The sequence below is a fragment of the Saimiri boliviensis genome, chromosome 5 (assembly GCF_048565385.1).
Source record: "Saimiri boliviensis isolate mSaiBol1 chromosome 5, mSaiBol1.pri, whole genome shotgun sequence".
Classification (NCBI taxonomy): Eukaryota; Metazoa; Chordata; class Mammalia; order Primates; family Cebidae; genus Saimiri; species Saimiri boliviensis.
In genome coordinates, this window is record NC_133453.1 from 10,171,874 (window position 1) to 10,392,111 (window position 220,238).

The 220,238-nt window shown below is 46.6% G+C and overlaps 1 protein-coding gene and 2 pseudogenes across 5 annotated transcripts; 1 reads left to right on the forward strand and 2 right to left on the reverse strand.

The window, feature by feature from the left end:
- Window positions 1–18,775: 18,775 nt before the first annotated feature.
- On the reverse strand, window positions 18,776–196,676 carry ARMC9 (armadillo repeat containing 9). 5 transcript variants are annotated; one of them, XM_039469780.2, is made up of 25 exons: window positions 196,595–196,676; window positions 189,044–189,131; window positions 186,622–186,747; window positions 179,048–179,218; window positions 176,829–176,984; window positions 167,527–167,619; window positions 163,294–163,318; window positions 153,874–154,031; window positions 147,335–147,433; window positions 136,353–136,387; window positions 133,859–133,970; window positions 130,073–130,165; window positions 120,443–120,533; window positions 118,419–118,542; window positions 114,721–114,875; window positions 112,748–112,824; window positions 109,080–109,154; window positions 98,420–98,510; window positions 93,671–93,726; window positions 59,261–59,365; window positions 51,174–51,289; window positions 37,132–37,268; window positions 31,433–31,562; window positions 21,773–21,945; window positions 18,776–20,088 (listed from the first exon to the last, which is right to left on the reverse strand). In XM_039469780.2, exons 2-25 carry the CDS (start codon window positions 189,092–189,094, stop codon window positions 20,066–20,068), a joined length of 2,472 nt encoding a protein of 823 aa, XP_039325714.2. In that variant the 5' UTR covers window positions 189,095–189,131; window positions 196,595–196,676; the 3' UTR covers window positions 18,776–20,065. The 5 variants fall into 5 exon arrangements, with proteins under 5 accessions (XP_039325714.2, XP_039325717.2, XP_074254961.1 ...); XM_039469783.2 differs by having other exon boundaries at window positions 18,777–20,088; window positions 114,721–114,860; XM_074398860.1 differs by lacking the exon at window positions 18,776–20,088 and having other exon boundaries at window positions 20,654–21,945.
- On the reverse strand, window positions 37,593–38,826 carry LOC101028624 (eukaryotic translation initiation factor 2 subunit 2 pseudogene; annotated as a pseudogene).
- Window positions 125,806–126,515, forward strand: LOC120364289 (large ribosomal subunit protein P1 pseudogene; annotated as a pseudogene).
- Window positions 196,677–220,238: the final 23,562 nt, after the last annotated feature.

Below are 220,238 nucleotides of genomic sequence, written 5' to 3' on the forward strand. Positions count from 1 at the left end.
GGACCTCAGAGAAAAGAGAGGTTTTTCTCTCTCTCAGCCTAGTCCTTCCCTATACAGATGTCCAGGGAAGGACTCTCATGAGTCTCGCTTTGGTCCTGTTCCCAACTCGGGCCAATGATCACGTCTCAGGGGCGGGGTACCATGGTTGGCCAGGCCTGGGTTCTGAATTCCCTTCTGTTGTTCTGTCGTTGGGACAGAGTCTTGAGATTTGCAGTCCCACAGGAACAGCTTGGAGTGGGCAGATCCATCAGAGGAAGCTGCTGTTATCAAGAAAACTCGGTTCCAGAGCCTCACTCAGCAGCTGCAGAGATGCCCAGCTCCCCCATGCCAAGCCCCTGGGACTCTCAGGTTGTCCAAAACAAAGCCCTAGGTGACAGTTCCAGAAGGCCGGAGAAACGGATGGGGAGTGCTGGGAAGGCCTCCACACGAGCTCCTGACCAACTCTTCTTTCTGGGGTGGGGAGGGGCCTCAGGCTGGCCAGTGGAGAGAGGACGCAGCTCCTTCTGGGGCTGGGCAGCTCTCTGGACCCTTTCCTGTGCTCAGGCACCCGTTGGCTGCTCTGGTTTTTTTGGGTGTGGGACCCAGGCAAGTCGGGGTGGAGCTGGGCAGCCAAAGAGAGAAGCTGGAGTTCAAAGCTGCCCAGGAACTGGAAGCAGAGAGGGCTCAGATGGCATGGAAGGAGTTGAGCAGTGTGCTCTAGACACAGGGCGGCAGGGCTGCACCCCAGGCTGCTGTTGGCAGGGGAGTTGGCAGACACAGATAGACACACACACACAGACATATACACACAGACACACACACAGACACACACACACAGACACACACACAGACACACAGGTGCACACACACAGACACACAGACACACACACAGGTGCACACACAGACACACACACAGAAACACACACACATGTACACACACAACACACACAGACACACAGACAACACACACAAGTGCACACACACAGACACATACAGACAACACACACACACACACACACACACAGAACCATGCAGGCATACATGTGAATCCAAACACCTGAACACACACACCCAGGGACATGCATGAACACACGGACACACACGCATTTGGAGAGACACAAACCATGTCTGTACATATCAAGGTCAGATACACAGACATGCACATAACCCTCATGCGTATACACTCACACACCTGAGATACATGCACACTTGTTAAGCACAGGCACACACCCATCCACACATATACACACACACATACCCATCTACACACACATCCACACCCATCCACACAACACCCATCCACATACACACCCATCCACACACACAGACACAGACACGACACACACCCATCCACACACCCATCCACACCATCCACACACACACACACACACCCATCCAGACACCCATCCACACACACAGACACAGACACAGACACACACCCATCCACACACCCATCCACACCATCCACACACACACCCATCCACATCATCCATCCACATCCATCCACACGCAGACACACCCCCCTACACCCATACACACAAGCCCATACACACATACACACCTATCCACACCCATCCACACACACACATACCCCCCATGCCCATGGCCTTCCCTAGGTGGAAGGAGCGTCCCCCAACCAACTCATCTACTACCAGTGAAACTGCCCGAAGGCCTTTGGGAGGGGGCTCAGGACCCAACAGGCCTGTCACATCCATGAGCAGCCCTTGTGATGCTTGCCCGGGTCCTCGAGTCTGCGCCCCCCTCCAACCTTCAGGACCCTCTGGGCACTGCCCACAGACCCTTACCACTGCACCTGCCCCCAGCCTCAACTCCAGCAACCCTGGCCTCCGTTTACCCAGACCCCGGCTTCCTTCTGCTCCCATGTGCTCTCCCACCTGCCTTGTAGAATCCAGCGAGTTCCTGCTCATCTTTCAAAACCCACCTCCAGTGCCCCCTCCCTCGGAGCAGGCGCCCCCTCCTTGGCCGGCGTTGCCCTGCACAAGCCTCCTGTCTGTCCCTCCTCCACCTGGCCCACCACACTGGGCACCGCCAAGAGTAGGGACCGGCCTTTCTGTTTTCCTGGTGGGCAGCACGCAAGAGGGCAGGGCTGATGCCCACTGGCTGTGCAACTGCGGGACCACATTGCCCAGCGTGGCCGCCTGGAGGAGACCTGAGCAAGGAGGAGGGGCAGCCATATTCAGAGGGCAACGGGGTGTGCCCACTCTAGGGAGCCTGGGGCGGCCCAGGCAGATGTGCAGAGACTCAGCCCCACCCCCGGCACACACTGCCACACATTCACCCGCGGTGGCCATTGTGCCGTCGCCCCGGACAGCTGCGCCCAGGCGGCACCCTCCCCCAGGCCACCATGACTCACATCCCGCCCGCCGGGCGGCCGGCCTGGGTACACACAGTCTCCTTTCAGCCCCTCGGCCTCAAACACTAGCTTAGTCTTCCCTCTCGGGCGCCTCCCCTCCCGGGCTGGCAGCTCAGCCCCACGCTGAGGCCACGCGGAGGCCTGCTTCCTCTCCAGAGCACAGGGCTCCCTGTCTCTCGTCACCCGGCCGCCGTCCAAGCTGGCCCTGAATGGCTGCCTTTTCATGGAGCGGAGCCTGGCCAGGTGCAGGCTAGGCAGCCCTGCTCCCACTGGGCCCGCCGGATCTCTCTGTCCCGTGGCTCTACTGCCCTGGGAAAGAGGTGGGCTGGAGAGCTGGAGGGGTCCAGAAGTCCTTCCCAGGCTCTGGTCAAAGGCCTTCTCACACACACGAAGGCTCCTCTTCACACACACCCTTCCTCAGCAGCCCTACAGCCTGGCCAGGCACAGATTCTTATTTGTCCCATTTTACAGAGAAGGAAACTGAGGCTGGTGAGGGGTGGGACTGGGGCTTGGTGCCACTAGAGTACCATTAATAATGTGACCGGGCCGGGGTGGTGACGTGCACCTGTAATCCCAGCACTTTTGGAGGCTGAGGCAGGAAGATCGCCTGAGCTCAGGAGTTTAAGACCAGCCTCGCAACACAGCGAGACCCTCGCCTCTACAAAACTTTACAAATTAGCAGCGTGTGGTGGCGTGTGCCTTGGTCTCAGGAGGCTGTGGTGAGAGGATCACTTGAGCCTGGGAGATTGAGGCTACAGTGAGCCATGATTGCATTGCTGCATTCCAGTGTAAATGACAGAGCAAGAGCCTGTCTCAAAAAATATATAAAAATAGTGTGCCCTCACAGGATTGCAGAGAAGCACTGAAGCAGCCTCACGGGGCACTGCTAGCGGGGTCCACAGGTGGCCCTGTGATGATGATCACATCGTTGCTGGGTTTGTAGCTAGCACCTCTCCCCGACTTTCAGTGGAGGCCTCATTCCTCTAGTCTCAGGCTGGACCAGTCATGGTACCTTATGCACCTCGCACCCCAACCCTGTGCTTGGTGCGAGGGATGGGCCCGTGACCTGAGCTCGGCCACTCAAGGCTCTTCCCTGGGGATTTTCAGAGGTCTCGGATCATCAGGCATTTTAGGGTGTGACTCTGAATATACTGAGAAAATACTGTGCCGGGCACCCCGGGCCCCTTCACTGCAGGGAAAAGACTAAAGATGTAAAGCAAAACGAGAAAGTAGAGTCTGAACAGCGCTGGAATCCTGGTTTCAAGGCCCTGTAGTGGGCAAATGAATACTCTTTCCCCAAAGATAACCCTACCCTCATCCCTGGAAGCTGTGACTATGTTAGGTCACCAAAAGAGGGCCTTTGCAGATGTAATTAAGGTCATGGACCTTAAAACAGAAAAAATTATCTTGGATTATTTGAGGTGGTCCAGCCTAATCACACAATCCCTTAAAAGCAAGGAACTGGCCAGGCGCAGTGGCTCACGCCTGTAATCCCAGCACTTTGGGAGGCCAAGGCGGGCGGATCATGAGTTCAGGAGTTCGAGATCAGACTGGCCAATATTGTGAAATCCCATTTCTACTAAAAAAACAAAAATTAGCCAGATGTGGTGGCACACGTCTATAGTCCCAGCTACTTGGGAGGCTGAGGGAGGAGAATTGCTTCAACCTGGGAGGCTGAGGTTGCAGTGAGCCAAGATCACGCCACTGCACTCCAGTGTGGGTAACAGAGCGAACAAAACACAAACAAAAAAAGCAAGGAACTTTCTCTGGCTGGAAGCAGAGGTGATGCAGCAGAAGAGAAAGTTGGAGATTCTGGGCATGAGAAAGCTTTGGCCTCCTTTACTGGACACATATTTGGTCCAGAGACACCAGAGGGGTCCTTGAGGACCCAAGCGTGGGCCTGGCTGACACCAGCCAGGGAACAGGAACCTCAGTCCTACACCCTTGAGGAACTGGATTCTGCCCATGAGCTGATGAGCCTAGAAGCAAGATCTTCTCAAGCCTCCCAGTAAAGCCCCACCCACTGACACCTTGATTCCAACCTTTTAAAAGACTTCTGACCTGGAGAAACTATGAGATGATCAGGGTGAGCTGTTTTCGGCCACTGTGCTTCTGTGGCAATTTAGGTGCCACCCTGCCTCCCTTGGTTTGGTTACAGGAGCCAGTAATTTTTCATTTGTGGTTTTGGTCACTCACGACTAAAGACTCCAGACTGACGCTGTTATTGTGATCTGTCTCCCTCACCGTCTCCCACAAACAGCTTGTCCTAGCAGCTGGGGAGGAGACAGGGCACCAGAACATGGAGAAACTTTGCAGGCGGCAGCAAAGGCGGTGAGAGGGACACATCTTCTTGAGCATCAGAGCTTCCTTTCTTTTTTTTCTCTTTGAGACAGGCTATCGCTCTGTTGCCCAGGCTGGAGTGCAGTGGCGAAATCTTGGCTCACTGTAGCCTCGACCTCCTGGGCTCAAATGATCCTCCCACCTCAGCCTCCCAAGTAGCTGGTACTACAGGCATGCGCCATCATGCCTGGCTACAGAGCTTTTAAAAGTTCTTCCAAGGCCGGGCGCGGTGGCTCAAGCCTGTAATCCCAGCACTTTGGGAGGCCGAGGTGGGTGGATCACGAGGTCGAGAGATCGAGACCATCTTGGTCAACATGGTGAAACCCCGTCTCTACTAAAAATACAAAAAAACTAACTGGGCGTGGTGGCACGTGCCTGTAATCCCAGCTACTCAGGAGGCTGAGGCAGGAGAATTGCCTGAGCCCAGGAGGCGGAGGTTGCGGTGAGCCAAGATCGCGCCATTGCACTCCAGCCTGGGTAACAAGAGCGAAACTCCGTCTCAAAAAAAAAAAAAAAAAAAAAGTTCTTCCAGAAGACCCAGATCTGCCCCTTCCTCACCTAAACGGATGGACCCCCCCTCCACCTAGCAGGTCTGGGGTCACTGGGCAGAGAGAGCACACCTGGGAGCCCGAGAGAAGTGACTTGTCTCAGTATGTTCTACGGTGGCTTTTTGGTCAAAGCCTCCAAAGGTTGGCAGCCTGCAAAGACTGGGAGCAATGGGAAGAAGAGGTTGGTGCCTTTACTACATGAAGAGGTCCCCTTGATAGATAGACAAGAAGAGCCCGAGAGAGAAATGGGCAAAGAATTCACAACAGAGATGTAAAGCCAGCTCACGAACAAGCAAGAAGTAAAAAGAAGGTAGAAATAAAGAAGGAAGCAAGGCCCGGGAGAGGAGGGAGAGAAGCCGTCTGCCCACAACGGCAGGAGAACACAGCATCCAGGCTCCCAAGCTGCCCCTCCCCGCCCCCACCTCCCTCCCCAGCTGCAGCCTGCCCTGCCCGCCTCCTGGGACATCTCAAGGTACCACCAGCATTTCCTCCACCCTCTGGAGCCATCTCCCCTAGTAGCATCTGTGGTCTTCTTTCATCTACAGCCAAAGACCCAGGCCAGCCAGCCTCATCCTTTGCTCTGCTGAACAAAAGTACCGATTGAGCAACAAGGTATACATGCCTAGGGTCAGACACTGAAATGGAAAAAGCATTTCTTTTTTCTTTTTTTTTTTTTTTTTGAGATGGAGTTTTACTCTTGTTGCCCAGGCTGGAGTACAATGACTCAATCTCGGCTCACCACAACCTCTGCCTCCCAGGTTCAAGCGATTCTCCTGCCTCAAACCTCCCAAGTAACTGGGATTACAGGCATGCACCACCACACCCAGCTAATTTTGTATTTTTAGTAGAGACAGGGTTTCTCCATGTTGGTCAGGCTGGTCTTGAACTCCCGACCTCAGGCCATCTGCCCGCCTCGGCCTCCCAAGTGCTGGGATTACAGATGTGAGCCACCAGGAGTGGCCAAAACAGACATTTCTTAGATATCTAAACACCAAAAGCATGATTTGAAAAAGAAAAAAATTGCCGGGCATGGTATTTACCAAAGAGGGACAAAATGTGCGTTCGTACAGAGATGTGCACGTAAACGTTCATAGCGGGTTTATTTGTAGTAGGCAGATATGCCCATTGTGGCGTATGTGTACAATGGAATATTACTACTAATAAAAAGGACTAAATCATTGGTACACATCAGAACAGGGATGAATCTCAAAATAATTATTCTGAATGAAAGAAGTCAGACAAGCCAGGTGCAGTGGTTCACGCCTATAATCCCAGCACTTGGGGAGGCCAAGGCGGGGCGGGGTGGGGATCACCTGAGGTCAGGAGTTCGAGACCAGCCTGACCAACATGGAGAAACCCCATCTCTACTAAAAATACAAAATTAGCCAGGCGTGGTGGTGTGTGCCTGTAATCCCAGCTACTCAGGAGGCTGAGACAGGAGAATCACTTGAACCCGGGAGGCGGAGGTTGCGGTGAGCTGAGACTGCACCATTGCACTCCAGCCTGGGTGACAAGAGCAAAACTCTGTCTCAAAAAAAAAAAAAAAAAAGAAAAGAAAGAAAGAAGCCAGACAAAAAAGAAGCTATCTCTTGTGATGAGGTGCACTCACTGTGGGTGAGGGCAGAGGGGCAGGGCCAGGGCAGCGTCCTGCAGAGTCTGGGCCTGGAGACAGTGTTGCCAGCCGGGACCCCCTAGGTGGGGTGTGGACCTCAGCCAAGGCGTGGCAGCGCCCGCTGTCCCCACCCACCCATCTTGCCTTATATTATATGTATAAAATTCTAGAAAGTGCAAACTAATCTATCACGACAGGAAATGTGAATCGCCCAAACCTGGCGTGAGGTGGGAGGAAGCTGCTGGGAGCGATGTTCGCTGTGTCGATCTTGATTGTGGTGTTGATTTTATGGTTGTTTACATACGTCAAAATTCACCACATTGTATACTTTAAACACATAGAGTAGATTGTTGTCAATTACACCTAAATAAAGCTGTTAAAAAGAAGCTGTGACACATGTGCTGCCCTGGGGAGTTTGTGGTTTTTGGAGGAGGCAGCATCGAGGCCCCGAGGTAGCCACAGCCCGGAGTGACCCCAGTGTGTGGCGAGCACAGGAGGGGAGCCCCTGAATTGCGACTGGAAGCTGAGCAACATCCGCAGCACCTGGGCTCCTCAGAGGTGCAAGCTCCCAGGCCCGAGGCCCTGCCCGGGTGACCCGCAAGCACATTCAAGTTTGAGCTTGGGCCAGGCCCTGACGGGACACCATGGGAACAGTCCCGGACCATCCCTGCCCTCTCAGAGCTCGCCAGCAAGGGCCCCACAGTGCATCCAGTGACAGGAAGGGGAAGGGTCTGAGAGCTGGAGGCAGAGAGGGGCAGGGAGCTGAGTTGCTGAGGTCCCAGCAGAACCAGAAGGTGGCATTCGGTGGCACTGAGAGGACCAGGCAGGGACCAAGGCATGCAGGGGTCCTGGGCCAGCGGGGACGGAGGCAGGAGCCAGAGCTAGGAAAACTCAACCCCGCATCTGCATGGGGTCAAGCCCTCGAAGAGGGTCCTGCTCACACCTCAGCTTAGCACCCACCTCCAGGGCCCTCCCTGGCCTAGTCCCATCCCCCTCTCAGCTCCACCACCTCCCACCCCAGTCTGCTGCCTGGCCCTGGTCTTCCTTCCCTCCCTTCCCTGCTGAGTTGGGGAAAGGCTTGGCTTTGCTGCCACTGCAGCCTCAGGCCCTGGCCCCTGGTGTAGGGCAGAAACCCAGAAGTGAGGATCCTCTGCCCAGGAAAGTGATAATGTCATTTTGGCCCAGTCCTGAACTAAAATTCGAAATGGCCGTTTGGTCTTGCTCCTGAAATCATATTGGTTTACGGCCAGCTTTAAGCCCATAGTGCCATCTTGCTTCTGAGCATTTATGGAGCCAGAGGCACCAGGAGAGGAGAAGGAGCGGGGCAGAGGCTCGGCCCCTTCTCTCATCTCTGCTTAGACCCTCTTGTCGCTGGGTGAAACCTCTGTGCCCTCTTCCCCTTGGGCTGTCACCCTGCAGGATTCGGGGCTGGAAGGTTAACAGGAGCCATGGGTAGATGAGGGGGCAGCTGGCAGGAGAGGGACACTGATGGGCTGAGATCAGGGCGGGAGAGATTCAGGGCATTTTCAGAGCCAGAGGACCCAAGATTCTGGAGAGTGGAACAAGGGCCTGTCCTTAACACGGAAGGGTGACATCAGAAGCAGGGGCGGCCACTGGGGGTGGACGTTGGAGAACCAACGCAGAAGAGAAAAGCCCAGTGCTGGGTTTGCTGCTGTCAGAGCAGAAGGCCCCTGTAACGGGGACGCAGGGCTTTTGGAGACAGGCCTCAGTGGGACAGGTTTTGGGGACAGGCCTGATTCACAGGTGACAGGTGCTAGCTTTTGCTGTGTCTCCATCACTTTGCAAGGCTATGAGGCTTGATGCTGCGTCTGTCTGGCTTAGGGGACCTGCTTTTTACTGTCTGACCCCTAAGACCAGCCAGTGTGTGGGTGAGGGCAGAGGGCAGGGCCAGTGCAGTGTGCTGCAGGGTCCTGGGCCTGGAGCCCCCAGGTGGGCATGAAACCCAGCCAAGGCGTTGCAGTGCCTGCCTGTCCCCAGCCGGGGCCACTGGCCATGGAGCCTCACATTCCAGCAGTAAACTTTTCATTAGCCAAACCACTGTGCGGGAAAAACTGGTGTGTTTCATCCCTGGGTCAGATTGAGTTTCTGTTTTATTTAGCTGCAATTATGACCTTGGACTTTTCAGTCCAGTTTGCTTGGCCCACTGCTGCCTGTGTCTGATGGAGACCCTAACGTCCCCCGCATAAACCTCACAGCAGAGGCCGTGGCCTGGGTCTCATCCACCAGCAGAGCCCAGAACTGAGTCTGGACCTCAAGCCAGGCATTGCCACTGTCACTATCTGTCCCACTTCTATTCCCTTTGCTGAATTCTCTAATGACAGGCCACAGCATCACCTCTTTTGTCCCTTCATCATCTTACATTTATACATGACACCAAGGGAACCCTCACAATTTTGAAATAAAAGTGAAGGTGGAAACTTGCCTTCCTGAGTGGAGGAGGGAGTGAAAGATGGGGTGGGGGAGGGAATAGAGCAGACAGTGGAGGAGGGAGTGGAGGAGGGAGTGGAGGAGGGAGTGGAGGAGGGAGTGGAGGAGGGAGTGGAGGAGGGAGTGGAGGAGGGAGTGGAGGAGAGTTGGAGAATGGATTAAAGGAGGGAGTGGAGCCCGCAGTGGTTTTGAACTCAAGAAAGAGCTGTTTGCTCCTAAGCAAACCGAAGGGGCCCAGCCAGATGCTGGTTCCTCTGGAAGGACCTGAGCCCTGGGCATCCGCTGGCACCTCCTGATGGAGGGTAAAGGGCCTGTGGAGCGTCGGGGGTGGTTGCACAATGAAAAATCTAAGGGTCAGAGTTCCAGCGGGCTTGAAGGTGGGCTTTGAAGGCAGACGGGAGCAATGTGGCACACAAAACTCCAGCAGCAATCCCAAGTCTGAGTGACCAGGGGCAGTGTTTTGGTTATAAACCTTTGGGTTGCTAGTGATACCCAACCTGAAGTATCTTTTTTTTTTTTTTTTGAGACGGAGTTTCGCTCTTGTTACCCAGGCTGGAGTGCAATGGCGCGATCTCGGCTCACTGCAACCTCCGCCTCCTGGGCTCAGGCAATTCTCCTGCCTCAGCCTCCTGAGTAGCTGGGATTACAGGCACGCGCCACCATGCCCAGCTAATTTTTTTGTATTTTTAGTAGAGACGGGGTTTCACCATGTTGACCAGGATGGTCTCGATCTTTCGACCTCGTGATCCACCCGCCTCGGCCTCCCAAAGTGCTGGGATTACAGGCTTGAGCCACTGTGCCCAGCCTTCTTTTTTTTTTTTAAGGCAGGGATTTATTGGCTCAGATAAGCTGAGCGGGGCCGGGTGTTGCTGGAAACAGGCAGATTCCCGAGGGTGATGGACCCCTCTGCCTCTCCCTGAATCTGGCTCTGTCATCCTGCACCCTGGCTTCCTCTGGAGGTGGAGGCCCAGCCAGCAGCAGCTCTCATCTCAGCTTTGTCTTGGAAAGGGAAAGTGGGGGTCCCCTCTGCTCCCAACCAGGGCAGCCAGGCAGTTCCCACGTGGACCACACGGCGAGGTGCGGAGGCCTCCGCCTGGAGGGAGGTCTGCTGGAGCCTCACCCTGGCCTGGCAGCACCGCAGCCGCTGATGGCTGTGGGATCCCAGGCGACCCCAGCGACCCCCACGGCCGGGCTCAGCAGGGCACTGGGACATCTGAATCCCAGGTTCCGGGTGTGGTACCACCCGCTCTCCACACATCCCCTCCACATCGCTGGCTCTCGGCCTCTGGAAGCACTGTGATGGTCGAGGCCCCGTGGCCGGCCTAGTCCACCTGACTCAGGCGTTGATTCTCCTGAGATCATTGTGTTGACAGTGGCCACTCCCTCCACAGCCTCGGGAACAAACCACATCCGGTCGCCTGGGCCTTGGCCTCACCCCAGGGGAGGGCCTTGTCCTGACTCTGCCTCCTTTCCTAGGGTGGGGGCATTGGTCCTGGGGTTACCTTGCCCCATGGCAGGCATGTGGCCCAGTGGGAGCAGTGACTTAGAAAGCCAGATCTCCTCCCCTCACTGTTTCCAGGGTCCCCGGGGGAGGGGGGTGTCTTAACAAAGTCTCAGACTTCTCTCTTCCTTGGCCTAGTTCCGGCATTTTCCGCCTGACCACTGTTTCGTGCCCTTTGCGGAGTCTTGGCTGCTGCTGGAGTCTCCCAGAGATGCTGATCCCCCATCCCTGCCTCCCTGCCCCTCCCCCAGCCTCGGCAGTTTCTGGTCTCTGCCCCAGCCTCTCTGGGCCTTGTCCAGGTGCTCAGTGCACAGCAGCCACTTCCTTGCTGGTTTGCCACACAGTCCCATGGCAGTGACCCCAATAGGGCCCAGTTGGAATGCCTGAAGCCAGGCCGGGCCATTGGCCTATCCTCAGACCCTGGGGCCAAGGGCCTCCCTGGAGGCTGCACACACGTTTTTTTTTTTCTTTTCTTTTCTTTTTTTTTTTTTTTTTTGAGACGAAGTTTCGCTCTTGTTACCCAGGCTGGAGTGCAATGGCGCGGTCTCGGCTCACCGCAACCTCCACCTCCTGGGCTCAGGCAATTCTCCTGCCTCAGCCTCCTAAGTAGCTGGGATTACAGGCACGCGCCACCACGCCCAGCTAGTTTTTTTGTATTTTTAGTAGAGACGGGGTTTCACCATGTTGACCAGGATGGTCTCGATCTCTCGACCTCGTGATCCACCCGCCTCGGCCTCCCAAAGTGCTGGGATTACAGGCTTGAGCCACCGCGCCCGGCCCTTTTTTTCTTTTTTGAGATGGAGTCTGCATCTATGGCCTAAGCTAGGGTGTAGTGGCGCGATCTTGGCTCCCTGCAACCTCCGCCTCCTGGGATGAAGCCTCTCCTACCTCAGCCTCCAGAGTAGCTGGGATTACAGGCATGCGCCACCACACACAACTAATTGTTTGTATTTTTAGCAGAGGCGGGGTTTCTCCATGATGGTCAGGCTGGTCTGGAGCTCCTGACCTCAGGTGATCCGCCCGCCTCAACCCCCCAAAGTGCTGGGATCACAGGCATGAGCCACCATGCCCAGCTAATTTTTGTATTTTTAGTAGAGATGGGGTTTCATCATGTTAGCCAGGCTGGTCTCGGACTTCTGATCTCATGATCTGCCCACTTCGGTCTCCCAAAGTGCTGGGATTACAGGTGGGAGCCATGGCGCCCGGCCAGCTCTGCATATATTCCAATCATGCTATTCCCCTCTGGGGCCCTGAAACATTGGCTCTTGCCTGGGTGGGCACAGTGGCACAGTCCTTTAACTCCAGCACTTTGGGAGGCCTTGCAGGAGGATCACTTAAGAACAGCCTGGGCAACATAGCAAGACCATCTCCAAAAAAAATGACTAGCCTTTGGCTGGGAATGGCAATGGTGCCCTCTGACTCCATGCTCCAGCCCTTCAGCCCCCTCTTCTTGCCTTTGGCTGAGGTATTTTATCCAGCTTTCACCCCACTTTCTTTCCATAAACCAGGGGTCCCTGTCCCTTCCCCTCTGGGCCAGTAAGCCATTGGTATCCTCAGCCTGGTTTCTCCCTCAAAGACGGTGCTGCCTGAGTGGAGGCTTGGCTTGGCATAACTTGGAAACTTGCTAGTCAGAGGGCAGCACCCTGTATTCCCCTCCCTTTCAGCCTGGCCAGTGCCCCCACCGCAGGCTGTTTAGGACCCAGACCACACCATCAGGTATCCAGTGAGCTTTTCACTCCCAGGAACTGGTGACTCATCACTGATGATTGGTGATAAAGAGCAGCTCCACACCTATGCACACTTGGGCAGGCGTGTTTCCAGAGCAGCAATACTGTGCCAAGTAGGAAGGTGTCCAAGAGACACCCAGGGCAACTGGAAGAAGCCCTCGGTGATGACAAAAACAGGGAGATGCTCCGGGCCACATGCTGGAAGGTGAGCTGATATAAATGCTTTGGGCCAGCACGAGACCTGAGGACCTAGAGAAAGAGATGCGGGCAGAGACAGCCACTACCTCTCCGTCAAGCATGCCACGCCCTTGGCTTTGCCATTTCAGGGGCACACACTGCCTTGCTTCCCCTAGCTCTCCCTGGCATAGTTCCTGGTCCACCCAACATCTTGCCTCTGAGGCCGCACCGTCTTGCCCTGCTTCTGCCAGTGGTGTGCTGGTAAACATTTAACAACCGGCTCTTGGGGGTGGAGGGGCTAGAGCTCTGGTTTGTGTTGCTTGCCAATTTCTGTAGTGTAAATACCCTCACCACGGTCAGTTTCAAGCTACCAAACTGATGTCACAGAACACAGAATTGGGAAGAGATGTCTAGCAGCCTTCGTTAATTCTGTCCTATTTCCACCATACAGAAGGAATAGATGTGAATAACCTTCAGGACAGAGGCGAGTGGCTGCAGTAAAACCCCTAGGAAAGGATGTTTTGAGTAATTACTCTCTTTGTTTTTAATAGAATTGATTGGATTATAAGTTTATATAACTTAAGTTTTGTTAATGGCTATCCTTAAAAGCAGCTCATAGAATTCCCCAAACTGGGCCTGGCACGATGGCTCACGCCCAGCACTTTGGGAAGCTGAGGTGGGCGGAGCACGAGGTCAGGAGTCCGAGACCGGCTTGACCACTATAGTGAAATCCCATCTCTACTAAACATACAAAAATTAGCCCGGCATGGTGGCGAGTGCCTGTGATCCCAGCTACTCAGGAGGCTGAGGCAGGAGTAGCTACTCGGTCTCCTGAGTAGCTGGGATTCCTACTCAGAGGCTGCAGTGAGCCAAGCCTGTGCTCTTCACTCCAGGCTGGACAACAAGAGCAAGACTCCATCTCAAAAAAAAAAAAAGAATTCCCCCAAACTTAGTAATCAGCTCTGTGAGCTGTCCCACACTGGCCACACACCACAGAGGAGGGCCGGAGGAGGGCCCGGGGGACTCCGTGCTCCCCAGCACCCCTCAAGATCACAGCTTTGAGGCCTTTGCTCCAGTCCACTTCCCTGCCTTCTCTGGGTCTCTCTTCTGACCTCAGTGCCTTCGGCATCCAGCTCACCCCTTAACTGGCACTGGTGCAGGCTGATCCCTGGCCCGTGCTCTAAGGAAACTGCTCTCAAGCTGGCCTCAGCCTGTCACCTTCTTCCCCTCCTCCTCCTAGGAGAAGGCTCCCCCACAGCCTGACCTTCGTGACTGCTCTCGTCCCTGGGCTCCAGGGCCCGCATCCTTGGTCTCCCCCAGCACCCCAAATCCTCCTCCTTGCATCCCTGGTTCTCCTCCTCCTTCTCCTCCCTGGAAACTCTCCTGCACCTCCCCTCTTCTTTCTCATTCCCTGGTTCTTTCCCTAGTTTCCCAGTTTTCTACTTCCCCTTTCTGAGCTCCCATCCATACCCAGGCCTCAGTGGACACCTTAAGGAGATGGCTCTGGATAGGGCTCTGTCGGCCTGACTTTTTGCTAATTTTGCAACCATTTCCTAGAAACCTGACTGCTGCTTCAACCTGGGGCTGGTGCTCTGGCCTGGACTGTGGCCATCCGAAAAGGCCAGAAATTCTCCCTAGAAGATGGATGGCAACTCGAAGGCCAGTGGGACTGTGTCTTCACATCCTGACACACAGCAGCCCCAAATAATAGATTCGTTCAACTGAATCAAAATGGAGAGGTTGGCTGGGCATGGTGGCTCACGCCTGTAATCCCAGCACTGTAGGAGGCTGAGGCAGGTGGGTCACCTGAGGTCGGGAGTTTGAGACCAGCCTGACCGACATGGAGAAACCCTGTCTCTACTAAAAATACAAAAAAATTTAGCTGGGTGTGGTGGTGCATGCCTGTGATCCCAGCTATGTGGGAGACTGAGGCAGGAGAATCACACAAACCTGGGAGGTGGAGGTTGTGGTGAGCCGAGATCATGCCATTGCACTCCAGCCTGGTCAATAAGAGCAAAACTCTGACTCAAAAAAAAAAAAAAAGAGGAGAGGTTATACCACAATGGAAAAACCACCCTACAAAATTCAGTTCTGCAGGCCGGGCCGGTGGCTCAAGCCTGTAATCCCAGCACTTTGGGAGGCCCAGGCGGGTGGATCACGAGGTCAAGAGATCGAGACCATCCTGGTCAACATGGTGAAACCCCGTCTCTACTAAAAATACAAAAAATTAGCTGGGCATGGTGGCACGTGCCTGTAATCCCAGCTACTTAGGAGGCTGAGGCAGGAGAATTGCCTGAACCCAGGAGGCGGAGGTTGCGGTGAGCCGAGATCGCGCCATTGCACTCCAGCCTGGGTAACAAGAGCGAAACTCCGTCTCCAAAAAAAAAAAAAAAAAAAAAAAATTCAGTTCTGCAAAGTAAGTCCTGGACAGCTTCTATGTGGTAGATTGCCACGTACCACCCTGGTTCATTCGGCGTCCCTGTATCTGTGTCCCTCCACACAGACCTGGGCGCTGGCTGTGTGACCTGCTTTAGACAATGGGAGAATAGTGAACATGACATGAGACTTGAATAGCACTTGACCTTGATCTCTCTTGCTGCCATGGGAGCCCCGAGGCCACCATGTGAACAGGCCCAAGCTGGAGGAGACCAATGGCTCAGCCAACAGCCAACTGCCAGACATGAGTGAAGCCCCTGACTGCCTTCTGACCACAATACACAGTTGAGTTCAGCCAAGCCCAGCAGAAGAACCACCTGTCTGTGCCCAGCCCCATCACTGATCCACATAATTATAAATCTAATACATTTGTTGTTTGAAGCCACTAAGTTTCTTTTTTTTTTTTTTTTTTTTTTTTGAGATGGAGTCTCACTCTGTTGTCAGGCTGGAGTGCTATGGCGTGGTCTCAGCTCACTGCCACCTCTGCCTCCTGGGTTCAAGTGACTCTCCTGACTCAGCCTCTTGAGTATCTGGGATTACAGGCATGTCCCAACAGGCCCGGCTAATTTTTGTATTTTTAGTAGAGACGGGGTTTCCTCATGTTGGTCAGGCTGGTCTTCAACTCCTGACCTCATGATCTACCTGCCTCAGCCTCCCAAAGTGCTGGGATTACAGGAGTGAGCCACCCCGCCCGGCCTTAAGCCACTAAGTTTCAGAGGTAGTTTGTTATATGCAAAAGCTAACTTAATGCCGGGCGTGGTGGCTCAAGCCTGTAATCCCAGCACTTTGGGAGGCTGAGGCGGGTGGATCACGAGGTCAAGAGATCGAGACCATCCTGGTCAACATGGTGAAACCCCGTCTCTACTAAAAATACAAAAAAATTAGCTGGGCATGGTGGCACGTGCCTGTAATCCCAGCTACTCAGGAGGCTGAGGCAGGAGAATTGCCTGAACCCAGGAGGCGGAGGTTGCGGTGAGCCGAGATCGGGCCATTGCACTCCAGCCTGGGTAACAAGAGCGAAACGCCGTCTCAAAAAAAAAAAGCTAACTTAATCATGTCTTAGGATAGCTCATCACAAATAATATCTGGAGAGATAGAGGTAAGCAAACAGGCACACCACCAGCCACAGGCTGTGCTATCAGGTGTGTGGGAGGGTCAGGAAGTTTCCCCAGATTCTAGGCCAGGAGTCCGAAGAGGCGGGTAAGGCATTCACCTTGCATACAAAATATAAAGGGATACCCCAAAACTCATTAATGAAGACAAATGATGTACTATTTTAATACAGTATTTTAAAAAATCAAATTGGTATCTATGGTCCACGTTCCGGGTGCCTATTTTGTAAACACCATTTTATTAAAACTGGGACCGGGATTGGGGTTAGGCAAGTCAGGCGTGGTCATCCAAGTACTGGGCCAGACTTGCTTTTATTAAAAAGTTTGATATGTTCTCACAGTTTTTTTTTTTTTTTTTTTTTTTTTTTTTTGCATGAGCCTTATTTTTTGCATCAACCATTTGTTTGTTTTTTGTTGTTGTTGTTGTTTTTTTGAGACGGAGTTTCGCTCTTGTTACCCAGGCTGGAGCGCAATGGCGCAATCTCGGCTCACTGCAACCTCCGTCTCCTGGGTTCAAGCAATTCTCCTGCCTCAGCCTCCCGAGTAGCTGGGACTACAGGCGTGCACCACCATGCCCAGCTAATTTTTGTATTTTTAGTAGAGATGGGGTTTCACCATGTTGACCAGATGGTCTTGATCTCTTGACCTCGTGATCCACCCGCCTCGGCCTCCCAAAGTGCTGGGATTACAGGCTTGAGCCACCGCGCCCGGCGTTGTTTTTGTTTTTTTAGCTCTTTTGATTTGGGCCAAATCTTTCCTCACCTATTGACCAATCTCTGGCATCTAACTGGATCTCAAACCGCCACCTGCCTATTACGGTACCCACCAAGGGTCCTAATTTAAGCTCTTGCCAGACAATTCCACCTTGCTGGGAAGCAGAAATGAGATAAGTCCCACTCAGAAGAAACCAGAAGATGTGAGGTCAGCCTCCAGGGGTGGAGGAGCCACAGTCTACCTGGGACCTCCCCATTTTCCAGAAGTCTAAAGATCCCTCTCGTGGTTTCCCTGGATAGTTTGTATGGGCAAATCTTAGGAGCCTTCTGCTTGGATCTTCAGATGACCTTTAAAGAGGTTTGGGCTTATTTGTGTATTAATTTTTTTCCTCTCCGATTGTTGTGCTCCCCAACCTCAGCAAGCTCATTGGAGCAGGTAGACAGTTGGAATATTTGTAAGTTGTTGGTATTTTATAAAGTGTACTTCTGGCTGTCAGCCTTGGAATTTAGAAGCGTAAGCCTAGGAGTGGTTCTCTCAGGGTGTGGTGCAGAGGCGTGCGACAGAGCTCTTTCTCAGAAAACACCCACATCTCACCTGGTAATCTCAAATGTATTTTGACCCTAAGTTGGATACTCCCCTCTTCTCTAAAAGATTAACTTTCCTTCTCCCCAAACTATCCGAAATCTACAGATCAGACTTCAGCTCTCTGGTAGGCTTGAGGGAGAGGTAGTGGCTGACTTCATGTGAAGGAGACACTGGCCTGAGCAGAATGATTCTCCCACCCCCCTGATTTCCACCGCTCCCACACCAAGGCTGGGAAAGGCGGTGCCAGCTGTGGCATCTGAGGAATCCGTAGGGGAGTGGACTTCTTGGGGGGAACAAGAGAGAGATTTGTCCATGCCACTCCTTTGCTGTTCATCTGCAACGACTCTACACCTTTTCAAAGTCTCCCCAGAGAGTTGCATTTTAGGGACCCTCTACTTTTCCTGTGTCTGCACCAATGACACCAGAGGCGAGCTTTGTATCTGCTCCCTGCGCCTCCAGGTCAAGTGAGGAGTTCGGAGAGGGCCTGGGGTTGACAGGTCAGGACGGCAGCCTTCCTCCCTGAGCACAGAGGGGACTCACACATTTCCAGAGAACCAAGAGGTGGCCACCAGGCCAGTCACACAACAGCATCTAATGTGTCCGGCCTGGAGCCGCTGCCAAGAACGCACGAGATTAACCGAGGCCTGGCTCTGGATGAGCTTCTGGTCATCTCACGGGTAACCTGGCCTCCTATCTACCTCCTCCGCCTCCCCTCCGGAGGAGTTAGGGGGTCGGCGGCGAGGAAAAATGCAGTGACCACTGGGACCACTGAGTCCTCCCCATCAAAGGGCGGGCAGATCAGGTGCCTGGGGGAGGGCACAAGACTTTTATTTGCTTTCCATTTCTCTACACACACATACATACACACACACACACACCCACACATACACACACACACATACACACCACACACACACCCCCCACACCACACACACACACACACCACACATACCACACCACACACCACACACACACCCCCCCACACCCCCCCACACCACACACACCACACACCACACACACCCTACCACACACACCCCCACACCACACAGAAACACCACACACCACACAGCACACCCCCCACAGCCCCCATACCACACAACCACACCCCACACATCCCCACACCCCCCCCACACACCACACCATATCCCCCAAACTACACACACACCACAAACCACACCCCCCACACCACACACACACACACACCACACACACCACACACACAGTCCACACACACACCCCACACCACACATACACCACACACACCACACATACCCCACACCACACACAACCACATACACATACACATACTACACAGCACACACACACCACACACATAAACATGCCACACACATATAAACATACCACACACACAGCACACACACACAGCACCGTCTAAGTAAGTACTCATGGGTCTTATTGGATTTCAGAGCTTGGGTAACATCCAGGACACCTGTGACTTGCTGGTCCTGAAGGCAAACTTCCTTCCTCTGTCCTAAGACCGGACCCTGATGACAGTGCAGGGCACGCACAGGCCCCCAGCAGGAGGGGTCACGTTGCTGGTACAGCTGCTTATGTTTACGGTCCCAGTGCAGGAAGGGAGGCAGCGGGCGCTTCAAGAAACATGTGCAGAAGCGCAGAGTAGCTTTGAAGAGGCTGGAACACACCATATTCTTTCTCAGGGTGTTTTTTTGAGACGAAATCTAGCTCTTACGCCCCAGGCTGGAATGCAATGGCGCCATCTTGGCTCACTGCAACCTCTGCCTCCCCACTTCAAGAGATTCTCCTGCTTCAGCCTCCCAAGTAGCTGGGACAACAGGTGCGCACCACCACGCCCAGCTAATTTTTGTATTTTTAGTAGAGACGGGGTTTCACCATGTTGGTCAGGCTGGTCTCAAACTCCTGACCTCAGGTGATCCACCCGCCTTGGCCTCCCAAAGTGCTGGGATTACGGCGTAAACCACCGTGCCCGGCGTTTCTCAGATTTTAACAGAGGAAGAAAACACCAACTTTGCTGCTGAGGCGCAGGCTTGAGAATGAGCTTCACCCTAAGTTCCTTCTGGGTCCCGGTGGTCGGCCTGAGTGAGGAGAGCTGGCGTCAGCAGCCTTGGAAAGGCCCCGCTCCAGGCTGGTCCCGCACTGTCGCCCGCTGCGGCCTGGAGGGCCCCGGCTGCAAATCCAGCACCTGCTGCTTCTGGGGCCAGAAGGTCTCCTGAGGGCAAAAGCCACCCCATCTCCTGTGTGTGTGAAAGGTGAACAGGAAACTCCCCTCTCCAGGAGGTCAGTGCCAGGTTCTGCTCAGCCCTCCTTCAAGGCTCGTCCCGGTTGGAAGTGACCTGCCCGGCGGGGCTTCGATGGCTTTGCTCTGGTGCTGCCTGGACAGCCAGTCTCCCCTCGGCTCCCAGAGTCTGGTGGACAAGTGTCCCTTCACGTTCATCACCCGCAGCTGCTGCCAGATGAGAGCGGGAAGCTGGCTGGTCCTCCAGCAACGTGATGGGGACACTCAGGGACATCCTCACTTCCTGTGAGACTGGCTGCCTGGAGAGAAGAGCCAGAGCAAGATGCCAGCGCCGTGCAGTCTCCACACAGAAGCCCCTCTGTCCCACTTAGTCCCTCTTTCAGCCAGCTCAGAAGTGAGGGAAGCTTCCCTCCCCAGGTCGCCTGCTCCGTGGCCGGGGCTCAACTGGCTGGCCGACTCCTTCCTCACGGAAGCAGGCTGCGCAGGGCGAGTGGCTCAGGCAGCTTTGCAGCCCACGTGTTTGTTGAACCCACAGGACACACAACACCATGGCTGGCTGAGCCGCCCACCCCGCGACCACACTCTGCTGCTAGATGTGGAGCCAGGCCAGCCACCAGTTGCTGGTGTCACTGTCACTATGAACTGGGGATCCCTGCCCCTGTGGCACCTTCCTCCTCTGATTTGCTGCACTTCCTCTGTGCCTGCCCTGGGCTGCAGCTGGCTGGGCTGGGGTTTGGGGTGTGTTTCCCAGTGGGAAGTGGAAGGGAGCCCAACTTGGCTCCCCTGCCATGACCATTACCCCCACTTCCAACCCAGTGGATCCCCAGGGGGTCAGAGCGCCCAGGGCCCCGCCAGGAAGTTAGTGGGGTGGGTGGGACAGGCTGGGGGGCGGCCACAGATGCACATATCCTGAGCAGGATGCTTTCGTCCTGCCTGACCTTCGTTTGTTCTGTCCTTTTGTTTTTGTAAAGCCCTCTAGAAAGCTCCAGCTCAGCTGGATGTGGAGGTGGAGGGACCATCAATTGGCAGAGGCTGGAAGGGGACAGAGAAAGACGGAGAAGTGGTCCTTACAGCGAGCCAAAGGGTGAGAGGAGGCACCAGGACAGAGTGGGGACCCTTGGGCCCATCCCATCTCCAGGTCCTACTGGCAGCCCTTCTGTTCCGCCTGCGAGCAGACATCCGCTTCTGTTTGACCCAGGGGTGGCCTGACCGCGGCCGGGCCAGGCAGGGACATGGCGGCTGGGCCAGGGGCTGGACCACCTCCCCCCAGGGCAGGTCGGAGTTTCCAGGCCAACCCTGGGGCAGCAGAGCCAGGTCAGGGCCCACTCTGAGAGCTCCACAGAGTGGGGGTGGGGGCGCTTCTCTCTCCGTGACCGGCCTGGAGGTCTCACTCCTCAGCTTTGAGTTACTGAGACCAAAGGGAATTTATTTTATTTATTAGTTAATTTATTTACTTTCCGTTTCACTCTTGTTGCCCAGGCTGGAGTTCAATGGCATGATCTCAACTCACTGCAACCTCCATCTCCCAGGTTCAAGCGATTCTCCTACCTCAGCCTCCTGAGTAGCTGGGATTACAGGCATGTGCCACCACACCTGGCTAATTTTTTGTATTTTTAGTAGGGACGGGGTTTCTCCATGTTGGTCAGGCTGGTCTCGAGATCCTGACCTCAGGTGATCTGCCTGCCTCGACCTCCCAAAGTGCTGGGATTATAGGCATGAGGCCCGCTGGGATTACAGGCATGAGCCACTGCACCTGGCCAAGGGAATTTAGTAGGAAGGAAGATTCATGTAGAAACGGTCCCTGGAGGAAAAGAAGCCACCTGCTGGGGCCTGGTTGTGTGGGGAAGGGAAGCAGGCCTTATCCCCCTCTGGCCTGGCTTGTCACACACAGGAGCACGGGGCCAAACATAGCAGCAAAATGCCCTTCCCTCTGGGTTGGCGGGCGGCCGGGCTCCCATGCTAGCGGGGCCCAGGCTGACTTACTCGGCAGGCCCCTTGTGGAGGACGCTGTGGAGCAGGGGTGGCTGGCCTGCTGGGGGCCACACGAAGAGAGCGGAGGAGCCAGGACTGACACCTTTGCCTTGGGTGGCTTCCAGTTCGGTATCTCTGGAGTGCTGGGGGTGCGGGGTTTGCAGGTGAAGGCTGATGTACATTCCCTAGAACAAAATGTGCAACCTGGAGTCCCAGCTATGACATGATTAGAAACCACAGGAGGGACTGGCCGCGGAGGCTCACCTGTAATCCCAGCACTCTGGGAGGCTGAGGCAGGAGGAGGATCAACTGAGTTCAAGACTAGCCTGGCCAACATGGTGAAACCCCATCACTACTAAAAATACAAAAACTAGCTGGACCTGATGGTGGGTGCACGTAATCCCAGCTCCTCGGGAGGCTGAGGCAGGAGAATCTCTTGAACCTGGGAGGCAGAGGTTGCAGTGAGCCAAGACTGCGCCATTGCACTCCAGCCTGGGCAACAAGAGCGAAACTCTGTCTCAAAAAAAAAAAAAAAAAAAAAAAAGCCTAAAAAAAAAAAAAAACCAGCTGGGCATGGCGGCTCATGCCTGTAATCCAGCACTTTGGAGACCGAGCTGGGGAGACCAGCCTGAACAATATGGCAAAACCCCATCTCTACTAAAAATACAAAAATTATCTGGACATGGTGGTGGGCACCTGCAGTCTCTGATACTCAGGAGGCTGAGGCAGAAAAATCACTTGAACCTGGGAGGCAGAGGTTGCAATGAGCCTAGATCATGCCACTGCACTCCAGCCTGGGCGACACGGCGAGACTCTGTCAAAAAAAAAAAAAAAAAAAAAAGGAAAAGAAACCACAGGAGGAAGGAGACTTGGGCATAGGGTGGAGGGTGGGGAGGCACAGGCGCCAACGGGCAAGAATCCCTGCGCCCTGGAGCCTTGGGTCCTGCCCCACCGCTCTCCAGATGGTGACTGCACGGGAGTTCCCAGACACCTTGGGAGCCTCAGCTTCTCCGCCTATAAAATATCTAAGGAACAACTATGAGAATTCAGTGAGGTCGCCCTGGGCCCAGTCGTTAGTGCCCCATAGCTAGAAGTATGGTTCTGGAGAGTAGGATTCGGAAGGAAACTGTGGGATTCTTTTGGTTTGATTTGTTTCTACATGCCTTTTTTTATGTTGATAATACATCCCTTTAATAATTAGAAAAATAATACTTACATCTGAAAAGTCTCCAAATTCAAATTAGGAAAACAGTTGTATATGAACTGCTCATACTTTAGGCAAGAAGTCTTCAAACTAGGTTCAAAGGGATAGCAGGGATTTAGCCCTACTTTTTTTTTTTTTTTTGAGATAGAGTCTCTCTCTGTTGCCTGGCTGGAGTGTAGTAGCGTGATCTCAGCTCACTGCAACCTCCATCTCCCAGGTTCAAGCGATTCTCCTGCCGCAGCCTCCCGAGTAGCTGAGACTACAGGTGCCCACCACCACACCCAGCTCATTTTTGTATTTTTAGTAGAGAACAGGTCTCACCATGTTGGCCAGCATGGTCTCGATCTCTTGACCTCATGATTCGCCTGCCTCGGGCTCCCAAAATGCTGGGATTACAGGTGTGAGCCACTGTGTCTGGACTTAGCCCTACTATTATACTTTTATTTATTTATTTATTTATTTCTTAAGCACAACATGGCCGGATATGGTGGCTTATGCCTGTAATCCTAGCACTTTGGAAGGCAGGTGAATCGCCTGAGCTCAGGGTTTCAAGACTAGCCTGGGCAACATGGTGAAATCCCACCTCTACAAAAAAAAGTACAAAAATCAGCTGGGCATAGTGGCACGTGCCTGTAGTCCCAGCTACTTGGGTGGCTGAGGCAGGAAGATCACTTGTGCCTGATGGTCAAGGCTGCAGTGAGCCTTGTTCACGCCACTGCCCTCCAGCCTGGGCAACAAAGCGTGACCCTGTCTCAAAAAATACAATTTTTGTATCACCCATAACGCTATTCCCCTAAATATTTTCCTTTTGCCTAAGTGATACTGTCGCTTACTCGCAGGTCCAGTCACATGCTGCTCTTACCACTCTGCTTTTATGAGTCTCATTCCACCCTCTCTACACGTCCATCCAGCCTGTTGTTAGCATTTACAAGAATTGTGGATTATTTCTTCTGATTGATATGCTTGGATTTAATAAACATTGACAGAGCTCATGTGTGCTGAGAACTGTGCTGGAGGCTGGGGATCAAAGAACAGGATGCAATTCCTGATGGGAGAAATTCACAGATGCGCGGGGCTGTCTGACTAGGGAACTGGGTTGTAAAATCATTACACGAAAGCTTTGCTGATGTTTCATTTTTTTTTTACACTTACAAAGGAGCTTTGTACATGGTCTAGAGTGCGGTTTCTTTTTTAAACTAATACATAATTGTACATATTTATGGGTGCAGTGTGATATTTTGATGCAAGTATAGTGTGTAACCATCAAATGAGGTGCTTCCTTTTAATATTATTTGGTTCAATTTTTTTTTTTTTTTTTTTTTTTTGAGATGGAGTTTTGTTCTTGTTGCCCAGGCTGGAGTGCAATGGTGTGATCTCGGCTCACCGCAACTCCACCTCTCGGATTCAAGTGACTCTCCTGCCTCAGCCTCCTCAGTAGCTGGGCTCACAGGCGTGTGCCACCATGCCTAGCTAATTTTGAATTTTCAGTAGAGATGGGGTTTCGCCATGTTGCCCAGATTGGTCTCAAACTCCTGACCTTGTGATCCGCCCGCCTCAACCTCCCAAAGTGCTGGGATTACAGGCGTGAGCGACTGCACCTGGCCCAAATTTTTATATTTTACTATTAATATTTTGATATTTTGTGTCATTGTTATAATAGTTAACTTATTTTATTTTAATTTATCTTTTTTTTTTTTTTTTTTTTTTTTTGAGACAGAGTTCTGCTCTTGTCGCCCAGGCTGGAGTGCAGCCTCGCCCGCCGTACTCTCTGCAGCCTCCACCTCCCAGGTTCAAGCGATTCTCGTGCCTCAGCCTCCGAAGTAGCTGGGATTACAGGCACCTGCCACCAATGCCCGGATAATTTTTGTATTTTTAGAAGAGACAAGGTTTCACCATGTTGGCCAGGCTGGTCTCAAAAACTCCTGACCTCAGGGGATCCACCCGCCCCAGTTTGCCATTGCACCGGGCCAGTTAAATCATTTTAAATTGTAGTAAAATATCCATAGTATTTACCATCTTTATCATTTTTACGGGTAGCCCTGCCATGTTTTCAGAAAGAACAACAGAAAACCTAGTAAAAATGACTCACACGAACAGCAGAACTATTCCCAGTGGTGGTAAGAGGAGGGGTTAGCACTGAGTTAGCCTGGTGTGTCCCCATCACATGGTCCTGGGGGCAGGGAGGCCAGTACCAGTTGGCCTGGGAGGCAGCTCTCAAAGGCAGCCAGTGCCCCCCGGGGTTGGAGGAGCTGCTGTGCAAGTCCAGGAGGGAGAGCTGGCTTCTGTATGGCGCTTTAAAGCCAGTGGGAAGCAAGGTCAAGTTGCAGGGTCAAGGTCAGCTGAGGCGAGTCAACAAGAAGCCCAAGGAGAGAAAGCTGGGCCAGCAGGGCCCAGGAATCCGTAACCTCACACCATGAGGACAACCGGAAGAGGACACCATCCTTTTGGAAAGCAATTTGATAATAGGTATCAAAATCCTTATGTGATGGTTATTAAATATATATTTTTTAATTTTATTATTTTTTTAGAGGTGGGATTTTGCTAATGTTGCCCAGGCTGGCCTCCCACTCCTGGCCTCAAGAGATCCTCCCACCTTGGCCTCCCACAGTGCTGGGATTACAGGCATGAGCCACTGAGCCTGGCCCATAATGGTTATTTTATTGTTTTTGAGACAGAGTCTCGCTCTGGCACACCATCTGGAATGCAGTGACTCGATCTCAGTTCACTGCAACCTCCGCCTCCCAGGTTCAAGTGATTCTCCAGCCTCAGCCTCCTGAGTAGCAGGGATTACAGGCATGCACAACCATGTCGGGATAATTTTTGTATTTTTAGTAGAGACGGGGTTTCACCATGTTGGCCAGGCTGATCTTGAACTACTGACCTTGGGCAATCTGCCTGCCTTGGCCTCCCAAAGTGCTAGGATTACGGGTGTGAGCCACCGTACCTGGCCGTAATGGTTATTTTTCATGTGTCAATTTGACTGGGCCATGGTGCCCAGCTATTTGGTCAAATATTATTCTAGATGTTTCTGTGAAGTTGTTTTTTGGACGAGATGAACATTTAAATCAGTGGACTCTGAGTGAGGCAGATCACCCTCTATAACATGAGTGCCCCTCATCCAGTCAGCCGAAGGCCTTAGTAGAAAAAGACCGATATTCCCTGAGCAAGCAGGGCTTCTGCCAGCGGACGGCCTTTGGACTCGAACTGCACCTCTCCCCTGAATCTCCAGCCTGCTGGCCTACCCCATCAGCTTTTCACACTTTCCAAGCCTCTCCAATCACATGAGCTAATTCCTTAAAATCAGCCTCTCAGTTTCCCTGGAGAACCCCAACTAATACACCTTAAAAGCCTGCCCCCCTCTCCCTAGGATGTGACAGTGAGGGGTGAGAACGAGCCTCCTCAGACTGGGGCGCGCTCTGGCTAGCCCCTCCCACTGGCGCAGGAGAAAGTGCCCCTTGGGAGACCGTCAGGGAGCTGCCCCTTGGCCTAGCAGAGTCCACCCCATGAGGCCCTCGGACCACCTCAGGGGCTGCTGCAGGCGGTGGCTGTGCTAACCTAGGAGGCTGGGCCCTGCCATTGGACGCTCCAGCCGCTCTGGGAAGGACATGGTGGGAAGTGGGGTGGATGCTGTTGGGAGGGTCAGCTGAGCCCCCGATGGCCTAGGTGCCCTCCATCCCCCCAGCATGGTGAGCTCAGCAGCCAGGGCCAGGAAATGGCACTGATCTGGCCGGAGATGAGGCCCTATTAGGGCAGAGCAGAGAAAGCATGTGGAGAGGAAGTCCAGAACGGCAGTCACCTCTGACGTAGGGAAGTCATGTGCTGCAGAAACGCGTGACACTGGGTGAAAGGTGACATCGGCGAAAGTTGGGCGGTGCTCTGCAAAGTGTGTGATTATTTATTAGAGCGCCTGGCCTTGTATAATCTCAGCTTATCAATAGGAACATCGTGTTGGTCGGGAAGAGCCATGAACTGCCTTGGGAGATGCTGAATCTTTCCCTGTTTGGAATGCTGCTGAGTCATAATCCGGCTGCCAAGAGTCACCCAGCAGAGGATCCTGGGTCCCTTCTGTTTGCATTAAGGCCAAACAAAGGCGCCCAGGGCCACTAGGTGACTCTGCCCAGCAGGTTCATAACCGGCTCTCCCTTATTGCTGTATTCATCTGGGTTATGAGAAAACCCAGAAAGGGGCGGAGGTGGGGAAAGTAGGGGCAGAACAAAGCACACCAGATAAAGAGAGAGAGGAACCAGCTGCACACACAGCTCCTGCCCGGGGGCACAGATCAGGCTGCACGTCTCAAGCTCCTCGGGCTTCATGTGTCCTTTCTTTTTCCCTTTTTTTTTTTTTTGAGACAGAGTTTCACTCTGTTGCCCAGGCTGGAGTGCAATGGCGTGATCTTGGGTCACTGTAACCTCTGCCTCCTGGGTTCAAGCGATTCTCCTACCCCAGCCTCCCAAGTATCTGGGATTATAGGCATGTGCCACCACGCCTGACTAATTTTTGTATTTTTAGTAGAGACGGGGGGGTTCACCATGTTGGTCAGGCTGGTCTTGAACTCCTGGACCTCAGGTGATCTGCCCGCCTCAGCCTCCCAAAGTGCCAGAATTACAGGCGTGAGCATGTGTCATTTCTTTAGCTGGATGCATGAATGTGTCATTGTGAGCTGCTGTCCATCCTCAGGGGACAAACATGACGGGAAAAGCATACATGTAGACATGTGTACAATCTCTTCTCATTTTTAAAAAGTCACAGTACTTGCAAAAGAATCACCTCTCATCTGTGGCAGGACAGGATCTTTGACATTTGTTTCTGATCCTGTCCTGGGTCTGCAGTGCGAGGAGCCCCTCAGACAGAGCCCCCTCCCTCCCCTGTCCTCAGGCCACATGGAGGCAAACTTCCAGGCACGAGAACCCTGCACCCAGCTGGGACTGCTATTCTGGAGTGGCAGGCCCACGCTGAGAAGGACTGACAGATAACAGTCAAGGCAGCCCCGGCATCACCTTCCTGCACATTCCAGGGTGCAAGTCAGCCTTTGCCGTCTGGACTGACAATTTCATGGGGAGCACTTTGGCTTTTCGCAGGATAAATACATTTGTTTCTTAATAAAAACATCTTTACCCCTGGCCAACATTGTTTTCTCCTGCTACTTAATGCTAAGGAGTCTAAAAAGCTGAATAAGGAGAAGGAAAATTTCACCATGGTGGGTGGGGGAAGGTAGTATATTACAGGGTCTGGACTTTTATTCCCCAGCCTCTGAGAAAGCAATTTTACAGCAAGACCAGTTGCTGGAAGTCACTGGAGCAGAGCTTGAGGCCATTATCCTTAAAACCCCTGCAAGACCATTCAGGCTACCATTAACCCAGACCTCTGCCCCAAGGGCTTCCCGCCCATCCACCTGTTCCTTTTCTGGGTGTGAGACCTCACCTGCAAGAGCAAGACAACAGAGCTGGGGAAAGTTGAGGGGAAAAATGTTCCCCACCAAAGCCACAGGAAGAACCACTCTCTCTTACGTGTTCATCAACAAGTACTCTGACACCTGGGCCAGGCGCAGGAGCACAGCAAACACGCCCTGCACTCCTTGCACACGGGGCACACTCCCTGCACACCCCTGTACACGGTGCACACTCCCTGCACGCCCTGCATACTCTGCACTCCCTGCACACTCCCTGCACATGGTGCACACTTCCTGCATGCCCTGCACGTGGTGCACACTCCCTACATGCCCTGTACACGGTGCACACTCCCGGCACGCCCTGTACACGATGCACACTCCCTGCATGCCCTGCACACAGTGCACACTCCCTGTTCACAATGCACACTCCCTGCACATGGTATACACTCCCTGTACACGGTGCACACTCCCTGCATGACCTGCACACGGTGCACACTCCCTACATGCCCTGTACACGGTGCACACCCCTACACACGGTGCACACTCCCTGAACACTCCCTGTACACGGTGCACACTCCCTGCACACCGTGCATCCCCTGCACTCCCTGCACATTCCCTGCACATGGTGAACACTTCCTGCACGCCCTGCACATGGTGCACACTCCCTACACACCCTGCACATGATGCACACTCCTGTACACGGTTCACACTCCCTGCATGCCCTGTACACGGTGCACACTCCCTGCACGCCCTGCACACGGTGCAAACTCCCTACATGCCCTGTACATGGTGCATACTCCCTGCACACGGTGCACACTCCCTGTACACGGTGCATATTCCCTGCACACGGTGCACATTCCCTGCATGTCCTGCATTCTCTGTACTCCTTACACACTCCCTGCATGCCCTGCATTTCCTGTATTCCTTGCATACTGTGCACACTCCCTGCATGCCCTTCACTCTCTGTACCCCCAGTAGGCCCTGCACACTCCGAATGCCCTGCACGCTGTGCTTGTCTCTGAAGCAACAAGAGGCAGCCACAGACCCCATGACAACACAGTGAGGTCTCCGCCCTGTGGCTGCTGTTGAGCCTGGCAGAAGGGTGTGACCTGCATTTTGGGGTCAGGGAGGAGGAAGGGATGCTTAGCTGAAAACTGAATTAGGGCTGAAGTCAGCCTAACAAGAGATGGCCTCTTGCCATCTAGAAGACTGTGGCATTCTAGACCACATGCACATGAGGCATATACGACGCAAGCCTCACCTAGAACGGCGTCATATTCCGCATGACGTCGCCGGTGAGGCAGGGGGAGAGGAGATGACTTGTACTTCTCTCTTTCCATCGTCTCCTTCCTCACACGGAACCCCCAGGCTTAACATAAGAGCTGGTTTCGGTGACTGACACCAAGGGGAGGGGGCACCTCTGGGCTGGACTCGGAGGGGCTTTGTGCCCAACAGAATCTTGGGGGGCCAGCTAGGCAACCCTGCTGGATGTAAGGAAGTCCCTTGGGGTGGGCTGCGTACTGACTGTGAAAACAGTTATTTCTGGGGAGAGAGGGCTGACCCCAGTGGAGAGCCTCAGAAATGAACTCAGCATGGACAGGAAGTAAAAAGAAGCGGCCTACGGCGGAAAGGGAGGTTTGGCTTGGCCGAACCGCAGAGGAGAATGCAGTCTGGCCTGCGGGCATGAGATGGCTCTGGCCCGCCCTTCAGAGGTCTCTCATTTTGAGTCTTTATTTCAGGGGGATGCTGAAAGCCTGAGAACCCCTGGTCTGGCAGACAAGCTCTTCTTCAGCCACAGAGAGAGGGGAGGAGGCCCAGGTAGGGGAGGAGGATCCCTGGGTCCCCAGGCAGGTTGGCAATGGACTGGAGGAGACCAGTGGCTTGGCCCATCCCCCAACAATGCAGCCACCCTTGACCCCTCTTCCCCTTAGAGATAGCCGGCCACCCTTCCCTAGTCCAGGTCCTGCCTGTCCTTCCCGCAGTTCAGTTGGGATTTCGGCTTCCAGCCCGTCCCCACCCGCGGAAGCTGCAGCCGCCGCGGGGCTCCGCAGGCTTGACCACGCCCCCTTTCTCTGGCATCCTCCTTCGGTCTGTCGCTCCCTATCTCTGTCTCTTCCTGCCTCTTTGTCGCTCTGATTTTCTCTGCTAGTGGGGTGCAGGCTCTGCTGGGTCTTCCTGCCTGTTCTCTTCTGGGGCCTCCAGAGCTGAGCTGAAGCGGCTCCAGCCCCTATTTTACTGCGGGAGGTTGGCTTCCTTCGTGGCCGGGAGGAAGTGGTGAGGGGCAGCTGGCCTGCCTGGTGAGCGGGGACAGGCAGGGTCTGAGACCCAGGCCAGGCGCCTCTCCCTGAGCAGTTTCTCCAGGTCCAAAAGGAAGAGCTGGAGAGATTGGAACAGTCCTTTCTAGACCCTAAGGAACCCCTGATCACCCACAAGGCCAGTCTGTGTGCACGTGGTGCAGAGAAAGAGAGGACACCATTTTTTTCCCTTTTTCTTCTGCTTGGGGTCCCAGTTTTCTTTTTCTTTTCTTTTTTTACTTTATTTTATTTTATTTTTTTGAGACAGGGTCTCACTATGTTGCCCAAGCTAGTTTCAAATTTCTGGGCTCAAGTAACCCTCGGCCTCCCAGCATGCTGGGATCACAGGCGTGCGCCACCATGCCCCGGCCTGGGGGCCCGGTTTCGTTTCAGAAAGTAACCTCAGAGCCAGACCATTTACTTACCTCCTTCTCCATCTTTCTGCCCTCCAGCCCACCTCCTCCAGATGTAAAGAGCTAAGATGGGACACTGTCCCCAAGCCACCCCATCACACAGCCCCGGGCATGTTCGCCTGGCAGTCTGAAAACTAGTCTCGTGGGGATGCTTCTGAGTGCCATGTCCTTCGAGTCTGACCGATGGTTCTCAGGTAGCACAACCATCAGAGGGTGGCCAGGAGCGGCGGCTGCCCTCCCCAGGGAATCCCGACACTGCTCCTTGGCTTCCCCTGACAGAGGCTGGGCCTCAGAGGAGCTCTGCATCCGGCGGGGGGCGCCCACTTCAAGAGCTCCGAGAGTAGGGTTCAAGGCCTTGTGACATCCCCTTACCTGGTGGTCTCTCCCCTGTCTGGGTCCTGGGGCAACTCCCTTGGCTGGCTGGGGGTCCCCGTGGGGGTCGGGCGAGGCTCTTCCTGACATCCTTTCGGCCACCACTCTCCGGGCCTGGCGTTGATGGCCACTGGGGAGGAGGAGAGAAAGTTCAGTCCGCATCTGCTCTGGAGCCCCTCAGAGGATGCCCTCTCCTGCACTGGGCTGTAAAGCCAAGAAAAGCGCACCCCGGTCAGGCCCTGTGGGCTTCCTGGTGCCTGTGGCTTGGGGCACTTGTTTACTCTTGCAGGCTGGGAATTCGCTGGGCAGGGGGGCGTGGAGGGCACAGCCCAGGGACGTGCAGATCACCCTGCCTCCAGCCTCTCCGCCTCCCTCAGCCTCCAGAAAGCCCTCAGAACAACGAATTGTCTCCCTGGGCCATGGCTAGGCGCCGCCACATGGAACATGGAGGCACATTTGCTCTTCTGAAACTCAAATATATGAGATGGAATCTTGCTCTGTCACCTGGCTGGAGTGCAGTGGCTTGATCTTGGCTCACTGCAACCTCTGCCTCCCAGGTTCAAGCAATTCTCCTGCCTCAGCCTCCTGAGTAGCTGGGACTACAAGCACCTGCCATCAGGCCCAGCTAATTTTTTGTATCTTTTTTTTTTTTCTTTTTTTTTTTTCCCCGAGACGGAGTTTTTACTCTTGTTACCCAGGCTGGAGTGCAATGGCACGATCTCGGCTCATTGCAACTTCCGCCTCCTGGGTTCAGGCAATTCTCCTGCCTCAGCCTCCTGAGTAGCTGGGATTACAGGCACGCGTCACCATGCCCAGCTAATTTTTTGTATTTTTAGTAGAGCCGGGGTTTCACCATGTTGACCAGGATGGTCTCGATCTCTTGACCTTGTGATCCACCCGCCTCGGCCTCCCAAAGTGCTGGGATTACAGGCTTGAGCCACTGCGCCCGGCCAATTTTTTGTATCTTTAGTAGAGACGGAGTTTCACCGTGTTAGCCAGGATGGTCTCGACCTCCTGACCTCGTGATCCGCCCACCTCAGCCTCCCAAAGTGCTGGGATTACAGGTGTGAGCTACCTTGCCCGGCGGCGTGTAGTTTTATTCACTAAAACCAACAACCTGAGAGGTAGGGTGCTCCTCACGAAGCAGCCCGAGGCTCCTTAATGATGAACCCCTTGGTGCACCCAGGGTGGCCAGGAAGTGCCCTGACTGCCAGTGACAGGTGCCATAGCTGACGCCCACCCGGGACCCGGACAGCTGGGACATGCAGGAGCCCTTCATGGGGAAGCCGACGGAGAGTCCCAGACAGCACACCGAGGGGCCTCCCAGGGACCTGGGAACAGATGTTCCTGTATCTCAGATGCCACGACCCCTTCTCCCACCTCTCTTCTCCTACAGCTAAAGGGGTCCATGTCACTGCTGCAGCAACACTGTGACAGAGCTGCATCCGTGGCTCCCTTGGGCCAAGCTCCTCTCAGTTCTTTCATTTTGGAAGCACCTTTGCCTCTTTGCAATGTGATCTGTTTCATCTTAAATATAAAGGGACCTTCCCTGCAGGTTTCCCTGAAGCAAGGGGCTTTGACTTCCAGATAATTCTCTTTTGACCCAAACGAGAATCTATTTCTGATACCAGAACCCAGCGGGTGGCGCTGGGCGGCATCCACCTGGATCTGGGTCTCGAACTAGAGCTTCAGGACAGTTGGCACCGGCTCAGTGTGCTTAGAATAGGGCCAGGAGACAAAGCGTAGGTACACAAAAGAATACTTGAGTGGAGTCACACAGAATTGCTGGGCTACACACAGGGGAACCCCGTTACAACGTGTGGTGTCACAAAGCTGTGCCCATGCCAGGCAAGCCCTCTAGGACCAGGAACTTCCCAGGGTGTGTGAGGGTGAGGGGGCGGGGTGGCCACAAAAGAGGAACTGAGCTGGCGCTTCCCAGGGCCATGAGGTGGTCTTGGTTCAACTGTCCCTTTCTCCTCTCCCACTTCCTCCAGCACAGGCTGCACTGCAGACTTTCAGAGGTCCCACCAAGGACAAGAGACCGGCTGGGCACGGTGGCTCACGCTTGTAATCCCAGCACTTTGGGAGGCTGGGGCGGGAGGATCACTTGAGGTCAGGAGGTCGAGACCAGCCTGGCCAACATGGTAAAACCCTGTCTCTATCAAAAATACAAAAATTAGCCAGGTATGGTAACACATGCCTGCAATCCCAGCTATTCAGGAGGCTGAAGCAGGGGAATCACTTGAACCCTTGAGGCGGTGGTTGCAGTGAGCCAAGATCACGCCATTGCACTCCAGCCTGGACGAGAGAGAAAGCCTCCATCTAAAACATAAATAAATAGGCCGGGCGCGATGGCTCACGCCTGTAATCCCAGCACTTTGGGAGGCTGGGGCAGGTAGATCACTTGAGGTCAGGAATTCAAGACCAGCTGGGCCAACATGGTGAAACCCCATCTATACTAAAAATACAAAAATTAGCTAGGTGTGGTGGTGCACGCCTGTAGTCCCAGCTACTCGGGAGGCTGAGGCAGGAGAATCACTTGAACCCAGAGGAGGAGGTTGCAGTGAACCGAGATTATGCCACTTCACTCTAGCCTGGTGACAGAGTGAGACTCCACCTCAAAAAAATAAATAAAAAAGAAATAAAAAGAACAAGAGACCACCCCCCACCACCACACACAGACACACTCAAGAGCCAGGAGCTAAGATCTAGGGCAGCCTGGGTGCGCACCAGGGGCTCCCTGTGGCACGGTAGTATCTCTTGCCTGCTGGTCCAATTCTGGGCATTTTAACTCCCGGCCTATGAAGTCCCAAGGCATGTGATTTTGATATTCAAGACAGTCGTGGTTGGTGGGGAAATGAGAATAGCTTTCCTCAGGCCAGTGTTTTGCAAAACGCTAAGCCATATTCTTGGCCTTTTCCCTTGGGAACTATTTCCTTTTGGCATTTGGGACCAAGTCCTTTGCCTAGAAATGTACTTTCTGGCCTCGCATGCCACAGATCAAGCAGTTTGAGGGTCCAACAGGTTCCTCCTCTTAAGTTTTCCCTGCAGTGCCGACTGAATGCAAATTGCAGAGGCTCTTACTCAATAAACTCAATGTGGAGGTGGTTGTTTCTATGGGGTCTTTGGGTGGGGGGGTTAGTTCCCAGCACAGGCCAGAGTCTGCATCGAGCTGTGTGCAAGGAGACCTGCAGGAAGCCTGGCCTGGGGCCAGGATGGGCCTAGGGCAAGGTGAGCCAGAGAAGGCAAGTGGAGGGGGCCCACACCTGTAATCCCAGCACTTTGGGAGGCTGAGGCAGGAGGATCACTTGAGCCCAGGGGTTCAAGACCAGCCTGGGAGCACAGAGAGACACCCCTCTCTACCATCAATCAATCAATTGAAGCGGAGGGAAGGGCTGGAGAAGCAGGACTGTCTGGAGGAAGTCAGGCCAAGCTCCTGAGCAGGGAAGGAATGAAGCAGAAGGCAGCGTGGCTCCGGGGTGCCCACACCCGGCCCAGCACTGCTGTCCCCATGCTCATTCCCCCTCCCCCTCACTCATCCCTCTGCTTAACCGTAGTCCCCTTATCTGCTGAGCCAGAGGCAGGCGACAGGATGGGGAGTGGGGCAGGGAGGCCTGGGGAGACAGCAGCAGGCCATGCGCAGGCCTGTCTGAAAGAAGGCAGAAGCCAGAATGGAATCTACTGCAGGCATGGCAAAGGCTTACTTGTGATCCAGAGAAAACTTAATCTGGGGCTTGGTTTCTCCAAAGGAAGAACTTTCTGTCAAGCTAAAGGATTTTAAAGGCGACTAAGAGGGCCAGACATGATGGCTCATGCCCAAATCCCAGTGCTTTGGGAGGTTCAGGCGGGAGGACTACTTGAGGCCAGGAGTTCAAAACCAGCTCAGGCAACATAGCAAAACTCCGTATTTACAAAAAAAATAAAAAAACACTTTGGCTGGCATGGTGGTGCATCTGTAGTCCCAGCTACTCAGGAGGCTGATGCGGGAGGATCATTTAGGCACAGGAGTGTGAGGCTGCAGTGAGCCATGACTGGCCACTGCACTCCAGCCTCGGGGACAGAATGAGACCTTGTCTCAAAACCAGATGAAGGAGGACTAGAGGTGTTGGTCTGAGGCTCAGAGCGGGCCTGGTTGGGCCAGGGAGGGCAGTGACTATTCTTGGTCTCTGGCAGGTGAAGGGCAGGGCTGGGGGCCAGTGTCCTGGGTCCCAGCCAGGCTGAGCCAATAGGAGCTGGCTTGAGGAAGGGACACTCAGAACACGGTCTCAGTGTTTGGGGCAGGCTGATGGGGGCACCGACTGCAGGATTTGGAAAAAGCCCTGCTCTGGCTCCAGCTGGTCCACCTGGGGGGCTGGTGAGAGGCTCCTGCCTCCCTAGGAAGCAGCACGAACCGCCTGTGTCCACCAAGGCTGAGTGTCCTGGGGTGCCCACCCTGTTCATGCAAGGACCCAGAATTTGCCTGCGCCCAGACTTTGCCCGGGCTGAAGTAAACTGTTCTGGAAGAGAACAGTAATATCAACATTGCGGTAGCTGCTGTGGGGCCATTTCCATCCATACCAACCTCAAGGGTCTCCACCCTGCAGGCAGCAGCAGCATGACAGAGCTTTCCAGAGGCACATCCAATCAGTGCAAAGATAAAGGGCCTCTTAGTGGTCATTTTGGTAAAGCAAGGATGTTGCCGCGATGTTACCCTGAATGTACTGTGGGGCCTTTTGGGAAGTCCAGGCCTAAGAACTTGCAATCAGCGTTAACTCAATGGCATTCAGTCAAATTGACAAAACTTGTTAGATGCCCGAAGACCTCCACCCTGGCAGCAGAAATCTCTGGATAAATACTGAGCTGCTCACCTTTGGAGAGCATATTAATATTTACAGCTCTAGTAAAACATGTGTAAAAGACCTGATGATCAATGCTGGCAAAACCTCTGAAACTGCTCATCACCAAGAGACCCAGGGTCCCAAATAACTCAGCAGCCATTGCTGGCTCGTCACTGGCTACCCCTCTGCACCTGGGCCTGGAAGCGTCTGAATCCAATTGTGAGCAGATGCAAGTTCTCAGCTGCTTCTCAGACAGGAATCCAACCCGTTCCTCTGTTGTTTTTCCTACTCAAATGGAAATTAGAGTCTTATCTGAACTGCTCATAATCCTTTTAATTTCCTTTCAAAAATTAAAAAAAAATACTTTGTACATTTCTGATTCAAAGTATATATGTTTTTTCTGGCATCTAAAAAATACTTTTATCTCCCATTGGCCTCTGGTTAAATCAGCTGGAAGTTTCAAATGAGTTTGGATCCCCAAGTTGTTTGGGCTCTTAGTTCTGCACATTTCAGCCTCGGTCCAGCCTTCCAGCAGGCGGCTGGCCTTGTCAGCACCAGAATCGGAGCCACCAGAACCAGTGTCACACACCTACATCAGCATGGGACTCCTCCTCCAAAGCTTCACATTAAAGCTGGCTTTCACCAGTCAGAAATCTGGCCCCAGGAGCCCCCAGACGGGAAAAGCTGGCAGTGCTCCGAGGACCAGCCTAGCATGGTCTGGCTGTGGGTGGGGAAGCCCATGAGCCTCTGTGACACGGGGCTGTGGCAAAGGCCAGAGGGCTTCCCAGGGCAGGCGTGCCTCTGCCACTCCTGCTGCCATTGCGCGTAGGTTCTAGACATCACAGTCCCAGAACTGCCCCGGCATGCTGCCCACGTTCTTACATGAAGAGGAAATGCGGGACTCGGGGGTGCTGAGCTTGCCCGCCCTGTAGACAGCCTCGTGGGTGTTTGGCAGGGCCTGTGGACAGCCGTTCCTGGCATGTCGGGCTATCTGGGGAGGTGTGTGATGGTCTTCCAGCCTGGAGGAAAACAGGAAAAACAGCAGTTAAGTACAGCCAGCCAGGAGATATGGACTGCTGGCTGTGGTGCGACATCACAAATACAGGAGGGGGCATGCCTCAAAGTCCAGTTAAACCATCATCAGCATATTACGCCTTTTTTTTTTTTTTTAGAATCACTGTTATAATAACTTTAATTTATCTTGCATTTTACAGAAGTCTATGAACGATTTTAAAAAAGCACCTCCTTACCCCATATCACGTTTCTCTGACAGTTGTTAAAGTAGGCAACGAGTATGTCAACAGCTTGAGCGTCAGCGTCTTGCAAGGATTTCAGACCAACCATTCGCCAAAGAACTTGGCAGCTTTTTAATCTTGTTTTTAATACAATGGTATATCCACTCTGATGGCAAACCTGTCCAGCCACATCTCCACAACACTCTTTGCAAAATCAGTGATTAGCAAATTAGTTAGCTTTGGCACGGAGCTGTGCTCGCTTGCCCGTGACAGCCTGGAAGCCTGTTTTGATACTGGCAACAGAACATCTAGAATGACAAGTTTCGCACTGTAGGAAATAGAGTCGCGTGTCCTTCTGCAGGATTGTGTCTGGTGATCGGCATGTGTGACAAGTGACATATTCCTTGATATATCTTCTTAAGACATTTTCTATCTGTTTCTGTTGGAATCTTCCTTTGATTACAAGTTGGTTATTACCATCTATAGAACCACTTGTACCCAATTCAGCCAACAAAAATGCAAGGAGATGTTTGGGCTGACGATGTAATAGTTTACAGATATCTGTAAAGTTGACAAAAGAAGTTTTCTTGGTTCCTACTCGGACGACCTGTGGAGGTTTCATGACAAATTTCCTTTTCTCCCCAGCAACCATATCTGGATTCTTTTCCCTCATGATGTTGAACACTCGATTCAGCAGCTCCTCATATGTGTAGTCTCTTTCTGAGCCTGCCCAAGCAGGGCCTGTCTGATTACTGAATGAGATGCCATCATCTTTTTTGCTGTCTTCATCTTCTAGAGCTTCATCTTTCTCTAGTATTTCATCCTCATCTGGGAACTTGACATTCTTCTTTTTCTTCTTTTTATTGCCAAGCATTATGTCAGGGTCATCCTCTGGTTCAGCTGGTTCTTGAACATCACTTTCAATCTTAAGATCCTTTACACCTTCTTCAGCTTCATCAATATCAAATATCTTTTTAGTTTTTTTCTTCTTTTTCTTTTGATTAAAGAAGTTCAAGTCATCTAGATCATCAGAAGCACCTTTTTTCCTACTGTCCTCTTCATCAGCTTCCAAATCTTTGTCCTCAGTTGGCTCTGGCTCCACTTCTTTTGTTTCTGAAGGCTGGGTTTCCTCTATTTGGGTATCCCCTTCCTCATCTAACATAAAAGGCTTCTTCTTCTTCTTTTTCTTCTTGCTCATGGTAGGATCAAAAATCATCTCATCCCCAGACATGGCTGCGGCTCGAGTGGGCTCGGCTCCGACGGGAAGTCAGACGGGTCAGCCCCAGGTTCCGGCGGCAGCGCTGCTCCTGCCGATACCTCTCCTACCACCGCACCAGGCTCTTGCATCAGCGAAAGGGAGCGACTCATATTACGCCTTTTAAGGGTTCTTGGCAGAAGCCAGGAGGCTGACCCTGGGAAGTAGCAGCCTCCCTTGCTCCTGTTAGCCCCATTGTGTATTTACAATGATACACGGCTTGTTATATTCCTAACATGCAATTACGTCTTATAAACCTGGGTGACATGGGACCATGACATTTCAAGCAACACAAGGCACAGATCTGGTTTTCTCCAAGGATGAAGCAGATGAATGAAGGGATGAATCCAATCAGAGACGATATAACGTGTCATGTCAGCCGTGGCAAGTGTTGGCCAAGAACAAGACTGCAGAACTTTCTTTTTTACTTAGAGACAGGCTCTCACTCTGTCACCCAGGCTGGAGTGCAGTGGGGCAACCACAGCTCGCTGCAGCCTCGACCTTCCAGGCTCAAGGGATCCTCCCATCTCAGCCTCTGGAGTAGCTGGGACTACAGATGGGCACCTCTACACTGGACTAATTTTTTTTTTTTTTAATAGAGACAAGGTCTCTCTATGTTGTCAGGATTGGTCTCAAACTCCTGGGTTCAAGCAATCCTTGCACCTCGGCCTCCCAAAGTGCTGGGATTATAGGCATCAGACACCGTGACTGGCTTAGAACTTACTTTCTTACAACACTACCTGCAGGCATCCCCAAACTACGGTCCGCGGGCTGCATGCGGGCCCCCCTCCGCACTTCAGGAAGGGGCACCTCTTTCATTGGTGGTCAGTGAGAGGAGCACAGTATGTGGCGGCCCTCCAACGGTCTGAGGGACAGTGAACTGGCCCCCTCTGTAAAAAGTTTGGGGACGCCTGATGTAAAGGATGTGTCAGAACAGCTCCTGTGCAGTGCCTAGCGTCAGCACCCAAGCTGCGGGAGACACCCTCGTCCAGCAGACAAGCTCTGAGAGCCTCACTGCACCAGATCCAGCCAGGTGCGAGGGCCAGCTGGCTGGGACAGGCTCATCAGGTCAGCTTTGACCACAGATCCCCGAGGAAGGCCCTCCAGTTATCTGTAAGGCAACGGAACACTTGCTTCCCCTTCCACAAGGAAACATGGGCCACCGACTCCAACAAGGGCTTAGTTCGTGACACATGACAAGCTTGTGCCTGCCTAGGGTTGGACCCTGCACATGGCTTGAATGTCAACTTCATATGACCGGCCAGGCACGGTGGCTCACATCTGTAATCCCAGCACTTTGGAAGGCCGAAGCAGGCAGATCACTTGAGGTCAGCAGTTCAAGACCAGCTTGACCAACATGGTGAAATACCATCTCTACTAAAAATACAAAAATTAGCTGGGCATGCTGGTGTATGCCTATAGTTCCAGTTACTCAAGAAGCTGAGGCAGGAGAATCACTTGAGCCAGGGAGGTGGAGGTTGCAGTGGGCTGAGATTGTGCCACTGCACTCCAACCTGGGCAACAGAGCAAGACTCTGTTTAAAAAAAAATTCATATGGCTTAACCCAACACCAAAGACAAGGAGACATGTAACCACCCTGAGGGGAGGCAGGAAAGTCTTCCCAAGGTGGACATTCAGTCTTTTTTTTTTTTTTTTTTTAAATAGAGACGAGGTCTCACTATGTTGCCTAGGCTGGTTTTGAACTGAGCTCAAGTGATCCTCCCACCTTACCCTCCCAAAGTCCTAGGATTATAGGCATGGGCCACCATACTCCTGGCCAACTCAGTCTTGAACTCTTGAGTTGGGGTTTGCCAGGTGCCAGAAGAGGGAAGGTTTCATAGCAGAAGTAACACCATGAGCAAAGCAAAGAGGAAAAAAAATCTGTCTATCTATCTATCTATCTATCTATCTATCTGGTATGTGTATATATATATTTATGCTATATTGTTACACAAAGATTTAAAGCACCACAAAATATGGATGCCCCCTACCTCCCCATCCTAAAAAGACCTGTGCGACAGTAGTGTGGAGGGGGCAGCGTGTCCTGGGTGCCCTGATGCTTGTGTGGGGGGTGCCAATTGAGAAGGACCCAGTAAGGCCAGGATTTAAACATGATCCCAAGTAAAGGAGAACCAAAGGAATGGCATTCCCTGCTAAAAGACCATTCCATCAATGGTAGTGGAAGGTGGACGGTGGCGCAGAGCACTGTTAGGAGGACCTCCCTGAGCCGTGAAGGCCACTGGTGGGCAGGACGGGGTGGGAGGAGCGTGCATACCTGCCTGGACTCTGGCTTGGCTGTTTGTGGGCACTCTCTCCATGCCCTGAAGCAGGGGGCTCAGATGGCAGCTCCATTGATTTAGGAAACGCCAAACTAGGGGGTGCTGTGGGGACCTATCTGGGCTGAGTGTGGGTGTTATTAGTGAGTAGGGGAAACAAGAGAACAGGCCGGATGCGGTGAGGGCCTTTGATGGGGCTTCCAGGGAGGAAGGGAGTGAGAGGCAGAGGCCAGCACAAGGGGACTGGGGTACAATGACTCCCAGGAGGGGTCAGCAGCTGGCAACTGCAAAGGCGGGGATAATGGGCCCAGAGTGTCCTCGGGGGTTGGAAACCAGAAGGTCACCTGTGGTCTTGGCAGTAACACCCTCTGGAAGTCGTTGCCTGGCCACAGAGAACTGACCAGGGAGGAAGATGGGACAGGGACTTGGCCAGAGAGGGCCTGAGGGGGAGGCAGGCAGAGCCCCAGAGCCTGTTGAGAGGCTCGAGGAAGGCAGCAGGAGGGGAGGTTGAAGACAGAGCAAAGGATGTGTCCGGAGATTGCACAGAGATGGGGGAGAAGGATCTGGAAGCAATGAAGGGAACAGGCTTGGGTGGGATGAAAATGGCCAGGGAAGCGCGGCCGATGACAGGCTGAGGTGGGGTGGGAGAGTCTCCATTGCACGGGGCAAATGTGTTTATCTGCAACTTTTTGTTCACTTGATTATAAAACCAATAAGTATTTATCGTGAAAAATTAGGTAAATACATAGAATATATAAATGATCTGCCCTCCCAATACCTAAGCACAACCACTTAACATTTGGTTTAAAAAAAATCTTTAGGCTGGGCGCGGTGGCTCAAGCCTGTAATCCCAGCACTTTGGGAGGCTGAGGCGGGTGGATCACGAGGTCAAGAGATCGAGACCATCCTGGTCAACATGGTGAAACCCCGTCTCTACTAAAAATACAAAAAATTAGCTGGGCATGGTGGCACGTGCCTGTAATCCCAGCTACTCAGGAGGCTGAGGCAGGAGAATTGCCTGAACCCAGGAGGCGGAGGTTGCGGTGAGCCGAGATCGCGCCATTGCACTCCAGCCTGGGTAACAAGAGCGAAACTCCGTCTTAAAAAACAAAAACAAACAAACAAAAATTATTTTAAAATATGCAAATACACACTTAAAAATACTAGCCTGGGTTGTCCATGCTACATGGCTAGCATGCTATAGTCACACTATTCTAGAATTTGCTTTTTTATTTAGCAATACATTGTGAGGCTCTTCCCATGTCATTCACTATTTTTCTAAAAATCATCTTCAGTACTCTTTCATGTGAATATATCATAATTTATGGAACCAGCCTCCTATTTTGGGGATGTAGTTTCTAATTTTATAAGTAACATTGCAACAAATAACCTTGTGTGTATATACGGATACAGATATCTATTTAGATTATCCATCTATCTATCTATCTATCTATCTATCTATCTATCTATCTATCTATCTTTGTGAATATCTCATTACTTCCCAGTATAAAATCCTAGCAGTGGACCGGGCATCTGTAATCCCAGCATGTTGGGAGGCCAAGGCAGGCAGATCACTTGAGTCAGGAGTTCCAGACACGGTGAAACCTTGTCTCTATTAAAAAAAAACATCAACAATTAGCTCGGTGTTGTGGTGGGCACCTGTAATCCCAGCTACTCCGGAGGCTGAGGCAGGAGAGTCACTCGAAACTGGGAAACAGAGGCTGCAGTGAACCAAGATCGTATCATCGCACTCCAGCCTGGGCAACAGAGCAAGACTCTGTCTGGAAAAAAAAAAAAAAAAATTCCTAGCAGTGGAATTACTGACTGTGAAAGTACTAGTGGCCGGGCATGGTGGCTCATACTTGTAATCCCAGCACTTTGGAAACCTGAGGTAGGAGGATTGCTTGAACTCAGGTGTTCAAGACTAGCCTGGGCAACACAGTGAGACTCTGTCTCTACAAAAAATAAAAAATTCAGCCAGGTGCGATGGTACATGCCTGTAGTCCCAGCTACTTGGGAGGCTGAGGTGGGAGGATGCTTTGCTCTCAGGAGGTCAAGGCTGCAGTGAGCTGTGATTGTTCCACTGTACTCCAACTGGGGTGACAGAGCGAGACGGTGTCTTAAAACCAAAGCAAAAAAGTCCTGGGGCTGGGCACAGTGGCTCACACCTGTAATCCCAGCTTTTTGAGAGGCCAAAGTGGGCAGATCACAAGGTCGAGAGATGGAGACCATCTGGCCAACATGGTGAAACCCCGTCTCTACTAAAAATGCAAAAATTAGCCAGGCATGGTGGTGCATGCCTGTAGCCCCAGCTACAGAAGAATTGCTTGAACCCAGGAGACGGAGGTTGCAGTGAGCCAAGATCTTGCCACTGTACTCCAGTCTGGACGACAGAGAGAGACTCCGTCTCAAACAAAACAAAACAAAACAAAAAGACCTGGTATTCTGAATGTGTGCAATATATACTGTCATAGTGTCCCCAAGAGCATGAAGATTCTAGATTGATCCACACTCCTGGCAATGGTGGATAACCAGAGTGTGCTGGTGGTGAAGGGAGAGTTATAATTTTTCTTTTAGTTAGGAATATTTATGTAATTTATGTACTTAGTGGTTCACCAAGCATATAATAACTCCAAATTAGTAAAAACAATTATCAGAAATAGCAGCATGGCTATATAAATCATGGTATATGAATATAGTATCAATCATTAAATCATCTTTTACAGGATGTTCAACAATGCAAAAGAAAACAAACTAAAATCAAACTGCAAACAAACCATATGTATATGTAGACACATACACAAACACTAAAATGTTTCTCACTTGCTAAAAATATATGTAGGAAAAAACTAAAGGTAATACACTAACATGATTATCATCATTCTCTCTGGTTGCTGGAATCATTTTTTATTTTCTTTATATTTGTTCTATGCATGTTTCGGACTACAAGTAAAAAAAGCTCAACTCCACCGGTTTAAGCGGTAAGGGATATGTAATATCCACCATAAACAGAATTCCAGAGGCAGTGAGTACAGGTGGGCAAGGTGAAGCTGAGTGACTGCACTGCAGATCCGGGTTCTATCCAATGGGTTTCTCATCCTTCTCTGTGTGGTTTTGCTTTTGTTCTTAGAATTGTCACTTTGTGCAAATAGGATGGCTGTAGTGCCTCCAAGCATAGCATTCAAGCAACAAAGGCCAAAAGAGGAAAAGAGAGTAGAACATTTCTCAAGCGCTTCATAAAAGTCAGGAAAAGCTTAGATCCCATGGCTAGAATGGATTGCATGCCCATTGAAATAATCATTGACAAGGGGAATTAACTTTAAAACACTGGGCTAAATTAATCGAATCCGACCGCCAGGGCTGAGAAAGGTCCTAACCTTCCCTGAAGAACATGCCCACCCATTGCCTTGAGCACACAAAGTATTTATTTTATTATTTTTTTGAGATGAGGGTCTCATCTCACTCTGTTGCCCAGGCTGGAGTGCAGTGACACAATAACAGCTCACTGCAGCCTCGACCTCCAGGGCTGAAGCAATACTTCTGCTTCAACCTTCCCAAGTGCTGAGATTGCAGATGTGAGCCACCTCGCCTGGCCTCAGGTTTCTGCTAGCAAGGAAACATATCAAACAAGACCTAAGGAAGTGGAGAGTCATCCTATACTTGCACACAGGATGGCTGAATTCATTTTCTATTGCTATTCTAACAAAGTACCATATTTTTTTTTTGTTTTAACTTTTAATTTTTAAGGCTGGGTGTGATGGTCCACGCCTGTAATCCCAACACTTTGGGATTAGGCTGAGGCAGGTGAATTACCTGGAATAAAGAGTTCAAGACCAGCTGGGCCAACATGGTGAAACTCCTTCTCTACAAATAATTTAAAAATTAGCTGGGTGTGGTGGTGCATGCCTGTAATTCCAGCTACTTGGGAGGCTGAGGCAGGAGAATTCGCTTGAACCCAGGAGGTGGAGGTTGCAGTTGCCAAGATTGTGCCACTGCACTCCAGCCTGGGTGACAGAGCAAGCCTTCCTCTCAAAAAAATATATTTTTTTAAGATTTTTGTGGGTACAGTAGGTGTATATATTTATAGAATATATGGACTGTTTTGATACAGGCATGCAACGTATAATAATGACATCATGGAGAATGGAGTACCCTCCCCTCAAGTATTTATCCTTTGTGTTACAAATAATCCACTCATACTCTTTTAGTTATTTTAAAATGTACAGTTAAATTATTATTGACTATAGTCACGCTGTTTTGCTACCAAAAACTAGTACTTTTTTTTTTTTTTTTTTTTTTGAGACAGAGTCTTGTTCTGTTGCCAGGCTGGAGTACAGTGGCGCAATCTTGGCTCACTGCAACCTCGGCATCTCGGTTTCAAGCAATTCTCCTGCCTCAGCCTCCTGAGTAGCTGGGACTACAGGCGCGTGCCACCATGCCCAGGTAATTTTCATATTTTCGTAGAGAACGGGATTTCACCATGTTGGCCAGGATGGTCTCGATCTTCTGACCTTGTGATCTGCCCTCCTCGGCCTCCGAAAGTGCTGGGATTACAGGTGTGAGCCACTGCACCTGGCCATTCTTTTGCTTTGTTTAAGTTGGGGATCTCTGTCACCCAGGCTGGAGTGCAGTGGTGTGATCTCAGCTCACTGCAACCTCTGCCTCACGACTTCAAGTGATTCTCTTGCCTCAACCTCTCAAGCAGCTGAGATTACAAGCACCTGCTAGCATGCCCAGTTAATTTTTGTATTTTTAAGAGAGACAGGGTTTTACCATGTTGGCCAGGCTGGTCTTAAACTCCTGATCTTAAGTGATCTACCCGCCTCAGCCTCCCAAAGTGTTGAGATTACAGGCATGAGCCACTGTGCCCAGCCCATTCTTTTTTTTTTTGAGACGGAGTTTCACTCTTGTTATCCAGGCTGGAGTGCAATGGCGCGATCTCGGCTCACCGCAACCTCCGCCTCCTGGGTTCAAGCACTTCTCCTTCCTCAGCCTCCTGAGTAGCTGGGATTACAGGCACGCACCACCATGCCCAGCTAATTTTTTGTATTTTTAGTAGAAACGGGGTTTCACCATGTTGACCAGGATGGTCTCGATCTATTGATCTCGTGATCCACCCGCCTTGGCCTCCCAAAGTGCTGGGATTACAGGCTTGAGCCACCGCGCCCGGCCCAGCCCATTCTTTATTCTTTATTGTTTTTGCACCCATTAACCTTCTCCATCTCCCCCAACCACGACCCCCAACTAACTAGCCTTCCCAGTCTCTAGTAACCACCCTTCTACTCTTTTATCTCCAGGAGCTCAATTGTTTTGATTTTTAGATCCCACACATAAGTGGGAACGTGTGATGTTTGACTTTCTGTGCCTTGCTTATTTCACGTAGCATAATGATCTCCAGTTCCATCCATGCTTTGCAGATAACTGGATCTCCTTCTTTTGGGCTGAATAGTACTGCATTGTGTATATATACCACATTTTTCTTTGTCCATTCATCTGCTGATGGACACTTACGTTGCTTCCCGATCTTGGCTATTGTAAACGGTGCTGCAGCAAATGTGAGATGCAGAGCTATAGGACTTCCTTTCTTTTGGGTATATATCCGGCAGCGGGACTGCTGGATCATATGGTAGCTCTATTTTTCATTTTTTGAGGAATCACCAAACGGTTCTCCATAGTGGCTGTAACAATTTACATTCCCACCAACGGCATATGAGGGTGCCTTTTTCTCCACATCCTTGCCAGCATTTGTTACTGTCTGACTTTTGGACATACACCATTTTAACTGGGGTGAGAGGATATCTCACTGTAGTTTTGATCTGCATTTCTCTGCTGATCAATGACACTGAGCACCTTTTCAGAAGCCTGTCTGTCATCTGTATGTCTTCTTTTGAGAAATGTCTATTGTCTATTCAAATCTTTTGCCTTTTTTTTTTTTTTTTTTTTTTTTGAGACAGTTTCACTCTTGTTGCCTAGGCTGGAGTGCAGTAGCGATCTCGGCTCTCTGCAACCTCTGCCTTCCCAGGTTCAAGCGATTCTCCTGCCTCAGCCTCTTTAGTAGCTGGGATTACAGGCACCTGCCACCATGCCCAGCTAATTTTTTCTATTTTTAGTAGAGACGGGGTTTCATCATGTTGGCCAGGCTGGTCTTGAACTCCTGACCTGAGGTGATCTGCCTGCCTTAGCTTCCCAAAGTGCTGGAATTATAGGCATGAGCCACCACGCCTGGCCTCTTTTGTCCATTTTTTAATCCGACTATTAGACTTTTTCCTATAGAGTTGTTTGAGCTCGTTTTTAATTCTGATTGTTAACCCCTTGTCAGATGGGTAGTGTGCAAATATTTCCTCCCATTCTGTAGGCTGTCTCTTCACCTTCTTGATTGGTTCCTTTGCTATAGAAGCTTTTTAATCTGACGTGATCCCATTTGTTCATTTTTGCTTTGGTTGTGGATTGTTACTCAAGACATTTTTGCCCAGAACAATGTCCTTGAGATACTTCCCAGTGCTTTCCTGCAGTTGTTTCATAATTTGCAGAATTACCACAAACTTAGTGACTTAAAGCAACACAAATTTGTCTCACGATTATGGAGGTCAAGAGTTCATCTGCTGATGGGTCAACAGGGCTGCATTCTTTCTGGAGGCTCTAGGAGAGAACTTATTTTGCTTTTTCCTGTTTCTAGAGGTTGTCTACATTCCTCGGCTCATGGCCTTGCAGCACTCAAGACTTCTGACACAGTTGTCACATCTTTTGTTTCTGACACACCTGACTCCCTTCAGTAAGGACCCTTGTGGTTTCACTGGGCCCACCCAGATTATCCAGAATCATCTCTCCCTAGGTCCTTAACTTAATCACATCAGAAAAGTCCTTTCTGCCATGTCACGTAATGCAGTCACGGGTTGTGAGGACTGCAATCTGGATATCTTTGAGGGACCATCATTCTCTTAACATATAAAATTAATATAATGCAATACTGCACAGTGACTTAACATTGCCAAGATTTCAATGCTCTCCAAAACATTACATAAATTTAAGGTGATACTAATCAAAATCCTAAAAGAATCCTTTTTCTTTCTTTTTTTTTTTTTTTTTGAGATGTAGTCTCACTGTCGCCCAGGCTGGAGTGCAGTGGTGCAATCTTAGCTCACTGCAACCTCTGCCTCCTGGGTTCAAGTGATTCTCCTGCCTTGCCTCCCGAGTGGCTGGGATTACAGGCACCCACCACTACCACCAGCTAATTTTTGTATTTTTAGTAGAGACAGGGTTTTACCATGTTGGACAGGCTGGTCTTGAACTCCTAAGCTCGTGATTCACCTGCCTCAACCTTCCAAAGTGCTGGGATTACAGGTGTGAGCCACCATGCCTGCCCCTTAAAACGATTTTTTAAGCAAGTTGCCAGACTTACTTTTAAATGCTTATGGAAAAATAAAGGTCTATACATAGTTAAATCAACTCTGAAAGAGAAGGCCAAAGGCAGGCGATGAGAGGGGTTTTTTTCCCATGCAATATTTTGATATGCTACGAACCTTTGCAATAAACAAGGGTGTGACAACAGGCAACTAGACCATGTGTCAAAATAGAGAGCTAGGGTGATTGGAGGGGATACAGAATTAGTGGCACCTCAAATCAGTGGAGAAATAACGGTCAGGCGCAGTGGCTCACGCCTGCAACCCCAGCACTTTGGGAGGCCCAGGCAGGCGGATCACCTGAGGTCAGTAGTTCTAGATCAGCCTGACCAATATGGAGAAACCCCGTCTCTACTAAAAATACAAAATTAGCCGGGTGTGGTGGCTCATGCCTGTAATCCCAGCCACTCGGGAGGCTGAGGCTAGAGAATTGCTTGAACCCAGGGGATGGAGGTTGCGGTGAGCCAAGATTACGCCATTGCACTCTAGCCTGAGCAAGAAGAGCGAAACTCCGTCTTAAAAAAAAAAAAAAAAAAAGATCTGTTTATAGGTGGTGTAGAGAAGAGTAGCTCTCCACATATAAGCCAGGATGCCTATCTTACACCACACAGAGTAGTCTCTTATCTGTAGGCAATAATGTCCGAGACCTCCAGCATTCAAACTTCTGAAAGGTGAGCTTGAGATGTGAAGGTGGAACTAGGAATCTTGCACATCAGCATCCTGCAGGCCTCCAGAGTGCCCATGGGCTGGGGAGAGTGCCCGCTGCATTACACTGACCAGCTCTTTCCCTACCGCACAGCTCTCTCTGTCTGCTTCTAAGGGCAGGAACCATAGCCCATTGATTTCCGCAACACCCTCAATGAGAACACATGGCAGAGAAGTGATCCAAATGTTTGTCGAGACCTGATGAAGGAAGCTGGTGACAGGTGACTGCATCGTTATAGTGGGAAGGTCCGTGGTTTCAGGAAAACAAGCCGCCCTCACTACCTGGAAGCTTGCCAGAGCCAAAGATCTGGATGGGACCACCCCACATATCAGGGAAGAGCCAGATGTGCTCCCAGCCATGGAAAATGCCCTCAAATTTCTCTGCAAAGAAGAACATCTGACCCGAGAATTGACTGCGCCCACTGGTTAGCCCTTACATTTATTAGATTCCCTTTATCTTTATCTCTGACTAAAATAGCCTATGCCATTGCTGTCTCTCTGTGAAACCACGGTTTTAATTATTTTAAAAAATAATTTAAAAATACTTTTAAAACAATGAGTCAGTGTTCTCTTTCCCATATCAAGCAGGAAGAATTTTATTAGTTCCTGTTACTACTTCCATTTAAAAAGATATTATACGTATCAACTAGATTTACTAGTAATTGATAGCTGGCTTATTCTGGATGAAAACCAAATGAGCCAAAACCCCTCAGATGTAAAGAACATTTGGGGAACAATTAAGGAATAGTGATAATACTATATCTGTATTATTGATGTTACATTTCTTAGCTGTAATAATGGGGTTATGTGCTAAAGCCTGCATTCTTCTCTCAGATAGTCCAGCAAAAACATGCATATGCATGTAAATTAGGTATTACACACATAGAAGGAGAGGGAGACAGGGCACACAAATGTTAACTGGAAGCTCTTCAGTGTAATATTCTTTCAACCTTTCTGTAGGTTAAAAACACTACTTTTAAGTTTAAGAGACAAGGGCATACTAGTTTATACCTCAGCAATTAAAAATAAACACCTAGAAATACAAGTATATCATACCTAATTATGAAATCAAACCAAACAGATCATCTATGGCATGGGCCCCAAAATATTTATAGGTCAAATCCCAGCTGGGTGACAGAATATGTCAAGGAGCTGGGTGTGTGGTACCTGGTGTCCCTGGGATCCGTGCAGCACAGGGCCCCGTGAGGGCAGGCATTTCTGAGTGTAAACGCTCAGTCCCCAGTGCCTGGTTGTTCATTACAAAATTGCAATAGAGTAAGACTGGAGAGAACTAAACTGCCCAGCTTTAGGGGATAACTAAGTAACCATGGTATATTCATCTAAAATATGACATGACCTTTATTTGTTGAATGAGGATACGGAGGTTTTTAGCCTGCTCTCTGTAATATTTTGCCGTAATACTCCTCCAGATAGGAGAAGAGAGGCCACCCAAACCACAGAAGTGGCTTCTCTACTGCCCACTAGACTGTCTGATCTGGGGCTCCTTAGCCCCACAGGGGGCCTAGTCCCCCAGGGAGATCGGAGGCTCTGCATAACCAGATGAAACATTCATTTACCTAAATGGAGTACGAGCAAGGCTACGGACGAGGAATAAGGCTTGGCAGCTAAAACTGCATCCAGTTGTCCCAAAAAGTCATCTACAATCAATCAATTTCGAGTCTTAAACTATGACATTCCAATACCAACGAAGGGCTTGGTGCTAGGACGAGAAGCCCAGAAAAGGCGTGACAGGAGGCCTTCTGGAGAGGGCCCGGCTCCTCTCAGGCCTCTTCTTTTGAAATTACTCTGGCCAACATTTGTCTTCTGAAAATCCTGTAATCCAACCACTTCTCTTTCTGGAACAAAAAAATCCTGGGGGAAGGGAGAAGGACTCGACCTCTTTCCCTCCAAAAATCCCCCAAAAATAAAGACATAAATGCTTTTCGGTATGAATGCTTTATTTTGAATTTTAAAAATACATACATCTTACACTGCAGTTAATCAGAACAAAGCTTAAGAAAGTCAATTCCCGCTTCCTTTAGCCATGACTTACACTGGGTACCCGTTTCTGTGGCCACTGGGGGTGACGGGCCTTCGCAGGGGCTCATCCCCGCTCCGCTGCACACCGGCCGGCCCCTTCCGCCTCGTCTTCCCTGTGTTGGTCATGATCTGGTGGAAGGTAAGAGAAAACAGGGCTGGAGAAATCCTCTACTAGAGAAGCAAACAGAATATGCTGAATAAACTATTGTACAATTATGAGAAGCTTTGCAAATAAATAAGGAGGGATCATGTCACAAATTATTCAGGTAAACAGAAACTGAAGTGAGAAACCGTTTTTTTGCTAACGAGTTTGCCCTATCACATCACTTAGCAGTACAAATTAAAACAAAGTCACACTGCAGGAAAAGGAGAAAGCAGTGACTACTGTAATCCATCATATCTCTGGAAAGGACTGGATTTGTAAAAATAAGAAAGGAAAACAAGAGGGACATTTGATTTCATAAAAAAACAAACATTTTCACATGCACAGTATGTTAAGAAATAAACCAAATCAACAGGCAAACAACAAACTGGGAAGAAGTATTTGAGGCAAATTTAAGATTAAAGATTAACATTTTTTTTTTTTTTTTTGAGATGGAGTTTTGCTCTTGTCACCCAGGCTGGAGTGCAATGGCGTGATCTCAGCTCACCGCAACTTCTGCCTCCCAGGTTCAAGCGATTCTCCTGCCTCAGCCTCCCAAGTAGCTGGGATTACAGGCATACACCACCACGCTCGGCTAATTTTTTTTCTTTTCTTTTTTTTTTTTGTGTGTGTGTATTTTTAGTACAGATGGGGTTTCACCATATTGACCAGGCTGGTCTTGAACTCCTTATCTCATGATTCACCCGCTTGGGCTTCCCTAAGTGCTGGGATTACAGGCATGAGCCACTGCGCTCAGCCAAAGATAAACATTTTCATAGCTAAGGAGCTCCTGCAAATCAGTAAGTAAAACAGTAAACTGATAATTGAGCAAAGAATTCAAACAACCATATCATAAAATAGAAATTATCACTAGTAAGTAAAAGAAAAAAAAGATCCCTTTGCTAGAAATTAGAAACTACAACTTGACAAAAAAAAATCATTCTTAAACTATTATAAGAATGACAGAAAAATGATCCCATCCACTGCTGCCAATAGTTTAAAGCATTAGTTACAACTAATTAACAGTCATTAGTGAGACTGAACTTTGAAACGACGCTTGGAAAGCCATTTGGCATTTTATCAAGAGTTATAAAAATGTCACACATCTTTGGGTATAAATACTAGTGAATGGATCCAAAACATGGAAAGCGTAAAGTAATCAAGGTTGTTCATTATGAAATTATTATAGAATAAAACTAGAATGATCTAATGTCTAGTAACAGAGAAATAAATAAGTAAAATAATAAAGAACAGGTTATGGGCTGGGTGCAGTGGCTCATGCCTGCAATCCCAGCACTTTGGGAGGCCGAGGCCGGTGGATCATGAGGTCAGGAGTTCAAGACTAGCCTGGCCAACATGGTGAAACCCCTTGTCTACTAAAAATACAAAAATTAGCTGGGCATGGTGGTGAGTGCCTATAATCCCAGCTACTCGGGAGGCTGAGGCAGGAGAATCGCTTGAACCCGGAAGGAGGAGGTAGCAGCGAGCCGAGATCACGCCACTGCACTCCAGCCTGGGCAACAGAGCAAGACTCCGTCTCAAAATCAAAAAGAACAGGTTATGGAGAAATATGTTGATTTAAAACGTTAAATAAAAATCAGGTTATAGCCGGGCACAGTGGCTCATGCCTGTAATCCCAGCACTTTGGGAGGCTGAGGCGGGTGGATCACGAGGTCAAGAGATCGAGACCATCTGGTCAACATGGTAAAACCCTGTCTCTACTAAAAATATAAAAAATTAGCTGGGCATGGTGGCACATGCCTGTAATCCCAGCTACTCAGGAGGCTGAGGCAGGAGAATTGCCTGAACCCAGGAGGCGGAGGTTGCGGTGAGCCGAGATCACGCCATTGCACTCCAGCCTGGGTAACAAGAACGAAACTCCGTCTCAAAAAAAAAAAAAAAAATCAGGTTATAATAATGTACATAAAGAATGTTTTTTTTTCCCTTGAGACAAGGTCTTGCTAGGTTGCCCAGGCTGAAGGCTGAATCTTTCTGCCTTAGCCTCCCCAGCAGATGGGACTAGAAGTACATACCAGTGTGTCCAGCTAAACGATGGTTTCAATTATGCTACAAGTGCACAAAAATACTGGAAGGAAATGAACAGGATTAAGACTTAACACAATTAGAGTGGGTATATAGGACAGTAGAACTAAGAATTTTTTTCTGCCAATTTTTTTTGTAATATGTTAAGTGTTAATATACAATTATGTTAACACTTAAGAAAAATTGTGCCAGGTGCAGTGGCTCACGCCTGTAATCCTAGCACTTTGGGAGGCCAAGGTGGGCGGATCACCTAAGGTCGGGAGTTCAAGACCAGCCTGGCCAACATGGGGAAACCTCATCTCTACTAAAAATATAAAAATTAGCTGGGCGTGGTGGCGCATGCCTGTAATCCCAGCTACTTGGGAGGCTGAGGTAAGAGAATCGCTTGAACCTGGGAGGCGGAGGTTGTGGGTAAGCCGATATTGCGCCATTGTACTCTAGCCTGGGCAACAAGGGTGAAACTCTGTCTCAAAAAAAAAAAAAAAAGAAAAAGAAAAGGAAAAATTACTTAAAAAGGATATCACTGTAAAATTAGTGGAATGTGAATAAAGTCTATGGATGGTACCAATGTCAACTTTGCTATTAGGCTGTAAGTTACATAAGATATTAGCACCGGGGAAATTATGTGAAGGGCACATGGGAACTGTCTGTATTCCTTCTGCAACTTCCCATGAATCTATAATTATTTCAAAACAAAAAGTAAAACAAAAAACAAAAAAACCCTTTTTGAACACTGGAATTTAATCTTCGATTTCTTGATTTCTGCTGAAAAGTTCTTTGGGTTTATGTAATATCTGAGGTAGGAAGAGAAAGAAAAAAAGGCCTGGTGCCTATGGGATTCAGTGAGCCTCACCTGGACCCTGGGACAGCTCTCAGCCAGGGAAGTGGCAGGTGGAGTCAAAACCTGCCCTGACAGCCAGGTGTGGTAGCTCACAAGGTCAGGAGTTCGAGACCAGCCTGGCCAACATGGTGAAACCCCGTCTCTACTAAAAATACAAAAATTAGTCGCGTGTGGTGGCAAGTACCTATAATCCCAGCTACTCAGGAGGCTGAGGCAGGGGAATCACTCGAACCCAGGAGGTGGAGGTTGCAGTGAGCCGAGACCACGCCACTGCACTCCAGCCTGGGCAACAGAGCGAGACTCCGAGACTCCATCTCAAACAAACAAACACCCCTGCCCTGACTAGGAGGTGGGGAAGGAATGGAAAGGAGAGTGCAAGGGAAAAAGACTGGGAGAGGGAGAAAGTGGGAGGTGCCTGCCGTCTTGGGGGAAATGGAATGCAACTAAGCCTTGTAAATAAAAATGAAAACACAGTTGCATCACCTTTTCTGTCTGTAGAGAAATCTAACAAGGCAGGACATTTCACTGCAACCACTTAACACTGCTGTCTGCTTCCACTCTGACTTCCCTTCCACTCCACTTTCCCGATCCAGGATCTAGGGTGACTTTACACACCCTCCTCACCAGGGAGAGCAGGCTAAGCCCACTGTCACAGTGCTCCAGAGTGGCACTTGCCTTCTCTTTGTCCTGTCCCTCATGCCAGAGGACCCCTGAGCGCTCCCACAGAGAAACACTAAGAAGGCAACTGGACACCAGCGGACGCTCCAGTCGCACCTCCACCCTTACACCCAAGCTGCTGGCTGGTTTTAAAATAACTGGCACATACCATGACCAGTTCCTGGGATTATGGTCAGGAGGTATGGAGTAGGGCCTAGACTCTATGCTGAACCCAGATTCGGTGGTCTGAGACTAGGTCTCGCTGTACAAGATCACACTTGCCGGGTACTGACCACTCCTAGCTGTTATCTACACCACTCGGCAAGAGCAATTTTATCTGTTTGGTGCCTTCTGTAAACATCTTGAAGGTAACAGCTGTGTCTTAAGCCTCTTCGGCATTCTGCTGTGTTGGGCAGATGGCACAGGTTTAATCAAAGCTTTTCAAATATAATTTTCTGACAAAATGTTTCAAGATCTTTAGACTCATCTTGAAAAATCTACCATGTACCCAGTACATGAGAACAAGAGGCCTGGGTCATGACTTTCAGGCACATATTCCTAACAAAATGTCTTCTACCTTGCTCAGTGCTCCCCAGCTTGGCACATACACAAAACGTGACAAAAATGTGAATTTAAAGGCTTTTCATGCACCACAAGAGCCAGGGCATGGCAAGGTGGGACCCTGTCTTCTGAGATCACCTACCCAGCACACAGAGGCTTGCAGGCTGGCAATGTCGGATCACAAGACCGGGTGACAGGGTGGCACATTAAATTTCTTACTGCTCCACGTTAAATTTTCTTTTTTTTTGAGACGGAGTTTCGCTCTTGTTACCCAGGCTGGAGTGCAATGGCACGATCTCACCTCACCGCAACCTCCATCTCCTGGGTTCAGGCAATTCTCCTGCCTCAGCCTCTTGAGTAGCTGGGATTACAGGCACGTGCCACCATACCCAGCTAATTTTTTGTATTTTTAGTGAGACGGGGTTTCACCATGTTGACCAGGATGGTCTCGATCTCTTGACCTTGTGATCCACCCGCCTGGGCCTCCCAAAGTGCTGGGATTACAGGCTTGAGCCACCACGCCCGGCCTCACATTAAATTTTCTAATCAAAATATTCATGATATGCTATGGTGACCTGATGCGGTTGGTTGAATGGTGGCCCCCAAAAGCTATGTCCATGTCCTGACCCCTGGAAACTGTGAATGAGTTTATTTGGAAAAAGGACCCCTGTAGATATAATAAAGACCCTTAAGATGAAGTCATCCTGGGTCACCGGGGGGACAAGTGTCCTTAGAAAAGACAGAAGCGGGGAAGGCCATGTGAAGCCAGGGCAGAGACTGGCAGCCTGCAGCCACAAGCCAAGGACAGCCTGAGGCAAGCAGCGTTCTCCCACAGAGTTCTTCAGGGGAGCTCAGCCCAAAAATGCATTGATTTGATTTTGAACTTCTGCCTTCCAAAATTAAGAAAGAATAAATTTCTGCTTTTTTTTTTTTTTTTTGAGATGGAGTTTTACTTTTGTTGCCCAGGCTGGACTGCAATGGCACAATCTTGGCTCACCACAACCCCCACCTCTCGGGTTCAAGTGATTTTCCTGCCTCAGCCTCCCGAGTAACTGGGAGTACAGGCATGTGCTACCATGCCCGGCTAATTTTGTATTTTTAGTAGAGACAGGGTTTCTCCATGTTGGTAAGGCTGGTCTTGAACTCCCGACCTCAACTGATCCACCTGCCTCGGCCTCCCAAAGTGCTGAGATTACAGGCATGAATCACCACACCCGGCCAATTTCTGCTGTTTGCAGTCTGCAGTTAGTGGTGCTTTGCTGCTGCAGCCATGGGAAATACCAAACTGTACTTGGTCTTCCCATTTATACAGCAGGTTCTTTCTGTGTTTCTCACTACTCACATCTCCACCCATAGTTTCCTTCTAGTAAAAGGATCATCCATAAACATTTAGGAGGTTTAGAACTACATCTTATAGCAAAATGGTACCGTTTCCAGATGCCACGAAACTGGGGTTCCTGATTTGAAAGCTCTGTCTCTTTGCACCTCCCCAATCCGTATGATTAAACTAGTAACCCCATCACATTCTGCATCCTGCCTTTTTTGTTGTTGCTGAAGATGTTCACCATATCAACAGAAGATCCCACCCATGGCATTTCACTGTAAGTTATTAACCGAGGGCTGTGTTCAGGCTTCTGTCTGGCCTGGCTACAGATGGACATCCTGGCTCACGTTTGCGTGCCTGCATGTCTGTCTGTGCGACAGTGTCTCAACAGGTTATCACCACGTGTCATCTGAGGAAGCCCAACCAATCTGCCTCCTCTGTTTTCCTCACTGCTGGCCCATGAAGCAGGAGTGTCTTGTAGATGCTTCTATCGTATCATATGGTGCAGTCTCTTTGACAAAGCCAGTGTTCTTCCAGAGGGAAACAAAGGCCTAGTCATGGCTTAGACTTCCATCAACAACTTGGAACCTTGACTGTTGCACTTCTGACCTTTCTTGAGCACCTCCTCATTTAACCCAATGTAAACAGCTCCAGGTCAATTAGACTCCTTTGATCCTTGAGATGTTCTAAGGAATGGCAGGTACTACAGCAGCCCCTCCCACCCACCCCCACCCCCACCCTCACCACCCACCGCCCCTGCCACCATCAGTCACCTCCCTGCCTTCTTCACAATGCAGCAGAGTGAAAATATAAGTGGCTGTGTTAGAACATGAGTCAAACCGAGTCACTTCCTTGCTCTCACCTCCTTTGGCGTCCTAGCTATTGTAGAGCAAAATCCAAAGCCCTTGACATGACCTACAAAGCCACATGATCTGGACTGTGGCTATCTGCAACCTGAAGTCTCACCAACACGCACTGCACTCCAGCCTGGAGGCCCTGAAGTTCCACAGATGATGAGGAAGGGACGAGGGCCAGGTGACCAGGGGCCCAGTGTCCTGGGGAGTTACGGAGGGTCTGGGTCGGGGGTGGCCATGAGACCTGGAGGGCACTTTCTGCTTTCAGCTGCTCCCATGAAGGCTCAGGCCACTTGCATGCACTGTCCTTCTCCTTCCCGAGGCTCCGATTGTACCAGTCAATTGCTGAGACACGGGCTCCACCCTTCTTTTCCAGCACCAACCTGCTGGCTGTGAGGAGACTTTGGGGTTCAAGCAACTGACTGAGGCAATTGCCAGCTTCAAAGTTCCAGGAGCCTCTTTTTTTTTTTTTTTTTTTTTGGAGTGCTGTGGCCTGATCTCTGCCCATTGCAACCTCTACCTCCCGGATTCAAGTGATTCTCTTGCCTCACCCTCCTGAGTAGCTGGGATTACAGGCACATGCCACCATGCCCAGATAATTTTTGTATTTTTAGTAGAGATGGGGTTTCATCATGTTGGCCAGGCTGGTCTCGAACTCCTAACCTCAGGTGATCCACCTGTCTCGGCCTCTCAGAGTGCTAGGATTATAGGCGTGAGCCACCGTGTCCGGCCTAGGAGCCTCTTTAGTGACTCTTCTACCCTATGTGCTCAGCAGTCCCACACAGGGTTTCAGTCTGAGTTGGTCCTGGTTTCTGGCAATTGTTCCTCCCTGCCAAACCCTTACTCTCCGGCATCCCACTTGCGCCACCTGGCCGCCCCACCTGCTCTCTGAGATACCTGTGGGCCCTGGCACTGCTATCCTCTCCTGAGGAGTGGCTGCTTTCCTGACTCACACCCTGCCCTATTTAGCTGGTGGGTCATAAGCCAGTGGTTCTGGAGCTGGCTGAGCATGAGCCAACGGGAGCTCTCAGAGGTCAGCTTAAGGCCCCATCCCAGGTGATGACACCACAGGCCTCTTGGATGCTTGGACTGACCACTGGCTCCATCCTGAAAGACCCTCCCTCCCTTCTCTTTCCATGACCTTCTTCAGTTCTCCTTAGGAGCCTGTGACTACTCACTTACTGGCCTTCTTGGGGGCCCCTCCTTTCTCCCACTCCGAATTGCTGGAATGCCCCTCCTTGCTGACATACACTGTGCTTCAGTGGGTAACCTCATGGGCTCTGATGGCTTCAGCCAACGCCTTCAGGCCAATGACTAGCAAGTCTACTGCAGTATTGCCTTCCAATACATAAAGCAGGCAGAAGTGAAAAAGGGGGATGGTAGGCGATGGCTACAGAGGTGAGGCACATCTTTTGATGTTCCAAAGGCCTCTGGCATATGCCTTCTAGCTCTGTCTTTCCCCAATCTCCCTTCTGTACACCTGCCTACTTGTGATAGGTAGCTAGGGCCACAGTGCACTTCAGGGCCACTGAGAGCAGACTGGCTAACATGGACCTTCTCATCAACACAGTATGGTAACAAACCAAACTAAGCCCTCTGTGTCACTGAAAACACAAAACCCATCAACGTCCATCTGGCCTTTCTGTTTCAGGATCCCCATCCTTCGTGTGGCACTTACCCCCAGGTACTCCGTGGTCAGAAGCTTCTCTCCTGAGAGTTCTCCAAGCTGGGGCTGGATCAGTTCGTCTTTGTCCAGATCGGCTTCCATGATGTCATGATCCTCCTGTTTCAGGAGACATGGGGTGAATGCCTGGACACCCTGCCACAAGTTCCCAAGGAGTGGCTCCCCAGAATGTGTAGCTGTCATGAAACAAAAAGGCCTCTGCCAACCACAGCAACTTGCAGGTTTAGATTCCAAGGGGGCTCAGAGGCAGTCTACCTCTGCTCCCAACCTCTCCATGAAGACAAGAGGCACAAGGCCAACCAGCCTCTACAGGAAGCTGGGCACCTAGGAAGCCTCCATCACTCAGGTGTGCGGAGGTTGTAGAGGACTCTTTAAAGTCTCTCCTAATCACAGTTCTCAGAACTTCTCTCCCTGTGAGGTCAAGGCATCATATGAACAGCCAGTCCATCACTTTTTTTTTTTTTTTTTTTTTTGAGAAGGAGTTTTACTCTTGTCACTCAGGCTGCAGTGCAGTGGCATGATCACAGGTCACTGTGCCGTTGATCTGGGCTCAAGCAAATCTCCCCTCTCAGCCTCCCGAGTAGCTGGAACTATAGGTGTATGCCACCACACCCGGCTGATTTTCATATTTTTTTTGTACAGATGAGGTTTTGTCATGTTACCCAGGCTGCCTGGGTTTTCTTTTTCCTTCATATATGCCACATTTGGAGCCCAAGAGATCAACAACCCAGAAATGTCAATGGTAAAGACAAAAAAAAGTCCCCCAAAGCCTGTTTTTTAGCCAAAGGACCAGGACGGGGGAAGGATTGGCATGACAGGAAAATTGTAGGAAATAAACACCAGAGAGAGCACTGTAGCTCCACTCCCAGCTGCGCCAACAAGGGCCTCAGAAGTCCCAGCTATACCCTCACCAGGCTGGGCTGTGCACCCCAACACCCCTGCAAGTGATACCAGAGAAGGCCAAGTAGGCAGCAGTTTCATCCTTGCCGGGCAGTAAGGAGGCTGCCACCCCACAATGTAAGTGGAGACCAGGTGAGCTTGGACTTGTACCCACACTTGGCAGTGAACAGATGCCCCTCACACCCTTCTTGAGGTGATGTCAGAATGAGTCATGCAGGGTGCAATGAATGACATGGCACTCTTGTTCCTTCCAGGCAGGGAGGCATTAGTGGACGCTTAGTGGGGGATCCAGGAACCCCCATCATCTGGTGTCAACCATGCCAAGCGCGGAACCTGGAATTCTACTCCTACCTGGGGGTAATTATGATTTCCTGCAAGGAGTCCCAACAAGGCAAAAAAAAAAAAAAAAAGGAAATAAAAGCCACATAGCTCATAAAAGGAAGAAAAATGATCCCATTTGCATATGACTGTGTGTAGAAATAAGGGATCTACAAAAAACCACATACACACAGAAAAATCCTTCTAGAAGTAAAGAATTCAAAAAGTTCACAGGATAGAAGAAAAACACATAAAATCAATTCATTTATACCAGCAAGGAACATACAAACATTGCAATTAAAAACACAATACCATTTACAATTGCTCGAAACAAGAAATGGGCATAAATCTAACAAAACATGTATATTTGTATGCTGAAAACTACAAAACTCTCATGAAAGAAATTGGCCGGGCGCGGTGGCTCAAGCCTGTAATCCCAGCACTTAGGGAGGCCTAGGCGGGTGGATCACGAGGTCGAGAGATCGAGACCATCCTGGTCAACATGGTGAAACCCCGTCTCTATTAAAAACACAAAAAATTAGCTGGGCATGGTGGCTCGTGCCTGTAATCCCAGCTACTCAGGAGGCTGAGGCAGGAGAATTGCCTGAACCCAGGAGGCGGAGGTTGCAGTGAGCCGAGATCGTGCCATTGCACTCCAGCCTGGGTAACGAGCGAAACTCCATCTCAAAAAAAAAAAAAAAAAGAAATCTGTTGCGTGTGGTGGCTCACGCCTGTAATCCCAGCACTTTGGGAGGCTGAGGTGGGGCAGATCACCTGAGTCAGGAGTTCAAGATCAGGGTAAGGGGTGGCATGGCCTGGGCAACATGGCAAAACTCCATCTCTACCAAAAATACAGTTTTGCTCTTTCTGCCCAGGCTTGAAAGAGACCCTGTCTCAAAATAAATAAATAAATAAATAAATAAAGGCAAAAATAAAAAACAGTGGCAATAGCAATTGCTGGCGAGAATGCAGAGAAACTCAATCACTCATATATTGCTGGTGGAAATGTAAAATAACACAGGCCCTTTGAAAAACATGTTGGCAATTTCCTAAAGGACTGAACATGCAACAGTATAGAAGCAGCCATTACACTCCTGGGCATTTAGCCCAGAGAAATAAAAATACATGTCCAACATGGGGAAAACCCATCTATACTAAAAATACAAAATTAGCCAGTTGTGGTGGTAGGCGCCTGTAGTCCCAGCTACTTAGGAGGCTGAGGCAGGAGGATCACTTGAACCTGGGAGGCAGAGGTTGAAGTAGGCCAAGATCACGCCACTGTACTCTAGCCTGGGCAAAAAGAGCAAAACTCTGTCTCAGAAGAAAAGGAAAAAGAAAAGATTCAGATAAATACAGAAGCACACCTTGTTCATAAATCAGAAGACTCAACACAGTTCTCCCCATATTGACATACAGGTGTAATGAAATTTCTATCAAAATCCCAGCAAGATTTTTTTTGTAGTCATAGGTAAGATTATTCTAAAATCTATATGGAAAGGGCAAAGAAAATTGAACACACTAAGACAACTTTGAAAAAGAAGAACGATATGGGAAGAATCCATCTACATGATTTCAGGCTACAGTAATCCAGATTATATACTAATGGCAGAGAGGCAGACACATAGATCACTGGAGTGGAACAGAAAACTCCAAAAGGGACCTATACTAAAATGTTTTGTGGATTTTAGACAAAGGTACAAAAGAAATTCAATGAGAAAAGATAGCTCTTTCAATGAACGGTGCTGGAGAAACTGAACATTCATAGGAAAAACTGAACCTCAATCTAATTCTCACATCTCATATAAAAATCAACTCGAAATGGATCATGGACTTAAATGTAAAACTAACACATTTTTAGAACAACCCATACAAGGAGAAAATTGATAAACTGAATTTCACCAAAAAATTTAAAAACTTGCTCAGTGCAAAGACCCTATTAAGAAGATGAAAAGGAAAGCTACAAACAGGTAGAGTATTTGGAAACCACATATCCAACAGAAGAGTAGTATCTAAAATTTTTAAAGAACTCTCAAAACTCAACATTCAAAATACTCAAACAATCTAATTAGAAAATGGGCAAAAGACATGAAGAGACATTTCACCAAAGAGGATATACAGATGCAATAAGCACATGAAAAGAAGTTAAAGAGTTAAATATCATTAGCCATTAGGGAAATGCAAATTAAAACCACAATGACATATCACTACATGCCTATCACAATGGCAAAAATAGGCCAGGTGCAGTGGCTCATGTCTGCAATCCCAGCACTTTGGGAGGCCGAGGCGAGTGAATCACTTGAGCTCAGGAGTTTGAGACCAGCCTGGGCAACATGTTGAAACCCCGTCTCTATTAAAAACACAAAACTTAGTCAGGCATGGTGGCACACACCTGTAATCCCAGCTACTTTGGAGGCTGAGGCATGAGATCCCAGCCCAGGAGGCAGAGGTTGCAGTGAGCTGAGAATGCACCACCGCATTCCAGCTTGGGTGACAGAGTGAGACCTTTTCTCAAAAAAAAAAAAAAAAAAAAAAAACAGGGAAAAATAAAAAACCGTGGCAACACCAATTGCTGGTGAGAATGCAGAGAAACTCAATCACTTGTACATTGCTGGTGGAAATGTAAAATAATACAGGCCCTCTGAAAAACATTTTGGCAATTTCCTAAAGAGCTGAACATGCAACAATATAGAAGCAGCCATTACACTCCTGGGAATTTATCCCAGAGAAATAGCAACTTGTTGGCATTCAAAAATCTGTATATGAATGTTTCATGGCAGTTTCGTTCATAGTAGCCCCAAACTGGAAACAATAGATATCCTTCAACAAGAGAACAGGTAAACAAATTGTGGTAATACACATCTCAGACTACTACTCAGAAAGAAAAGGAACTACAGGTGTACATAACCTGGATGAATCTCCAGAGAGTGATGCTGGTGAAAAACGCCAATCCTCAATGAATGCATACTATATCATTCCACTTATATAACATTCTGGAAATGACAAAATGATAGAAATGGAGAACAAATTAGTGGTTGCCAGGGGTTAAAAGGAAATGGTGATGGCTGTAAAAGGAATCCCTCTATGAGGGATCCTTGAGTGATGGAAACGTTCTGATCTTGAATTAAAAACAGAAGAGGTAACAATACAATTAGCCTACACGAGACATCACAAGGCTATGTATAATGGAATGCCAAGCGAGCGGCATGCACATTTACACAAAGGTAAATAAAGGGGAGGATGCCCTGCTCCTTCCTAGTACCTGCCAAAGCTTCCTGCTGACCTTTAACTGTCCTTTACAGGTTAAATTATAAAGAGGAATACAAATATTAACTCAGAAAGAAGGAAGCTGCTGGCTATGGCGGGAAAAAGGGAAAGGAGGGGCCCTGGAGGAAGGTGGCAGCCAAGTGCTGGTGTGGTCTGGGGTGCAGGGGGAGGGCAGGCCATCATCTCCTGGTGACAATGTTCCCTAACATCTTCTAGCCAGTCCTTCCCTTGACTCCTGGCTCACCCAACAATCTAATGACTATAATTGGCTCCTCGAAACTTGCCAACAGGAAGGGAAAGCTCTATTCTGCAAACATGAGTACCCTATCTTCATTTCCAACTAATTTCTAGTCATTCAGGATGTTCTGGTCTTTGGTGAGTTTGATTTGCCGGAGTCGGTTTCCAAGGGCTACGAAGGTTCAACCTCCTGGGCCTAGGGTGTGGGGGTGTGACTGGGAACTGCCCTGAAATGTGACGCTGCCTGACCTAGGGTGGCCCCTGGGTAGGGCTGTGCTGGGGGACTCTGCCCATCTCTACAGTGTCTCTTTAGCACACAGTCAGTGCCACCTGCCATCACTAGATGGTGTCACCTTGGGTTGGGCTGTCCTAAAAAAAGGGGATTCGACTTACTCTAGGCTGTCCCCAAAGGCAGGCCTGTACCAGCAGAGAAAGAGGCAGGTCCCGGATCAATCCAGAGCCTTTTCCAACAATCAGCACCTTCTTACTCAGGGAAGGGGCTGCAAGGAGATACTACTACTCCTGCTAGCTTGCATTTGGGGGCATTGCCTTGGTGTGGATTTTTGTTATGCCTGCTTTCCTGGTGTGGAAACTGAGGCCTGGAGTAGTGACAAGTCCACAGCAGCAGCCCAACTCTGAGTCTAGGAGTTTGGACTTCAAGCTTGGGGCAGCCCTTTTCTGCCCAGCTCTTTCTGACTTGGCCCCTTCGGGCTCCGTAGGGGAAACCTGCTTCTGAGGAGGTACAGGCTGGACAGCCTGGGTCCCTGCTGACTGGCTGGGACTGAGCTCAACAGGACACAGGGAATAACGGGAGTGGGGGCTGTGGTGGTATCTGAACTCCAGGGTCTCATCCCTCTCTCTTCCCGTCTCTTGTCTAATCACAAACGGAGAAATCACTCTTGTGCCACCAGGGGCCCAGGCTCACAGTTACCACTGTGATCTAAGCTTTAGTTGGGACTCATGCCCTGTGGTGAGGGCAGCCACCTTCTACTGCTGCACCTGAGTTGTTGGCTCTGCCAAGTGCTAGCAGACTTGTTGTCCTGAAATTTCCTTAAAGGTAATCCTATATGTGAGGCCCTACTGCAGGTCAACTCTGGGATGGTTATGTAAGATTTATGTTGTTGCCTGGCTTAGAGTTTACTTTACCAAAATAGCAACATCTCAGTGATCAAAGGCTGTGTGTATATTTTATGATGAATTTTAGGAAAATGAATATTCCTTGTGAACCAAAGCAGCAGCTCTGTGGTCTGAGTGAGTGGCAGGGAGCTCTGGGCGTGGAGTCGTGTTTCATTTCTTCTCCAGGGGACGGAGCTTCAGAGGCCCCAGCTGGAAATGGGCATTGGAATCACAGTTTCACCAAGGTATTGGTGAGACACCGCTTCCCTGCCAGGAGGGAATATGAAACATTAAGAAACAAAACAAACGTCCACATTCCATTTCAATGAGAACCACACAGTCTATGGCTAACCTCAGTCAATGCTAGCAAAAGTCTTTCTTTCTTTCTTTTTTTTTTTTTTGGAGACAGAGTCTTGCTCTGTCACCCAGGCTGGAGTCCAACGTGCGATCTCGGCTCACCTCAACCTCTGCTTCCAGGTTCAAGCGATTCTCCTGCCTCAGCCTCCCAAGTAGCTAGACTACAGGTGCCATCACCATGCCTGGTTAATTTTTGTATTTTTAGTAGAGACAGGGTTTCACCATATTGGCCAGGCCGGTCTTGAACTCCTGACTCCACCTCCGCTTCCCAAAGTTCTGGGATTACACGCGTGAGCCACCATGCCTGGCCACAAAAGTATTTCTTTATCCTGGACAAGTACATACATAAGACCCATTTACTTGCAAATCAACTTATATATATACAAACAATACATCTCAATCACAAGTTAAAGTAAGAGATCCACTTAAATATTTATTCCATTTTATTTATTATTTTGTTTTATTTTATTTATTATCTTTATTTTTTGAGACAGGGTCTCTTGCTCTGTCACCTAGGCTGGAGTGCAGTGGTGCAATCATGGGCTCACTGCAGCCTTAACTTCCCGGGCTCCAGTGATCCTCCTACCTCAGCCTCTCAAGTAGCTGGGACCACAGGTGTTTACCAGTATACCTGGCTAATAAATAAATAAATTTTTTAAAAACATTTAAGAAAACAAAACAAAATGAAGCCAGGTACAGTGACTCGCACCTATAATCCTAGCTCCTCAGGGGCTGAGGCAGAAGATTGCTTGAGCCCTGATTTCAAGTCCAACCTGAGCAACATAGCGAAACCCCATCTCAAAAAAAAAAAATTGTTTAATTAAAATAAAACAAAATGAGCCAGATGCAGTGGCTCATTCCTATAATCCCAGCACTTTGAGAGTCTGAGACAGGTGGATCACTTGAGCTCAGGAGTTTGAGACCAGCCTGGGCAACATGGAAAAACCTCATCTCTACCAAAAATACTGCACCCAGCCAGTTTTTTTTTTTCTTTTAAATTTTAACAAAGTTGTTTTTAAATTAAAAGTACTTTATAGGCCAGGTGCAATGGCTCACACCTATAATCCAAGCACTTTGGGAGGCCAAGGCAGGCAGATCATGAAGTCAGAAGTTCAAAACCAGCCTGTCAATATGGTGAAACCCCATCTCCACTAAAAATACAAAAATTAGCTGGGTGTGGTGGTGGGTGCCTGTAGCCCCAGCTACTTGAGAGGCTGAGGCAGGAGAATCCTTGAACCTGGGAGGCAAAGGTTGCAGTGAGTCGATATTGTGCCACTGACTCCAGCCTGGGCGACAGAGTGAGACTCCATTGCCAAAAAAAAAGTACTTTGTAATTAAATTTGTTGAGAATTGATAGGCCCACCCAAACCTCCAGAAACAGGACAGTTTTTGCATCTGATCCTAATATTTGCTACCCATTAATAAAAGTTAACTTGAATTGCAGCTTAATAGTGTGAGCAGAGGGCCTGGGGCAGAACCAGGGCCCGCAGCTGACCTGCTCACAACAGAGACAGTTTGCTTCTGCTGCCTCAGTTTCTCTAGTGCAACATGCAGGCAAACGCCATTGATATTTTAATGTAAAATCCATAGATGTAAGAAAATTGAGGTGAAAAGCATTACCAAATTGACGGTTCTTGGTTTAAAAAGTTTTATACCAAGGTTCTAATTCAGAAAGACATGATTCTTGTCAGTGCCTCCTTTTCTCTATCTAGTCAACAGGATCACCTGGCTGCCTCATTTAAAATCATGACTTACTGATGGAAGAAATTTCTTAAATTATCTGATTTTGGAATGCCACGATACTGTGTGGATATAAACAAGTTACTGTCATGGTCTCTGAGAAACACTGAGATTGGTGAAAAGGAAACGGAGGCAACCTTAGGGCTCAGGAGTGGAGACAGTGGAAGTAAAGCGAGCTGCACTAGTTGAGGTGGAAGTGCAGCTTAACAGAGAAGCCAGAGCTTCATTCAGCTGTCCCCAGCAACACCTGCAGGCAGAGGAGCCCACTCCCCATGGTGGGAAATGTAAGCAGAGAGCCTCCCAGAAATGATGCTTGCTGATAGTAGGAGCTTGCTCCTCTTTCTCTTTTGGTGCCAGGCAGATGAAAACAACTCTGAGGATGGATCTGGACTCTTTGAAATAGGCAAACCCAGAGGTGAGGCCAAGAGGCACCCTCTGAGAATGCCAGCTCAGGCCTTCCAGCTGGTAGAGAAGGCACTGCTGTCATCAATTCCCCCCCAATTTTTTTTTTTTTTAAAGAGACAGTTCTTGCTCTGTAGCTCATGCTGGAGTGCAGTGGTACAATCACAGCTCTCTATAACCTCTAACTCCTGGCCTCAAGCGATCCTCCCACCTTAGACTCCTAAGGTGCTGGGGTTATAGGTGTGAGCCACTGCGCCCCACTCGAGGGAAGAATTCTGCTAGGTCTCTCCATGCAAGCAGTTGAGTCTGGCACCAAGGCTCCTGTGCTGGGTGCTCTGGGCGACAAGGCACCAGCCACTGTGCTAACTGTCTGAGCTGCTCGTGAATTCCAAACAAAACGACATATTTTAAAATCTATGAAGTAAGGAGTGATGGATAAAGAAACACTTCAAGAATAAATGCCTCATTAGGGTGGGTCTTAAATACCATTGTTGGAGGAATTTTACTAAAATTACTGGTCTTTATGTACTACAGCAGAATGCATCAGATTACTAGCGTTAGAGCTCAGTGACAACTGATTACTTCAAGAAATTAAGAATGCCTCATTAAAAAGGCACTTGAACTGAGATGAATTTAGATGTCCTAATGCGAAGCTTCCCCCTGGCAGCTTGGTGACCTCATGACACTACAAGATTCTTAACTGGAGGCTTTCGATACATAATACTCCAGACAAACCAGATTCTAAGCAATTGGCCTGAAAACAAAACTAAGGGTGACCACTAAATGCATTTGAAAACTCGATTCTTACAGATAGAATGCGGAGCAGAATGTGTTCAAGTGGTTTTACATACGACCAGTGAAAGTATCCAGTGTGTTTTCCCCCTGAAATGATTATAAGATTTCTATAAGCAGTTTAAATTTGAGACACCTTCTCAGAACACTGAATTGTAAATCTCACTCTTTGTGAAAATAAGGGAAAAACATTCCACATGGGAGAGCGAGGGTGGACTGAGGTGACCAGTCCGGGCAGCGTGATGCATAGACTGCTCCAGTGGAATGGGCTCTGTCCACGTGTGCAGCTTTCCTCCTGAGCGCATGCCCAGGACTGCAGATGGAAGCAGGTCCAGGATCCTTGAGGGCTCACCATGATGCAGAAAAGTCTCCTTCTACATTTATTTCCCTATTGACAGACATGCAGCCCAGGATATGACAGCTGGTTTCACAACCAGACCAGTTCGTTAAATAACCTCGTCTGATAGACACCAGAGAATCCAAACATCCTCACTTCCCTAATTCTCCCAGTCTCTTGCCTTTGCTGCTTAATGTATGTACTTAAACCTTCTCTGTACTCTAGCAAAAACAGCAAGGAATGTGGAGATGATGGCAAAGCTGCCCTAGGAAGAGCAGGGCTTACTGAAATATTTAATACATTGAATACGAGAAGACCTGGAGGCTCCATGGGACAGTGAAAGACAGCAGAAAGCTTCCATGAGGTGACAGGGAGAGGAACCCAGTGTCACAGCAGCACCACAGACACTGCGCTTCATAAGGGGAAGAGGAAGAGGTGACCGAAATCACAGCCCCTTCCAAACAGAGGGTCCAAGAGTGTGCTCAGGAGACAAGGGGCAAAGAAGAACAAAGACTTAGGAAACAAGGTAGGGCATATCCCCGCCCCAATCTTGAGTGGGTGAGGATTGGGCTAGTTAAGCAGAAGCCACCACTCTAGAACTGGACACACCCCTGACCCAATCGAGGGATTTTCTTATATGTCAGCAGGAATGTCATAAAGAAAAAACCATTATTCAATATACTGTATATGTTCTGAAATGCTGTTTAGATGAATCTCAAAGTTTTCACAGAAAAAACCTCAGGAAAAACTCCCAGGCTGCTGCTACCCAAAGTGTGGCCTGGGACCAGCCTGGCTCTGGGCTCCTCCCACTCCTCCTTTCCCAACTGAGGGTGTTTTACTTCTCCACCAGCTGCTTTCCATCCCCGCTTCATCTGGGCCACCCCCTGGCCTCGGCTCTCCCTAACTCTGGCCAGGCAACACAAGAGGAGCCTCCACTCCAGCAGACTTCGGCTTGCATCAGGCCAGTCTGCCTCCAGACCACAAGGATGGTGTTAAAAACAGCTGACAGGCACTGAGTCTGCCTGGCACTTTACATGGATTATTTCATTTGATCCTTGCAAGCACCTGATGAAAAGGGTATTAATTTTTCCACTTTACAGACGAGGACACCGAGGCTTGGAGAGGTTCACCAGCTTGTCCAAGGCCACACACAGCTGGTAAGTTGTCTGGCAGGACTCAAACACAGGGAGTTAGCTACTGAACCCTTTCTTGGTGTTCAGATTCAGCCAGTCACTGACTCGACATTCAGCAAGTATTAACCATGCATCTGTGATTTTTTCAGGTCCCTGGCAGGTATAGAGAGGCTTCCACTGGCCCCAACTGTTGCCTGTTGCCTTGGACTTGGAATAAGGGCAGGAGGAGCCTGCTAAGCAAATGCATACATGACACAGGACAGGAATGTCCAAGACCTCAGTGAGCTGTAATCACCAGCTCACCTGCCAATAAGACGCCTACCAGGGATCAAAACAGGTCCCATCCTTGGCTTTAATGCCACCCCCTCCCACTGCCTTTTCTGGATTAGGCTTATTCTGCATAGCCCCAGAAGAAGGACCAGAGAGTGGACGCTATATGGGAAGAAAGGAAGGAAAGGACATTACCATATTTTTTTGTCCATTGGGGCCACAGATGAACTCGCTGATCTCACCTCTGTCATTTTTATCCCTATTTTTACAGGTGAAAAAACACAGTAATATAAATAAAAATATAAAGGCAAACAGGGTCTTAATGAGTGACGCTTTGAATACTACCATCAGCCACTTGAGATTGTACTAGGTGATGGAGAGCAAGAACGTGTTTTAATTTTTTTTTTTTTTGAGGCGGAGTCTCACTCCATTTCCAGGCTGGAGTGTAATGGCTTGATCTTGGCTCACTGTAACCTCCGCCTCCTGGGTTCAAGTGATTCTCCTGCCTCAGCCTCCGAGTAGCTGGAATTACAGGCGCATGCCACCACACCCAGCTAATTTTTAAATTTTTAGTAGAGAGGGGGTTTCACCATGTTGGCCAGGATAGTCTCGATTCCTTGACCTTGTGATCCGCCTGCCTTGGCCTCCCAAAGTGCTGGGATTACAGGTGTGAGCCACTGTGCCTGGCCTAAAAACGCGTTTTAAAACATTCACGTGAATGTGCAAATAGGCCAGCCCTTCACAGAACAATTTGTTAGGATTTAGTAAAGATGAGACCCTCATCCCCCTGCATCAGCAATTCAACATCTAGGTGTGATCTGTAGAGAAGTACTCAGGTGTACAAGGACACATGGATGAGGAAGCTCTTTGCTGCGCTGTGAAAAACACAGGAAAGGAAGGAGAAACACACAGGGGCTTATTCTAAAAATGAAGTAACACATACAGCAGCTGAGTGGGTGAACTGGGTGGTGTGTTTTGGTATGAGTAAACCTCTAATATACTAACACATAATGTTGAATGAAAAAAGCAAGCCAGTAAACAACTCATATAACACTAGCCACTTATGTAAAATTAACCATAATAGTATATATTATGAAAGCACAGAATCCTCTGTGAAATTTATACCCCAACTTCAGGATAGTGGTTAATTCTGGGGAGAGAGGGAGGGGAGGGAGATGAAGGGATACAGCCACAGCTGTCTGTCATATTGTTTTCTGTTCTTTCTGAAAAGTTTAAAATGTTCCCTAGTTTAAAAATTAAGTGATCATGTCACCATGTGGTCCAAGCTCTGCTTTAAGAAGATGGTCTGGTGGCCACATGCAGGACAAGCTGGGAGGGGCAGAGACTGAAGCCTGGGAAGTTAGTACAGAGAGGGGTATGAGGCTTAAGCCAGGATGTGGAACAGAAAGGAAATGAAGAGGGAGATGAAAGTGACTTCCAGAATGATGAGCCACAGTGTGGAGACACCATCTGGAAGATGATGGCAAAGTGTGAGGGAGAGGAAGAGTCCCCGGTCACTTAGCAGTTTAAGGAGCTTGGGTACCTGGGACCACCAGGAGACTTATGAGCCTCAGGTGTTTGTTATGCCCACATCTGGGTTAAAACCCCTTACTAGTGCTCAGCATGGGGTGAGATGCTAGGCTGAGCATGGCTCAGATTCGTGGCAGTTAGTTTTAGCCCATTTAGAGAAACTAAGTCTTGTACATGGCAGAAACAGGACCCGAACAGGGCTCCTGATCCTAGGATGGGGGATATCTGGCTAAGCCCAAATGCCATCTCCACCTGGATGTTCATGGGCTCTACAAGGCTACCTGGTCCCAGCACCTTCGGGCTCAGTTCAAGTCCCAGGAAGAGCCCAACCCAGTCAATTACTTACTCACTTCACTCAGGCAGTTTTACTTCTCACTGTAAATCAGTAAACCAGCACTTTTAGAACTTAAGAATGCAAGAGGAGTGATACTGTCACTCCTCATTAACAATTTCTAACGGCTTCCCTCCGTTCTCAGGATAGAAGCCAAAGTTCTTCCCAAGGCCCTAGGCCAGGCGTCCCCAAACTATGGCCCGCAGGCTGCATGCGGCCCCCTGAGGCCATTTATCCGGCCCCCTGCCACACTTCAGGAAGGGGCACCTCTTTCATTGGTGGTCAGTGAGAGGAGCACAGTATGTGGCGGCCCTCCAACGGTCTGAGGGACAGTGAACTGACCCTCTGTGTAAAAAGTTTGGGGATGCCTGCCCTAGGTAATCTGACCTCATCTCCCACTCCCTCCCTGCTTCTTCCTGTTCCTGGAAGGCCCCCAGTATGCTTCTGCCTCAGGGCCTTGCCACTTGCTCTTCCCCCTGCCCCACCGCTCTTCAAAGCACGCATCACCACTTGACTCATATCACTCTTTGCTTATTTGTTTAAGGCCTGCTTTCTCCGAACAGGACATCTACTTTGCTTTTACTGGTATATCCCCAGAGCCTGATGACTTCTGGCCGCAGGAACATGAGTAGGTCAGGCAATTCTTCTCTATAGATATCAAGTGCAAAATGGGACATGTTTACTAAGAATAATCACTCCAGGACACTGGAAAATGACCAATGGCAGGCAACAATCTGAGCAGTACTTGCTCTGCGGGGAAGTGCTAGGGCACTGGGCAAGAATGGTGTGTTCATGGCCTTCCTGCCTGGAGGCATTCCCATTGATTGTAGGCAGTGAAACCCCAGGGCATGGAGGTGTGAACACGGTGGAGGGCAAGTGGCAGGCACAGCTGCTAGAAATTGAAGCGAGACATCTGGAGGCAAGAGAGCTACAGAAGCTCGGAGATGTTACCAATTCCACACATCTCTGACGGACTGCTCAATTACAGGTACATGCAGAAAACCCCAAGGAACTCAGAGGAAACTAACAGTGTGGGGATACAGATAATTTTTTGTGCTTGCAAATGTATTCCTCAATCCACACACAGCTCAAGCAGCAGAAGGTGGAAACCTTACGGGCTTGAGGTATCTGAGCATAATTTCCATCCCAATTAACAGTTACATTATGCAGGGGAGACTCTTAGGATTGGAGAAAATGTTAAAGAGCACCAGTAGCTGCATTCTACAGGGGAGGTACATTTCTCAGTTGAAGAGCAGGCATGTTAACTCCTTACCAAATGAATGAAAGCAACAGCCCTCAGGAGAACAAAACACTATTAGAATCACTATAACACATGATCTATAACGTCTAGTTGTCAACCAAATGCATTACTACATACGGCAAAGAAACAGAAAAGTGTGACCTGTCCTTGGTGTACAAATAGACAAGAGAAACTAACTGTGAGTGGGCCCAGATATTAGACTTAGTAGAAAAAGACTTCAAATCAGCTTTTATAAATGTGTTCGAAAGTGCTCAGAAGTTTAAAAAAATACTAAGAATCTGTGAAAAACAAGAAATCTCAACAGAGAAATTGACACTATAAAAAGGAACCAAATGAGAACTCTAGAGCTGGAAAGTACAATAACTAAAATAAAGAATTCATTAGATGAGCTCAACAGCAGATAAAAAAGGATAGAAGAATCAGTTAATTGGAAAGATAGATCAAGAGAAAGTATCCAGCTCAAAGAAGAGAACAAACATTGGATAAAAATAAAGAAACCCTCAGAAATCTGTGACACAATATTAGCATTCTAACGTGTGCGCAACTGGATTTCAGGAGATGAGGAAAGGGGGCAGAAAAAAACACTTGAGTAAATAATGGTTATACACAACTTGAATTTGGTAAAAAAAACAAAACAAACACAAAAAAACCACCGTAACTTATAGATCCAGGAAATTCTGGGCTGGTCACAGTGGCTCATGCCTGTAATCCTAACTTTGAGAGGCCAAGGCAGGTGGATTGACTGAGGTTGGGAATTCGAGACCAGCCTGATCAACAAGGAGAAACCCTGTCTCTACTAAAAATACAAAAATTAGCCAGGCATGGTGGCAGGCATCTATGATCCCAGCTACTCAGAAAGCTGAGGCAGGAGAATTGCTTGAATCTGGGAGACAAGGTTGCAGAGAGCCAAGACCATGCCAGTCCACTCCAGCCTGGGCAACAGAGCAAGAGTCCATCTCAAAAAATAAAGAAGTTCCATGAACCCTAAAAAAGATAAACACAAAAAACCCACACCTAAGTACATCATAGCCAAACTGCTGAGAACCAAAGGGAAAAAAATCTTCAAAAGTAAGGGGAAAATAACCCATTACATACAGGGAAGCAATGATAAAAGATGCAATTAACAGCTGGCTTCTTATCAGAAACAATGGGGCTGGGTGCAGTGTCACATGCCTGTAATCACGGCACTTTTGGAGGCTGAGACTAGTACATCACTTGAGGTCAGGAGTTTGAGACCAGCTTGGCCAACATGGGGAAACTCCGTCTCTAGTAAAAACACAAAAATTAGCTGGGTGTGGTGGTGCCTGCCTGTAATCCCAGCTATTTGGGAGGCTGAGGCATGAGAATTGCTTAAACCTGGGAGGTAGAGGTTATAGTGAGCCAAGATCAAGCCACTGCATTCAAGCCTGGGCAACTGAGTGAGCCCATGTCGTAAAAAAAAAAAAAAAAAAAAAAAAAAAAAAAGAATGACATATTGTAAGTGCTGGGGAAAAAATACCTGGTGACTAAGAATTCTTTTGTTTTCTTTTTTCTTTTTCTTTTTTTTTTTGAGACAGAGGAGTCTCGCTCAGTCATCCGGGCTGGAGTGCAGCGGTGTGTTCTTGGCTCACTGCAACCTCTGCCTCCCAGGCTCAAGTGATTCTCCTGCCTCATCTCCCGAGTAGCTGGGACTACAGGCATGTGCCGCCATGGCTGGCTAATTTTTTGTATTTTTAGTAGAGATGGAGTTTCACCATGTTGGCCAGGCTGGTCTCAAACTCCTGACCTCAAGTGATCCACCTTCCTCGGCCTCCCAAAGTGCTAAGAGTACAGGCATAAGCTACTGCACTCTGCCAACTAAGAATTCTATATGTAGTGAAGCTATGCTTCAAAAATGAAGGTAGCAAGTAGAAAAAAAAACAAACATGAACTAAAGAAAACTCCAGATTAAAAAAAAAAACAAACCCAGAATTTATTGTTAAGAAACGGGCATTACAGAGCACTGGAAATGGTAAATATGTAGATGGAAACACACACACACACACACACACACACACACACACACGTTCTTTCCCCTAATTTCTTTAAATGATACATGACTATTTATAGCACTGGGTTGATAATTAATATAAATGTAGCATATATGGCAACAAGAGCACAAAAGAGGAACAGGAATGGGGTGGTGCAAAGTTCTTATATTTTACCTGTAATAAATCAGTATTAACATGAAGTAGGTTGTGATAAGTAAAAGATGCATACTGAATCCCTAGCACCAACTTAAAAAGGCAACTACAGCTAAAAAGTTAATAGGTAATTATAATGGTATACTAAAAAATATTTGCCTAATACAAATGGCAGCAGCACATGTATTAATACAAAAGAAGGTGGGAAGGACAGAGGAACAAACAGATAAATAGAATACTGATAGCAAATGGCAGAATTAAAGCCAACTGCATCAACTGATACATTAAATATGAATGACTATTGGCCAGGCACGGTGGCTCACGCCTATAATCCCAGCACGTTGGGAGGCCAAGGCAGGCGGACCACAAGGTCAGGAGTTTGAGACAAGCCTGGCCAATACGGTGAAACCCGCCTCTACGAAATATACAAAAATTAGCCGGGTGTGGTGGTGGGCACTTGTAGTCCCAGCTACTGGGGAGTCTGAGGCAGGAGAATCACTTGAACCTGGGAGGCAGAGGTTGCAGTGAGCCGAGATTGCACTGCTTCACTCTAGCCTGGGCGACAGAGCAAGACTCTGTCTCGAAAGTAAATAAATAAATAAATGAGTATTAAACAAAACAATTTTGAAAAGAAAAAACAAAGTTGAAGGACTCATGTTTTGAAACTTACTATAAAGCTACAGTAAATAACATCATATGGTACTAGCATAGAGCTAGGCATATAAATCAAGTGAATAAAACTGAGAGTCCAGAAATAAATTCTTATTTGTAGTCACTTTATTTTTCACAAAGGTGCAATCTGACAAGTGATACAATGGGTCAAGTAATAAGTCTTTTCAACAAATGGTACGGGGGCAACTGAATATTCATATGTGAAAGGGTGAATTTAGATCTTTATCTCACATCACATAAAAATTAACTAAAAATGGTCCCACATCTAAACACAGGAGTTAAAACAATAAAGCCCTTACAGGGAAACATAAGAGAAAAATCTTTGCAATGTTGGCTTAGGCCAATAGTTTCCAACTAGGAGTGATTTTGCCCCTAGGGGACATTTAGCAATGTCTAGAAACATTTTTGGTTGTGACAACTGGGAAGAGGGGTAGATCAATACTAGCATCTAATGGGTAGAGGCCAGGGTTGCTACTAAACACCCAATAGTACATAGCACAGCCCCCCAACACAGAATTATCTGGCCCAAAATGTCAGTAGTGCCAAGGCTGAGAAAGTCTGGGTTGGGCAAAAAGTGCTTCGATACAACAACAAAAGCACAGACCATAAACAAAAAAATAAAAAAGATAAACAAGGCTTCATCAAGATAAAAAGATTTTACAAATCAAAAGACATTATTAAGTAAATGAATAGATGCCTGGTGGTTGGCTTTCACTAACCCCTTGAGTCTGGGCTGGCCTTGTGATGCTGACTGTAGGACGTGCCAGAAGTGAGGCCCTGAAAATCCTGGAGCCTCAGCCTCAAGAGGACTGGAAGCTTCTAACTTCACCCTCTTGGAACTCGGAGACGCCCAGTTCCAACTCACTGGAGGAGGGAGGCCACGTGGCAGAGAACTGAGGCACTGCACTGCCAGCCTGCACCAGCTGCCAGACCACCCTGAACCTTCTGGCCCAGCTGACATCCAGCTGAATGCAGCCACATGAGAAAGTCCAGGTGAAACCAGCAGAGGACCTGCCCAGCCAACTCACAGAATTGGGAGGAAAATATTATTGTTTTTAAAGCCACTAAGATTTGGGTAGTTTTTTGTGGGTTAGCAAACATAAGATTGATCAAATGAGCCAGACACATGAGTATATCACACTGAATGACTCCATTTATACAAACTTCAAGAAGAGGGCAAAAACTTGAGGGCATGGGTGGGTATCTGAATTACACAGGTATACACACTTTGAGAAAATTCTCCAGGCTGGGATTGGGTGAATCTGCCTTCTTGCATTCCTCTAGAGGGATTCTCTCCTAAGTAGCTGGAACTACAGGTATGCACCAGCACACTTGGCTAATTTTTAAGGTTTTTTTTAGAGATGACGACTCACTATGTTACCCAGGCTGGTCTCAAACTCCTGGGCTCAATTGATCCTCCCACTTCAGCCTCCCAAAGTGCTGGGATTACAAGCATGAGCTACTGTGCATGGCCTGCTTTTCTGTCTATTTCAAGTAAACTTACTCTGATTTTCCCCTTAAAGATTTGACTGCTCATAGCAGCAGATCATAGCATAACTTTTTTTTTTTTTTTTTTGAGACAGAGTTTCACTCTTGTTACCCAGGCTGGAGTGCAATGGCACAATCTTAGCTCACCACAACCTCCGCCTCCTGGGTTCAAGCAATTCTCCTGCCTCAGCCTCCCGAGTAGCTGAGACTACAGGCGTGCGCCACCATGCCCAGCGAATTTTTGTATTTTTAGTAGAGATGGGGTTTCACCGTGTTGACCAGAATGGTCTCGATCTCTTGACCTCGTGATCCACCCGCCTTGGCCTCCCAAAGTGCTGGGATTACAGGTGTGAGCCACCGCGCCCGGCCTCATGGCATAACTCTTAATACACCATGCCTGGCCAGGCGTGGTGGCTGATGCCTGTAATCCCAACACTTTTGGGAGGCCAAGGCAGGTGGATCACGAGGTCAAGAAATTGAGACCATCCTGGCCAACACAGTGAAACCCCATCTCTACTAAAAATACAAAAATTAGCTGGGTGTGGTGGTGCGTGCCTGTAGTACCAGCTACTCGGGAGGCTGAGGCAGGAGAATTCCTTGAACCAGGGAGGTGGAGGTTGCAGTGAGCCAAAACAATGACACTGCACTCCAGCCTGGGGACAGAGTGAGACTCCCTCTCAAAAAAAAAGCAACAAAAAAATGCAAAAAAAAAACAAACACACCATGCTTAACAAATGCTTAATGAATGACTATCAGTTATCAGTTACGTAGTCCTGGTCATTCCGCTAAACCGAGTATGATGCATTGCTCATTTGCTCACGATTAATAGAAAATTGCTTCTATTTCTATGTTTTCTGTAACAGACATGCTCTATATTTTATATAACATAGATGGCACATAGAATTTAGATACAAAATGGCTCAATTTGAGTAAACAGACCCTGGGCTCTTAAAACCAAGCAGTGATGGGCCAAGAACCTTGGTCAGGATGGTCTAAGAGTCAGGTTGAAATAACCAGGTGGCTTTTCCCACTTGCTAAGGTTCAGCATAAATATCAGTTTTGATCACTAAAATGCTAACTTCAATTGGAAAAAAAAATCTTAGATTTTACATTTAAAAAATTGCAAAAAGTAGTATATGGCCTGTTGTCCTTCCATCAGAATTCAAGACATCTATGCCCTAGATGCCTCAAGTTCTGAAGTTGGAAGAAATAGCAGGCCAGACACTATTTTTTCTCCAGTCATATTTCTAGACCCAGACACTAAGCGTTTCATCTTTGAATACCAAGTGACGGTGATTTGATCAAAAGGGTAAAAACGTATTTATTTATTAAATAAATATTGTAAAATGAAATAATGCAGAATGCATTTCAGTATAAGTTACTTACCAAACAATCAAAAACTAGAAATATGCTTCACTACATAAAATGTACTATTATTCCAAAATTCTGTGATAACAGGAAAAACTCATACACTGCTTTGGTAAAATTAAAAAAAAATCAGATAAGAGAGAAAACCTTTTCTGAGCCTGTTTCCATGGTAACCACTGTTGGCCAAATAGGGTTTATAAATGCCTACGAATCATGAGGTGTCTACAAGCCCTCACCTTGTTTTGAGCCATCGGATGTCTATTTCCATAGAAACCAGAGTGGAAATGAGGGCAGCAGCCATGAGTCAGCCTGCTGGGTGGTGCATCCCAGCCAGGGTCTGAGAGCACAGGAGCCGTGTTGCAGAAATAAACGAATTTAGAAGCTGAAAAGGTACCAGAAAAAAGCAAAAGCCTTAATTGGGAAACACTGGTTTCTTTCTTGACTTGGTTAAATAATGGAAAGGTCCTGCAAGTAACACAGACAAGACAGAAGCTTCTTTACTCATTAGGTAACAGGGATTAGAAGTGCAGCCTGCGCCATGCCAAGCAAGCTGGCCAGGATGGGTGGCCCATCAGAGGTGACTGATTCATGGAGAACGGCTAGCCTCTGGCTCTCTGAACATGCATCCTGAAGCAGCTTCAAGTGGGTCCACAATCTCACAGGTTATGTATGAAAGTGGCCGAAGAGAAAGGAGGCTCCAAACCTTCAACAAGATGTCTCTGTGTATGGAATGCAAGGTCACCTGGGGAAGGCTGGTCAGGAACTGTCTGGTTCTTTTCTTTCTTTCTTTCCTTCTTTCTTTCTTTTTTTTTTTCTTATTAAGATGGGGTTTCACTATGTTGGCCAGGCTGGTCTCGAACTCCTGACCTAAAGTGATCCACTCACCTTGGCCTCCCAAAGTGCTGGGATTACAGGCGTGAGCCACCATGCCCAGCTGGAACTGTCTGGTTCTATGCCCCACCATTTTCTGTTCTAACCACATCATCCTACTGTGCCTCCTGACACATGCACCTACATATGATCTGCTCCCACCCCCCAAGCCTGTGTTCCCCATTTTGTTAATGGCATCACCATCCTCCCAGCTACCTAGGGTCCAAAGTTACCAGCCTTCGGTTCCTCATGTCATGCCCCATTGAGTGCCCAAATCCTGCAGGTTCCACCAGCAGGAGCGCTTTCTGCCATCGGCCAAGCTAGCACCGCTCCCGCTGCAGCCTGCAGGCTCTCGTGCCAGCTGCCTTGGGACCCTGGATGAGTTTCTGAACCCCTCTAAACTTTGGTTTTCTCATCCATATAATAGGCTAAGAACAGCACCTAGTTGGCAGAAGGGTGAGGGGAATACATGGGAGAAAGCCAGAGAAGCTCTTGGACCATGCCTGCACACGGAAGCACTCAGAAAATACTGGCTGTGTGGTCATGGTAAGCTCTCTGGGTCCCCAGTGAACTTGAACACTGACGCCACAGTAGTCTTCTGAAGGCATGGCTCTGCTCACGTCTCTTGGGCTCACAGATCTTCAGTGAGGGTCCATTCTTCACTGTCTGTCTCCAATTCACCCTTCCAGCTTTGGGTCCCACCCTTGCCCTCCACACTCCCTGAACTATAGCCAAAGTGAACCCCCCGTGGTAGGCATCAGGCTGCTGCCTTGGCTCCTGCTGCTCCTCAGCTGGGATGTCACCTGCTCTGCAATTTCAATCTAGAACCTATGCTTGAACACCTCTCGTATTTGCTAAGTTTCTTCCTTTAGTTTTTTTTTTTTTTTTTTTTTTTGAGATGGAATTTCGCTCTTGTTACCCAGGCTGGAGTGCAATGGCACGATCTCGGCTCACCGCAACGCCTCCTGGGTTCAGGCAATTCTCCTGCCTCAGCCTCCTGAGTAGCTGGGATTACAGGCACACACCACCAAGCTCAGCTAATTTTTTGTATTTTTAGTAAAGAAGGGGTTTCACCATGTTGACCAGGATGGTCTTGATCTCTTGACCTCGTGATCCTCCCGCCTGGGCCTCCCAAAGTGCTGGGATTACAGGCGTGAGCCACCGCGCCCGGCTCTTCCTTTAGTTTTTAATAAAAGTTCCTTTTGAAAGACTTCAGCCTTTGTCAATCAGGCTGAACAACAAGGGGAGCAATGTCAACGTTATGGCCAGATGCCTGGTGACAGTCAGCTGTCCCTGCTCTGGAACCCACTGGGCAGCAATGGTGGGATGAAGGAAGTGGGGTTTTGGACCATGTAAGTTCCCTGGAACTCCTTCAGGCCCAGAATCCATCTCTGGGAGGAGACGGAGATGAGACTAGAATGTTCGGTGAGGCCAGGCTGTGGAGGCCTCATGTTTTAGCCATGTCTTCTATTCCCTCTATGCTGGTGCTTTAATATCTGGTGCCTGCCTGGCCTGGAGGGACTGCCCCTTCCAGAACTAGTCAGCTCTTAGGAATATTAGAAATGTGTCCCCAAGTGCGCTTTTCAAATACAAACCAACCAATCCAGAGCTCAAAGCCCAACGATCTCCTTTATTGGGCTCTCACACTCCTGGCCACTATCCACCCGCCCTAATCACCCCAGGGCTAGGTGCCAGACAAGCAGGGACAGCCCCTTTGCTGGGGAGCCAGTGAAATTCCTCCAAACGAGATAATCCTCAGCATGCTCATCCCACCTTGCCTATACTTTCCCCCACCTCTCTGGCTTTTGCCCCACCCCAGTGCTGCCCTGTGTGGCTCCCTGTGGCATGGCATTTCTTTGGATATGAATGTTTATACCTCAGGACCATGTGTTGGGAACATGTATATAAAGAGAGAATCATATTAAGTTCTACCTTGAAAATTAATGATATGAAATGTTTTTTTTCAAAGGAATAAGACCTAGTTTTTTGCTCTCTACCTTGATGCTTTAGGAAATTTGGTTAAAAAAAAAAAAGTCTAGCCTTTCTGGGTCACAGTTAAGGACATGAGATGGCCACTGGCTCTGAGCTTCACACAGCCACCGTGCAGAGACAACTGCAGACCCACTCACCAGCCATGCCCTCCTTCTTGACCTGACCAGCTTCATTTCCTCAGAAGAATACATGCCTATGCCAGTGAGGCAGGACGAACTGATAAAACAGAAGAGAAAGACTTGAACTCACTGGTCACCTGGCTCTCCGAGGGAGCCTAGCTTTAAGTAATGTAATCAAAAACTATTTTCAGAGTGCTGCGACTCTGCCAACAGGATCTAATTTTTATCTCATGCCTGTACCAAGCGCCTCCAAGTCTCCTGCCAAGCTAAGCCAGGGTAGGAACATCTTCAATACTGACAGAAAGTTCAACAGCTCCTCAAGAAAGAAAGAGCCAGACAACACAACAGCATGGCTTGTCATCAGGCCTAGAAGAACATGCACTTAAAGCAAGATGGAGGGAGCAGAGCTGTTCCCAGGTAAAATCAAGATGGAGACGGGAGAACACCAGGACGAGGGAGAGGAAAGTCTTGGGCACCTTGAGGTTTGCACTGGAGCCCACTGGAGAAGCACTCTCAGAGGAGCTCGATGCTCCAGCCCTGAGCACCCGCCTTGAGCCAGACACCCTAGAGCTTCACATCTGTGCTCAGGCCACCTGCAGCTCTGGTCAAGAAGGGAAGGAAGAGTAAGATGATAAAACTCTTGCTTTGTCTTAAGCTTCACTGTTGTTTCCCCTATTGTTCCAGACTCACTGCCCAGATCCTTCTCATGGATGACGAGTCTGGTGTCATTTTTTATTGTGTCCTTGCCTGAGTTTTTAGTCCTTACTTGGAAGATGTCACTCTTGACTGCTTGCACAATTTGCTTGTTCCTATTTGGCCCATCTTCTTGGATTTAACTTCTTGCTCTCAAGATATACACAAGTCCAAGCTCCTGTCCACCTAGTTCTGAGGTCACTTGGTAGGATCTGTCATGCCATGCTTCATCACAATTCCATTATAATACTAATGTGAGCAACAGCCACATTTTTCTATTTCTTGTCTCAAATTCTAAGAAAAGTATTAATTTGGCTAATATACTGTCCCAACTCTCTACCAGTTAGTTTCTTCAAATGATTCACATTTAAATTTATTCACACTGGATTATTCTCCAAATGATTTTGGATATTAAAAAAACGGTGGCAATGACTCAAGTCTTTATGTTAATCGGGCATTTAAATTAGATTTGCAGCACAGTACCAAAAGGCCTTAAAAGGCTGGGTGAGATGGGGTTTATGCCTGTAATCCCAGCACTTTGGGAGGCTGAGGTGGGTGGATCACAAGGTCAAGAGATCGAGACTATCCTGGGCAACATGGTGAAACCCTATCTCTATTGAAAAAACAAAAATTAGCTCAGGGTGGTGGCGGGACATGCCTGTAGTCCCAGCTACTCGGAGGCTGAGGCAGGAGAATCACTTGAACCGGGGAGGTGGAGGTTACAGTGAGCTGAGACTGTGCCACTGCACTCCAGCCTGGCAGTAGAGCGAGACTCCATCTCAAAAAAATAAAATAAAATAAAATAATAAAAATAAATAAAAAGGCCTTAAAACAATGGAGACATACTATGCTCATGGAATGAAACACTGAAATTGATTTATAGATTTAACGTAGTCCCAATCAAAACCTCAACTAGTGGCAAGAAGGAGGGATGAAAAAAGGGACGGAAAGTTTCTCTGACTCATAGAAGGGAGGAATTGATTCTAAAGAAGCTGGATGAAACTGCAAAGCAAAAACAAATACAATGAAAGCTATCTTTCCCTCAGTTTTACGGATGTCAGTAATTTACCTTATTGTAACTTATGTAACAGAATATATTTGAATATGTCAGTTAAGTTGGTGTGCAAATGTCAGTTAAGTTGGAGTACAAGTTTGAGACCAATCATTCAGGGTTTAATAAAAAAGAATTTGACTATTTAAACAAGATGAGTTTGCTTAAATATTGATGAGTGATAAGTTTGTTTAAACACTGACTTTCACAGTGTATCCTGGAATAAATGTATTGACATTTGCACTAATGATACAAAAGCAATGATGGGTAAACCACTGATGCCTTAGCACAAATCGAGGCAGTGATCTCAAACTCTAGTAGCAGCCACTGTATTTCACCATAGACAGGCAGATGACAGACGACAGGTAGGTAGAGTTTCATTTAAGGCTGTCCTTGATGAAGTGGTAGGAATTAATTTTATTAATGCTCAACTCTCATGGCCCATCTTTTGGAATGCACAGGTAGAAAAAGCAGTTCTGCTATACTAAAGCAGGATGGTTACCTTCAGGAATGGCATTTGTGAGATCAAGTTGCAAGCCACTTTTTTCAAAGAACACCATTTTCATTTGAAAGCGTAACTGACAGGGCCAGGTGCGGTGGCTCATGCCTGTAATTCTAGCACTTTGGGAGGCCAAGGCAGGCAGATCACCTGAGGTTGGGAGTTTCAGACGTGAAACCCTGTCTCTACTAAAAATACAAAACTAGCGGGGCGTGGTGATGCATGCCTGCAATCCCAGCTCCTCAGGAGGCTGAGGCAGGAGAATTGCTTGAACCAGGGAAGTGGAGGTTGCGGTGAGCCAAGATCATGCCACTGCACTCCAGCCTGGGCAACAAGAGCAAAACTCCACCTCAAAAAAAAAAAAAAAAAAAAAAGGACTGACAGACAAACTAGGGTTATTTAGACTTAAGATATATGGCAGATGTTTTCTCAAAAATTAATGAAGTGAGCCTGCCATTGTGAGTCCAATAGCTTCCCAATACCTAAAGACTTTTCTGATGCTATTGGTGTTGATATTAACTAATAGACCATTTCTGATGTTATATAATAAAATGTATCAACATTTGGAGCGGGGTGTGGTGACTCACACCTGTAATCCCAGCACTTTGAGAGGCTGAGGTGGGCAGATCACCTAAGGTCAGGAGTTCAAGACTAGCCTGACCAACATGGTGAAACCCTGTCTCCTCTAAAAGTACAAAGAATTAGCCAGGCATGACGGCACATGCATGTAATCCCAGTTACTTGAGAGGCTAAGGCAGAAGAATCACTTGAACCTGGGAAGGGGAGGCTGCAGTAAGCCGACAGATTGCAGCATTGCACTCCAGCCTGGGTGACAGAGTAAGACTACGTCTCAAACAAAACAAACAAACAAACAAAAAATTTGGAAAAACCGTAAAACTTGGTAAGCCAGTATTTTCTGAATGATCAATGAATTATAATACAAAATCCTGCATAGGTAAATGAGCTATTGAAAATGTGAAAAAGGCAGGGTGCTAGTAGGAACTGGGAAGTGCAAAAGCAATATAATAATAATAATAATAATAATAATAATTTTTTTTTTTTGAGACAGAGTCTCGCTCTGTTGGCCATGCTGGAGTGCAGTGGTGTGATCCTGACTCACTGTAACCTCCACCTCCCAGGTTCAGGTAATTCTCATGCCTCAGCCTCCGATTAGCTGGGATTACAGGCACGCACCACCACACTCGGCTAATTTTTGTATTTTTAGTAGAGACAGGGTTTTATCCTGTTGGCCAGGCTGGTCTCTAACTCCTGACCTTGGCCTTGGCCTCCCAAAGTTCTGGGATTATAGGCATGAGCCACTGCAATTAGCCTGAAAGTCAATATAATTAAATACACCATATCAATAGTATGAAAGGGCAAAAACCAAAGAATGATCATCTCATATGATGAAGAAAAAGCATTTGACAAAACCCAACACTCAGCAAACTAGGAACAGAGAAACTTTCTTAACCTTATAATGAGGATCTATGAGAAAATCCAGCTAACATCGTACTGGCTGGAGAAAGACTGAAAACATACACTGTAAGATCAGGAACAAGACAAAAGATACCCGCTTTCACCGCTTCTATTCGGCATTGTACTAGAGGCTCTAGCCAGGGCAATTGGGCAAGACAAGAAAACAAAGGATAGCTAGATTGAAAAGGAAGTAAAATGATCTCTATTCACTGATGACACAGTTTTGTTATGCAGAAAATCCTAAGGAATCCACACCAAAACAAAACAAAACAAAACAAAAAACCCAAACAAATCCAAAACCCACAACAAACAAAAAACTCAGAGCTAATAAAGTTCAGTAAGGCTGTAGGATACAAGATCAATATTCTAAAATCAATTATATTTCTATATATTATCATATCTGATTGTTGGGGAACAATCAGAAAACCAGATTAACAAAATGCAAAATAGGCCAATAGATTTTAATTAACAGAATAAAAATGATTATTTTATTTTATTTTATTTTTTGAGATGGAGTCTTACTCCATTGCTCAGGCTGGAATGCAGTGGCATGATCTCTGCTCACTGCAACCTCTGCAGCCAGGGTTCAAGCGATTCTCCTGCCTCAGCCTCTAGAGTAGCTGGGATTACAGATGCATGCCACAACGCCCAGCTAATTTTTGTATTTTTGGTAGAGATGTGGTTTCACCATGTTGGCCAGGTTGGTCTCAAACTCCTGACCTCAGGTGATCTGCCTGCCTTGGGCTCTCAAAGTGCTGAGATTACAGGTGTGAGCCACTGCACCCAGCCAATAAAAACGATTTTTAAAATTGGTTTCTACTTTCAAATTGCAACCAACTTTTAATAAACTATTACCTGTCTGGTTTTAAAGTAATATTGAGTAAAAATATCTATCTGGAAAGGCTTTGAAAATATGTCACCCCTTTCTAACTATACAGATGTGTGGGGCTAGATTTTCCTTATGTCCTTCAATCAAAACAACATATAACAAGAAATAGAACCCGGAATCAGACTGTGATTTTCTGATCCAGACATTAAAGAGATGGGCAAAAACAAAACAAAACAAAAAAACACAATGCTACTCTTTCTAATAAAATTTTGTTTTGAAAAGTAATTCTTTTTCATAAGAATAATCTTATTTATATTAACATAATGGATTTCATTGCCATTTTAAGTTCTTTAATATTTTAATATTTAACAGTTTATCAGATTCAAGTTCTCATTTAGAAAATTTTGGCCGGGCGTGGTGGCTCACGCCTGTAATCCAACCACTTTGGAGGCCAAGGTGGGCGGATCACCTGAGGTCAGGAGTTCAAGACCAGCCTGACCAACATGGTGAAACCCCGTCTTAAAAAAAAAAAAAGAAAAGAAAAGAAAGAACATTTTAATAGACAAAATACCCATAAACTTTTCAGAATCTTCAGAATTTTTACGAATGTAAATGGGTCCTGGAACCAAAACTTTGAGAATGGTTACTTCCAACCTATGTTCTTCTTTCCTATGTATAACATATCTAATAACTAAAACTGAAAAGAAAAACTTAAAATCTTAAAAGAGAACCTAGGAGACATGTAAAGTTTAGGGTTACAGAAAACCTTAACCAGGACAGAAAACCCAGGAGCTATAACACAAAAGCCGATATATTTAACTTTTTTTTTTTTGAAACATGGTCTGCTCTGTCGCCCGGGCTGGAAAGCAGTGGCGTGATCTCGGCTCACTGCAACCTCCACCTCCCAGGTTCAAGCAGTTCTTGTGCCTCAGCCTCCTGAGTAGCTGGGATTACAGGCATGCACCATCACACTTGGCTGATTTTTGTATTTTTATTTATTTATTTATTTATTTGAGACAGAGTCTTGCTTTGTCGCCAGGCGCCAGGCTGGAATGCAGTGGCAAGATCTCGGCTCACTGCAACCTCCACCCCCCAGGTTCAAGCAATTCTCCTGCCTCAGCCTCCCAAGTAGCTAGGACTACAGGCGCGTGCCACCATGCCCAGCTAATTTTTGTATTTTTTTAGTAGAGACGGGGTTTCACCATGTTGGCCAGGATGGTCTTGATCTCTTGACCTTGTGATCTGCCCACCTCAGCCTTCCAAAGTGCTGGGATTACAGTCGTGATCCACCACGCCCAGCTGATTTTTGTATTTTTAGTAGAGATGGGGTTTCACCATGTTGGCCAGGGTGGTCTTGAACTCCTGGCTTCACGTGAGTTGCCCACTTTGGCCTCCAAAAGTGCCGGGATTCGGGCATGAGCCACCACAGCTTGCCTTAATATTTAACTTTAAAAAAAACTTTCTAAAAAAGATTTGTGGCAAAAGAGATTAGAAAAATATATTTTTAAAATATTTGTAATGATGATGAAAAGGGTTTGGTAAGAAGCACAACTGAAGAAAAAAAAGGATATGAAACAGGAAATGTACAATGTAGTTAAAGCGAATCTAGACTGGTAAAACATTAAAAATAGAGTTAACAGCACCTATTGCTGGTAGAGATGGAGGGAAGAGCTCCTTCATGTTCTCCTAGTAAAACCTGAATTATTAACAGCTTTTGAAAAGAGGAATGTGGAAAAAATCTATTATAATTTAAAAAAAAAACACACATACATTTTGATCCAGCAGCAAAAGCCCGTAAAAATAAAAGCTCTGGTAAATAAGGATATTTTCACAAAGATTTTACTACCGCATTGTTTGAAGTAGCAAAAATCTAGAAAATTATACATTCATAGTATTAAAAAGCATCAACTTGCCGCACTGCCTAACTCAGAAGGATTTTCCGGAAACATTAACAAGAGAAAAAGGCAACATGCTATAGAAGTATGTGCTTCCATCTCTACGTTATCTCATTTTGTAAAAAAAAAAAAAAATTGACAAAAGTATATACGGATCTGTGAACAGTACATATCTCTGTGTTCTCTGCGTGCGCATCTTATAAGTATGAAAGCACGTGCACATACTAGTCATTAACATGGGTTTCTGGGGGTGGGGTGCCGATGTGACTGCAGTGGAGGGGCAAAGGATAAAGCTTGTGCTTGTGCTTTCTCCCATAGAGGATGCCGCCCCTGCTTTCCTGACCACACCCTTCCCTTCCTCGACCCATCTCACTTCCTCTCCATCCCAGGCTAGGAAATGTCTTGCTCCAGACAGCCATCTCCCAGTATTCCCGGGAGTACCTGGAATTTCTGCAGCACTTCCTGTGTCTATCACCCTGATGAACCTGTAATCACATATTTATTTTCTATTATTTGCTGTTTTGCATTCATGTATGTCTCACAACAAGGCAATACAGGGCAGTGATTAGGAGCATGGACCACTGAGTCAGACCACCTGGGTTTGAATCCCAGCCTCATCAGTTACTTATTAGCTGTGTGAACTTGGCAAGTGACCTATTTTCTCTCTGTCTCCTCATCTGTGAAATGTGAATAAAATAGCACCTACTATAGCGGTGCTATGAAGAGGAGGTGGCCGAACACCCATCAGAAACCTAGAACAGTGCCTAGCACGTGGCAATGCCAGCAGGTGGGAGCGGCTGTTGTCAGGATCACTGTGATCTTCCCTATCTAGGCTGGAAACTCTTGGAGGTATTTTAAACCACAGACGCTCTTTTAGATTTCTTTTGCATCCCTTCCCCATTAGTTCCCACAACAGTGTTATTTTGAGGCCTTCGAATATTTGTTGAGTAAATAAATGGGCAACTCTTAGATTTGAGCGGTTTGTACAGAAGGAGATTGCTGAGCATTTAATTGTCACTTACATGGCAACCAGCAAGTAAATGTCCATGTCTAACCTCACCTGGCACTTAAACCTATTTTGTCAAGGAGGAAGAACATTTGTCTTAAAAATCAGTCTTCTAGAATAGCACAGAAAGGCCTTGCATTTCTACTTCACGAAGCCACACAAGGAAGCTGGCTGTGATACAGTAAAGAAACCGGAGCCACCGGGGGTGAGAACAATGGAACCAGCCTCCTAAGCTTAGTGATTTACCATCAGCCCTTTTGTAACATATTACGTCTGTTTAATATGAAATAAATGCATCAGGTAACACATTTCTCCAAAGTGCTAAATGAGATGCATTTGAACCCTTAAATAACAGCTGTCGTTGTCCATTCCCTGGGGTATATTGTCCAAGCTGATCTAATGATGGATTTCTTTCTCAGAAGGTTTAAATGGGTCTGGGGCCTTGAGGGCCAAGAAAGTATTGTGATTTAGGAAATAAAGAAAACACTCAACTTCTCGATGCCATCCTCTAGACTCTCCCTGCCTTCCATGTTGAGGTTCTCCCTCTCAGCTGGAGCTATCCATCAGCATTTTAACAAGCTTACGTTTCTTTCTTCTTAAACAAAAATGCCCCCTTCAAAGCCGGGCGTGGTGGCTCAAGCCTGTAATCCCAGCACTTTGGGAGGCCGAAGCGGGTGGATCACGAGGTCGAGAGATCGAGACCATCCTGGTCAACATGGTGAAACCCCGTCTCTACTAAAAATACAAAAAATTAGCTGGGCATGGTGGCGCGTGCCTGTAATCCCAGCTACTCAGGAGGCTGAGGCAGGAGAATTGCCTGAACCCAGGAGGCGGAGGTTGCGGTGAGCCGAGATCGTGCCATTGCACTCCAGCCTGGGTAACAAGAGCGAAACTCCGCCTCAAAAAAAAAAAAAAAAAAAAGCCCCCTTCAGCCACCAGCTCCTCGGTGCACGGCCAGACTGGGGGAGGAGCAGCATACACTTCTCATGCCATTTTCTCACTTCCCACCTGCTCCTCAATCCATTCATTTGGCTTTTGCTCCATCAACTCACAAAAATGCACAGCAACTGACTTCTGCGCCACTACACCCCATGTCCTGCTCTCACTTCTCTCCCCTGAGAGGCCTTGGGGCCTCTCTGCATTTCTCACCCAAACTTCCTTATTCCTATTCCCCCCTTGCAGTTTCTAATGTCAACAAAGAGGGTGTAACTTTCCACGCCTTTTTGCTATATAAGCAAATCTATAATCCACAGCTATGAGTGTTTATACATTTTATTTTACTGAAATCACTGGTCAATTACTTTATGATTTCCTTTTTTATTTGACATTATATCCTAGATAGTCTATAAATCAGAAGATGCATTTCTAGCTCTATCTTTACATTTTTAATTTGAGTGTATAAATGTGTGTACATTCAGATGTAACTTTGTTAGGTTACCATGTTAGATCAGGTCATTACAAATTAGAGAGAAAAACTAGACTTTGCATCGGGGGTGCTCTTGAGAGTTTCCAGTGGAGGACTAGTAGTGGTGAAAGTTGTGGGTGCACAGATTTCAGCTCAACGTGAGTTATAGTGAGCATAATTTACCCTGGCCTCAGGCCTCATCCCACTAGAGCCACTTTTTTTTGAGATGGAGTCTTGCTTTGTTGCCCAGGCTGGAGTGCAGTGGCAGGATCTTGGCTCACTACAGCCTCCGTCTCCCAGGTTCAGGTGATTCTCATGCCTCAGCCTCCCGAGTAGCTGGGATTACAGGCACACGCCACCATGTAACCAGCTAATTTTTGTATTTTTAGTAGAGATGAGATTTCAGCACATTGGCCAGGCTGGTCTCTTAACTTCTGGCCTCAAGTGATCCGCCTGCCTGGGCCTCCCAAAGTGCTGGGATTGCAGGTGTAAGCCACCGTGCCTGGCCCCATTAGAACCATTTATCTTTAGAGTCGCTAAGCAGTTAACTGAAAACAGTGGTTTCATTTTCTCTGTTTTGAGTCTAAATATTAAATGAAACAAAATTTACACTGGTAAGCAGGATAAGGCACGACTTCAACACCTTGCAAATAATTTCGCTGTCTCCTTCAGAGCAGTCACCTTGGGAAGTGATAACTACATTCCACCAACAGTGCTGCTTCTCAAAGAATTCTTGGAAATTTCCCTTTAGCCTAAGATCTGTTTCTTTCTTCCCTCCAATTTTGAAAGGTAACTACCTTTCAAAAGTATATAAACGTAATGCTTGTCCCAGTGAAAGCTGAGTAAAACCCAGACAAGACTGGCTGTGCCGGGACTGCCCCTGCTGACCCTGACGATGCCCAGTGAGGCCTACCTGGGAGAAGGAGCCCCCATCTACTGCCCAGAACTCAACACAGAGTCCCATTTGGCCCAAATGACAGATCCTTTCCTTATACTTTTCTAACTAAACCTCTTCTAGGAATCTTCTGAAAATTCTAGCTATCAAATTTGAAAAAGCATTTTCAAATATCAGCCTCTTAAAAGAGTGGCAAAAGTCCAGAAAATTAAGACTTCTTTCAGTATTTGTTCATTTATAGTAGACAATAGCTTTCAGAAAGAAATGTCCAGAAGTTGAGTTCTCATCATTAACCGGAACAGTTGAACCAAATGAATTTTCCCTTATAAGATGAAAACAGGATTCACAGCAAAACCAAAGCAAAACAGAAAACCAAAGCAGACCAAAAGACCCAAAGGGATGATACAGGAAGGGAAAAAAACAAATCTGGAGAGGAACTTTTGGACACAATGAAAAAAAGTTGTTAAAACCAAATAATTAAACCTTCATTTACACTATCACACAGAATGACACTGAAGGGAGAGGCACAAAGGTGGTGACTGATTACAATCAAGAGAAGGCTTCCGAGTCCAGAACTGTCCGGGGGCTGGCAAACCCTGGCCCAAGCTTCAGATGCCTGCTTTCCTAAGCCTGCCAGCTAAGAATGATTTTTTTGTTTCTAAATATTTGAAAACATATTTAATGACATACAAAAATTGTACAAAATTCAAATTTTTAGTGTCCATAAATAGTTTTATAGGAACATAGCCACATTCAGCGACTTATGCACTGTTGACAGCCACTCTGTGTTACAAGGGCAGAACTGAGTGGCTGGAACAGAGGCTATGGCCTGCAGGCCCTAAAATAGTTCCTATCTTCTTTTTCACAGCAAGTGTCTGCCGACTCCTGTTCTCAACCTGATTTTCCCACCATCCACTCTCTGTGTGAGTTCAAGCTGGTGTTTTTCCCTCTGGCTCCACCTTGGTAAACCAAGGGGCCTAGAGAAGATGATGGCCAGGCCCCCTGTCTGGAGTCAAGCTCTGCACTACTGGACAAGGCAGGAAGAGCCAGCAGGAGCACCACCCGCTGATGCCACCTGCAGCCCATGAAGAAAGCCGCAGGCACCGAGGCCACCTGCTGAGATCTCAGCACGGGGCTCTTAAGTACCTCTTTCCCAACGGATGCCATTGGTGATCAAAAACTTGGCTTTTACACATTTTATAAATGATAGGCCACAACTCCAAACAAAAGAACATCCTCAACAACCACTTTTTCAGTGAATGCTCCCCGCCCAAACAGATGAAAACATGCTCCAGCATTCACTGCAGGCTAACTGCTCCCCGCACACTGAAGGCAGGCAAGTCACATGTGACCAGAGGGGACTTTTCTTTCTAGGTGTCTGAAGGAAAACCATGTAAAATCCTGTCATCTGACAATCCAACTACAGTTCCTAAGTCACCATTCTTTACACTATTCAGACTCACACACATTAACTTCTGAACCTTCCTGATCTAAAATACCAGGCAAGTAGATTTTTCACGGCTGAGGAAACATAAATCAAAAGAATGTAAATCACAGAGTAAACTGGTCAGTTCCGTCAGCTCTCAACTGAACCCAGGACCCCTCATGCCAGAGACTCTCGCCAGGCACCTACCCGCCCAGCACTCCCACTGGTGAGGAAGACAGGCCGAGGCTCGTGCTGGCTCAGAGCAAAAGCTCACACAGAAGGATGCTCATTGTCCAGCTTCCCATGAAACCCAAATGACGTGCAATCTGGCGTGTCTGCTCTGAACCCAGGGAGTGTCGGAGTCTTCAAACATGGCCACTGGGCCCTCCACGTGAGACCCCAAATGAGACCTGAACCACCACCCAGCTGAGCTTTAGCTAACCCTCAGAATTGTGAGAAATAATGTACCAGAAATTAAAAATCTCCACTTCTGGACTAACTTGTCAAGGCAGGAAAGAGAAAATAGTTTGGTATGAGTTTTCTATGTGGTGTCAAGAACCTCCAACTTACTTCATCATCTTCATCTTCATCATCATCAGATTCAAGAACACCATCTGGTAGCTCTTCTATAAAGAAAATAAGAATCAATGAATAATGGATAAAGTGGAAGCCTTGGTCCACAGTATCTGTCAGCCTCTGCCGAGACATAAACAACTTAATGAGAATGAGGTTACATCAGAGTAACCATGCTCCTAAACATGACATCATCCTAAGCAATTTCAAATAGTAAATCTCTCCATTTTTACCAGAACACGGTTATAGTATTAAAGCCAGCATATAATTTTAGGATAATTCAGGGGAAGGAAAGTAAACAAATATTTATTTCTAGGCATCATGTTAGATCCTGCCACACCTGTTATTTCACCTAATCCTTCCACATATTTTGTTGACTACTATCCCCCATTTTACAGAGAGGTACACAGAGGACAGAGACTTCCCCTTGGTCTCACTTCCAGTAAATGGCAGAGAGTTGAGACTCAAGCCAAGTCTATTTCTAAATTCCATGATTTTTCCATGGGCGGCATGGGTGGTGGTCATGGCAGGTAGGGTTCCTGAAGGCTCTGTAGTTGATTGTGAGATCTTTTTAAGAGTTTACAAAAGAGTGATAAGTTAGTAGCACAGTGGAGTTTGCAGAAAGAAAAAGCCCCTGCTTCCTGCCCTGTAGAATGAGGATTGTACTAGCCACTTCTCAGGGTTGTCGGGAGGACTGCACTGTACACCACAAGGAAAGCACCGGGCCCAGGGCCAGGTATGAAGCAGGCACTGCAGAGGTCTTGGTACTTTCTCCTCCACGAAGGCTTCCTTGATCCCCTTACTCAGCAGCCATCTCTTCCTCCCCTGAACACACTCAGAGTTTTGTCTGGAACTCCTGACAGTTCACACCACTTCTGGAAGATCGCTGCTTATTAACAAATGAATGCCCGTCAACTCATCTCCCACCCACTGCACTGGGCTGTGGGTCCCTGGGGACAGAGCAGCTGACTTACTCCTCCTCTATCCCTACTACATCTTCCTTATTAGCACTTGTTTCTTGAACAAATGATATGAAGGTAAAGAAAGGCTGAAAGAAGAAAGGAAGTCAAACAGGAAGTAGGAGAAAAGGAACCAAAGGCCATACTTGAAGAGAGCACCCAGCTTGTAAAGGAGGCGGGCAGATGCACCCACATTTGATCAAACACCAAACCCTTCTCAGGAGGGAAGACTTAGAAACCCATGTTCTCAACCCAGCCCTCATTCTAAAGGGAAGGACTCCACTGACTTCACTGGACTGAGTACAGGGGTACAGCAAGTGGCCCCCCCTCACTGGAGCTTGCAAGCCCCCGTCTCGCAGCATTGTTGTGGAATGTCATGTAGTCTAGAAAGCTACTTTGCAAACATGAAGATGTGATGCCACTCTGCTTTCTGGCTGAGGTTTAACGACTAACTTCCCTATCCATGAACAGCATACGTCATTCTACCGTCAGGAAGCGCCGCTGTACTCAGCAGTTACAAACCGCTCATTTTAGAATACAGAAATGCCTTTTTTAAGACTCTTGGCTGTTTTGTAAGGCAACAGACAGCCCAGCTACACTTCTCTTTCTCTGCTTCCTCTGCCCAGCTCCCCTCCTCCTGACCCCATAACTACTTGCCCTGCGGGCTCAGACTCATCCCACTACCAAAATAATCTGGCCTGAGAAGTGAAGTGCCTTATAGACCTCAGCCCCTCTCTGGGACGACTGTCTCCCATCCTGTTTCCTGGTGCACACTCCAACAGGTGCCTGCACTCTGATAACTAACATGTGTGGGGCTAGAATGGCCAATATCATTCCTTTCCTGGGTGCTCTGCCTTGCTCCTGTCCAGTGACCTGGCTGGTGCCTCTGTTGTCTCTCTGGTGATGGTTCCCCTCGCTGAGGGTTGACATCGTGGTCCAGGCCCAAGCCAGGGACAAATCTCCCTGCTGTTGCTGCTGGCAGCCCACCCTGCATTGTCAATGTCACTAGACAGAATTTTTCTTTAGGCTTTGCCAGAATAGTCCTTCCCACCTGTGGGGTTAGGTCACTAAAATACACTTGAATTTTAATACTTGAAGACCTTAAAACTTTACTGGAAAAATCATTCTAGAAGACTGAGACTGGGCTTGGATGTGTGAAAACCCACAGACATGTTTTCATGTTTACTAAAATAAAACAAGGAAACACACAGTCTAAATAAAGATGGTGGCAATGCCACTTCATACATCTTCAGAACTCGTAAACTAGCAATAATTTGCACTCTGCTATTAATTTCCACGTGAGGATGAAGACAGGACGGAAGCTCCCCTCTGGGTTCCACTTTGATTTGATGCTGATGGATATCCTGAGCACTTGTATGTCTGGTCTTCCATCCTAATGTTCAATCACTATGAAATTTTGTTTCAAAGTGGTGGGCTCCTATGTGGGTACAGATAACTTAGGTGCTTGAGATGGAAAAAGAAATACTTTAGGCCCTCTTTATTGAAACAATAACTTGATGAGTTAAGTAGGTATTTCCCAAGCCTTCCAGAATACTCAGGATTATAAAGCTTTAGCTCTGCGCAAGACAATTTCTTCCAGAAACATCCCTTACAAAAGTGTAAAGTGTCTCCTCATCCCACTCTAGCAGGCTCATCTAAGGGCCAGGCTTATGTAAGAGAAAAAGATGTTTGTTGGGCCAGAGAGTAAAAGGGGCCTGGATCCTGCTGCTTGGCTGCCAGCCAGGAAGGAGGGAAGACAAGGAGACAGATGTATCTCAGTGGACTAAAACACACAGGTGGTCTTGAAGAAGATTCTCAGTCTGAATGCAGAGAACTGGGAGTTCTCTGAAAGGCCTGGGAGGGCTGGGCACAGCTCATGACTATGGTGCAGATGCAACAATCCTCCCCTCCCCCAACACTGTGGCCAGCCCAGAGAAGGCGAGAGAGCAACCTCAGGCAGGACTGAGCTTCAGGCTTTATTTTATTTTTCAATATGCTAGAATGAAGGTTGAGAGTCAGAAATGAAGTTACTGGCAGAAAATAAAGCTCTTTTGGGATGAATTATAGCTGCTCCATACAACCCAAAGAAGAGATATTCAATGTAAATTGAGACCCAGCCTAACAAGGACAAAGGTTTCAAAGCTGCCTGGCTACTCTCCTCAGCTGCCTCCTTTTGATTGGAAGCCCCTTGGACATCCTCATTTCTGTGACCCAGGCATCAGTGATGCTCTGGATTGGCTACATGTGGGACTCCCCTGGGAGCTTGAAATCCCCTCCCCAAGAGATTCTGATTAAATTTGAGTGGGGGGATTAAATTTGAGTGTCTTAAAGATTTAAATATCTCCCCCAGGTGACCACCCTGTACAGCCAGACTGTGAACCCTGAACTCAAAGAAAGGCCACCTGAGGGCTTCCGGCCTTGGCTGAGCAGTTGACCTGTGAGTAGGGACCAGGAGACTCACTCCTCACTTTCTGCTTGTGTGCGGAAGGGATTCGTGCACTTGACTTGCAGTGATGTGGACTACTGGGTATCAGGGAAGGGCATGGAGGGAGACACAGCAACAAACCTGGCCCGGATCCTGGCAGTGCTTGGTACCTCTGGCAGGTGAACAAGTGAGTTCACAGAAAGAGCCAAAGAGCTTTCCCCACCACTGCTGCCCCATCCCAGGCTTCCTGGCCTTCCTCTCTTCTGCTTACTATGGGATGTGGGTTGTTATGGTAATGGAGGATAGAAAGGGTATTGCCAGGTGCGGTGGCTCACGTCTGTAATCCCAGCACTTTGGGAGGCTGAGGAAGGCAGATCAAGATGTCAGGAGATCGAGACCAACCTGGCTAAAATGGTGAAACCCTGTCTCAACTGAAAATACAAAAAGTTAGCCAGGCGTGGTGGTGGGCACCTGTAGTCCCAGCTACTCGGGAGGCTGAGGCAGGAGAATCACTTGAACCCGGGAGGCAGAGGTTGCAGTGAGCTGAGATCATGCCACTGCACTCCAGCCTGGGCAAGCTCCATCACAAAAAAAAATAATAATAATAAAAAATAGGGGATCACGTTGGCTCCTTCCACGCTGTAGTTGGCAACATCAATTTTTCCAGAGTGAATGAAAAATGTGGGAAGGTAATGAAGTTTCCTATAGTGCATTTGTTTTCGTCATCTGACTCCAGGACCCTGGGGAAGCCACCTTAATAGTGGGGCAGGATTTAGGAGTGGAAAGGGAAAGGCCACATAAAGAGAACTTACAAGGTTAGGGAAGCGTTTCTGGAAATGCTTTTAAGTTCTTTTTGTTGACTATATGCCTAGAGTATGATAAGAGATCGTTAATCTTTGGACAATCTGGCCTTGACTACCTGGCTGAACTTTTGTCTGTGGGTTCATTTGGGTCTCCCCACCTCCCTAAAGGCTTTTTTTTTTTGGTGGGGGGATGGAGTCTTGTTCTGTCACCCAGGCTGGAGTGCAGTGGCACAACCTCCGTTCACTGCAACCTCTGCCTCCTGGGTTCAAGCGATTCTCCTGTCTCAGCCTCTCAAGTAGCTGGGACTACAGACACATGCCACCACACTGGGCTAATTTTTGTATTTTTAGTTGAGACAGGGTTTCACCATATTGGTCAAGCTGGTCTCGAACTCCTGACCTCATGATCTACCTGCCTTGGCCTCCCAAAGTGCTGGGATTATAGATGTGAGCCACCGCACCCAGCCTCCTAAAGGCCACTTGAATAAAAGGCCATGTGTCTTGCTGGCAAATGTGAACAATTCAAAAGAGAGATCAAAGAATCTTGCATTAAACTGACCGGAATTAAGCTGCTTGATGATGAATTCTATCTGGCGGATCATTTCGGCATTGCCTTCTTTGATGAAGCAGCGTAGGATGTCTTCCATTCCCTAGAAGCATTGACGAGAGCAACAGTTAACATTTTAATTTAGTGTTTTGGGGGAAACCACTTTTCAATGAGGTCGTTCATCTAATAAAAAATATTTTGGGGAGAAGAAAAGGATACCTTGGGTGGGGGATGGAGAAGAGGGGAGTGATACATCTATGAGATAGATACGAAAATTCAGCTCTCCCAGCAGTGCAGGGCCAAGGTTTGGTAACTGTCTCTCTGGCAAGACAAACCTGGCCCGGTGTCCAACTGGTCCCACGGGGCAGAAAAAAATCCCTGGCTTATACTAAACATTCTTTTTATAATTCATAGTGAAATAATTTTCTTCTTATTGACTATCTGATTGAACTATAACACATTTAGCAAAAAAAAAAAAAAAAAAAAAACTATTGTAAAATTGTACTGCACAATATTGTCTTGGGTTTTTGGCAATATGTTGGTCTGGAAGCTGGTTTCTTTCCTGTGTTTTCCCTAAATTTATAAACTGCCTTCTGGATTTTATGGCCAAATATGATTATTGAGAATGAAAACATATGCTTAGAGAAGTAAATGAACAAATAGAACCTCTCTTTAAACAGATTTCGTTCCTTTTCTTTTAGATGGAGTTTTGCTCTTGTTGCCCAGGCTGGAGTGCAATGGTGCAATCTCGGCTCACCGCAACTTTGACTCCTGGGTTCAAGTGATTCTCCTGCCTCAGCCTCCCGAGTAGCTGGGATTACAGGTGCCGGCCACCATGTCCAGCTAATTTTTTTTTGTATTTTTAGTACAGACGGGTTTTCTCCATGTTGATCAGGCTGGTCTCGAACTCCTGACCTCAGGTGATCCGCCCACCTCAGCCTCCCAAAATGCTGGGATTACAGGTGTGAGCCACTGCATGTGGCCCTAGATTTCATTCTCTCTCTATTAAAAGAATTATAAAGTCACTACACTATACATTATTTATTATAACACCCTGACACCAGAATTTTTAACATTGTGTAAAAGAATTCCAGGGAAAAGTAGGAATAAGATACTGACTTAAGCACATTGTCTAATTCCCCTCCTCCTTCCTGGCAAGATTTAAATGAGTCTGTAGGGGAGTTGAGGAGGCCTCTGACCACTGTGAGGAAAGAGTGCCTCTATTATTAACTCAGAACAGAGGAAGCAGAGTCCAGAAGTACTGTCAGAAAAACGGAGCTCTGACATGTGAGCCTTTATCAAACTGTGCCTGAAGATTTTCCTGGACTTTTCTGTTACATGAGCCAATTAAGTTCTGTTTTTATATAGGATAGTTAGGAATTAATAGCTCTAACTGAATCAAAGAAATGCCAAGTGCAGCTTTGAACATGCTAGGTTCTTATTGTTCATGCTGAGTTCTTATCATACAAAGCAGGGTATTACCTTCTAGAAAAGTCAAATCAGTATTACAACTGTAATTAGCTCCCCCATAAATTTAATGTGTGACCTCACTCAAATCACTCATCTTCATCTAGCTAGTGTGTTTCTTCAACTATAAAAATGAGAATCACAATTTGAGATGACTTGAAATTTTTAAAAGACAAAGTACAGAACTGGGTGTTGGTATGCTGATATCACATTTGTCCAGATGCACTAAACTGTCCCATGTAAGGCCTGTGTTTTTCACTGTTTGTAAATTACACCTGAAGAAATAGCCTCTAGTCAAATGGCTGGCACAGAGTGGATGCTTGATAAATGGTCACGATTGTGCTTGCTGTGTCCAGTCGCGGCTCGTGGCTCAGGAGACAGATCTGTTAGCAGAAGCAAAGGGAGGAAACAAGGTTCCCCAATGATAGCAGTGAGAGAAGAGCAGAGGATGAGGATAGAACCTTAGGGAGCAGCAACACTGGGCTGGGAGGCAGAAACGGCTAAGCTCACAGAGGAGGCGGTGACGGTCTGGAAGGGAGGAAGAACTCTGGAAAGGTGTCCATGAGTTGAGGGACCAGTGTGCTCAGGGTCCTGTGGGACCAGCTGGACACCTGGCCAGGCCTGTCTTACCAGAGAGACAGTTACTAATTAATGACTGCCTTGGCCCTGCACTGCTGGGAGAGCTGAATTTTATATCTCTCACAAATGTGTCTCTCCCCTCTTCTCCATCCCCCACCCAATGTAAGGGCCACAAGGAGAAAGTTATCAAGCAAAAGCAGTGCAATATGCCCCTTTTTCAAAATTTTATTTTATTTATTTTTTTGAGATGGAGTCTCACTCTGTCATCCAGCCTGGAAAACAGTGGCATGATCTCGGATCACGGCAACCTCCACCTCCCAGGTTCAAGTGATTGTCCTACCGTCTTAGCCTCCTGAGTAGCTGGGACTACAGGCATGTGCCACCAAGTCCAGCTAATTTTTGTATTTTTAGTAGAGACAGGGTCTCCCCATGTTAGCCATGCTGGTCTCAAACTCCTGACCTCAGATGATCTGCCCACCTTGGCTTCCCAAAGTGCTGGGATTACAGGTGTGAGGCGTCGTGCCCGGCGATAAGCCTCTTAACTGGCAAAGATCAGAACCACTACTGGCTGTCTTAGGAATGTCAATGTCTGAACATTTTTACCAGTGGAGTGAGACCAATCATTCACTCAAGTTCTCTTCTATCTTTTCCTCCCAGATGTTACTTCTGCAAGATTATTTGCTCAATATTTAATTTTTGTTTAAAAATTTTTTTTGAGACAGGATCTCACTTGGTTGCCCAGGCTGGAGTGTAGTGGTGTGATGACAACTCATAGCCTGAACCTACCTGGCTCACGCGATCCTCCCAACTCAGCTTCTGGAATGGCTGGGACTATAGGTTTGCACCAACATGCCTGGCTAATTTTTTTTTAAATTTCTGGTAAGACAGGGGTTGGCCAGGCTGGTCTCAAAACTCCTGCCCTCAAGCGATCCTCCCGCCTTGGCCTCTCAAAGTGCTGGGATTATAGGCATGAGCCACCATGTCCAGCCAGATGTTTTTATTCTCATTTACTCTCTTTCATGTATCTTTAGCTTAGTTATTACTTGGGGGAAAAAAAAATCCAGCTTCTCTGTAATGAGGAATTGAAGCTATCTTTTTTGTTTTTGAGACAGTCTTACTCTGTTGCCCAGGCTGGGGTACAGTGCCACAATCTCAGCTCACTGCAACCTCCACCTCCCAGGATCAAGTAACTCTCATGCCTCAGCCTCCTGAGTAGCTGGGATTACAGGTGTATTACCACCACACCTGGCTAATTTTTGTATTTTTAGTAGAGAAGGGGTTTCCACCATGTTGGCTAGTCTGGTCTTGAACTCCTGATCTTAAGTGGTCCACATGCTTCAGCCTCCCAAAGCGCTGGGATTACAGATGTGAGTCACACACCTGGCCAAAATATCATGTATTTTTTAAAAATCACATACATTAGGTGAGATTTAATCTAAGTTATAGAAAGAAGTTATAAAAATCACATTTTATCCTGAAAGTAACTTGTCATTTCAGATAATTCAGGTCAAGTAACAATGCCCAGGTAGACAGAAAGACAATAAAAGGTACTAGTGAATCAGCCAGATGTATAAAAATGGGAACACAGGGCTGGGTGCAGTGACTCACGCCTGTAATCCCAGCACTTTGGGAGGCTGAGATCAGGAGCTTAAGACCATCCTGGCTAACATGGTGCAACCCTGTCTCTACTAAAAATATAAGACATTAGCCAGGCATGGTAGCACACACCTATAGTCCTAGCTACTTGGGAGGCTGAGGCAAGAGAATCGCTTGAAGCCGGGAGGTGGAGGTTGCAGTGAGCCAAGATCATGCCACTGCACTCTAGCCTGGTGGCAGAGGGAGACTCAGTCTCAAAACAGAAGTGGGGTGGGGGGTGGGGGACACAAGCAGTGTGCAAAAAGTTGGTAAGGAACTCCTGCCAGCTAGCTATGATTACAGACCATCGTAAAGATCATCATACAGAATGCTATATTTGTATGCATAGGGTTTAAGAACAGAAAACAATTTGTTATGTGCAGACGTCTGACTAGGTGAAAGTCCCAACTTTGGAGTGATGCCACAGCACAGGTTTGGAGGGCTTGGGAGGCAAGCCAAGGTGCGCAGCCCCTCACCGGCCATGCGGCCCTGAGCAGAGGATTTTATTTTTAAGCACTGATTTTGCCAGGAGCAAAATGGGCACAACTGCAGTCACTCGTTCAAGGGACCTTTCAGGGACTAAGTAAGAGAAAGCATCTCTCCCAGAGCCTCAGAACATACACTGAACACTACACAGAACAACTATCTTCAAACTCACTTCTACCTTTATGCAACAATGAAACTCTAGCGCATTCTATAGTTCCAGCTTCACGGTCTAATCCTCTATCATTAAAGGTCTTCAAGGGAAATTTCCTCCTGAGAAATTCAAATATCTGTTTCAGGTAGATATAAATATTTTCCTCTAGTTATGAAAGTGATACAAGTTATCTATAGAAAACTTGCAAACAACTTAAAAGAAAGAATAAAAATTACTCACGGGCCCCCACCCAGAGATAATTGAGAACATTTTGAGGTGTTTCCTTCCTTTTATGTGCATTGTTTTATGTAACTCAGAACATACTGATAATATGTTCTTAACTTTATGATCATTTTCATGTTCAATAAAAACTTATAAACCATATTTCCATAGCTACAATAATAATAGCTGCTAACATCTCTCAACACTTACTGTGTGCTAGGCACTGCTCTAAATATATTATGAGCTCCGTAACGCTCACAATCCTATGAGTTTGGTACTGCAATAATCCTCATTTTACAGATGGAAAAACGATTACCCAGAGACCTTCAGTCCTCACTAGCCCACACAACTAGGAAGTAACAGAACACGATTCAAACCCAGCCTCAGGCTCAGGAGTTCCCACTCTGAAGCACTTCACCTTCTGGCCTCTGTTCTTAGTCACTCCCTCATCTTAAGTCATGTCATTGTTTTCTGACTTTTGCTATGATCAGTAAGGCTGGAATGAACATTCTGATACATACATATTTGCTCATGTCTTGTGTGGAGCTTCAGAAGTAGAATTTTGAGGCCAAGAATATGAAATTTCTACACTAATTTTGAAAGATCCATACTTAGGCCAGGCGTGGTGGTTCACATCTATAATCTCAGTGTTTTGGGAGGTTGAGGCAGGAGAATTGCTTGAGCCCAGGAGTTTGAGACCAGCCTGGTGACATAGCAAGACCCTGTCTCTAGCAATAAAAAAAAAAAAAAAAGGGGGTGGGGCTGGGCTTGGTAGCTCATACCTGTAATGCCAGCACTTTGGGAGGCCGAGGCAGGTGGATCACAAGGTCAGGAGATCAAGACCATCCTGGCCAACACTGTGAAACCCTGTCTACTAAAAAAATACAAAAATTAGCTGGGTGTGATGGCATGTGCCTATAGTCTCAGCAGGAGGCTGAGGCAGGAGATTCACTTGAACCTGGGAGGTGAAGGTTGCAGTGAACTGAGATCATGCCGCTGCACTCCAGCCTGGGCAACAGAGCAAGATGCTGTCTCAAAAAAAAAAAAAAAAAAAAAAAAAAAAAAAAAAAAAAAAAAGGAAAAAAACAATAAAAGAAAGGTCAATACCAATGCCTAGTGGGCATCACAGAACATGCAACTAGGCTGACCACTTGTAATGAACAACTGTGGCTGAATGCCTTTTAAACAGGTTTTCTACACTGTTAATTTCCCAGTGCAACAGAATACTCAAATTGCAAGCCTCCCTTGCAGCTAGGATGCAAGCACACCATCTAGATTCTGCCAAGCAAATGCACGCACATGAAACTTTGACTCAGAAGTGGGCAACGTGGAGGATCAGGCACATGGAGAACACACGTGATTCTGCTGCAGGGGGGAGCAGCAGTGCCCAGCCCTCTGGGGAGAGTAGAGGCAGTTTCTGGCATCACGGTCTGTGCTGTGAGCCCCAGGGTCACTGGAGTAGAGCAGCCCCATGGAGTGCTTGGACATTCCTCTGGGCTGAGTGGCTTCTAAGCCCAGATCCCTGGCTCTCCCAGATTCTGGGAGCCTTTATAACGCACAAAGCCTCTGGTCTGCTCCAGCCCTGGACAGGATGTTTGTTGGGGTGCCCAGGGCAGAGAGCGCCAAGGCTGACTATGACTCCAGCCCTAGTTGCAGGAGGCCTGTTGGGTGGGTATTAGGGCAGCTCCACTTATCTGATCCAAGCTCCAGGCCTTGGCAGGCTCTTAAAGTTCAAATGGGCCCCAGGACACTCATTTATTTTGTTCTCTTTTTTCCCTTTAGGGTATTCTTGAAATACTACTATAATAGCATTTGGTAATAATGTAATTTTTATGTAAATTGTGTCATTTTCCATAAGTACATACATTCTTATAGAGATATTCTGCTTTTATCCCTCATTATAAAGTAAAATAAAAATTTCCAGACTGTTTCATACTGCTTTTCCTAATTATCATCTTCAATAACTACAAACATTTGAGCAAAAGAATCATAATTTCTTTAGCAATTCCTGTATTACTAGATATTTATGTTGCTTCCAGCTTTTCACTCTTTCAAAGATGTTGCAATGAACATTGTCATGCATAGAACTCTTTTTCTGTGCATCAACAACCAGTAGAAAATGAATGAGTCCAAAAGATGGATTGTGGCTTTTCATGTAATCGCCAAGCTGCCTTCCAGAAGGACTGTGCTGACACACATCCAAATACCAGCAGGGCTGAGGACATCAGCTCTGCCTCCACTTCCCTAGCATCGAGCATGAGCAGATGTCAAGGTGGAGAGATTGTGGGAAACATTTTCCTTGTCTTATTTCCTTCATTATTCAGTATTTCTAGCCTCCCCTGTAGCTAGGGTGCAGGTACACAACCTAGACTCTGCCAAGCAAATACATCCATGTAAGATCTATGTGCAAAGAGAATATAATGGCTTTATCAATCTAAAAACTTCCTCAAAGATAAACGTGAAAGGAGGGAAATTTCAGGGTTTTAGAAAAATCTTACTATGGCCATGATCATCCCTTAGAGGTAACTCTTACAAATAGTTAAGTTGGCAACCACCTTGGTGATGTGTTTAAAAGCTTCCTCTTAGGCTAAAAGGGATTCCTCCCTGGCTTGTATCTCTTTAATCTCTGTTAAATGCCAGAGGGAAACTTATTCTTTTTTTTTTTTTTGAGACTGAGTCTCACTCTGTTGCTCAGGTTGGAGTGCAGTGGCGTGATCTCCGCTCACTGCAACCTCTGCCTCTCAGGTTCAAGCGATTCTCCTGCCTCAGCCTCCTGAGTAGCTGGGATTACAGGTGCCCACCACCAGGCCTGACTAATTTTTGTATTTTTAGTAGAGACAGGGTTTCGCCATGTTGGCCAGGCTGGTCTCAAACTCCTGACCTCAGGTGATCTACTCACCTCAGCCTCTCAAAGTACTGGGATTACAGGCATGAGCCACCGTGCCCCATCATCTACTTATATCTTTAGGTAAGTGATCCACATTTCCTTTTCAAAGTCAAAATCTCACAGCTTATCTAGAAACCCATGTCAGAAGCCATAAAGCAGATATTTGACCAAAACCACCATAACATTTTTTGTTTTTTGTTTTTTGAGATGGAGACTTGCTCTTGTTGCCCAGGCTGGAGTGCAATGGCGTAATCTCAGCTCACTGCAACCTCCGCCTCTCAGGTTCAAGTGATTCTCCTGCCTCAGCCTCCTGAGAAGCTGTAACTGCAGGCACGTGCCACCACACCTGGCTATTTTTTGTATTTTTAGTACAGACAGAGTTTCATCATGTTGGCCAGGCTGGTCTCAAACTCCTGACCTCGTGATCTGCCCACCTCAGCTTCCCAAAGTGCTGGGATTATAGGTGTGAGCCAACATGCCTGGCCAACCACCAGAATTTAAAAAGACTAACCAAAACTGAGAAAATATTTGTAATGTTTTTCAACAGAATGATAGCCCCTCATCTCCCTTGAGCTTTCTTCTTTGACCCACAGTTAGCTAGGAGTGTGTGGTGGCCAGCCCAAGGTGGCCCCAGTGATTTTACCTCCTGCTAGTCACACCCTTGTGCAATCTTCTCCACATTGTACCAGGGTGGGTCTGAGTAACCAAGGGAATAAATGCAATGGTATCTCACTTCTGAGAGTAGGTTTTCTAAAGGACACTGGGGCTTCTGTCTTGCTTACTCTCTCTCAAATCATTCACTCTAGGCGAAGCCAACTGCCACGTCAAGAGAAGCTTTACGGAGAGGCCCATTTGGGAAGAAAATGAGGTCCCAGCCAATAGCCAGAAAGAAACGGAGGCCTCCTGCTGACAGCCATGTGAGTGAGCTTGGTAGCAGAGGCTAAAGTCTTAATTATAACTGAGCAACTGTTAGTTAGGACTACTCTGCTTTCCACTCTTGAATGTTTGTCCCAAAGAAACAGTCATTGGTAGCTTGGTGATTGGGATATGTTCTGCGAAATGTGTCATAAGGCAATGTCATTATTGTCTAAATATCATAGATAAGCGACAAACCTAGATGGTGTAGCCTACTACAACACCTAGGCTATATGGCATAGCCAAGTAAGATCCTAGGGTACAAGCCTGTTCAGCATGTGATTGTGTTGAATACTGTGGGCAACTATAACACAATGTTAAGTATTTGTGTATCTAAGCATATCTAAACATAGGTAAGGTACAGTTAAAATAGGGAATTATAATCTTATTGGACCACTATCATATATGCAGTCTTGTTGATCAAAATGTTGTCACGTGGTGCATGACTGTAATTTAAAAATTCAAGGGCCAGGCTCAGCAGGTCATGCATGTAACCCCCGCACTTTTAGGAGGCCAAGGTGGGAGGATCAATTGAGCCTAGTTGAGACCAGCCTGGGCCAACATAGCAAGACCCTGTCTCTTAAAAAAAAATTAGCTAGGTGTGGCGCACACCTACAGTCCCAGCTACTAGATGAGAGAGGAGGATGGCTTGAGCCTGGGAGATGGAGGCTGCAGTTGAGCTATGATCAGGCCACTGCACTCTAGCCTGGTAAAAGAGCAAGACCTGTCTCAAAAACAAAAACAAAAATCAGCTGGGCACGGTGGCACACACCTGTAATCCCAGCACTTTGGGAGGCTGAAGCAGACAGATCACTTGAGTTCAGGAGCTCGAGACTAGCCTGGCCAACATGGTGAAAACTCATCTCTACTAAAAATACAAAAATCAGCTAGGCTTGGTGGTGTGCACCTGTAGTCCCAGCTACTCAGAAGGCTGAGGCAGAATTGCTTGAACCCAGGAGGCAGAGGCTGCAATGAGTTTAGACTGTGCCACTGTACTCCATCCTGGGCAACAGATCGAGACTCTGTCTCAAAAACAAAACCAGAAAACCACTAAGCTTTGGGGTAAATTGTTATGCGGTAATAGATAACTGATACTCGTATCCTGTTTATTTTCCAAACATTTAGGGGTTTCCTAGATACCTTACTGTTACGTTTGTATTTCTCACCAAATTTCTTCATTATTTATCCAATATTTTTCCGCCCCATTTGCTCACATTCCTCTCCTTCTGGAACTCCTATTGGGTAACTGTCAGACCTCCTGACGCTGTCACATAGGTCTCAGAAGCTCTGTCCCTATCTTCTGTCTTTTTTCTCCCTGCTCTGGGATCTCTAAGGGCAGTCCTGCTGTCATAACCTACAACTGTGACTCTTCCTCAAGGGGTCCCTGCCCTTGGCTGCCACTCCCCTGCCCTCTCCATCCCTTTGCCCTGGTGTCTTTCCTCCATGCTGCATTTCACTCAGATTCGATGTTACCTCCATTCTTTTAAGCCTACACGTTTTCTTCTCTTCTTTGCCTTGGCTGACAATCCCTTTCTTTCACCTAAATGACCATAATGCAGAATATAAGCAAATTTATTTTCCCCTGTTCTGTGGTGAAATTTAAAAGCAGCAGGTAATTAAGGTCCATTGTTCAGTGTGATCACATAGAATGGTTCTTAAATAAGTTTCGCCTCTGGTGTAACTGTTGGTGTAATTTTAAATGATCAATGAGAAGACTTAGCAATTCTTCTAAGTAAGCAAAACCAATTACAGGAATGTTTTGTTGGTGTCAATGAGAATTTTGCCTGTGTTTTGAGGATGGAAATATATTTAACTTTTTCACCACAGCGTTTAATACACTGTTAACCTGGTTTCACATGGTATAAGGAAAAAGGATAAAACTCTAGCTGTTTTGCAGATTAGATCTAGAAACATCTGTCCTTTGAAAATAAGACACTAATCACCTGAGGTTTTTTTTTTACTGCACATACAAGTATTAACGTAAACATACTAAATACTGAGTTTACTACTTTCCAAACAAACCAAGTCCTAGAGAGTTGGATAATCTTTTCTATTTGGTTGCCGTCAGAATGTCTATAACTTTGCAACAGTTATAGGAACTAACACTTGAATTTTTAACCTCTTAGGAGTTAGGAATCCTCTTGAGAATCTGAGAAAAGCTACAGATTCTGTCCCTAGGAAATGGCAAATAAACATTTTGCATACAATTTCAGCGCGTTTGTAAAGGATCCGAGTCCATCCATGGAGCCCAATCGAGGACGTCTTGCTCTAAGAGCTCTGAACTCCGGCACTGAAGGAAGCTCACATGTTTCTCAGGCACGCTTTCTTACCATTGCTCTTGCTTCCTCACGAATGTCTGGAACAGAAAGGATGCTGTACAGAGCTCCATTCACATACGGCTGGATCTTTAAGTGGAGGAAAACAAACAGTTATTTGCAAGTTTTCAAATATTGCACAACTCTCTATCAAACACCACACTGCAGAACAATCTGGCAAATGGGGAGAGTGGGTGTTCCTATCCCTGCAGCTCTCTGGCACTCCAGGATGCACATTTCCAAGTGACAGACATCTCCATCTGCATGTCTGAGTGACCGCTACCACTGAGTCTAAAACCAGATTCATCACTCCTCCCAAAGCTCACTCCTGCTGCATTTCATTGCTTAATTAAAGTTACTTTGAACCTCCTGATCACTCAGGCTAGAAACTTTGGAGTTACGTTTGATTTTTTCTTGTTCAGTCTCCAATGCTCAGTCTTCAAGGCTCTTTGATAGGAACCCTTCTTTTTAATATCCACTGCTGCTGTCTTTGTTTAGACATCATTGTCCATGACCTAGGTTATATCAAATCTCCAAAACAGTCTTTCTACCCTCAATATTTATCCTTTAATTTAACCATCAGATCACTACGAACATTCTACAGCGTGGACCAAATCTTCCCTCTCTCCATCTCAGAAACCTTCCACAGAGCCCAGTTGGAAAGGCGGACTCCTTAGTGTGGCACACAGGATCTTTTAAGGGGTGGCCTCTATCTCAAGCCCTCTGCTTCTCCCTCCCTGCCACCACGATCTGTCCACAATATCTAAGGGATGCCCCCACCAGGTTGTTCCACATTTCAGCCAGGTTCTTGCAGTTCACCTTGCCAGGAATGGTCTTCACACATATAATGAACCTTAAAAACTCAGCCCAGACATGGCGCTCACTTCCGCTTCTTGTACATCTTGTACATCCCTCCACTACAGCACTGGAGGCAGTATCCTTTTAAATTCACACTATGTCCCCTCTATTCTGAGCTTTTTGAGGACAGGACCCACGTTTTACTTGCATGCACAGGACATGAAGCATGGCAGGTGCTGAGAAGCAAAATCCCTTTTCAGCGGGCTGTACGCTATGCCCACCATGGCAATGGAGGAGGGCTCCTTTCCCATCGCCCTCCCTCAGCACTGGACTTCATTAGCACTTTCAATGCTTGCCAAGCTGATGGGTAAAAGGCATCCTACAGTTGTTTTCCTTTTCAGTTCCCTGATACCAGCACGACTGAACATCTTTTCATGCTTCTGGGCCAGCACCATTTTGTGAACTGTCCAGTCATGCCCTTTACCCTTTTTTCTATTGGATTGCTTGACTTTTACTTATCAGTTTATACTAGTTCTTCAACTATTAGAAATATTAAATTTTGGTCACATGTGATGCAACTTTTCCTCGGGGCTTCATTCATTTTTTGACTTTGATTATAGCATCTTTTCCAAACAAGAAATGTAATATTCATATAGTCAATTATGTGCATCATTTTTTAATTTTCATTTTGTCTTTCAAGATCATGACTACTACAGGATATATGAATATTTCATTTACTTGTGTAGCAAACACATTTCTTGGATCTAAAATATATATATATATATTTTATATTTATATAAATATATTTTATATTTGTATTTTAAAACTACGTATATATGTACATATATCTAAAAATACATATGTACATATATCTATCTAAAATAAATATATTTTAGATAGAGATATATATATAGTTTTTCTAGCTCATTTTCTTTTTATATTTTTCTTTTCTTTTTTTTGAAACAGAGTCTTGCTCTGTCACCCATGCTGGAGTGCAATGGCACGATCTCAGCTCACTACAACCTTTGTCTCCCGGGTTTAAGTGGTTCTCATGCCTCAGCCTCCTAGTAGCTGGGATTACAGGGACATGCCACCATGCCTGGTGAATTTTTGTTTTTTTCAGTAGAGATGGAGTTTCCACACGTTGGCCAGGCTGGTCTCGAACCTCTAACCTTAAGTGATCCTCCCACCTCGGCCTCCCAAAATTGCTGGGATTATAGGCATAAGCCACCGCACCTGGCTTGTCCAGCTTATTTTCAAAGCCAATGCATTGGTAACAGTTAACGACATGATTCGAATCCTTTCGTCTATTCAGTTTTCAGAGCAGATATATTGGTTCCAGTACTTGAAACCAACCTTTATTTTGAGATGGAAGAATATGTTTCCCACTGGTTTCACCTGCCTGAGCTGAATAAAGAGAGGAATAGAGTTCACTCGGGCCTAGAAGTAGTTAAGAGCTTACTAGTTTTAAAATACAATATGAATGTCACAAACTGCAAAAGCCACCAAACATCCACTTGCTAAAGAAGTCACCCCAATCAGTAGATAGAACTAGTATAAAATGTGAATGGAATGACCAGAATGGGAGCTGTCTGCTTGAAATGGGAATGAACGGGCTGAGTGTGGTGGCTCACACCTGTAATCCCAGCACTTTGAGAGGCCAAGGAGGGTGAATCATAAGGTTAGGGGTCTGAGACCAGCCTGGGCAAAATGATGAAACCCTGTCTCTACTAAAAATACAAAAAATTAGCTGGGTATGGTGGTGTGTGCCTATAATTGCAGCTACTCGGCAGGCTGAGGCAGGAGAATTGCTTGAACTTGGGAGGCGGCAGAGGTTACACTGAACTGAGATTGCGCCATTGCACTCCAGCCAGGCGACAGAGTGAGACTCTGTCTCGAAAAAAAAAGAAACGGGAACACAGACACGTGGAAACCAAGTGGTACTCAATCGTGTCCTGCTCAGATATACCTCTGGGTCTCATCTGTCTAAAGTGGTCAGATTTTTGTTGAAGCCTTGTCATGGTTTCTGTAATGGCATTTGTAGAAGGCAAGTGAGAGAATAATCATATTTATTTGTTTCTGTTAAATTGTTTACCCATACCTCTACTTTATTTAAAAAGAGCCTGAAGCCCATAAATTAAAAACGTAGAAAATCACACCAGGTATTACAGAGACACTGGTGAGAGTAAACGCTAGTACAGTCCATTCTGGAGGACAACTTGGCCGCACTCAGTGACCTGACACTGACGTATGCTGGCAGCCAGCAGTGATGAGTGTCTAGCATCCATGGAAGCTCTGGCACAGGCTCCCATGAGGCAGGTGCGGCCAAGTCCATTGAGGATTGCTGTGGCAACAGACTGGAAGGCACCCAGAGTGTACAGGCGGGTAAGTAAAATGGCAGGGACACAAACAAGGAGCTAGTTTGCAATAGTGACACTTAATGAACCAGATGTATGTAAAGCAACATAGAAAGGACCTAACAAGCCAAGGTGAAAGCCATAAACAGAATGAAACCTACAGGACAATCAATTTCTGCAAATTCAACACACATGTACAGAGGCTCCATCCACAACCATGGAGATACATTAAACACCCCAAGAGGGTGGACTGTAGGGGAGCAATGCCGGAGGGGCCCAGCACAGGCCAGTGGTCAGCGGGCCACACAGATGGGGACAGAAAGAACAACATCCTGCTTCTGACTCCTAAAATTCTAAAAATTATAAAAGATTTCCAGTTGCTTCTGAAAGTCCCTGGAGGAGGGAGAACATGGACATTTTTCAAATACAGCAATTGTCCTGGGCCAGCTGTGTGCCTGTGGGGTCACAGGCATTGGGTCCCCAGTGCAGCCTCCTCTAAGCCCAGGGCCAGCAACGCTGAATGAGTACCTCGTGGTTTTCATGGCCAAGAAGATCCGAAAGGACTTTGAGCACGAGGCCTGCCACCTTGGCACACATGTTCTTCCCTATGGGAAACAAACCAAAGCTGAACATAACATGTCTAAACCCAGAAGCACAATTTTAGGTCAGGTAGACTTGGGGACAAATCTTGGCTCCTCTGCCCATAAGCCAAGTGGGTGAGTCACAAAACCAATCTGGGCCTCAATTTCCTCCTGTTTACCACAGGGATTATTATTCATACCTACTTCAAAGGATGATGCAAAATTAAGTAAACTAATGTATGTAAAGGACTCAGTGTAGCACAGAACTTCGGTGCTCAGAAACCACCCCAAGTAGTGGCTACCCAAGTAGTGGCTATTACCCCAGTCAGAGCACAGCGCGATTCATTACAGTGAAAGCATAATACATTATAGAGCAGTGTTCTCCCTCCCACATACTATACGGCCATCACAAAGGCCATATGGGCATTTTAGTAGTTCTAAACATCATCATAAAAATCGCTGCAAATACGGTGATGATGATGAAGTAAAGCTAATTCTAATCTGATGCATGTATTAGAAGTTAGGACTTCTGGCTGGGTGCAGTGTTTCACACCTGCAATCCCAGCACTTTGGGAGGGCGAGGTGGGCAGATCACTTGAAGTCAGGAGTTCAAGACCAGCCTGGCCAACATGGTGAAAACCCCTCTCTACTAAAAATACAAAAATTAGCCAGGTGTGGTGGTGGGCACCTGTAGTTGCAGTTGCTCATGAGACTGAGGCAGGAGTACTGCTTGAACCTGGGAGGCAGAGGATGCAGTGAGCCAAAATCACGCCACTGCACTCCAGCCTATGTGAAAGAAAGTGATTTCATCTCAAAAAAAAAAAAAAAAAAAAAAAAGCTAGAACTTTTTACACATGCTGTTTTTTAAAATGACTGAAATAATAGTCATTTACTCAGTCAACAACACACAGCTACATGGTTCAGTCCACAAGATGGAGGTGAAGATGCTTCCAACAAGTACTCCTGAGCCAGCTATTTATCCAGGGAGCCTTTTTCTCCAAACACTGGCTGCCCAGGCGGGCAGGGGAAAGCCACAGCCTGGACTTGGTACTTCTTCTAAAGAAGCTTCTTTCATCCCAGGTAACAATTTAAATGAGATAGTACCTGCGGAAAAGCTAAAATCACTACCTTTAGTGATCAAGCATATAAATGACTTGTGCCCACAGAAAAATCTCCACCTCCAGGGCTGGGGCAGGGAAAAGCATGTGATTCACGGCAGGAAGCAGGGTTTAGTGTCACTGCTATTACAGCCAACTTAATCCTACAGGATCCTGGGAACATGCTTCTTTGTCTTCAGAAAAGGGGATCATATTCTTTTTTTTTTTTTTTTTTTTTTTTTTGGAGATGGAGTCTCACTCTGTTGCTCAGGCTTGAGTGTAGTGGCATGCTCTTGGCTCACTGCAACCTCTACCTCCCGGGTTCCAGCACTTCTCCTGCTTCAGCCTACTGGGTAGCTGGGATTACAGGCGCCTGCCACCATGCTCAGCTAATTTTTTGTATTTTAGTAGAGATGGGGTTTCACTGTGTTGCCCAGGCTGGCCTCAAACTCCTGACCTCATGATTTGCCTGCCTCGGCCTCCCAAAGTGCTGAGATTATAGATGTGAGCCACTGCACCCAGCCAGGTGTCACATTCTTAACTTTCTACCTTTAAATGATACAATAAAGAAAAATGTAAATGAACTTAGTCTCCTCTTAATGCGGGCACTATGTATATACAAAACATTTTTTCCAGAGTGAGAAGGGATTTTGGCCTCAGGGATTCAACACCTTGATACCTGGTTGGAAATGCTTTCCACTCTTCTTTCAGTTTTCTATGAGACTAAAAGCAAACCGTATCAGGCTCACTGGAAACCTAGCGTGGAGGGTTAAGATCTCTTCCCCTTTCTGCACCACAATGAGGGTTGGGAGGCTGTTGAGACCTGCGCTGCGGAGACAGAGGTTCATGAGCAAAGCCACCGAGTACTCCAGCATGTAGTCAGACAGGCAGTCTGGGTCCTTCAGAACATCAACCAGCCAGAAGATAAGGCCATCTTGAATCATTGCTGTCTGCAGCGGGCGTCTGGGAAGAAACAGCCTAAGGTAAACAAAAATTGCTAAGAAACTTTTCATATAAGAGGAAATAGTAGGCTGGGCACAGTGGCTCTCCCAGCAATTTGGAAGGCAGAGGTGGGCGGATTACCTGAGGTCAGGAGTTTGAGAGCAGCCTAGACAACATGATGAAACCCCGTCTCTACTAAAAATACAAAAATTAGCTGGGTGTGGTGGCAGGGATTATCCCAGCTACTCAGGAAGCTGAGGCATGAGAATCATTTGAACCCAGGAGGCAGAGGCTGCAGTGAGCCGAGACTGCATCACTGCATCCCAGCCTGGGAGATGGAGCAAGACTCCACCTCAAAAAAAAAAAAAAAGACAGCGAGAGGAAACAGTAATGTGAATGCATATCAAAAAAGACAAACTTATAGAAGACACAGACTCAGGAATGTTTTTGTTAAACCCATACAATTGAAACAACAAAAATTCTTTATTATTTAAGGAATATTTATTAAGGGTTTAAATGAAGATGAGGCAGCAAGGAGGCCTCCTACTTTGAAAGTTTCCTTTTCAATATTTAAAATTAGCAGAGCATTACTTCAAATATCTAATAAATATTTATTAGTAGCTTTTGGTTTACTTAACCCAGGAAACAGGACCATAGAAATACTTCTTTGACAAACAGACTTTTACCTAAACTCTCCATATCCAGCTCTAGGCACTCTGAACTGTACGAAAATAGAGAAAAAAAGAGGCGCAAAAGCCTGCCTTAACCATCATTCTGATTCAGATTTCTACAGAGTAAGGGTAGTTTAACGACCTGGTTAATGCAAATTATAAGGAACGATTTTCCACCTGAAATCCAGGTGTAGACTCTTACAAAATTCAATTCCTCATCAAAATGTGTGATGGTGATGTCATCAGGTTAGCCTTAAGAATTATTGAGGCTGCCAGGTGCGGTGGCTCATGCCTGTAATCCTAGCACTTTGGGAGGCCAAGGTGGGCGGATCACAAGGTCAAGAGATCGAGACCATCTTGGCCAACGTGGTGAAACCCCGTCTCTACTAAAAATACAAAAATTAGCTGGGCATGGTGGCGTGCACCTGTAGTCCCAGCTACTCGGGAGGCTGAGGCAGGAGAATTGCTTGAGCCTGGGAGGTGGAGATTGCAGTGAGATGAGATCGTGCCACTGAACTCCAGCCTGGTGCCTGGAGACAGAGCAAGACTCTGTTTCAAAAAAAAAAAAAAAAAAAAAGAATTACTGAGGCTAAGTGTGGTATCATTGTGAGATGCCATCTGGATTACTAGAAAACTGACATGCCACAGAGAAGCCAGCACTGCACATCTCCTGATGAGCAGCTTATGGTGAAACCACCATCTAGGACAGAACAGCAGAGCCAGTTACCTGTTCATCCTGTTCTTAAACACTATGTTGATCCAATCAGGGTCAACATAGGATACAGTGAAGACTGTGCTCCCTTGGTAACTAGCTACCTTCTCCATTTACTGCAGAGACTGGAAAATTGCAAAAAGTTTAAGCACGTTTACAGAACGAAAAAGCTTAAATGATCATTTGGAGGAAAATAATAAACAGGCAATAAATATTTGCATTACCAGGAGGAAGTATTTTTTTCACCGTATCGTCTGTCACCGAACTATAGTTATTGAATTTGTAAAAACCCCTAAAACAGTCAATATTGAGCAAAGTTCTCTCTACAAACAGAAATGAAGTGTCTGTATGCTCTGAGGAAGTATGACTCTGCAGATCACTTAGTTCTTTTCAATTCATATAATTAGCACAGGAAATTTTCACTTGTAGGAAACTGGCAAACAGTAGATACAAATACCTATCTCTTCCCAGTAAACACACACACACACAGACCATTCGCTTGGCCAGCTTCTGGTTCTTTGTGAGTTGGTCAAATGTTAATCACATTTGATGGGAAGAAATTGTCTTCAGAAGAGGACTGACAAAAAAAAGCTGAAGACTCCAGGTACTAGAGTTCTCAATAAAGTCAAATAGAACTTGAGGTGATTATTTTCAAAGAAAACTCTGAGAAAATTACCATATGACACAGTAATCCATCTCCTAGATGCTGGTCCAGGAGAAAAGGAAACATATGTCCACACAAAGACTTGTGCTGAAACTTTTATGGCAGTGTTATACATATTGGCCAAAAGTGCAAACAACCCAAATGCTGATCAACTGAAGGACAAACAAAATGTAATGTAGGCCAGGCACAGTGGCTCACGCCTGTAATCCCAATACTTCGGGAGTTGAAGGCAGGTGGATCAAGAGGTCAGGAGTTCGAGACCAGCCTGGCCAACATGGCAAAATCTCATCTTTATTACAAATACAAAACTTAGCTGGGCATGGTGGCACGTGCCTGTAATCCCAGCTACTCAGGAGGCTGAGGCAGGGGAATAGCTTGAACCTGGGAGGCGGAGGTTGCAGTGGGCCGAGACCACACCACTGTACTCCACCTGAGCAACAGAGCAAGACTCTGTCTCAAAAAAAACCAACCAACCAACCAAACAAAAAAACGTGTTGTAGCCACAACGGAGTATCATTCAGCCACAAAAGGAATGAAGCCCTGATGCACGCTGCTACAAGGACGAACCTTGCAAATGTGATGCTAAGTGAGAGAAGCCAGTTACAAAAGAGCGCACGCTACATGGTTCCATTGATATGAAATGTCCAGTACAAGTCAATCAACCAAAAGCAGATTTGTGGCTATCGGGGATTGGGGGTAGGAATGAGGAGTGACTGTAAATGGGTATGAGGTTTCTTTTTGTGGTGATGGAAGTGTCCTAAAACTGGATTGTGGTGAAGACTGTGGCCCAATTCTGTAAATACCGCAAAAATCCTTGAATTGTGTGCTTGATATGGGGGAATATTATGGTGTGTAAAATACACCTCAATAAAGCTGTTAACTGAAAAGAAATCTATGGGGCTGGGCACAATGGCTCATGCCTGTTAATTCCAGTACTTTGGGAGGCTGAGGTGGGTGAATCACCTGAGGTCAGGAGTTCAAGATCAGACTGGCCCTATAGGTTCCAAGTCACGGCGGTCTAGGCTGAGCCAATGGGGTGGGTTGCATTGCCAAGGTCAGGAGGCCCAAATCCTAACTCCACAGGACCGTCTCTCACACTCTGCTGGGATGTACATTTACACGTGTGGCTCCCACAGGGGACTAGAAGTAACTTGAGGACTGAGGCTCTATTGGGCCCTATTTGTGTGTGTGTCTCTAAGCCCTGCACATGCCCTGAGACACAATCTAGCATGGCTGGCACTACATAACGTCTATCAGGAAAATACACCAGTGCTTTTAAAATGCCTTCCTCTCAGAGCAAAGGCCCTGGTGAAAATAAAATAAAAAAAATAAAACGTCTTCCTCCATCCCCAGCAGTCTCTAGCACGATAGTTTAGTGGATTAGAGATAAGCTTTCTAGCTCTGTCTTAGAAAGTCATCCAACCTCTCCAAAGTATTAGTGGAAAAATACCATCTGCCTCCTGAGTTGTCATGGGAATTTTAACTCAATGTGATCTCAAAGGAGACACCACAACCTACCACATAGTCATTACCTGAGGCTGAACTTCTGCAGGGCCCCAAGAATGTTCTCCCTGGTGACGATGTCCTTGTCCTCCTCCTTCAGCCTTCCCTCCAGCATCCGTAGCACCTTTGTGTTCTGGGCAAGGTAGAGGCGACCTGATAATACACCAGAGATGAAACAGGTGAAAGACAGAAATAATTTATCTGGTATGCTAAAAAACCACTTTCCTTGAAAACTTACTTTACATAAAACACAGCAGAGTTTGGGTAATTTTATGTTCTAAAAAACTCACTGGGCCAGGAGTAGTGGCTCATGCCTGTAATCCCAGCACTTTGGGAGGCCGAGGCGGGTGGATCACCTGAGGTCAGGAGTTCAAGACCGGCCTGGCTAACGTGGTGAAACCTTGTCTGTACTAAAAATACAAAACTTAGCTGGGCGTGGTGGCAGATGCCTATAATCCCAGCTACTCGGGAGGCTGAGGCAGGAGAACTGCGTGAGGCTGAGACAGGAGACTTGCTTGACCTCGGGAGGCGGAGGTTGCAGTGAGCCAAGATCGAGCCACTGCGCTCCAGCCTGAGCGACAGAACGAGACTCTGTCCTCCGACCCCCCCAAAAAATAAAAATACAAATAATAATAATAATAATAAATCTTACTGGTTGCACAATGTAGCTCACGCCTGTAATCTTAGCACTTTGGAAGGCTGAAGTGTGTGGATTGTTTGCGCTCTGGAGTTCCCAACCAGCCTGGGCAACAGGGCGTAACCTTATCTCCACAAAAACTAAAGAAAATGAGCCAGGTGTCATGATGCACACCTGTTGACCCTGCTAATTCGGGGGCTGAGGCGGGAGGAGCATTGCTTGAGCCTGAGCAGTCAAGGCTACAGTGAGCCAAGATCATGCCACTGTACTCCAGCCTGGGTGACAAAGCAAGACTCTGTCAAAAATAAAATAAAATAAAATAAAACCTACAAAACTCCCACAAAATTTATTAAAAGATTTTTTTTCTAAAAGTTGGTTTTATTCAATCAACTATCTGATGACTAGAAAAACCACCCTTCTTGTGAACTACACATAATTCACTGCTGTGTTCTTGTGGGGAGCACCATCCTTTTTTTCCCATGAAATCCTGAATCCAACATTCAGATCTACAAGGAGAAACTGGGGGTAGATGTTGTGTTATGAGCCCTTAAGCCTTCACAATACAGGCGGCCAAGGAGTGCTTCCGTCCACATTCTCTGCTCCCTTTACTCCCTTTAGACATGCACAAGGCCTGGAGAGGAAGGTGGAAGCCATACCTGGGACCCTATAAGAAACCCTGAATGGTCACTAGCCTGTTGTGGATTTCGGAAGATGTCAACTTCAGACATAAGTTTCAACAGTATTATTATATGAATGGTCCTCAGTAACATATCCTGGCTTATCATAAATGTTTGCCAAACGGATGGAAGAATGAATGAACAAATGAACTAAGTTGTAGACTATCATATGTTCATAATTTGAAAACTCCCTTTATTCACATTATAAAGAGCTCAAACAAATAAGAACTTATGGAAGATAATGGCACTTCGCCAAATCATTTTGAATTCAGTTATGGGGGCATGTTATTTTCAGAGTTTTCAAATCCTTTGATTTAAGAGGTCATAGTCTTCCGAAGGAAATGGTGCAGTGTTTATTGGAGTCTGCTTTGTTTCACCATGCTTATTTTGCTATAATTGTTTCACTTATTTTGTCTTAAGTAGAAAACTGTAGAAAGTGCATTCATTACCTGTGACATGCTTGAAAGCAATATAAAACATTACTATGTTACAAAGCCAGAAAGCTTATAAAATAAAACCAGGAGGCTTACAAAATAAACCCAAAAACTGTCCAAAAGTGCTCTGATATAAACTAAAGCAATATGACAACAACTAATTTTCACAAAAGACCTTAGACGAATTAAACAGTAACAAATTGAGGAAGAGTAATTGCTAAGAAACTTGGGAGGAACACTCATTTTCAAAGGAAAAGGAATCAATATGACCTAGCTCTTCTCTTTAAGCAAAGCTGATGTCTCACCTTCTGCCAGTGACGCAAAAGCATTGATGAGCCTGGCCATGTACTGCCGTACCACGTCGCTCTTGGAGTGCAGCAACTGAAGCACACTCCTCTGGGGGACAAAGTCAAGAGGAAAAACAAGGTTAAGAGAAGGGAGAGATAAACATATGTCTCCTCTTTGCGTCTGGTAGTTCTCTTCCTCTGCCTGAATTTATTAGAGGTGAAATAAACAGACTAAAGCCAAACATTTCATCTGGGTCTTGATTTCCAACAAATTTGATGAGACTTGGCAAAAATAAGTTAGTCAGACTTCCAAATTAAATGAATTTATTATACGAAGCTCTCAGACCAGTGACTGGCATGAAGGAAGCATTCCTGTTTGCTGTTACCATTGCTGCTGTTTTCCAAGTTAGAATGGTAGATCCAAGACACACGCCTAATTTGGAGCCCTCTAAACCACAGTAAAACTACAATAAATGCACTGTTAAAAAAGATAATTCCCAAGGACAGTGAGAACAGCAAAAGAAACAATAATGCCACGGTTCTGGAAGCAGGAATGCAGGATGGCAAGAGGCTTAGCAGGCCGAAGAAGGTCAAATTTCAAGGCAGCAAGGGGCACTGTGGAATTACCCAATTTCCATTACTGATTCCTCAAAGGGCTTAAGAGCTGGAGAAAAATGAAGATGAATGAATGAAAGTTGTTTAAGAAGCAGCTGGATCCCACTCTTGTGACTCCTGTGCACCTCTCAGCATAGGGCTGTGGAGAGGGTGTTCCCTTGTGAGTGTGACACAAAGAGGCTGTGGAACAGGGACACCAGGCAGAGGACAGCAAGGGTTTCAGGGATTCTAGAACAAAATGGAGAGCGGGGTTAGTGTCTAAATACAGAATGAATGTGGAACAGAGGGCCACTCCAGAACTTGGCTCCCAGGACACTGGCAATCAGACTCTTCCCCTCTATGCCCAAGATTAGAAGACTGTTCTCACAGTGAAATGACAAGCCCAAGGGGAAAGAACTAGAGATGGTAAAATCAGAGGTTCAGCAAATGGCCCACCCAGATCCCCCTTGGTGGAGCTATACATCGACAGGCCCTACCATCACACTCAATGGGCTTTTCAGTCCCCTTCACTAAATATGTCATTAGGAGATCACCAAGGACTACCAGACATCCAAGAAAAGTTTCTACCAGGAGGCCAAAACAAATGGGTGGCAGCGGCGGCGGGGGGAGGGTGGGGACTGGAGTAAAAGACTGTACAGGGAGAAGAAAACTAAAACTTAAATAAAAATTCATCACTAATATCCTCAGACATAAGAAATTGTATTATATCCATGAAACAAAATAATACTATCAAAAAGGAAAGAAAAGTTTCAACAATAGGGTCAGAAAATAAAGATGAAGAAATCTAGGAAGGCTGGGCATGATAGCTCACGCCTATAATCTCAGGACTTTGGGAGGCCGAGGTGGGAAGATCACTTGAGATCAGGAGTTTGAGACCAGCCTGGCCAACATGGTGAAACCCCATCTCTATAAAAATACAAAAATTAGCCAAGTGTGGTGGCATGCACCTATAATCCCAGCTACTTGGGAAGCTGAGGCAGGAAGATTGCTTGAGCCCAGGAGGCAGAGGATACAGTGAGCTGAGATTATGCCACTGCACTCCAGCATGGGTGTCAGAGTGAGACTGTCAAAAAAAAAAAAAGGAAGGAAGGAAGGGAGGGAGGGAGGGAGGGAGGAAGGAAGGGAAATAAATCTCCCAGACAGTGAAACAAAAAGATAGAAAATATGAGAGAAACTATAAGAAAAACAGAAAACCAGTTCAGGAGGTTCAACATTTAGAGAGAGAACACAGAAGACAAAAGGGAAGAAATGCTTCTAGAGAGACAAACACAGGTCACATACAAAAGATAAGGAAGTGGAATGGCTTTAGATTCCTTTTTTTTAATTTTATTTTTTGAGTCAAGGTCTCACTCTGTTGCCCAGGATGGAATGCAGTGGTGTGATCACAGCTCACAGCCTGGACTTCTTGGGCTCAAGCAATCCTCCCGCCTCAGTCTTCAGAGTTAGCTGGGACTCCAGGCTCAAGCCACCATACCTGCCTAATGTTAAAAAAAAAAAAAAAAAAAAAAATTTTTTTTTTTTTTTTTTTTTTTTAGAGAATGGGGTCTCATTATTTTATTCAGGCTGGTCACAAACTCCTGGGCTCAAGCAATCCTCCTGCCTTGGCCTCCCAAAGTGCTAGGATTACAGGCATGAGCCACCGTGCCCAGCTGGCTTTGGATTTCTGAACAGCAAAACTGGAACCTAAAAGACAACGGAGCAATGACATCAAAATTCTGAAGGAAAATTATTTACAATCCAGAATTTTATACAAAGAATGAAGACATTTTTTGACCATAAATGATCTCAAAAAATATACTTACTGTGCACCTTTTCTCTAGAAGCTAATAACTCAAGGATGTGTTCTACCAATCGAGAGAACAAGTCAAGAAATAAGATAATATGGGGCACTGGAAACAGGTCCAACTCAGGAGAGCAGTGAAAGGAATCAGTAACAGTTTGGTGAAGAGACGCCTGGAGGGCAGCTACGCACCAGATGTTGTCCAGACTAAACCCAGCTGACTCAAGAGGGCGACATGTCAAAGGCCATTGTCCCCAAGATGCCTATTACCATTACAACAATTGAGGTCAAATTTTTACTGAGGTATAGCATCTACACAGAACACTGCGCAGATCACATGTACAGCCTGGTGAGTTTTCACAAACTGAACATGCGGCTAACTAGCAACCAGGTCAAGAAACAGAACATGCCCATGGTCCCAGAAGCCCTTCCAGAGCTGCATTCCAAACCAAGGGTGACCTCTCTCCTGGCTTCTAACATCACAGATTCATCTTACTTGGTTTTAAATTTTTTCTTTCTTTCTTTTTTTTTTTTTGATACGGAGTTTCACTCTTGTTACCCAGGCTGGAGTGCAGTGGCTCACCGCAACCTCCACCCCCTGGGTTCAAGCAATTCTCCTGCCTCAGCCTCCCAAGTAGCTTGGACTGCAGGCTCTGCCACCATGCCCAGCTAATTTCTGTATTTTTAGTAGAGACGGGGTTTCATCATGTTGACCAGGATAGTCTCAATCTCTTAACCTCGTGATCCACCCGCCTCGGCCTCCCAAAGTGCTGGGATTATAGGCGTGAGCCACCGAGCCCAGCCGGTTTCAAATTTTTTAATAAATGAAATCATATATTATATATTCTCTTATATTTGACCTTTTCATTCAACAATCTGCTTGTGATACACACCTGTGGTCTCTGCTTTGTGCTCCTTCTCATTGCTTAAGGTGTCCCATTTTACAAATACCTCACAGGTATTCATTCTACTGCTGATTGACATTTGGGTTGCAGCCAGCGTTCTGGTTCTTATAAGTGCAGCTATGAATATTCTTGTATGTTTTTTAGTGAAAATATGGGCACATTTTTGTTGGGGCCATACCTAGGAGAGGCTTTGCTAGGACACGAGGAATTCCGTTTTAGTAAATGCTGCCTGTGTTCCAAAGTAGTGTACCATGTCCTAATTTGTAAACAGAATACAAAACATCCGACTGGCATTTGGATAACCCTGACATGTGCTAGTGACGTTCCAGTTCCCACTTCCATGCTCTGTATAGATTAGCTGTGAACAGTCTTTTTACCCCAACAGAAGTATTCTCAAGTGATCGACTCCTGACAACTAGATCAGGTACACTTACAAGCCAAAATACAGAGCAGCTCACCATTGCCCTTGGGCATAAATATTGCTGCTGGGCCAGGCTTGGTGGCTCACACCTATAATCCCAGCACTTTGGGAGGCCAAGGCAGGCGGATCATCTGAGGTCAGTAGTTTGAGACCAGCCTGGCTAACACAGCAAAACCCTATCTATACTAAAAATACAAAAATTAGCTGGGTGTGGTAGCACACACCTGTAGTCCCAGCTACTCGGGAGGCTGAGGCAGGAGAATCACTTGAACCCAGGAGTTGAAGGTTGCAGTGAGCCAAGATTGCGCCATTGTACTCCAGCCTGGGTGACAGTGAGACTCTGTCTCAATCAATCAATCAATCAATCAATATTGCTTCTGGACAACTGGCACCTGGATGATCTTTCAATTCTGCCACATGGTCTATGTTTCACAGGACTCTCTCCCAGCTTTGATGACCGATGTCACCGGAGGGGATCAATATATGTTCAGGGAAGCTATGTCCAACTATTATCCCAAACTTTTGTTTATGACATTTTCTCCTAGGTAACTTCATCAAAAATGGGCACAGTCCTGTTTCCTTGCAGAGTGAGGCTGGTACTTGCTACTCAGCACAAAAGCAAACACGGTATTATGCAGGCTATATACATAGATGGGAAAACTATAAAGAAAAGCAAGGAACGAATTAACACAGCAGTCAGGATGCGCATGCACACTTCCCAGCAGCACCATTCACAGCAGCCAAAAGGTGGAGGCAACCCAAATGTCCACTGACAGAGGAATAGACAAATGAGCAAAATCCGGTCCATCCATATGAGGAAGTATTAGCCTTAAAAAGGAAAGAAACTCTACAACATGGATGAACCTGAAGACGTTAGCTAAGTGAAATAAGTCAGTCACAAAAAGACAAATACTGGACAATTCTACTTATAAGAGGTATTTGGAGTAGTCACAATCATAGAGACAAACAGTAAAATGGGAATTTGCCAGGGGCCTGGATTAAGGGGAAATGGAGAATTATTGCTTAACAGGTACAAAGTTTCAGTTTCACAAGATGAAAAAAGTTATTTACGGAGACTGACGGTAAGTGATGTTTGCACAGCATTATGAATGCATTTTATACCACTCAAATGTACACTTAAAAATGGTTAAGATGGTTAGAGATATGAAGAACTTTGTATTTTTAGTAGAGATGGGGTTTCACCATGTTGGCCAGGCTGGTCTCGAACTCCTGAGCTCAGGTTTCAACTAAAAATGAAAAATTCAGAATTCAGCTAAAAACGAAAAACTCAGCCTTGCAATTTCATTAAATTTGGCTCCATTCAAGTTTTTGGTCTCGAACTGTAATTCTCAAAGCACCCTGGATCTGCAGTATTGGCATCGCTGGAAAACTTGCTGGAAATGCAAATCCTTGGGCCCTACCCTAGACCTACTGAACAGAAACTGTTGGTGGGACCTGATCTGCATTTTAATGAGACCTCCAAGAGATAATGATGCACATTAAACTTTGAGAACCACTACAGGAGAGGAACAAACCAAGGAGTTCAATTTCCTGTCTGTATAGGCCAGGTTACCATGGTGCCATAGTGACACATCCATGTTGGACAAGGAGTCTGTCTGCCCTGCAGATTCTCTGACATCTTAAGACAACTTAGCTCTTTCCTCAGCTGCCGCCAAGGTGCTCGGACCTTCCGAGGAAGCTAAGGCCGCGTTGGGGTGAGGCCCTCACTTCATCCGGCGACTAGCACCGCGTCCGGCAGCGCTAGCCCCGCACTTACCCGCACCATGGCCTCCATCTCTGAGCTCGCCTGCATCTACTCGGCCCTCATTCTGCACAACGATGAGGTGACCGTCACGGAGGATAAGATCAATGCCCTCATTAAAGCAGCCGGTGTAAATGTTGAACCTTTTTGGCCTGGCTTGTTTGCAAAGGCCCTGGCCAACGTCAACATTGGGAGTCTCATCTGCAATGTAGGGGCTGGTGGGCCTGCTCCAGCAGCTGGTGCTGCGCCAGCAGGAGGCCCTGCCCCCTCCACTGCTGCTGCTCCAGCTGAGGAGAAGAAAGTGGAAGCAAAGAAAGAAGAATCCGAGGAGTCTGATGATGATATGGGCTTTGGTCTTTTTGACTAAACCTCTTTTAAAATGTGTTCAATAAAAAGCTGAACTTTAACTGCTGTTGGTCTTGCCCATAGTTTGGGAATGTGCTCTGCAAAAATGGTCACGGTTTTGTAATGTTGGCTTTCAACCTATTCTGACATGACACATGCTGGATTTTTCCCTGTCACCTAACAAGATGGCACCTTGTGGTACAGTGTTGAAAACTGCACTGGGGTGGCAGGAGAAAGGATCAGAGCAGATGCTTTGTCCAGGTTACCTGCATAAACTTGATGATTGTAAGGTGTGTCCCCTACGCTGGCGGAGGAGGGTAATACAGACCTTAGCTTTAGAAAGCCTCCTGGGTAATTACCCTGTACAATCCTGCCTGAGAACTTGGACCTATGCAGAATGTTGACTGCTACATCCCAAGGTTGTCAGGCAACAAGAGCTAGCTGTGTAATGTCTCATCAAATGATTGGGAGTTTTACAGTAACACTGAAGGAGTGCAGAAAATAAACTATTAACGTCCCCAGTTACACAATGTGGATAAAACAAGATTCAAACCCGTGTCCCAAAAACTAAGCTTTTTTTGACAGTAGGCTGAATGGAAATTGTGACTTTTCAGGTTTGGATTTATATAATAAACCATGAGTATTGTGAAAAAAAAAAAAAAAAAAAGACAACTTATACTCATTTCCTTTTTCTTTTTTTTTTGAGACAGAGTCTCACTCTGCTGCCCAGGCTGGAGTCCAGGGGCATGATCTTGGCTCACTGCAACCTCTGCCTTCCAGGTTCAAGCAATTCTCCTGCCTTAGCCTCCCAAGTAGCTGGGATTATAGGAACACATCACCACATCTGGCTAATTTTTGTATTTTTAGTAGAGACAGGGTTTCACCATGTTGGCCAGGCTGGTCTCAAACTCCTGAGCTCAGGTGATCCACCTGCCTCGGCTTCCCAAAATGCTGGGATTACAGGCATGAGCCACCACACCCGGCCTATTTCTTCTTTTAAAAAAAAAAAAATTATTTCAAGTTTATGGGGTACAGGTGGTTTCTAATTACATGAATAAGTTATTTAGTGGTGATTTCTGAGACTTTAGTGCACCCACCGGGTACAGTGAATACTGTCACCTGTGCAAAATTCATTATATCATTTTTGTTTGTATCCTCATATCTCAGCTCCCACTTATAAGTGAGAACATATGATATTTGGTTTTCCATTCCTGAGTTACTTCACTTAGAATAATGGCCTCCAGCGCCATCCAAGTTGCCCCAAAAGACATTGTTTCATTTGTTTTTATGGCTGAGTGGTATCCCATGGTATACACATACTACATTTTCTTTAGGCACTCACTGGTTGATGGGCACTTAGCTTGGTTCCAATTCTTTGTAACTGCAAATTGAAAACATGTGTGTACATGTGTCTTTTTCATATAATGACTTATTTTTCTTTGGATAGATACCCAGTAGTGGGATTGTTGAACCAAACGGTAGTTCTATGTTGAGTTCTTTAGGGAATCTTCATACTGTTTTCCATAGTGGTTGTACTAATTTACATTGCCACCAACAGTGTAAAAGGGTTCAGCTCATTTCTTCTTAAGCAAACCATAGCTGGGTGCAGTGGCTGAAGCCTGTAATCCCAGCACTTTGGGAGACTTGAGGTGGGCGGATCACCTGAGGTCAGGAGTTTGAGACTAGCCTGGCCAAAATGGTGAAACATTTTTAGTAGTCTCTCTACTCAAAATACAAAAGTGAGCTGGGTGTGGTGGGGGGCATCTGTAATCCTAGCTACTTGGGAGGCTGAGGCAGGAGAATCACTTGAACCCAGGAGGTGGAGGTTGCAGTGAGCCGAGATCGTGCCATTGCACTCCAGCCTGGGCAACAAGAGTGAGACTCCATCTCAAAATAAATAAATAAACCACAAGAAGTATATATAATGACTTGAGGAAGAAATTACTCTCTTCAATGACTATGGAGATCACTGTATTTTTGACAAAAACTACAGATGACAAAACCCAAGACACCTGTCATAAGAGGACTCATTATTGTTTTACGTATAATCAAGAAAAAAAGAAAAACACTGCCAATTAAACTATAATATGCCATTCACTGTCAGATACACCCCAGTAGCAAAGATGTTAAGACAGGGGGAAAAGTGTATCTTCGACTCAATGAAATAATGTTAGACATAATCAGTACTGACTTTACTCCTTGAATTTGAGTTTGGAATTTGTAACAATATATTATTCAGCTGCTTCATGTCTTGTAGGCTGGATTCAATGCCATTAAAAACCCAACAGGAAAAAAGGCAAGAAAATAAGTCAAGAATATGAGAGTATTTTCAAACTTAACACAACTCTTTCAGGAGAGCATTAAGATTACACTCGCAGAGTAAATTGGCAACTCGAAACTCAAATTGTATTGCCTGTATGCACAACAGATTAATGTGTAAATCGCTTTCCCAGGGTCTGTTGCTATGGTTTGAATGTCCCCACCAAAACTCATACTGACATTTAATTGCCAATGTTGTAGTACAGGGAGGCAGGACCTTTAAGAAGGTGTTAGGCATTAATGGATTACTGCCATTATTGCTGGAGTGGGTGACAGCTTTGCCCTCCATTCTCTGTCATGTGTGCCTTCTGCCTTTTGCTTTGGATGCCTCTTGCCAGATGCTGGAGCCATGCTCTTGGACTTCCTAGACTCCAGAACTGTTGAGTATAATACACCTGTATTGTTTATAAATTACCCAATCTGTGGTATTCTGTTCTAGCAGCAGGAAATGGCCTAAGACAGTTATTTAATCAGTGAGAGTTAAGACAATTTGATACTCCACTCAGTGCATACATTGTGAAGTTTAACAATAGCACTCTAGATAAAAATTCAACTGAAATAATAAAATGAAGTACCATCTTAACATGTGCCAAATTCAAAATCCTGATCCTCCTCCTGTCCAGTGAAGTTTGGTGTAGATACAGGTAGGAGGGGCAGGGACAGAGAGAAAGACCATTAGTGACTGCTCAGTGCCAGGCCTGGAGCTAAGGACTCCCACATATCTCATACTTATCCCACACGATCAGTAGACCTATCTGGTCCAAAATTATATATCAGTACTGTATTAAAGACACTTTTAGGCCGGGCGCGGTGGCTCAAGCCTGTAATCCCAGCACTTTGGGAGGCCGAGGCGGGTGGATCACGAGGTCAAGAGATCGAGACCATCCTGGTCAACATGGTGGAACCCCGTCTCTACTAAAAATACAAAAAATTAGCTGGGCATGGTGGCGCGTGCCTGTAATCCCAGCTACTCAGGAGGCTGAGGCAGGAGAATTGCTTGAATCCAGGAGGCGGAGGTTGCGGTGAGCCAAGATCGTGCCATTGCACTCCAGCCTGGGTAACAAGAGCGAAACTCCGTCTCAAAAAAAAATAAAAAAATAAATAAATAAATAAATAAAGACACTTTTAGTCAGGCCCAGATGTAACCAACCTGAATTTGCTTACCTACTTCGTTCCTCTGAAGTCATACTCAGTTTTCAGGACTCATGGCAAGCAGCGTGCAGTGAGGTCAAAGAGTTGGGAATTTGAGAAAAGGAAAAACGGCAGAAAAGAGCTCCAGAGATGATGAATCAAGCAGTTCTAACTTGTTTAGAACTCTTTTACTAGAAGCAAAAAGTAGGACAATGCCCAGGGTGAACAAAAGATCTCATGAGCTCAAGGCTGAAAATGTGCACAGAAATTACGATGCTGAAAATGTGCACAGAAATTAAAGCTTCCCCCAGATAGGGAATGATGCTAGAATTGAAGGCCCTGGCCAGGATGTGAGCCACCTCTTACCAACCTGGTTGTGGCTATGACAGTCCAAGAGGTCATTGCTGATGTAGGCCTGCAGAATGGTCTCCCTCTGCTCTCCAGGATGGGATGTGGTCAAGCGCTGGAGCAAAGAAAAACAAAAGTAGCAAGACCTTAGTCTTATCATGGAGAAAAGTTTCACATAGCAGGTGTGTTTTAAATGGCAGTATCAGTAACTACGCATTTAACTAAACAAAATAAATAATATCCAGCTGTGGGGGGTGAGTTAACTGGTTAACCAAATAACAAGAACCTATAATGTGCTTCCTAATGGGTGACACAGCGGATGCTAGTGCCAACTTATACACGTGAAATCTCCAGAGAAGTGAAGCAGCAAATGCTCAGATATAAGTGTGCAGATAGTGGAGAGCTCATCCATGCCCAGAGAGGCATTTCTTGTACAAAGGGGCTCAGGAGCTGGTCCCTGCAGGAAGGGCAGCCTATTAACCAGCACAGGAGAGCGTGAGCATGGTGGGGTATAGGAAAGTGAGGTCTAGCTCAGGGAGGTACAATACAGGGCACAGTGGCATGGCTCAATGGGAGGGGCCCAAGGCTGACTGTTGAGTGCTCTGAATGTATGCCCTGCCAACAAATTTACTCTATCCTTTCTTATAGGGAATGAGAGTCATACAGTACACGTGCATGTGTGCATGTGTGCATTCATGCATGAGTGTAGAGGTAGCCGGCTAGAATTCTGTAGATTTTAGAAAGCCGTAAGTCTGTTATGTTGCTACAAGTAAAAATTTATGCAATGTCCACAGGGCTAGAAGAAAACTTTCATGTGGAGAGCATGTAAAATGGGTGTGTGAGTGTGCACATGGGTGTGTACAGGTGTGAGATGGGGTATGAAAAAGCATGTAACAGAGTGAGCAAATATCCTTGCTTTTTCAGGAAAATCCTACTAGATAAAAATCCCAAGGCTGCAAGCCCTGCTTCTAGCTGAAGAGAAGCTGGATGTGTAAGGAATATGCTAGTTCTTAGCATGGGCAAGAGTGCAGGCCAGAGCATCAGACCCCTGGGCTAGGAGAGCCAGAGAGGCCTCCAGAGCAGGCACTGCCAACAGATGTGACCACCAGGGCCAGGGTGTGCCCAGAATGTCACATCGGGGGCCCTGCTGCCCTTCTGTTGAGTTCACTGAGGTTGAAGTGAACTACCCTAGCTTGGCTGTGATGAATACATTTTGAACAACCCTGCCAACTCCACTTTGCCCATCCTGAGCTATGATGGGCATTCTGTTCTGAGAGCTTGTGGTCTGAGACAGCTGCCATCTTTGTAACCAATTTTCTGAGAAATAGGGTCCACTGGCCCTGTACATCCTGTAGCTGCAACTGTGTAACTGCCTACCCTACATCCTGAGTGAAAAACAACTTTAAATATAATTTTGTTGTTAGGCTCCCCACCTCCTGAATTCCCCTAACCTGCTCCTTCTGCTTCTGTAATAATCTGCCTACCACCCCCTGACCCTAAACTGGTATAAAAATGTTGACCGCCCTTTGCTCTAGGCTGAGAGGTTTGAGCTCTATCTGACTCTCGGACACCGGCCATTAAAGGTGGACTCTAGCTGGGCGCGGTGGCTCAAGCCTGTAATCCCAGCACTTTGGGAGGGCAAGGCAGGTGGATCATGAGGTCAAGAGATCGAGACCATCCTGGTCAACATGGTGAAACCCCGTCTCTACTAAAAATACAATAAAATTAGCTGGGCATGGTGGCACGTGCCTGTAATCCCAGCTACTCAGGAGGCTGAGGCAGGAGAATTGCCTGAACCCAGGAGGAGGAGGTTGCGGTGAGCCGAGATCGCGCCATTGCACTCCAGCCTGGGTAACAACAGCGAAACTCCGTCTCAAAAAAAAAAAAAAAAAAAAAGGTGGACTCTAAACAAACTCAGAGTGTGGCGCTTCTGTTTAAACTCACTCGGGTATAATAGAAGCAAAGGCAAGAAGCCGGATGAGGCCACTGGAGAGGTACACAGACAAAATCCTGAGAAATCTGTTCACTTTTCCTGGTTATTCTGTGAAGATGTTACTCTCTCAGCAAAGGAATACCCTGTCTCAGCAACAGGCTCAGGAGTAGCACAGACTAAGAGGAAGTGCAGCATCAGTAAACCAAGAGGCAAATCAAAGATGAGTTTGAGAGCTTGAGCAGAGAGGTAAATGGCCAGGGAGGACACAGCCACTGCTGATGACCCATGCTGCCCCACCCACTCGAGACTTGACCCAACCAAAACCAGAACAGACATCACTGCTTTCCACAGGACTCTTCCTGCAGATCCTGGATATGTCATCAGAGTCCTCCTCAAGACGTGTTTCAGGAAGTACTGCCACTCACTTGTGTGCAAGTGAGAACTGCTTCTACCCACAGATGGAAAATGGATCTGATGCTAAGGATCCTGATGCCAAGATACCTGGAAATGCGGGGGTCCATGAAGATGTCTGATGCTAACGAATTCAGATGGACTGTTCCCTTAAAGAACTGCTGGTTCAATCAGTGTTGGCTAGAGCCAGCAGTTCCCAGTATGGTCCAGGGAACCCTGAGAGGTCCTCCAAACCCTTTTAGGGGGTCTGCAAGGTCACAATTTTCCTAATACTAAGATACAATCATTCCTTTTTTATGATCAGTCCCTGAGAGGCTATATGAAGTGTGACATTAACAGTCAAATACAAAGCCGATATGAGAATCCAGCTTCTTCCATCAAGCCAGACATTAAAGACATCTGCAGAACAGTGCTGCTCTTTTCACAGTTTTGTTTGTTTGGAAAGTAGTATTCATCATAAAAAGTGTTATTTATGTTAACATGTCATTTGTTTATTAGTGTTCATTTTAAATGAATTAATAAACACATATTTCAAATTTTCAGTTTTGTTTTTTTGTTTTCTGAGATGGGGTCTCACTCTGTTGCCCAGGCTGGAGTGCGGTGGTATGATCTCAGCTCACTGCAACCTCCGCCTCCTGGGTTCAAGCGATTCTCCTGCCTCAGTCTCCTGAGTTGATGGGACTACAGGCACATGCCACCATGCCCAGCTAATTTTTTGTATTTTTAGTAGAGACAGGATTTTGCCATGTTGGCCAGGCTGGTCTTGAAGAACTCCTGACCTCAGGTGATCAGCCCACCTTGGCCTCCCAAAGTTAGTGGGATTACAGGTATGAGCCAGCATACCCAGGCAAATCTTCTCATTTTTAATTTCAAATGCTATAAACATTGGTAGATCAAATAACTGCACATAAATGAAAGCTCTTTGAGGTCCTCCATAATTTTTGAGAGTGGAAAGGGGTCAGACACTAAAAAGCTTGAGAACCAACTGCTGACTTCAACTGCACTCAAGCTGAAGAGTAGGGAGAAAAGTAATGACGGAGACCAGGCCACTTCCCTTAGACTCTTGAGAACAGGAGTTCTTTCCTTGGTACTTCTCCAGGGTGGCTGCGCAGGAGTACCTGAATACAGAACCTCTGTGGGGCTGTGGGCAACCCTGACTCCATGCGCTCACACACGGGCTTCCACAAGCAGAGTGGGGCTCATGGCCAGGAAAGGGCCACAGGCAGGTACAGTCTTCTTGGCCTTGAAATTCATTTATTTAACTCATTACATCACAATTGTCATAACATAGGGGTTTCTTAAAGGAGGCCCAGGCTATCTTCAGAAGCGGCAACTTCCATTCTTGGTGTCAGCAGAGGGGAAGAAAGATTTCTGGAAGATGAGTTAAAAGATACAGGCAAAGCAGCCAGCCAAGAAAATCACTGGTTTGGTTTGGTTTTCTAACTTCAAGACAAAGGTACCTACCCAGCGCAGAGCCTGCAACAAGAAGGCTTTCAAGCGGTCACTCCCCAAAATCAAATCCTTCTTCAGTTTCTCATAATCCAGGGAAGGCAGTAATGGGACATCCTTCAATTTCCTACTCAGCAACACAAGTTCAAACAGAAAGAAAAGGGCAAAAAGGCATGTTCATTACACCTCCTGAGCATTATGGCACCCGATCTAGAACCTGCTGTTCCCCTGGGCTCCCAGCATGACCTACAAGCTTCCACCTAGAGGACGGCCTGGGGTCTAGGTGCCTACCTCAGCTTCAACCAGCTCAGCTCTGCCTGTTCTGTTGGATGGACTGAGATTCTGTTTAACATTTTTCCTAAAACAAGGAGTCTCTGCCTGAACAGATTTAGAAACCCCTACAGATTCACCTTCAGCCAGAGCCTCCTAGGATGGGGAAGAAATCACCTTGAGGGCATCATAACTTTTCACTGAAGTCCTGTTGAGAATTCTGGACACAGTCCAAAGACGATGGCCCTAAGTGTTCTACCTCAACACGTGAAGCCACTGTTCCTCTCAAGCCTGAGCAACTGGACTGGGGGAAGATGAGCAACAGTCAGGAAACAAGTGTGAAGCATAAGTAGGCAGAGGCCGGGTACAGTAGCTCACACCTGCAATCCCAGCACTTTGGGAGGCCTAGGCAGGTGGATCACCTAAGGTTGGGAGTTCGAGACCAGCCTGGCCAATATGGTGAAACCCTGTCTCTACTAAAAACACAAAATTAGCCAGGTATAGTGGCACATGCCTGTAGTCCCAGCTACTCAGGAGGCTGAGACAGGAGAATCGCTTGAACCCAGGAGGCAGAGGCTGCAGTGAGTTGAATTGCACCACTGCACTACGGCATAGGCAAGACACCACAAGACTCCATCTCAAAAAAAAAAAAAAGAAAAAGAAAAAGAAAAAAAGAAAAAAAGAGTAAGTAGGTGGGTGGCTCAGCCTTCCGAGGAGGCAGAAGGTGTAGTCAGGAAGCGGCATGGGAACACAGCCAGGAGATGGGCTATAGGACAATTTGCAGACCCTCCTCAGGAAGATTCCAAGTCAAAGATCTCAGGGGAGCTAGGTTTCAGCGAGGAGAGGCCTCGGATTTGAGATACACACAGCTCAGACTACCCCGCCACCTGCCTTCGGTCAGCCAGAAACAAAAGGAATCATCACCTCAACTTCCCTGTCACTAAAATAAGTGTCTTCACGTTTTGTTTTATTGTAGCAAAGGAGATCAGAGGGCATGGAAAAACTGGTGAAATTTAATGAGGTTTGCAGTCTAGTTCACAGTACTGTATCAATGATAATTTCCTCATTTTGGCGTAATACTCTAGTATTACACCAAATGCTAAGTGCTGTATATGTATTAGCTAATTTTTATCTCACAACAATCCTATAATAGAATTACTATGATTCTCCTCATTTTATAAATGAGGAAACTGAGGCACAGAGAAATTATATAAGTAATCCCTGGTCACAGGGTGGGTAGCAGAGGTGGGCTTTTAACCCTAGACATCTGTGCAGTAAGTGATACTGCTGCCAAAGTGGTAGGAGAGAATAAAGTGCAGGGTCAAGGTCAGACGCAGGCAGGGCTGAGGAAGGAGGAATGCTGTGGGCATCTCAGGTGTCTGAGGAATCGCACAGTACCCCTGTCTTCTTCGCCTTCCCCACCAAGCTGGCTCAGAGGGTCCCAGAAGCCACCCTGGTCCATATGTCCAAGTCAAAGGTTCTCAACTCTATTGCCACAGTCCCCTACAGCATAAGACACTCCCAAGGGGAACAGCCCAAATGGTCAAAACAGGCACACACAGGGCTGCCCATGGCACTGATCACAGCGTGATCCAGCAGACAACATAAATTCAGACACTGCAACGCTCTGTGGATTGCACTATGGTAGTAGATTCAATTCATTTCTATACAATACCATATGAACAATTCAACAGCTTTTTTCATTTGAGGCTTCCTTACCAAAGAAATGGAATAAATAAAAGATGGCAGGGTGCAGTGGCTCATGCCTGTAATCCCAGCACTTTTGGAGGCCGAGGCGGGCGGATCACCTGAGGTCGGGAGTTCGAGACCAGCCTGACCAACATGGAGAAACCCCATCTTTACTAAAAATACAAAATCAGCCAGGCGTGGTGGCACATGCCTGTAATCCCAACTACTTGGGAGATTAAGGCAGGAGAATCACTTGAGCCCAAAAGGCAGAGGATGCAGTGAGCCAAGACTGCTCCATTGCACTCCAGCCTGAGCAACAAGAGCAAAACTCCATCTTAAAAAAAAAAAAAAAAAAAAATTATTATTCTGGTTTAACAACATTACTTATAAGTACTCATATTTCCTTTAATATCCACATGTAGTTCTAGCTCAAATGTAGCATTCCTCTAAACTAGGCTGCTAAGATGAGTGTTTTATTAAAGACACTTTGAATTCCCGTTTTACGCATTGCTGTTCTCCTTAATAAAGATTCCTACGAGTAGTTACTTACACAGGTGCCAAGGAGGCTCGCAACATGGTGGATGCCTGAGGGGAAGAAGACAAAAGAAAAGAGTGTTAAACACTGACAGCGATGCACTGATCCCAAATCACCCTAATACCATGGAATCAACAGATGTGCAAAGTTTTAATCCACCAGGATTCACCAACCAAGGATTACAGGCATGAGCCACTGCACCCGGCTGGTTTTTTAATTAAGATTTTCTCTTCAAGTATAAAAATGTGCACTTTGTACCAAGTCAAAGGTTCTAGAGGTATTTAAAAAACATTAACAACCCCTCTTCCACCCCACTCTCTTTTAATCCTGTCTACAGGCAAAATCACTGCCTGCTTTACAGACATTCTTGTCCCATTTATTTTGTGTGTGTGTGTCTTTTTGCCACTACAAGCAGTGCTGTGTTAAGTATGCACTACTACATCTGATAACCAGATACAGTGTGTGGTGCTTGTTTGAACTGACTCAAATAAACTAACTGTAAAAAGATATTTTGAGAAAATAAGGGAAATCTGAATGTGGAGTAGACTGGTATTAGCTGCTACTAAGGAATTAGTGTTACCTGCATTTGGTGTTGTGGCTATGTGTTTGTATATTAAAGCCTCTGATCAGTTAGAGATGTATATTGAATTATTTACAGGTGACATGACATGTTTAGAATTAGCTTTAAAGAACTCAAGGGTGGGGGCAGGGAATAAGTACAGGAGAAGAAAGAAACCAAGATTAGTGAAATGCCATTTATTGCTGAAGCTGGGTGATGGGCACTTGGGGGACTCATTTTATAATTCTCCCCTCTTATGAAATTACAAAAGCCTTGTTAAAAATCTTATTTATTGTCATTTAATGATACCTAAATTATTTTTTCAATTTTTTTTTTTTTAACAGATAGGGTCTCACTATATTGCCCAGGCTGGTCTTGAACTTCTGCGCTCAAGCAATCCTCCTCCCTCAGCCTCTGGAGTAGCTGGGATTACAGGCATGCACCACTACACTTACACTTATTGATACTTTGTTTTGTGAGCTAAGCTAGACTTCCAAAATCTAGATCAGGGTATGCGATTTTCATTCTGATAAACATTGCCAGATGCCCTGCACTGAAGGAGAGTCTTCCTTTCCCCTTATCAGTACTGGATCCTATCACTCTAAAATTTCCGTGAATTCAATGGTTTTTTTTTTTTTTTTTTTTTGAGACGGAGTTTTGCCCTTGTTACCCAGGCTGGAGTGCAATGGTGCGATCTCGGCTCACTGCAACCTCCGCCTCCTGGGCTCAGGCAATTCTCCTGCCTCAGCCTCCTGAGTAGCTGGGATTACAGGCACGTGCCACCATGCCCAGCTAATTTTTTGCACTTTTAGTAGAGACGGGGTTTCACCATGTTGACCAGGATGGTCTCGATCTCTCGACCTCGTGATCCACCCGCCTCGGCCTCCCAAAGTGCTGGGATTACAGGCTTGAGCCACCACGCCCGGCTAATTTCGATGGTTTAAAAACAGTTTACTTTCTTAAACTTCAGTGATACTGGCCATTATTTTTGACCTTGCCTTCATGCCTATGTGATCAGATGGTTTTCATGGATTTCAACCTCACTTAAGGAGGTCTACCCTACCTCAAGGTTATACACACGTTCTTTCAATTCCTCTAATATTTTCATAGCTTTATTTTTTATATTTAGAGATTTCATGCTTCTGGAATTCATGCTAATGTGTTTTCCTTTATGATATGAGTGCCATGTTAAATCCTACCCAGGCCGTCCAGTATCACCTCAAAATGTTTCCATCAGTAAGCCTTGCTTCCTTCCTCTCTTTTCTTCACCTCCTTTTTGTTCTTCCTTTTTAAATTTAAATGTGAACACTAAGGTGAAAGGAACATAATCTTCAGGCCCCAGAGTTCCCTACAGCCTGGCACCAGCTGCTGCACACACTTCCCAGCTCTGACAGCCATCTGACTCCGTGACCCATGAAATAAACCAGCCCTTTCCTACCTCTGTTATCTGCTAGATATACACCCATCCTTGGGTTTATTTCTGGACTCTGCAGCCCCCTGTTACTCAAAGCCCGTTCCTCAGAGAAGCAGCATCACCCAGATCTCATTGGAAATGCAGAATTTTGGGTCTCATCTCAGACCTCCTGAACCAGAATCTGCACTTCAGCCAGATCCCCAGGGGACATGCCTGCACAGTATACTTAGAGAAGCTCAACTCTGGTCCATAACACTTTTTTTTTCCTCTCTCTTTCTTTCTCTCTCTCTCTTTCCTTTCTCTTTCTTCTCTCTCTCTCTTTCTTCCTTCCTCCCTTTCCCCTTTCCTTTCCTTTTCTGAGTCACAGTCTTGCTCTGTTGCCCAGGCTGGAATGTAGTGGCACAATCTCAGCTCGCTGCAACCTCCACCTCCCGGGTTCAACCACACCAGGCCAAACATCACTTCTAAATGGCTCAGACTGGCCAGGCACGATGGCCCCCACCTGTAAACTCGACAGTTTGAAAGCCTGAGGCAGGTGAATCACTTGAGGTCAGGAGTTCAATATCAGCCTGGCCAACATGGTGAAACTCTATTTCTATTAAAAATACAAAAAATTAGCTGGGCGTGATGGCGAGCATCTGCAGTCCCAACTACTCGGGATGCTGAGGTGGGGCTTCTTGACCTCAACAGAGGTTCAAATACCCACAATGGAATCCTTGAGGCAGTACCTCAGCCAGGGGATTGAAGAGGCAATGGAGGCCCATGCCAGAGGCACCACCCCCTCAGATGGGGAAGAGGCTGCTATGACCAGCTTTTTAATGGAAGGAGCACTTGAATGAGATGAAAGCCACTTCACCCTAAGGTGACAACAGATGTTGAGCAAGAGAGTAACACGATCAGATGCCTGGAAGACACCTGAGTCCTTCCTGGAACACAAAGCGTACAAAGAAAGGCCACTTCAGCTCCTGTGTGACAAATGACTAGCAAGGTAAGAGCTTTAAGACCAGATAGGAGGGCCGGGCGCGGTGGCTCAAGCCTGTAATCCCAGCACTTTGGGAGGCCGAGGCGGGTGGATCACGAGGTCAAGAGATCGGGACCGTCCTGGTCAACATGGTGAAACCCCGTCTCTACCAAAAATACAAAAAATTAGCTGGGCATGGTGGCACATGCCTGTAATCCCAGCTACTCAGGAGGCTGAGGCAGGAGAATTGCCTGAACCCGGGAGGCGGAGGTTGCGGTGAGCCGAGATCGCGCCATTGCACTCCAGCCTGGGTAACAAGAGCGAAACTCCGTCTCAAAGAAAAAAAAAAAAAAAAAAAAAAAAAACACCAGATAGGAAATGTGACTGTAAGCCAGGAGAGAACTAGGGAGAGCCTGAACAAACAAAAACAGCAGCAACGTGGGCAGGGAAGGAGGAAGCTCTTTCAGACCCCGTACCCAGGCAAAGGACAAAGAAAAACCTCAGACACTTCCCAGGTTCAGGAGGGGAGACCACCTGTGTGGAGGAAAAGTTGAGCCCGATTTGGACACAAAAAATGTGGCGAACCTGTCAGGCATTCATGGAGAGGCCAGCAAGTCTGGGTTTGGAGCTCAGCTGATGGCAGGTCACAGCTCTAACCACTGGTTGAGATATTATTACAAAGGTGTTTTTCGAGACAAAGAGTCTTGCTCTGTTGCCCAGGCTGGAGTACAGTGACACAATCTCAGCTCACTGCAACCTCCACCTCCCAGGTTCAAGTGATTCTCGTGCCTCAGTCTCCTAAGTAGCTGGGATTACAGGTGTGCACCACCATGCTAGCTAATTTTTGTATTTTTAGTAGAGACAGGGTTTCGCCATGCTGGTCAGGTTGCTCTTGAACTCCTGAACTCAAGTAATCTACCTGCCTCGGCCTCCCAAGGTGCTGGGATTATGGGTGTGAGCCACTGCGTCCAGCCTACAAAGGTGTTAAACCCTCTCATCATCAGCTTGGCCTGGGTATGCAACAGGCATTGGTTTGCAAGGTATAGCAGGGTCAGGGGTGCTGGTTGGGAGATTCCTCAATACACAGGGTATCACGCCCAGAAAGATGGCCTGGACACACAGCGGCAATGTGGGGAAAGTGCAGTCATTTGCCAAGATGTAAGAAAATCACACGGGGGAGAAGGCAAGGGTTAAAGATGCTGAGCTTCAAGCTGGAGCCACAAGCCATGCAACAGGAAGCTGCTGACGAAGATGGCTGATGTGGAAGCAAGTGCCTTCTAAGATCCACATGTCCTGGGTCTTTTCACATTTAACGCTATAGCATCTATCACAAAATCAAAAGTATTTTAATGCAAACTTAAATCACAGGGCTGGGCATGTTGGCTCATGTTTATAATCCCAGCACTTTGGGAGGCCAAAGTGGGAGGACTATTAAGGTCCAGGAGTGCAAGACCAGCCTGGGCAACAAAGTGAGACCCTGTCTCTACAAAAAAAAATTTTTTTAATTAGCCAAATGTGGTGGCGTGTGCCTGTAGTCCCAGGAGACTGAGGTGGGAGGATCACCTGAGCCCAGGAGGTCGAAGCTGCAGTGAGCCTGGGAGACAGAGCAAGACCTTGTCTCAAAAAGAAAAACCAAAAAAACCTTCACTGGTGGGAATGTAAATTAGTTTAGCCACTGTGAAAAGCAGTTTGGAAGTTTCTCAAGAACTTCAAACAGAATTACCATTTGACCCAGCAATTCTGTTACTAGGTGTACATCCAAAGTAAAGTAAATCATTCTACCAAAAAGACATGTGTACTCCTATGCTCATGGCAACACTGTTCACATAGCAAAGACATGGAATCAACCCACGTGCCCATCAGCAGTGAACTGGATAAGGAAAATGTGGTACATATATACAATGGAATACTATGAAACCATAAAAATGGACAAAAGCGTGTCCTTTGTAGCAACATGGATGCAGCTGGAGGCCATGATCCCAAGCGAATTAACCCAGGAAAAGAAAACCAAATACCGCATGCTCTCACTTGTAAGTGGAGCTAAGCATTGAGAACACAAGGACGCAAAGATCAGAACAACAGACACTGGGGACTACCAGCAGGGGGAGGGTGGGAGGGGGCAAGGGTTGAAAAACTAACTCTCAGGTATTAGGCTCACCACCCTGGTGATGAGATCATCTGTACACCAAATCCCAGCAACATGTGATTTACTCATGTAACAAACCTGCACATGTACCTGCTGAGCCTAAAACAAAAGCCGAATAAATGAAGTGTTTTCACTTTTCTTTCCAGTGGGGCCTTATTTGGAGTTGTTGAAGAAAAAGAACATTAATTCTCAAATGGGCCATCTTTCTAAATAAGGATGCATTTAAAAGAACACTTCCCCATTCAAGGAATCCACAAAGCCAGAGGTGCCACTAGGTGGGACATGGGACTCCCCCAGGGGGCAGGGGCTCCAATTTCTACCTTAAGAGTTGGCACTGAACTCTGTCTCCTGCTCAGCCTGCCCTCTGCCCACTCCTGCTCTTAGGACAGAGGCTTGGTATGGGTGGAACGAGCCCCTCTCATGGCACACCTTTCCTCCAGCGTCTCTGCATTCCCGTTTGCCCAGGGAGAACAGGGGGCAAAGAAGAGAAAGACCAACCAAGGCACTTTCAACTGCTCTAGGCAGGAAATGTATACTGCACCATTAGAAACAGCAGAAAACAGAAAAGCCACTTAAATGTCTGATAGAGAAATGCTGTTCTCAAATTAGAACTCCAAAAGATAAAGAAAATACACACATGGGTAAAATGAATGACATGTATGTAAAGGCTCTAGAAGGATGCATATGAAGCACAGGCGACAGGTTCCCACGGAGTGCAGAATGCACTGAGCAAAGGGAGGGGAGGCGGTGTGCTCCATTTACAGATGAAACGGTACACTTTCTAGCTAACACATTGTGTAATGCTAGCTCTAACCCCAACCCTAACCGCTGTGCTGACTTTCAATACATCACAGCCAGGGAGCTGCTCTGCCACAGATGAAAGCTCGACAGCAGCCAGTCATCCAGGAACAGCCTGGCAGAGTTCCCCGCAAACCAACACGCTTGTGAAACAAAAAACTCAGCGTCTTGTGCCCTGAGGGAGAAGTTTCTCCCTTACTTCTTATCACTAAGTTGCTGATAATATAAAATCTGATTTCTCTCATATCCCAGCAAGCCACAGGCTCTGATAAGGTAAGGACTACAGAAAGACAAATGGGTTGGAGCAGCAGTACGTGGAGTCAAACGGAAAAGGCCACCTGAGAGAGCTCTGACCTCAGAGAAATGAATCCCATCATTATAAACCTTCTGGGAGTGCCTAGATACACGTACCAGCTTTGATAACATGGGCAGCTTTCTGGACACAGCTACCTGGGCATGAACGAGGTGACAGCAGACCCACACTTCTTTCCTCTTGTGGTGTTTCTACTGTGGGGCGCTCGGTCAGTGAGAGCCTTCCTCTCCAGAGAGGGAGTGACTCACGGGACTGGTGAGGCTGGGGGCAAACCTGGGCATCGCTGTCCTGCCTGTGCTCTTCTGCTTTGGGCAGAGCTCACCAGAAAGAACATGTCAACTCCGTTTCTCTGTGCCACCCTCATGGTGGCCACAGCAATGGCAGAGGGCTAGGCTTGGCCAGAGCTATCCAGGACTGTGCAAGTACGCTTCTGTAACTCCCAGGCGCGAGTGGGATCCCACCTGCCTACAAACAAAATCCATATTCTCAGCCAACTGTGGCAGCTCACACCTGTAATTCCAGCATTTGGAGGAGCCAAAGCCGGAGGGACTACTTGAGCACAGGAGTTTGAGACCAGCCTGGGCAACATAGTAAGCCTTCATCTCTACAAAATAAAAATAAGAATTAGCTAGGTATGGTGGCACATGCCTATAGTCCCAGCTACTCAGGAAGCTAAAGTGAGAGGATCATTTGAGCCCAGGAGGTCAAGGCAGCAGTGACCCTTGATTGTGCCAATGCACTCCAGCCTGGGTGACAAAGTGAGACTCTGTCTTAAAAAAAAAAAAAAAAAGATCCGCATTCTCCAATGTAAGCTTTGTTAGTACCAACAGTTACATTTTCAGGTCCTTTTTCCTTTACTCTTTTGTCCTATTTTTTGGTCAGTTCAGAACTCGGGGAAAGAAGGGCTCTATTTAGTGGGCTCTTTTGAATTTTCAACAGTGAGAAAGTTGGCAGAAGCCCAGATTCTTTTTAACTGGCAGATATAAGAACCAGTATCAAGCATACCAAACTTTATAGACACCAACGGTTTTGTGGCAGGGCCAGGCCAAGCTCCTTTACAGCACGTAATTCACAGTAACACTCAAGCTCAACACAGCACCTGCCGGTGAGCTGACCCAAGACCGTTCTGTGAGGGAGGCTGATTTGTGCTACGTATTCATCTTGAAATTAATTGCATTATGTTGAGCCCTCGAGTAGAATTTGTTCCCTTAAAAAATTAGCAAAAAAAGCAAGCAATCTTCTTCTTCCAAATCCTAAAACCTATCACTCCAGTCACTGGACACTGCATCTAAACTTTATCTTAATTTCCTTCTTCACACATTGTAAATTTGAACTCTTGAGATAGATATCATAAATCAATTTTATGCATGCATGCCTAGTCAACAACAATATTCTTTTATACTTTCACAATGACCTCTCATCAACTTTTTATCACCTTGTTAGAGAAATCAGCTAGAAATAATAAAAAGGTTTTTGGAGCTTTTATTGTGTTCCTAAGCTAATGTCTCAGTAGAAAGAGAATGGTTATCACTAAGCTAAACATAACTCATCCTCCCTCCCCTGGTTTCCAGTGGTTAGACAGAGTCTGTACTTTGATGCTAACATAACAGTCAGGTGGTGGGACTGTCTTCTGACAGATGGCATTGGTGACTTCTCGTGGGATAACCAGATGGGTTGTACCCCTGCTCCCTTTTAAACTGTGCTTAATAACATGTCATCAGTTTTTTTCTTTCTTCTTTTTTTTTTTTTGAGACAAGGTCTCATTCTGTCATTCAGGCTGGAGTACAGTGGTGTGATCTCCTCTTGCTGAAGCCTCAACCTCCTGTGCTCAAGTGATCCTCCCACCTCAGCCTCCTGAGTAGCTGGGACTACAGGCGTGCAGCACCAAGCCAGCTAATTTTTGTATTTTTTGTAGAGATGAGTTTTCCCCCTGTTGCCCAGGCTGATCTCGAACTCCTGGGCTCAAATAATCTGCCAGCCTTGGACTCTCAGAGTGTTGGGATTATAGGCGTGCACCACCATGCCCAGCCAACATCAGTTTCAAATAAGTTGGATACATCACTCCTCCTAGAGAAGACAGAAATGTAAGGAGGCTTATATATATAAGATATGATGGGATTTTATAAACTGAACCTAGAAAACACTAAGTCCTTGATGAATTAACAAATAAATGAGGAGGAGGAAGAAAGGAGTGCTCCTACTAGACACATCCCACCATGCTAATCGCCGTGAGAAAGCCAGTTTCCAGTAAGCACACTCTGCATCCTAACCCTCCGAATGTTAACTGGACAGTGGACAGAGAGTCAGCCATATTCTTGGGAATGTAGCTTAAAGCCCTTCTTCTGAAGGGCTCCTGAGGAAGTTACTTTTCTAAGACTTGAATATCCAATGGTGACTTTACTGACCTTTTAAAAACGGCTGATTCTCTAAGATTTCGGCATGCTAAAATCACTGTGGCCACGTCCCAAAGACTCCGCATCTACTGTCTGTCCACGTGTGTGGAAAAGCTGATAGAGCCAGTCATTCTGAGATATTCCTGTTACGCCGAGGGGAAGTGGTCAAGGTCATCTGCTCTTCAGCACATGACTACATGCTTTCTATGAAGATCCATAGAAACTGCTGACCCATGAGACTATCCTTGGGTCTTAGCACCAGAAATAACTGTGTGAAGCAGTTGTCTGACCATCCAGTCTTTTAAAAAAACGTATTTAAACTTGTTTTTAAATTATATAAGTAACACACCTACTTGGAAAAAGTCTGAAGGGTAGAGAACTTACTCAGCACTGAAATGGTCTATTTCGGGCAATGTGTGGTGGGCTTGTGGGTGCTGGTTTTATTGTCATGGTTCCTAGCCTGCAGATGCAGCACATGTGTTGTTTTGGATGCAGGAAATATTACCTAATAAAAATTATGTAACTGCCTCTCCTGCTTTCTAAGCACTGGGAATCATGTAACTGCTCATGTTTCCCTTTTTGTACAGTCTGCTAGAAAGCCCAGAGCCAAATCCGTAGCCTGCTTCTCTGGAGGTACAGCAACTCACAGCATACATTTTTTGTACTAACATTAGCCCTTGCTTAATTTTATTTTTCCCACCCTTGTTTTCCCTTAACCACAATTTCTTTACTTATTTTTATTTTCTACCTTCTTATTTCTTATATTTTATCATTTCTCATATTTATGTTTTCTCATAATAAACTGCTTCTTCAAATCTACTTGAGAATTAGGTAGGGCATACATTTTCTTTTAAATACTAAAAAAAAGGCTTCTGTTTATTAAGACTCTAATATTATATTAACGTGCAAATCCTTATTTAAAAGCTGCAGCTCTGACCCAGAGGGATGCCTCAGGATCACCCAGGAGTTTCGTTCCAAATCTGTACAGCTGGCTTCATAGGGCTTCACCTACCCAGCTTGTGAATGGGGCAGAGGTTGGCATGGACTCCTGGCCCATGGGTTCCTGTATTTTGAAGACTTCGAGAGACACTGGTATCTCCCCTGGTTACGAATGCCTGCCTCAAAACCATGGGCCTCCAGATGTGCCAGCCTAAGGAGGACACAAGATCATCGAGGTCATACTTGGCCTAGGTGATTCAGGGATGCATAACCTGAATCTAATTACAAGGAAACATCAAACACAAAAGGAGAAATGTTCTATTTTTTTTTAAAGGGAGAAAATTACATTCTTCTAAAATGTCAATGTCATGTAACTCAAAGACTGAGGAAACATTCGAGCTTAAGAGGCTAAGAGCTGTGCCAACTCAATGTGATAACTGACCCTAGATGATCAGAGGACAAGAAATACAATGAAGGACATTATTGACTCAAACTACCAAAACTGGAAGATGGACAGTAGATAAAAAGGCTGTATCAATGTTAAATTTACTGAAGTTGGTAACTTTATAGTTATATGAATGTTCCTTACCTTAAGAAATATACACTGAAGTATTTAGGAGTAAAGGTTGGTAATACACATAATTTATCCTCAAATAGTCTAGAAAACAGATTTTGTGCATATGTGTGCATGCCCATGCGTGTTTAGAGAGACACAACAAAGAAAGGGGCAAATGCTAACAGCTGGTTAATCTGGGTAAAGGGTATGCCAATGTCTGTTGTTACTTTTGCAATTGCAATTATTTCAAGTAAAAAGTTAAAAAAAAAAAAAAAAAAGCCCCTGCTTTAGACCACACAACCTCCACTATGGCAGTGCTTTTAAAAAAGGAGAACGGGCCAGGCAAGGTGGCTCATGCCTGTAATCCCAGCACTTTGGGAGGCCGAGGTGGGTGGATCACGAGGTCAGGAGATCGAGATCATCCTGGCCAACACAGTGAAACCCCGTCTCTACTAAAACTACAAAAAAATTAGCCAGGCATGGTGGCATGCACCTGTAATCTCAGCTACTTGGGAGGCCAAAGCAGAAGAATAGCCTGAACCGGGGAGGTGGAGGTTGCAGTGAGCCAAGATTGTGCCACTGTACTCCAGTCCAGGTGACAGAGTGAGACTCCATTGCAAAAAAGAGAGAGAATAAAGTTTCCATCCATTCCTACTGATCCCCAACCCTGGGAGCCCCACTGAGTGGCTATAACTGGTAGACAGAACACACCTCTCTCCTCACCCTCCCCAAGAGGCCAGCTTTCAGCTGCACCCTCGTCAGAAACATTTATTTTCCTTCTACGAGTTTCTAGACTTCAAAAGCCAGCTGAAATGTAACCTCTTGCATGTTATTTTCTCATGCTATTTTTAAAGTTACAATCTTTTTAGATTTGGGGGGAGAGACCACTGGCACCCTGCCCTGAGTACGGAGCCTCACCGTCCCAGGCCTCGTGAAGTCCACACTGTGTGCCAGGCTCTGTCGCATCTGGTTACTGAACAGGCGGACACAGACGCTCTGGAGGTACTCAGGGGTGATCTGCAAGGAGGACACAAACACAACTGATGATGGCATGAAACTCACCGAGGGGCACCTGAGCCACGCTGGCAATTATTAGAGCGGCCTCACAACAGCTTTCTGTAAGGCACGATGATGAGGTATATAAGCTAGAAAAATAATCATTTGCTTTAACATCAGAGCTCTTGGGAGGAGAAAAAGCACTGGTCCTAACAGAACAATGTGCTAACACACAACAGGTGTGCTCATGAGACAACAGACTGCAAATTATGTAACTCGACTCCAGGTATCTCCACTGCAGAATAAACAGATCTCAAACTCTTTTGGTGACTTCATGTAAAAAGTCACTGGGTGACTATAACGTGGGGGAAAGAGAGCCAGGCTTCAAATCCGAAGGTCAGGGCTCAAGTACTGGACTCGAAAAGACCAATAGCTCTGCCTCTGCTTTCCACACCTTTATTGAAACAGCTGCTGTGAGGGGGTAAATGAGGTCACAGATACGCCTAACATATGACAGGTGGCTCGGCCAATGCTTGCTGACTGAATGATGGAGACCCTTTTAATTAACTATCCAGTGCTTGACAACATGAAGCTGAGCTGCTGTGACCATCAACACTGCTGGCTTCTGCATTCTTCTTCAGTATCTCTTGTGTCTCTCTCACGAGCTACGAGAATTCAGGATTGACATACATCAAAGATGTTGGAATTTTTTTCATCTCTTATATTTTCTTTTTAGAAAATAAAGAGAGAGGTGGTGCCTCTCTCACCAGCTACAGGAGTTCAGGATTGACACACACCATTGAAAGTCCTGGAATTGTTTTCATCTCTTTTTTTTTTTTTTTTTTTTTTGAGACAGAGTTTCACTCTTGTTACCCAGGTTGGAGAGCAATGGTGCGATCTCGGCTCATTGCAATCTCCGCCTCCTGGGTTCAGGCAATTCTCCTGCCTCAGCCTCCTGAGTAGCTGGAATTACAGGCATGCGCTACCATGCCCAGCTAATTTTTTCTATTTTTTTAGTAGAGATGGGGTTTCACCATATTGACCAGGATGGTCTCGATCTCTTGACCTCGTGATCCACCTGCCTCGGCCTCCCAAAGTGCTGGGATTACAGGCTTGAGCCACCGTGCCCGGCCCCATCTCATATATTTTCTTTTAAGAAAAAAATGTATGCTCATTTCAATGTACAAGTACCACAGCCTCTCCTGAATCCCACCATTCTCCAAAAAACCAATCCCTGTGGGAAACAACTATTAAAAAGTGTGCACCCTTCCAAAACTTTTTCTAGGAATGACAGTTGGAAAAGAACCTCCTCTTCTGCAGCTTCTCGATTCCACCTGGGGGAATTTCCATGTGGCAGCAGAAGTGGCTGCTCTCCCACCCCTGCTCATCCACTTGCACAGGAGGAAGGCCATCCCCCCAGGCTGTGTGGGAAGCAGGGCTACTCCACCCCTGGGGAGTTGGAAAGGGCTGGGCCAGGGGTCCCCAGACTTTTTACACAGGGGGCCAGTTCACTGTCCCTCAGACCATTGGAGGGCTGCCACATACTGTGCTCCTCTCACTGACCACCAATGAAAGAGGTGCCCCTTCCTGAAGTGTGGCGGGGGGCCAGATAAATGGCCTCAGGGAGCCGCATGCGGCCCGTGGGCCATAGTTTGGGGATGCCTGGGCTGGGCCCTTTTCTCTCCTCCTGGGCCTCTTGCCTATCTGCTAGAAACTTCTGGTCTGCTTCAGCCACATAAAAGGCTCTGTCCATCCTGTGGCAGGTGTCTGTCATCCCATGTTACATAGCTACATGTGAAGTGACATGGAGAAAAAGGGACCCCATCCCAGGGCTAGACCTGCTACATTATCCTGAGTCCATTCCTTCTGAATTCCTATAGTAAACTTCTACAGTATTAAAATTTAAACATTCCTTTTTCAGGGCTGGTGTAGTGGCTCATGCCTGTAATTCCAGCATTTTGGGAGCTGGGGCAGGTGCATCACTTGAGCTCAGGAGTTTGAGACCTGCATGGTTAACATAGTGAAATACCAGCTCTAATAAAAATTAGCCAGGCATGGTGGCACACACCTGTAGTCCCAGCTACTCAGAAGGCTGAGGTGAGAGGACGGCTCGAGCCTAGGAGGTTGAGGCTGCAGTGAGCTGTGATTGCACCACTGCTCTCCAGCCTGGACAACAGAGTAAGACCCTGTCTCAAGCAAACAAACAAAAAACATACCTTTTGATCCTATAATTTTAACCTTTCTTTCTATACTTATTTCTTCCCTATAACTAGAAATATGTTTGCATATACTTCGTATTAGAAACATACCTGCCCCATCTTCTATATCTTTTTTTTTTTTTTTGAGCTGGAGTTTTGCTCTTGTTGCCCAGGGTAGAGTGCAATGGCGTGATCTCAGCTCACCACAACCTCCGCCTCCCGAGTTCAAGCGATTCTCCTGCCTCAGCCTCCCGAGTAGCTGGGATTACAAGCATGTGCCACTACGCCCAGCTAATTTTGTATTTTTAGTAAAGATGGGGTTTCTCTATGTTGGTCAGGCTGGTCTCGAACTCCCAAAACATGTGATCCACCCGCCTCGGCCTCTCAAAGTACTAGGATTATAGGCGTGAGCCACTGTGCCCGGCCTACCCTAGATCTTATTCTTCTTTTTCACCCTAGATCCTCGTCTATCAACCCCCTCTCAACAGCTTCTCTTTACAGCCAAAGTTCTTGAAAGAACTGCCTGAGTTTGCCATCTCAACCCACCTTCACCTTTCAACACAATGTGACCAACTTTCTACCTGAGTTCCTCCATGGAAACGTGTGCCAAAGCTCACAACCAATGAACTTCTAAGTGTCAAAACCACTGGATGCTTTTCAGTTCTCTTCTTCTGGAGATTTCTGTGGCTGTTGAGATTTTGCATCAAACCTTCAGTCCTGAAACTGTTTGTTCCTTTAACTTCTGAAACTGCTAGCAGAACCATTTCTCTAACAAGCCAATCTCATCATGTCACTTTCTTGCTTAAAACATGAGAATGGGCCGGGCGCGGTGGCTCAAGCCTGTAATCCTAGCACTTTGGGAGGCCGAGGCGGGTGGATCACGAGGTCGAGAGATCGAGACCATCCTGGTCAACATGGTGAAACCCCGTCTCTACTAAAAATACACCATGCTGGGCATGGTGGCGCGTGCCTGTAATCTCAGCTACTCAGGAGGCTGAGGCAGGAGAATTGCCTGATCCCAGGAGGCAGAGGTTGCGGTGAGCCGAGATCGCGCCATTGCACTCCAGCCTGGGTAACAAGAGTGAAACTCCGTCTCAAAAAAAAAAAAAAAAAAAAAAAAACATGAGAATGAGGAAAGAAAACAAACGGCTAAAAAAATATATACATATACATACATATATATATATATGGCTATAGCAAAGAACAATATATGAAAATATACTCAGCCTCATACATAATTAAAGAAATCTAAATTGGCCAGGCGTGCTGGCTCATGCCTGTAATCTCAGCACTTTGGGAGGCTGAGGAGGACAAATCATAAGATCAGGAGTTCAAGACCAGCCTGATCGACATGGTGAAACCCTGTCTCTACTAAAAATACAAAAATTAACTGGGCGTGGTGGTACACGCCTGTAGTCCCAGCTACTCGGGATGCTGAGGCAGGAGAATCACTTGAACCCAGGAAGTGGAGGTTGCAGTGAGTCGAGATCGTGCCAGTGCACTCCAGCCTGGGTGAGAGATCAAGACTCTGTCTCAAAAACAAAAAAGAAATCTAAATTAAAATATGCAGAATGCCAAGTTTTACTTACCAAACTGACAAAGACTTCAAAGTTTACTCCAATTTAGTGCTGCCACGTGTGGAGACAGCTCCTCTCAGACACTATTCGGGGAGCAGGCATTGTAGGCATTTTAGGACAAATAATTTGGCAACCTCTGTCAAAACGCTCATGCCCATACGTATCTTTGCTCTATCAGTTCCCATTTTAGAATTTTATCAAGATGTACAGTATACACGAGGATGTTCGCTGCAACATTTTTTGTTATAAAAAACAAAAAACCAAAAAATTTAAATGTTCATCACCAGAGCTCTGATAACAATTCACCTTTATAACGGAATCGTGTACAAGAATTAAAATTAATGGGGTGGATCTGGTCATGCGGAAAGATCTCCAAGTTATATCAAAAGAGAAATGGCAAGTTTCAAAAGAGTAATGAATCATATGACCCAACTAAGTGTACATATGCTGTACACATGTGTTTACACATGTACACACACACATGCATATGCTGGGAAATGTTCTAAAATAATACACAAGACAATGTCAGTTTTTTTTTTTTTTTCTATAAGATGGGGTTTCACCATGATGGCCAGGCTGGTCTTGAACTCCTGACCTCAGGTGATCCACCCACCTCAGCCTTCCAAAGTGCTAGGATTATAGGCGTGAGCCACCGTGCCCTGCCCAATGTCAGTCTTGAACATCAATAAATAAATGCATCTACAGCATTGTGGTGAAGGAACTTTTGCTCCTTACTATACACTTCTCTGAATTGTTTCAATTTTTTACCACGAGCACGTAGTTCTTTTACATTAAAAAGGCTAGTAAAGAGTCCCGCTTCCCTCCTCTAACTCATCTTTTTTTAAATTAAATTATTTATTTATTTAGAGATACAGTTTCACTCTGTCGCCCAGGCTGGAGTGTGGTAGTGTGATCTTGGCTCACTGCAACCTCTGCCAGCCGAGTTCAAAAGATTTTCCTGCCTCAGCCTCCCGAGTAGCTGGGATTACAGGCATGCGCCACTACTCCCAGTGAATTTTTGTAGTTTTAGTAGAGATGGGGTTTTGCCATGTTGGCCAGGCTGGTCTCGAACTCCTGACCTCAGATGATCTGCCCACCTTGGCCTCTCAAAGTGCTGGAATTACAGATGTGAGAAACCATGGCCAGCTTAATTTTACTTTTAATTTTTTTTTTTTTTAAGAGACAGAGGTCTCACCATGTTGCCTAGAGTAGTCTCAAACTTCAGGCCTCAAATGATCCTCCTGACTCAGCCTTTCAAAGTGCTGGGATTACAGGTGTGAGCCACTGTGCCTGGCCTGAATTATTTTTTATTAATGTAGTATGAACCTATAGTTAATTTTTAAAAAACCTGTATGTCTACAAACAGATTTTATTGTACTTTATAAAAAGTCAGGAACGGCCGGGTACGGTGGCTCAAGCCTGTAATCCCAGCACTTTGGGGGGCCGAGGTGGGCAGATCACGAGGTCAAGAGATAGAGACCATCCTGGCCAACATGGTGAAACCCCGTCTCTACTGAAAATACAAAAATTAGCTGGGCGTGGTGGCATGCACCTGTAGTCCCAGCTACTAGGGAGGCTGAGGCAGAAGAATTGCTTGAACCCAGGAGGCGGAGGTTGCAGTGAGCCAAGATTGTGCCACTACACTCCAGCCTGGTGACAGAGTAAGACTCTGTATCCAAAAAAAAAAAAAAAGTCAGGAACAAGACAAAGATGCCCATGATGACATTCAACAATAAACCATAGGCCACAGCCAATGTAAGATTAACTGTAAAAGCAAAACAAATATTATTGGATAACATGACTGTCAATTCAGAATACAGAAGAATCAATCAAAAAACGCAAGATTAATAGGATTCAGAAAGGCAGCTGGATACAAAACTAATATCAGAAAATCAGTGGCTTTCCTATACGATAGGGCATGTCCCCCTCATTTTTTTGTCACAATGTATTTTTCTGTTGCCAGACAATTTATCCTTTGCTAACATTAATAGGGTAGAGGCTGGGCACAATAGCTCACACCTGTAATCCTAGCACTTTGGGAGGCCAAGGCAGGAGGATCACTTGAGCCCAGGTGTTCAAAATCAGCCTGGGCAACAAAGCAAGACCCTGTCTCAATTTTCTGAAAAATGTATTTTTTTAAAAGGGCCAGGCGCAGTGGCTCATTTCTGTAATCCCAGCACTTTGAGAGGCCAAGGCAGGCAGATCACCTGAGGTCAGGAGTTTGAGACCAGTCTGACCAACATGACGAAACCCGGTCTCTACTAAAAATACAAAATTAGCCAGGCATCATGGCTAATGTAATCCCGGCTACTCGAAGGGCTGAGGCAGGTGAATTGCTTGAACCTGGGAGGTGGAGGTTGCGGTGAGCCGAGATTGCGCCAATGCACTCCAGCCTGAGCAACAAGAGCGAAATCCATCTCAAAAAAAAAAGAAGAAGGTAGAGAAGTAAAGATATGGCAGATAGTGTGTTAAGAAAAATGGATAAAACACTGCACGAAGCTTGTTAAAAACAGCACAAAATATCAGCTTCATCTCCTCCGTGCATATTAGCTTTTGGAAATAGAGCAGCAGGCACCATTGGCTTGGAATGGAAACAGGCAGGCTCCATCTGCCCTATCAACATAGTCCTTGCCCATAAGACCTCTTCATTGCCAAACAGACATACACGCAAGGGGATCTTCCTTACCATTTTGCCGCTGACTGTGGCCTCTAGAGAATCCACCAGCTCTGCTGTGACTCCAATGAGATTGTGGTAGTCTGCCTGGATCTTATTGTACCGTTTGAGGTATGTCATTGACCTACGTTCCGCTTCAACCAGCTGCTGGTGGAGCTGATGCAACGTTTCTAGGAAGACAGTTAAACAAACAACATCAATAAAAACCCACAATATGAAAAATAATTGTCTTCTTCTCAAAGAAATACCATACTTATTGTCCGAATATTTCGTTGTAATAATAAAGTTGACACTATTTGTGTTTCACACTTACTTCTATTTTATGCCACATTTATTTACGTAGTGCTTTGTAACCACTGACTTAAAATTTCCTTTTCAGGAAGTTCAACTCAATCCTCACTGGGTTTCCCAAGAAAACCTATTCCTTTGACTGAACCTCATTTAATTTCTTTTAGTTCTATGTCTAAGAAAATAAACGTTTCTAGGGCGGGCCATGGTGGCTCACATCTGTAATCCCAACACTTTGAAGACCAGGAGTTGGAGAACAGCCTGGGCAACATGATAAAACCCCGTTTCTACTAAAAAAATACAAAAATTTGCCAGGCATGGTGGTGCTCGCCTGTAATCCCAGCTACTCAAGAGGCTGAGGCACCAGAATCACCTGAAGCTGGGAGGCAGTGGTTATAGTGAGTGGAGATCGTGCCTCTGGACTCCAGCCTGGGCAACTGGGCAACAGAGTAAGACTCTGTCTCAAAAAAAAAAAAAAAAAAAAAAGAGAGAGAGAAAGAAAAGAAAAAGAAAATAAACATTTCATTCTAAATAAACTGAGCTCATAAAATGCCTGAATCAAACCTGTGTTTTTTTCTCTGTTTTTGTACTATGTAGTTTTCTGGGAGACAACTGGTATCTGCAGGACAGTTCTTTATTTTAAAGAAAACTTCGGGCTGCTTGACTTATGCTAGAAAAAACAAGAATCCAGAAGGAGAAAAGATTCCATCATTCTGCCAGTTGGTACAAAGCATAAGACCACTCCCACCAGGCATTAGAGCGAACAGCTTGGAAGGCTCTCGGATTCTCTGCTTGGAATCTCCCAGAGGGCAGCCCTGAAGACACTGAGGCCAAGCCTCCCTAGCGGCAGCACGAACAGGTGAATCCTCACTGGTGTTGGCACTTCTTTGCTCGTACCACCTTCCCTTTCTTGAAGGTCACATTTTGGACAAAAGGAGTTAACACTACCCTCAAACTCAGAGTAACTCACTCTTGTCCTGATCCAAGTATTGTATCATATTTGAAGTGTTCAAAATGAACAGGTTTCAAGGATACGAAGAGATATTTTAAAATTATGAAGACCTGGGCTCAAATCCCTACTCTACTTTTTTATTGGGTAACCACAGACAAAATATTTAACTCTGTGATTTTCATTTCTTAACCTATAAAATGGGGACAGTTATAATTACCTCAATGGGTTACTGTGAAGATTAAATTAAAAAAACACATTCAAAGTGTCTACCACAATGGCTGGCCCAGAGAAGGTGATCAATAGTGGTGGCTATTACTACTATTTTATTTCATGGAGAGGGGTGAAAGACTTTGTAAATATATTTCTATACAAGTAGGTAACTTTTGAAAGAGGCAGGAAAGTTCCATCCTAAAGCAGTGGAATGCAAGCTCGGAAATATATCAGAATCATCCACAAATATTCAGCTAACTCCCCAATGGCTCTGATGCACACCACAGGTTTGAGAAAACCGAAGTTATCCATCCTTCCTCATTTTTGTCCTAAAAACCTACATTCAAATGTATTTCAAACTTTCATGTTTCATTACTGTTTATGTACAGAAGTAGAATATTTTTACTATTAAAACTCAAAATATCAATGATACTGAACTATTTATTATTATTAAACATCCACAAATCTCAGTATTGAAAGATAACTTTAAAAAGTCACCTGGCATAGGCCGGGAGCAGTGGCTTATACCTGTAATCCCAGCACTTTGGGAGGCCAAGGTGGGTGGATCACCTGAGATCAGGAGTTTGACTCCACCTGGCCAACATGGTGAAATCCCATCTCTACTAAAAATACAAAATTAGTTGGATGTGGTGGTGCATGCTTCTAATCCCAGCTACTTGGGAGGCTGAGGCAGGAGAATCTCTTGAACCTGGGAGGCAGAGGTTGCAGTGAGCCAAGATTGCGCCATTGCACTCCAGTCAGGGCAATGAGTGTAAATCTCTGTCTCAAAAAAGAAAAAAAAATCACCTGACATGAATTTACATCCAGTACTTGAATACCCTGAGAATGTCACTGAAAATCATTTATCAAGACTCTCCTTAAACATTATTAGGGAAAAGGGGTCACTACCTTCTGACTCTTAAGATGTGTTAAATTTGTGCTATTATTAAAGTTTTTCAGCTGAGCATGGTGGCTCACACCTGTTATCCCAACACTTGGGGAGGCTGAGGCAGGCAGATCACCAGAGGTCAGGAGTTTGACACCAGCCTGGCCAACATGGGGAAACTCCATCTCTATTAAACATACAAAAATTAGCAGGGCATGGTGGTACACTCCTGTAATCCCAGCTGCTTAGGAGGCTGAGGCAGAAAAATTGGTTTAACCATGGAGGAGGAGGTTGCAATGAGCCAAGATCACACCACTGCACTTCAGGCTGGGCAACAAAGCCAGACTTCATCTCAAAACAAACAAATTTTTTAGGTTGGGTGTGGTGGCTCACACCTATAATCCCAGCACTTCGGGAGGCCAATGCAGGTGAATCGCTTGAAGTAAGGAGTTCAAGACCTGCTTGGCCAACATGGTGAAACCCCAGCTCATACAAAATTAGCTGGACATAGTGGCATGCACCTGTTATCCCAGCCACTCAGGTGGCTGAGGCATTAGAATTGCTTGAACCCAGAAGCCAGAGGTTGCACTGAGCCAAGATCACACCTCTATTCTCCAGCCTGAGCAACAGAGCTGTCTCAAAAAAGTAAATAAATACAAATAAAGTTTTTCATATATATGTATATATATATAGTTCAAAATTAGATAAGCTAAAACTTCCAATGTTGAAAATTCCATAGAATACTATTCATAATCCCATGTTGTGGTAGTAAGTATTGAAGAATATCCATGCAAACTTTCTCAACACAGACCAAGTGGTACATGATGAATCAAGTACCAAAACTCATTAGTTAGGCCCAATGACCTCTCAAATCACCAACGTGAACGTCCCCAAAGCAGTCCCTCTGTAAAGGAGACTGTACAAAGGAACCCATCCCCCAAGAAGCTCATTCTGCAATTAACTAAACATAATTATCTGTGGAATTTTTGCCTTGGGAACCCAGAATCAAAATTTATGACAATTTCAAAGTGTGGCACATCTCAGGGATAAAAGGCTGCTACAGCCTATTGGAATGAGAGAAGGAGGCAATAGGACGGAAATGTTTGTAACCATTTTCAAATACAATCAGGACTCCACATCCATGGGTACTGCATCTGTGGATTCAACAACCTCAGACTGAAAACATTTGGGAGGCCGGGTGCAGCGGCTCACGCCTGTAATCCCAGCACTTTGGGAGCCCGAGGCAGGTGGATCACGAGGTCAAGAGCTCGAGACCATCCTGGTCAACATGGTGAAACCCTGTCTCTACTAAAAATACAAAAAATTAGCTGGGCATGGTGGCGCGTGCCTGTAATCCCAGCTACTCAGGAGGCTGAGGCAGGAGAATTGCCTGAACCCAGGAGGCGGAGGTTGCAGTGAGCCGAGATCGTGCCATTGCACTCCAGCCTGGGTAACAAGAGCGAAACTCCATCTTAAAAAAAAAAAAAAGAAAAAAAGAAAAAAGAAAACATTTGGGGGAAAAAAGCACCTGAGCTGAACAGATACAGACCTTTTTTCATGTCATTTTCACATCATAAACAAAACAGTATGACAATATACCTAGCATTTATATTGCATTAGGTATACGTACTCTAGAGATGATTTAATGTATATGGGAGGATGTGTGTAGGTTATATGCAAATACCGGCTGGGCGTGGTGGCTCACACCTGTAATCCCAACACTTTGGGAGGCTGAGGCGGGTGGATCACTTGAGGTCAGGAGTTCAAAACCAGCTTGGCCAACATGATGAAACCCCGTCTCTACTAAAAACACAAAAATTAGCCGGGTATGGTGCTGGACGCCTGTAATGCCAGTTACTCAGGAGGCTGAGGCAGGAGAATTGCATGAACTCAGGAGGTGGAGGTTGCAGTGAGCTGAGATTGTGCCACTGCACTCCAGCCTGGGCAACAGAGTGAGAGTCCGTCTCAAAAATAAATAAATAAGGTTACATGTAAAGAGCATGCCATTTCATATAAAGGACTTGAGCATCTGTGGATTTTGGTTATCTGTGGGGTCCTGGAAGCGATCCCTGTAGATACTGAGGGACAACTGTACACTCTTTAGGAGAATAGCCTGCTACACAGAGGCATCACCTTGCAGGTATCTTAACTAGCTACAAACAAGACCTGTCCATGACTATAAGCCATTTGGTGACAGCTCAAACACATCAACTTTATTTCAGATTATTAAACAGTACTTTCTATTTTCCCTGTCAAAAGTTTTATGAGACAAGAACAACTAAGCCAAGATGCCTTGCCATGCAAGACCTCAACTTTTTTTTTTTTTTTTTTTGAGATGGAGTCTGGCTTTGTCACCTAGACTAGTGCAGTGGCATGATCATAGCTCACTGCAACTCCTGGGCTCAAACTATCCTCCGTCTCAGCCTCCTGAGTAGCTGAGAGTAGTTCAGGGCTGCATCACCACACTTGGTTAGTTGTTTTTTTTTTTTTTAGTTTTTGTAGCAATAGGGTCTCACATTGTTGGCCAGGCTGGTCACAAACTCCTGGCCTCAAGCTATCCTCCCACCTCAGCCTCCCACAGTGCTGGGATTACAGGCATGAGCCACCACGCCTAGTGGCAAGACTTCAACTTTTAATGGAGATGTCTTATTAGAACCTTTATATTATTTTAATAAACTGTCTTAGTCACGCCAGCAAAATTTATTGAGATGCTTCATATCCAAAACTACTGACACAACAGTGATATAAATCTCTCCCCTGTCACTCAAGCTTTCTTTTTTAACCTTTCTACTTCACTTAGGGTGCTGCATTTTTTTTTTTTTTTTTTTTTTTTGAGACGGAGTGAAACTCTTGTTACCCAGGCTGGAGTGCAATGGCGCGATCTCGGCTCACCGCAACCTCCACCTCCTGGGTTCAGGCAATTCTCCTGCCTCAGCCTCCTGAGTAGCTGGGATTACAGGCATGTGCCACCATGCCCAGCTAATTTTTTGTACTTTTAGTAGAGACGGGGTTTCACCATGTTGACCAGGATGGTCTCCATCTCTTGACCTCGTGATCCACCTGCCTCAGCCTCCCAAAGTACTGGGATTACAGGCTTGAGCCACCGCGCCCGGCCTGCATTTTTTTTAAAGGGTAAATGGGACTTGAATTGGCTGCCTCAAGACAAAATGATCAATTTTTAAATATAGAATTGTTTTTCTCACCCACTATAAAAACCTAAAATTAACCACTCTATCTTTATAATGATATACTCTTTCCTCTTTGTATTCAGATAAAAATTGCCTCTTCGCTATTTCACTCATCAACAGATATTGGATGAAGAAAGTTAAAACATAACTTATGAATATGACTCATTATTTTTTAAAATGCTGTTTAGGGCTCTAAACTCCAGAAAAATGATCAATTGCTCATTTTCTAAAAGGGTTGAATCAATTCATGCTAGAGGCTGGGCGCAGTGGCTCACTCCTGTAATCCCAGCACTTTGGGAGCCCAAGGCAGTCAGATCATGAGGTCAAGAGATCGAGACCATCCTCGCCAACAGGGTGAAACCCTGTCTCTACTAAAAATACAAAAATTAGCTGGGTGTGGTGGTGCACGCCTGTAGTCCCAGCTACTCGGGAGACTGAGGCAGGAGAATAGCTTGAACCCAGGAGGCAGAGGTTAGTGAGCGGAGATCGTGCCACTACACTCCAGCCTGGACAACAACAGCAAGACTCTATCTCAAAAAAAAAAAAAAAAAAAAAAATCATGCTAGAAAAGCCAAAAGATACTATTTCTATATCCTTTTTAAGTAACTAGGTGAAAACAATAATCCGATGTTACTATATTGTCAGTCTAACTTTTTATTCTATGCAATATTTCAAATGTAATTCCTTTTGAGGGAAGTTTCTGCTGCAAGCACCTTTTCTGCCTTCTTTAAAAGCTTATGGCAACTTCCCTTTATCTATGAAAAATTCCTATCAAGAAACACAGAACAATATCACTCAGCCACTTCATTTAAAACAATGCGTGAGTCTAGAATTAAACTGGGGCATGTCTGTGCCTTTGGTTAATGCAGCCTTAGCTGCAGGTTGAGGGGACAAGTGGATCAGGGGGTGACAAATGACTGTCATGCCTGGGCCCAAAATGCTGATCTCCAGTCTCCATAGCAACCCCGCATTATAGCATTCACTTCTCCACAGATGCACTTTACTTGTCAGACTCAAATCCACAGCCATTCTGCTTGGCTTTCAGAAAACTCATTAAAATCGATCCTAAAGCAGGCTTGAAAACTGGTCTCCTTACTGAAATTCCAACATTAAAAACCTGTAGAGAAACACAGCTCTTCTATTTGCATTCCCCTTCCCATGTTTATTTCATCTGCAAAACTGGGCCACTTATCAGATTGACAATAACGCTCTCAGAAGAAAGCTATGCTCAAAAACTGCAGTTTACGCTAGCGGGACACGAGCTGCAGAAACTCGGGAACCAGGGAAAAGTTTCTCATCCCCCCCACCCCCACCACACACCGCCTAGGAGTCCAAAGGCCAGTTCAGAACAGCGACTTTGCCGATTCAACTAACAACTAAGGCAGTTCTCTTGGGCCCAGAGATGCAGGTGTGACGGTGGTTTTAAAATGCCTGTAGTCTTTGACACACCCTCCTTCCCATCAAGAAGAGAAACGTAGGCCAGGCAGGGTGGCTCACACCTATAATCCCAGCACTTTAAGAGACTGAGGTGGGCAGATCGTCTGAGGTTGGGAGGTCAAGACCAGACTGGCCAACATGGAGAAACCCCATCTCTACTAAATATACAAAATTAGCCAGGCATAGTGGCACATGCCTGTAATCCCAGCTACTTGGGACGCTAAGGACAGAAGAATTGCTTGAACCTAGGAGGCAGAGGTTGCAGTGAGCCAAGATTGTGCCACTGCACTCCAGCCTGGGAAATGAGTGAACCTTCGTCTCAAAAAAAAAAAAGAAGAGGAATGTAATCTCCTTTCTCTGAAGGTGAGATGACCTTAGGAATTCACTTGCAAGAAACAGAATGCAGCAGAAATGACTGACTTCAGAAGCTGGGTTAGAAAAAGTGACACAGCTTCCCACTTGGCTCTCTCTGGGGATATTTACCCTAGGAATCCAGTTAACATGCCTGGAGGAAGCCCAGGCCACAAGGAAAGGCCACACAAGTGTTCTCGTCAAGGGCCTCTACTGAGACCCCAGGTGACAGCCAGCACCCACCACCACTCTGCATGTTGAGTGCCTTGGAGCTGGCCCCATCCCACCCCACCTGACTGTACCGTGAGACCTGCTGTGGGGGAACAGCTTAACTGAACCCACAGCTCCCAGACCATGTAGGGTCATCGTCACCATGTTAAGTGAATGTCATTGTTCTGTGCCACCAAGTTGGGATGGTCTGTCAGGCAGCAATGGAACAGTGGACTGAGGCGCATTTCCAGGAGCTGCAGGGCAAGATCCAAAGGCCCCGCTAAAGATGTCGGCTCTGTGGGGGTGAGCAAACTGGCTTGGGATGCACCCTGGCCAAGGCCCGGACCTAGATGAACACAGAGAGAGCAGGCCTGCAGAGCTGACAACGTGAGCTGGGACTCTTCTTCCACAAACTGTGCTGGGGGCAGGGCAACCTTGGGGAGCTCCAAGACTCAGGGCATTCCTGCAACCCTTGGAGCAGTCTAGGTTGATCCTGTGGGGCCACATCTGTAGCCCTGATCCTCCAGGAAGGGTCAGCAGCGCCTGTCCCCTCTGAGTGACAGAAGGGTCAGCATGGCTGGCAGAACCAGTCGCACTCTTAGAACGGCAGAGCTGAGGATACTTGAGGCTACCAAGAGCAAAAACAAGCCTCCAAAGCCTCCTCGAAGGCTGAGGCTACCAAAGCCATCTTGAGTGACAAAACCAAACCCAAGCTCTCCCTGAGGTTGACAAACCCCACTGTTCATTTGCCAACTCCCTGGTGAGCAAAGAGCTACATAATTTAATGATTAATGCTTCCTTTTTAAAAAAGGGTTTCACTCCCCTCAGCCCCCAAAAAAAAACACACAGGAAAAAGCAAGGGCAGGAAGTTCTGAAATCCTCTGACATGATTCTGCTTTGAAGGGGCATGGAACAAGATCTCCTGTAGTCACACTCCACCTGCTGGGAACTGAGGGTTATGCTAGCAATACTCACCAAAGAGAAGCAGCTTTCGAAATACAGTATCAAAAGCAAACTTGAGGCACAGTTCCCCAGCTGTGGCCACCAACTTCACATTAATTATAGTTTTCTCATCTTACTCAAAAGTGAATAGTTCTGATAAAAATGATTGACCATGGAAAAATAATAGTTTATGCTACAAACTTAAGACTGGAATTCGGCCAGGCACGGTGGTTCACGTCTATAATCCCAGCACTTTGGGAGGCCGAGGTTGGCAGGAGCTCGAGACTAGCCTGACCAACATAGTAAAACCCTGTCTCTACTAAAAATATAAAAACTAGCCAGGTGTGATGGTGTGCACCTGTAGTCGCAGCTACTCGGGAGGCTGAAGCAAGAGAATTGCCTGAATCTGGGAGGCAGAAGTTGCAGTGAGCCAAGATCGCGCCACTGCACTCTGGCCTGAGCGATAGAGCAAGACTGTGTCACAAAAATGAAAAACAAAAAACAAAAAAAACAACAAAAAAACCTAGAATTCCTACTTTGGAATGGAAAATGCTTGATAAGAATGGGTATACCATATTTCTTTGAAGACCCCAGTTGACTAGTTCAAGGTAAAAGTTAAATATATCAAAACAATTAAAATAATTCTTTCCTCACCCATGCCGCCCTGTGTCTTCCCGGGTATGTGTGCGGCTGCTGCGGCTGCAGTTCCTTTCCTTTGGGATATTACTTGGATTCTCTTCACTTCTCTGAGGCTTAGCTATCTGATATACAAGGCGAAGCTAACAATACTAGCCCTCCTGAAAAGGGCCTCAAGGAACTGCAGATCCATATGACTGCAAAGCCCTTCAGAAATATTTGGACTCTTAAAGCCAAAATCATGAATTCTCTCCATCTTTGCACCTATCTTACTACTTAAAACTTGTATTAGCAAAGTTGTTCTTAGACAAATTTAAATCTAGATGATTTACCTTTGTTACTTTGTCCACTCTCCTTCTAGGATGACAAAGAAGTTCAGGAAAACAGGCATTCCGGGAACAGGACTCGGGGTATCAGACACCCTGCAGCTAATGCGAGAAAGCACCTCAGCATGGTGAAACGGAGGGTTCTCGGAACCCTGAAGGCCAGCTCCAACTGTTGCTATAAATAGCTAAGCAATTTCTCCATATTCGCCTCACTCCCAAATAAGTCTTCCTCTCCTCATCTCAATTAGCACTGTCTGAATTCAAGTCTTGCACTATTTCAACAGCCTCCAAACTGGACCTTCCAAAGGCCTTCCCAAGACATTCTACTAAAAATGCAAATCTGGTTTTATACATACTTCAACTCTAACTTAAATTCAAAGCTTTATCCTAAGGAAATTGATATTGCAATGAAAGCCTATCACAGCACAATGGCTAAGACTACGAACTCTGGAGCCAGACTGCCTGGGTTCAAATCTCAGTTCCCACATGTCTCTGGCGGCAAGACTGAAGGCAGTTACTTAACATGTTTCTTTTCCCTTGTCTTAAATTTTTCCTTATTTTTTTTTGTAATAGATTTATTCACATACTGTATAATTCACCTACTTAAAGTGTGCCTTTCAGGCCGTGCATGGTGAATCACACCTATAATCCCTGCACTTTGGGAGGCTGAGGCAGTTGGATCACCTGAGGTCAGGAGTTTGAGACCAGCCTAGCCAACATGGCAAAACTCTGTCTCTGCTAAAAATGCAAAAATTAGCTAGGTGAGGTAGCAGGTGCCTATAATCTCATTTACTCAAGAGGCTGAGACAGGAGAATCACTTGAACCTGGGAGGTGGAGGCTGCAGTGAGCTGAAGTGGCGCCATTGCACTCCAGCCTGGGCGACAAGAGCAAAACTCCATCGAGATAGAGAGAGAGAGAGAATGAAAGAGAGAGAGAGAGAGAGAGAGAGAGATTTCAATGGTTTTCAGTATTTTCAGAGGTGTGCAACCATCACTACAATCAATTTTAGAACATTTTCATCATCCTCCAAAAGAAACCCTGTACTCACTAGCAGTGAGTACATTTTCCCTGCTCTCCCCAGCCTCTGGCAGCCACTAATCTACTTTTCTGTCTCTCCAGATTTGCCTTTTGGACATTTTATGAATAGAGTCACATAATACCTGGTCCCAGTCACTGGCTTCTTTCATTTAGCATAATGCTTTCAAGGATCATTCATGTCACAGCATGAATCAGTGCTTCATTCCTTTTTATGGCTGGATGATATTCCATCATTTGGACAACTCCACAGTTTGTTTATCCATTCAAAAGATGATAGACATTTGGGCTGTTTGCATTTTTTGGCTATTATGAATAATGTTACTATGAACATTCATGTACAGATTGTCGTGTGGACATATGTGTGTTTTCATTTCTCTTGGGTATACAGGAAGGACTGCAATTCCTGGGTCATGTGGTCACTCTATGTTTAAGCCTCTGAGGGAACTTCACCTGCTTTATGACATGGGAAGATGTTCTCTTCCTTTTATAAAAATACTTAGAAATATACATACACATATATGTACCTATGTTTATTACAAATATTATATACTTTTGGGTGTATGTCTGTATACAAATACATTTCTGTACTTCCCAAATTTTCTATAAGAAACACAATTGATTTTATAATCAGGAAGCAAAAAGTGATTTTTTTGCAAATACAACTGTTATTCTCCTGCTTAAAACACTTCAAAGGCTCCTCATTCCATACAGGACTTGGCATGAACCTTTATGACCTAGGCCCTTCCTCGTCTCTGCCTTTGTCTATGTCAATAACCTGCTCCAGCAGTATTAAATTATTTAGCTTCCCAGGTACTGTCTCAGTGCCTTTGCACAGGATGTCTCCTCTACCTGTAATTCCCACCTCTCCTCTGTTTGCCTCACAGACTCCCATTTTATTGTTCAAAGCTTCAATTTAGCTAACAGAATTATCTCTTGGCATTTTCTTTATATCCCTAAAGCCTAGAACAATATTTGACTCATAGTAGAAGCTTAATGTATTGAAGTAAACTGCAAATATTTTCATGTAACAAGGAAAATATTAGAATGTTATTTATAGTTACCTGCTATATTTCAGCATATGCTTCAAAGCATGTTGAACAGGATGAAAGGTGATGGTACTTAGAAACTATAATGCCTATAGCCAATCGTTATCAAGCACTTACTATATACTGGACTGTGTTACACAAGTTATATGTATTAACTCGATCTTCATACTCTTCCTATGAAATAGGTACTTTTATTATTATTATTATTTTTTTTTTTTTTTTGAGACGGAGTTTCGCTCTTGTTACCCAGGCTGGAGTGCAATGGCGTGATCTCGGCTCACTGCAATCTCCGCCTCCTGGGTTCAGGCAATTCTCCTGCCTCAGCCTCCTGAGTAGCTGGAATTACAGGCACGTGCCACCATGCTCAGCTAATTTTTTTTTTGTATTTTTAGTAGAGACGGGGTTTCACCATGTTGACCAGGATGGTCTCGATCTCTCGACCTCGTGATCCACCCGCCTCGGCCTCCCAAAGTTCTGGGATTACAGGCTTGAGCCACTGCGCCTGGCCGGTACTTTTATTATTAATTTTTTTATTCTTATTTTTTTGAGAGAGGGTCTCACTATGTTGCCCAGGCTGGAGTTCAATGGTACCATCACAGCTCACTGCAGCCTCAACTTCCCGGGATCAGGTGATTTGCCCACCTCAGTCTCCCCCAAATAGCTGGGACTACAGTCACATGGATGCTACCATGCTCAGCTAACTTTCTGTACTTTTTGCAGAGATAGGGTTTCACCATGTTGCCCACACTGGGCTCAAATTGCTGGGCTCAAGTGATCCTCTCACCTAAGCCTCCCAAAGTGCTGAGATTACAGGTGTGAGCCACGGGGCCCAGTCAGGTACTGTTTTGAATATACTATTATTAATGTAACTAATATAATTTACCATGTAAGTCATTTTGTTTAGATTCTTAACATACTGGCACCCATAACTTTTAAGCTGAGCTACTCTGGGTACACCATGGCGTAACCCTGTTCCACAAGGAGCAGTATTTTTAAAAAATTAAGCTGAGAAATACTTTCTTAAAGCATATTCAAATAATTACAAGCCAAGCTAGGAAAGTTCTAATTTCACTGAAAATCGCTGCATATGGAACTCTAGGAAGAAAAAGGACTAGATATGCAAACATTGTGGTATGTAGGTAAAGAGAAGAATTTAAACAAAAGCCTTAAGGATATAAAAGCAGAGAGGAAAGCTGTAGATCAGTCTGTCTGGCTGAGGCCAACTGAGGAATTTGAATCCAGGCAACAGGGAAAGCTTAGGAAGCTCAAGCAGAAACGTGGCATGGAATCCTAGCGACAGAAAACTTCAGTTAGGCCAAGAAAGTCAAATGCTTTGGAGTTAGAAAGGAAGCAGAAGGTATTATGTGGCAAAGTAGCCTAAATTTTTCATGAAATTAAACAAAACAATCACCAATTTTATAATTCAAAACATTATGTTCTTGTTATTAAGTAACTTTGGATACATTTTTATTATTCCAAATAAAAGGAGATACGTGTCTTTAAAGACTAATAACCTTTGGGAAATTAGTCTCCCATGGGTTGGGTGACCTAATGTTCTGCTCTTCCTGAAACAGGCTCTATTTACACCTGTCACCCTGGAACTCTGTCCAGTTAGTGCCCCTTTTTACTCTTGAAAGTGTCCCAGTTTGAATTGGACTGTGGTGATGCTGTACAACTCTGTACATTTGCCAAAAGGCATTCAATTGTACACTTACCATGAGTAGATTTTATGGTATGTAAATTACATCTCAATAAAGTTATTTAAAAAGAAGTCCCAATTTGAATGACAAGTTAGTTGGTCACCCAATCCATATGCCATGGCCTGAAGGCCTTGAAAGTGGTTAAGTGATCTTCTAGAAATGAACAATTATCCCAAGGAGTTCTTTTACAAGAAGACAAACTGTCTCTTCTAACAAGACAGCTTCCTGCCATGTGATATCAAAATAAGACCTAACAGAAAAGACAATCTCAGAGATACAATGATATAGAAGTTGATCTCTACATGACCTGCCTCTAATGATTCATTCACCTTGTAAATATGAAAGTCACACTATTAATTAACCCTATTTCATGAGGCTACCTAAGCCAGTGTGCTACTCTAAATAAAATCTGCTCTAAAACCATAGGGGGTCTCTATTTGCTCCAAAAGGATACATATATTGTTAAGAGCTTTGGTGTGTTGCTGGCTTTAAATATTAAAGCTAGAAACTTCTCCAACTTCACCTTTAACTCTGGAGTCCAGGAATCCTAAAGAAAAAAGCAAAGGAACAAAAATGTAAACATTAGATTAGTAAGTACCAATAGTGTCATCAAGTTGAGGTCATTAGGCTACAAAACCCTGCACAGTGATTGAAACCAAAAGCAAAATGTCTTGTCAGTGATGTGAGGCTGTGAAAAACAGGTTTTAGGACATCTGACCAATTCATTTACATAAGATTCAAGTGCTCACAGCAGGAAGAAAAAATAGAGTTCTTTCATAAACAGAGAAAAAATAACCCTGAACATGATTTGAATATTTCATGTGATTTAAACACAATCGTGACAAGGAACATTATTAGGCTGAATCCAAAAATAGTTCAGCACTGTCTAGGTATGCACAGCACTGGGAGGCATAACATAAACAATTCTCAGCAAGTCACTGAGAGTTTCCCCAAGAAAGGAACTCATTTCCACAAACCTCATCTAGGTAAGAAGAAAGGATAGAAGCTATTTTTTGCCACAAATACCCCATCATGTCAAGAATTATGATATATTCTCACCTTGATTTGTCCTTTAAAAATAAATTATTTATCTCGAATAATGCTCATTAAAAAGAAAAAAATTAATGACTAATAAAATAAGAAAAAATACAAGTAACAATATTTGTCTCAGGACAATTTTCCTTGTACTCTTTATACAGAAATATCTTCCATCTAAACCAAGAAGCTCCACAAAAAAGTAGCTAAATCACTAAAAATTCATATCCACTGTCCTCTCGGCTGCTGCCCCGTGGCCCACAGACCTTTCCCTCCTTCCCCATCATCTCTGCCTCTCCAGCTCTGTGTCCTCCCCCACATCTCCCACCCCACCCAATCATTCTAGCCAGTATGTCATCTGACTTCTGGAAAAAATGCTGCCAGTTGAGCAGAAAGTTCTTTTTTTTTTTTTTTTGAGACAGAGTCTTGCATTGTCACCCAGGCTGGAGTGCAGTGGCGCGATCTTGCCTCACTGCAACCTCTGCCTCCCAGGTTCAAGCAATTCTCCTGCCTCAGCCTCTTGAGTAGCTGGGATTACAGGTGAGTGCCACCACGCCTGGCTAGTTTTTACATTTTCTGGTACAGACGGGGTTTCACCATGTTGGCGAGGCTGGTCAAGAACTTCTGATCTCGCCGGGCGCGGTGGCTCAAGCCTGTAATCCCAGCACTTTGGGAGGCTGAGGCGGGTGGATCACGAGGTCAAGAGATCGAGACCATCCTGGTCAACATGGTGAAACCCCGTCTCTACTAAAAAAAAATACAAAAAATTAGCTGGGCATGGTGGCGCGTGCCTGTAATCCCAGCCACTCAGGAGGCTGAGGAGGGAGAATTGCCTGAACCCAGGAGGCGGAGGTTGCGGTGAGCCGAGATCGCGCCATTGCACTCCAGCCTGGGTAACAAGAGCGAAACTCTGTCTAAAAAAAAAAAAAAAAGAACTTCTGATCTCAAGTGATCCACCTGCCTTGGCCTTCCAAAGTGCTGGGATTACAGGCATGAGCCACTGTGCCCGACCAGAGAGTTCTTACATTTAAAAAAATTTGTAATTCCCTGATACTGCAGATAACTTTATAAGGTGTGTGTTGTTATGGATTGAACTGTGTTTTCCTCAAAATAAATGCTGAAAGCCTAACTCCTGGTATCTGAGAACATGAGGTCATTGGGAATGGGGTCATTGCAGATGCAATTAAAGATAAGGTCATACTGGAGTAGGGTGGGTCCCTAATCCAATATGACTGGTATCCTACAAGAAGAGAAACTTTAGCCACAGACACAGAAGGAAGATGGCCATGTGAAGATGGAGACAGAGACTGGAATGATGCTGCCCACAGCCACAGAACACCTGGGCTACCAGAAACCAGGGGAGGCAAGGAAGGACCCTCCCCTAGGATTCAGAGACAGCATGACCCTACCAACATCTTGCTTTCAGATTTGTAGTCCCAGAACTGTAAGACAATGAATGTGTGCTGTCTTAAGGCATCCGGCTTGTGGTACTTTGTTAGGGCACCCATAGGGAAATCACCCTGGTGCTACAACTCCAGGTGGTCTATGCTTGACCACACAGTGGAGGCTTTTGGGACATGCAGACTTCCAGTTAGATTGCTCTGTTGTTGATTACTATTTTGTATAATCAACAAATATGTCCTTTCAATGAATTACTTTATGATGCTCTGCTAATGAAGGGATAAGACTGGAATAATGCCTCTATGGACACGAGTCACCTATTTTTTTTATTGACCGTTCTTATTTTTTTCTGTGCTTTCAACACAGAATAAGAACATTTCCACGTCTGCTGGGCACCTGACTACCCAGCTTCCAAAAAGAAGCGTAAGGAGCCAGGAGAAGCACGGTGCTGGCTCTGCTGAATTGTCTGGGAAAAGCCACTCACCCTGTTTATAGCATAGTGTCTTCCCTTGCAGAAGGGAGACTTTTTTTTTTCTTTTTTCTGAGACAGAGTTTTGCTCTTGTTACCTAGGCTGGAGTGCAATGGCGTGATCTCAGCTCACCACAACCTCCGCCTCCTGGGTTCAAGCAATTCTCCTGCCTCAGCCTCCTGAGTAGCTGGGACTACAGGCGTGCGCCACCATGCCCGGCTAATTTTTGTATTTTTGTAGAAACGGGGTTTCACCATGTTGACCAGGATGGTCTTGATCTCTTGACCTCGTGATCCACCCGCCTCGGCCTCCCAAAGTGCTGGGATTACAGGCGTGAGCCACCGCGCCCAGCCTCAGAAGGGAGACTTTAAAGTAGATTAGTGATTGTCTGACAACAGCAATACCCTTTTTATCATTCACAAATCTTCCTTAGAACCCTAATACATGAAATGCATCAAAGTAGGATTATCCTTGTAGAAGTGGGGGCAGGGCCCAGAGCTCAACTACCTTTGTTTACCTGTTGCCTCTTCTCTCTTGCAGAGCCAGCAAGAGTCTCTTCCATTTCTTTAAATATTCACTAATTAAGCTTAACTTATGTCCTTGGAACATAATAGGTGCTCAGAAGTTTGTCCTAAAGCAATCAATTATAGGAATACCTATATTTCTGTAAGAAGATGCTCACTGACAAAAACTGAGTGTGCAGAAAAGAGCTCATTACAATCCCTACAAAGGAATTTCCTTTTTTGTCAACACTGTAGAAGAGACAGTCTGAAAGGCAATGAGGCCTGGTACGGTGGCTCACATCTGGAATCCCAGCACTTCGGAAGGCTGAGGTGGGCAGATTACCCGACGTCAGGAGTTTGAGACCAGTCTAGCCCACATGGTGAGATCCCGTCTCTACCAAAAATTTAAAAAGCCAGGCACGGTGACACATGGCTGTGGTCCCAGCTACCTGGGAGGCTGAGGAAGGAGAATCACTTGAACCCGGGAGATGGAGGTTGCAGTGAGCCAAGATCATGCCACTGTACTCCAGTCTGGGTGATGGAGTGAAACACTGTCTCAAAAAAAAAAAAAAAAAAAAAAAAAAGGCAATGAAAACAACTGAGTGGCAAAAAGGAACCGCGGTGGCTAAAGTGAAGTCAAAGCAGGAACTCCCCAGAGTTAAGAGAGCAAAGGCGATTTTTGCCCTAAGGATAACTGCAGATTCCTGAAGACCCCAAACTTCAGTTCTAAGAATACAGAGGATGGAAGACAAAAAGATCTGCTCATGGTAGATAATCTAACAGGGGATTCCACACACTAAGTTGAGACACCAAAGGGTTTTCCAACAGTAAAAGGTTAAGGATAAATAAGCCCACCATATAGAAGTGGACAGTAAGAAAACATATCTGCCTTGACCATGACAATAGGTGGAAGGAGGAAAAACCTCGTTTGAGACTTCATAATTACACTTAGTCCCATAAAAGACTGCAGCTGAGGGCCGGGCGCGGTGGCTCAAGCCTGTAATCCCAGCACTTTGGGAGGCTGAGGCGGGTGGATCACGAGGTCAAGAGATCGAGACCATCCTGGCCAACATGGTGAAACCCCGTCTCTACTAAAAATACAAAACATTAGCTGGGCATGGTGGCGCGTGCCTGTAATCCCAGCTACTCAGGAGGCTGAGGCAGGAGAATTGCCTGAACCCAGGAGGCGGAGGTTGCGGTGAGCCAAGATTGCACCATTGCACTCCAGCCTGGGTAACAAGAGCGAAACTCTGTCTCAAAAAAAAAAAAAAAAAAAGATTGCAGCTGAAATTGACACTATCTGTATGGTCCCCAAAACCTCCAGCAAATAATTTAATTTAAAATCGTCAAAGAGGCCGGGCGCGGTGGCTCAAGCCTGTAATCCCAGCACTTTGGGAGGCCGAGGCGGGTGGATCACGAGGTCAAGAGATCAAGACCATCCTGGTCAACATGGTGAAACCCCGTCTCTACTAAAAAATCCAAAAAAGGGCCGGGCGTGGTGGCTCAAGCCTGTAATCCCAGCACTTTGGGAGGCCGAGGCGGGTGGATCACAAGGTCAAGAGATAGAGACCATCTTGGTCAACAAGGTGAAACCCCGTCTCTACTAAAAATACAAAAAATTAGCTGGGCATGGTGGCAAGTGCCTGTAATCCCAGCTACTCAGGAGGCTGAGGCAGGAGAATTGCCTGAACCTAGGAGGCGGAGGTTGCGGTGAGCCGAGATCGCGCCATTGCACTCCAGCCTGGGTAACAAGAGCGAAACTCCGCCTCAAAAAAAAAAAAAAAAATCCAAAAAAAATTAGCTGGGCATGGTGGCGCATGCCTGTAATCCCAGCTACTCAGGAGGCTGAGGCAGGAGAATTGCCTGAACCCAGGAGGCAGAGGTTGCGGTGAGCCGAGATGGCGCCATTGCACTCCAGCCTGGGTAACAATCGAAACTCCGTTTCAAAAAAAATAAAAAAAAAAAAAATCATCAAAGAAAAACAAAAACAAAAACAGTCCTGGGTTGGTAATGCTCCTGGTGACTGAAGACACAAATGCAAATTTTTTCTAGAGGTATCCAACTATTCCTAAGCCTCAAAAAAATTCCCTCAGCCCCAAGTAAAATGAACTCACCGTTAAAATGTTAAAGGGGAAGGGGAAGGGGAAAGGGAAACAGCTGGATCAAATCTACAAAGACTTCTGTTTTTCAAACTAACAGAGAACATGAAGTAATTTTTTAATGTATTAAAGAAATAAAAGAGAGGAAGGAATGAGAGGCTATAAAAATGTCCCAGCAAATTTGAATAAACAACAAAAAAAAGACTTCTATAAAAAAGAGTTGCTGGGCATGGTGGCTCATGCCTGTAATCCCAGCACTTTGGGAGGCTGAGGCAGGAGGATCACCTGAGGTCAGGAGCTCAAGACCAGCCTGGCCAATGTGGTGAAGCCCTGTCTCTACTAAAAATACAAAAAAATTAGCTGGGTGTGGTGGCATGCGCCGGTAGTCCCAGCTACTTGGGAGGCTGAGGCACAAGAATTGCTTGAACCCAGCTGGTAGAGGTTTCGGTGAGCCAAGATCAGGCCACTGCACTCCAGCCTGGGCAACAGAGCAAGACTCCACCTCAATTTAAAAAAAAAAAAAGAGTTAACTGAAGTTACAAATTCAATGAAAAGGTTAAAGGACAAACTAAGCAGCTGGAGGGTGATTTGGGAACTGGAAGACAGAGCTGAAGAAATCACCCAGAATACAGCCAGCGAGATTAGGAGAGGGAAAACATAAGATGTTAAAAGGGATGGCGAGCACAATGACGTGCACTACTCAGCCAAACCCTCAGAAACGGTCAAAATGGTGGCAGTGCATGCCTATAGTCTAGCTACTCGGGAGGCTGAAGTGGGAGGATCACTTGAGCCCAGGAGGTTGAGGCTGCAGTGAGCTATAATCATGTACTCCAGCCTGGGAGACAGAGTAAGATCCCGTCTCTTTAACAACAACAACAAAAAAAGTAAAAATGGTAAATTTTATGTTATGTGTATTTTACCACAATTTTTTTTAATGAAAAAAAAAGATGTGAAGGATATAATTAGTCAAATACACATTTAATCAGATATTTAGGAGATAATAAAGAGAATGGTAATATATGAAGACATACAAATTGAGAATTTTCCAGAGTAGTTGAAAGACACAAAACATATCCAGGAAACCCAACAAATCCCAAGTAAAAATAGAAATCTATCCCTAGAAACACTGTAGGGAAATGATACAATCCCAAAGGCCAGAGAAAAGAGATAGATCACCTACAAAGAAACAGCAATTAAACTGACAGCCAACTTCAAAACAGCAGCAATGCAAGCTAGGAGATGACGCAAGCTAGCTAAGCTTCGTATCTTGAATGTACTAAGAGAAAATAACTGTAAACCTAGTATTCAAAATCCTATCTGAGAAAGCAACAGACACTGTAATCAAGCAAGAACTGAAAGAACAGATCTTCAAGGAAAGGGGATTTTAAAGAAATGTACTTAAATAGGAGGAGACAACTATCCCAGATGGAAGGTCCTTAACACACGATGGAATGATGAACAAAAATACCGGTAGCTATAAGGGAAATCTACACACACTGATTGTACAAAATAGTAAAACTTTCTAATCTGTACATTTAAAATGTATAACTAAGATACTTGGCCAAAAAAAAAAGCATATAAATTGGGAAGGAGATAAATGAAGGTAATGCATTCTAAGTTCCTTGAATGTTCTGGAAGAAAACAGATTAAATTTCAACTTTATGGCTGGGTGCAGTGGCTCACACGTGTAATCCCAGCACTTTGGGAGGACAAGGCAGGCAGATCACCTGAGGTCAGGAGTTTGAGACCAGCCTGGCCAACATGGTGAAACGCCATCTCTACTAAAAATACAAAAATTAGCCGGGCATGGTGGCACATGCCTATAATCTCAGCTACTCAGGAGGCTGAGGCAGGAGAATTGCTTGAACTCGGAAGGCAGAGGTTGCAGTAAGCCAAGATCAAGCCACTGCACTCCAGCCCAGGTGACAAGAATGAAACTCCATCTCAAAAAAAAAATTGACTTTATTATGTATACATACTAAAATACCTGTGATTCCTACTAAAAGAACATATGTAGTTAACAAAAGAAAAAAATGGAATAAAATTAATCTCCATGAATATAGAAGGCCCTTAAGTTCCTTAAACCAGCAGAACCTGAACTCCATCTTGGACACCAAATCTGAGTGAGTCAAGCTGCCAGCTGCAGCCTCTGCTGGGCCCATCCCTGATTCTATCAGCTCTACCGCCACCTGGATCCAAGCTTTATACATGCCACTATGCCAGAATATTCATGAACAGAATACTCAGGAACAGAAGTCTCACTGTGAGAAAACCTACCATCCACTTCCAAGATTATTTATTTTTAGAAATTTTTAAAGTTAATTTTTAATTCTTTTAAAATTTCTTTTTATTATTTTCTTTGTTTTAATCCTCCAAGACATTTGAACCCTTCCAAATTTAATCACCTTCTTTTTTTTTTTTTGAGACGGAGTTTCGCTCTTGTTACCCAGGCTGGAGTGCAATGGCACGATCTCGGCTCACCGCAACCTCCGCCTCCTGGGTTCAGGCAATTCTCCTGCCTCAGCCTCCTGAGTAGCTGGGATTACAGGCACGTGCCACCAAGCCCAGCTAATTTTTTGTATTTTTAGTAGAGACGGGGTTTCACCATGTTGACCAGGATGCTCTCGATCTCTCGACCTCGTGATCCACCCGCCTCAGCCTCCCAAAGTGCTGGGATTACAGGCTTGAGCCACCGCGCCCGGCCTAATCACCTTCTTAACTGCTTATTTCTTCAATATTCTGGAAGAGGAAGTAGGTAAAGCTAAATGTAGAATGATCAACAAAAAAAAGCAAAACTTTCAACTTGGGCTGCTCTACAAAAGGCCTGCTTTGATGAAAGCAGTCAACTAAGTAACCTTGAGTTTAGCAGCTACTATTCAGGAGGGATGAAAGTTGTTTTAAAGAATTCTAACTGAATGGGATGCTGAAGTGTACTGGGATTTGGAAGAATTGCATCAGTTGCAGTTGAGTGACAGTGACCTGGGTGAACAGAATGAGACTCTGTCTCCAAAAAGCAAACGAACAAGGCCGGGCACAGTGGCCCTCACCTGTAATCCCTGCACTTTGGGAGGCTGAGGAGGGTGGATCACCTGAGGTCAGGAGTTTGAGACCAGCCTCACTAACAAAGTGAAACCCCATCTCTACTAAAAATACAAAAATTAGCCAGGTGTGGTGGCAGGTGCCTGTAGTCCCAGCTACTTGGGAGGCTGGGACAGGAGAATTGCTTGAACCCGGGATGCAGAGGTTGCAGTGAGCTGAGAATGCGCCACTGCACTCCAGCCTCGACGATGGAGCAAGACTCTGTCTCAAACAAACAAACAAACAAACAAACAAACAAAACACACGTGTGTTAAAACTCATAGAACGATACATGCTGAAAAGTCAATTCTATTTGTGATAATGTAAAATGTTTAAAGTTGCCATTTGAACAGGTAAGAATTCTTGCTTTCTGTAACCTTTTTTTTCATCCTTTTTTGAGATAAGGTCTCACTGTCGCCCAGGCTGTAGTCCAGTGGTGATCCTGGTTCACTGCAACCTTCACCTCCTGGGTTTGAGCAACTCTTCTACCTTGGCCTCCTGGGTAGCTTGAATTACAGGCACATGCCACCATGCCTAGCTAATTTTTGTACTTTTAGTAGAGATGGGGGTCTCGTTATGTTGACTAGGCTGGTCTTGAACTCCTGACCTCAAGTGATCAACCCACCTTGGCCTCCCAGGCATGAGCCACCATGACCAGCCAACTTTCTGTAACATTTAACACTGGTACAAATATATGCCTAAAAACTACTTTTGTTTGCTCTGATGTATACATAAAGGGTATCACATAGCATGTCCTCTTTTGTATGTGGCTTAAGATTACATCAATGTGTGATTTAGTTCATTCATTCTCATTGATGTATAATACTCTATTGTGTGAATATAACACAATGTAGTTATGCATGCTCCTGTTGGTACACAATTAGATTGTACTTAGTTTCTGCTATTACAAAGTGTTAATTACTGTAACTCTTCCAAATTTAATGTATGTACAAGTTGTTAACCACTCCTAATAAAGGATGGCAAAAAAATCAAACCTAACTAACCATGCAATGGGAGGATGACTAAACAAATTACGGCTATAATTAAAATAATAATAACAACATAAGCAAATTTTAGTTTTTCAAAGCGTCATTCACAAACCCCCAGCATACAGAAGGTGAAACCAGTGTCGCCCAGGATCAGACACAAGAGTTAAAAGCTGACACTCACCTGGAAGAGTTCTTTAAATGAGGGGTGCACCATAGGGTTGGGAACAAAAGGAAGGGCATAGAAAGGAAGAAACTCTGTGGTCTGGCTCAAGGCTGCCCCTTTGGTCTCCAGGTAGGTTTTGAAATAAGAAATCTTTTCATCCAGCTCCTCTTTGTCCTGGAAGAAGGAAAACACTGATTTGAGGTCTCCGGCTCAATGGCCAGTCCACCTGCTCACCCCATCCTCTCTCCAAGGCTCCTTCTGTCCCAGTCATGTCGCTGGTGTCCAGTGCCTGCTGGAGTCATGGGAATGCAAACAGATACTTATTTATATCTGAAATAAATATCTGTCTGGCAGGTGCACAGTCTCTAGTATTCTACCATCCACCCTAAATTTCCCCCTTAATGAAACTTTGTCAGAAAGATCAGAGGAACTATATATACAGTTCAATATGCTTCTATTTAACTTTATTACTGCCATTTTCTCACATCCTTAAAATTCTTCATAAACATTTTTATTGGCAGGATAAAACCTCATCTTCTCTGTCATATTTATTTAACGAATTTCCCCATTATTAGATATATACATTGCTTCCATTTTTCAGATATAAATAAGTATCTATCTACATTCCCATGACTCCAGCAGGCACAGTTTCTAAAGGTTAACAGCATTTCTTTATGGTGTTTTGAAACAGAAGCTTCCACATCATTCCTTTCCTTTCTTGTGCTAAGGGCTGGGCTTGCTCTGCATCACGATTCCATGTGTATCCCAGGCAAGTCTGTTCTCCTCTCGGGGCTTCTGTCTCCTCTTGGCCGTCAATGAGACAACCGAGGTGAATTTGGGGTTCTGCTTCCCTGTCCTCCGCCGGCTCTACCAATCACGGCCTTCACAGGCTAAGCCTGTTCTTACAATCATGTCTCAGTTGACCTACAGCATGAGACCCTCTTTGGACCCCTAGACTCTAAAAACAGATAACACTTATTGATTTGTATCTTATATCAAAATTGAACATTTTAAAAATAGAAATAAAAATTTTTAGCAGGGCGCGGTGGCTCAAGCCTGTAATCCCAGCACTTTGGGAGGCTGAGGCGGGTGGATCACGAGGTCAAGAGATCGAGACCATCCTGGTCAACATGGTGAAACCCCGTCTCTACTAAAAATACAAAACATTAGCTGGGCATGGTGGCGCGTGCCTGTAATCCCAGCTACTCAGGAGGTTGAGGCAGGAGAACTGCCTGAACCCAGGAGGTGGAGGTTGCAGTGAGCCGAGATCGTGCCATTGCACTCCAGCCTGGGTAACGAGTGAAACTCCGTCTCAAAAAAAAAAAAAAAAAAAAAAATCAAGAACCAAGAAGAAACAGAAATACAAACGGAAAATGAAAATCTTCTGTGATCTTCCCTGCATGAGTAATAACCTGAGGAACGCCTTCCAAGAACAGCTACTACAATGTACGGTCTGCTGCTCCTTCCACCACTGTCCCCGCCTTTGGTGTTCTGACATTCTCATGCATAACACTGGTCCGCGGGGCAGGAGTTAACATGCAGGGTCAAATGCCAGTTCGCCTCTGTTGCCCTTCTGTCATTTCCTCTGCACTCAAAGCTCAGCCACCGAAGCAGCTTGACATTCCAGCCCTCTCCATTCTTCCCATCTCCAGCCCCATCTGGGAAAAGACTGCAGATGCTAAATTCAACCCATCACCCAAAGGGACTTTCCACAGACAGACACTTTTCCACTACTTAAGTTTAAATGTATGTTCTGGCCAGGGACAGTGGCTCATGCCTGTAATCCCAGCACTTTGGGAGGCCCAGGTGGGAGGGCTGTTTGAACCCAGGAGTTCAAGCCTAGCCTGGGCAACACAGCAAGACCTTGTCTCAAATAAATAAGCAACTAAATTTATGTTCTAATATAGGGTCTAATATGCAGCTGAAATATGTGTTCTCTTAGACATACATGTCTACATATTAAGTTGCCAACTAAACTTTAATGAGTTTTCAAAAACTTGAGGTATTTAAAAAAACAATGTAGCTCTGATTACAGAAATTATTAAATCTCCATAGAAATTAGAAGATCAGCTGCTTGGAATAAGGTAGAAAAATCACTCACCAGGACAGAAGATACCTGTACCTTATAAGCAATACAACAGAGTCACATACGAAATCCACATTCAGGTGGAAAATGACAGCAAATGCTGCTCCTTAACACACCACTCAGACCCAGCCGCATCACCAGGTAAACCCACCGGTCTCCCCACAGAGTGCTTCAGAAGATAGATGGCAAAATGGATGTGGAGATAGAATTCCAGCTTCTGGGCAAAGGAATCCCCATCACGGACGAAACTGGGAATGTGCTCCTCCCACAGATCGAAGAATATCTTCTGGTCTCCATTGTCAAACGCAGTGACAAGATCCTTCTGTGGAAAAGACATCAGACCACACCTAGTCTTGAGTTTCAACACCCAAAATCCTCACAACCCACTCAGTACCACAGAGCTCCCATATCTTCCATTTCAGAGGTAAAAAAATAGAAAAATAGAGATCCCACAGTATTCAAGTTCTGGAGACTGCAATTCCTGCAGATCAACCCTGGTTTCCCACCCCTTTGAGCACTATAAAGAACACACAAAACATTTAAGGTCTTTGCAATAGAAAGAATCAAGCATAAAACAAAGACTTGGGGCCAGACAACTCATAGACATGTGAATATACTGAAGTCACCCTTTGGACCTGCTGACCCACCGCGTGCAACTGACAAAAGCTGGCCAGACCAAGAGTCTAGCCAGGCCTCCCAGGAACAAACTTCACACACACAGAAGGTTGCCGACAGCACAGCTCCACGTCCTAGAGTGGCCAGGAACCCAAACACACTAACCCAGTCAACCCTGGGCCCGGGAGGTAGCACTGACACTTGCCCTGTTGCTAGAAGCATGCCAGGCAGAGACGGAGCTGAAGGAAGCCACCATAGACCCCAATATACCATAAGGTGACTGTCCATGCCTGCCAGCTGCAACTGCAGTGACAGAGAAGGCTGGAGATGGAGGAAGGAGCACCGGCTCAGTGCCGTTTGGCCACAGAGCCGTGTGAGTCTACCTGAGACAGTGGCAGTGTCCTGATTTACCATCCCATGCACTACTTGAGAGAATTCTGGAGAAAGGAGGTGGCGATTATCAAGTCACCTGTCTCACAAGGAAGATAACTTACCTGTCACAAATAACTGTGGCATAATTTTGTGGATTTAAGTACAAGGCAGAAGTGAAGGACTTCCTAGCAGTCCAAAACAATGCAGCTGCTACTGTTCTTTTTATATCGAATGCCCAAGATGTCTGAACTTACATTTTGTGCTCAACTGCAAAAGTGTTTCTGCGATTGGATTTTCTTTTTTTTTTTTTTTTTTTTTTTTTTGAGACGGAGTTTCGCTCTTGTTACCCAGGCTGGAGTGCAATGGCGGGATCTCGGCTCACTGCACCTCCGACTCCCGGATTCAGGCAATTCTCCTGCCTCAGCCTCCTGAGTAGCTGGGATTATAGTCACGCGCCACCATGTCCAGCTAATTTTTTGTATTTTTAGTAGAGACGGGGTTTCACCATGTTGACCAGGATGGTCTCAATCTCTTGACCTCATGATCCACCCGCCTCGGCCTCCCAAAGTGCTGGGATTACAGGCTTGAGCCACCGTGCCCGGCTGTGATTGGATTTTCTATAGAATCCCCAATTCCCCACCCAATACCATTGTTATTTACCACCATTATTTGGCCATTGTTCTTTTATGCTTTTAAAAATGAGTTTACATGGCCCGGTGTGGTAGCTCACACCTGTAATCCCAGCACTTTGGAAAGTCAAGCTGGGCAGATTGTCTGAGCCCAGGAGTTCAAGACAAGCCTGGACAATATGGTAAAACCCTGTCTCTACAAAAAGAATACAAAATTAGCTGGGCATGGTGACACATGCCTGTAGTCCCAGCTACCTGGGAGGCTGAGTTGGGAGGACCATCTGAGCCCCAGGGGGAATAGGTTGCAGTGAGCTGAGACCACACTACTGCATTCCAGCCTAAGCAATAGAATGGGGCCCTTAGAGAGAGAGAGAGAGAGAGAGAGAGAGACAAAGTATTTACAAAAAATTTTCCTGCATAATTGTCATTTTTTAAAAAAGTATTTGTTTATAAGCAATTTTTCTATTTTCCAGCATTATAAAATGGAAATGTATAGAGAACAAATAACATAACAATGTTTGGTTACACTGTCAAAGATGTTGATTAGTAAGAAATCCTCAAATGTGAATATTACAAAAGTGTTCACTAAGTCATGTAATCAAGAACTGTGTCTGAATACTGCCTTATGCCAGAAGGTGCTCGTTACATTGGAAGTAAACTCAGAATTTTTCAAATAAGCCCTACAATGAGCATCTACCTCCTCCAGGCTGGTTCTTCTGTTCCTATCGGACACAAGCAAGGAACAATCTGTTAGCATCTGTGGGTGGGGTTTGCCAAAACAAAGCACAAGCCGATGAACACAGCCACCTCTGGGAAGAATTTGGGGAAGCTGGCCAGAGACCAGCATGCTTGTTAATGACTGCCACAAAGGTGAAGGGATCCTCTCAGGAGCAGTGCTGTGGGGCTAGGCTCAGCCCCACGCTCACCTCTGCCAAGGTCCCAGGCAAGTCCTGTGACCACTCCTCAGGAGGCCTTGCCACGAGAAGTGGGGTGACCAACAGCCCTCTGTGTGGATGAGGCAATTGCAGACTCTTGCGGTATGTTATGGCTTAGAGAAAAAGTATTTTCTTAACATGGCCTGGCAGAGTCCACAAGTCATACGGCCCATCTACAGTTTGTTCTAAAGTCTATATTTGTACATGTGAAACCACAAACCTTTGCTATGTCATTATAATCACATCTATCATCTGTCCTAACTGATGACTCATATTCTGTGCCTGGAAATGGTCCCTGACCTTAAAATAATACCCACACATAAAAGGATCCACTATTACAATTTACAGTCACAAAATATTAGTGATGTTCTATAAACCATGATCAAACCAGAATCAACAAGATAAGAAAATGTGCACACTATCGATAGTAACTCATAAACACACATGCTTCTCACCTTTCACAACAATGTAGACATACTTAACACTACTGAACTATACACATAAAACTGCTTGGGGAAACTCACTATGTTTTGAGTTCTGAGAAATCTACCATAGTGGGGGACACAGCTGTTGATTAGATGAGCAGAAAAGACAGACACACTTGTGACAATCAGAAAGTTTGTCCTGAAGACATCAGAGAAATACAAATCAAAACAATGACAAGATATCACGGCCAGGCGCGGTGGCTCAAGCCTGTAATCCCAGCACTTTGGGAGGCCGAGGTGGGTGGATCACAAGGTCAAGAGATCGAGACCATCCCGGTCAACATAGTGAAACCCCGTCTCTACTAAAAATACAAAAAATTAGCTGGGCATGGTGGCGCGTGCCTATAATCCCAGCTACTCAGGAGGCTGAGGCAGGAGAATTGCCTGAACCCAGGAGGCGGAGGTTGCGGTGAGCTGAGATCACACCATTGCACTCCAGCCTGGGTAACAAGAGTGAAACTCAGTCTCAAAAAAAAAAAAAAAGATATCACTTCAAACCCATCAAAATGGCTAAATTTTTAAAAACACACACAGAAAAATCAGCACGTGTTGGCAAGGATATAGAGAAATTGGAACATTTATGTACTGCTGGTGGGAACGGAAAATGGTACAACCACTTTGTAAAACAGCTTGGCAATTCCTCAAAACATTAAAAATAGAACTAGGGTGGGCTTGGTGGTTCACGTCTGTAATCCTAGCACTTTGGGAGGCTGAGGTAGGCAGATCATGAGGTCAGGAAATCGAAATCATCCTGGCCAACTTGGTGAAACCCCATCTCCACTAAAATACAAAAAATTAGCCAGGCAGAGTGGCCCACGCCTGTAATCCCAGCTACTCAGGAGGCTAAGGCAGGGAACTTGCCTGAACCCAGGAGATGGAGGCTGCAGTGAGCTGAGATCACATCACTGTACTCCAGCCTGGGTGACAGTGCAAGACTCCACCTCAAAAAACAAACAAACAAATAGAACTACCATTTGATCCAGCAATACTTCTGTGTATACATCCAAAAGAACAGAAAGCAAGGCCTTAAAGAGACACTTGCACACCCAGGTTCACTACAGCACTATTCTTAACAGCCAAGAGGTGGAAGTGACCCAAGTGTCCATCAACAGAAGAACAGATAAACAAGCTGTGGTGTGTGTGTGTGTGTGTGTGTGTGTGTGTGTGTGTGTGAATATATATCACAGAATATTATTCAGCCTTTAAAAAGAAAGGAAATCGTGTCATATACTACAACATGAATGAACCTTGACGACATTATGCTGAGTGAAATAAATCAATTACAGAAAGACAAATACTGCATGATTCCATTAATATGACATATCATGGCCGGATGTGGCGGCTCACATCTGTAAGCCCAGCACTTTGGGAGGCCGAGGCAGGCGGATCACCTGAGGTCAGGAGTTCGAGACTAGCCTGGCTAACATGGTGAAACCCTGTTTATACTAAAAATACAAACAAATTAGTTGAGTGTCATGGCGCCCACCTGTAATCCCAGCTACTTGGGAGACTGAGGCAGTAGAAATGCTTGAACCTGGGAAGTGAAAGTTGCAGTAAGCCGAGATTGCACCAGCTTGGGCAACAAGAGTGAAACTTCATCTCAAAACCAACAAACAAACAAAACAAACAGAATATGACATATCATAAAGTAGCCAATTCACAGACAGAAAGTAGAACAGTGGCTGCCAAGGCCTAGGGGGAGGTGTTAAGTGGGGAGAGATTTTCAAATTTGTAAGATGAAAACTTCTAGAGATCTGTTTTACAACAATGTGAATACACTTAACACTACTAAACTGTACACATAAGAATAGTTAAGATGATACATTTTTGGTTATCTTCAATCACAATTTTTAAAAAAGACCTAAAGAGACATTTGAGTGTTCTCAGATGCAGCTGGAGCTGAAACATGACGACAAACCAGGTGCAAAAAGTGTACAGCAGCCACCTCTGGAGGGACCTGATATGAAAAGAAGCTTCAAGACACAGGGCCTGTTGCCCTTGCCCTGTATCATCACATAATCTGGTCATGTGTGAACTTCACAAAAGATTCTCACTGTTCTGCTAGTTAGGTATTGAGGATTTGCTCTAATCCTCCCAAATGGTAGTTTTAATTAAGAGATGCTCACATATACTTCCAACGTGTAGTGTAAAAGTCTTTCTTCATCCAGAAAAAAAAAAACAGGGAAGGCAGGTGCTGGGGAATGAAGCTGATTTCCTGAGGAACACACTTCACTCTAAGAACCTGCTTTCACCTCTAATAATGACTATATTCTTGTATGTTCTGAAAATTTCGCTCCAGGTGTGGGCGTGCCAGGGAGGTCTGGCTGCTGTAGCATCCACAGATGAGTCTGTGTCAACCTGAAGCAGCAGCAGCTCAGCATCCAGGTGCCTGAGGCCTGAAAGGGAGCAGGCAGAGGGTGCAGCCCCACCTTGAGCTCCATGGGCCACTTCAACAGTGCCCCACTCTCAACAGTGCCCATGCCAGGCCACTCGGGGTCGAGGACCATGAGAAAGCCAGTGGTGGCTGCCACGTGAACTCTAGCTACTCAAGGGGCTTGCAAGCCAAGCCTCAAATTATTTCTGAAAGTAGGTATGTTCAAATTTAAACATCTGGGCCGGGCGCGGTGGCTCAAGCCTGTAATCCCAGCACTTTGGGAGGCCGAGGTGGGTGGATCACAAGGTCAAGAGATCGAGACCATCCAGGCCAACATGGCGAAACCCCGTCTCTACTAAAAATATAAAAAATTAGCTGGGCATGGTGGCGGGTGCCTGTAATCCCAGCTACTCAGGAGGCTGAGGCAGGAGAATTGCCTGAACCCAGGAGGCGGAGGTTGCAGTGAGCCGAGATCGCGCCATTGCACTCCAGCTCTAACAAGAGCGAAACTCCGTCTCAAAAAAAAAAAAAAAAAAAAAAAAAAATTAAAAAATCTGTTAGAATAACAAGGCCCCAGGTGCAGTGGCTCATGCCTACAATCCCAGTGCTTTGGAAGGTTGAGGCAAGAGGATCACTTGAGAATGGGAGTTTCAGACCAGCCTGGGAAACACAGCAAGACCCTGTCTCTACATAAATTTTTTTTAAATTAAAAAAATTAAATAATAAATAATAATAAAATCATCCAAAGGTGGAACATGCTGTCTCAGAAAATGGTAGTCTGTCTCACTGGAAATATTCTAAGTGAACTGATTATTTTCCTGGCATATTACAAATGAGATTGAGACATCAAATAATGGTTAAATGACTGTTTTATTTTTTTGGAGACAGGGTCTCACCCTGCCTCTACAGCTGGAGTGCAGTGGTAAGATCATGCTCAACGCAGCCTTGATTTCCTGGCCTCCAGTGATTCTCCTAACTCAGTCACCTGAGTAGCTGGGACACAGGTGCATGCCACCATGCTTGGCCAATTTTTTATTTTTTATAGAAACAAGGTCTTGGCTGGGCACAGTGGCTCACATCTGTAATCTCAGCACTTTGGGAGGCCAAGGCAGGTGGATCACTTGAGGTCAGGAGTTTGAGACAAGCCCGGCCAACATTGTGAAATGCAGTCTCTACTAAAAATACAAAAATTAGCCAGGTGCAGTGACTTCTGCCTGTAATCCCAGCTACTCGGGAGGCTGAGGCAGGAGAATCACTTGAACCCAGGAGGTGGAGATTGCAGAAGGCCAAAATTACGCCACTGCACTCCAGCCTGGGTGACAGAGTGAGACTCCATTTAAAAAAAAAAAAAAAAAGCCAGGCGTGGTGGCTCAAGCCTGTAATCCCAGCACTTTGGGAGGCCGAGGCGGGTGGATCACGAGGTCGAGAGATCGAGACCATCCTGGTCAACATGGTGAAACCCCGTCTCTACTAAAAATACAAAAAATTAGCTGGGCATGGTGGTGCGTGCCTGTAATCCCAGCTACTCAGGAGGCTGAGGCAGGAGAATTGCTTGAACCCAGGAGGCGGAGGTTGCGGTGAGCCGAGATCGCGACATTGCACTCCAGCCTGGGTAACAAGAGTGAAACTCCGTCTCAAAAAAAAAAAAAAACAAAAAAAACAACGAGGTCCCACTATGTCGAACAGGCGGGTCTTGAACTCCTGGGCTTATGCGCTCTTCCTGCCTCGGCCTCCCAAAGTGCTGGGATTACAGGAGTCAGCAACCATGCCCAGCCAAGGACTTTTATCTAACGCTAAGAGCCGAGGTCTGTATAACCTCTGTGCCCTTGCAGCCCACTGGGATTCACAGAGCTGCTCAGACCTGCTTCCACAGGACCTGCCTTGTCAGTCCCACTCTTGCTCCCTGCTCTCTCCACCCGCCCCCAAGTTAGAATGCAAATGCTTTGCAGGCAGGGGTTGGATCTTGTTTGTTCACTGCCGGATTGCCAGTGCCTGGAATTAATAACCTGAAACTCCTCACAGGGAGGCCACAATTGTCTCAGTTCCTAAACATCGCATGGTTTCTTCTTTTCCTTCTTCCCAAGAAATGTATGTGAAAGATCCAAAAGAACCGAAATTATATGACCACACATTTCCTAGGGAGGGTACAGAGATTTCAAATGACATCGTTAGTTCATCTATAAACACTTGTGCAGTCTAAGGTAACTCTGAGCAGGTGCTCAAAAGCTATTCCAGCACCCTCCAGTGGCAGCATTTTCCACAAGTTGGGAGCATCTTGAATTATCTACCCGGATGAAAAATAAGCAAAATGTTACCTGAATTGTCAATGATTTGGAGTCTCTGAAAGATCCGCCTACTGGTTTACGTAATGGTTTTCCTTTTATTTTGCATTCTTTTGAAAATGTTTTCAAGGTGTCTTCAAATTCAGCAAAATCTAAATACTATAAAAAAAAATAATTCAATTCAACAGCAAACAAACCAACAAATAATCCAATTAAAAAACAGGCACGTAATCCCAGCACTTTGGGAGGCCAAGGCAGGCAGATCACAAGGTCAGGAGATCAAGGCCATCTGGGCCAACATGGTGAAACCCGCTCTCTACTAAAAATACAAAAAAATTAGCTGGGTATGGCAGCACACGCCTGTAGCCACAGCTACTCAGGAGGCTGAGGCAGGAGAATTGCTTGAACCCAGGAGATGGAGATTGCAGTGAGCCGAGATCGCGGCACTGCACTACAGCCTGGGTGACAGTGCGAGACTTCATCTCAAAACAACAACAACAACAAAAAAAAAAAAAAAAAAAAAAAACAGGCAAAGGATCTGAACAGATTTTCTGCAAAGAAAACATTAAAAAGACAACAGATCCAAGAAAAGGTGTTTAACATCACTGACAACCAGGGAAATGCAAATCAAAACCACAGAGACATCATTATCACACACCTGTCAGAATGACTATTATAAAAAAGACACAAGATAAAAAGTGTTGGCAAGGATGTGGACAAAAGAAAACACTTGTGCACTGTTGGTGAGATTATAAATTGGTATAGCCATTTTAGAAAACTGTATGGAGGTTCCTCAAAACAATAAAAATGGAACTACAATATGACTCAGCAATCTTATTTCTGGGTATATATAGAAAGGAAATACAATCAGTATTTCAAAGAGATATCTTCATCTCCATGCTCACTGCAGCATTATTCATAATTGTCAAGATATGGAAACAATCTAAGTGTCTATCAATAGATGAACGGATAAAGAAAAAGTGGTATAGGCCAGGTGGCATGGCTCAGGCCTGTAATCCCAACACTTAGGGAGGCTGAGGTAGGAAGATTGCTTGAGCTCAGGACTTCAAGACCAGCCTGGGCAACAAAGTGAGACCCCATCTCAAATAAATAAATAAGTTTTTTAAAGGAAAATGTGGCATACAGGTAGGGTACAGTGGCTCATGCCTACAATCCAGAACTTTGGGAGGCTGAGACAGAAGGACTGCTTGAAGCCAAGAGCTCAAGACCAGCCTAGACAACAGAGTGAGATCCTATCTCTACAAAAAATAAAATAAAACTTAGCTGAGCCTGTAGTCTCTGCTATCAGGGAGGCTGAGGCAAGCAGCTTGCTTGAGCCCAGGAGTTCAAGGCTCCAGTGAACCATGATGACACCAGTGCACTCCAGCCTAAATGACAGAACAAGACCTTGTCTCTAAAAAATTTTTTTTCTTTTAGATGGAGTCTTGCTCTGCTGCCAGGCTAAAGTGCAGTGGTGTGATCTCGGCTCACTGCAACTTCCGCCTCCCAGATTCAAGTGATTCTCGCAACTCAGCCTCCCAAGTAGCTGGAACTATAAGCACGTGCCACCATGTCTTGCTTTTTTTTTTTTTTGTATTTTAGTAAAGATGGGGTTTCGCCACGTTGGCCAGGATGGTCTTGATCTCCTGACCTGGTGATCTGCCTGCCTTGGCCTCCCAAAGTGATAGGATTACAGGCATGAGCTACTGGGTCTAACCTAAAAAAAAATTTTAATTTACATTTAAAAAAAAAATAATGTATTGCCCATCACACCACCAAATTCCAAATCTGCACTTCCATGATGGGTGCCTCATCCTTGTTCCAAGCCCATGGCTCTTCCAGCCTGCAGACGGTTACACAGTTAAGCAGCAGCAAGCAGCAAGCATTTCTTCAGCACTGGAAAGCTTACGGCCTGTGCCCTCTTGTCAAAGCTTTTAATGTAGGAAACCTAGGCCATTACCAGACAATGAGCTAAAAAAACTTATGATGCAGCCACTCACTGAAATACTCTACAGCATTCAAATATCTAGGGCAGATCACAGGCCGATGTTCAAGCTATATTATTGCTGGCAGATAAAAGGCAAGCTACAGAACAATGTATCATCTGATTCAGTAAAACAAACTACAGACACGTGAATATATTTTTACTATTCATAGAAAAAAGTCTGAGAAGGAAATTTCCTTTTTATACTTCTGCAGTGCTTAAATCTTTTACCATGGGCATCTACTGTTATTATAATTTTCTTTAAAGGGACTTTTTAAGTGGCATTAAGATTTGTTTAGTTATAAAAACAAAATGTAAATACATGGAATATTATATAATAGAAAATAGATAAACAGCTCCAACATAACAACAGAAGAAACACTACAAGGCACTAAACAGTTTGTTGTATTTTAAAACACAAGTTTTCAAGATCTGTTTCTCTGTGACCTCTGTTTTGTATAATATACCTACCTCTTTCACTAGTCCAAGTAATTCAGATTCATGAGCCAGAATGTCCCCCATATTGAACTGTTACTGGTAATTAATTCAGCAAAAATCTCTAGAAGGCAAAAATACAAGAGCTTTCATTTCAACCACCTGTGAAATCACAAAAAGTTGGTTGCGGTGAGCAAAATGGTCCCCAAAGACATCCATGCACTAATCCCCAGAACCTGTGAATACGTGAGGCTACATGGCAAGGCAGAATTAAGGTGCAGATGGAATTAAGGTTGCTTATCAGCTGACCTTTAAATGGGGAGATGATCCATGGATTATCCAGGAAGTCACTGGGGGGGCAGGGGGAAGCAGAGGGTGACAGATGGGAACATGAGGTCAGTGTCAACATAATGAAGTATGAGAAAGACTCAACAGCCATCACAGGCTTTAAATGGGGGAAAGTGGCTGGATGCGGTGGCTCACACCTGTAATCCCAGCACTTTGAGAGGCCAAGGTAGGTGGATCACAAGGTGAGGAGTTCAAGATCAGCCTGGCCAAGACGGTGAAACCCTGTTTCTACTAAAAACATACACAAAAAAGTTAGTAGGGTGTGGTGGTGGGCACCTGTAATCCCCGCTACTCAGGAGGCTTAGGCAGAGAACTGCTTGAACCCGGGAGGTGGAGGTTGCAGTGAACCAAGATCACACCACTGCACTCCAGCCTGGGCGACAAAGTGAGACTCTATCTCAAAAATAAATAAATAAATAAATAAATAAATAAATAAAGCAGGGGAAGTACCCAAGGAGGGTAGATAGCCTCTAGAAGCTGCATAAGGCAAGGAACATATCCTCCCAGAGCATCCAGAAACGATGAAGCCCTGCAGACACCTTGATTTTAGCTCAGTGAGACCCATTTCGGACTTCGGATCTCCAGAACTGTAAGACAATAAATCTGTGTTGCTTTACACCACTAAGTTTATGGTCATTTGTTCAGCAGCGCTAGGAAATACAATGGCTAAAGTCAAAAGAAATTCTTCCTACTCTTTCTGCCAGCCCTCCCCCAAGGTCTACCCAAAGCAGCCATTCCCTGTGGCCCACATCCCAAGCTCTTAGCCCAAACCAGTTGCCAGTAACCCCAGAGGAGTTAAAAAGTCTGAGTTCTAATACTAACCAGGCCATTCACTGGCACTTGATCTGGGGCAAATCAATGCAGAGCCTTTTTTCATCTAAAAATTCAGAATGTATCAGAACTCTTCTAATTTTTTTTTTTTTTTTTTTTTTGAGACAAGATCTCCCTCTGTTGCCCAGGCTGGAGTGCGATGGTGGGATCATAGCTCACTACAAGCTGAAACTTCTGGGTTCACGCAATGCTCCCTCCTCAGCCTCCCCAGTAGCTAGGACTACAGGTGCACACCACCATGCCCAGGTAATTTTTTTTTTTTTTTTTTTTTTTTTTTACTAAATTGCCCAAACTCCCAAGTAATGCAATCCTCCCACCCTGGCCTCCCAAAGTGCTGGGATTATAGGTGTGAGCCACCACATCCAGTAGGATCTCTTCTGAGTCTGTAAGATGGAAGTAAGACACTGACATTTTTCTGCCAGTGTCTCCCCAGCCCTTCTCTCTCCACTTCAACCCAATTTCTACACTTTTAATGAGTGAGCACTGCCCACCTGCTTGGGACCCTTCTGTGGTTTCTCCACCACCACCCTCTGGATGAAGGCCAGATTCCTTCAGCCCAACTCCCAAAGCCCTAGACAACTTGGCCTCTGACACACTCCCATTTGCTCTGTAAACGTGAGCCACACTAGCCACTATGTGGCTCCAGTGGACACCCACTGAACACCCAAAGCACATGCCTGCCCTTGTGAGCTCTGGCTCACTGCCCTTCCTTCAGATACTCACATCTCATTCAGGTCTCTGCTTAACCATCACCTCCTCAGAGCGTCTTGCCCTGACCACCCTTTCTAAGAGGCCGTCACTTCTCAGCGCTTTGTGCTGTTTGATTCTTCTCAACAGCACCAACCACTACCTGACAGGTGTTCCCCTGGCATCCCCAGTGCCTAGACCAGTGCCTGGCACACAGCACATGCTCAAAAACACTGATGGAGTTAACTAAGTCCAGACAGGAAGAAAACAGTGCAAGGAAAGGGACATAACCTGAAGGAGACGGGCATGGGGTTATTTTAGACAGAGTGGTTGACGGCCTCACTGGGAATGTGACATTTCAGCAAAGATTGAGCACTTGGATCTGGGGAACAGGGTTTGCTAATGCACAGGCCTCAGGCTGAAGAGCTCTGCAGTAGTGGGGTATTGGGATGTAGCCAGAGGTGAGTGAGGCAGAGAGTGGCAGGCAACAGGGGGCTGAGGCCACGTCAGGTGGGACTTGCAAAGCTGGTAAGTGGCTTGAACACTAGGCCGAGTAACAGGAGGCTCAGAGAGCAAATAGAGGAAGGGACTGACACCACCTGATAGCCCCCTTTTTTTTCCCCCCATGAGACAGTGTCGGCCTCTGTTGCCCAGGTTAGAGTACAGTGGCATGATCGTAGCTCACTGCAGCCTTAAACTCCTGGGCTCAAGCAGCCCTCCCACCTCAGCCTCCCGAGTGGCTGGGCCTACAGAACTGTGCCATTATGCCCCACTAATTTGTTTTGTGGTTTTTTTCATTTGTTAGTTTTTTTTGGTGAGTTTTTAAATTTAGAGACAGGGTTTCACCATTGCCCAGGCTGGTCTTGAACTCCTGGGCTCAATCCTCCCTCCTCTGCCTCCCAAAAAAAAAAAGTGCTGGAATGACACAGGTGAGCCACTGATGTCCACCCAGCCACTTACGTCCAATTTTTTTTTTTTTTTTTTGAGATGGGAGTTGCTCTGTTGCCCAGATCAGAGTGCAGTGACATAATCTTGGCTTATTACAACCTCCACCTCCCTGGTTCAAGCAACTCTCCTGCCTCAACATCCTGAGTAGCTGAGGCTACAGGCATGCACAACCATGCAGCTAATTTTTGTATTTTTAGCAGAGACAGAAGTTCATCACATTGGTCAGGATAGTCTTGACCTCTTAATCTCATGATCTGCCCACCTCAGCCTCCCAGAGTGCTGGGATTACAGGCGTGAGCCACCGCGCCCGGCCTGATGTCCATTTTTTAACAAGCATGTAGCCTGCTCTACAGAGAAGACTGGCAGGGAGTGGGAAGAGGGAGATGAGTATTGCTCAGGCCATGTCAGCCATGAGCCGCATTTGGATAAGTGAGAGGGGCCATGAGTGCTGTGAGTCCAGATGGAAAAGGCAGAAGAGGCACAATCAGCAGACAGGTTGGCTGTGGAACGTGAGGGGAAGAAGGGAAGGAAGAACCCTGGGGTCTGAGCAGCTGGTTGAATAGCATGCCATTTGCTGAGTCAATGAAAATCTGAGGGAGGACTGTTTTGAGGTCAAACCAAGAGCTGTGTTTTAGCTGTAAGTCTGAGCTGCCTGTTAGATATTCCAGTGGAGGTTCTGAAATGGTCAGTGGATACTGTAAGAATTAAAGAAAGAGGAGAGAAACACGAAGGGTGGCTCGACAGTCAACAGGTTTATTTCACATCTGGGAGGGACTTCCAACCAAGTTAGGTCAGAAGCTGTATTCTCTTATAGAATAAGAGTTTTTAAAGATTGGCCAGGTATGGTGGCTCACGCCTGTAATCCCAACACTTTGGGAGGCTGAGGTGAGTGTATCACATGAGGTTGGGAGTTCAAGACCAGCCTGACCAACATGAAGAATCCCATCTATACTAAAAACACAAAATTAGCCGGGCTTGGTGGTGCATGTCTGTAATCCCAGCTACTTGGGAGGCTGAGGCAGGAGAATTGCTTGAATCTGGGAGGCAGAGGTTGCAGTGAGCCAAGATTATGCCATTGCACTCCAGCCTGGGCAACAAGAGCGAAATTCCGTCTTCAAAAAAAAAGGGGTTTTAAGAATTTGGGGTGGGAGAGTTTATCAGAGGCTTGGACTGCTTCTGTGTCTCTTTGCTGTGCATATCTGGGAGGGAGAGTTGTGTGTCTGTTCCCATACATCTTTCTGCAGCTGCAGGCATACTCCCCGAGTCTGCTTTTAGCTTCCCTATCTTAGTGCACCTGAAGGGAAAGGAATGTTCTTACTAAGGCTCACTGTTTTACTGAGGCCCACTGTTTGAGGGTGAAGTTTGGCAGTTACCCAAGAAATAAACATGTTGACTGTCGAACCATTCTTCCTGTTTCTCTTCTCCTTCTTTAATTCTTACAGATATATGAGCCTAGAGTTTAAGGGAGAAGCAGGAACACCATACAGAGGAATGGCAGAGAATATGGGTGCTGAGCAAAGACACAGATTTAGTGATTAGAAGTGAAACAGAGGCCAAGGCGGGTGGATCACAAGGTCAGGAGTTTGAGACCAGCCTGGCCAAAATGTTGAAACCCCGTCTCTACTAAAAATACAAAAATTAGCTGGGCGCGGTGGCACGCGCCTGTAATCCCAGCTACTCAGGAGGCTGAGACAGGAGAATTGCTTGAACCTGGGAGGTGGAGGTTGCAGTGAGCCAAGATTGTGCCATTGCACTCCAGCTTGGGTGACACAGTAAGACTCTGTCCCAAAAAAAAAAAAAAAAGAAAGAAAGAAAAAAAGAAGAAGTGAAGTGAAACAGGCTAGGTGCAGTGGCTTACACTTGTAATCATGGCACTTTGGGACACCGAGGCAGGTAGATCACTTGAGCTCATGAGTTCGAGACCAGCCTAGGCAACATGGTGAAACCCCATCTCTATAAGAAATTTAAAAATTAGCCAGGCATGGTGGCACATGCCTGTAATCCCAGCTGCCTACGGCAGCCAGCATACTTCTGGAAGCTCCAAGGGAACTGGGGAGACTTGCCCTGGGAAGTGGCTGCCTCAGGGAGGGCTGGCAATGGGTACAGCACCTGCCATGTACTTCAAAGGAGCCAGGGTGTGTGAAGGAGTGGGTAGTGATCTGGAAGCAGCAATGAGGAACAGGGAGGAAACTCCCCACGCACCACCCCAGGCCTGCCAAATGCATAAGGGGAGAGAAGAAAGGCAGCTGCTGCTTGAGGACACCCACCTCTCCAGCCTTTTTCTGGACCCACACCTCGAATCCATCCACCTTCCCCCCACCTTATCCTTCTCCTTGCTCCCTTACACCAACTCCCCACATCGGACCCTGCTAGCAGCAAAATCCTGGCCATTCCAACAAGCGCTTTCATGATCCTAAGCCTGTGGTTGATGTATGCCCTTTCCCCCATGAAAACATGACTCATCATTCTAAGGGAGGCCAGACTTAACCTCCTTCAAGATGTCTTCTATGAACCACCCCTCCTTCCTTTTTCCAGGCTGAAGTACAGTAGTGAGATCTCAGCTCACTGCAACCTCCACCTCCCAGGTTCAAGTGATTCTCCTGCCTTAGCCTTCCAAGTAGCTGGGATTGAAGGCTTGTGCCATCACGTTTGACTAATTTTTGTATTATTTTAGTAGTGACAGGGTTTCACCATGTTGGCCAGGCTGTTCTTGAACTCCTAACCTCAGATGATCTGCCCGCCCAAAGTGAGCCACTGCACCTGGCATGGATTTTTTTTTTTTTTTTTTTTTTGAGATAGAGTCTTGCTCTGTCACCAGATTGGAGTGCAGTGGTGCGATCTCAGCTCACTGCAACCTCCGCCTCCATGTTTAAGTGACTCTCCTGCTTCAGCCTCCCAAGTAGCTGGGACTACAGGCACGCACTACCATGCCTGGCTAATTTTTGTATTTTTAGTAGAGACGGGGTTTCACCCTGTTGGCTAGGATGGTCTCAATCTCTTGACTTCGGATCCACCCGCCTCGGCCTCCCAAAGTGCTGGATTACAGGCATGAGCCACCATGCCCAGCCTAGTACATCTTATAATCCTGTTCACAAAGACAGGGAGCTGTATTTAACTTTCATATCCCCAGAACCTAACAGAGTGCCTCATAAGCAAGATAGGCACCCAAGACATATGATGAACAAATGAAGTCCAAGCTGAGGATGGCATTCTAAAGGCCCCGGAACAAGAAAAGTGAGTTTTTGTGAATTTGAGCTGCTTCCAACCTCAAGGCCTTTGCACATATTACTCCCTCCACCTAGGACACTTTTCCCTTTCTTCACCTGGTTAGCCACTGCGCCTAATAAACATCACCTCCTTAGAGTAACCCTCCATAAGCTGACTGTCAGTGAATGTGAGTGCTGCTGGGTATCCTACTACTCGGACATTCTTAGAAATTACAGAATTCGCCGGGTGCAGTGGCTCACACCTGTAATCCAACACTTTGGGAGGCCTAGGCAGGCAAATCACCTGAGGTCAGGAGTTCGAGACGAGCCTGACTAACATGGTGAAACCCCATCTCTACTAAAAACACAAAAATTAGCCAGGCATGGTGGCGTGCACCTATAATCCCAGCTACTAGGGAAGTTGAGGCAAGAGAATCACTTGAACCCGGGAGGCGGAGGTTGCAGTGAGCCGACATCGTACCACTGCACTCTAGCCTGGGCAACAGAGTGAAGACTCTGTCTAAGAGGGACAGAGGGAGGGAGGGAGGGAGGGAGGGAAGGAAGGAAGGAAAAAGGAATTACAGAATTTTCTCTAAACATAATAGGTATCATTTATTGAGGATATATTGTATGCGAAGCAATGTGCAAAACGCTTTACATTTAGTCTTCACAGTAAACCTGAGAGGTGAACACAGTTTATATTTTCCCATTCCAGATGAGACAATTTGAGGCTCAGGAAGTCTAATGCACTCCCAGTAGCCACAGTTAGTAAGTGACTAAGTGGCTGATATGAACCACTACACAGTATTTCCCCAAAGTCTGGACCACCTAAATCAGAATCAGCTGGGACCCTTGTGCAAACAAAAATCCCTGCCTCCACCCTGGTCTTACTGAACACCATACCATGGCAGGCACCATGCCCAGAAATCTGCCTTTTAAACAAGCTTCCTGGGTGACTTATACACACTCTCAAGTTTGAGAACCACTGTTCTCCTTTATACAGAAACTAAGAAAAACTTTTCCAGTCACACTTGGGGATTGCAGTGGCAGCTTTTGAATTCCTATTTAATAAAGATTTAAGGCCTACAAACGAGTGGGATTATGGGATTTGTATGGAAGCCAAATCTACATAGCACGCACCCTGTTTTTCCTTAGATTAGGTGAAGTCTGGACTTCACCTGGGTAGCTGGGGGACCGGGCTAGCAGATGGAGATTACGAGGGGGATCTAAGCCCCGGGGAACCCGCTTGGGCCGCCACCACCAGCTGGACGGCTTGGGAGACCCCCTCCAAGTCTGGCCCACTACAGCAAAGATCAGGGACTACTTGCGGGAAGCAGCTGGGCCTGTCCTTGGGATGTACAGGCGGCCGCCTCCGCCCTTGCGGGAGAAAGATCCCTGGATCCCAGGCGAGAAGTGGCGGCAACCGGCGGCGGCGGACCGGGCGCGTGGAGGTTTTCCTCAGAACGAGAGGTCAGCAGAGCCTCGGTCCCCCAGCCCCGCCGCTACTTCTCCCAGCACCAGGACGGCGGGCTGAGGGCGGCCCGGCCGCATCCGGGGATGCGCTTACCTGCTGCTCCGGCGCGGACACTTGCGCTCACCCAGCGGGGCCGCCACCTCTGCAGCCGTCACCCGGGCAACCGCCGCCGCCGCCAGCCTGGCGTCACGTGAGGCGGTGCAGCCAATCGCGTGGGGCGCGGCCGGCGCGGAGCAGCCTGGGAGGGAAGGCTGGCGACCCCGAAACTTCCTGGCGGCGGAAGTGAGGGTCCACAGCCCAGCGAGGGCGGTGCGCGTGGACTGTCCGCGTCTCATGCGGTCACCTCTGCCACTTTCGTTCGTTCGTTCATTCATTTGTTCATTTTCCCTTCGTTGAGCCAGGCGCTGTGCGGGCTCCGGCAATGAGCCGGAGGAGCAGGCTCAACCCCTCGCCTCAAGTAGTTCGTGGTCTCGTAAAGAGCACAAACTAGTATAGTGTGGTGTCCGTGGGAAAAGACTGAGGCATGGTTATTCCCATCTTACAGGAGGGACCTGGGGCCACCTTAGAACCAAAAGTGACGCCCAAGATGTGCATTAAAGCTCCAGGCACCAGGGTCCCGCCCCAATGCAGCAGTTTCCAGGGATTTCAGAGAAACTTTGTGTTTTCTATGTGAAATGTGAGTTTTAAAAAATCAGGAGCGCACCTCTTTCCTCTCTTTGCACCTGATGCTTTTCAACTGAAGTTCATCAGCACTGAATGAGCACTTGCTAGTCGCCCAGCTTTGTGCTTGAGGGTGAGGAGGTGGCCATGGATAGAAAATCCCTCCCATGCAGGCTTTGAGGCTTGGTGGGAGTCTCCGTGGCCACGTCAGTGTTTCCACCTCCATGCTTCCAAGAAGCCAAGGAGGCTACCAAGGCCGGAGCAGGGATTGGAGCACAGAGAAGGTAGCTCAGCTCGCCTTTGAAAAAGCCCTAGGCCGGGCGCGGTGGCTCAAGCCTGTAATTCCAGCACTTTGGGAGGCCGAGGCGGGTGGATCACGAGGTCGAGAGATCGAGACCATCCTGGTCAACATGGTGAAACCCCGTCTCTACTAAAAACACAAAAAATTAGCTGGGCATGGTGGCACATGCCTGTAATCCCAGCTACTCAGGAGGCTGAGGCAGGAGAATGCCTGAACCCAGGAAGCGGAGGTTGCAGTGAGCCGAGACCGCGCCATTGCATTCCAGCCTGGGTCACAAGAGGGAAACTCCGTCTCAAAAAAAAAAAAAAAAAAAGAAGCCCTAGGATGAGCTGTGGCTACCACCTTCCCAGTCCCCAACCCTGCCAGTGGATTGTCTTCCAAAAGAAAAAACGCCGTGAAACCCCATCTCTACTAAAAATTTAAAAATTGGCTGCAAGCTCCACCTCCTGGGTTCAAACGATTCTCCTGCCTCAGCCTCCAGAGTAGCTGGGATTACAGGAACGTGCCACCATGCCCAGCTAGTTTTTGTATTTTTAGTAGAGATGGGGTTTCACCATGTTGGCCAGGCTGGTCTCAAACTCCTGACCTCAGTGATCTGCCTGCCTCAGCCTCCCAAAATGCTAGGATTACAGGTGTGGGCCACCATGCCCGGCCTAATTATATATTTGTCTTATTATTTCACAATGTCATATCAACTAAAAGTGGACTCAACAATGGGGGTGGTGGTTCCTTTTCTTATAAATAGAGAGGTAGCTAGCTTCTTAAGTCATCAAGGACCTGGGTCGGTTTCTGAAATTGTATCGTCCCTGTGACTAGGAGTGATATGGAGCAAATAGATATGGTTTGATACAGTTTAAAAATAATTAAACTGCTATAATTTCTTAGCTATAGTTGATTTGAAGACTTTCTTGGAATCCTGAACACTTGCATAATGCAAATATTAAGGTGGAAAAATTCTCAATCTGAGTCTATTCATCATATTTGATGTGTTCTGGTGGGAGAGAAAAGATACTTTTGTCACAACAGGCAAAACTGCTCACGTCCGAAGCTTCATCCAGGCAGTCCCTAGGTTGGCTCTGCTGTGTATATTTCTTTTTTTTTTTTTTTTTTTTTTTTTTTTTGAGACGGAGTTTCGCTCTTGTTACCCAGGCTGGAGTGCAATGGCCCGATCTCGGCTCACCGCAACCTCCGCCTCCTGGGTTCAGGTAATTCTCCTGCCTCAGCCTCCTGAGTAGCTGGGATTACAGGCACGCACCACCATGCCCAGCTAATGTTTTGTATTTTTAGTAGAGACGGGGTTTCACCATGTTGACCAGGATGGTCTCGATCTCTCGACCTTGTGATCCACCCGCCTCGGCCTCCCAAAGTGCCGGGATTACAGGCTTGAGCCACCGCGCCCGGCCATGCTATGTATATTTCATTAGTTCAGAGCAATACACTGAACCAGCTGCCTCAACCTCCCTGTTCTTAGGACCTGCCAAAGCATCCCATTGCCCTGTGTTCCTGTTTGACCATTCTGGTTTTCCCAGAATGGGACACATAGGCCAGTGGACCCAAGATGACTTTCTAAATTGTTTAATTATGAAAATTTTAAACATATGCAAAAGTAGAGGAGAGTTTAGTGACTTGCTGCACCCTCTTCACTCAGATTCTAGGATTATAAAGACACTGCTGCTAGGAAAAACTTGATCTCAAATTAAATCCTTGGAATACGCAGAACACTTCAGCCAGCATCTTCAGCCTTGCATTGGACATTGAAGGGACTGGCGGAGCTCTGTGCTCCAGCAGAGGACACAGCTAATTCTTCTGCAGCCTAGAGCCCTCTGTGGGCCCCAGCCCTGAGCATGTCAGGGGCAGGAGGTCACGCTCCTCTGTGGCCTGCTACACACAGCTCATGAATGCATTCACCTTTGCTGCCGTAGCAGGCATCTTCCTGCCCACTGTCTTTGTTGAAAATTGCTGAGACTGGCCAGGTGTCGTGGCTCACGCCTGTAATCCTAGCACTTTGGGAGGCTGAGGTGGGTGGATCACCTGAGGTCAGGAATTTGAGACCAGTCTGACTAATGTAGTGAAACCCTGTCTCTACTAAAAATACAAAAAATTAGCCACGTGCGGTGGTGCGCACCTGTTATCCCAGCTACTTGGGAGGCTGAGACAGGAGGATTGCTTGAACCCAGGAGGCAGAGGTTGCAGTGAGTTGAGATTGTGCCATTGCACTCCAGCTTGAGCAACTAAAGGGAAATTCCATCAGAAAGAAAGAAAGAGAGATGGAGGGAGGGAGAGGGAGGGAATGAAGGGAGGAAGGGAGGAAAGAGAAAGAGAGAAAAGAAGGGAGGGAGGGAAGGAAAGAGAAGAGAGAGAAAGAAGGAAAAGAAAAGAAAGAAAGAAAAAAGAAAGAAAGAAAGAACTGAGACCACAAGCAAAGAGAGAAAGCTGGTAAATGTTGCTTTCTTGAGTTGCATGAAAGGGTGAAGCCACATAAATTAAGCACAGTGAGACCCACCCAGGCCAACCAGCGGCCAACTAAACTAAACCCAGTTGCCTCATTCGGGAGCTCCTGCAGGGGGAGTTCAGACCAAGGGCATGTCTCTGAGCAAGCCCAGCGCCTGGATCTAATCAGTGGGTTGGAGGAGGAACGGTCTGAAATGGCTGGCGTAAATCAAGAGGTGAATTACAAGACGCTGCTTAAGCGAACAACATTTCCTTCCAGAAAAGTTGGATTTTGGTTGCTGCTCAGAACTCATGATGTGCGGGGGATTCAGATCCATCCGTCTTCCCAGCCCAGAGTCCACGTAGAGGTGGAGGAACGCTTGTCTCCCAAAGGCTGCTTCTCCTCCCACTCCTCTTCCCAAAGCTGTTTATATCTGGAAATTGAAGATTTCCTGAAGGGAGAGCACACCGGGTGGGAATATTCATCTCTTAAAAGAGCTCTCCGTGGGCGGTAAAGCAGGCGACCCCTGAAAGTCACTGAGCAGCCACCGTGGCCTTCAGTGTGTGTCCTTCCTCCCCTGTCCCAAGGATGGGAGCCGCATCACTGCCCTAGTCATTCTGTGGCCTGGTTGAGGTTGGCAGAAACACTCAGGCCTCAAAATGAACATCTGGAGGAGCAAACCTGGATTCCCAGGTGGTTTCCAAGCAAGCACACTTTGAGAGATTGCTGGGGCTTTCATCAGTGGCATTCATAGACATAGACACTTAAGACTTTTTATGAGGACTGTCATTCATTTCTAAGCAAGTTTAAAAATGCACTTCGCAGGGTACAGGATATTAGCCCAGAGGGTGGCATGTTGGTTTAAGCTGGAGGAATAGACGCTAAAGTGACCACATTTGGGTAGTTTCCTGGCAGATCGACATACCTGGAGGACCAGCAAGACATGACACACAGAAAACATCTTTTTTTTTTTGAGACAGAGTCTTGCTCTGTCGCCCAGGCTGGAGTGCAGTGGCGAAATCTTGGCTCACTGCAGTCTCTGCCTCCCAGGTTCGAGTGATTCTCCTACCTCAGCCTCCTGAGTAGCTGGGATTACAAGTGCATGTCACCACACCCGGCTAATTTTTGAATTTTTAGTAGAGACGGGGTTTCACCATGTTGCCCAGGCTGGTCTCGAACTCCTGACCTCATGATCCACCCACTTCGGCCTCCCAGAGTACTGAGATTACAGGCGTGAGCTACCACACCCTGCCAAGAGAACATCTTTATTCAAGTGATCATCCCTCCCTTTGGAGGCAGAAGGGATTACTGCAAGCCACAAGCGTTTCCTGGCCCCACTGTTGACTTAGTCTAAACACTTGGCCTTCTTGCCTCAAACAAACGTTGAGATACAGTGATTGCTTTTGCAGTGAGACCCACATATGGTCGAGAGAGGGAGTGTGTATGAGATAAAGCGTTAACTTCCCTAACAAATGGCTGGTTAATCTTAACAATAGAAAGAATTCACACTGCTACAGGGTGCACACAGGAACCTTCGATCTCCCTGTGATGAAGGTCCCAGGAGCTCTGCTGAACCCAAAGTCAAGGGTACCATGTAGAACTCCTTTCTCTTGCTGAGACAATGTCTGTTCCTGCTGACAGAAATTTGAAACTAAAAGAGAAACCGTGGGCCTGTGGAGGAGGGAATTTGTCAGCCAACTCCGGGAGGCCAGAGCCGGGGCGGGTGCAGGCGGGTCAGCATCCCCACGGCCCTGCCCCTCCGGGGATAAATCTCTCAGCGGGAGCAGCCGGCTGAGCCGCCCGGGAAGCGGCCCAGACGCAGCCAGACTGGCGCGGGGTGGAAGGCGTGGGGGGGGGGTAGGGGTGCCGGGGCAGTTCCCGACCTGGGCCCGGGGCGGGGGCGGGGGGTGGCTCCATCCCGCGGCCTCCAGCCAAGAGATAGCCAGTGAGGGCCGGGGGGATTTTTCCCAGCGGCCTGACACTTGCTGGAGGGTGGGTCCCTGCGGTGATCTCCGGCGTGGGAAGGACTGGGGTTGGCTGCGGCGGGGGACTCAGGTAGAGTCTTGGGGAGCAGCCAGCATAGCCCGACCTGGCCCCAGGTGCACCCCCACCTCCCCTAGATGGTCATTTCCAGGAACCCAGCTCCGTCTCTGCCAGCCCAGTGGTCAGGAGGTGAGAGGTGTCCAGAAAGAACATGAGCCCTGGAATGGAGAGAGTCCGTCCCCACCCGGGCGTCTCGGGTTCACTGTTTTCCTCCCAGCTCCGACCCCCACGCCGCTGCCTCTCAGCATACCCCGGCTTGGCCCCCAGCCCCTGACTGTGGAGCTGCCCCAGGCTCCCGGGGGTCCCTCACTGCAACTTCTCTCTGGTCCGGCTTCTGGCCCTTTCCTTCCCTGCCTGAATTCCTTATGAAGGACAGTTGATCAGAGCTGCCTGGTGTCTTGGGAAGGAAGGGATTCTTCACGTTCAGTGATAGGAACTTGTCTGGAAACAGCTTAAGCCAAGGGCTTTCCTAGGCTCACATCCCTGATAATTCAGGAGGTGGAGCTGGCCGCACCCGGCAGGGCTGGAAGTGGGACTTCCCGGTACCCTCAGCCGTTGGGCTTCCATCCCTCTCTCTCCCTCTGGGCTCGCTTTCAGCTCTATGTGGGATCGGGACTGCAGGTCAGCTCTGCCTGGGTAACCTGTGATTCTGCTGAGAACCAGAGAGGACCCAGTGAGGCCTTCCAGGGTCTTTCCTGGAGCCTGGGGGCCTCGTCCTTATGCTGGCGGGGCTACACCCTCTTCTTGACTTTCTTTCCTTTTCTTTTCTTTACTTTTTTTGACAGAGTTTCATTCTTGTCATGCAGGCTGGAGTGCAATGACACGATCTTGGCTCACTGCAATCTGCGCCTCCCAGGTTCAAGTGATTCTCCTGCCTCAGCCTCCTGTGTAGCTCAGAATACAGGTGCCCGCCACCAAGCCCGGCTCATTTTTGTATTTTTAGTACAGACAGCATTTCGCCATGTGGGCCAGACTGGTCTCTAACTTCTGACCTCAGGTGATCTGCCACCTCAGCCTCCCACAGTGCTGAGATTACAGGCAGTAGCCACCATGCCTGGCCCCTCTTCTTGACTTTCTAAGATGCTTCTGATCTTTCTAAGATCCTTTAGCCTATTGGATAAAGGATCCTTTTTGACTGGAGCACTGCACACTGATCACTTCCAAGGCAGAGTCTGCACTCTTACAGACTCCCTGGCAGAGCCGGCCTCCCTCCCAGGCCTCCCTTCCTGCCCAGGAGGCAGAGTTCCAAAGCAGGAGGGAAGCAGAAGTGGCTGAATCTCAGCTCCGGGGCCCTCTCCTCCCTCCCTCTGTCAGCGGGGGAGCAGCTGGGTCCTCCTCCTTCTCCATGCCTGGACCAGGTCCTGGAAGGGGCCCCGGGATCCTAGGGGAGGTGCTGAAGGAGCAGACGTGCTGAAGTTATGTGCAGCGTGGTGGCAGCTTGCTCAGGCTCATGCAGTTCTAGTAAATAGAGTTAAGTCACCCCCTCCCCTGGGTATTTGCGGCCCCTGCTTTGAGTCAAGGCTTAGAAGCTATCCAGAAAAAAGTGACAGGAGCCCTGCCCGCCCTTTAGATTTAAGCAAACCCTGTCTGAGGGCTGGGGCAGTCCTGGCAGAGGTTGGCCTGCAAGGGTCTGGGTACATCCAGAGGCTGACACTGGAACACTGGCGCGGACCCAAGGGGCAGCAGCATCAACTACAGACAGCTCAGGCTCACACAGTTACCCCCGGCCCCTCAGCTGCCCAGCCGTTAGGATGAACACATCGAGGTGGTCTCCCCACACTACAGGTGAAGACTTGGCAGCCGCTTTCAGTCCCATCACTAAAGGGTGCAGCGGCTTCCAGGTCCCAGAAGGGGAGTCCCAGTTGGGAGCCAAAAATCTCTGGGATTGCTCCTCCTGGAGGCCAGAAAACTCGTGGAGGGTGAGAGAAGTCTGTGGGGAGGGAGGTTGGGGTGGCGGGGACCCCCTCCTTTCAAGGGAGCCTTCAACCCATCCCTTTAGAGCTCCAAGGCTGAGGAAGCCTGAGCCACTTGGACACCAAAATGTCTTTTACTCCAGGCCTGTAGCGGTGGGGTTGAAGGGAAGAGATGCTTTGAGCGTGCGGGTTCTCTGGTTGTGGGTGGGGAAGCCCAAAACCAGCCGAGCAGGCTGGAAAGGTGACGGGTCCTATGGTAGCAGATGAAGGACATTTCTTTCTCCAGATTTCCTCTTAGAAAGCGCAATGGATTCATTAGGAAGGAATACTTACATCGGTCCTCTAGGGTGAGGTGGGAAGAGAAGCAGGGTAAGACTCTGGTGTCTCAGAACTGCCTTCCAGGAGGTGGGGTGCTTGCACCTGCGGGCCTTTTTTGTCTAGTGTCGAAGTGGGTGGAAGGTGTGTGGCTGAGTGGGGGCACTGGGGCTGACCTGGAGGGTCCTGGCCTGGAAGGAGCTCTGGAATTGGTGAGGAAGGGAGCTAGCAAGGTGATGTGCTGCTCATGGAGGTTCTGAAGCCACTGGCTCCATCAGGGGGTCTTGGGACTTGGGGGCCAGAAACATCTAACGGCGGAAGGTTGTTTATTGCGGAGTGTGCAGCACAGCACCTCCATCTTTCTTCTCCCCCTTTTCCAGAGGAATAAAAGGAGGAAAACCAACATTTTTGTTCTTGTTTTTGTTTGAGACAGAGTCTCACTATGTCACCCAGGCTGGAGTACAGTGGCGAGATCTCGGCTCACTGCAACCTCCACCTCCCAGGTTGAAGCAATTTTCATGCCTCAACCTCCCGAATAGCTGAATTACAGGCACCTGCCATCACGCCTGCCCAATTTTGTATTTTTAGTAGAGATGGGGTTTCGCCAGACTGGCCAGGCTGGTCTTGAACTCCTGACCTCAAGTGATCCATCCGCCTTGGCCTCCCAAAGTGCTGGGATTACAGGCATGAGCCACTGCGCCCAGCCAAACCAAACATTTTTAGCTGGGTACATACCACTAAGTGATTAATCTCTGGGCAAATAAAGGCAGAAATGATGTGTACAATTTCTGGGAAGTGTCCCTCAAGTGGGAGGTTGCGCCTTTAGCGTTCTCCTTCCTTCCTCTCCTGATGGGTGGAACGCAGATGTACCGTCTAAAGCCCAGGCGCCACGTTGGACCACGAGATGGTCTTGGGAAAGGAACCACGCCTGGTAGCTTATTGGTCTGCTGGGGCTCCCGTAACAAATGAGCACAGCTGGGCTGCTGAAAACAACAGAGATTGATTCTTTTCCAGTTCAGGAGGCCAGAAGTCTGACATCAGAGCAGCAGGGGTAGCTTCTCCTGGAGGCTCGGAGGGAGAATCTGATCCCTGCCTCTCTCCTGGCTTGTGGTGCTGGAGAACCACGCTACTCCAGTACGACCAGATCTTAACTAATTACATCTGCAAGGGTCCTATTTCCAGATAAGGCCACCTTCTGAGAGCTGGGTGGAAATGAATTTTAGAGGAACTCTGTCCAGCCCATATAGAAGTACAAGATAGTGGGAGCATTGGTCCCTGACATTGAGGTGCACAAGCCACTCAGCCACCTGCGGGACTCCTCATGCCATCTGTGTACATTTCTCTTGGGTGAGGGCACTTGCAGGGGAGTGACATTCTCTTTATAGGTGGGCACAGGGTGAAAAGCTGAGAGAGTTCCTGGCAGAAAGACAAACCTTGCACTTTCTTACTTATTTGTGGGATCTAAAAATCAAAATAGCTGGGGCAGTGGCTCACGCCTGTAATCCTAGCACTTTGGGAGCCTGAGATGGGCAGATCACCTGAGGTCAAGAGTTTGAGACCAGCCTGGCCAACATGGTGAAACCTCATTTCTACTAAAAATACAAAAATTAGCCAGGTTTGGTGGTGGGGTGCTTGTAATGCCAGCTACTTGGGAGGCTGAAGTAGGAGAATCACTTGAACCCAGGAGGCAGAGGTTGCAATGAGCTGAGATCATGCCACTGCACTCCAGCATGGGGGACAAGAGCCAGACTTTATCTCAAAAAAAGAAAAAAAAAAAGAGTGTAGAAGGATAGTTACCGGAGGCTGAAAAGGGTAGTTGGGGGCTTGGAAGGGGATGGGGATGCTTAATGGATACAAAAAAATAGAATGAATGAATAGGACCTACCATTTGATTGCACAACAGGGTGGCTGTTGTCAGTAACTGTACATATTAGAATAACTTAGAGTGTAATTGGATTGTTGGCAACTCAAAGGATAAATGCTTGAGGGGATGGATAACCCATTCTCCATGGTGTGCTTACTTCATATTGCATGCCTGTATCAAAACATCTCATAGCCGGGTGCGGTGGCTCACGCCTGTAATCCCAGGACTTTGGGAGGCCGAGGCGGGTGGATCACGAGGTCAAGAGATCGAGACCATCCTGGTCAACATGGTGAAACCCCATCTCTACTAAAAATACAAAAAATTAGCTGGGCATGGTGGCACGTGCCTGTAATCCCAGCTACTCAGGAGGCTGAGGCAGGAGAATTGCTTGAACCCAGGAGGCGGAGGTTGCGGTGAGCCGAGATCGTGCCATTGCACTCCAGCCTGGGCAACAAGAGTGAAACTCCGTCTCAAAACAACAACAACAACAACAAAAAAATCTCATACCTGTACCCCAGAAATTAAAAATCATCATCATCATCATAAAATAGCTCATGCCTGTTGGCCAGAGCCTGGGGAGGGTAGCTGACCCCCACCCAGGCCCACAGCACTTTCCGTGCGGAGCACTTTGACTGGAGAGGTCCAGGCGAAGAACTCGAGCCTTCAGTGGCTGAGTCCAAGGGTTGTGGGACCTGGGAGTGGCTCAAGGACTTGGCTGTCCTGGAGGTGGTGGCCGCTCTGGGATCTCAGCTCTGTCTCTGGTGCTGGCCTCAGGCACACAAGGCCCCACGACATTCTCTGACCTCCTGCACAGCCTGACCACTGCACCCCATCCAGAGCAGGTGCCAGACCATCCCAGGCCAGTCCCACTCCCAAGCTGGAGGGATAGACTGGGAGCCTGACCCTCTCTGTCCTTCTGTCCTGGCAGGTTGGTCAAAGCAGGTGGTCCCAGAGGCAGTTGAGCAAAGGCACACAGGTCCACAGGGCCGGCTCAAGGCAGCATGCTCTGGGGAATCCAGCAGGGCTCTGAGAGAGGAGGTGGCCCCACAGACTGCTGGGTCCTAGGCTCACTTTGACGTGATCTGGACCTGGGTCCCACCCATGCCAGGGCTGGGCAGTGAGGCACAGGATGACCTGGATGAGTCACCACCCTGTCCTGTGCCTCCATTTCCCCTTCAGCCTGCCTGTGAATGTCCCTCCCTGAATGAGCTACCAAAAGGCTGGGAAATAAACATTTTTGGTTCCAAGAACAACTGTGGAAGGAAGGCCATGGCTAGCTTCTTCCCAGCCTCCCTGGAACCGGGCTGGAAGTGTTGATGGGGGCTGGGGACTGGAGCAAGGCCCTGGCCCTCTAGGGAAGTGGGGCATGGTTGATCCCTGCCACTGCATCCAGGGGCCTCTGCAGACGGTGGTGCAGTATGAGGGCCCCATCCCTGTGGCATCGAGGTCTTGGTCTGGAGCCCAAAGCCCCCTGAATCCACGCTGTCTGGGCCTTCAGGTCTCAGTCCAGGCTGTCTGTGGCCTCACTACTCCCTAGGCAGGCCTTTCTCCATCTCCACCAGTGGCACTAAACCCAGAGCACAGGTCTGGAGGATGAGCCAAGACAAGGGACAGATTTCCCTTCTCACCCTCCATTCTGGCCCCTTCAAGGCTCTGATCTGTCCTGACTCACATTCTCTAGAACCATCTGTGTGCATCTGCCTAGAGGGAAGTAGCAGGAGTCACAGACAGGTCATCTTCCTTGCTTGCACTTGAAAGTCTGGCTTGCTCAGCATCAGCTCTGGAGCCTACCTGCAGTCAGGGGCTCCCCAGGGCAGGAATGCTGCGGAGCCTCCTCTCCTGGGAGTCTGCTCAGTCCCGGCTCACCACAGCCTTCCACTTCCTTTGCTCCAGGGAGCTGTGAGAGCCACTGGCCAGGCAAGCCCATTCATTCTGTCTGCTGCTCAGCCCTCACATGTCCTTATAGGGTAGAGGCTGAGAAGGGTGCAGTGGAGGCCAGGCCTGCGGGGAAGGACAATCAGGGTGGCCTCAGAGGGGCTACCCCGCCTGGCTGACCTGGGCGGTGAGTCTCCACGCTTCCAGACTCCCGCTTTAATAACATGTTTCGTAATATCCTCTTTCCTGCCCTCAAAGGAAATTCCCAGATATTTATCCACATAATTTAAAAATGACTATTATAATGCTCTAAATCTAATGGAAAGAAGAAATAAAAGGCAAGCAACTTGTTTTATTAATTAGTTTATTTATTTAATTTTGAGACAGGATCTCACTCTGTCACCCAGGCTGCAGTGCAGTGCTCCGATCTTGGCTCACTGCAGCCTCAACCTGCTGGGCTCAAGCAATCCTCCCACTTCAGCCTCGCAAACAGCTGAAACTGCAGGCAGGCACCACCATGCCTGGCTAATTTTTGTATTTTGTTTAGAGACAGGTTTTTGCCATGTTGCCCAGGCTGGGGAAAGCAAATATATAATATATATATGTGTGTGTGTGTGTGTGTGTGTGTTTATGTGTGTGTGTGTGTATAGATACATATATATTTATATTTATATAAATATATAACTATATAAAATTTCCATGTATAAGTGCTTAGATGCTTAGATGACTACACCGGAAAGCGTAGGAAGAAGTCTGATACAGGTGGCCTGAGGCAGAGTGGGTCACGCACACTGGCACTGGCATAGGTGTGTGGTGGTGGTAGTGGCAACTCAACAGAACAAATGGTGTGTCTGTCTGTCTTTGATGAGAGTTTTCAAAATGATGAATAGCTCTTGGTAAAGTTCTGAACCAACCCCAGGTCAGTCTCTGCCCATCCACTGCTGCAGGATATCCAGCTCCCTCCAGGAGCGCCGGCTGGATTCCCCCATCGTATGCAATGCCTCCCAGGGCCAGTGGTGTCCGCCCTGAGAAACTCGGCCATGGAAGTGGAGGGGATATGAAAATGGAGTGACTTCCCCCCCAGTCCAGCCCCAGAAGCTCATAATCCAGCAGGGGAAGAGGCACAGGGCACAGTGAGGACAGATCCAGGAGAGTCTGCAATCACTACTCAGTGCCCTTGACCTCCCCGCTAGTGGAGCCAGCACCACCAGGCTCCAGGAAGAAGCCAATCTCCTCCCTACCCAGATGCAGTCAGCATCAGTGCTCAAGTCTCAAATCCATGTTCTCTTGATCACTCCCGCCTCCTCCTCAGCTCAAGCCTCACCTCTCCAGTGATAACTGCAATGATTTCCTCCACCTGGCTCGCCTCCTTCATGCCTCCTGCCCCATTCAACCCCCGCCCCCACCCACCAGCTTTCTTCAGGTAAGCCCTCTGTGTTAGCCTGCTTGGGTGACCACAACAGCCACGGACTGGGTGGCTTCAACAACGGACATTTATTTCTCACAGTTCTGGAGGCTGGAGTCTAAGATCAAGGTTCTGGAAGGTTTGGTTTCTCCTGAGGCCTCTCTCCTGGGCTTGCAAGTGACCATCTTCTCCCTGTTAACTCACAGTGTCCCTCCATCTGTGTGTGTTTGTACCCTAATCTCTTCTTATAAGGACACTAGTCAGAGTGGATTAGGGCCCATCCTAATGGTCTCATGTAATACCAATCACCCTTTTTTTTTTGTTTTTTGAGACAGGGTCTCGCTCTTTTGCCCAGGCTGGAGTGCTGTGTTGCCATCATAACTCATTGCAACCTCAACCTCCCCAGCTCAAGCGATCCTCTGGTCACCTGAGTGGCTGGGACTACAGGTGTGCACAACCACACCTGGCTAATTTTTTCAAAGTTGTGTAGAGACAAGGTCTCAGTATGTTGCCCAGGCTGGTCTCAAACTGTTGAGCTCAAGCAATCCTCCTGCCCTGGCCTCCCAAAGTGCTAGTATGACAGGCGTGAACCATCATGCCCAGCCAAATATAGTGACATTCTGAAAGTACTGGGGATTAGGGCTTCAAGATATCAATTTTGGGAGGACACAATTCAGTCCATAACACCCCCCAACATGGCTCCTCTTAAAGTGCTCTTTTGGTATCAAGTGGCAGAAATTCAACTCCAAGTAGCCTATGTTTCACTTAAGCAAACAGAACTTGCTGCCTGGAACTACAGTCTGGAAATAAAGGCGCAGCTGGACTTAGGGTTTCAGAGAGTCTGTCTGGATCTGCTTCTTAGCTCAGCTTCCTCTGGGTTGGTGCCACATTCAGGATCCACATGGAGGAAGGAGCAGCTTCAGGCTGCATCAGCAGTGGGAGATAGGTAAGATAGATTAGATAGAGAGGTAACTTAGGTGGGCAAGTAGGTAGGCAGGTAGGTAGATAGATGATAGATAGATAGATAGATCCTGATTGATAGAGAGAAATAGGTTCTCAATAGCCAGAACAGATACCCCAGAATTGGGTCTTGTTAGCTCTGATTGGCCTGACTTGGTCACATGCTCTTTCCTGAACCAATCACTGTCACCTGGTGGATGGAATGTATGGACTGGCATCTTGGCTGAGCTAGGAGGTGGCCATTTCCCTTAAGGAGAAATGAAGGTACAGTGCCATTGGTTGCTGGGCTGCAGATGTTGTCGAAGTTCACTATTGAATGAGCAAACGAGTGAAGAAGTCTCTTCCATCGTCTCTAACCTGACACAGAAGTTTGAGCGAGGTCCAGTCTGCAGACTGGATTTCCCACAGTCTGGTCAGGTCAGTGGGCTTTGCACTGCGATGGGGCGCTTCTCCACGTTCATTATCCTTGTTAGTATCAGCTCCACGGCCAGAGTGTGACTTTATCTTGAACCAGTGGCTTGAGAATGTTGAGGGACTGAGCACGGATTATGTGTCCCTGTTTGGGGCTGGATTAAGACATTTAAAGACTCTAAGCACTAAAATGATTACGATGACTTCTACTGACCCCTGCTTTTTGTCCCCATTAAAACAACAACAGCTGTAAGCCACAAAATAAATATAAGGAAGTCTAATGACTTGTTCCTTTTTCTCTTAAAGATTATTTCAATGACAAACACATGTTGATCAAATTATTTTAAGAAAAATGAAATTATTTTTGCTGGGCCTCTGCTATGCTGGCTCCAGTGTGTGCTTTGCCAGCTTATAGGAGTCTGGCCCTGCTGTCCTCACCTGACTCTGGAGGGTGGCCCTCTCACTTCCCCCTGATGCTGGCTTCTCCCTATTGTGTGACTGGGGTGACTGAACAGTTCCCCTTGGAAAACCGATGAGAGGCAGAGGCACCTGTGTTTAGGCCATCATGGGGCAGGTCTGAGGCCTGGAGATCCCAGGGCAAGGACTGACTCCATGGCACCCATTCATAGGCACTGTTTGCTTGGGTCATCGGATGTGTTATTGATCTCCTTGGGTTGCTACAAGCTGCAGAGTCTCAGACCAGGGCACTTCCTAAGAGAAGTGGTGCGTTTGGCTGCCCCTGTTGGCTCTTGTGGCCTCTGGGCTCCATGGTATGCCAAGCATGGGCTCCAGGAAAAAGCCAGAAGCATCTCAAAATATGGGTTGCTGTCAGGGTCATATACACCCAAGACGTTGTTTTGAGGCAGAGTCTCACTCTGTCACCCAGGCTGAAGTGCAGTGGTGTGATTTCAGCTCACTGCAACCTCTGCCTCCTGGGTTCAAGGAGAACCCTCAGACTTCCTGAGTAGCTGGGATTACAGGCGCCACCATGCCTGGCTGATTTTTATATTTTTAGTAGAGATAGGGTTTCACCTTGTTGGCCAGGCTAGTCTCAAACTCCCGACCTCAGTGATCCACTCACCTCAGCCTCCCAAAGGGCTAGAATTACAGGTGTGAATCACCGCGCCTGGCCCACCCAACACCTTTTTGATGGTGAACAGCAATTGCCATGGCGAGTTTAGGACAGCCTGGAGATGGTGAATCTGGCAGGCCTAGTGCCATGTGTCACGTGTCTTACAGAGAGACCCGTCCAAGGGGCCATGGCAGGACAGCATTCCCACCTGCTCCCACTTGGTCAATTGATGTGTTGTTGGGAAACTCCCCTTTGGGAACCATATTCTGTCTCTAGAAATGTCTGTACTCTGTTGGTGGTGAGACCCTGAGCACCCACTGGAGAAATCTGTTTTTCAGGGAGGATTTTGCTGATGTCTGCTGTCATCCATGGCTTGGGGTCTGCACTATTCTTGTATCTTCACTTCATCGAAAGGTCAGGAGACTCAGGTCTTCCGGAGGCACCTTTGTATGGGAAAGTTTCTCAGTCTGGAGGCCTCAGGACCAGCCATTTCAGAATCATCTGAGTACCTGATGAACTTGCTGGATTCTTGAGGTGATCTCCAAATCTACCGAATCACTGCCACAGTGGTTAAAAAATAATTGAATGGCCGGGCGCGGTGGCTCAAGCCTGTAATCCCAGCACTTTGGGAGGCCGAGGCGGGTGGATCACGAGGTCAAGAAGTCGAGACCATCCTGGTCAACATGGTGAAACCCCGTCTCTACTAAAAATACAAAAAATTAGCTGGGCATGGTGGCGGGTGCCTGTAATCCCAGCTACTCAGGAGGCTGAGGCAGGAGAATTGCCTGAACCCAGGAGGCGGAGGTTGCGGTGAGCCGAGATCGTGCCATTGCACTCCAGCCTGGGTAACAAGAGCGAAACTCCCGTCTCAAAAAAAAAAAAAAAAAAAAAAAAAAAATTGAATACAGGGTGGGTGGGGTGGCTCATGCCTGTAGTACCAGCATTTTCAGAGGCTGAGGCAGAAGGATCGCTTGAGCTGAGGACTTTGAGACCAGCCTGGGCAACATAGTGAGATCTTGTCTCAAATTAAAAATAAAAAAAGAGAGAAATAAGTAAAACAAACCAAAAGAAACAGGTGTTATAGTTAGACAACCCTGTGTTTCAAATCCAGTCCTGTAAATTACTATGCACCTGCAACATCTCTAAGCCCTATTTCCTTTATCTGTAATATTCACCCCACTGTAGAATTGTGAGGATGAACGACGGCCAAGTGCTGAATGCAGTGCCTAGCACACAGGAGCTAAATACATTTTTGCCACTGTTGTCCATCCAATAACTATTTACTGAGGAGTCTACAATGAGCCAGAAACTGCTCCAGGCACTAGGAATACAGCAGTCATCACAAATAAACTCCTTGTCCTGATTAGGTTTATGTGCTAATCAGGGGAGACAGACAATAAACAAATAGACATCTGTGATGCCAGGTGGGTGTAAGTGCCATGAAGAAAATCAGGATCAAGGGCATCTCCAGACTCCCCAGAGCAAACACGATGATTTAATCTGATACCTATAGGCCTTGTGTATCAAGCATTATGATGGGGACTTTGGGGGATACTTTGGGCTTGCTCTTAAGGAGCTTATTTATAGACTGGTTAGGAAACAAAAATTGTACACACACAGGAAACAACAGGAGGACAAGTAATCACCTTGCAAACCATGTGTCACACACACCTGAGAGCTGCTCAGAGGACAGATTACTGGAGACTGACAGTGAGGTGTAAGTGAATCCCTCCATTAGGCTTCTAATCTGCGAACAAAGGAAGGAATTTCCTCAGGACCTATCACTCTTGTTATTTTATTTATTTATTTATTTATTTATTTATTTCATATTTTGGCTGAGCCAAGACACTCTTGTTATTTTAGAGATGCTAGTTCGTACTCTGCATACAGAAAAAGGCTTGGACGCTTGTAAACCTCTGAAATCTTTGGAACATGAATCAGGGCTTCTGAGAGACGATGATGGCACAAGAGTCAGAGGCTGCTCACACTAAGTCATGGGAATGAGAGTTGATGGGAAACTCCTTATCTCTGTCTACCTCTCTGCCAAGTCCCAACTCTGTAATGCCCAAGATATCCAAAGATAATTATCTACCGGATATAATTTTATTAAAAATAAATAACTCAGATTGGGAAAACATTGACTGCATGCACCAAAGGGACTGCCCAGATCCCAGTGAACAAATGTCAAATGCCCATGACCACATTGCAGAGGGCAGTTGGAAAGAATGCTTTTGTTAAAATCCCTTTCTGAAAAGGCATACTGACTTAGGAGTATGGAGGCAGATAGAAACGTGGAGCAGAGTATGGTATAGGGCGGGACAGACACGGCTACTGGTGTGTCAATCATTTGGATCAAATGATACCAGAAAATGAAGAGGCCAGAAACCAGGTGAATGGAAAGATAAAGTAGGAACACAAATGTAAAAATGGCTTTTAATGTTGAACAAGGCACTTCAGTTCTGCATGTTCTGATCTGCATGATGGGTTAGGCCACATGACTTTTTTTTTGAGAGGGAGTCTTGCTCTGTCCTCCAGGTTGGAGTGCAGTGACACCATCTTGGCTCACTGCAACCCTCGCCTCCTGGGTTCAAGCTATTCTCCTGCCTCAGCCTCCTGAGTAGCTGGGATTACGGGCATGCGCCACCACACCCAGCTAATTATTTTGTATTTTTAGTAGAGACGGGGTTTTGCCCTGTTGGCCAGGCTGGTCTCAAACTCCTGACCTCAGGGACCCACCTGCCTTGGCCTCCCAAAGTGCTGGATTACAAGCACGAACAGGCCCGGCCCTTTTTTTTTTTTTTTTTGAGATGGAGTTTTGTTATTGTCGCCTAGGCTGGAGTGCAGTGGCATGATCTTGGCTCACTGCCACCTCTGTCTCCCAGGTTCAAGCGACTCTCCTGCCTCAGCCTCCTAGCTGGGACTACAGGTGTGCCACACGCCTGGCTAATTTTCCTGTTTTTGGTAGGGACGGGGTTTTACCATGTTGGCCAGGCTGGTCTTGAACTCCTGACCTCAGGTGATCCGCCTGCCTTGGCCTCCCAAAGTGTTGGGATTATATGCATAAGCCACTCAGCCTGGCTGGCCACATCATTCTGATTCAGCTAAAATATAGTGAATGCTTACCTGAGTGCATGTTTCTTAACACAGATTTTCTCTATATAATAGTATCGACCTCTTCAGGTGGCTGTGAGGAATGAGGAACAATGCATGTGATTCTCATCAGCAGCACATAGCCAGTGTGTAATAATCAGCCATTCTTTAATGCCTACAACAACCTTGAGGTGAACATGACTTTCTCTATGCAAATGGCGAACCCATGAAGGGATTCTCAGATGAGGATCTGAACTCAAATCTGAGGCCAAAGTCTATCATCTTTCCATTTATTGGTTTCACTTGGAAGGGCCCCTACAGGTTTAACTGTAAAGGTGAGAGGGTGGAACAGAAACTTGAACCCTAGAAATAGCAATATGCATTTGCTAAGGAAGTGGAAGTGTTGTTTCATTTATAATAGATACAAGAAGGTTGGGTGTCATCTGGGACAAAGCCATAAAGTCTTTGCTCAAGCTCATGTCTTATCATTTCATGCCTGCCGGAGATTCCAGACACTGTCTTGCCTGTGCACATAAAGAAAAACAAGGGTTTTTCAGGAGCAAAACTAATTGAAAAAGTCCTCAGTGGGAGCATTCAGTCACTGGAGGAAGAGTGAGAAGAGACATTTAGGTACTTGGGAAGGCAGCTCTGAGACTAATGAATCATCACCTTCGGTGCTCATGGACTCTGTCCCAGACTGCTCGGCTGTGGCCCCCACAAACCATTTTTGAGAACACAGTTAGCAAACAAATACGTGACCATCAATTATATGCTAGGGTTTATGATGATGAGCAAATGTGGGACAAGTTAGGCAAATAACCTAGGCAATGAATGATAATAGGGTGGGATGGCAATGGGCAACATTGGGTACTGGGGAAACAGAGAACCTAGGTCAGCCTTCGTGGGAGAAATCAGGGAGGGCTTCTTGAAGAAGGTCTTTAAAAACCTCGTAAATAACTAGTAGATCTACCAGATCTAGGCAGAAAAACGGTGGGTGTCAGAAGAGGTGGGCATTTCAGGCAGAGGGAATGGTATGTGCAAAGGCCAGGTGACAGAAAGCCTGGGTCTCTGGAGGAAGTGAAAAGCAGTCCTGAATGTGAAGTGGGAGAAGAATGAAGAGACAGGAGGCTGGCGAGGCAAGCAGCAGTCAAAGCCTTGGGCAGCCATGTGCACATAATAAAAAATTTGAGCTTTATTCGGAAAGATGAAAACACAGAAGGCTTTAAGACTAACATGCTTTTTTTTTTTTGAGATGGAGTTTCACTCTTGTTACCCAGGCTGGAGTGCAATGGCACGATCTCGGCTCACCGCAACCTCCGCCTCCTGGGTTCAAGCAATCCTCCTGCCTCAGCCTCCTGAGTAGCTGGGATTACAGGCACACGCCACCATGCCCAGCCAATTTTTTTTTGTATTTTTAGTAGAGACGGGGTTTCACCATGTTGACCAGGATGGTCTCGATCTGTCGACCTCGTGATCCACCCGCCTCGGCCTCCCAAAGTGCTGGGATTACAGGCTTGAGCCACCGCGCCCGGCCAACATACTTTTTTTTTTTGGTGGAGACAGGGTCTTGCTCTGTCATCCAAGCTGGAGTGCAGTGGTGTGATCGTGGCTTACCGCAGCCTTGAATTCTTGGGCTCGAGCAATACTCCCATATTAGCCTCTCGAGTAGTTTGGACTACAAGCATGCATCACTACACCCAGCTTTGTGTGTATGTGTGTGTGTCTGTGTAGACAGTGTCGCTTTGTTGCCTAAGTTGGTCTCGAATTCCTGAGCTTGTGTCTGTGTGTGTAGATAGTCCCGCTTTGTTGCCCAGGTTGGTCTCCTGGTCTCAAATTCCTGAGCTCATGTGTGTGTGCGTGTGTCTGACAGTCTTGCCTTGTTGCCCAGGCTGCTCTTGAATTTCTGAGTTTAAGTGATTCCTGCCTCAGTGTGTATGTGTGTGTGTGTGTACGTGTGTGTGAATTACACGTGTGAGCCATCATACCTGGTCTAATTTGTATTTTAGAGAGATCAATTTGGAGAATGGATTTGAATGGGTCAACTCTGGAAGTACAGACCAGTTAAATGCTTCAGCTGAGGGTACTAAGCAGTGGGGAAGGGAAGTGTATGAACTGGAGAGATAATTGAGATGCCAATGCATTGAGTCAAGGTAAAGCCTGGGTTTCCTGTGTGGGCAACCAGATGGAGGGCTTGGCATTAGCCCAAAGTAGAGCAGGGTGGATGTGGCGTGTGCTTGGACATAATGTTTGAAGTGCCTGTATGGCAGCCCAGAGAGGAACACCAGTGAGTTGTCAGGCCGGGCGTGGTGGTTCATGCCTGTAATCCAAATACTTTGGAGGCCAAGGCGGGTGGATCACCTGAGGTTGGGAGTTCAAGACCAGCCTGACCAATATGGTGAAACCCCATCTTAAAAAAAAAAAAAAAAAGAATGTGCATGTCAGCAGCTCAGGGGAGAGCGGACACAGTGGCTCACGCCTGTAATCCCAACACTTAGGGAAGCTGAGGTGGGTGGATCACTTGAGCTCAGAAGCTGGAGACCATCCTGGCCAACCCCACCTCTACTAAAAATACAAAGAACTAGCCGGGTGTGGAGACATGTGCCTATAGTCCCAGCTACTTGGGAGGTTGAGGAGAGTAATGCTTGAGCCCGGAAGGCGGAGACTGTGGTGAGACGAGATTGCGCCACTGTACTCCCACGCCTGGGTGACAGATGGGATGGATGGGGTTGCTTGGAGAAAGTATATTGAGAAAAGGATCAAAGACCAAATTCTGAAGGTTAGCAGTTAAAGTGCAGTCAGAGGGAGTGGGACTTGCTAAAGAACCAAAGAATCTCTGCACAGATGCTCAAATAAAGATAAATACCAACAATCTGTTAAATGAAGAGGTCAGAGACAGGAGGAAAATTACAGCAAGGAAGCCAAGAAGGGTATTTTTAAAAGGCAAGAGTCATTTACCTGCAGACCAGTCGGAAAAAGACTGGATTACAGGATGACGTTCCATTTAAGAAATCAAACCATTGATCACTTTCACCGGGTTTCAATGTTGTGTATCCCACTTACCTTCAACCCTGACAGTGTGCCACAATGACATCATCTGGGAGTAATTGCTGCCACTCTCCCTTCTGTTTCTTCTACTGGTTGTGTCAACTCTAGCTCCTAGCCTGTTTTCATATGACTTTCACTCTATTTCACTGTAGACTTCCTTGCTCCTTGGTTAGCTCTCAGTCCTATGCATTTTCCAGGACATCTAGAAAAAAAAATCCATCAGGAAAGCAGATACTGACTGTCTCATCATCATCTGTTCCGTATAGCCATTTTACTTTATGGCTTACACTTTTTAATGCTATAACCTTTCCAAGACTTAAATTCTAAATTGCACTGCCTAATAGAAACTAGTGCTACCTGCTCCCTGAAGTTCAGTCTGTTATTTTGGAAGGAATGTAATAATGTTAGCAGGAGGCCAGCGAAGGTACCACCCGTCCCAGACTACTCAATTTTGCGTAGTGACATCCACAGATTTCTGTTTTTTAAACATTTCATGCACTAACGGAAATTTAAGAGATAACTGTCTGAAATAAGAGCAACGTTAAAAGCTTGAACAGGAAGGACATAGCTAATGAGAGGCTAGGAAATGAGATAATCTCTTTTATAGAATCATCTGATACTGAGGAAACAAGGAATTTACAAAGGAGGGGATACAATGAAATTAACCAATGAGTGGTTGATCCTTTGGAATCAGCAACCTTTAGACCTGGACCTAATAAAAAGCCTGTGGTTGGCCGGGCGCGGTGGCTCAAGCCTGTAATCCCAGCACTTTGGGAGGCCGAGGCGGGTGGATCACGAGGTCGAGAGATCGAGACCATCCTGGTCAACGTGGTGAAACCCCGTCTCTACTAAAAACACAAAACATTAGCTGGGCATGGTGGTGCGTGCCTGTAGTCCCAGCTACTCAGGAGGCTGAGGCAGGAGAATTGCTTGAACCCAGGAGGCGGAGGTTGCGGTGAGCCGAGATCGTGCCATTGCACTCCAGCCTGGGTAACAAGAGCGACACTCTGTCTCAAAAAAAAAAAAAAAAAAAAAAAAAGCCTGTGGTAGATGAATGTACTAGGGCTGATCTATTCAAGAGTTTGTTTCTTTTAAGAGTAGTTCCCTCCCAACCTCCAAGACTCAGAAAACTATATCCTAGGTTAAGAAGTCAAAGAATCAAGGTAGTGGCAAAATGCCATTCCTGTAGTATTTTCTAAGCGACCTACTCATAAAACACCACAAAACCCCTAAAACCCCTCAAATCCAGCTCTTATTCATTCCATGTCCCAGTAAATCAGAAACATCTATTTCATATGCCAGAACATGAAGAGATGGTGTAGGCGTCAGAGGATCAACCCTGACTGCTTATTCTAAAAGCCTAGTTTCCAAGAAAGTCTTGATAATCTAGAAATCAAAATTGTACTTGTAAAAATTCATTATCCTATAGGTACGTCAAGTGTTTGCATTTTATTGCTTTTAAATTATAATTTTTAAAAACATAAAAAAATTGGAAAAGGAGAAATAAAAGGTACATTATCAGATCCTCTGGCTAAATTAAACTAAATAATTTTTATCTACTGTCTTTAACAGTATCAAAAGCAGGAAACAATAAGCAAAGGTTTAACAAAAAAGCTTCTGAGCTGCCTAAACACACAATTCCCTTGGATTATTAAAGGGAATTCAGTGAGTGATGACACCCCACTTTTTCGATTGAAAAACTGTAGTTCAGGTGGCTAAAGTGGGAGGACTGCTTGAGCCCAGGAGTTTGAAACCAGCTTGGGTGACAGAGTGAGACTCTTTTTTTTTCCCCTTTTATTGGTCTTGCCCCGTTGCCCAGGCTGGTGTGTAGTGGTGCAAACATAGCTCACTGCAGTCTCAATCTCCTGGGCTTGATTGATCTTCTCACCTCAGCCTCCTGAATAGCTGTGACTAGTGCACATCACCATGCCCTGCTAATTTTTTTTTTCCAGACAGTATCTAATGCTGTCACCCAGGCTGGAGTGTGCTGGCACTAACAAACCTGACTGCAGCCTCAACTTCCAAGCTCAGGTGATCCTCCTACCTCAGACTCCTGAGTAGCTGGGACCACAGGCACATGCCACTATTTGCGTCTAATTTTTGTATTTTTTTTTTTTTTTTGGTAGAGGTGAGTTTTTGCCATGTTGCCCAGGCTGGTATCAAACTACTTGGCTCAAGCAATCTGCCCATCTTGGTCTTCCAAAGTGCTGGGATTATAGGCACAAGCCACCTTGCCTGGCCCACCCAGCTTTTTCAATTTTTTGTAGAGATGGGGGTCTCACCATGGTGCCCAGGCTGATGAGACCCCATATTAAACAACAACCACAACCACAACAAAACTGTAGAGAATTC

Excerpts from the sequence above, each read along its gene's own strand:
- ARMC9 (XM_074398860.1), bottom strand. The coding sequence starts at position 189,094 with ATGGGGGACATTCTGGCTCATGAATCTGAATTACTTGGACTAGTGAAA. Across the intron at positions 179,219-186,621 it reads CCAAATCATTGACAATTCAG|AAGGATCTTGTCACTGCGTT; the intron begins GTAACATTTTGC and ends TCTTTTCCACAG. Across the intron at positions 120,534-130,072 it reads ACTGTCATAGCCACAACCAG|AGGAGTGTGCTTCAGTTGCT; the intron begins GTTGGTAAGAGG and ends TTTGTCCCCCAG.